Source organism: Puntigrus tetrazona, chromosome 7 (genome assembly GCF_018831695.1).
Source record: "Puntigrus tetrazona isolate hp1 chromosome 7, ASM1883169v1, whole genome shotgun sequence".
NCBI classification, from domain to species: Eukaryota; Metazoa; Chordata; class Actinopteri; order Cypriniformes; family Cyprinidae; genus Puntigrus; species Puntigrus tetrazona.
In genome coordinates, this window is record NC_056705.1 from 28,700,259 (window position 1) to 28,988,616 (window position 288,358).

At 38.2% G+C, this 288,358-nt stretch overlaps 8 protein-coding genes, 2 long non-coding RNA genes and 2 pseudogenes across 15 annotated transcripts; 4 read left to right on the forward strand and 8 right to left on the reverse strand.

Annotated features, from left to right (window-relative positions):
• Nucleotides 1-18,091: 18,091 nt before the first annotated feature.
• On the reverse strand, nt 18,092-18,557 carry LOC122348451. Its single transcript, XR_006251326.1, has 3 exons — nt 18,463-18,557; nt 18,292-18,342; nt 18,092-18,134 (listed from the first exon to the last, which is right to left on the reverse strand). It is a non-coding gene; the product is annotated as an uncharacterized LOC122348451 (long non-coding RNA).
• Nucleotides 18,558-35,759: 17,202 nt separating this feature from the next.
• On the reverse strand, nt 35,760-36,938 carry LOC122347852 (annotated as a pseudogene).
• Nucleotides 36,939-46,315: 9,377 nt separating this feature from the next.
• LOC122349692 lies at nt 46,316-47,655 on the reverse strand (annotated as a pseudogene).
• Nucleotides 47,656-56,858: 9,203 nt separating this feature from the next.
• Nucleotides 56,859-58,056, reverse strand: LOC122349651 (serine/threonine-protein kinase pim-2-like). Its single transcript, XM_043245776.1, is given in 5 exon segments — nt 56,859-57,102; nt 57,182-57,358; nt 57,461-57,628; nt 57,631-57,838; nt 57,995-58,056. Coding segments are annotated over 5 exon segments (669 nt in total). The 5' UTR covers nt 58,013-58,056; the 3' UTR covers nt 56,859-57,004.
• A 22,797-nt stretch (nt 58,057-80,853) lies between these two features.
• On the reverse strand, nt 80,854-82,427 carry LOC122349635 (serine/threonine-protein kinase pim-2-like). The gene is made up of 6 exons (XM_043245754.1): nt 82,371-82,427; nt 82,163-82,257; nt 81,991-82,041; nt 81,456-81,834; nt 81,177-81,353; nt 80,854-81,097 (listed from the first exon to the last, which is right to left on the reverse strand). Exons 2-6 carry the CDS (start codon nt 82,247-82,249, stop codon nt 81,000-81,002), a joined length of 792 nt encoding a protein of 263 aa, XP_043101689.1. The 5' UTR covers nt 82,250-82,257; nt 82,371-82,427; the 3' UTR covers nt 80,854-80,999.
• Nucleotides 82,428-97,019: 14,592 nt separating this feature from the next.
• Nucleotides 97,020-100,042, forward strand: ankrd46b (ankyrin repeat domain 46b). Of its 2 annotated transcripts, XR_006251431.1 has the most exons (5): nt 97,020-97,124; nt 98,099-98,441; nt 98,977-99,135; nt 99,215-99,509; nt 99,584-100,042. XR_006251431.1 is itself a non-coding variant. In XM_043245113.1 (4 exons), the coding sequence occupies exons 2-4, from the start codon at nt 98,131-98,133 to the stop codon at nt 99,429-99,431; spliced, it is 687 nt and encodes a 228-aa protein (XP_043101048.1). In that variant the 5' UTR covers nt 97,020-97,124; nt 98,099-98,130; the 3' UTR covers nt 99,432-100,042. The 2 variants fall into 2 exon arrangements, 1 of the variants encoding a protein (XP_043101048.1); XM_043245113.1 differs by having other exon boundaries at nt 99,215-100,042.
• Nucleotides 100,043-105,099: 5,057 nt separating this feature from the next.
• On the forward strand, nt 105,100-110,055 carry paqr9 (progestin and adipoQ receptor family member 9). Its single transcript, XM_043245112.1, has one exon. The coding sequence runs from the start codon at nt 106,609-106,611 to the stop codon at nt 107,722-107,724; it is 1,116 nt and encodes a 371-aa protein (XP_043101047.1). The 5' UTR covers nt 105,100-106,608; the 3' UTR covers nt 107,725-110,055.
• A 971-nt stretch (nt 110,056-111,026) lies between these two features.
• pcolceb (procollagen C-endopeptidase enhancer b) lies at nt 111,027-119,652 on the reverse strand. The gene is made up of 9 exons (XM_043245111.1): nt 119,206-119,652; nt 116,452-116,560; nt 116,108-116,366; nt 115,262-115,386; nt 114,774-114,910; nt 113,188-113,711; nt 113,017-113,097; nt 112,142-112,312; nt 111,027-112,022 (listed from the first exon to the last, which is right to left on the reverse strand). The coding sequence occupies exons 1-9, from the start codon at nt 119,292-119,294 to the stop codon at nt 111,892-111,894; spliced, it is 1,626 nt and encodes a 541-aa protein (XP_043101046.1). The 5' UTR covers nt 119,295-119,652; the 3' UTR covers nt 111,027-111,891.
• Nucleotides 117,364-121,002, forward strand: LOC122349172. Its single transcript, XR_006251432.1, has 2 exons — nt 117,364-117,622; nt 119,645-121,002. It is a non-coding gene; the product is annotated as an uncharacterized LOC122349172 (long non-coding RNA).
• per1b (period circadian clock 1b) lies at nt 120,038-138,525 on the reverse strand. 2 transcript variants are annotated; one of them, XM_043245109.1, is made up of 19 exons: nt 138,318-138,525; nt 131,818-132,650; nt 130,916-131,169; nt 130,532-130,653; nt 130,113-130,314; nt 129,808-130,002; nt 129,511-129,696; nt 129,282-129,435; nt 128,216-128,459; nt 127,902-128,010; nt 127,639-127,792; nt 127,373-127,491; nt 125,442-125,588; nt 124,958-125,260; nt 123,483-124,267; nt 122,788-122,986; nt 122,401-122,593; nt 121,855-122,005; nt 120,038-121,763 (listed from the first exon to the last, which is right to left on the reverse strand). In XM_043245109.1, exons 2-19 carry the CDS (start codon nt 132,201-132,203, stop codon nt 121,443-121,445), a joined length of 4,224 nt encoding a protein of 1,407 aa, XP_043101044.1. In that variant the 5' UTR covers nt 132,204-132,650; nt 138,318-138,525; the 3' UTR covers nt 120,038-121,442. The 2 variants fall into 2 exon arrangements, with proteins under 2 accessions (XP_043101044.1, XP_043101045.1); XM_043245110.1 differs by lacking the exon at nt 125,442-125,588.
• Nucleotides 138,526-140,648: 2,123 nt separating this feature from the next.
• Nucleotides 140,649-147,415, reverse strand: dthd1 (death domain containing 1). Its single transcript, XM_043244641.1, has 10 exons — nt 146,794-147,415; nt 145,566-146,040; nt 145,152-145,473; nt 144,798-144,977; nt 143,542-143,774; nt 143,316-143,462; nt 142,958-143,247; nt 142,620-142,867; nt 141,639-141,696; nt 140,649-141,561 (listed from the first exon to the last, which is right to left on the reverse strand). The coding sequence occupies exons 1-10, from the start codon at nt 147,143-147,145 to the stop codon at nt 141,260-141,262; spliced, it is 2,607 nt and encodes an 868-aa protein (XP_043100576.1). The 5' UTR covers nt 147,146-147,415; the 3' UTR covers nt 140,649-141,259.
• Nucleotides 147,416-148,812: 1,397 nt separating this feature from the next.
• Nucleotides 148,813-226,692, forward strand: arap2 (ArfGAP with RhoGAP domain, ankyrin repeat and PH domain 2). Of its 4 annotated transcripts, none has more exons than XM_043244640.1 (33): nt 148,821-149,349; nt 155,691-156,468; nt 159,434-159,507; nt 160,777-160,853; nt 161,432-161,496; nt 161,694-162,065; nt 163,241-163,310; nt 171,306-171,426; nt 174,710-174,888; nt 179,965-180,071; nt 184,333-184,532; nt 186,644-186,729; nt 187,290-187,472; nt 190,323-190,497; nt 193,022-193,147; nt 201,217-201,361; nt 201,863-201,965; nt 202,545-202,743; nt 206,524-206,587; nt 207,114-207,277; nt 207,429-207,641; nt 209,036-209,141; nt 210,278-210,425; nt 211,851-211,919; nt 213,711-213,785; nt 214,131-214,248; nt 215,066-215,194; nt 216,443-216,579; nt 218,475-218,557; nt 220,637-220,672; nt 220,929-220,992; nt 223,927-224,049; nt 224,346-226,692. In XM_043244640.1, exons 2-33 carry the CDS (start codon nt 155,801-155,803, stop codon nt 224,667-224,669), a joined length of 4,803 nt encoding a protein of 1,600 aa, XP_043100575.1. In that variant the 5' UTR covers nt 148,821-149,349; nt 155,691-155,800; the 3' UTR covers nt 224,670-226,692. The 4 variants fall into 4 exon arrangements, 3 of the variants coding, with proteins under 3 accessions (XP_043100575.1, XP_043100573.1, XP_043100574.1); XM_043244638.1 differs by having other exon boundaries at nt 148,824-149,349; nt 161,691-162,065; XM_043244639.1 differs by lacking the exon at nt 148,821-149,349 and adding an exon at nt 150,218-150,305 and having other exon boundaries at nt 161,691-162,065.
• Nucleotides 226,693-288,358: the final 61,666 nt, after the last annotated feature.

Sequence of the window (288,358 nt, forward strand, 5' to 3'; positions counted from 1 at the left end):
GATTTTATAATTTCTCATGATGTGGCCTATTAAAAGGTGAACAGTTGTAGTTAGTGTGAAATGCGGTTTTAGATCCTTTTTTACAAAATGTATCATTCCAAAATAACATTTTCTAACTCTCATTGATTTATTATTCTTACCCTTGCCCAGGACGTCCTGCTCTGGCTGTTCTTCAGCAGCAGGAGGGCCTTCTGAAGCTGGAGCTATAATATGAATCATATGAATCATCTTCAAATTTCAGCTTTTCTGTATTTAGGGCCAATTTGGACTTGATTTCTAAATTCAACTTTTCTCAGCCTTTCTAAATTTCTGATCTCTACAGTTCTAAATACTTGATGTAATGATGACAGCAGATACTAGAGGTTTCAGTCACTGAGGAATCGATTCATTTTCATTTCCACTTGTATAATCAGGCACATTTATATGATTGTACCATTATCACGTCTCTGATATGTTCCGCCTCACACTTGAACTTCTTCTCAGCCTCGAAACCAGGTCATATTTTCCAGATCTGTGGAGATGAAAGCGAAGAAGCGGGCCATTTCCGGCCATTCTTCCTTTCCTTCTCTATCTTTGCCTCCTTTCTGTCCATCATTCTCAGCTCTCCCAAAGGCCACCTCCAGAAGCTCCTCTCTGCCTTTTTCACTTTTCTCCCATCATCATTCACACCGGGACCAACAGGCGTCTCATCAAGCTGATGAAGATGGGACACGACACGTGTTGGTGGTGTATTTTAGAAGTACACAGCACTCCATCACTAGCTTTTTTTTAGCCAAAAAAAGTAGCTGTCTCACGATAAAACCGTTTGTGACTTATCAAGATACTCCGAAACTTCAACCAACAAACTGATGACGTTTTTTCGGGTCTTTCTACAACATTCTAATTGCCATAGAAATCACGTCACGTCATTCTGCTGACAAGAATGCGAATTTAAAAAATGCGAATAAATCACGATAGCATTCATATCTAATATACTTTATATTAATTATCTAATTGTATATCGCTTCGTTTTTGACGAGGTAAAGCAATAAGCAAACATGCATGAAGCGCATTAAACCGCTAAAAAACCCTGCTTTGTGGCACAAGTTAGGTTTTTGAGATCGGATCATTTAAACTGGTAAACTGGAAAGTCCAAGTGAAATGAAATGAAATGAATACGTTCATACAGTGACATTGATTTTGGAAAACAATAAACAATACGCGACTTACATTTTAGGAGATTTTCTTGATCGACTGTTGAACGAATCGTTTAAACGGTGACTTGCCGCCACCTACTGGACGTTTTAGTCGAATTTTTAATGAATCTAATATCAATCAGAATAATTTAACAAAAATCTGAAAACCTTGTGATTATGAGTTTAAATACTTTCATGTCACTTCTGAGTTGAAGAGTAAATGCTGATTTTGTGCACTTCTGTGACACTTCTTTAGTGCAAAAAATGACTACATTAATTTTGTTGATATTGATTTCATCTGATTGGCACATTATTATTCTTGGTTTAGTTTTATTACTGGAGATGTGTGTATTATAATAATTAAAAACTGAAAAGGTAAAATAAAATAAAATGACACAGAACTCATTTGATCTTGATAACTGTCTAGTTTTTCTGTCTTTTCTGTCAGGCAGGTTATTTTGCTCAGACTCATTCACATTCTGTCTATTGTTTTCATCCTTTCTCTTGTGATTCATTCATTTATCTCACAACTGTTTCTGCTCTACTCTTCTAGAAGTTTTGGGTGAAGTGCTCATGGCTGTGCTTCATCGTGAATAAAGCACATTTTTGCACTTGATACGTAATGATTTTAACAAAAATGTATTCACTTCAGCTTCAAGTGCCTGACTGTAACGAACACATTTCTGCTTAAACAACTGGAAATAATTTGGAAATAACTGCCTATCTCTGAATCTGTAGTAATTTATGCTGAATCAGCATTATTCCTTCTAACAGCCCCGTGTGTCAGGAGCTGGATTCTCTCTACAACCAGACTATCTAAGATGCCAGAGTCTCTGTCTTGAGGAGATCGAGCTCATGTTTTTAAGTGGGAGGGGAATAGTGGCTTCATCTCACGGAGATCTGTCACATCTCTCACACATCTGACCTGTAAACTTTCACTGTCTGATATTGCCTTGTAACTTGTGGCTCTTGTGCAGTTGTAGTGTTTGCTTATCTGTCCGGAGAGAGAGAGAGAGAGAGAGAGAGACAGCAGAGCGCAGTTTTCTTTGGGCTCAAATACTGCTCTCCTAGATCCCTTGATGTCATCCCAAACACACACACACACACACACACACACACACACACACACACACACACACACACACACACACAGTATATGTACTGTATATGTGCTTAATGGTAGATGAAGTGAGAGAAGAGATGTTAGGGGAAAAACACTTCTCATTTCTTGTAAGAGACTGGCTCAGCTACCAGATTGAGCCTCTTGAGGAATACATAATAAAATAGTAATACTTTAAAATGCCTGACATATTTCTTATTAGTGAAACAGTTCATTTCACCTTATGGATGTTTGAAATCAAGTGGAAATGGACCTACATATCAATCAATCAATCACTTTTATTTATATAACGCATTTAACAATTTTATCAAAGCACTGAACAGTATCAAATAAAAGAGTACAATGATAGGATCTTATAATGACAAGATTGAACAATTTGTTATTAAATGCAGAAACAGTCTCTGTAATCCATCTGACGATAATCTCTAGAAATGAAGTGTCCCCAACTAAGCAAGTCAGAGGAACTAAAAGCCCATCCATACAGAATGAAGAAACAAAAACAGGCTCAGTTAAGGCCACTTCTCCTCTGGCTGGACTCCCAGCATTTCATTTCCAGTTCAATTTTAATTGCAGCTAAATTGTGCATCTGACTTTGTGTGTGAGCGCGTTCTGGTCTCAGATGAGCATCATCTCTGGGTGCTGATCCACCATCTGATCTGGATACAAGCTGAAAACAGAATGAGAAAGAAACAGACTAATATTAGCAAAGATGCCATTCTTTTACAATGTCACGAGTACATTGTGTTTTATGAGTGTTCCCAGCTCCAGCTAATCTAATGAATGCAGCCTAACGATCCTTTAATGGATTTGAACAATAGAAGTGTATTAGAGTGTTGTGTGTAGGCTAGGTTAAAAAGACGTGTCTTTAATCTAGATTTAAACTGACAGAGTGTGTCTGCTTCCCGAACAGCGTTAGGGAGATTGTTCCAGAGTTTGCAGGATCATGAAGGAACAGATTTATTTTTAATGTCTGAGGCCGCTTGTTCGTGTCGATATATGTTCAGGGCATTTGACTGAATATTGCTTCGTGTAAAAGAGGTACAGAGTAATGGAGAGTTCATACAAATTAGTTTCAGCTTTATTAAATCTGAAAGCAGCTAATTCAGCAAACTGTAAGTAATGCAATCTTACAATGCGTTTTTTCTGTAAATCACAAGGTTGTTTCATCGACATCGACCCAAAGTGAACCTCAAGGAATGAAAATCCTAGTCTTGATAGTTTAAAAGATGTGATTCTCTCATCAACCAATCAACATCACAAAGAGAGAGGCAGAGCATTTTTGAATATTAAATGAGAAGCTTTTGACACGTTTCTAAATTCTCTGTAATGGCACACATTACAGCAAGAACTTAATTGAATTAGTTGATAATTAGATCTTTACTAGATCAGTAGATAATCTTATAGAACTATTTCTGTTTCCCGCAGGACTGCTGTCTTGGATGATGATGTTGAGAGGTTATTGTGCTTTCAGGTCTTCCTGGTCCTAAGGGACATCCAGGTATTTTGGTCCTACATAACATTGTCCATAGCAGTAGTCCATTGGGGAGGCGGGCGCGCTCAGGTCTTGATGGGTCTGTTGGTCAGACAGGAATGCCAGGCCCTCCAGGTAGTCCAGCATTCCCAGGTGAGTGTCTTTATTGTGACTAATATGAAACTTAACGGCAGATTTCTAACCTTTCACCTTCAATTTCAATTCCTCTAAAAATGATCTAGATCCCACACGAAACGAGGGCCAGTTGGTAGACTTCAGGAATCAAGCACCCACAGGAACCCACACATTTTACATTTTTCATATAAATGCTTTGGAGCAGTGGTTCTCAATTGTTGGTTACAGATTTGTTCTGATCATGAATCAGTATTAATAAAAAAAAAAAAAAAAAAAGAAAAAAAGTTAATAACAGTTAATAAACTATTATATTATGCAATGTTTCTTGAGCTCAACTTACTAATGGCACAAATCTGCTCGGTGGTTTCCTGCCCGATTACCAGAAGATTTCACTGAAACCCAGGTCAGAAGTGAGCTGACTACAAATAATGACAATAAATAGAAGATATTTATCATTGATAATCATTTATTTTCAATAAAGAAAAAACTGAAACGGTATTAAAATAGTTTATGCTGTGATGCTGTACATTTTAGGATAATTACAAGAACTATTAACCGAAGCAAAATGATCGTAAGTGACATGCACGCTGTGCATGACGCCACTAATAGGAGGCGCATGTTTGCAGAGGAGCGCTGCGTGCTTGATAGATCACGCATGATCAAATGATGTTGAAGCAGATAATTTGTGATCATAAACCCTGTGAGATCCGATGCGCCGATTTGTTGTTGAAGGTTTTTATCCATTATTCCAAGAGGATTTCATCTGTTCCTAGTGGCATTTCCCACCAAGCTACTTCAATACTGATCGTCACCAACTGTTGCACTATATAAACCTTTTGCACTACAAACGCAAAGGAGACTCTTGTGTTCATTGGATTCATCGTTCCTTTTTTCCCCAACGTTTACACGTTTATTCTATGGACTGAGGACTTTTCTGAAACTTTTCTGGAGTGATCTATCGTAAAAATCATACCTGAAATGTTTGACTACTGTAAATATTCACGATGTAAACTTTCTTTTACACTTTTGTAATAAACATTTAACATGCATAAACATGCTTTGTGGCATCTTTGTCTTTTCCCTGTTTTTGTCACTTAATTTTGAAACAGAACCAGATGAGAACCATTAGTCTAGTGTTACATTCATGTGCTTTATGTAGTAACTCAATCCTATTTTTTCTATCAAGTCATATTATATAATCTGAGCAAGTCACTGTGAGACTTGAAAGAACACACTTTAGAAGTAATTGTAGTGTCATATTAGGTAGATTGTATATTAGTAGAAATGTAATTAACAGCAGCCAAATGTGTAAGGTAGCGTTAGATTTTTGACACACTCTCCTCTGGGAGATCCTCATGTCCTTGTCCTCTCTACAACTCTGTTTCTTTATTCATGTTCCCACACGGATGCTTTCCTCCCTTCTTTCTGCGTCGTGCAATTTTGTTTTGCCTTACTGTTCTGCAGCATCTCTCATAGACACAGCATTCATTGTTCTTAGACAAACCAGCACTTTGCAATCTACATGAATAAGATTGTCCTCTTTGTTTGTCACTTGAAAGGATTAGTTTAACCCCATACATATCCTAAAATGAATTGCACTGAACTTAAAAATATGTTAAAGTTCATTCACATGCAGTTGATCTAAATTCATCAAGTTCACCCAATGATATATCATATTCTTGATTGATGAGAACATTTAAACATCCATCAAACATGAGGAGAATGGATAATACCTTAAAGATCATCTCTTGGTCTTTTGAGGTATAGGTTTTCAACCTCAGTAATTCAACGACCAAAAAGTGTGTATAATATTTTTATATTCAAAGCTCATTTTTTATAAAATGTCTAATTTCCTGTGCATTGCAGATGATAAATAGACTAATTTTGAGTCAGCCAGTCTCATAGAGTAGCTGAGGCTGGTTGATATATAACCACTGTGACCACTAAGCCTCAGTCTCTCATTGAAGTAGCCCCTGAGTATACATTTACTTCTGTTCGTCTTACATCTCATCATGTGTCTTTAAGTGGTTAGACTGGGGTTTATTCTTATCATGCCCTTGGTAAAAGATGTTGTAGCGTCTGGCTAAGATCAAGATGCTTATTTGGTCGTTGTCTTAAAGGACCCTTTTCACCTTTTAACATTTGCTGATAAATTACACACCTGGACCTCATGTCTACATCTTTTGCAGGTGTTAAATTGCCCGTGGTTCCCCCATTATCACAGAGATACTAAACAGATTTGCTCTCTAGTCCCTACATCAAAGCTCCCGAACCCATTCCAGCGAGGAGTAACAAACCCCGTGCCATTCACCTATGGATTCACTAGAGATGTGGTCTGTACACGCCATTGCAATCTGAATCACGCACACACATGGGACATTTTCTTTATTTTAAGCCATTATTATAACACTTATACCTCATGGTATCAAAACGATCCTCTTGTCATGCCTCAAAATGATGATTTACCGATAGAATCATGAAGTGCATCATACCATTTTACTGTGTTTTGGAGTAAAGTTGCTCCAACTCTCCAGACCAGCAATAAAGATGCCAATGGGCCATAAAAAGCAAACAAAGAAACTTTTCTCTCGCTCAAAATCCATGCCTCTGATTGGCAATTCCAATCAAGCAGTGGGTGTGTCAGGAACTATCAAAGTCCCTAACACCAACTATTCCTTCCTTTCTTTGAGACGGATTCTCTACAGACTCAACTCTTGAGTCCAACCTTCTAGTAGTTACCTTCAAATAACTTTGTCATCTCGCTGTGGACTTTCTTACCTTCAAAGAGGAACCAGAGGTTCCCAGCTCACACCTAGAGAAATCATCAAGAACTTTGTCATCAGGATTCTTTTGCAGCAACAAAAACTAATGCAAGTAACTTTTATAACTAGTTGGATGCGTGTTTAAGTTTGAGCCCCCTTTTTAAAGGTGAATTTTGATTCTTTGATGATTCTCACTAGGTTGTAGTTAATTGATGTGAAATACTAGCATTCTTCTCCTTCTCTCTCTCTCTCTTTCTTCCTTACTTTGCTGTATCTTATATATATATATATATATATATATATATATATATATATATATATATATATATATATATATATATGTGTGTGTGTGTGTGTGTGCTTTGTTAATATGTTGTATGTTATCTATAGCTTGTTGATTAAATCCATATATTCACAGTTAATTGTCTGCTCACAATTTGAAGTCACTGAATGTTGACCCTTCCTACATGCTAAATTACTGCTAGTACTGCAGAGTAGAGGAAAGCTATTCTTCCTTGGCCAGGAAAATAAGCTTCTTAGAATTGATAAAGAATTATATTGTCTGCTCAGGACAAACAGATGAATAACTGTAATCGTTGAATTTCATGTTAATTTAAATATAATCTGTAAATATTTATTATTAATTATACCTAGCTATAATTTATTATAAATTAATCATAAAGTACTTATATGAAACCTCAAATAAAAGTATTCCCACTTAGTTGTTGTGTTTGGATTATAATACTCTGTTTTGAATTTTTTTCAATCTTTATTACCACGTGACCGGTGACAATAAAACTTAACATCACAAGTGTTCATTCAGCTATGAACAAAATGTATAGTTTTAAATATCTCTGATAAATATCTTTAATTTATTCATTTTAAAGTGTGAGATGCTCAGATAACAGATGTTTGTCTGTGATCAAGTGACAGGAAGCTGTGTGGTCAGAACAGTTTAGAAGGGATTGAAATTAATTTGCAATATAAATAATGGTAATACAGAACAGACACTTATTATTTATTTGTTTACAGATTTATTGTAAAATAAATGTCTTACAAATTTTTATACATTTCTTATAGGTTTTTTTATACAGTTTTTCTTATGAGACAAGGATAAGAATATAATAATGATTTACAAACAACTATTCAGTAAAGATCAATACACAAATTATTGAGCAATACAGCCAGACGCAGAAATATTGCTGCTTGAAGTCAAGGACGGGTGGCTCTGCCCTCTATATTGAGGCCTGAAATGGAGGGAAGGAAAGGTCACTGTGTCGGTCCAGCAGATGAAGCCAGACTGAGAACAGAAGAGTGGACGTGACATCTTGTCTCAATCCATGACCTGAAAACAAAAATACAATTTTATCAAATAATGTAATACGAATATACTTCAAACCAGTCATGGAGGGATGCTGGATCTTCTTAGAGCAAGTCTCTCTTTGCTTCGCTGCAGGCAATCACAAATCAGATCGCATTCTGTGCAAAACAAAGAGATGTCCTTACTATTAAATATACTCACACCTGCTCTTTTTGTGTTTGATGAAGATCTCACCTTGTGACAGGCCTGGCTCTGGTTCAGATGTTGGCGGCGATCAAGCACAGGCTCGCCAGGGAAAAATCCCCGCACACCATTTCAAACAGCACAATCCCCAAGACCACACTGTCATGGGTTTGGCATGGTATGTGCCCTTGAACTGCACTTGGAGGAAAGTACTCACTTGTGCCTGGAAGAAAGAGATGTTGTCTGATGTTCATACACTTCACAGCATGCCGACTACACGTTACATGTTTTTTTCTTTGTGAGTAATGGCTTGTGTAACGCATCACGGTAGTTTCTCCTGAAGGCCGATTTTCATAAGGGCCTCAACCAAAGTCAATCACCTGACCTCCATGGTGTCCGGTTCACCAGCAGGTTCTCCGGTTTAATGTCCCGATGGAAGACACCTTCAGCAAAGTTTCAGCTAACAAATGACCTGCCGCGATGATCGACGCGCCGCGCCGCCGAGGATTCTCCCGTGAGCCCATGAAACTAAGCAGATCCATGGCGTGAGGGCCGGCCCACAACTACAATGTAGTGGTCCGCTCTCTTCCCAGTCCAGCAGTTAATTATTTGAGAGCGTCAGCCCTTATTATGAGGTCAGCCGATCTCCAACGGCAGGCGCATTGGGATGACCAGGCTAAAAGAGAAAGCATGATCAATTGATGAAGGTGGTTTCCCAACAAAGACTTCAAGACAGTTGGACCAATCATTGGGCAGTGATTAACATAAATATAAGATGCTGGTGAATTGAAAAACAGCGACTGAGAAGTAATGACAGAGAGTGCAGACTACTCACCACTGAGATGTTTGCATGTTTGGTGCCTTCACTGAAAATTCTCACAAACAATTGATCAACAAAACAAAGGGGTTAACAGTTAGCATGAGCAAAGAGGCTCGTGATGTTCATGAATCCTCTAAGAAATAAACTATAAGAATAAAAGCTTGATGAAGCTAAAAATGTACAAACCTTGAGTTCATCCCCATTATGGTTCTTCACACACCAAAACCAAATCCGCTTCTCTGAACCCAGCTTGGGACCGATTTATAATTTCATGATGTGGCCTATTAAAGGTGAACAGTTGTAGTTAGTGTGAAATGCGGTTTTAGATCCTTTTACAAAATGTATCATTCCAGTCAACATTTTTCTAACTCTCATTGGATTTATTATTCTTACTCCTTGCCCAGGACGCCCTGCTCTTGGCTGCTCTTCACAGGAGGGCCTTCCAGCTGAGCCAGAATATGAATCAATTCAAAATCAATTGTATTAATATAAGATGCTGCATCTTCAAATTTCAGCTTTCTGTATTTAGGGCCACTTGACTTGATTTCTAAATTCAACTTTTCTCAGCCTTTCTAAATTTCTGATCTCTACAGTTCTAAATACTGATGTAATGATGACAGCAGATAATTGGGGAGGTTTCCAGCTACTGAGAATCGACCATTTTCATTTCCACTTGTATAATCAGAGCACATTTATATGATTGTACCATTATCACGTTTCTGATATGTTCCGCTCACACTTGAATCCTCTTCCTCAGCTCCCACTGTGTCATATTTGTGATTCAGGAGATGAAAGCTAAGAGCGCCATTTCCAACACCCTTCCTTTCCTTCTCTCTATCTTTGCCTCTTTCTGTCCATTCTCAGCTCTCCCAAAAGGCCACCTCCAGAAGCTCCTCTGCCTTTTTCTACTTTTCTCCCATCATCATTCCTGAAGACCGGGACCAATATATGTCTCATCGCTTGATGAAGATGGACACGGCCGTGTTGGTGTGTGCATTTTAGAAGTACACAGCACTCCATCACTAGCTTTTTTAGCCAAAAAGTAGCTGTCTCACGATAAAACCGTTTTGTGACTTATCAAGATACTCCGAAAACTTCAATCAACAAACTGATGACGTTTTTTCGGGTCTTTCTACAACATTCTAATTGCCATGAAATCACGTCACGTCATTCTGCTGACAAGAATGCGAATTTAAAAATGCGAATAAATCACGATAGCATTCATATTCAATATACTTTATATTAATTATCTAATTGTATATCGCCTCTGTTTTTGACGAGGTAAAGTAATAAGCAAACATGCATGAAGGCATTAAACCGCCAAAACCCCGTTTTTGTGGCAATGCGTTGTGGGTTTTTGAGATCGGACTATTTAAACTGGTAAACTGGAAAGTCCATGAAATGAAATGAAATGAAAATGAATACGTTCATACAGTGACATTGATTTAAAACAATAAATAATACGCGACTTACATTTTAGAGATTTTGATCGACTGCTGAACGACCGTTTAAACGGTGACCTGCCGCCACCTACTGGACGTTTTAGTCGAATTTTTTAATGAATCTAATATCAATCAGAATAATTTAACAAAAATCTGGAAAACCTTGTGATTATGAGTTTAAATACTTTCATGTCACTCTTGAGTTGAAGAGTAAATGCTGATTTTGTAATTTCTTGCATTGACTTCTTAGTGCAAAAATGACTACATTAATTTTGCTTTTCGATATTGATTTCATCTGATTGGTACATTATTATTCTTGGTTTTGTTTTATTACTGGAGATGTGTGTATTATAATAATTAAAACTGAAAAGGTAAAATAAAACAAACAGACAGAACTCATTTGATCTTTGATAACTGTCTAGTTTTTCTGTCTTTCTGTCAGGCAGGTTATTTTGCTCAGACCACGCCACATTCTGTCTATTGTTTTCATCCTTTCTCGTGATTCATCTTGCATTATCTCACAAACTGTTTCTGCTCTACCTTCAGTTTTGGGTGAAGTAAGTCTAGCTGTGCTTCATCGTGGAATAAAGCACATTTTTGCACTTGATAATTTATAATGGATTTTAAATAAAATGTATTCACTGAAATTTCATGCCTGACTGTAACGAAACAATACATTTCTGCTTAAACAACTGGAAATAATTTGAAAGAACTGCCTATCTCTGAATCTGTAGTACTTATGCTGAATCAAGTATTTTTTTGTCTTTAATAGCCCTGTGTGTCAGGAGCTGACTTTCTACAGCAGACTATAAGATGCCCAGAGTCTCTGTCTTGAGGAGATCGAGCCTGGCGTTTAAGTGGAGGGAATAGTGGCTCTATCTCACGGAGATCTGTCACACACCTCTCACACACTGACCTGTAAAATCTTTCACCGTCTGATATTGCTTGTAACTTGTGGCTCTTGTGCAGTTGTAGTGGCTTGCTTATCTGTCCGGAGAGAGAGAGAGAGAGAGAGAGAGAGAGAGAGAGAGAGACAGACAGCAGAGCGTGTTTCTTTGGGCTCAAATACTGCCTCCTGATCCCTTGATGTCATCCCAAACACACACACACACACACACACACATGCTGGTATATGTACTAGAGCATGTGCTGTGGGTAGATGAGTGAGAGAAGAGATGTTAGGGAAAAACACTTCTCATTTCTTGTAAGAGACTGGCCTAGCTACCAGATTGAGCCTCTTAGGAGATACATACAAAATAGCACATTTTAAAATGCCTGATATGTTTCTTATTAGTGAAACAGTTCATTTCACCTTATGGATGTCGAAATCAAGTGGAATGGACCTGTTCTCAATCAATCAATCACTTTTATTTATATAACGATTTAATAATTTTATCAAAGCACTGAAACAGTATCAAATAAGAGTATAAATGATAGGGATCTTATAATGACAAGATTGAACACCATATAATGCAGAAACGGTCTCTGTAATCCAACTCGACGCATAATCTTCTGGTGAAAAATGAAGTGTCCAAATTCAAGCAAGTCAGAGGAACTAAAAGCTCATATCCATACAGAATGAAGAAACAAAAACAGGCTCAGTTAAGGGCTACTTTCTCCTTCTGGCTGGAATTCTTAGCATTTATTTCCAGTTCAATTTTAATTGCAGCTAAATTCAGCAACTCACTTCGTGAGCGTTTGGTCTCAGATGAGTATCATTCTGGGTGCTGATCCACCATCTGATCTGATACAAGCTGAGAAATGGAAATGAGAAAGAAAACAGACCAATATTAGCAAAGATGCCATTCTTTTACAATGTCACGAGTACATTGTGTTTTATGAGGAGTGGTTCTCAGCTCCAGCTAATCTAATGAATGCAGCCTAACGATCCTTTTAATGATTTGAACACAGGAAGTGTATTAGAGTGTTGTGTGTAGGCTAGTTAAAAAGACGTGTCTTTAATCTTAGATTTAAACTGACAGAGTGTGCTCCTGCTTCCCTATCAGCTTAGGGGAGATTGTTCCAGAGCCATATGGATCATGAAGGAAATAGATTTATTTTAATGTCTGAGGGCCGCCCAGGTTCGTGTCAGATATGTTCAGGCATTTGACTGAATATTGCTTCGTAAAAGAGGTACAGGAGTAATGGAGAGTTCATACAAATTTTTCAGTTTCATTATTAAATCTGAAAGAGCTAACTAGCAAAACTGTAAGTAATGCACAATCTACAATGCTTTTTCTGTAAATCACAAGGTTGTTTCATCGACATCGAATCTAAAGTGAACCTCAAGGAATGAAAATCCTAGTCTTGATAGTTTAAAAGATGATCTTCTACCAACCAATCAACATCACAAGAGAGAGGTGTATATTTTTGAATATTAAAGGAGAAGCTTTGACACGTTTAAATTCTCTCTGTAATGGCACACATTACAGCAAGAAACTTAATTGAATTAGTTGGATAATCAGATCTTACTAGATCAGTAGATAATCTTATAGAACTATTTCCTGTTTCCCCGCAGGACTGCTGTCTTGGATGATGATGTTGAGAGGTTATTGTGCTTTCTAGGTCTTCCTGGTCCTAAGGGACATCCAGGCATTTTGGTCCCACATAACATTGTCCATAGCAGTGTCCATTGGGGAGCCAAGCACCAGGTCTTGATGGCTCATATCAGACAGGAATGCCAGGCCTCCAGGTAGTCCAGCATTCCCAGGTGGAGTGTCTTTTTATTGTGACTAATATGAAACTTAACGGCAGATTTCTAACCTTCACCTCACTCACCCTCTAAATGCATCTAGGTCCCACACTAAACTATGGGCCAGTTATAGACTTCTAGGAATCTAAGCACCTACAGGAACCCACACATTTTACATTTTTCATATAAATGCTTTGAGCAGGGTTTCAATTGTTGGTTTACAGATTTGTTCTTGACTTCATGAATCAGTATTAATAAAAAGAAAAGAAAGTAATAATAGTTAATAAAACGCTATTAAGCAAATGTTTCTTGAGCTCAACTTACTAATGCACAAATTGCTCGGTGGTTTCTGCCCGGACACTAGAAGACTTCACTGAAACCCAGGTCAGAAGTGAGCTGACTAAGTAAATAGAGACAATAAATAGAAGACATTTATCATTGATAATCATTTATTTTCACAAAGAAAACTGAAACGGTATTAAAATAGTTATGCTGTGATGCTGTACATTTTAGACAATTACAAGAACTATTAAATCAAGTGAAAATGATCGTCGTGACATAGTAACGCTGTGCATGACGTCACTAATAGGAGACGATAATGGCAGAGGAAAGGCACGTGTTGACAGATCACGTATGATCAAATGATGCTGAAGCAGATAATTTGTGATCATAAACCCCTGTGAGATCCGGGAGCGCGCTGATTTGTTGTTGAAGGTTTTTTTATCCATTATTCCAAGAGGATTTCATCTGTTCCTAGTGGCATTTCCTACCAAGCTACTTCACTGACGGCCACACCAACTGTTGCACTATATAAACCTTTGGTACTACAAAAACGCGAAGGAGACTCTTGTGTTCATTGGATTCATCGTCCCTTTTTCCCCCCAACGCTTACGCTTATTCTATGGGATTGAGGACTTTTCTGAAACTTCTTCTGGAGTGATATCGTAAAAATCATACCTGAAATGTTTGACTACTGTAAATATTCATACGTAAACTTTCTTTTACACTTTTGTAATAAACATTTAACATGCATAAACATGCTTTGTGGCATCTTTGTCTTTTCCCTGTTTTTGTCACTTAATTTTGAAACAGAACCAGATGAGAACCATTAGTCTAGTGTTACATTCATGTGCTTTATGTGGTAACTCAATCTATTTTTTCTATCAAGTCATATTATATAATCTGAGCAAGTCACTGTGAGACTTGAAAGAACACACTTTTTAGAAGTAATTGTAGTGTCATATTAGGTAGATTGTATATTAGTAGAAATGTACTAACAGCAGCCAAAATGTAAGGTAACGTTAGATTTTGACACACTCTCCTCTGGGAGATCCTCATGTCCTTGTCCTCTCTACAACTCTGTTTTTCTTTATTGCGTTTCCCACACGGATGCTTTCCTCCCTTCTTTCTGCGTGACGTGCAATTTTGTTTTGCCTTACTGTTCTGCAGCATCTCTCATAGACACAGCATTCATTGTTCTTAGACAAACCAGCACTTTGCAATCTACATGAATAAGATTGTCCTCTTGGTTGTCACTTGAAAGGATTAGTTTAACCCCATACATATCCTAAATGAATTGCACTGAACTTAAAAATATGTTAAAGTTCATTCACATGCAGTTGATCTAAATTCATCAAGTTCACCCAATGATATATCATATTCTTGATTGATGAGAACATTTAAACATCCATCAAACATGAGGAGAATGGATAATACCTTAAAGATCATCTCTTGGTCTTTTGAGGTATAGGTTTTCAGCCTCAGTAATTCAACGACCAAAAGTGTGTGTATAATATTTCTTATATTCAAAAGCTCATTTCTTTTTATAAAAATGTCTAATTTCCTGCATTGCAGATGATAAACAGACTAATTTTGAGTCTGCCTGTCTTCATACAGAGAGGCTGGTTGATATATAACCACTGTGACTCACTCTGGCCCCAGCTCCTGCCATTGGCAGCCCTGAGATAGACGATTACTTCCTATTCTGAAGATCTTCATCATCATGTAAATTTTAAGTGGTTAGACTGGGGTTTATTCTTTACTATGCTCTTTGCAAAAAGATGCTGTAGCAGTTTGGCTAAGACTGGCGATGCTTGATTAGTCTGGTCTCAAATGATCTCTTTCACCTTTTAACATTTGGGTTGACAAATTCACACCTGACCTCATGCGTCTACATCTTTGTAGGTGCGAAACTGCCTGTGGTTCCTCTGGCTTATCACAGAGATGCTTAACAGATTTGTCTCTCTAGTCCTTGATCAAAGCCCCCAACCCATTCCAACGAGGAAAACAAACCCCGCTAGCCATTCACCCATGGATTCACTAGAGATGTGTTCTGGCTGCACGCCATTGCAATATTTGACCACGTGACAATAATATAGGGACATGATGCTGATTGGAAGCTAATAGTATGAAACACTTTGTGACTCAAGGTATCAAAACGATCTCTCTTATTAAGGTTTCAAAATGATGATTTATCATGCATAGGAATCAAAGAAGTGCATCAGAATACATTTTTATCGTAAGCTGGAGCAAAGTTGCACCAACTCTCCAGACCAGCAAGAAAAGATGCCAGACGGGCTATAAGTACAAACAAAGAAATCCTTTCTGGCCTAAAATCTATGCCTCTGGATTGGCAATTCCAATCAAGCAGGGGTAAAAAATAGGAAACGCAATGTAAGGTCTCAACATCAATTCATTCCTTCCTTTCTTTGAGATTTGATTCTCTACAGACCTAACTCTCCAGTCCAACCTTCTGCAGCGTTACCTTCAAAATAACTTTGTCATCTCGCTGTGGACTTTCATTCTTCCAAGAGGAACCTGAGGTCTCTCAGCCTGCACCTGAGAGAAACCATCTGGCAGGTTCTTGTCATCAGGATTCTTGCAGCAACAAAAACTAATGCAAGTAACTTTTATAATCTAGTTGATGCGTGTTTAAGTTTGGAGCCCCCTTTTGCAAGCAGAATTTTGATTCTTTTGATGATTCTCACTAGGCTGTAGTTAATTGATGTGAAATACTAGCATTCTTTCTCCTCTCTGTCTCTCTCTTCCCATTTTAAGTTGTATCTATATATGTTATATATATATATATATATATATATATATATATATATATGTGTGTGTGTGTGTGTGTGTGCTTGTTAATATGTTGTATGTTATCTATAGCTTGTTGATTAAATCCTTATATCTCACAGTTAATTGTCTGCTCACAATTTGAAGTCACTGAATGTTGACCCTTCCTACATGCTAAATTACTGCTAGTACTGTGCAGAGTAGGGAAAGCTATTCTTCCTGGCCAGAAAATAAGCTTTCTTAGAATTGATAAAGAATTATATTGTCTGCTCGGTGGATAAACAGATGAAATAACTGTAACGTTAATTCTGCTACACAGTTAATTCTAAAATATAATCTAAATATTTATTATTAATTATACCTAGCTATAATTTATTATAAATTAATCATAAAGTACTTGTATGAAACCTCAAATAAAAGTATTCCGACTTTTAGTTGTTGTGTTTGATTATAATACTTTGTTTTGAATTTTTTCAATCTTTATTACCACGTGACCGGTGACAAAACTTAACATCACAAGTGTTCATCTAAAGGTGAACAAATGTATAGTTTTTAAATATCTCTGATAAATATCTTTAATTCTATTCATTTTTAAGTGTGAGAGATGTCAGATAACAGTAGATGTTTGGTCTGTGATCATGATACAGGAAGCTGTGTGGCCGTAACAGTTTCAGAAGGGACTGAAATTAATTTGCATATAAACAATGCAATATAATTATGAACAGACACTTATTATTTATTTGCTTACAGATTTATTGTAAAATAAACAAGTCTTACAAATTTCTTATACATTTCTTATAGGTTTTTTTATACAGTTTTTTTACTTTATGAGACAAGTATATGAATATAATAATGATTTACAAACAACTATTCAGTAAAGATCAATACACAAATTATTGAGCAATACAGCCAGACGCAAATATTGCTGCTGAAGTCAAGGACGGGGTGGCTCGGCTCTATATTGAGGCCTGAATGGAGGAAGGAAAGGTCACTCGTGGTCGGTCCAGCAGATGAAGCGCAGACTGAGAACAGAAGAGTGGACGTGACATCTTGTCTCAATCCATGACCTGAAACAAAAAAACACAATTTTAATGTACTTAATGTAATGTTTAACATACTTCAAACCAGCCATGGAGATGGATCTTCTTTAGAGCAAGTCTCTTCTTTGGCTTCGGCTGCAGGCAATCACAAATCAGATCGCAGCATTCTGTGCAAAACAAAGAGATGTCTCATTATTAGCTTATACTTCACACCTGCTCTTTTTGTGTTTGATGAAGATCTCACCTTGTGACAGGCCTGGCCTGGTCCAGATGTTGGCGGCGATCAAGTACAGGTCGCCCGCTGTGGGAAAATCCCCGCACACCATTTCAAACAGCACAATCCCCAAAGACCACACTGTCATGGGGCTTGGCATGGTATGTGCCCTTGAACTTGTACTCTGGAGGAAAGTACTGTTCTGTGCCTGGAAGAAAGAGATGTTGTCTGATGTTCATACACTTCCACAGCATGCCGACTACACGTTAGCATGTTTTTTTTCTTTTGTGAGTAATGGTTTGTGTAACGATCACAGGTAGTCTTTGAAGGCCGATTTTTTCATAAGGGCCCCTGCAACCAAAGTCAATCAATTTGACCTCCATGGTGTCCGGGTTCACCAGCAGGTTCTCCGGTTTAATGTCCCGATGGAAGACACCTTCTCAAAGCAAGCCTTAGCGGCACAAATGACCTGCCGCGATGACGTATCGCGCCGCGGCGCTCGCCGAGATTCCTCCGTGGAGCTCCATGAAACTAAGCAGATCCATGCAAGGTGAGGGCCGCCCATAACCATAATGTAGTGGTCCGCTCCTCTTCCCAGTCCAGCAGTTGAATTATTTGAGGAGCGCTGGGGCCCTTTATTATTATGAGTGTCAAGCCGATCTCCAACGGCAGGCGATTGGGATGACCAGGCTAAAAGAGAAAGCATGACTGTTCGGATGAAGGTGGTTTCCCAAATAAAGACTTCAAGACAGTTGACCAATCATTGGCAGTGATTAACATAAATATAAGATGCTATGAATTGAAAACAGCGACTGAGAAGTAATGACAGAGAGTGCAGACTACTCACCACTGAGATGTTTGGCATGTTTGGTGCCTTCACTGAAAATTTCACAGCCACCTGATCAACAAAACAAAGGGTTAACAGTTAGCATGAGCAAAGAGGTCATGATGTTCATGAATCCTGAAGAAATAAACTATAAGAATAAAAAGTTTGTTGAAGCCAAAAATGTAATAAAACCTTGAGTTCATCCTCATTGCGGGTTCCTTCACACACCAAACCAAATCCGCCTGAACCCAGCTTGGGACCGATTTTATAATTTCTCATGATGTGGCCTATTAAAAGGTGAACAGTTGTAGTTAGTGTGAAATGCGGTTTTAGATCCTTTTTACAAAAATGTATCATTCCAAAATAACATTTTCTAACTCTCATTGATTTATTATTCTTACCCTTGCCCAGGACGCCCTGCTCTGGCTGTTCTTCAGCAGCAGGAGGGCCTTCTGAAGCTGGAGCTATAATATGAATCGATTCAAAATCAATTGTATTAATATAAGATGCTGCATCTTCAAATTTCAGCTTTTCTGTATTTAGGGCCAATTTGGACTTGATTTCTAAATTCAACTTTTCTCAACCTTTCTAAATTTCTGATCTCTACAGTTCTAAATACTTGATGTAATGATGACAGCAGATACTAGCAGGTTTCAGTCACTGAGGAATCGATTCATTTTCATTTCCACTTGTATAATCAGAGCACATTTATATGATTGTACCATTATCACGCTCTGATATGTTCCCGCCTCACACTTGAACTTCTTCTCAGCCTCACCAGGTCATATTTTCCAGATCTGTGGAGATGAAAGCGAAGAGCGGGCCATTTCGGCCATTCTTCCTTTCCTTCTCTATCTTTGCCTCCTTTTTCTGTCCATCATTCTCAGCTCTCCCAAAAGGCCACCTCCAGAAGCCTCTCTGCCTTTTCTACTTTTCTCCCATCATCATTCACACCGGGACCAACAGGCGTCTCATCAAGCTGATGAAGATGGGACACGGCCGTGTTGGTGGTGTATTTTAGAAGTACACAGCACTCCATCACTAGCTTCTTTTTTAGCCAAAAAGTAGCTGTCTCACGATAAAACCGTTTGTGACTTATCAAGATACTCCGAAACTTCAACCAACAAACTGATGACGTTTTTTTCGGTCTTTCTACAACATTCTAATTGCCATAGAAATCACGTCACGTCATTCTGCTGACAAGAATGCGAATTTAAAAATGCGAATAAATCACGATAGCATTCATATCTAATATACTTTATATTAATTATCTAATTGTATATCGCTTCGTTTTTGACGAGGTAAAGCAATAAGCAAACATGCATGAAGCGCATTAAACCGCTAAAAACCATGCTTTGTGGCACAAGTTAGGTTTTTTGAGATCGGATCATTTAAACTGGTAAACTGGAAAGTCCAAGTGAAATGAAATGAAATGAAATGAAATGAAATGAATACGTTCATACAGTGACATTAATTTCGGAAAACAATAAACAATACGCGACTTACATTTTAGGAGATTTTCTTGATCGACTGTTGAACGAATCGTTTAAACGGTGACTTGCCGCCACCTACTGGACGTTTTAGTCGAATTTTAATGAATCTAATATCAATCAGAATAATTTAACAAAAATCTGAAAACCTTGTGATTATGAGTTTAAATACTTTCATGTCACTTCTGAGTTGAAGAGTAAATGCTGATTTTGTGCACTTCTGTGACACTTCTTTAGTGCAAAAAATGACTACATTAATTTTGTTGATATTGATTTCATCTGATTGGCACATTATTATTCTTGGTTTAGTTTTATTACTGGAGATGTGTGTATTATAATAATTAAAAACTGAAAAGGTAAAATAAAATAAAATGACACAGAACTCATTTGATCTTGATAACTGTCTAGTTTTTCTGTCTTTTTCTGTCAGGCAGGTTATTTTGCTCAGACTCATTCACATTCTGTCTATTGTTTTCATCCTTTCTCTTGTGATTCATTCATTATCTCACAACTGTTTCTGCTCTACTCTTCTGGTGTTTTGGGTGAAGTGCTCATAGCTGTGCTTCATCGTGAATAAAGCACATTTTTGCACTTGATACGTAATGATTTTAACAAAAATGTATTCACTTCAGCTTCAAGTGCCTGACTGTAACGAACACATTTCTGCTTAAACAACTGGAAATAATTTGGAAATAACTGCCTATCTCTGAATCTGTAGTAATTTATGCTGAATCAGCATTATTCCTTTAACAGCCCTGTGTGTCAGGAGCTGGATTCTCTCTACAGCAGACTATAAGATGCCAGGAGTCTCTGTCTTGAGGAGATCGAGCTCATGTTTAAGTGGGAGGGGAATAGTGGCTTCATCTCACGGAGATCTGTCACACATCTCTCACACATCTGACCTGTAAACTTTCACTGTCTGATATTGCTTGTAACTTGTGGCTCTTGTGCAGTTGTAGTGTTTGCTTATCTGTCCGGAGAGAGAGAGAGAGAGAGAGAGAGAGAGACAGCAGAGCGCAGTTTCTTTGGGCTCAAATACTGCTCTCCTAGATCCCTTGTCATGTCACACACACCACACACACACACACACACACACACACACACACACACACACACACATGTACAGTATATGTGCTGTATATGTGGGTAGATGAGTGAGAGAAGAGATGTTAGGGAAAAAACACTTCTCATTTCTTGTAAGAGACTGGCTCAGCTACCAGATTGAGCCTCTTAGGAGATACATAATAAAATAGTAATACTTTAAAATGCCTGACATGTTTCTTATTAGTGAAACAGTTCATTTCACCTTATGGATGTTTGAAATCAAGTGGAAATGGACCTGTTCTCAATCAATCAATCACTTTTATTTATATAACGCATTTAACAATTTTATCAAAGCACTGAACAGTATCAAATAAAAGAGTACAATGATAGGGATCTTATAATGACAAGATTGAACAATTTGTTATTAAATGCAGAAACGGTCTCTGTAATCCAACTGACGATAATCTCTAGAAATGAAGTGTCCTCAACTAAGCAAGTCAGAGGAACTAAAAGCCCATCCATACAGAATGAAGAAACAAAAACAGGCTCAGTTAAGGGCCACTTCTCCTCTGGCTGGACTCCCAGCATTTCATTTCCAGTTCAATTTTAATTGCAGCTAAATTGTGCAACCGACTTTGTGTGTGAGCTGCTCTGGTCTCAGATGAGCATCATCTCTGGGTGCTGATCCACCATCTGATCTGGATACAAGCTGAGAAACAGAATGAGAAAGAAACAGACTAATATTAGCAAAGATGTTATTCTTTTTACAATGTCACGAGTACATTGTGTTTTATGAGGAGTGTTCCCAGCTCCAGCTAATCTAATGAATGCAGCCTAACGATCCTTTAATGGATTTGAACAATAGAAGTGTATTAGAGTGTTGTGTGTAGGCTAGGTTAAAAAGACGTGTCTTTAATCTAGATTTAAACTGACAGAGTGTGTCTGCTTCCCGAACAGCGTTAGGGAGATTGTTCCAGAGTTTGCAGGATCATGAAGGGAACAGATTTATTTTTAATGTCTGAGGCCGCCAGGTTCGTGGTCGATATGTTCAGGCATTTGACTGAATATTGCTTCGTAAAAAGAGGTACAGAGTAATGGAGAGTTCATACAAATTAGTTTCAGCTTTATTAAATCTGAAAGCAGCTAATTCAGCAAACTGTAAGTAATGCACAATCTTACAATGCTTTTTCTGTAAATCACAAGGTTGTTTCATCGACATCGACCCAAAGTGAACCTCAAGGAATGAAAATCCTAGTCTTGATAGTTTAAAAGATGTGATTCTCTCATCAACCAATCAACATCACAAGAGAGAGGCAGAGCATTTTTGAATATTAAATGAGAAGCTTTTGACACGTTCTAAATTCTCTGTAATGGCACACATTACAGCAAGAACTTAATTGAATTAGTTGATAATTAGATCTTTACTAGATCAGTAGATAATCTTATAGAACTATTTCTGTTTCCGCAGGACTGCTGTCTTGGATGATGATGTTGAGAGGTTATTGTGCTTTCAGGTCTTCCTGGTCCTAAGGGACATCCAGGTATTTTGGTCCCACATAACATTGTCCATAGCAGTAGTCCATTGGGGAGCGGGCGCACCAGGTCTTGATGGGTCTGTTGGTCAGACAGGAATGCCAGGCCCTCCAGGTAGTCCAGCATTCCCAGGTGAGTGTCTTTTATTGTGACTAATATGAAACTTAACGGCAGATTTCTAACCTTTCACCTTCAATTTCAATTCCTCTAAAAATGATCTAGATCCCACACGAAACGAGGGCCAGTTGGTAGACTTCAGGAATCCAAGCACCCACAGGAACCCACACATTTTACATTTTTCATATAAATGCTTTGGAGCAGTGGTTCTCAATTGTTGGTTTACAGATTTGTTCTGATCATGAATCAGTATTAATAAAAAAAAAAAAAAAAAAGTTAATAATAGTTAATAAACTATTATATTAAGCAATGTTTCTTGAGCTCAACTTACTAATGGCACAAATCTGCTCGGTGGTTTCCTGCCCGATTACCAGAAGACTTCACTGAAACCCAGGTCAGAAGTGAGCTGACTACAAATAATGACAATAAATAGAAGACATTTATCATTGATAATCATTTATTTTCAATAAAGAAAAAACTGAAACGGTATTAAAATAGTTATGCTGTGATGCTGTACATTTTAGGATAATTACAAGAACTATTAACCGAAGCAAAATGATCGTCGTGACATGCACGCTGTGCATGACGTCACTAATAGGAGACGCATGTTTGCAGAGGAGCGCACGTGCTTGACAGATCACGTATGATCAAATGATGTTGAAGCAGATAATTTGTGATCATAAACCCTGTGAGATCCGATGCGGCCGATTTGTTGTTGAAGGTTTTTTTATCCATTATTCCAAGAGGATTTCATCTGTTCCTAGTGGCATTTCCCACCAAGCTACTTCAATACTGATCATCACACCAACTGTTGCACTATATAAACCTTTTGCACTACAAAAACGCAAAGGAGACTCTTGTGTTCATTGGATTCATCGTTCCTTTTTCCCCCAACGTTTACGCTTATTCTATGGACTGAGGACTTTTCTGAAACTTTTCTGGAGTGATCTATCGTAAAAAATCATACCTGAAATGTTTGACTACTGTAAATATTCATACGTGTAAACTTTCTTTTACACTTTTGTAATAAACATTTAACATGCATAAACATGCTTTGTGGCATCTTTGTCTTTCCCTGTTTTTGTCACTTAATTTTGAAACAGAACCAGATGAGAACCATTAGTCTAGTGTTACATTCATGTGCTTTATGTGGTAACTCAATCTATTTTTTCTATCAAGTCATATTATATAATCTGAGCAAGTCACTGTGAGACTTGAAAGAACACACTTTTAGAAGTAATTGTAGTGTCATATTAGGTAGATTGTATATTAGTAGAAATGTAATTAACAGCAGCCAAATGTAAGGTAACGTTAGATTTTTTGACACACTCTCCTCTGGGAGATCCTCATGTCCTTGTCCTCTCTACAACTCTGTTTCTTTATTATGCTCCCACACGGATGCTTTCTCCCTTCTTTCTGCGACGCACGTGCAATTTTGTTTTGCCTTACTGTTCTGCAGCATCTCTCATAGACACAGCATTCATTGTTCTTAGACAAACCAGCACTTTGCAATCTACATGAATAAGATTGTCCTCTTGGTTGTCACTTGAAAGGATTAGTTTAACCCCATACATATCCTAAATGAATTGCACTGAACTTAAAAATATGTTAAAGTTCATTCACATGCAGTTGATCTAAATTCATCAAGTTCACCCAATGATATATCATATTCTTGATTGATGAGAACATTTAAACATCCATCAAACATGAGGAGAATGGATAATACCTTAAAGATCATCTCTTGGTCTTTTGAGGTATAGGTTTTCAGCCCCAGTAATTCAACGACCAAAAGTGTGTATAATATTTTTATATTCAAAAGCTCATTTCTTTTTATAAAATGTCTAATTTCCTGTGTGCATTGCAGATGATAAATAGACTAATTTTGAGTCGGCCAGTCTCATAGAGAGGCTGGTTGATATATAACCACTGTGACCACTAAGCCTCAGTCTCTCATTGGTAGCCCTGAGTATACATTTACTTCTGTCTGTCTTACATCTCATCATGTGTCTTTAAGTGGTTAGACTGGGGTTTATTCTTATCATGCCCTTGGTAAAAAAGATGTTGTAGCGTCTGGCTAAGATCAAGATGCTTATTTGGTCGTTGTCTTAAAGGACCCTTTTCACCTTTTAACATTTGCTGATAAATTACACACCTGGACCTCATGTCTACATCTTTGCAGGTGTTAAATTGCCCGTGGTTCCCCCATTATCACAGAGATGCTAAACAGATTTGCTCTCTAGTCCCTACATCAAAGCCCCGAACCCATTCCAACGAGGAGTAACAAACCCCCGTGCCATTCACCTATGGATTCACTAGAGATGTGGTCTGGCCACGCCATTGCAATACGAATCACGCACACACATAGGGACATTTTCTTTATTTTAAGCCATTATTATGAACACTTATACCTCATGGTATCAAAACGATCCTCTTGTCATGCCTCAAATGATGATTTACCGCATAGAATCATGAAGTGCATCATACCATTTTTACTGTGTTTTGGAGTAAAGTTGCTCCAACTCTCCAGACCAGCAATAAAGATGCCAATGGGCCATAAAAGCAAACAAAGAAACTTTTCTCTCGCTCAAAATCCATGCCTCTGATTGGCAATTCCAATCAGCAGTGGGTGTGTCAGGGAACTATCAAAAGTCCCTAACACCAACTATTCCTTCCTTTCTTTGAGACGGATTCTCTACAGACTCAACTCTTGAGTCCAACCTTCTGGTAGTTACCTTCAAATAACTTTGTCATCTCGCTGTGGACTTTCTTACCTTCAAGAGGAACCAGAGGTTCCCCCAGCTCACACCTAGAGAAATCATCAAGAACTTCTTGTCATCAGGATTCTTTTTGCAGCAACAAAAACTAATGCAAGTAACTTTTATAACTAGTTGGATGCGTGTTTAAGTTTGAGCCCCTTTTAAGGTGAATTTTGATTCTTTGATGATTCTCACTAGGTTGTAGTTAATTGATGTGAAATACTAGCATTCTTCTCCTCTCTCTCTCTCTCTTTCTTCCTTACCTTATCTTGCTATATATATATATATATATATATATATATATATATATATATATATATATATATATATATATATGTGTGTGTGTGTGTGTGTGTGTGTGTGCTTTGTTAATATGTTGTATGTTATCTATAGCTTGTTGATTAAATCCCTTATATTCACAGTTAATTGTCTGCTCACAATTTGAAGTCACTGAATGTTGACCCTTCCTACATGCTAAATTACTGCTAGTACTGCAGAGTAGGAAAGCTATTCTTCCTTGGCCAGGAAAATAAGCTTTCTTAGAATTGATAAAGAATTATATTGTCTGCTCGGTGGACAAACAGATGAAATAACTGTAACGTTAATTCTGCTACAGTTAATTCTAAAATATAATCTAAATATTTATTATTAATTATACCTAGCTATAATTTATTATAAATTAATCATAAAGTACTTGTATGAAACCTCAAATAAAAGTATTCCGACTTTTAGTTGTTGTGTTTGATTATAATACCTTTGTTTTGAATTTTTTCAATCTTTATTACCACGTGACCGGTGACAAAACTTAACATCACAAGTGTTCATCTAAAGGTGAACAAATGTATAGTTTTTAAATATCTCTGATAAATATCTTTAATTCTATTCATTTTAAAGTGTGAGAGATGTCAGATAACAGTAGATGTTTGGTCTGTGATCATGACAGGAAGCTGTGTGGTCGTAACAGTTTCAGAAGGGACTGAAATTAATTTGCAATATAAACAATGCAATATAATTATGAACAGACACTTATTATTTATTTGCTTACAGATTTATTGTAAAATAAATGTCTTACAAATTTCTTATACATTTCTTATAGGTTTTTTATACAGTTTTTTTTATGAGACAAGTATATGAATATAATAATGATTTACAAACAACTATTCAGTAAAGATCAATACACAAATTATTGAGCAATACAGCCAGACGCAAATATTGCTGCTTGAAGTCAAGGACGGGTGGCTCGGCTCTATATTGAGGCCTGAATGGAGGGAAGGAAAGGTCACTCGTGTCGGTCCAGCAGATGAAGCGCAGACTGAGAACAGAAGAGTGGACGTGACATCTTGTCTCAATCCATGACCTGAAACAAAAACACAATTTTAATGTACTTAATGTAATGTTTAACATACTTCAAACCAGTCATGGAGATGGATCTTCTTTAGAGCAAGTCTCTTCTTTGGCTTCGCTGCAGGCAATCACAAATCAGATCGCAGCATTCTGTGCAAAAACAAAGAGATGTCTCATTATTAGCTTATACTTCACACCTGCTCTTTTTTGTGTTTGATGAAGATCTCACCTTGTGACAGGCCTGGCCTGGTCCAGATGTTGGCGGCGATCAAGTACAGGTCGCCCGCTGTGGGAAAATCCCCGCACACCATTTCAAACAGCACAATCCCCAAAGACCACACTGTCATGGGCTTGGCATGGTATGTGCCCTTGAACTTGTACTCTGGAGGAAAGTACTGTTCTGTGCCTGGAAGAAAGAGATGTTGTCTGATGTTCATACACTTCCACAGCATGCCGACTACACGTTACATGTTTTTTCTTTTGTGAGTAATGGTTTGTGTAACGTATCACAGAAGTCTTTGAAGGCCGATTTTTTCATAAGGGCCCCGCAACCAAAGTCAATCAATTTGACCTCCATGGTGTCCGGGTTCACCAGCAGGTTCTCCGGTTTAATGTCCCCGATGGAAGACACCTTCTCAAAAGCAAGCCTTAGCGGCACAAATGACCTGCCGCATGACGATCGCGCCGCGTGCGCCGCCGAGGATTCCTCCGTGGAGCTCCATGAAACTAAGCAGATCCATGCAAGGTGAGGGCCGCTCCATAACCATAATGTAGTGGTCCGCTCCTCTTCCCAGTCCAGCAGTTGAATTATTTGAGGAGCGCTGGGGCCTCTTATTGGCCATGAGTGTCAAGCCGATCTCCAACGGCAGGCGATTGGGATGACCAGGCTAAAAGAGAAAGCATGACTGTTCGATGAAGGTGGTTTTTCAAATAAAGACTTCAAGACAGTTGACCAATCATTGGCAGTGATTAACATAAATATAAGATGCTATGAATTGAAAACAGCGACTGAGAAGTAATGACAGAGAGTGCAGACTACTCACCACTGAGATGTTTGGCATGTTTGGTGCCTTCACTGAAAATTTCACAGCCACCTGATCAACAAAACAAAGGGTTAACAGTTAGCATGAGCAAAGAGGTCATGATGTTCATGAATCCTGAAGAAATAAACTATAAGAATAAAAAGTTTGTTGAAGCCAAAAAAATGTAATAAAACCTTGAGTTCATCCTCATTATGGTTCCTTCACACACCAAACCAAATCCGCCTGAACCCAGCTTGGGACCGATTTTATAATTTCTCATGATGTGGCCTATTAAAAGGTGAACAGTTGTAGTTAGTGTGAAATGCGGTTTTAGATCCTTTTTTACAAAATGTATCATTCCAAAATAACATTTTCTAACTCTCATTGATTTATTATTCTTACCCTTGCCCAGGACGTCCTGCTCTGGCTGTTCTTCAGCAGCAGGAGGGCCTTCTGAAGCTGGAGCTATAATATGAATCAATTCAAAATCAATTGTATTAATATAAGATGCTGCATCTTCAAATTTCAGCTTTTCTGTATTTAGGGGCCAATTTGGACTTGATTTCTAAATTCAACTTTTCTCAACCTTTCTAAATTTCTGATCTCTACAGTTCTAAATACTTGATGTAATGATGACAGCAGGTTTCAGTCACTGAGGAATCGATTCATTTTCATTTCCACTTGTATAATCAGAGCACATTTATATGATTGTACCATTATCACGTCTCTGATATGTTCCCGCCTCACACTTGAACTTCTTTCTCAGCCTCGACCAGGTCATATTTTCCAGATCTGTGGAGATGAAAGCGAAGAGCGGGCCATTTCCGGCCATTCTTCCTTTCCTTCTCTATCTTTGCCTCCTTTTTCTGTCCATCATTCTCAGCTCTCCCAAAAGGCCACCTCCAGAAGCTCCTCTCTGCCTTTTTCACTTTTCTCCCATCATCATTCACACCGGGACCAACAGGCGTCTCATCAAGCTGATGAAGATGGGACACGGCCGTGTTGGTGGTGTATTTTAGAAGTACACAGCACTCCATCACTAGCTTTTTTAGCCAAAAAGTAGCTGTCTCACGATAAAACCGTTTGTGACTTATCAAGATACTCCGAAACTTCAACCAACAAACTGATGACGTTTTTCGGGTCTTTCTACAACATTCTAATTGCCATAGAAATCACGTCACGTCATTCTGCTGACAAGAATGCGAATTTAAAAAATGCGAATAAATCACGATAGCATTCATATCTAATATACTTTATATTAATTATCTAATTGTATATCGCTTCGTTTTTGACGAGGTAAAGCAATAAGCAAACATGCATGAAGCGCATTAAACCGCTAAAAACCCTGCTTTGTGGCACAAGTTAGGTTTTTGAGATCGGATCATTTAAACTGGTAAACTGGAAAGTCCAAGTGAAATGAAATGAAAAGAAATGAAATGAATACGTTCATACAGTGACATTAATTTCGGAAAACAATAAACAATACGCGACTTACATTTTAGGAGATTTTCTTGATCGACTGTTGAACGAATCGTTTAAACGGTGACTTGCCGCCACCTACTGGACGTTTTAGTCGAATTTTTAATGAATCTAATATCAATCAGAATAATTTAACAAAAATCTGAAAACCTTGTGATTATGAGTTTAAATACTTTCATGTCACTTCTGAGTTGAAGAGTAAATGCTGATTTTGTGCACTTCTGTGACACTTCTTTAGTGCAAAAAATGACTACATTAATTTTGTTGATATTGATTTCATCTGATTGGCACATTATTATTCTTGGTTTAGTTTTATTACTGGAGATGTGTGTATTATAATAATTAAAAACTGAAAAGGTAAAATAAAATAAAATGACACAGAACTCATTTGATCTTGATAACTGTCTAGTTTTTCTGTCTTTTCTGTCAGGCAGGTTATTTTGCTCAGACTCATTCACATTCTGTCTATTGTTTTCATCCTTTCTCTTGTGATTCATTCATTATCTCACAACTGTTTCTGCTCTACTCTTCTGGTGTTTTGGGTGAAGTGCTCATAGCTGTGCTTCATCGTGAATAAAGCACATTTTTGCACTTGATACGTAATGATTTTAACAAAAATGTATTCACTTCAGCTTCAAGTGCCTGACTGTAACGAACACATTTCTGCTTAAACAACTGGAAATAATTTGGAAATAACTGCCTATCTCTGAATCTGTAGTAATTTATGCTGAATCAGCATTATTCCTTTAACAGCCCTGTGTGTCAGGAGCTGGATTCTCTCTACAGCAGACTATAAGATGCCAGGAGTCTCTGTCTTGAGGAGATCGAGCTCATGTTTAAGTGGGAGGGGAATAGTGGCTTCATCTCACGGAGATCTGTCACACATCTCTCACACATCTGACCTGTAAACTTTCACTGTCTGATATTGCTTGTAACTTGTGGCTCTTGTGCAGTTGTAGTGTTTGCTTATCTGTCCGGAGAGAGAGAGAGAGAGAGAGAGAGAGACAGCAGACAGCAGAGCGCAGTTTTCTTTGGGCTCAAATACTGCTCTCCTAGATCCCTTGATGTCATCCCAAACACACACACACACACACACACACACACACACAGTATATGTACTGTATATGTGCTGTGGGTAGATGAGTGAGAGAAGAGATGTTAGGGAAAAACACTTCTCATTTCTTGTAAGAGACTGGCTCAGCTACCAGATTGAGCCTCTTAGAGATACATAATAAAATAGTAATACTTTAAAATGCCTGACATGTTTCTTATTAGTGAAACAGTTCATTTCACCTTATGGATGTTTGAAATCAAGTGGAAATGGACCTGTTCTCAATCAATCAATCACTTTTATTTATATAACGCATTTAACAATTTTATCAAAGCACTGAACAGTATCAAATAAAAGAGTACAATGATAGGGATCTTATAATGACAAGATTGAACAATTTGTTATTAAATGCAGAAACGGTCTCTGTAATCCAACTGACGATAATCTCTAGAAATGAAGTGTCCCCAACTAAGCAAGTCAGAGGAACTAAAAGCCCATCCATACAGAATGAAGAAACAAAAACAGGCTCAGTTAAGGGCCACTTCTCCTCTGGCTGGACTCCCAGCATTTCATTTCCAGTTCAATTTTAATTGCAGCTAAATTGTGCAACCGACTTTGTGTGTGAGCGCGTTCTGGTCTCAGATGAGCATCATCTCTGGGTGCTGATCCACCATCTGATCTGGATACAAGCTGAGAAACAGAATGAGAAAGAAACAGACTAATATTAGCAAAGATGCTATTCTTTTTACAATGTCACGAGTACATTGTGTTTTATGAGGAGTGTTCCCAGCTCCAGCTAATCTAATGAATGCAGCCTAACGATCCTTTAATGGATTTGAACAATAGAAGTGTATTAGAGTGTTGTGTGTAGGCTAGGTTAAAAGACGTGTCTTTAATCTAGATTTAAACTGACAGAGTGTGTCTGCTTCCCGAACAGCGTTAGGGAGATTGTTCCAGAGTTTGCAGGATCATGAAGGGAACAGATTTATTTTTAATGTCTGAGGCCGCCCAGGTTCGTGTCGTATATGTTCAGGGCATTTGACTGAATATTGCTTCGTAAAAGAGGTACAGAGTAATGGAGAGTTCATACAAATTAGTTTCAGCTTTATTAAATCTGAAAGCAGCTAATTCAGCAAACTGTAAGTAATGCACAATCTTACAATGCTTTTTCTGTAAATCACAAGGTTGTTTCATCGACATCGACCCAAAGTGAACCTCAAGGAATGAAAATCCTAGTCTTGATAGTTTAAAAGATGTGATTCTCTCATCAACCAATCAACATCACAAGAGAGAGGCAGAGCATTTTTGAATATTAAATGAGAAGCTTTTGACACGTTCTAAATTCTCTGTAATGGCACACATTACAGCAAGAACTTAATTGAATTAGTTGATAATTAGATCTTTACTAGATCAGTAGATAATCTTATAGAACTATTTCTGTTTCCCGCAGGACTGCTGTCTTGGATGATGATGTTGAGAGGTTATTGTGCTTTCAGGTCTTCCTGGTCCTAAGGGACATCCAGGTATTTTGGTCCCACATAACATTGTCCATAGCAGTAGTCCATTGGGGGAGCGGGGCGCACCAGGTCTTGATGGGTCTGTTGGTCAGACAGGAATGCCAGGCCCTCCAGGTAGTCCAGCATTCCCAGGTGAGTGTCTTTATTGTGACTAATATGAAACTTAACGGCAGATTTCTAACCTTTCACCTTCAATTTCAATTCCTCTAAAATGATCTAGATCCCACACGAAACGAGGGCCAGTTGGTAGACTTCAGGAATCCAAGCACCCACAGGAACCCACACATTTTACATTTTTCATATAAATGCTTTGGAGCAGTGGTTCTCATTGTTGGTTTACAGATTTGTTCTGATCATGAATCAGTATTAATAAAAAAAAAAAAAAAAAAAAGTTAATAATAGTTAATAAACTATTATATTAAGCAATGTTTCTTGAGCTCAACTTACTAATGGCACAAATCTGCTCGGTGGTTTCCTGCCCGATTACCAGAAGACTTCACTGAAACCCAGGTCAGAAGTGAGCTGACTACAAATAATGACAATAAATAGAAGACATTTATCATTGATAATCATTTATTTTCAATAAAGAAAAAACTGAAACGGTATTAAAATAGTTATGCTGTGATGCTGTACATTTTAGGATAATTACAAGAACTATTAACCGAAGCAAAATGATCGTCGTGACATGCACGCTGTGCATGACGTCACTAATAGGAGACGATGTTTGCAGAGGAGCGCGACGTGCTTGACAGATCACGATGATCAAATGATGTTGAAGCAGATAATTTGTGATCATAAACCCTGTGAGATCCGATGCGGCCGATTTGTTGTTGAAGGTTTTTTTATCCATTATTCCAAGAGGATTTCATCTGTTCCTAGTGGCATTTCCCACCAAGCTACTTCAATACTGATCGTCACACCAACTGTTGCACTATATAAACCTTTTGCACTACAAACGCAAGGAGACTCTTGTGTTCATTGGATTCATCGTTCCTTTTTTTCCCCAACGTTTACGCTTATTCTATGGACTGAGGACTTTTCTGAAACTTTTCTGGAGTGATCTATCGTAAAAAATCATACCTGAAATGTTTGACTACTGTAAATATTCATACGTGTAAACTTTCTTTTACACTTTTGTAATAAACATTTAACATGCATAAACATGCTTTGTGGCATCTTTGTCTTTTTCCCTGTTTTTGTCACTTAATTTTGAAACAGAACCAGATGAGAACCATTAGTCTAGTGTTACATTCATGTGCTTTATGTGGTAACTCAATCTATTTTTTCTATCAAGTCATATTATATAATCTGAGCAAGTCACTGTGAGACTTGAAAGAACACACTTTTAGAAGTAATTGTAGTGTCATATTAGGTAGATTGTATATTAGTAGAAATGTAATTAACAGCAGCCAAATGTGTAAGGTAACGTTAGATTTTTGACACACTCTCCTCTGGGAGATCCTCATGTCCTTGTCCTCTCTACAACTCTGTTTCTTTATTATGTTCCCACACGGATGCTTTCCTCCCTTCTTTCTGCGTACGTGCAATTTTGTTTTGCCTTACTGTTCTGCAGCATCTCTCATAGACACAGCATTCATTGTTCTTAGACAAACCAGCACTTTGCAATCTACATGAATAAGATTGTCCTCTTGGTTGTCACTTGAAAGGATTAGTTTAACCCCATACATATCCTAAATGAATTGCACTGAACTTAAAAATATGTTAAAGTTCATTCACATGCAGTTGATCTAAATTCATCAAGTTCACCCAATGATATATCATATTCTTGATTGATGAGAACATTTAAACATCCATCAAACATGAGGAGAAGATAATACCTGGATAATACCTTAAAGATCATCTCTTGGTCTTTTGAGGTATAGGTTTTCAGCCTCAGTAATTCAACGACCAAAAGTGTGTATAATATTTTTATATTCAAAAGCTCATTTCTTTTTTATAAAATGTCTAATTTCCTGTGTGCATTGCAGATGATAAATAGACTAATTTTGAGTCGGCCAGTCTCATAGAGAGGCTGGTTGATATATAACCACTGTGACCACTAAGCCTCAGTCTCTCATTGGTAGCCCTGAGTATACATTTACTTCTGTTCGTCTTACATCTCATCATGTGTCTTTAAGTGGTTAGACTGGGGTTTATTCTTATCATGCCCTTGTAAAAAGATGTTGTAGCGTCTGGCTAAGATCAAGATGCTTATTTGGTCGTTGTCTTAAAGGACCCTTTTCACCTTTTAACATTTGCTGATAAATTACACACCTGGACCTCATGTCTACATCTTTGCAGGTGTTAAATTGCCCGTGGTTCCCCCATTATCACAGAGATGCTAAACAGATTTGCTCTCTAGTCCCTACATCAAAGCCCCGAACCCATTCCAACGAGGAGTAACAAACCCCCGTGCCATTCACCTATGGATTCACTAGAGATGTGGTCTGGCCACGCCATTGCAATACGAATCACGCACACACATAGGGACATTTTCTTTATTTTAAGCCATTATTATGAACACTTATACCTCATGGTATCAAAACGATCCTCTTGTCATGCCTCAAATGATGATTTACCGCATAGAATCATGAAGTGCATCATACCATTTTTACTGTGTTTTGGAGTAAAGTTGCTCCAACTCTCCAGACCAGCAATAAAGATGCCAATGGGCCATAAAAGCAAACAAAGAAACTTTTCTCTCGCTCAAAATCCATGCCTCTGATTGGCAATTCCAATCAAGCAGTGGGTGTGTCAGGGAACTATCAAAAGTCCCTAACACCAACTATTCCTTCCTTTCTTTGAGACGGATTCTCTACAGACTCAACTCTTGAGTCCAACCTTCTGGTAGTTACCTTCAAATAACTTTGTCATCTCGCTGTGGACTTTCTTACCTTCAAGAGGAACCAGAGGTTCCCCCAGCTCACACCTAGAGAAATCATCAAGAACTTCTTGTCATCAGGATTCTTTTGCAGCAACAAAAACTAATGCAAGTAACTTTTATAACTAGTTGGATGCGTGTTTAAGTTTGAGCCCCTTTTAAGGTGAATTTTGATTCTTTGATGATTCTCACTAGGTTGTAGTTAATTGATGTGAAATACTAGCATTCTTCTCCTTCTCTCTCTCTCTTTCTTCCTTACTTTGTTGTATTTTATGTATATATATATATATATATATATATATATATATATATATATATATATATATATATATATATATGTGTGTGTGTGTGTGTGTGTGTGTGCTTTGTTAATATGTTGTATGTTATCTATAGCTTGTTGATTAAATCCCTTATATTCACAGTTAATTGTCTGCTCACAATTTGAAGTCACTGAATGTTGACCCTTCCTACATGCTAAATTACTGCTAGTACTGCAGAGTAGGAAAGCTATTCTTCCTTGGCCAGGAAAATAAGCTTTCTTAGAATTGATAAAGAATTATATTGTCTGCTCGGTGGACAAACAGATGAAATAACTGTAACGTTAATTCTGCTACAGTTAATTCTAAAATATAATCTAAATATTTATTATTAATTATACCTAGCTATAATTTATTATAAATTAATCATAAAGTACTTGTATGAAACCTCAAATAAAAGTATTCCGACTTTTAGTTGTTGTGTTTGATTATAATACCTTTGTTTTGAATTTTTTCAATCTTTATTACCACGTGACCGGTGACAAAACTTAACATCACAAGTGTTCATCTAAAGGTGAACAAATGTATAGTTTTTAAATATCTCTGATAAATATCTTTAATTCTATTCATTTTAAAGTGTGAGAGATGTCAGATAACAGTAGATGTTTGGTCTGTGATCATGACAGGAAGCTGTGTGGCCGTAACAGTTTCAGAAGGGACTGAAATTAATTTGCAATATAAACAATGCAATATAATTATGAACAGACACTTATTATTTATTTGCTTACAGATTTATTGTAAAATAAATGTCTTACAAATTTCTTATACATTTCTTATAGGTTTTTTTATACAGTTTTCTTTTTTATGAGACAAGTATATGAATATAATAATGATTTACAAACAACTATTCAGTAAAGATCAATACACAAATTATTGAGCAATACAGCCAGACGCAAATATTGCTGCTTGAAGTCAAGGACGGGTGGCTCGGCTCTATATTGAGGCCTGAATGGAGGGAAGGAAAGGTCACTCGTGTCGGTCCAGCAGATGAAGCGCAGACTGAGAACAGAAGAGTGGACGTGACATCTTGTCTCAATCCATGACCTGAAACAAAAACACAATTTTAATGTACTTAATGTAATGTTTAACATACTTCAAACCAGTCATGGAGATGGATCTTCTTTAGAGCAAGTCTCTTCTTTGGCTTCGGCTGCAGGCAATCACAAATCAGATCGCAGCATTCTGTGCAAAAACAAAGAGATGTCTCATTATTAGCTTATACTTCACACCTGCTCTTTTTTGTGTTTGATGAAGATCTCACCTTGTGACAGGCCTGGCCTGGTCCAGATGTTGGCGGCGATCAAGTACAGGTCGCCCGCTGTGGGAAAAATCCCGCACACCATTTCAAACAGCACAATCCCCAAAGACCACACTGTCATGGGCTTGGCATGGTATGTGCCCTTGAACTTGTACTCTGGAGGAAAGTACTGTTCTGTGCCTGGAAGAAAGAGATGTTGTCTGATGTTCATACACTTCCACAGCATGCCGACTACACGTTACATGTTTTTTTCTTTTGTGAGTAATGGTTTGTGTAACGTACCACAGAAGTCTTTGAAGGCCGATTTTTTTCATAAGGGCCCCGCAACCAAAGTCAATCAATTTGACCTCCATGGTGTCCGGGTTCACCAGCAGGTTCTCCGGTTTAATGTCCCGATGGAAGACACCCTTCTCAAAGCAAGCCTTAGCGGCACAAATGACCTGCCGCGATGACGTATCGCGCCGCGGCGCTCGCCGAGGATTCCTCCGTGGAGCTCCATGAAACTAAGCAGATCCATGCAAGGTGAGGGCCGCTCCATAACCATAATGTAGTGGTCCGTCTCCTCTTCCCAGTCCAGCAGTTGAATTATTTGAGGAGCGCTGGGGCCCTTATTGGCCATGAGTGTCAAGCCGATCTCCAACGGCAGGCGATTGGGATGACCAGGCTAAAAGAGAAAGCATGACTGTTCGATGAAGGTGGTTTCCCAAATAAAGACTTCAAGACAGTTGACCAATCATTGGCAGTGATTAACATAAATATAAGATGCTATGAATTGAAAACAGCGACTGAGAAGTAATGACAGAGAGTGCAGACTACTCACCACTGAGATGTTTGGCATGTTTGGTGCCTTCACTGAAAATTTCACAGCCACCTGATCAACAAAACAAAGGGTTAACAGTTAGCATGAGCAAAGAGGTCATGATGTTCATGAATCCTGAAGAAATAAACTATAAGAATAAAAAGTTTGTTGAAGCCAAAAAAATGTAATAAAACCTTGAGTTCATCCTCATTATGGTTCCTTCACACACCAAACCAAATCCGCCTGAACCCAGCTTGGGACCGATTTTATAATTTCTCATGATGTGGCCTATTAAAAGGTGAACAGTTGTAGTTAGTGTGAAATGCGGTTTTAGATCCTTTTTTACAAAATGTATCATTCCAAAATAACATTTTCTAACTCTCATTGATTTATTATTCTTACCCTTGCCCAGGACGTCCTGCTCTGGCTGTTCTTCAGCAGCAGGAGGGCCTTCTGAAGCTGGAGCTATAATATGAATCAATTCAAAATCAATTGTATTAATATAAGATGCTGCATCTTCAAATTTCAGCTTTTCTGTATTTAGGGCCAATTTGGACTTGATTTCTAAATTCAACTTTTCTCAACCTTTCTAAATTTCTGATCTCTACAGTTCTAAATACTTGATGTAATGATGACAGCAGATACTAGAGGTTTCAGTCACTGAGGAATCGATTCATTTTCATTTCCACTTGTATAATCAGAGCACATTTATATGATTGTACCATTATCACGTCTCTGATATGTTCCCGCCTCACACTTGAACTTCTTCTCAGCCTCGACCAGGTCATATTTTCCAGATCTGTGGAGATGAAAGCTAAGAGCGGGCCATTTCCGGCCATTCTTCCTTTCCTTCTCTATCTTTGCCTCCTTTTTCTGTCCATCATTCTCAGCTCTCCCAAAAGGCCACCTCCAGAAGCTCCTCTCTGCCTTTTCACTTTTCTCCCATCATCATTCACACCGGGACCAACAGGCGTCTCATCAAGCTGATGAAGATGGGACACGGCCGTGTTGGTGGTGTATTTTAGAAGTACACAGCACTCCATCACTAGCTTTTTTTAGCCAAAAAAGTAGCTGTCTCACGATAAAACCGTTTGTGACTTATCAAGATACTCCGAAACTTCAACCAACAAACTGATGACGTTTTTCGGGTCTTTCTACAACATTCTAATTGCCATAGAAATCACGTCACGTCATTCTGCTGACAAGAATGCGAATTTAAAAAATGCGAATAAATCACGATAGCATTCATATCTAATATACTTTATATTAATTATCTAATTGTATATCGCTTCGTTTTTGACGAGGTAAAGCAATAAGCAAACATGCATGAAGCGCATTAAACCGCTAAAAAACCCTGCTTTGTGGCACAAGTTAGGTTTTTGAGATCGGATCATTTAAACTGGTAAACTGGAAAGTCCAAGTGAAATGAAATGAAATGAAATGAAATGAATACGTTCATACAGTGACATTGATTTTGGAAAACAATAAACAATACGCGACTTACATTTTAGGAGATTTTCTTGATCGACTGTTGAACGAATCGTTTAAACGGTGACTTGCCGCCACCTACTGGACGTTTTAGTCGAATTTTTAATGAATCTAATATCAATCAGAATAATTTAACAAAAATCTGAAAACCTTGTGATTATGAGTTTAAATACTTTCATGTCACTTCTGAGTTGAAGAGTAAATGCTGATTTTGTGCACTTCTGTGACACTTCTTTAGTGCAAAAAATGACTACATTAATTTTGTTGATATTGATTTCATCTGATTGGCACATTATTATTCTTGGTTTTGTTTTATTACTGGAGATGTGTGTATTATAATAATTAAAAACTGAAAAGGTAAAATAAAATAAAATGACACAGAACTCATTTGATCTTGATAACTGTCTAGTTTTTCTGTCTTTTCTGTCAGGCAGGTTATTTTGCTCAGACTCATTCACATTCTGTCTATTGTTTTCATCCTTTCTCTTGTGATTCATTCATTATCTCACAACTGTTTCTGCTCTACTCTTCTGGTGTTTTGGGTGAAGTGCTCATAGCTGTGCTTCATCGTGAATAAAGCACATTTTTGCACTTGATACGTAATGATTTTAACAAAAATGTATTCACTTCAGCTTCAAGTGCCTGACTGTAACGAACACATTTCTGCTTAAACAACTGGAAATAATTTGGAAATAACTGCCTATCTCTGAATCTGTAGTAATTTATGCTGAATCAGCATTATTCCTTTAACAGCCCCGTGTGTCAGGAGCTGGATTCTCTCTACAGCAGACTATAAGATGCCAGGAGTCTCTGTCTTGAGGAGATCGAGCTCATGTTTAAGTGGGAGGGGAATAGTGGCTTCATCTCACGGAGATCTGTCACACATCTCTCACACATCTGACCTGTAAACTTTCACTGTCTGATATTGCTTGTAACTTGTGGCTCTTGTGCAGTTGTAGTGTTTGCTTATCTGTCCGGAGAGAGAGAGAGAGAGAGAGAGAGAGAGAGAGAGAGACAGACAGCAGAGCGCAGTTTTCTTTGGGCTCAAATACTGCTCTCCTAGATCCCTTGATGTCATCCCAAACACACACACACACACACACACACACACACACACACACACACACACACAGTATATGTACTGTATATGTGCTGTGGGTAGATGAGTGAGAGAAGAGATGTTAGGGAAAAACACTTCTCATTTCTTGTAAGAGACTGGCTCAGCTACCAGATTGAGCCTCTTAGGAGATACATAATAAAATAGTAATACTTTAAAATGCCTGACATGTTTCTTATTAGTGAAACAGTTCATTTCACCTTATGGATGTTTGAAATCAAGTGGAAATGGACCTGTTCTCAATCAATCAATCACTTTTATTTATATAACGCATTTAACAATTTTATCAAAGCACTGAACAGTATCAAATAAAAGAGTACAATGATAGGGATCTTATAATGACAAGATTGAACAATTTGTTATTAAATGCAGAAACGGTCTCTGTAATCCAACTGACGATAATCTCTAGAAATGAAGTGTCCCCAACTAAGCAAGTCAGAGGAACTAAAAGCCCATCCATACAGAATGAAGAAACAAAAAACAGGCTCAGTTAAGGGCCACTTCTCCTCTGGCTGGACTCCCAGCATTTCATTTCCAGTTCAATTTTAATTGCAGCTAAATTGTGCAACCGATCTTGTGTGTGTGCGGGTTCTGGTCTCAGATGAGCATCATCTCTGGGTGCTGATCCACCATCTGATCTGGATACAAGCTGAGAAACAGAATGAGAAAGAAACAGACTAATATTAGCAAAGATGCATTCTTTTTACAATGTCATAGTACATTGTGTTTTATGAGGAGTGTTCCCAGCTCCAGCTAATCTAATCAATCAATCAATCAATCAATCATTTTTATTTATATAGCGCTTTTAACAACACAGGTTGCATCAAAGCACTGTACAGTATAATGACAGGGATATATAGTGACGAGAGTGACCAATTTCTTATTAAATGCAGAGAGCGGTCTCTGTAGTCAATTCAACGATAGTCACTAGAAGTTAAGTGTCCCCAACCAAGCAAGCCAGAGGCGACAGCGGCAAGGAAACAAAACCCCATGCATATAGAATGGAGAAAAAAAACCTTGGGAGAAACCAAGACTCAGTTGGGGTCAGTTCTCCTCTGACGGACGCCCAGCACTTAACCTCCAGTTCAATTTTAAACGCAGCTGTGTCAGGTAGTGTAAATGACTTAGTGTGTGCGTGTGTGTGTGTGCATCAGGATCTGGTGATCTGTCGACGGGCGCATCTAGGTTTTCTGGTCTCTGATGAACATAATCTCTGGGTGCTGATCCACCATCTAGTCTGGATACAAACTGTGAAAACAGATTGAGAAAGAAACAGGACTAATATTAGCTGAGATGTTATTCTTTTTACGATGTCACAAGTACATTATGGATTTTAGAAATAGTGTTCCCGGTTCCAGCAAATCTAAGTAATCAGCCAAAAATCCTTTAACGGATTTGAATAATAAAAGGTGTGTTGGTGTGTTATGTGTAGGCTAAGTTAAAAAGATGTGTCTTTAATCTAGATTTAAACTGGCAGAGGTGTCTGCTTAAACAGAGTTAGGGAGATTGTTCCAGAGTTTAGGTGCTAGATAGGAAAATGATCTGCCGCCCGCAGTTGATTTTGATATTCTAGGTATTATCAAATGGCCAGAGTTTTGAGAACGCAGCGGACGTGCAGGACTATAATGTGATAAGAGCTCGCTCAAGTATTGAGGAGCTAAACCATTCAGGGCTTTATAGGTAATTAATAGGATTTTAAAATCTATTCGATGTTTGATATGGAGCCAGTGCAGTGTTGACAGAACTGGGCTAATGTGATCATACTTCCTAGTTCTAGTAAGGACTCTGGCTGCTGCGTTTTGGACTAGCTGAAGTTTGTTTATTAAGCGTGCAGAACAACCACCCAATAAAGCATTGCAATAATCTAACCTTGAGGTCATAAACGCATGAATTAATATTTCTGCATTAGAGGTTGAAAGCATAGGTCGTAATTTAGATATATTTTTAAGATGGAAAAACGCAGTTTTACAGATGCTAGAAACAGCAGACTATAAGATGAATGCATAATGAATGCAGCCTAACGATCCTTTAATGGATTTGAACAATAGAAGTGTATTAGAGTGTTGTGTGTAGGCTAGGTTAAAAAGACGTGTCTTTAATCTAGATTTAAACTGACAGAGTGTGTCTGCTTCCCGAACAGCGTTAGGGAGATTGTTCCAGAGTTTGCAGGATCATGAAGGGAACAGATTTATTTTTAATGTCTGAGGCCGCCCAGGTTCGTGTCGTATATGTTCAGGGCATTTGACTGAATATTGCTTCGTAAAAGAGGTACAGAGTAATGGAGAGTTCATACAAATTAGTTTCAGCTTTATTAAATCTGAAAGCAGCTAATTCAGCAAACTGTAAGTAATGCACAATCTTACAATGCTTTTTCTGTAAATCACAAGGTTGTTTCATCGACATCGACCCAAAGTGAACCTCAAGGAATGAAAATCCTAGTCTTGATAGTTTAAAAGATGTGATTCTCTCATCAACCAATCAACATCACAAGAGAGAGGCAGAGCATTTTTGAATATTAAATGAGAAGCTTTTGACACGTTCTAAATTCTCTGTAATGGCACACATTACAGCAAGAACTTAATTGAATTAGTTGATAATTAGATCTTTACTAGATCAGTAGATAATCTTATAGAACTATTTCTGTTTCCCGCAGGACTGCTGTCTTGGATGATGATGTTGAGAGGTTATTGTGCTTTCAGGTCTTCCTGGTCCTAAGGGACATCCAGGTATTTTGGTCCCACATAACATTGTCCATAGCAGTAGTCCATTGGGGGAGCGGGGCGCACCAGGTCTTGATGGGTCTGTTGGTCAGACAGGAATGCCAGGCCCTCCAGGTAGTCCAGCATTCCCAGGTGAGTGTCTTTTATTGTGACTAATATGAAACTTAACGGCAGATTTCTAACCTTTCACCTTCAATTTCAATTCCTCTAAAAATGATCTAGGTCCCACACGAAACGAGGGCCAGTTGGTAGACTTCAGGAATCCAAGCACCCACAGGAACCCACACATTTTACATTTTTCATATAAATGCTTTGGAGCAGTGGTTCTCAATTGTTGGTTTACAGATTTGTTCTGATCATGAATCAGTATTAATAAAAAAAAAAAAAAAAAAAAAAAGTTAATAATAGTTAATAAACTATTATATTAAGCAATGTTTCTTGAGCTCAACTTACTAATGGCACAAATCTGCTCGGTGGTTTCCTGCCCGATTACCAGAAGACTTCACTGAAACCCAGGTCAGAAGTGAGCTGACTACAAATAATGACAATAAATAGAAGACATTTATCATTGATAATCATTTATTTTCAATAAAGAAAAAACTGAAACGGTATTAAAATAGTTATGCTGTGATGCTGTACATTTTAGGATAATTACAAGAACTATTAACCGAAGCAAAATGATCGTCGTGACATGCACGCTGTGCATGACGTCACTAATAGGAGACGCATGTTTGCAGAGGGAGCGCACGTGCTTGACAGATCACGTATGATCAAATGATGTTGAAGCAGATAATTTGTGATCATAAACCCTGTGAGATCCGGCGCGGCCGATTTGTTGTTGAAGGTTTTTATCCATTATTCCAAGAGGATTTCATCTGTTCCTAGTGGCATTTCCCACCAAGCTACTTCAATACTGATCGTCACACCAACTGTTGCACTATATAAACCTTTTGCACTACAAACGCAAGGAGACTCTTGTGTTCATTGGATTCATCGTTCCTTTTTTCCCCCAACGTTTACGTTTATTCTATGGACTGAGGACTTTTCTGAAACTTTTCTGGAGTGATCTATCGTAAAAATCATACCTGAAATGTTTGACTACTGTAAATATTCATACGTGTAAACTTTCTTTTACACTTTTGTAATAAACATTTAACATGCATAAACATGCTTTGTGGCATCTTTGTCTTTTCCCTGTTTTTGTCACTTAATTTTGAAACAGAACCAGATGAGAACCATTAGTCTAGTGTTACATTCATGTGCTTTATGTGGTAACTCAATCTATTTTTCTATCAAGTCATATTATATAATCTGAGCAAGTCACTGTGAGACTTGAAAGAACACACTTTTAGAAGTAATTGTAGTGTCATATTAGGTAGATTGTATATTAGTAGAAATGTAATTAACAGCAGCCAAATGTGTAAGGTAACGTTAGATTTTTTGACACACTCTCCTCTGGGAGATCCTCATGTCCTTGTCCTCTCTACAACTCTGTTTCTTTATTGCGTTCCCACACGGATGCTTTCCTCCCTTCTTTCTGCGTCAGACGTGCAATTTTGTTTTGCCTTACTGTTCTGCAGCATCTCTCATAGACACAGCATTCATTGTTCTTAGACAAACCAGCACTTTGCAATCTACATGAATAAGATTGTCCTCTTGGTTGTCACTTGAAAGGATTAGTTTAACCCCATACATATCCTAAATGAATTGCACTGAACTTAAAAATATGTTAAAGTTCATTCACATGCAGTTGATCTAAATTCATCAAGTTCACCCAATGATATATCATATTCTTGATTGATGAGAACATTTAAACATCCATCAAACATGAGGAGAATGGATAATACCTTAAAGATCATCTCTTGGTCTTTTGAGGTATAGGTTTTCAGCCTCAGTAATTCAACGACCAAAAGTGTGTATAATATTTTTATATTCAAAAGCTCATTTTCTTTTTATAAAATGTCTAATTTCCTGTGTGCATTGCAGATGATAAATAGACTAATTTTGAGTCGGCCAGTCTCATAGAGAGGCTGGTTGATATATAACCACTGTGACCACTAAGCCTCAGTCTCTCATTGGTAGCCCTGAGTATACATTTACTTCTGTTCGTCTTACATCTCATCATGTGTCTTTAAGTGGTTAGACTGGGGTTTATTCTTATCATGCCCTTGGTAAAAAGATGTTGTAGCGTCTGGCTAAGATCAAGATGCTTATTTGGTCGTTGTCTTAAAGGACCCTTTTCACCTTTTAACATTTGCTGATAAATTACACACCTGGACCTCATGTCTACATCTTTGCAGGTGTTAAATTGCCCGTGGTTCCCCCATTATCACAGAGATGCTAAACAGATTTGCTCTCTAGTCCCTACATCAAAGCCCCGAACCCATTCCAACGAGGAGTAACAAACCCCCGTGCCATTCACCTATGGATTCACTAGAGATGTGGTCTGGCCACGCCATTGCAATACGAATCACGCACACACATAGGGACATTTTCTTTATTTTAAGCCATTATTATGAACACTTATACCTCATGGTATCAAAACGATCCTCTTGTCATGCCTCAAATGATGATTTACCGCATAGAATCATGAAGTGCATCATACCATTTTACTGTGTTTTGGAGTAAAGTTGCTCCAACTCTCCAGACCAGCAATAAAGATGCCAATGGGCCATAAAAGCAAACAAAGAAACTTTTCTCTCGCTCAAAATCCATGCCTCTGATTGGCAATTCCAATCAAGCAGTGGGTGTGTCAGGGAACTATCAAAAGTCCCTAACACCAACTATTCCTTCCTTTCTTTGAGACGGATTCTCTACAGACTCAACTCTTGAGTCCAACCTTCTGGTAGTTACCTTCAAATAACTTTGTCATCTCGCTGTGGACTTTCTTACCTTCAAGAGGAACCAGAGGTTCCCCAGCTCACACCTAGAGAAATCATCAAGAACTTCTTGTCATCAGGATTCTTTTGCAGCAACAAAAACTAATGCAAGTAACTTTTATAACTAGTTGGATGCGTGTTTAAGTTTGAGCCCCTTTTAAGGTGAATTTTGATTCTTTGATGATTCTCACTAGGTTGTAGTTAATTGATGTGAAATACTAGCATTCTTCTCCTTCTCTCTCTCTCTCTTTCTTCCTTACTTTATATATTGTATATATATATATATATATATATATATATATATATATATATATATATATGTGTGTGTGTGTGTGTGTGTGTGTGCTTTGTTAATATGTTGTATGTTATCTATAGCTTGTTGATTAAATCCCTTATATTCACAGTTAATTGTCTGCTCACAATTTGAAGTCACTGAATGTTGACCCTTCCTACATGCTAAATTACTGCTAGTACTGCAGAGTAGGAAAGCTATTCTTCCTTGGCCAGGAAAATAAGCTTTCTTAGAATTGATAAAGAATTATATTGTCTGCTCGGTGGACAAACAGATGAAATAACTGTAACGTTAATTCTGCTACAGTTAATTCTAAAATATAATCTAAATATTTATTATTAATTATACCTAGCTATAATTTATTATAAATTAATCATAAAGTACTTGTATGAAACCTCAAATAAAAGTATTCCGACTTTTAGTTGTTGTGTTTGATTATAATACCTTTGTTTTGAATTTTTTCAATCTTTATTACCACGTGACCGGTGACAAAACTTAACATCACAAGTGTTCATCTAAAGGTGAACAAATGTATAGTTTTTAAATATCTCTGATAAATATCTTTAATTCTATTCATTTTAAAGTGTGAGAGATGTCAGATAACAGTAGATGTTTGGTCTGTGATCATGACAGGAAGCTGTGTGGCGTAACAGTTTCAGAAGGGACTGAAATTAATTTGCAATATAAACAATGCAATATAATTATGAACAGACACTTATTATTTATTTGCTTACAGATTTATTGTAAAATAAATGTCTTACAAATTTCTTATACATTTCTTATAGGTTTTTTTATACAGTTTTCTTTATGAGACAAGTATATGAATATAATAATGATTTACAAACAACTATTCAGTAAAGATCAATACACAAATTATTGAGCAATACAGCCAGACGCAAATATTGCTGCTTGAAGTCAAGGACGGGTGGCTCGGCTCTATATTGAGGCCTGAATGGAGGGAAGGAAAGGTCACTCGTGTCGGTCCAGCAGATGAAGCGCAGACTGAGAACAGAAGAGTGGACGTGACATCTTGTCTCAATCCATGACCTGAAACAAAAACACAATTTTAATGTACTTAATGTAATGTTTAACATACTTCAAACCAGTCATGGAGATGGATCTTCTTTAGAGCAAGTCTCTTCTTTGGCTTCGGCTGCAGGCAATCACAAATCAGATCGCAGCATTCTGTGCAAAAACAAAGAGATGTCTCATTATTAGCTTATACTTCACACCTGCTCTTTTTTGTGTTTGATGAAGATCTCACCTTGTGACAGGCCTGGCCTGGTCCAGATGTTGGCGGCGATCAAGTACAGGTCGCCCGCTGTGGGAAAATCCCCGCACACCATTTCAAACAGCACAATCCCCAAAGACCACACTGTCATGGGCTTGGCATGGTATGTGCCCTTGAACTTGTACTCTGGAGGAAAGTACTGTTCTGTGCCTGGAAGAAAGAGATGTTGTCTGATGTTCATACACTTCCACAGCATGCCGACTACACGTTACATGTTTTTTCTTTTGTGAGTAATGGTTTGTGTAACGTACCACAGAAGTCTTTGAAGGCCGATTTTTCATAAGGGCCCCGCAACCAAAGTCAATCAATTTGACCTCCATGGTGTCCGGGTTCACCAGCAGGTTCTCCGGTTTAATGTCCCGATGGAAGACACCCTTCTCAAAGCAAGCCTTAGCGGCACAAATGACCTGCCGCGATGACGTATCGCGCCGCGCGCTCGTCGAGGATTCCTCCGTGGAGCTCCATGAAACTAAGCAGATCCATGCAAGGTGAGGGCCGCTCCATAACCATAATGTAGTGGTCCGTCTCCTCTTCCCAGTCCAGCAGTTGAATTATTTGAGGAGCGCTGGGGCCCTTATTGGCCATGAGTGTCAAGCCGATCTCCAACGGCAGGCGATTGGGATGACCAGGCTAAAAGAGAAAGCATGACTGTTCGATGAAGGTGGTTTCCCAAATAAAGACTTCAAGACAGTTGACCAATCATTGGCAGTGATTAACATAAATATAAGATGCTATGAATTGAAAACAGCGACTGAGAAGTAATGACAGAGAGTGCAGACTACTCACCACTGAGATGTTTGGCATGTTTGGTGCCTTCACTGAAAATTTCACAGCCACCTGATCAACAAAACAAAGGGTTAACAGTTAGCATGAGCAAAGAGGTCATGATGTTCATGAATCCTGAAGAAATAAACTATAAGAATAAAAAGTTTGTTGAAGCCAAAAAATGTAATAAAACCTTGAGTTCATCCTCATTGCGGGTTCCTTCACACACCAAACCAAACCGCCTGAACCCAGCTTGGGACCGATTTTATAATTTCTCATGATGTGGCCTATTAAAAGGTGAACAGTTGTAGTTAGTGTGAAATGCGGTTTTAGATCCTTTTTTACAAAATGTATCATTCCAAAATAACATTTTCTAACTCTCATTGATTTATTATTCTTACCCTTGCCCAGGACGTCCTGCTCTGGCTGTTCTTCAGCAGCAGGAGGGCCTTCTGAAGCTGGAGCTATAATATGAATCAATTCAAAATCAATTGTATTAATATAAGATGCTGCATCTTCAAATTTCAGCTTTTCTGTATTTAGGGCCAATTTGGACTTGATTTCTAAATTCAACTTTTCTCAACCTTTCTAAATTTCTGATCTCTACAGTTCTAAATACTTGATGTAATGATGACAGCAGGTTTCAGTCACTGAGGAATCGATTCATTTTCATTTCCACTTGTATAATCAGAGCACATTTATATGATTGTACCATTATCACGTCTCTGATATGTTCCCGCCTCACACTTGAACTTCTTCTCAGCCTCGACCAGGTCATATTTTCCAGATCTGTGGAGATGAAAGCGAAGAGCGGGCCATTTCCGGCCATTCTTCCTTTCCTTCTCTATCTTTGCCTCCTTTTTCTGTCCATCATTCTCAGCTCTCCCAAAAGGCCACCTCCAGAAGCTCCTCTCTGCCTTTTCACTTTTCTCCCATCATCATTCACACCGGGACCAACAGGCGTCTCATCAAGCTGATGAAGATGGGACACGGCCGTGTTGGTGGTGTATTTTAGAAGTACACAGCACTCCATCACTAGCTTTTTTTAGCCAAAAAAGTAGCTGTCTCACGATAAAACCGTTTGTGACTTATCAAGATACTCCGAAACTTCAACCAACAAACTGATGACGTTTTTTCGGGTCTTTCTACAACATTCTAATTGCCATAGAAATCACGTCACGTCATTCTGCTGACAAGAATGCGAATTTAAAAAATGCGAATAAATCACGATAGCATTCATATCTAATATACTTTATATTAATTATCTAATTGTATATCGCTTCGTTTTTGACGAGGTAAAGCAATAAGCAAACATGCATGAAGCGCATTAAACCGCTAAAAAACCCTGCTTTGTGGCACAAGTTAGGTTTTTGAGATCGGATCATTTAAACTGGTAAACTGGAAAGTCCAAGTGAAATGAAATGAAAAGAAATGAAATGAATACGTTCATACAGTGACATTAATTTCGGAAAACAATAAACAATACGCGACTTACATTTTAGGAGATTTTCTTGATCGACTGTTGAACGAATCGTTTAAACGGTGACTTGCCGCCACCTACTGGACGTTTTAGTCGAATTTTTAATGAATCTAATATCAATCAGAATAATTTAACAAAAATCTGAAAACCTTGTGATTATGAGTTTAAATACTTTCATGTCACTTCTGAGTTGAAGAGTAAATGCTGATTTTGTGCACTTCTGTGACACTTCTTTAGTGCAAAAAATGACTACATTAATTTTGTTGATATTGATTTCATCTGATTGGCACATTATTATTCTTGGTTTTGTTTTATTACTGGAGATGTGTGTATTATAATAATTAAAAACTGAAAAGGTAAAATAAAATAAAATGACACAGAACTCATTTGATCTTGATAACTGTCTAGTTTTTCTGTCTTTTCTGTCAGGCAGGTTATTTTGCTCAGACTCATTCACATTCTGTCTATTGTTTTCATCCTTTCTCTTGTGATTCATTCATTATCTCACAACTGTTTCTGCTCTACTCTTCTGGTGTTTTGGGTGAAGTGCTCATAGCTGTGCTTCATCGTGAATAAAGCACATTTTTGCACTTGATACGTAATGATTTTAACAAAAATGTATTCACTTCAGCTTCAAGTGCCTGACTGTAATGAACACATTTCTGCTTAAACAACTGGAAATAATTTGGAAATAACTGCCTATCTCTGAATCTGTAGTAATTTATGCTGAATCAGCATTATTCCTTTAACAGCCCCGTGTGTCAGGAGCTGGATTCTCTCTACAGCAGACTATAAGATGCCAGGAGTCTCTGTCTTGAGGAGATCGAGCTCATGTTTAAGTGGGAGGGGAATAGTGGCTTCATCTCACGGAGATCTGTCACACATCTCTCACACATCTGACCTGTAAACTTTCACTGTCTGATATTGCTTGTAACTTGTGGCTCTTGTGCAGTTGTAGTGTTTGCTTATCTGTCCGAGAGAGAGAGAGAGAGAGAGAGAGAGAGAGACAGCAGAGCGCAGTTTTCTTTGGGCTCAAATACTGCTCTCCTAGATCCCTTGATCCCAAACACACATCCCAAACACACACACACACACACACACACACACACACACACACACACACAGTATATGTACTGTATATGTGCTGTGGGTAGATGAGTGAGAGAAGAGATGTTAGGGAAAAACACTTCTCATTTCTTGTAAGAGACTGGCTCAGCTACCAGATTGAGCCTCTTAGGAGATACATAATAAAATAGTAATACTTTAAAATGCCTGACATGTTTCTTATTAGTGAAACAGTTCATTTCACCTTATGGATGTTTGAAATCAAGTGGAAATGGACCTGTTCTCAATCAATCAATCACTTTTATTTATATAACGCATTTAACAATTTTATCAAAGCACTGAACAGTATCAAATAAAAGAGTACAATGATAGGGATCTTATAATGACAAGATTGAACAATTTGTTATTAAATGCAGAAACGGTCTCTGTAATCCAACTGACGATAATCTCTAGAAATGAAGTGTCCCCAACTAAGCAAGTCAGAGGAACTAAAAGCCCATCCATACAGAATGAAAGAAACAAAAACAGGCTCAGTTAAGGGCCACTTCTCCTCTGGCTGGACTCCCAGCATTTCATTTCCAGTTCAATTTTAATTGCAGCTAAATTGTGCAAACCGACTTTGTGTGTGAGTTTTCTGGTCTCAGATGAGCATCATCTCTGGGTGCTGATCCACCATCTGATCTGGATACAAGCTGAGAAACAGAATGAGAAAGAAACAGACTAATATTAGCAAAGATGCCATTCTTTTACAATGTCACGAGTACATTGTGTTTTATGAGGAGTGTTAAAGCTCCAGCTAATCTAATCAATCAATCAATCAATCAATCATTTTATTTATATAGCGCTTTTAACTAACACAGGTTGTTTATCAAAGCACTGCTACAGTATAATGAGCAGGGATATATAGTAATCCAGTGACCAATTTCTTATTAAATGCAGAACGGTCTCTGTAGTCAATTCAACTGATAGTCAGAGAAGTTAAGTGTCCTGAACCAAGCAAGCTAAGAGGCGAGTAGGCAAGAAACAAAACCCCATGCATATGAATGGAGAAGGAAAACCTTGGTCCAATATCAGACCCATGGGTCAGTTCTCCTCTGACCGGACACACACACTTAACCACAGTTCACATTTTACACGCAGCTGTGTCAGGTAGTGTAAATGACTTAGTGTGTGCGTGTGTGTAGATGCATCAGAGAAGTGATCTGTCGACGGGAAAATCTAGGTTTTCTGGTCTCTGATGAACATAATCTCTGGGTGCTGATCCACCATCTAGTCTGATACAAACTGTGAAAACAGATTGAGAAAGAAACAGGACTAATATTAAAATAGATGACATTGTTTTTATTAGTGTCACAAGTACATCGTATTTTATGAGTAGTGTTCCGGTTCCAGCAAATCTAAAATGCAGCCTAAAAATCAACGGATTTGAATAATAAAAGGTGTATTTGTGTAACGCATAGGCTAATTTTATCAAGATGTGTCTTAATCTAGATTTAAAATGGCAGAGTGTGTCTGCTTCTTATATGAACAGAGTTAGGGAGATTGTTCCAGAGTTTGGTGCTAGATGCAGAAATGATCTGCTGTAATCCAGTTGATTTTGATATTCTAGGTATTATCAAATGGCCAGAGTTTTGAGAGTCAGAGGACGTGCAGGACTATAATGTGATAAGAAGAAGAAACAAAAATTGAGGAGCTAAACCATTCAGGGCTTTATAGGTAATTAATAGGATTTTAAAATCTATTCGATGTTTGATTGGAGCCAGTGCAGTGTTGACAGAACTGGGCTAATGTGATCATACTTCCTAGTTCTAGTAAGGACTCTGGCTGCTGCGTTTTGGACTAGCTTCTGTTTGTTTATTAAGCTGCAGAACAACACCCAATAAAGCATTGCAATAATCTAATATTGAGGTCATAAAGATGAATTAATATTTCTGCATTAGATGTCATAGGTCGTAATTTAGATATATTTTAAGATGGAAAACGCAGTTTTACAGATGCTAGAAACAGCAGACTATAAGATGAATGCATAATGAATGCAGCCTAACGATCCTTTAATGGATTTGAACAATAGAAGTGTATTAGAGTGTTGTGTGTAGGCTAGGTTAAAAGACGTGTCTTTAATCTAGATTTAAACTGACAGAGTGTGTCTGCTTCCCGAACAGCGTTAGGGAGATTGTTCCAGAGTTTGCAGGATCATGAAGGGAACAGATTTATTTTTAATGTCTGAGGCCGCCCAGGTTCGTGTCGTATATGTTCAGGCATTTGACTGAATATTGCTTCGTAAAAGAGGTACAGAGTAATGGAGAGTTCATACAAATTAGTTTCAGCTTTATTAAATCTGAAAGCAGCTAATTCAGCAAACTGTAAGTAATGCACAATCTTACAATGCTTTTTCTGTAAATCACAAGGTTGTTTCATCGACATCGACCCAAAGTGAACCTCAAGGAATGAAAATCCTAGTCTTGATAGTTTAAAAGATGTGATTCTCTCATCAACCAATCAACATCACAAGAGAGAGGCAGAGCATTTTTGAATATTAAATGAGAAGCTTTTGACACGTTCTAAATTCTCTGTAATGGCACACATTACAGCAAGAACTTAATTGAATTAGTTGATAATTAGATCTTTACTAGATCAGTAGATAATCTTATAGAACTATTTCTGTTTCCCGCAGGACTGCTGTCTTGGATGATGATGTTGAGAGGTTATTGTGCTTTCAGGTCTTCCTGGTCCTAAGGGACATCCAGGTATTTTGGTCCCACATAACATTGTCCATAGCAGTAGTCCATTGGGAGAGGGCGCACCAGGTCTTGATGGGTCTGTTGGTCAGACAGGAATGCCAGGCCCTCCAGGTAGTCCAGCATTCCCAGGTGAGTGTCTTTTATTGTGACTAATATGAAACTTAACGGCAGATTTCTAACCTTTCACCTTCAATTTCAATTCCTCTAAAAATGATCTAGGTCCCACACGAAACGAGGGCCAGTTGGTAGACTTCAGGAATCCAAGCACCCACAGGAACCCACACATTTTACATTTTTCATATAAATGCTTTGGAGCAGTGGTTCTCAATTGTTGGTTTACAGATTTGTTCTGATCATGAATCAGTATTAATAAAAAAAAAAAAAAAAAAAAAAGTTAATAATAGTTAATAAACTATTATATTAAGCAATGTTTCTTGAGCTCAACTTACTAATGGCACAAATCTGCTCGGTGGTTTCCTGCCCGATTACCAGAAGACTTCACTGAAACCCAGGTCAGAAGTGAGCTGACTACAAATAATGACAATAAATAGAAGACATTTATCATTGATAATCATTTATTTTCAATAAAGAAAAAACTGAAACGGTATTAAAATAGTTATGCTGTGATGCTGTACATTTTAGGATAATTACAAGAACTATTAACCGAAGCAAAATGATCGTCGTGACATGCACGCTGTGCATGACGTCACTAATAGGAGACGCATGTTTGCAGAGGGAGCGCACGTGCTTGACAGATCACGTATGATCAAATGATGTTGAAGCAGATAATTTGTGATCATAAACCCTGTGAGATCCGATGCGGCCGATTTGTTGTTGAAGGTTTTTTTATCCATTATTCCAAGAGGATTTCATCTGTTCCTAGTGGCATTTCCCACCAAGCTACTTCAATACTGATCGTCACACCAACTGTTGCACTATATAAACCTTTTGCACTACAAAAAACGCAAGGAGACTCTTGTGTTCATTGGATTCATCGTTCCTTTTTTCCCCCAACGTTTACGTTTATTCTATGGACTGAGGACTTTTCTGAAACTTTTCTGGAGTGATCTATCGTAAAAAATCATACCTGAAATGTTTGACTACTGTAAATATTCATACGTGTAAACTTTCTTTTACACTTTTGTAATAAACATTTAACATGCATAAACATGCTTTGTGGCATCTTTGTCTTTTCCCTGTTTTTGTCACTTAATTTTGAAACAGAACCAGATGAGAACCATTAGTCTAGTGTTACATTCATGTGCTTTATGTGGTAACTCAATCTATTTTTCTATCAAGTCATATTATATAATCTGAGCAAGTCACTGTGAGACTTGAAAGAACACACTTTTAGAAGTAATTGTAGTGTCATATTAGGTAGATTGTATATTAGTAGAAATGTAATTAACAGCAGCCAAATGTGTAAGGTAACGTTAGATTTTTTGACACACTCTCCTCTGGGAGATCCTCATGTCCTTGTCCTCTCTACAACTCTGTTTCTTTATTGCGTTCCCACACGGATGCTTTCCTCCTTCTTTCTGTGTCACGTGCAATTTTGTTTTGCCTTACTGTTCTGCAGCATCTCTCATAGACACAGCATTCATTGTTCTTAGACAAACCAGCACTTTGCAATCTACATGAATAAGATTGTCCTCTTGGTTGTCACTTGAAAGGATTAGTTTAACCCCATACATATCCTAAATGAATTGCACTGAACTTAAAAATATGTTAAAGTTCATTCACATGCAGTTGATCTAAATTCATCAAGTTCACCCAATGATATATCATATTCTTGATTGATGAGAACATTTAAACATCCATCAAACATGAGGAGAATGGATAATACCTTAAAGATCATCTCTTGGTCTTTTGAGGTATAGGTTTTCAGCCTCAGTAATTCAACGACCAAAAGTGTGTATAATATTTTTATATTCAAAAGCTCATTTCTTTTTATAAAATGTCTAATTTCCTGTGTGCATTGCAGATGATAAATAGACTAATTTTGAGTCGGCCAGTCTCATAGAGAGGCTGGTTGATATATAACCACTGTGACCACTAAGCCTCAGTCTCTCATTGGTAGCCCTGAGTATACATTTACTTCTGTTCGTCTTACATCTCATCATGTGTCTTTAAGTGGTTAGACTGGGGTTTATTCTTATCATGCCCTTGGTAAAAAGATGTTGTAGCGTCTGGCTAAGATCAAGATGCTTATTTGGTCGTTGTCTTAAAGGACCCTTTTCACCTTTTAACATTTGCTGATAAATTACACACCTGGACCTCATGTCTACATCTTTGCAGGTGTTAAATTGCCCGTGGTTCCCCCATTATCACAGAGATGCTAAACAGATTTGCTCTCTAGTCCCTACATCAAAGCCCCGAACCCATTCCAACGAGGAGTAACAAACCCCCGTGCCATTCACCTATGGATTCACTAGAGATGTGGTCTGGCCACGCCATTGCAATACGAATCACGCACACACATAGGGACATTTTCTTTATTTTAAGCCATTATTATGAACACTTATACCTCATGGTATCAAACGATCCTCTTGTCATGCCTCAAATGATGATTTACCGCATAGAATCATGAAGTGCATCATACCATTTTTACTGTGTTTTGGAGTAAAGTTGCTCCAACTCTCCAGACCAGCAATAAAGATGCCAATGGGCCATAAAAGCAAACAAAGAAACTTTTCTCTCGCTCAAAATCCATGCCTCTGATTGGCAATTCCAATCAAGCAGTGGGTGTGTCAGGGAACTATCAAAAGTCCCTAACACCAACTATTCCTTCCTTTCTTTGAGACGGATTCTCTACAGACTCAACTCTTGAGTCCAACCTTCTGGTAGTTACCTTCAAATAACTTTGTCATCTCGCTGTGGACTTTCTTACCTTTCAAGAGGAACCAGAGGTTCCCCAGCTCACACCTAGAGAAATCATCAAGAACTTCTTGTCATCAGGATTCTTTTGCAGCAACAAAAACTAATGCAAGTAACTTTTATAACTAGTTGGATGCGTGTTTAAGTTTGAGCCCCTTTTAAGGTGAATTTTGATTCTTTGATGATTCTCACTAGGTTGTAGTTAATTGATGTGAAATACTAGCATTCTTCTCCTCTCTCTCTCTCTCTTTCTTCCTTACTTTGCTGTATCATATATATATATATATATATATATATATATATATATATATATATATATATATATATGTGTGTGTGTGTGTGTGTGTGTGTGCTTGTTAATATGTTGTATGTTATCTATAGCTTGTTGATTAAATCCCTTATATTCACAGTTAATTGTCTGCTCACAATTTGAAGTCACTGAATGTTGACCCTTCCTACATGCTAAATTACTGCTAGTACTGCAGAGTAGGAAAGCTATTCTTCCTTGGCCAGGAAAATAAGCTTTCTTAGAATTGATAAAGAATTATATTGTCTGCTCGGTGGACAAACAGATGAAATAACTGTAACGTTAATTCTGCTACAGTTAATTCTAAAATATAATCTAAATATTTATTATTAATTATACCTAGCTATAATTTATTATAAATTAATCATAAAGTACTTGTATGAAACCTCAAATAAAAGTATTCCGACTTTTAGTTGTTGTGTTTGATTATAATACCTTTGTTTTGAATTTTTTTTCAATCTTTATTACCACGTGACCGGTGACAAAACTTAACATCACAAGTGTTCATCTAAAGGTGAACAAATGTATAGTTTTTAAATATCTCTGATAAATATCTTTAATTCTATTCATTTTAAAAGTGAGAGATGTCAGATAACAGTAGATGTTTGGTCTGTGATCATGACAGGAAGCTGTGTGGCCGTAACAGTTTCAGAAGGGACTGAAATTAATTTGCAATATAAACAATGCAATATAATTATGAACAGACACTTATTATTTATTTGCTTACAGATTTATTGTAAAATAAATGTCTTACAAATTTCTTATACATTTCTTATAGGTTTTTTTATACAGTTTTCTTACCAGTTTTTTAATACTTTAATTTATGAGACAAGTATATGAATATAATAATGATTTACAAACAACTATTCAGTAAAGATCAATACACAAATTATTGAGCAATACAGCCAGACGCAAATATTGCTGCTTGAAGTCAAGGACGGGGTGGCTCGGCTCTATATTGAGGCCTGAATGGAGGGAAGGAAAGGTCACTCGTGTCGGTCCAGCAGATGAAGCGCAGACTGAGAACAGAAGAGTGGACGTGACATCTTGTCTCAATCCATGACCTGAAACAAAAACACAATTTTAATGTACTTAATGTAATGTTTAACATACTTCAAACCAGTCATGGAGATGGATCTTCTTTAGAGCAAGTCTCTTCTTTGGCTTCGGCTGCAGGCAATCACAAATCAGATCGCAGCATTCTGTGCAAAAACAAAGAGATGTCTCATTATTAGCTTATACTTCACACCTGCTCTTTTTTGTGTTTGATGAAGATCTCACCTTGTGACAGGCCTGGCCTGGTCCAGATGTTGGCGGCGATCAAGTACAGGTCGCCCGCTGTGGGAAAATCCCCGCACACCATTTCAAACAGCACAATCCCCAAAGACCACACTGTCATGGGCTTGGCATGGTATGTGCCCTTGAACTTGTACTCTGGAGGAAAGTACTGTTCTGTGCCTGGAAGAAAGAGATGTTGTCTGATGTTCATACACTTCCACAGCATGCCGACTACACGTTACATGTTTTTTTCTTTTGTGAGTAATGGTTTGTGTAACGTACCACAGAAGTCTTTGAAGGCCGATTTTTTCATAAGGGCCCCGCAACCAAAGTCAATCAATTTGACCTCCATGGTGTCCGGGTTCACCAGCAGGTTCTCCGGTTTAATGTCCCGATGGAAGACACCCTTCTCAAAGCAAGCCTTAGCGGCACAAATGACCTGCCGCGATGACGACGCGCCGTGCGCTCGTCGAGGATTCCTCCGTGGAGCTCCATGAAACTAAGCAGATCCATGCAAGGTGAGGGCCGCTCCATAACCATAATGTAGTGGTCCGTCTCCTCTTCCCAGTCCAGCAGTTGAATTATTTGAGGAGCGCTGGGGCCCTTATTGGCCATGAGTGTCAAGCCGATCTCCAACGGCAGGCGATTGGGATGACCAGGCTAAAAGAGAAAGCATGACTGTTCGATGAAGGTGGTTTCCCAAATAAAGACTTCAAGACAGTTGACCAATCATTGGCAGTGATTAACATAAATATAAGATGCTATGAATTGAAAACAGCGACTGAGAAGTAATGACAGAGAGTGCAGACTACTCACCACTGAGATGTTTGGCATGTTTGGTGCCTTCACTGAAAATTTCACAGCCACCTGATCAACAAAACAAAGGGTTAACAGTTAGCATGAGCAAAGAGGTCATGATGTTCATGAATCCTGAAGAAATAAACTATAAGAATAAAAAGTTTGTTGAAGCCAAAAAAATGTAATAAAACCTTGAGTTCATCCTCATTATGGTTCCTTCACACACCAAACCAAATCCGCCTGAACCCAGCTTGGGACCGATTTTATAATTTCTCATGATGTGGCCTATTAAAAGGTGAACAGTTGTAGTTAGTGTGAAATGCGGTTTTAGATCCTTTTTACAAAATGTATCATTCCAAAATAACATTTTCTAACTCTCATTGATTTATTATTCTTACCCTTGCCCAGGACGTCCTGCTCTGGCTGTTCTTCAGCAGCAGGAGGGCCTTCTGAAGCTGGAGCTATAATATGAATCAATTCAAAATCAATTGTATTAATATAAGATGCTGCATCTTCAAATTTCAGCTTTTCTGTATTTAGGGCCAATTTGGACTTGATTTCTAAATTCAACTTTTCTCAACCTTTCTAAATTTCTGATCTCTACAGTTCTAAATACTTGATGTAATGATGACAGCAGATACTAGAGGTTTCAGTCACTGAGGAATCGATTCATTTTCATTTCCACTTGTATAATCAGAGCACATTTATATGATTGTACCATTATCACGTCTCTGATATGTTCCCGCCTCACACTTGAACTTCTTCTCAGCCTCGACCAGGTCATATTTTCCAGATCTGTGGAGATGAAAGCTAAGAGCGGGCCATTTCCGGCCATTCTTCCTTTCCTTCTCTATCTTTGCCTCCTTTTTCTGTCCATCATTCTCAGCTCTCCCAAAAGGCCACCTCCAGAAGCTCCTCTCTGCCTTTTTCACTTTTCTCCCATCATCATTCACACCGGGACCAACAGGCGTCTCATCAAGCTGATGAAGATGGGACACGGCCGTGTTGGTGGTGTATTTTAGAAGTACACAGCACTCCATCACTAGCTTTTTTTAGCCAAAAAAGTAGCTGTCTCACGATAAAACCGTTTGTGACTTATCAAGATACTCCGAAACTTCAACCAACAAACTGATGACGTTTTTTCGGGTCTTTCTACAACATTCTAATTGCCATAGAAATCACGTCACGTCATTCTGCTGACAAGAATGCGAATTTAAAAAATGCGAATAAATCACGATAGCATTCATATCTAATATACTTTATATTAATTATCTAATTGTATATCGCTTCGTTTTTGACGAGGTAAAGCAATAAGCAAACATGCATGAAGCGCATTAAACCGCTAAAAACCCTGCTTTGTGGCACAAGTTAGGTTTTTGAGATCGGATCATTTAAACTGGTAAACTGGAAAGTCCAAGTGAAATGAAATGAAATGAAATGAAATGAATACGTTCATACAGTGACATTGATTTTGGAAACAATAAACAATACGCGACTTACATTTTAGGAGATTTTCTTGATCGACTGTTGAACGAATCGTTTAAACGGTGACTTGCCGCCACCTACTGGACGTTTTAGTCGAATTTTTAATGAATCTAATATCAATCAGAATAATTTAACAAAAATCTGAAAACCTTGTGATTATGAGTTTAAATACTTTCATGTCACTTCTGAGTTGAAGAGTAAATGCTGATTTTGTGCACTTCTGTGACACTTCTTTAGTGCAAAAAATGACTACATTAATTTTGTTGATATTGATTTCATCTGATTGGCACATTATTATTCTTGGTTTAGTTTTATTACTGGAGATGTGTGTATTATAATAATTAAAAACTGAAAAGGTAAAATAAAATAAAATGACACAGAACTCATTTGATCTTGATAACTGTCTAGTTTTTCTGTCTTTTCTGTCAGGCAGGTTATTTTGCTCAGACTCATTCACATTCTGTCTATTGTTTTCATCCTTTCTCTTGTGATTCATTCATTATCTCACAACTGTTTCTGCTCTACTCTTCTGGTGTTTTGGGTGAAGTGCTCATAGCTGTGCTTCATCGTGAATAAAGCACATTTTTGCACTTGATACGTAATGATTTTAACAAAAATGTATTCACTTCAGCTTCAAGTGCCTGACTGTAACGAACACATTTCTGCTTAAACAACTGGAAATAATTTGGAAATAACTGCCTATCTCTGAATCTGTAGTAATTTATGCTGAATCAGCATTATTCCTTTAACAGCCCTGTGTGTCAGGAGCTGGATTCTCTCTACAGCAGACTATAAGATGCCAGGAGTCTCTGTCTTGAGAGATCGAGCTCATGTTTAAGTGGGAGGAATAGTGGCTTCATCTCACGGAGATCTGTCACACATCTTTCACACATCTGACCTGTAAACTTTCACTGTCTGATATTGCTTGTAACTTGTGGCTCTTGTGCAGTTGTAGTGTTTGCTTATCTGTCGAGAGAGAGAGAGAGAGACAGACAGCAGAGCGCAGATTTTCTTTGGGCTCAAATACTGCTCTCCTAGATCCCTTGATGTCATCCCAACACACACACACACACACACACACACACACACACACACACACACACACTGTCAGGGGTCGCCCTAGGCGGGACTAGAACCCTGGTCTCTGGTGTTCTGAGCAGGTGGTATTAGCTCTGAAGCTAACTTCCAGGCATTGAAACCCAAGAGCAGAAGAGCAAAAGAGCCAGGAGACTTGAGTCTTCAAACAAAAAAATATCTTTACTAATGAAACTAAAGTCACAAAGTACAAACAAATTTGGATAGCCAGCTTCCGTAAAACAAGGAACAGAAAATAGACACAGGGGTCAAAAAAGGTACAACAAGGTACAAACTTGACTTGCGAGCCAGCAACCACAGTACGTAGGCTCAAGACTGAACATAGATGCAGAGAGCAAGCACACTTATAAAGGGTTAAACACAGGTGCAGGGAATCAGGGCTAATGAAGAGCGTATTAAACAGGATTAGGTACAATGGTGCCATCTAGAGTCTTTGGGGAAGCATAACCAAAGGGTTTAAGGAGGGCATCCTGCAGGTGGGAGTGGAATAGCAGTGTAGGGATGAGATCATTACAGGAGCCCCTCCTCTAGGAACGGCCCTTGACGTTCTTCCGACTGTTCCCTTGGGCTCGGCGAAACTCTGAGATAAGGGTGGGATCTAAAATATCTCGTGCCGGAACCCAGGACCGCTCCTCTGGACCAAATCCCTCCCAATCCACAAGATATTGGACGCCTCCACGAACCTGTCGAGAATCCAGCAGCCTTCGGACTGTGTAAACTGGCTGGCCATCCAACATGCGAGGAACTGGGGGGGGGTTCCTAGTTGAAGACAGAGTAGAGCAAACAACAGGTTTTAAACGGGAGACATGAAAAGTGGGATGCACCTTCATAGCCCTAGGCAGGAGGAGTCGATAAGAGACTGGATTAATCCTCTTGAGGATCTTGAATGGGCCAATGTATCGTGGGGCCAGCTTGCGGGATTCCACCCGCAAAGGAAGGTCTCGGGTTGAGAGCCATACTCTTTGTCCCGGACGAAGCGTGGGCCCTGCCCTCCTGAGACGGTTTGCATGCACCCGGTGTTGTTGGACAGCCCTTAATAAAGCCACTCTGGCCTTTCTCCAGGCCCGTCGGCACCTTTGGAATAGCCTTGTGGCAGCTGGAACATCCACCTCTGGCTTCTGTCCAGGAAATAGAGGAGGGGGGAAACCAAACTGACACTCAAAAGGTGACATGCCTATGGAGGAATGGTAAAGGGTGTTATGTGCAAATTCGGCCCATATTAAATGAGAGCTCCATGTAGATTGGTTGTCTGCAACCAGGCATCTTAGAGTCTTTTCAATCTCTTGATTTACCCTCTCAGTTTGGCCGTTAGACTGGGGATGGAAGCCAGAAGACAGGCTAATGGAGGATCCAATGAGTCTGCCAAATGCCTTCCAGAACCGGGAAGTAAACTGTGGGCCCGATCAGAAACCATATCATGTGGAAACCCGTGGATCCTGAACACCTGCCTCATCAACAGTTCCGCAGTTTGGCCGGCTGTGGGAGCTTGGGCAAAGGTAGGAGGTGACAGGCCTTTGAAAATCTGTCAACCACTACTAGGATTACCGTGTTTCCTTGAGACCGTGGCAAGCCTGTGATGAAGTCCATCGAAATGTGAGACCAAGGGCGTCTTGGAATGGGGAGTGGGTGCAGCAGGCCATGAGGGTGGGTCCTTGGCTCCTTGTTCTGGGCACAGACCATGCAAGCGGCAACAAATTCCCGGACGTCCCTCTGTAATCTAGGCCACCAGAACCTTCTTTGGATGAGCTTGCATGTCTTAGTAGTTCCAGGATGTCCAGAAGGAAGAGAAGCATGAGCCCACTGTAAAACCTTAGAGCGTAGAGAGTTAGGAACAAAAAGGCGACCTGGAGGGCCATTACCTGGGCCTGGCTGCTGCATCTGGGCCTTCTTGACCGCAGTTTCAACGTCCCATTGAATGGGAGCTACCACTCTCACGTTGGGGAGAATGGGTTCTGGACAGGAATCCACTTCTGGTGGCTCAAACTGCCTTGAGAGTGCATCTGGTTTGAGATTCTTCGAACCTGGGCGATAGGAAAGAGTAAAGTCAAACCGGTTGAAAAAGAGGGCCCAGCGGGCTTGTCGGGCATTCAGTCTCTTTGCTTCCCGAATATAAGTAAGGTTCTTGTGGTCAGTCCAGATTAAGAATGGGTGTTTGGCCCCCTCCAGCCAGTGCCTCCACTCTTCCAAAGCCATCTTAACAGCCAGTAACTCCCGGTTTCCAATATCATAATTTCTCTGTGTCGGGGTGAGCTTACGAGAAAAAAAGCACATGGGTGAAGCTTATTATCACTCTTACATCTCTGTGACAAGACAGCTCCCACTCCCACATCTGAGGCATCCACCTCCAACACAAAAGGCAGCTCTGGATCAGGGAGGGTTAGGATTGGGGCAGATGTGAAGAGTCGCTTTAGTTTGTTAAAGGCTTGACCTGCTCTACAGGTCCACATAAATGGCCTTGCTGACTTCCTGGTCAATGCAGAAAGGGGCTCGGCAATGGAACTGAAGTTCCTAATGAATCTTCTATAAAAATTGGAAAAGCCAAGAAAGCGCTGTACCTGTTTAACTGACGTAGGTTGAGGCCAGTCCAATACAGCTTGTATCTTGCCAGGGTCCATCTGAAGGCTGCCCCTTGATACCCTGAAACCAAGGAAGGAAACTTCTGGAACATGAAACTCACTCTTTTCCAACTTCACATAAAGTCTGTGTTTCAGTAGTTGGGCCAGGACCTGTCGGACATGTTGAACATGCTCTGGGTAATTGCGAGAAAATATCAAAATGTCATCCAGATAAACGAACACAAATGTATTTAACATTTCTCTGAGAACATCATTAATAAAGGCCTGGAAGACGGCTGGGGCATTGACTAGGCCAAATGGCATTACCTGGTATTCGTAGTGCCCTGTTGGTGTGTTGAAAGCCGTCTTCCACTCATCCCCTTCACGTATTCTAACTAGATGGTATGCATTTCGCAGATCAAGCTTAGTGAAGATAGTGGCCCCTTGTAGGATCTCGAAAGCCGTGGTCATCAGAGGAAGAGGGTATCGGTTCTTGATGGTAATGCGGTTTAGCCCTCGATAGTCTATGCAGGGTCGAAGTCCCCCATCCTTCTTTTCAACGAAGAAAAAACCCGCTCCTGCAGGTGATGTGGATGGACGTATAAGTCCATTGCTCAGGGCTTCCTCAAGATACTTCTCCATTGCCAACCTCTCAGGGCCAGAGAGGAATAGAGCCTTCCACGTGGTGGGCATGTACCAGGAACTAATTCAATAGTGCAATCATAGGATCTGTGAGGGGGTAATGTGGCTGCTTGAGTCTTACTAAAGACCTCCTGGAGGTCTACATACTCCTGGGGAACTCGGGATAACTCGGGACACTGAATTAGAGATTTGGTTGTGACTGACCTCATCTCGGGGATGGCCATGACCTCTGTGGATTGAGTATCAGAAGAGGATGTTGTTCTCCACATGGGGATGTCATCTGAGGGTCCTTGAAAAGCCTCTAAAAGCTTGGAAGAGCAGCAGAAAGAAGTATCAGAAACTTGACAGTTAGTTCCCCAGGCCTTAACAACCCCTTTGGGCCCAATCAATATGTGGGTTGTGTAAAGTCAACCAGGGAAAACCAAGGATAAGAGGAAGCTTAGGAGAATGAATCAGATAAAACTCTATCTGCTCCTGGTGATGTCCAACCTGTAGCTGGAGAGGTGGAGTACACTGACTAACTCTCCCTGAACCCAGAGGACTGCCATCAACTGCCGTGATACTTAGGGGTCTTTGGAGGTAACCGGCTGAACATCAAGTCTCTTAGCCAACTCATAGTCCATAAAACTCCCAGCAGCCCCAGAGTCAATAAAGGCGAGTGCATGGTGGAGTTGGTTGCTCTGGGTTATTGTAGCTGGGATTGTCAAACCTGAGGTTGCTGAGCAGGGAAGGATCTTATTCTCGCCCTGGCCCCCTCCTCCTGGACGAGAGTTGACTTTTCCCGACAACTCAGGACAAGTAAAACGAAAGTGACCTGACTTGCCACAGTAGAGACAGCATTTCTCCTTCATCCGATCGGTTGCGCTCAGCTTGGGAAATTCTAGTTCCACCCAGTTGCATGGGCTCCTCCGGGGCACTAAGAGTTGAAGGCAGTTTAACAGGGTTGGGGACTTCAAAACCCTAGTCTCCTGCTGTCGCTCCTGCTGACGCTTCTAAGGCGGTGGTCTACCCGGATAGCCACATCAATGAGGGACTCAGGAGTTCGTGCCGGTCTCGGAAAGCTAATTCATCTTTGATCGCAGGAGACAAGGCATGGTGAAAGGTAGCCCTCAAAGCTCGTTGATCCCACCCACTCTCTGTGGCAAGAGTGCGAAATTCAATAGCAAAATCCGCTGCACTCCGAGAACCTTGAGTGAGGTGGAGCAGTCGGTGATCCACATCCCCTCTACTGGCTGGATGTTGGAAAACTCTCCTCATCTCAGAAATGAAGTCATCGCTGTTGATTGTTAGTAGAGCTTTCTGATCCTTACAAAGCTGAGGCCCAGTCCAAAGCCTTGCCTGTAAGTAGAGTAATCATGTGAGGCCACCTTGCTACTTTCAGCTGGAAAGCTGCTGGGTTGGAGCTGGAAAACCAGAGTACACTGGGTAATGAATCCTCTGCATCTCTCTGGACTGCCATCATACCTCTCTGGTGCTGGTAACTTGGGCTCGGACGGGACAGCCAACATGGGTCTGTTAGACTGCTCAGAAGGAGGTTGAGGTTCCTGGGATAAGGAGGCTTGGGACTGTAGATTTAAAAGATGAAGGATCTCAGACAGTGCCTGGTCATGCCGCTGTATGGTTGCTGCTTGATCTGAGAGGGCTGTTAAAATACGATCCACATTAGAAGGAGGTGAAGTTGCTTCTGCTGGGTTTCTCTTCCATGGTTCAGTCTTGCTGTCAGGGGTCGCCCTAGCGGGACTAGAACCCTGGTCTCTGGTGTTCTGAGCAGGTGGTATTAGCTACGAAGCTAACTTCCAGGCATTGAAACCCAAGAGCAGAAGAGCAAAAGAGCCAGGAGACTTGAGTCTTCAAACAAAAAAATATCTTTACTAATGAAACTAAAGTCACAAAGTACAAACAAATTTGGATAGCTTGAGCTTCCGTAAAACAAGGAACAGAAAATAGACACAGGGGTCAAAAAGGTACAACAAGGTACAAACTTGACTTGCGAGCCAGCAACCACAGCACGTAGAGCTCAAGACTGAACATAGATGCAGAGAGCAAGCACACTTATAAAGGGTTAAACACAGGTGCAGGGAATCAGGGCTAATGAAGAGCGTATTAAACAGGATTAGGTACAATGGTGCCATCTAGAGTCTTTGGGGAAGCATAACCAAAGGGTTTAAGGAGGGCATCCTGCAGGTTGGGAGTGGAATAGCAGTGTAGGGATGAGATCATTACACACACACACACACACACACAGTATATGTACTGTATATGTGCTGTGGGTAGATGAGTGAGAGAAGAGATGTTAGGGAAAACACTTCTCATTTCTTGTAAGAGACTGGCTCAGCTACCAGATTGAGCCTCTTAGGAGATACATAATAAAATAGTAATACTTTAAAATGCCTGACATGTTTCTTATTAGTGAAACAGTTCATTTCACCTTATGGATGTTTGAAATCAAGTGGAAATGGACCTGTTCTCAATCAATCAATCACTTTTATTTATATAACGCATTTAACAATTTTATCAAAGCACTGAACAGTATCAAATAAAAGAGTACAATGATAGGGATCTTATAATGACAAGATTGAACAATTTGTTATTAAATGCAGAAACAGTCTCTGTAATCCAACTGACGATAATCTCTAGAAATGAAGTGTCCCCAACTAAGCAAGTCAGAGGAACTAAAAGCCCATCCATACAGAATGAAGAAACAAAAACAGGCTCAGTTAAGGGCCACTTCTCCTCTGGCTGGACTCCCAGCATTTCATTTCCAGTTCAATTTTAATTGCAGCTAAATTGTGCAACCGACTTTGTGTGTGAGCGCGTTCTGGTCTCAGATGAGCATCATCTCTGGGTGCTGATCCACCATCTGATCTGGATACAAGCTGAGAAACAGAATGAGAAAGAAACAGACTAATATTAGCAAAGATGCCATTCTTTTACAATGTCACGAGTACATTGTGTTTTATGAGGAGTGTTCCCAGCTCCAGCTAATCTAATGAATGCAGCCTAACGATCCTTTAATGGATTTGAACAATAGAAGTGTATTAGAGTGTTGTGTGTAGGCTAGGTTAAAAGACGTGTCTTTAATCTAGATTTAAACTGACAGAGTGTGTCTGCTTCCCGAACAGCGTTAGGGAGATTGTTCCAGAGTTTGCAGGATCATGAAGGGAACAGATTTATTTTTAATGTCTGAGGCCGCCCAGGTTCGTGTCGTATATGTTCAGGGCATTTGACTGAATATTGCTTCGTAAAAGAGGTACAGAGTAATGGAGAGTTCATACAAATTAGTTTCAGCTTTATTAAATCTGAAAGCAGCTAATTCAGCAAACTGTAAGTAATGCACAATCTTACAATGCTTTTTCTGTAAATCACAAGGTTGTTTCATCGACATCGACCCAAAGTGAACCTCAAGGAATGAAAATCCTAGTCTTGATAGTTTAAAAGATGTGATTCTCTCATCAACCAATCAACATCACAAGAGAGAGGCAGAGCATTTTTGAATATTAAATGAGAAGCTTTTGACACGTTCTAAATTCTCTGTAATGGCACACATTACAGCAAGAACTTAATTGAATTAGTTGATAATTAGATCTTTACTAGATCAGTAGATAATCTTATAGAACTATTTCTGTTTCCCGCAGGACTGCTGTCTTGGATGATGATGTTGAGAGGTTATTGTGCTTTCAGGTCTTCCTGGTCCTAAGGGACATCCAGGTATTTTGGTCCCACATAACATTGTCCATAGCAGTAGTCCATTGGGGCAGGGCGCACCAGGTCTTGATGGGTCTGTTGGTCAGACAGGAATGCCAGGCCCTCCAGGTAGTCCAGCATTCCCAGGTGAGTGTCTTTATTGTGACTAATATGAAACTTAACGGCAGATTTCTAACCTTTCACCTTCAATTTCAATTCCTCTAAAAATGATCTAGATCCCACACGAAACGAGGCCAGTTGGTAGACTTCAGAATCCAAGCACCCACAGGAACCCACACATTTTACATTTTTCATATAAATGCTTTGGAGCAGTGGTTCTCAATTGTTGGTTTACAGATTTGTTCTGATCATGAATCAGTATTAATAAAAAAAAAAAAAAAGAAAAAAAAAGTTAATAATAGTTAATAAACTATTATATTATGCAATGTTTCTTGAGCTCAACTTACTAATGGCACAAATCTGCTCGGTGGTTTCCTGCCCGATTACCAGAAGACTTCACTGAAACCCAGGTCAGAAGTGAGCTGACTACAAATAATGACAATAAATAGAAGACATTTATCATTGATAATCATTTATTTTCAATAAAGAAAAAAACTGAAACGGTATTAAAATAGTTATGCTGTGATGCTGTACATTTTAGGATAATTACAAGAACTATTAACCGAAGCAAAATGATCGTCGTGACATGCGCTGTGCATGGCGTCACTAATAGGAGGCGCATGTTTGCAGAGGAGCGTACGTGCTTGACAGATCACGTATGATCAAATGATGTTGAAGCAGATAATTTGTGATCATAAACCCTGTGAGATCCGATGCGGCCGATTTGTTGTTGAAGGTTTTTATCCATTATTCCAAGAGGATTTCATCTGTTCCTAGTGGCATTTCCCACCAAGCTACTTCAATACTGATCGTCACACCAACTGTTGCACTATATAAACCTTTTGCACTACAAAAACGCAAGAGAGACTCTTGTGTTCATTGGATTCATCGTTCCTTTTTCCCCCAACGTTTACGTTTATTCTATGGACTGAGGACTTTTCTGAAACTTTTCTGGAGTGATCTATCGTAAAAATCATACCTGAAATGTTTGACTACTGTAAATATTCATACGTGTAAACTTTCTTTTACACTTTTGTAATAAACATTTAACATGCATAAACATGCTTTGTGGCATCTTTGTCTTTTTCCTGTTTTTGTCACTTAATTTTGAAACAGAACCAGATGAGAACCATTAGTCTAGTGTTACATTCATGTGCTTTATGTGGTAACTCAATCTATTTTTCTATCAAGTCATATTATATAATCTGAGCAAGTCACTGTGAGACTTGAAAGAACACACTTTTAGAAGTAATTGTAGTGTCATATTAGGTAGATTGTATATTAGTAGAAATGTAATTAACAGCAGCCAAATGTGTAAGGTAACGTTAGATTTTTGACACACTCTCCTCTGGGAGATCCTCATGTCCTTGTCCTCTCTACAACTCTGTTTCTTTATTGCGTTCCCCACACGGATGCTTTCCTCCCTTCTTTCTGCGTACACGTGCAATTTTGTTTTGCCTTACTGTTCTGCAGCATCTCTCATAGACACAGCATTCATTGTTCTTAGACAAACCAGCACTTTGCAATCTACATGAATAAGATTGTCCTCTTGTTTGTCACTTGAAAGGATTAGTTTAACCCCATACATATCCTAAATGAATTGCACTGAACTTAAAAATATGTTAAAGTTCATTCACATGCAGTTGATCTAAATTCATCAAGTTCACCCAATGATATATCATATTCTTGATTGATGAGAACATTTAAACATCCATCAAACATGAGGAGAATGGATAATACCTTAAAGATCATCTCTTGGTCTTTTGAGGTATAGGTTTTCAGCCTCAGTAATTCAACGACCAAAAGTGTGTATAATATTTTTATATTCAAAAGCTCATTTCTTTTTTATAAAATGTCTAATTTCCTGTGTGCATTGCAGATGATAAATAGACTAATTTTGAGTCGGCCAGTCTCATAGAGAGGCTGGTTGATATATAACCACTGTGACCACTAAGCCTCAGTCTCTCATTGGTAGCCCTGAGTATACATTTACTTCTGTTCGTCTTACATCTCATCATGTGTCTTTAAGTGGTTAGACTGGGGTTTATTCTTATCATGCCCTTGGTAAAAAGATGTTGTAGCGTCTGGCTAAGATCAAGATGCTTATTTGGTCGTTGTCTTAAAGGACCCTTTTCACCTTTTAACATTTGCTGATAAATTACACACCTGGACCTCATGTCTACATCTTTGCAGGTGTTAAATTGCCCGTGGTTCCCCCATTATCACAGAGATGCTAAACAGATTTGCTCTCTAGTCCCTACATCAAAGCCCCGAACCCATTCCAACGAGGAGTAACAAACCCCCGTGCCATTCACCTATGGATTCACTAGAGATGTGGTCTGGCCACGCCATTGCAATACGAATCACGCACACACATAGGGACATTTTCTTTATTTTAAGCCATTATTATGAACACTTATACCTCATGGTATCAAAACGATCCTCTTGTCATGCCTCAAATGATGATTTACCGCATAGAATCATGAAGTGCATCATACCATTTTTACTGTGTTTTGGAGTAAAGTTGCTCCAACTCTCCAGACCAGCAATAAAGATGCCAATGGGCCATAAAAGCAAACAAAGAAACTTTTCTCTCGCTCAAAATCCATGCCTCTGATTGGCAATTCCAATCAAGCAGTGGGTGTGTCAGGGAACTATCAAAAGTCCCTAACACCAACTATTCCTTCCTTTCTTTGAGACGGATTCTCTACAGACTCAACTCTTGAGTCCAACCTTCTGGTAGTTACCTTCAAATAACTTTGTCATCTCGCTGTGGACTTTCTTACCTTCAAGAGGAACCAGAGGTTCCCCCAGCTCACACCTAGAGAAATCATCAAGAACTTCTTGTCATCAGGATTCTTTTGCAGCAACAAAAACTAATGCAAGTAACTTTTATAACTAGTTGGATGCGTGTTTAAGTTTGAGCCCCTTTTAAGGTGAATTTTGATTCTTTGATGATTCTCACTAGGTTGTAGTTAATTGATGTGAAATACTAGCATTCTTCTTCTCCTCTCTCTCTCTCTCTTTCTTTCCTTACTTTGCTGTATCTTATATATATATATATATATATATATATATATATATATATATATATATATATATATATATATGTGTGTGTGTGTGTGTGTGCTTTGTTAATATGTTGTATGTTATCTATAGCTTGTTGATTAAATCCCTTATATTCACAGTTAATTGTCTGCTCACAATTTGAAGTCACTGAATGTTGACCCTTCCTACATGCTAAATTACTGCTAGTACTGCAGAGTAGGAAAGCTATTCTTCCTTGGCCAGGAAAATAAGCTTTCTTAGAATTGATAAAGAATTATATTGTCTGCTCGGTGGACAAACAGATGAAATAACTGTAACGTTAATTCTGCTACAGTTAATTCTAAAATATAATCTAAATATTTATTATTAATTATACCTAGCTATAATTTATTATAAATTAATCATAAAATACTTGTATGAAACCTCAAATAAAAGTATTCCGACTTTTAGTTGTTGTGTTTGATTATAATACCTTTGTTTTGAATTTTTTCAATCTTTATTACCACGTGACCGGTGACAAAACTTAACATCACAAGTGTTCATCTAAAGGTGAACAAATGTATAGTTTTTAAATATCTCTGATAAATATCTTTAATTCTATTCATTTTAAAGTGTGAGAGATGTCAGATAACAGTAGATGTTTGGTCTGTGATCATGACAGGAAGCTGTGTGGCCGTAACAGTTTCAGAAGGACTGAAATTAATTTGCAATATAAACAATGCAATATAATTATGAACAGACACTTATTATTTATTTGCTTACAGATTTATTGTAAAATAAATGTCTTACAAATTTCTTATACATTTCTTATAGGTTTTTATACAGTTTTCTTTATGAGACAAGTATATGAATATAATAATGATTTACAAACAACTATTCAGTAAAGATCAATACACAAATTATTGAGCAATACAGCCAGACGCAAATATTGCTGCTTGAAGTCAAGGACGGGGTGGCTCGGCTCTATATTGAGGCCTGAATGGAGGGAAGGAAAGGTCACTCGTGTCGGTCCAGCAGATGAAGCGCAGACTGAGAACAGAAGAGTGGACGTGACATCTTGTCTCAATCCATGACCTGAAACAAAAACACAATTTTAATGTACTTAATGTAATGTTTAACATACTTCAAACCAGTCATGGAGATGGATCTTCTTTAGAGCAAGTCTCTTCTTTGGCTTCGGCTGCAGGCAATCACAAATCAGATCGCAGCATTCTGTGCAAAAACAAAGAGATGTCTCATTATTAGCTTATACTTCACACCTGCTCTTTTTTGTGTTTGATGAAGATCTCACCTTGTGACAGGCCTGGCCTGGTCCAGATGTTGGCGCGATCAAGTACAGGTCGCCCGCTGTGGGAAAATCCCGCACACCATTTCAAACAGCACAATCCCCAAAGACCACACTGTCATGGGCTTGGCATGGTATGTGCCCTTGAACTTGTACTCTGGAGGAAAGTACTGTTCTGTGCCTGGAAGAAAGAGATGTTGTCTGATGTTCATACACTTCCACAGCATGCCGACTACACGTTACATGTTTTTTTTTTTTGTGAGTAATGGTTTGTGTAACGTACCACAGAAGTCTTTGAAGGCCGATTTTTTCATAAGGGCCCGCAACCAAAGTCAATCAATTTGACCTCCATGGTGTCCGGGTTCACCAGCAGGTTCTCGGTTTAATGTCGATGGAAGACACCCTTCTCAAAGCAAGCCTTAGCGGCACAAATGACCTGCCGCATGAGCGTATCGCGCCGTGCGCTCGTCGAGATTCCTCCGTGGAGCTCCATGAAACTAAGCAGATCCATGCAAGGTGAGGGCCGCTCCATAACCATAATGTAGTGGTCCGTCTCCTCTTCCCAGTCCAGCAGTTGAATTATTTGAGGAGCGCTGGGGCCCTTATTGGCCATGAGTGTCAAGCCGATCTCCAACGGCAGGCGATTGGGATGACCAGGCTAAAAGAGAAAGCATGACTGTTCGATGAAGGTGGTTTCCCAAATAAAGACTTCAAGACAGTTGACCAATCATTGGCAGTGATTAACATAAATATAAGATGCTATGAATTGAAAACAGCGACTGAGAAGTAATGACAGAGAGTGCAGACTACTCACCACTGAGATGTTTGGCATGTTTGGTGCCTTCACTGAAAATTTCACAGCCACCTGATCAACAAAACAAAGGGTTAACAGTTAGCATGAGCAAAGAGGTCATGATGTTCATGAATCCTGAAGAAATAAACTATAAGAATAAAAAGTTTGTTGAAGCCAAAAAATGTAATAAAACCTTGAGTTCATCCTCATTGCGGGTTCCTTCACACACCAAACCAAATCCGCCTGAACCCAGCTTGGGACCGATTTTATAATTTCTCATGATGTGGCCTATTAAAAGGTGAACAGTTGTAGTTAGTGTGAAATGCGGTTTTAGATCCTTTTTTACAAAATGTATCATTCCAAAATAACATTTTCTAACTCTCATTGATTTATTATTCTTACCCTTGCCCAGGACGTCCTGCTCTGGCTGTTCTTCAGCAGCAGGAGGGCCTTCTGAAGCTGGAGCTATAATATGAATCAATTCAAAATCAATTGTATTAATATAAGATGCTGCATCTTCAAATTTCAGCTTTTCTGTATTTAGGGCCAATTTGGACTTGATTTCTAAATTCAACTTTTCTCAACCTTTCTAAATTTCTGATCTCTACAGTTCTAAATACTTGATGTAATGATGACAGCAGGTTTCAGTCACTGAGGAATCGATTCATTTTCATTTCCACTTGTATAATCAGAGCACATTTATATGATTGTACCATTATCACGTCTCTGATATGTTCCCGCCTCACACTTGAACTTCTTCTCAGCCTCGACCAGGTCATATTTTCCAGATCTGTGGAGATGAAAGCGAAGAGCGGGCCATTTCGGCCATTCTTCCTTTCCTTCTCTATCTTTGCCTCCTTTTTCTGTCCATCATTCTCAGCTCTCCCAAAGGCCACCTCCAGAAGCTCCTCTCTGCCTTTTTCACTTTTCTCCCATCATCATTCACACCGGGACCAACAGGCGTCTCATCAAGCTGATGAAGATGGGACACGGCCGTGTTGGTGGTGTATTTTAGAAGTACACAGCACTCCATCACTAGCTTTTTTTAGCCAAAAAAGTAGCTGTCTCACGATAAAACCGTTTGTGACTTATCAAGATACTCCGAAACTTCAACCAACAAACTGATGACGTTTTTCGGGTCTTTCTACAACATTCTAATTGCCATAGAAATCACGTCACGTCATTCTGCTGACAAGAATGCGAATTTAAAAAATGCGAATAAATCACGATAGCATTCATATCTAATATACTTTATATTAATTATCTAATTGTATATCGCTTCGTTTTTGACGAGGTAAAGCAATAAGCAAACATGCATGAAGCGCATTAAACCGCTAAAAAACCCTGCTTTGTGGCACAAGTTAGGTTTTTGAGATCGGATCATTTAAACTGGTAAACTGGAAAGTCCAAGTGAAATGAAATGAAATGAAATGAAATGAATACGTTCATACAGTGACATTGATTTTGGAAACAATAAACAATACGCGACTTACATTTTAGGAGATTTTCTTGATCGACTGTTGAACGAATCGTTTAAACGGTGACTTGCCGCCACCTACTGGACGTTTTAGTCGAATTTTTAATGAATCTAATATCAATCAGAATAATTTAACAAAAATCTGAAAACCTTGTGATTATGAGTTTAAATACTTTCATGTCACTTCTGAGTTGAAGAGTAAATGCTGATTTTGTGCACTTCTGTGACACTTCTTTAGTGCAAAAAATGACTACATTAATTTTGTTGATATTGATTTCATCTGATTGGCACATTATTATTCTTGGTTTAGTTTTATTACTGGAGATGTGTGTATTATAATAATTAAAAACTGAAAAGGTAAAATAAAATAAAATGACACAGAACTCATTTGATCTTGATAACTGTCTAGTTTTTCTGTCTTTTCTGTCAGGCAGGTTATTTTGCTCAGACTCATTCACATTCTGTCTATTGTTTTCATCCTTTCTCTTGTGATTCATTCATTATCTCACAACTGTTTCTGCTCTACTCTTCTGGTGTTTTGGGTGAAGTGCTCATAGCTGTGCTTCATCGTGAATAAAGCACATTTTTTGCACTTGATACGTAATGATTTTAACAAAAATGTATTCACTTCAGCTTCAAGTGCCTGACTGTAACGAACACATTTCTGCTTAAACAACTGGAAATAATTTGGAAATAACTGCCTATCTCTGAATCTGTAGTAATTTATGCTGAATCAGCATTATTCCTTTAACAGCCCCGTGTGTCAGGAGCTGGATTCTCTCTACAGCAGACTATAAGATGCCAGGAGTCTCTGTCTTGAGGAGATCGAGCTCATGTTTAAGTGGGAGGAATAGTGGCTTCATCTCACGGAGATCTGTCACACATCTCTCACACATCTGACCTGTAAACTTTCACTGTCTGATATTGCTTGTAACTTGTGGCTCTTGTGCAGTTGTAGTGTTTGCTTATCTGTCCGGGAGAGAGAGAGAGAGAGAGAGAGAGAGAGACACAGCAGAGCGCAGTTTTCTTTGGGCTCAAATACTGCTCTCCTAGATCCCTTGATGTCATCCCACACACACACACACACACACACACACACACACACACAGTATATGTACTGTATATGTGCTGTGGGTAGATGAGTGAGAGAAGAGATGTTAGGGAAAAACACTTCTCATTTCTTGTAAGAGACTGGCTCAGCTACCAGATTGAGCCTCTTAGGAGATACATAATAAAATAGTAATACTTTAAAATGCCTGACATGTTTCTTATTAGTGAAACAGTTCATTTCACCTTATGGATGTTTGAAATCAAGTGGAAATGGACCTGTTCTCAATCAATCAATCACTTTTATTTATATAACGCATTTAACAATTTTATCAAAGCACTGAACAGTATCAAATAAAAGAGTACAATGATAGGGATCTTATAATGACAAGATTGAACAATTTGTTATTAAATGCAGAAACGGTCTCTGTAATCCAACTGACGATAATCTCTAGAAATGAAGTGTCCCCAACTAAGCAAGTCAGAGGAACTAAAAGCCCATCCATACAGAATGAAGAAACAAAAAACAGGCTCAGTTAAGGGCCACTTCTCCTCTGGCTGGACTCCCAGCATTTCATTTCCAGTTCAATTTTAATTGCAGCTAAATTGTGCAACCGACTTTTGTGTGTGAGCGCGTTCTGGTCTCAGATGAGCATCATCTCTGGGTGCTGATCCACCATCTGATCTGGATACAAGCTGAGAAACAGAATGAGAAAGAAACAGACTAATATTAGCAAAGATGCCATTCTTTTACAATGTCACGAGTACATTGTGTTTTATGAGGAGTGTTCCCAGCTCCAGCTAATCTAATGAATGCAGCCTAACGATCCTTTAATGGATTTGAACAATAGAAGTGTATTAGAGTGTTGTGTGTAGGCTAGGTTAAAAAGACGTGTCTTTAATCTAGATTTAAACTGACAGAGTGTGTCTGCTTCCCGAACAGCGTTAGGGAGATTGTTCCAGAGTTTGCAGGATCATGAAGGGAACAGATTTATTTTTAATGTCTGAGGCCGCCCAGGTTCGTGTCGTATATGTTCAGGGCATTTGACTGAATATTGCTTCGTAAAAGAGGTACAGAGTAATGGAGAGTTCATACAAATTAGTTTCAGCTTTATTAAATCTGAAAGCAGCTAATTCAGCAAACTGTAAGTAATGCACAATCTTACAATGCTTTTTCTGTAAATCACAAGGTTGTTTCATCGACATCGACCCAAAGTGAACCTCAAGGAATGAAAATCCTAGTCTTGATAGTTTAAAAGATGTGATTCTCTCATCAACCAATCAACATCACAAGAGAGAGGCAGAGCATTTTTTGAATATTAAATGAGAAGCTTTTGACACGTTCTAAATTCTCTGTAATGGCACACATTACAGCAAGAACTTAATTGAATTAGTTGATAATTAGATCTTTACTAGATCAGTAGATAATCTTATAGAACTATTTCTGTTTCCGCAGGACTGCTGTCTTGGATGATGATGTTGAGAGGTTATTGTGCTTTCAGGTCTTCCTGGTCCTAAGGGACATCCAGGTATTTTGGTCCCACATAACATTGTCCATAGCAGTAGTCCATTGGGGAGCGGGCGCACCAGGTCTTGATGGGTCTGTTGGTCAGACAGGAATGCCAGGCCCTCCAGGTAGTCCAGCATTCCCAGGTGAGTGTCTTTATTGTGACTAATATGAAACTTAACGGCAGATTTCTAACCTTTCACCTTCAATTTCAATTCCTCTAAAAATGATCTAGATCCCACACGAAACGAGGGCCAGTTGGTAGACTTCAGGAATCCAAGCACCCACAGGAACCCACACATTTTACATTTTTCATATAAATGCTTTGGAGCAGTGGTTCTCAATTGTTGGTTTACAGATTTGTTCTGATCATGAATCAGTATTAATAAAAAAAAAAAAAAAAAAAGTTAATAATAGTTAATAAACTATTATATTAAGCAATGTTTCTTGAGCTCAACTTACTAATGGCACAAATCTGCTCGGTGGTTTCCTGCCCGATTACCAGAAGACTTCACTGAAACCCAGGTCAGAAGTGAGCTGACTACAAATAATGACAATAAATAGAAGACATTTATCATTGATAATCATTTATTTTCAATAAAGAAAAAAACTGAAACGGTATTAAAATAGTTATGCTGTGATGCTGTACATTTTAGGATAATTACAAGAACTATTAACGAAGCAAAATGATCGTCGTGACATGCACGCTGTGCATGACGTCACTAATAGGAGACGCATGTTTGCAGAGGGAGCGCACGTGCTTGACAGATCACGTATGATCAAATGATGTTGAAGCAGATAATTTGTGATCATAAACCCTGTGAGATCCGATGCGGCCGATTTGTTGTTGAAGGTTTTTTATCCATTATTCCAAGAGGATTTCATCTGTTCCTAGTGGCATTTCCCACCAAGCTACTTCAATACTGATCGTCACACCAACTGTTGCACTATATAAACCTTTTGCACTACAAACGCAAGGAGACTCTTGTGTTCATTGGATTCATCGTTCCTTTTTCCCCCAACGTTTACGTTTATTCTATGGACTGAGGACTTTTCTGAAACTTTTCTGGAGTGATCTATCGTAAAAATCATACCTGAAATGTTTGACTACTGTAAATATTCATACGTGTAAACTTTCTTTTACACTTTTGTAATAAACATTTAACATGCATAAACATGCTTTGTGGCATCTTTGTCTTTTCCCTGTTTTTGTCACTTAATTTTGAAACAGAACCAGATGAGAACCATTAGTCTAGTGTTACATTCATGTGCTTTATGTGGTAACTCAATCTATTTTTCTATCAAGTCATATTATATAATCTGAGCAAGTCACTGTGAGACTTGAAAGAACACACTTTTAGAAGTAATTGTAGTGTCATATTAGGTAGATTGTATATTAGTAGAAATGTAATTAACAGCAGCCAAATGTGTAAGGTAACGTTAGATTTTTGACACACTCTCCTCTGGGAGATCCTCATGTCCTTGTCCTCTCTACAACTCTGTTTCTTTATTGCGTTCCCACACGGATGCTTTCCTCCCTTCTTTCTGCGTCACGTGCAATTTTGTTTTGCCTTACTGTTCTGCAGCATCTCTCATAGACACAGCATTCATTGTTCTTAGACAAACCAGCACTTTGCAATCTACATGAATAAGATTGTCCTCTTGGTTGTCACTTGAAAGGATTAGTTTAACCCCATACATATCCTAAATGAATTGCACTGAACTTAAAAATATGTTAAAGTTCATTCACATGCAGTTGATCTAAATTCATCAAGTTCACCCAATGATATATCATATTCTTGATTGATGAGAACATTTAAACATCCATCAAACATGAGGAGAATGGATAATACCTTAAAGATCATCTCTTGGTCTTTTGAGGTATAGGTTTTCAGCCTCAGTAATTCAACGACCAAAAGTGTGTATAATATTTTTATATTCAAAAGCTCATTTTCTTTTTTATAAAATGTCTAATTTCCTGTGTGCATTGCAGATGATAAATAGACTAATTTTGAGTCGGCCAGTCTCATAGAGAGGCTGGTTGATATATAACCACTGTGACCACTAAGCCTCAGTCTCTCATTGGTAGCCCTGAGTATACATTTACTTCTGTTCGTCTTACATCTCATCATGTGTCTTTAAGTGGTTAGACTGGGGTTTATTCTTATCATGCCCTTGGTAAAAAGATGTTGTAGCGTCTGGCTAAGATCAAGATGCTTATTTGGTCGTTGTCTTAAAGGACCCTTTTCACCTTTTAACATTTGCTGATAAATTACACACCTGGACCTCATGTCTACATCTTTGCAGGTGTTAAATTGCCCGTGGTTCCCCATTATCACAGAGATGCTAAACAGATTTGCTCTCTAGTCCCTACATCAAAGCCCGAACCCATTCCAACGAGGAGTAACAAACCCCGTGCCATTCACCTATGGATTCACTAGAGATGTGGTCTGGCCACGCCATTGCAATACTGAATCACGCACACACATAGGGACATTTTCTTTATTTTAAGCCATTATTATGAACACTTATACCTCATGGTATCAAAACGATCCTCTTGTCATGCCTCAAATGATGATTTACCGCATAGAATCATGAAGTGCATCATACCATTTTACTGTGTTTTGGAGTAAAGTTGCTCCAACTCTCCAGACCAGCAATAAAGATGCCAATGGGCCATAAAAGCAAACAAAGAAACTTTTCTCTCGCTCAAAATCCATGCCTCTGATTGGCAATTCCAATCAAGCAGTGGGTGTGTCAGGGAACTATCAAAAGTCCCTAACACCAACTATTCCTTCCTTTCTTTGAGACGGATTCTCTACAGACTCAACTCTTGAGTCCAACCTTCTAGTAGTTACCTTCAAATAACTTTGTCATCTCGCTGTGGACTTTCTTACCTTCAAGAGGAACCAGAGGTTCCCCAGCTCACACCTAGAGAAATCATCAAGAACTTCTTGTCATCAGGATTCTTTTGCAGCAACAAAAACTAATGCAAGTAACTTTTATAACTAGTTGGATGCGTGTTTAAGTTTGAGCCCCTTTTAAGGTGAATTTTGATTCTTTGATGATTCTCACTAGGTTGTAGTTAATTGATGTGAAATACTAGCATTCTTCTCCTTCTCTCTCTCTCTCTTTCTTCCTTACTTTGCTGTATATATATATATATATATATATATATATATATATATATATATATATATATATATATATATATATGTGTGTGTGTGTGTGTGTGTGTGTGCTTTGTTAATATGTTGTATGTTATCTATAGCTTGTTGATTAAATCCCTTATATTCACAGTTAATTGTCTGCTCACAATTTGAAGTCACTGAATGTTGACCCTTCCTACATGCTAAATTACTGCTAGTACTGCAGAGTAGGAAAGCTATTCTTCCTTGGCCAGGAAAATAAGCTTTCTTAGAATTGATAAAGAATTATATTGTCTGCTCGGTGGACAAACAGATGAAATAACTGTAACGTTAATTCTGCTACAGTTAATTCTAAAATATAATCTAAATATTTATTATTAATTATACCTAGCTATAATTTATTATAAATTAATCATAAAGTACTTGTATGAAACCTCAAATAAAAGTATTCCGACTTTTAGTTGTTGTGTTTGATTATAATACCTTTGTTTTGAATTTTTTTTCAATCTTTATTACCACGTGACCGGTGACAAAACTTAACATCACAAGTGTTCATCTAAAGGTGAACAAATGTATAGTTTTTAAATATCTCTGATAAATATCTTTAATTCTATTCATTTTAAAGTGTGAGAGATGTCAGATAACAGTAGATGTTTGGTCTGTGATCATGACAGGAAGCTGTGTGGCCGTAACAGTTTCAGAAGGGACTGAAATTAATTTGCAATATAAACAATGCAATATAATTATGAACAGACACTTATTATTTATTTGCTTACAGATTTATTGTAAAATAAATGTCTTACAAATTTCTTATACATTTCTTATAGGTTTTTTTTTATACAGTTTTTTTTCTTTATGAGACAAGTATATGAATATAATAATGATTTACAAACAACTATTCAGTAAAGATCAATACACAAATTATTGAGCAATACAGCCAGACGCAAATATTGCTGCTTGAAGTCAAGGACGGGGTGGCTCGGCTCTATATTGAGGCCTGAATGGAGGGAAGGAAAGGTCACTCGTGTCGGTCCAGCAGATGAAGCGCAGACTGAGAACAGAAGAGTGGACGTGACATCTTGTCTCAATCCATGACCTGAAACAAAAACACAATTTTAATGTACTTAATGTAATGTTTAACATACTTCAAACCAGTCATGGAGATGGATCTTCTTTAGAGCAAGTCTCTTCTTTGGCTTCGGCTGCAGGCAATCACAAATCAGATCGCAGCATTCTGTGCAAAAACAAAGAGATGTCTCATTATTAGCTTATACTTCACACCTGCTCTTTTTTGTGTTTGATGAAGATCTCACCTTGTGACAGGCCTGGCCTGGTCCAGATGTTGGCGGCGATCAAGTACAGGTCGCCCGCTGTGGGAAAATCCCCGCACACCATTTCAAACAGCACAATCCCCAAAGACCACACTGTCATGGGCTTGGCATGGTATGTGCCCTTGAACTTGTACTCTGGAGGAAAGTACTGTTCTGTGCCTGGAAGAAAGAGATGTTGTCTGATGTTCATACACTTCCACAGCATGCCGACTACACGTTACATGTTTTTTTCTTTTGTGAGTAATGGTTTGTGTAACGTACCACAGAAGTCTTTGAAGGCCGATTTTTTCATAAGGGCCCCGCAACCAAAGTCAATCAATTTGACCTCCATGGTGTCCGGGTTCACCAGCAGGTTCTCCGGTTTAATGTCCCGATGGAAGACACCCTTCTCAAAGCAAGCCTTAGCGGCACAAATGACCTGCCGCATGACGTATCGCGCCGTGCGCTCGTCGAGGATTCCTCCGTGGAGCTCCATGAAACTAAGCAGATCCATGCAAGGTGAGGGCCGCTCCATAACCATAATGTAGTGGTCCGTCTCCTCTTCCCAGTCCAGCAGTTGAATTATTTGAGGAGCGCTGGGGCCCTTATTGGCCATGAGTGTCAAGCCGATCTCCAACGGCAGGCGATTGGGATGACCAGGCTAAAAGAGAAAGCATGACTGTTCGATGAAGGTGGTTTCCCAAATAAAGACTTCAAGACAGTTGACCAATCATTGGCAGTGATTAACATAAATATAAGATGCTATGAATTGAAAACAGCGACTGAGAAGTAATGACAGAGAGTGCAGACTACTCACCACTGAGATGTTTGGCATGTTTGGTGCCTTCACTGAAATTTTCACAGCCACCTGATCAACAAAACAAAGGGTTAACAGTTAGCATGAGCAAAGAGGTCATGATGTTCATGAATCCTGAAGAAATAAACTATAAGAATAAAAAGTTTGTTGAAGCCAAAAAATGTAATAAAACCTTGAGTTCATCCTCATTGCGGGTTCCTTCACACACCAAACCAAATCCGCCTGAACCCAGCTTGGGACCGATTTTATAATTTCTCATGATGTGGCCTATTAAAAGGTGAACAGTTGTAGTTAGTGTGAAATGCGGTTTTAGATCCTTTTTACAAAATGTATCATTCCAAAATAACATTTTCTAACTCTCATTGATTTATTATTCTTACCCTTGCCCAGGACGTCCTGCTCTGGCTGTTCTTCAGCAGCAGGAGGGCCTTCTGAAGCTGGAGCTATAATATGAATCAATTCAAAATCAATTGTATTAATATAAGATGCTGCATCTTCAAATTTCAGCTTTTCTGTATTTAGGGCCAATTTGGACTTGATTTCTAAATTCAACTTTTCTCAGCCTTTCTAAATTTCTGATCTCTACAGTTCTAAATACTTGATGTAATGATGACAGCAGATACTAGAGGTTTCAGTCACTGAGGAATCGATTCATTTTCATTTCCACTTGTATAATCAGAGCACATTTATATGATTGTACCATTATCACGTCTCTGATATGTTCCCGCCTCACACTTGAACTTCTTCTCAGCCTCGACCAGGTCATATTTTCCAGATCTGTGGAGATGAAAGCGAAGAGCGGGCCATTTCGGCCATTCTTCCTTTCCTTCTCTATCTTTGCCTCCTTTTTCTGTCCATCATTCTCAGCTCTCCCAAAAGGCCACCTCCAGAAGCTCCTCTCTGCCTTTTTCACTTTTCTCCCATCATCATTCACACCGGGACCAACAGGCGTCTCATCAAGCTGATGAAGATGGGACACGGCCGTGTTGGTGGTGTATTTTAGAAGTACACAGCACTCCATCACTAGCTTTTTTAGCCAAAAAGTAGCTGTCTCACGATAAAACCGTTTGTGACTTATCAAGATACTCCGAAACTTCAACCAACAAACTGATGACGTTTTTTCGGGTCTTTCTACAACATTCTAATTGCCATAGAAATCACGTCACGTCATTCTGCTGACAAGAATGCGAATTTAAAAAATGCGAATAAATCACGATAGCATTCATATCTAATATACTTTATATTAATTATCTAATTGTATATCGCTTCGTTTTTGACGAGGTAAAGCAATAAGCAAACATGCATGAAGCGCATTAAACCGCTAAAAAACCCTGCTTTGTGGCACAAGTTAGGTTTTTGAGATCGGATCATTTAAACTGGTAAACTGGAAAGTCCAAGTGAAATGAAATGAAATGAAATGAAATGAATACGTTCATACAGTGACATTGATTTTGGAAAACAATAAACAATACGCGACTTACATTTTAGGAGATTTTCTTGATCGACTGTTGAACGAATCGTTTAAACGGTGACGCCGCCACCTACTGGACGTTTTAGTCGAATTTTTAATGAATCTAATATCAATCAGAATAATTTAACAAAAATCTGAAAACCTTGTGATTATGAGTTTAAATACTTTCATGTCACTTCTGAGTTGAAGAGTAAATGCTGATTTTGTGCACTTCTGTGACACTTCTTTAGTGCAAAAAATGACTACATTAATTTTGTTGATATTGATTTCATCTGATTGGCACATTATTATTCTTGGTTTTGTTTTATTACTGGAGATGTGTGTATTATAATAATTAAAAACTGAAAAGGTAAAATAAAATAAAATGACACAGAACTCATTTGATCTTGATAACTGTCTAGTTTTTCTGTCTTTTCTGTCAGGCAGGTTATTTTGCTCAGACTCATTCACATTCTGTCTATTGTTTTCATCCTTTCTCTTGTGATTCATTCATTATCTCACAACTGTTTCTGCTCTACTCTTCTGGTGTTTTGGGTGAAGTGCTCATAGCTGTGCTTCATCGTGAATAAAGCACATTTTTGCACTTGATACGTAATGATTTTAACAAAAATGTATTCACTTCAGCTTCAAGTGCCTGACTGTAACGAACACATTTCTGCTTAAACAACTGGAAATAATTTGGAAATAACTGCCTATCTCTGAATCTGTAGTAATTTATGCTGAATCAGCATTATTCCTTTAACAGCCCCGTGTGTCAGGAGCTGGATTCTCTCTACAGCAGACTATAAGATGCCAGGAGTCTCTGTCTTGAGGAGATCGAGCTCATGTTTAAGTGGGGGGAATAGTGGCTTCATCTCACGGAGATCTGTCACACATCTCTCACACATCTGACCTGTAAACTTTCACTGTCTGATATTGCTTGTAACTTGTGGCTCTTGTGCAGTTGTAGTGTTTGCTTATCTGTCCGAGAGAGAGAGAGAGAGAGAGAGAGAGAGACAGACAGCAGAGCGCAGTTTTCTTTGGGCTCAAATACTGCTCTCCTAGATCCCTTGATGTCATCACACACACACACACACACACACACACACACACACACACACACACACAGTATATGTACTGTATATGTGCTGTGGGTAGATGAGTGAGAGAAGAGATGTTAGGAAAAACACTTCTCATTTCTTGTAAGAGACTGGCTCAGCTACCAGATTGAGCCTCTTAGGAGATACATAATAAAATAGTAATACTTTAAAATGCCTGACATGTTTCTTATTAGTGAAACAGTTCATTTCACCTTATGGATGTTTGAAATCAAGTGGAAATGGACCTGTTCTCAATCAATCAATCACTTTTATTTATATAACGCATTTAACAATTTTATCAAAGCACTGAACAGTATCAAATAAAAGAGTACAATGATAGGGATCTTATAATGACAAGATTGAACAATTTGTTATTAAATGCAGAAACGGTCTCTGTAATCCAACTGACGATAATCTCTAGAAATGAAGTGTCCCCAACTAAGCAAGTCAGAGGAACTAAAGCCCATCCATACAGAATGAAGAAACAAAAAACAGGCTCAGTTAAGGGCCACTTCTCCTCTGGCTGGACTCCCAGCATTTCATTTCCAGTTCAATTTTAATTGCAGCTAAATTGTGCAACCGACTTTGTGTGTGAGCGCGTTCTGGTCTCAGATGAGCATCATCTCTGGGTGCTGATCCACCATCTGATCTGGATACAAGCTGAGAAACAGAATGAGAAAGAAACAGACTAATATTAGCAAAGATGCCATTCTTTTTACAATGTCACGAGTACATTGTGTTTTATGAGGAGTGTTCCCAGCTCCAGCTAATCTAATGAATGCAGCCTAACGATCCTTTAATGGATTTGAACAATAGAAGTGTATTAGAGTGTTGTGTGTAGGCTAGGTTAAAAAGACGTGTCTTTAATCTAGATTTAAACTGACAGAGTGTGTCTGCTTCCCGAACAGCGTTAGGGAGATTGTTCCAGAGTTTGCAGGATCATGAAGGGAACAGATTTATTTTTAATGTCTGAGGCCGCCCAGGTTCGTGTCGTATATGTTCAGGGCATTTGACTGAATATTGCTTCGTAAAAGAGGTACAGAGTAATGGAGAGTTCATACAAATTAGTTTCAGCTTTATTAAATCTGAAAGCAGCTAATTCAGCAAACTGTAAGTAATGCACAATCTTACAATGCTTTTTCTGTAAATCACAAGGTTGTTTCATCGACATCGACCCAAAGTGAACCTCAAGGAATGAAAATCCTAGTCTTGATAGTTTAAAAGATGTGATTCTCTCATCAACCAATCAACATCACAAGAGAGAGGCAGAGCATTTTTGAATATTAAATGAGAAGCTTTTGACACGTTCTAAATTCTCTGTAATGGCACACATTACAGCAAGAACTTAATTGAATTAGTTGATAATTAGATCTTTACTAGATCAGTAGATAATCTTATAGAACTATTTCTGTTTCCCGCAGGACTGCTGTCTTGGATGATGATGTTGAGAGGTTATTGTGCTTTCAGGTCTTCCTGGTCCTAAGGGACATCCAGGTATTTTGGTCCCACATAACATTGTCCATAGCAGTAGTCCATTGGGGGAGCGGGGCGCACCAGGTCTTGATGGGTCTGTTGGTCAGACAGGAATGCCAGGCCCTCCAGGTAGTCCAGCATTCCCAGGTGAGTGTCTTTTATTGTGACTAATATGAAACTTAACGGCAGATTTCTAACCTTTCACCTTCAATTTCAATTCCTCTAAAAATGATCTAGATCCCACACGAAACGAGGGCCAGTTGGTAGACTTCAGGAATCCAAGCACCCACAGGAACCCACACATTTTACATTTTTCATATAAATGCTTTGGAGCAGTGGTTCTCAATTGTTGGTTTACAGATTTGTTCTGATCATGAATCAGTATTAAAAAAAAAAAAAAAAGAAAAAAAAAGTTAATAATAGTTAATAAACTATTATATTAAGCAATGTTTCTTGAGCTCAACTTACTAATGGCACAAATCTGCTCGGTGGTTTCCTGCCCGATTACCAGAAGACTTCACTGAAACCCAGGTCAGAAGTGAGCTGACTACAAATAATGACAATAAATAGAAGACATTTATCATTGATAATCATTTATTTTCAATAAAGAAAAAACTGAAACGGTATTAAAATAGTTATGCTGTGATGCTGTACATTTTAGGATAATTACAAGAACTATTAACCGAAGCAAAATGATCGTCGTGACATGCACGCTGTGCATGACGTCACTAATAGGAGACGCATGTTTGCAGAGGAGCGCACGTGCTTGACAGATCACGTATGATCAAATGATGTTGAAGCAGATAATTTGTGATCATAAACCCTGTGAGATCCGATGCGGCCGATTTGTTGTTGAAGGTTTTTTTATCCATTATTCCAAGAGGATTTCATCTGTTCCTAGTGGCATTTCCCACCAAGCTACTTCAATACTGATCGTCACACCAACTGTTGCACTATATAAACCTTTTGCACTACAAACGCAAGGAGACTCTTGTGTTCATTGGATTCATCGTTCCTTTTTTCCCCAACGTTTACGTTTATTCTATGGACTGAGGACTTTTCTGAAACTTTTCTGGAGTGATCTATCGTAAAAAATCATACCTGAAATGTTTGACTACTGTAAATATTCATACGTGTAAACTTTCTTTTACACTTTTGTAATAAACATTTAACATGCATAAACATGCTTTGTGGCATCTTTGTCTTTTTCCCTGTTTTTGTCACTTAATTTTGAAACAGAACCAGATGAGAACCATTAGTCTAGTGTTACATTCATGTGCTTTATGTGGTAACTCAATCTATTTTTTCTATCAAGTCATATTATATAATCTGAGCAAGTCACTGTGAGACTTGAAAGAACACACTTTTAGAAGTAATTGTAGTGTCATATTAGGTAGATTGTATATTAGTAGAAATGTAATTAACAGCAGCCAAATGTGTAAGGTAACGTTAGATTTTTGACACACTCTCCTCTGGGAGATCCTCATGTCCTTGTCCTCTCTACAACTCTGTTTCTTTATTGCGTTCCCACACGGATGCTTTCCTCCCTTCTTTTTCTGCGTGCACGTGCAATTTTGTTTTGCCTTACTGTTCTGCAGCATCTCTCATAGACACAGCATTCATTGTTCTTAGACAAACCAGCACTTTGCAATCTACATGAATAAGATTGTCCTCTTGGTTGTCACTTGAAAGGATTAGTTTAACCCCATACATATCCTAAATGAATTGCACTGAACTTAAAAATATGTTAAAGTTCATTCACATGCAGTTGATCTAAATTCATCAAGTTCACCCAATGATATATCATATTCTTGATTGATGAGAACATTTAAACATCCATCAAACATGAGGAGAATGGATAATACCTTAAAGATCATCTCTTGGTCTTTTGAGGTATAGGTTTTCAGCCTCAGTAATTCAACGACCAAAAGTGTGTATAATATTTTTATATTCAAAAGCTCATTTCTTTTTATAAAATGTCTAATTTCCTGTGTGCATTGCAGATGATAAATAGACTAATTTTGAGTCGGCCAGTCTCATAGAGAGGCTGGTTGATATATAACCACTGTGACCACTAAGCCTCAGTCTCTCATTGGTAGCCCTGAGTATACATTTACTTCTGTTCGTCTTACATCTCATCATGTGTCTTTAAGTGGTTAGACTGGGGTTTATTCTTATCATGCCCTTGGTAAAAAGATGTTGTAGCGTCTGGCTAAGATCAAGATGCTTATTTGGTCGTTGTCTTAAAGGACCCTTTTCACCTTTTAACATTTGCTGATAAATTACACACCTGGACCTCATGTCTACATCTTTGCAGGTGTTAAATTGCCCGTGGTTCCCCCATTATCACAGAGATGCTAAACAGATTTGCTCTCTAGTCCCTACATCAAAGCCCCGAACCCATTCCAACGAGGAGTAACAAACCCCCGTGCCATTCACCTATGGATTCACTAGAGATGTGGTCTGGCCACGCCATTGCATACTGAATCACGCACACACATAGGGACATTTTCTTTATTTTAAGCCATTATTATGAACACTTATACCTCATGGTATCAAAACGATCCTCTTGTCATGCCTCAAATGATGATTTACCGCATAGAATCATGAAGTGCATCATACCATTTTTACTGTGTTTTGGAGTAAAGTTGCTCCAACTCTCCAGACCAGCAATAAAGATGCCAATGGGCCATAAAAGCAAACAAAGAAACTTTTCTCTCGCTCAAAATCCATGCCTCTGATTGGCAATTCCAATCAAGCAGTGGGTGTGTCAGGGAACTATCAAAAGTCCCTAACACCAACTATTCCTTCCTTTCTTTGAGACGGATTCTCTACAGACTCAACTCTTGAGTCCAACCTTCTGGTAGTTACCTTCAAATAACTTTGTCATCTCGCTGTGGACTTTCTTACCTTCAAGAGGAACCAGAGGTTCCCCCAGCTCACACCTAGAGAAATCATCAAGAACTTCTTGTCATCAGGATTCTTTTGCAGCAACAAAAACTAATGCAAGTAACTTTTATAACTAGTTGGATGCGTGTTTAAGTTTGAGCCCCTTTTAAGGTGAATTTTGATTCTTTGATGATTCTCACTAGGTTGTAGTTAATTGATGTGAAATACTAGCATTCTTCTCCTTCTCTCTCTCTCTCTTTCTTCCTTACTTTGCTGTATCTTATATATATATATATATATATATATATATATATATATATATATATATATATATATATATATATATGTGTGTGTGTGTGTGTGTGTGTGTGCTTTGTTAATATGTTGTATGTTATCTATAGCTTGTTGATTAAATCCCTTATATTCACAGTTAATTGTCTGCTCACAATTTGAAGTCACTGAATGTTGACCCTTCCTACATGCTAAATTACTGCTAGTACTGCAGAGTAGGAAAGCTATTCTTCCTTGGCCAGGAAAATAAGCTTTCTTAGAATTGATAAAGAATTATATTGTCTGCTCGGTGGACAAACAGATGAAATAACTGTAACGTTAATTCTGCTACAGTTAATTCTAAAATATAATCTAAATATTTATTATTAATTATACCTAGCTATAATTTATTATAAATTAATCATAAAGTACTTGTATGAAACCTCAAATAAAAGTATTCCGACTTTTAGTTGTTGTGTTTGATTATAATACCTTTGTTTTGAATTTTTTCAATCTTTATTACCACGTGACCGGTGACAAAACTTAACATCACAAGTGTTCATCTAAAGGTGAACAAATGTATAGTTTTTAAATATCTCTGATAAATATCTTTAATTCTATTCATTTTAAAGTGTGAGAGATGTCAGATAACAGTAGATGTTTGGTCTGTGATCATGACAGGAAGCTGTGTGGCCGTAACAGTTTCAGAAGGGACTGAAATTAATTTGCAATATAAACAATGCAATATAATTATGAACAGACACTTATTATTTATTTGCTTACAGATTTATTGTAAAATAAATGTCTTACAAATTTCTTATACATTTCTTATAGGTTTTTTTATACAGTTTTTTACCAGTTTTTAATACTTTAATTGAGACAAGTATATGAATATAATAATGATTTACAAACAACTATTCAGTAAAGATCAATACACAAATTATTGAGCAATACAGCCAGACGCAAATATTGCTGCTTGAAGTCAAGGACGGGTGGCTCGGCTCTATATTGAGGCCTGAATGGAGGGAAGGAAAGGTCACTCGTGTCGGTCCAGCAGATGAAGCGCAGACTGAGAACAGAAGAGTGGACGTGACATCTTGTCTCAATCCATGACCTGAAACAAAAACACAATTTTAATGTACTTAATGTAATGTTTAACATACTTCAAACCAGTCATGGAGATGGATCTTCTTTAGAGCAAGTCTCTTCTTTGGCTTCGGCTGCAGGCAATCACAAATCAGATCGCAGCATTCTGTGCAAAAACAAAGAGATGTCTCATTATTAGCTTATACTTCACACCTGCTCTTTTTTGTGTTTGATGAAGATCTCACCTTGTGACAGGCCTGGCCTGGTCCAGATGTTGGCGGCGATCAAGTACAGGTCGCCCGCTGTGGGAAAATCCCGCACACCATTTCAAACAGCACAATCCCCAAAGACCACACTGTCATGGGCTTGGCATGGTATGTGCCCTTGAACTTGTACTCTGGAGGAAAGTACTGTTCTGTGCCTGGAAGAAAGAGATGTTGTCTGATGTTCATACACTTCCACAGCATGCCGACTACACGTTACATGTTTTTTTCTTTTGTGAGTAATGGTTTGTGTAACGTACCACAGAAGTCTTTGAAGGCCGATTTTTTCATAAGGGCCCCGCAACCAAAGTCAATCAATTTGACCTCCATGGTGTCCGGGTTCACCAGCAGGTTCTCCGGTTTAATGTCCCGATGGAAGACACCCTTCTCAAAGCAAGCCTTAGCGGCACAAATGACCTGCCGCATGACGTATCGCGCCGTGCGCTCGTCGAGGATTCCTCCGTGGAGCTCCATGAAACTAAGCAGATCCATGCAAGGTGAGGGCCGCTCCATAACCATAATGTAGTGGTCCGTCTCCTCTTCCCAGTCCAGCAGTTGAATTATTTGAGGAGCGCTGGGGCCCTTATTGGCCATGAGTGTCAAGCCGATCTCCAACGGCAGGCGATTGGGATGACCAGGCTAAAAGAGAAAGCATGACTGTTCGATGAAGGTGGTTTCCCAAATAAAGACTTCAAGACAGTTGACCAATCATTGGCAGTGATTAACATAAATATAAGATGCTATGAATTGAAAACAGCGACTGAGAAGTAATGACAGAGAGTGCAGACTACTCACCACTGAGATGTTTGGCATGTTTGGTGCCTTCACTGAAAATTTCACAGCCACCTGATCAACAAAACAAAGGGTTAACAGTTAGCATGAGCAAAGAGGTCATGATGTTCATGAATCCTGAAGAAATAAACTATAAGAATAAAAAGTTTGTTGAAGCCAAAAAATGTAATAAAACCTTGAGTTCATCCTCATTGCGGGTTCCTTCACACACCAAACCAAATCCGCCTGAACCCAGCTTGGGACCGATTTTATAATTTCTCATGATGTGGCCTATTAAAAGGTGAACAGTTGTAGTTAGTGTGAAATGCGGTTTTAGATCCTTTTTTACAAAATGTATCATTCCAAAATAACATTTTCTAACTCTCATTGATTTATTATTCTTACCCTTGCCCAGGACGTCCTGCTCTGGCTGTTCTTCAGCAGCAGGAGGGCCTTCTGAAGCTGGAGCTATAATATGAATCAATTCAAAATCAATTGTATTAATATAAGATGCTGCATCTTCAAATTTCAGCTTTTCTGTATTTAGGGCCAATTTGGACTTGATTTCTAAATTCAACTTTTCTCAACCTTTCTAAATTTCTGATCTCTACAGTTCTAAATACTTGATGTAATGATGACAGCAGATACTAGAGGTTTCAGTCACTGAGGAATCGATTCATTTTCATTTCCACTTGTATAATCAGAGCACATTTATATGATTGTACCATTATCACGTCTCTGATATGTTCCCGCCTCACACTTGAACTTCTTCTCAGCCTCGACCAGGTCATATTTTCCAGATCTGTGGAGATGAAAGCGAAGAGCGGGCCATTTCCGGCCATTCTTCCTTTCCTTCTCTATCTTTGCCTCCTTTTTCTGTCCATCATTCTCAGCTCTCCCAAAAGGCCACCTCCAGAAGCTCCTCTCTGCCTTTTTCACTTTTCTCCCATCATCATTCACACCGGGACCAACAGGCGTCTCATCAAGCTGATGAAGATGGGACACGGCCGTGTTGGTGGTGTATTTTAGAAGTACACAGCACTCCATCACTAGCTTTTTTTAGCCAAAAAAGTAGCTGTCTCACGATAAAACCGTTTGTGACTTATCAAGATACTCCGAAACTTCAACCAACAAACTGATGACGTTTTTTCGGGTCTTTCTACAACATTCTAATTGCCATAGAAATCACGTCACGTCATTCTGCTGACAAGAATGCGAATTTAAAAAATGCGAATAAATCACGATAGCATTCATATCTAATATACTTTATATTAATTATCTAATTGTATATCGCTTCGTTTTTGACGAGGTAAAGCAATAAGCAAACATGCATGAAGCGCATTAAACCGCTAAAAAACCCTGCTTTGTGGCACAAGTTAGGTTTTTGAGATCGGATCATTTAAACTGGTAAACTGGAAAGTCCAAGTGAAATGAAATGAAATGAAATGAAATGAATACGTTCATACAGTGACATTGATTTTGGAAAACAATAAACAATACGCGACTTACATTTTAGGAGATTTTCTTGATCGACTGTTGAACGAATCGTTTAAACGGTGACTTGCCGCCACCTACTGGACGTTTTAGTCGAATTTTTAATGAATCTAATATCAATCAGAATAATTTAACAAAAATCTGAAAACCTTGTGATTATGAGTTTAAATACTTTCATGTCACTTCTGAGTTGAAGAGTAAATGCTGATTTTGTGCACTTCTGTGACACTTCTTTAGTGCAAAAAATGACTACATTAATTTTGTTGATATTGATTTCATCTGATTGGCACATTATTATTCTTGGTTTAGTTTTATTACTGGAGATGTGTGTATTATAATAATTAAAAACTGAAAAGGTAAAATAAAATAAAATGACACAGAACTCATTTGATCTTGATAACTGTCTAGTTTTTCTGTCTTTTCTGTCAGGCAGGTTATTTTGCTCAGACTCATTCACATTCTGTCTATTGTTTTCATCCTTTCTCTTGTGATTCATTCATTATCTCACAACTGTTTCTGCTCTACTCTTCTGGTGTTTTGGGTGAAGTGCTCATAGCTGTGCTTCATCGTGAATAAAGCACATTTTTGCACTTGATACGTAATGATTTTAACAAAAATGTATTCACTTCAGCTTCAAGTGCCTGACTGTAACGAACACATTTCTGCTTAAACAACTGGAAATAATTTGGAAATAACTGCCTATCTCTGAATCTGTAGTAATTTATGCTGAATCAGCATTATTCCTTTAACAGCCCCGTGTGTCAGGAGCTGGATTCTCTCTACAGCAGACTATAAGATGCCAGGAGTCTCTGTCTTGAGGAGATCGAGCTCATGTTTAAGTGGGAGGGGAATAGTGGCTTCATCTCACGGAGATCTGTCACACATCTCTCACACATCTGACCTGTAAACTTTCACTGTCTGATATTGCTTGTAACTTGTGGCTCTTGTGCAGTTGTAGTGTTTGCTTATCTGTCCGGAGAGAGAGAGAGAGAGAGAGAGAGAGAGAGAGAGAGAGAGAGAGAGAGAGAGAGAGAGAGACAGACAGCAGAGCGCAGTTTTCTTTGGGCTCAAATACTGCTCTCCTAGATCCCTTGATGTCATCCCAAACACACACACACACACACACACACACACACACACACACACACAGTATATGTACTGTATATGTGCTGTGGGTAGATGAGTGAGAGAAGAGATGTTAGGGAAAAACACTTCTCATTTCTTGTAAGAGACTGGCTCAGCTACCAGATTGAGCCTCTTAGGAGATACATAATAAAATAGTAATACTTTAAAATGCCTGACATGTTTCTTATTAGTGAAACAGTTCATTTCACCTTATTGATGTTTGAAATCAAGTGGAAATGGACCTGTTATCAATCAATCAATCACTTTTATTTATATAACGCATTTAACAATTTTATCAAAGCACTGAACAGTATCAAATAAAAGAGTACAATGATAGGGATCTTATAATGACAAGATTGAACAATTTGTTATTAAATGCAGAAACAGTCTCTGTAATCCAACTGACGATAATCTCTAGAAATGAAGTGTCCCCAACTAAGCAAGTCAGAGGAACTAAAAGCCCATCCATACAGAATGAAGAAACAAAAAACAGGCTCAGTTAAGGGCCACTTCTCCTCTGGCTGGACTCCCAGCATTTCATTTCCAGTTCAATTTTAATTGCAGCTAAATTGTGCAACCGACTTTGTGTGTGAGCGCGTTCTGGTCTCAGATGAGCATCATCTCTGGGTGCTGATCCACCATCTGATCTGGATACAAGCTGAGAAACAGAATGAGAAAGAAACAGACTAATATTAGCAAAGATGCCATTCTTTTTACAATGTCACGAGTACATTGTGTTTTATGAGGAGTGTTCCCAGCTCCAGCTAATCTAATGAATGCAGCCTAACGATCCTTTAATGGATTTGAACAATAGAAGTGTATTAGAGTGTTGTGTGTAGGCTAGGTTAAAAAGATGTGTCTTTATTGGTGTGTATCAACGGGCCGTGATGAAATATACAGCTGAGTATCATCAGCATAGCAATGAAAGCTAACACCATGTCTCCTGATAATATTTGCCAGAGGTAACATGTAAAGTGTAAAAAGTAATGGCCCTAGTACTGAGCTTTGAGGTACTCCATATTTTTCTTGTGACATATAAATACATATGTGAGTTATAACGATTAACTAGCATGGGTCTGTTAACTTAAAATTGAAACTTACAAAACTAACCCGATATCATTACAACTTATTAGCCACTTCTAATGACCATATTTGTATATGACAGGGCATCAGCCAATCACATTATCACACCACAGGCCACGCCTTTTAGTACGCTTGTATACTAACTTGTTTCAATTTTGTTTTTCTGTGGACTTTGGAAGGGTTGCAGGATCATGAAGGGAACAGATGGTTTATTTTTAATGTCTGAGGCCGTTCAGGTTTTCGTGTCGTATATGTTCAGGGCATTTGACTGAATATATTTGCAAATAAGCTGTGATGAAACAACTACCAAGAGGAGAAATGAAAGTGGTCAACTAACTATGGAAGAAGACAAATAATAAAGAACTAATGACAAAAAAGATTTAATAGGAATGATGTTACATAAATTGTACAATATCAAAATAACACGTTGGCATAATTATATGTATATATCTAAAATAATTAACACTTAAAAATTAAAACAACAAGAAGGTTTAGTTGTTGAACCCAAAGCTTATTCATTGACAGCAGTATGTATGCAGATATCAGAAAGCGTACAATGGAAGGCGCAGAAGCTGAGGAAATCAGATGAGAAACACAACACAAGGTGTGGAAGATGGTGAAATTAACAGGGAATTAATGATAAACCGAGGCTGGTAAACCAAAAGCATCGAGTGTACAGGAGGTCGCCGGAGACCTGGAGGAGAGTTAAGAAGACCATTGGGGAATGAATCAGGTGCGTTTGATTAAGGAGACATGGAGCACATGCAGTGTTGGGGGACCTCCAGGAACATCGTAAAAGACATGATTTACGGTACTCCTTTTGGTTTCCTAGCCTTAAGTACAGCTGTTAAGAATGTATAACCATGAAGGTACTACAAGATGCCCTCTCCTCTTTGTCACACTCTGCAGCAAACTTCTCGCAAGAATAAAACTTTTAGAGACCATTTATTAAGGTTTTTAAATTTATTATTACACATCACACTCATTTATTCTCATTTTGTTCATGCTTGGTTTCACATGCAAACACTTGGACACAACTGTATAAAATGTGGCGCATGTAATATTTTTTGACGCTAATAATCAAGCAAGAACACACACAACTGATAAAAAAGAATTTAACATTGTTACAGATGTTTAGCTTTTGAAGTAAATGCTGAAATTTCAGCTTTGCCATCACAGGAATAAATAAAAAAAGTGTATATATATATATATATATATATATATATATATATATATATATATATATATATATATATATATATATATATATAGTATTGTTGTTTTAAATAATATGTCTGTTTTGCTATATTTTTGATCCGTTAGCCTTGGTGAAAAAATATTTCCAGACCTCAAGCTTTTCAATGCTAGTGTGTATGTGTTTGTGTATTTTGTTTATATTTGGCACTAGGACACTTCTACAGATGAATGGCTATGCACTTAAAAAAAAAGGATTTGTTTATTATGACAAGACCTGACTCCAAATTATTGAGAGACTATAGCAGGCTGTTTTTTAAAAAGCCTCATCAAAAATTTTAATATGAATCATTCTGAAATGTAGGAGATGTTGATTTTTCATTATAGGTAAATATTTGAAACATTGTATTAAAATGAAATGAGCAACTGACCATGCAATTAGCATTTTTGGATCATAAATGTATGCATAATAAAGTGCATTATTACTATTTAAAAAAAAATGGCCCAGAGATCAGTTAAAACTATTAGACACGTGCTCATAGGTTCACCAGATCAAGCAAATTATCTGCATTTTATTATATTTTGTTTTGTGAGAAAAATAATAATGATAATAATTTTAAAATGAACTTTTTATTATTTAACACAATTTAGTTGGGCACCGTCCATACCTCCTGAAAATGTACATTTGCCAACACTAAAGTCAAAACGTGGCTTGAACCGAAATACGGATTCAAAACATACAGATTCCCGAAAGTTTCATGCCCTTCGCTGGACGCTAGTCGGCAGCTCCGCCGCAGCAGCAGGGGGCGCTGCACGCCCTTAAACGCGCAGCTACCGACGCAGCTGTAGTAACTCACAAACAACACAGACAGGCGTAAGCGACGGGGTTTGGAGAAGCGCAAGACATTTCTCCTGTGATACTGCCGCACAAAACAGGTACATATAAACCCGTAACAGCGGGGCTGACGAAGTGCGCTGATATGTTTCATTGCCGAGTCCGGCATTGTTTTTCTCTGCGCATATAAACGTGCAGTGATTAGTGTTATAGAGCTGTTTCCAGTAATGACATGTTTACAAACGGCACGTCGTATTTTAGCGACTGTCGCTGGATTTTACCAGCAGCGGATTCGTCTCTGCTTCGAATTTCGACGAATAAAACTCCACAGAGGTGATTGTTGTTTGTCTCGGGTGATTTGACGTTAGTCAGCATCATCTAGCATAGTGCTGGCTAATGCGGACGCCTCCTGCTGCATCGTGTTCAGGTGCTCTGATAAAAATACTGAGGAATATACTCCTTTAAGACTCTTTCAAGTGTGACCAGCTGGTCTTAGTACCGTTGTGTTCCTCATCATATTTCATCTCATAATCAGAAGCAATCAATTATATTCTGCATTGAAAACATTTAATGGTACACTATATGGAAGACCAGCAATCGATGGTTATGTGTCAGATGTTCATCTCAGGACTCGGTAGACTCACTTTTCTTATTCACAAACAGAAGGTTTGCAAAATGAATACATTTAATTACACGGCCCTTTTCATTGGGTGTGAAAGAAATGATAGGGTATGTGGACTTATCAGAGCTTATGATATGTTTATAATGTTGCTGGACCACAAGACCAGTCATAAGAGTCACCTTTTTAAAACTTTAATTTACGCTTCACCTGAAAGCCGAATAAATAAGCTTTCTGTCGATTTGTTTCGTTGGATGTATGTGTTACGTGGTCTGTTTTTGCAAAATGCAAAAAGGCGTTGTGTTATGAAGTTTTAATACTTAACAGTTTTAGATTGATGTAATTTGAGAGAAGTGGTAACTGAATGCATTTTGTGTCCAAGCTGTTTTTTTTGACCTAAGCTAATTTAATATGACCAGGCTTCATGAAACGTACTCCATTTTTTGCGTTTTTCAGTTACGCTGGAATTTTCGGAGACCGACTCAGACATGTCATATGTCTTCATCAATGACTCGTCGCAGACCAGCGTACCGTTACTGCAGTCTTGTATCGACGGGGACCTGAGTTTCGCTAGGCGTCTGCTGGAGGCCGGCTGCGACCCCAACATCCGTGACCACAGGGGCCGCACGGGCCTGCATCTGGCAGCGGCGCGGGGGAATGTGGACATCTGCCGCTTTCTGCACAAGTTTGGCGCAGATCTGCTGGCCACCGACTATCAGGGCAACACGGCACTGCACCTGTGTGGACACGTGGACACCATTCAGTTCCTGGTGTCCAATGGTCTCAAAATAGATATTTGGTGAGATGCTATATGTTTGTTTGGAAAATGTGATGTTTGTTGTAAGCGACTACTGTTTATGTAATCTACATCATGGCTAATGCTTGTAGCACACCTGTGCTTTTTAGTCCCATAGTGTGTGAGTGCAGAAAAAAAACAATCGAAAAGTATTGATATTAATATTTTAGCTTTAGTAATAGTTTATTTTGATAAATAAAGTACTTTTATAATTTAATAGTTACAATATATTCACCAGATACATTGACGTTACTTTTTTAAATTTTTTTATTTTATTATTTTAAAGACCATCATCTCTTACTTTTCTAAAGAGAAATAAAATCAAATGCACCTTTTACTCTGGCTTACCTTCTGTTGGAGTTATTATTACGATTAATATTGTAGTCATAATGTACATTTATTAAAAATTCCTCCAACGTTAACTATCACTTTCATAAAATAATTAAAAAAATATTAACTTATTGTTTTACTGCAACAGTAGTGATTATTTCACTCTAGCTGTAATGATGTAATTATTATCTTTGTGTGATTTGAACAGTAACCACAATGGCTCGACACCACTGGTGCTGGCAAAGAGGAGAGGGGTCAATAAAGATGCCATTCGGTTGCTGGAAGGCCTCGAAGAGCAAGAGGTCAAGGGCTTCAACAGAGGAGCCCACTCCAAACTCGAAGCCATGCAGATGGCTGAGAGCGAGAGGTTAGGTTTGCACATTTATATGTTGTAGGCATTTGACATGTTTCGGTTAATATTATAAAAAAAATACCGTTGTTCCTAGTGCAATGGAGAGCCATTCGCTGCTGAATCCAAACCTGCAGAACAGCGAGGGCGTGCTGTCCAGCTTTCGCTCCACCTGGCAGGAGTTTGTGGAGGACTTGGGCTTCTGGAGGGTGCTGCTGCTGCTGGTGGTCATCGCCCTGCTTTCTTTGGGCATTGCTTACTATGTCAGCGGCGTGCTGCCTTTTTCTGCAAGCCAGCTGGAGTTGGTCCACTGAGGGCCAGATTGTGTTATATCTCGGGGGCCAGTCGAGTCCCGCTTTGAACTGAAGGGGAGGTTTGAGTGGACTCTGAAGGTACACTGAAGGTTCCTCATAGTACAAGATTAGGTCTAACGGGAAGTTTAGAAACAATCTTGTTATTCTCACAGGTGAGGTCGAGCGACGGCGTTCACATGATGAGGGCTGAACTATGAAGGAAGACTGAAAGGTTAAGGTATTTATGGGAGAAAATGATAGAAGGTCCTCAGATACACCTCAAGTGATGTAAACCCATTTCTCACAGACCTTCCCATGACCACTGAACCCGGCCAACTGGTTGAACGGTAGACATATACACGTATATTAATTTGTAAGGTGACGTAAGCAACATTAGAGGACTGTTGTAGATCAGGCATGATTTTTTCTTTCTAGGATTAACACATTTTCTTTTATATCATCTTTATTTTTGTCTGTATATGAAGTCTGTATTGTGTAAGTATTACAGTACCAGTTAATACACACGTATGCTTATTTACACATCTATAATTACACAGTTTGCATTGTTACATGAGATATTGTTTAAAGTAATATGTAATAGGTTACATATATCAATAAACGGCCATCAGGAATTTCCGGTTTGTGCAGATGAGTTAATGTTGGGCTTTTATCCTGCGTGTGTACGGGACATCGTGTGTTAAAGGGTTCTTTATGTTTGTTACGGGTTTTTTAACGTCATAAAAGATGTTAAAAGAAGAATAAATGTCAGTGTTAAGATAACGTAAAGCAAAATACAACCTAAAATGATTGGTCGTTGTCTAAAAAAAAAGCAAATGAGCCCAAAGAAGCAGTGGTTTATAATGATTTAAGAACGGCTAATGAGATCCCTTGTGAACCATTTATTCATAACAATAATAATATTCACTCTTTTGCCAAGTAATGTAGTTTTTCAGCAGCATATACCGTATTAATAATGATGTAATAATGCGTGTGTGTACACAGTCGTAATTGACCTTAAATATCAGCTTTATAAATTATTTTGAGAATGAAGGAAATTTGTCCAAACCACATGCTATTTTTTTTTTTTAACAAATAGATATGTGCAACATTGCATGTTTTTTGTTTTGTTTTTTAGTCAACTTTCGTGTACAGTAAATGATGTTTAAAGATGAAGAGAACATAATTTATAACATAATAATATAATTTGGTTACACTTTATTTTAAGGCCATTTCTCACCATTAACTTACGAATCTGCCTCAATAAACTCCTATTTACTAACTTGTTTTTTTTTTTTCATATTTGCTTTGTAACTTAGTTGTTAATTTTAGGTATTTGGTAGGATTAGGAATGTAAAATATAATAATTTATGAGTACTAATATGCTAGTAATATACAAGTTATATATATGTAATATATATAATATATATATAATACCGAGAATTGTATAACAGTTTAACATATATCTTGATTACACTGATAAGTTTGCGTAAGGGTTCAAAATAAGTACAATTGTAATTGCATTAAAATACTTCATATTAAATGTGCAACTGTAGCATGTTTTATTTGGTAGAAGTCAAGTATACATAGTATAAATACATTTTTGTACTACTAAATTGAAAACCAGTATTGTAAAAAGCCATCAGCTTTTCCAGATTTTAGGACTGCAATCTGGACAGCTCTTATGTATTTACATGAATGCCCCGCAGCGCCCCCTGGTGCCCACAGCAGACCAGAGCAGGTGGAAATACAGATTTATACATTATAGTAGGATTATTGTATCTGTGTTTTTAATTTTAAATCTAAATTATTACTTGGTAACACACACAAACCTATTGTAGCTGTTACAAGTCTGCTAACTAGTGGCCATATCTAGACGCACTTATTGATTTTCTCATTATGATGGAAAGAGTGTATTGATGCTGAATGACTCATCCGGATGTTTCTTGGGGTTTTGATATAGATTGGTCTCTGCAGGAGGAGATGGCGGGGGTTGTAACAATTGAAAAGCATGCTGAGATTTCTGGGGGTATTACTCGGAGAGAAAAACCACAACAACCAAACAAAACAAAAAAAAAAACTCTTTAGTGTCTATGTCCTTATTTAGCTTGTTCTGACCCACAAAATGCGACACAGAGAAACAAGGCAAGATAGAGATATGTGGAGTATTAAAGACTCTGAAAAGCTTAAATAACTGCATAGGTCAAACAACAGGCCTGTGTCAAAGGCAAAATATTTAAGTATTTTCTTTGTGTGAAGTTAAATATTCATTTACAGTTAACTCATGTTAATGAGGTTTCTAACTTGGTGTTATATACAGTCACCTACTTCACATTGATTTAATAAGTAAGAATTTGCGAACAATTTCTTATTTCAAGACTGAAAACTGTTTAATGCTAGTTTTGTCTTAATTTGAGCACTGATGTGATTTTAATGCGCTCTGAAACCCGCTGACAAACATAAATACTGAATAAAATTCAGTGACGTGGTTTTTTTTTAGCTGAATCTTTTATTTTACTGTCACATGCCACAACCTTCTCAGCTTCAGTTCTCCTTAGGCAATTAAACGTACGTCTCAACGAAATAAAACGCTAGAGTAACCTTCAACTGATGTAGCAACAACCAAAAATTTTACTACAACAATTACAGTAATGCCAAGGGACTTTCCATTATATTTAATAGCCTATGAATCATGAATTAAACATGAGATGAAATGAGCTTCAGGTCGTTTTCTGATCTTTCCTTTAGAGACACTCTGAAACCGGCTGCTACAGCCTGGAAACATATTAAATAATATCTTAATTAAAATGTTAAAAATGTACCGTATAGGTAGAGATGGTGGAGAAAAATGTGTGTGTGTTTGACGGACCTGGTGGATGTCTTCAGTAAATGTGTTAGTATGTTCTGATGGGTGATGGCCATCAGGCAGCAATAAAGTGCTTTCATGTACGAGTGCATCTTACAGCTTTATTCATCACTTTATCATGACGTGTTGATCGTGGAAAAGGCCGTGTCGTGTGTCATTGCTGAACCGCTTCTTTAACCGGTTTTAGGTAAAGTGACTGTGATTGCGTGCGGAAAGCGTGTTCACGCATCCACTCAATAATAATCACGGCCCGAAGGATGACATCTGACGAGTCACTAAGAACGGCTTTGTATTGATTGTCGCTTTTATGTGTATTTTATGTTGATGTGGTCAGAAAAAAATATTTCACGAAACGGTGAAAGTGAAGTGCTCAGGGAAGGTTTGAGAAAGCGCACGGGGTGCGAAACGAGATGGACGCCATGTCCGCTGGAAACGGGAAGTGAAGAAACGGTTCGCGCTGAAGTAGGATGCGAGTTCAGGGGAGATCTGTTTGCTGGTTCCCTGCCTGAGTTGTTCTATTCCTGGACGTTATGAACACTTGTAACTGTAAGCAGTGCTTTCATGAACTTCTAACCGCAGAGAAGAGGTTTAGTAAGTGTCAAGCGCTCCTGAAGGGTGATGGGAAGGAAACTGATTAGCTCAGGGACGGCGTGTGTCAAAACGGGTCATTGCAATACACTTTGAATCTCATTTCATCGTTTCCTCTCTTTGTGGGCTGTGTTATCTGGCCTTTAAAACAAAGGACTACTGTAGAATTAAAGTTTCTGTTTACGCTATCGTCTTTCTAATAGATATCCGTCGTTCTCCCTCAGGTGACCTTTACACTTTTGTTGACAGAATCTTGTGTTCTGTGATCATCCAGCTTTGTGTTGTCGCTCTCGCGATCGTGAATACTTAAATAGTTTTGTCAAAAGTAGTAAATAGTTAATACCGTATATCGTAGTTAATAACTTTTCGGGTTGATGCAGGTTATTATTAATTCAGCTAAAAATATTTATTCTATTTGGGCCAGGAAACATTTGGCAGGGCCGATGGAAATCTTAGGTAACCTTTTTTTTTTTTTAGGCCTGTTTTTACAACCATGGTACGGACGTGTGATGCCGGCGCGCGTTTGCAGTTCAGCCGCTTTTAACGTTTTGTCTAGTTTCAGTTTGGGAAAGAAAGAACTTATTTGTTTGTGGGTCGTGATCTTTTTGAATGGGACAAAAAAAGCCGTGACTCACAAAGCATGTTTGTAAAGACTATTGAAAAGCCGTGCGGTCATGTACCTCTGCAGGATTCAGCCCGACGATCCCTCTCGGGTCACGTGGATCAGCGCCCTCCAGGCATCGGGTGACACAGAAACACATCTGTTCTTTCTCTTCAGAAATTCAAGTGCGTTCGACCATCCGTTTGTTATCTTAGGCCCCGGCAGTGTCTTTATTTAACAATGCCTTCGCCTTTATCGCAGAAGCGACGCTATACAATCCTGCACGCTGCCACAGGGGGCGGCTCTTATCCTGTTTGCAGAATATCCCTTTCTAAGATCCGAGGTAACAGTTCGCTTCCTGTTGAGTCATGTCATCGGTGACAGGGCTGTGTAAATCATCACTATAGTGATTGTGATTGTTTTGCATACTTCCACAGATAACAGCAAATGCAATATTCAAATGTTCAGGTGTTTAGCGTCTAAAACGTGCCTTCAAATACCTGACGGCTTGAGTCCTGCAGATGAACGCCAGTCTCAACTTGTCTGAGGTATTAGAGCGCCGGGGGCCTCGAATTTAAGTTTCAAGTTTTGTTTTGTTTTGTTCTGTGCTGTACTCGAACCCTGCTGATGGGTGAAGTCTGTGGTTTTCATCTATCTGATCGTCAACTACTCCCGTTTCACCTCCGCAGGCGCCGAATTCGTCTTCCGTCTCATCTTTAAACTGGTATACTTCAGTACCCACAGAGGCCTTCCCTGGCTAATCCTGGGGCAGGTGGTCACCAAATACACGGCACCCAGTCAGTCATTGAGCAGCTGCCGCACAGCGAAGCCCGCCCCTCTAACGAGTGCTTGTACATGTGCATGTGCGCTCATGAATGATACTACTGCTTTTTCAAAATTCACGACGTTTCTGATATGAAAGGATGATTAGTATACTGTAAGTGACCTCTGACAAATAACCGATACTGACCCATCACCGCACGCTTTAAAAAATAATCCCAATCAGACATTTGCTGTCCATTTTGCCAGCTGTCTCAACAGCTGGCCTGTGTAAAAAAAAAAAAATAATCTATATTCTCTAATGATAGCACTGTTATTACTCACTGCCCATCGTAGAGCCACCTGTCATGCTTATAGAGGGACACTATAAAGTGCTTACGCGGGAGGACTAATAGAAGTTCAGATGGGTGTGAGTCGTGAATAATTTCACGGGAAAGCTAAAAGGATAACGGTCAGTTATAAAGAATTCAGACGGCCTAGAATTAATGGATATGTGTGGGTGATTCAAACTGTTTTATTGCTACGAACTTTATATAAGAGCTGTGGTAGCATTGCGTGGTTTTACGAATGCTCTCTATAAGTAGGCGACAATATATAAATATACCACCACGGTACAGGACATAGAGCGAGAAACATTAGCTAGTATTGTGTAAATAAGGCTGCGTTTACACTGTAACAGATCTTCAGATTTTTTTTTTTTTTTGTGACATTGTTGCACATGTGTAAACACAAAAAAAGTTTTCGTTTGCGGTCTAAGCCTCTTCGGAAGCTATAGCAACGTAGTTTTACTACAGTAGCTTATTTCGGAGATGTATATGGATTTAAATCTGTATCATAGCAACTTTGGTTTAGATTTAACTTAACATTTTCTTTGGCTTGTTAGCTAGCTGTTTAAAACAGCTTGACCTACTGGTGCAAATGTATTAGGTTTAAACCAACAGACAAATATGCTTATCTCCCTAAAATACAAAAGTGCCACCGGACATACTGTAAAGTATAACAACTTGGCAGTAAAATAAGGCCTGTAACATTCTACTGAAATCGGTCATGTCTGCTCAGTAAAAGCCGTAGCCTTCGGCGAGTCTTCGGCTCGGCGCGTGGGGGACAAAGATAGAGCTACATGAGTGTCTGTGTGCGAGAGAGACAGATAAAGAGAGACACTGGCTGCTGACGGAGGATTTGTTGAACACGTCTAAAGAAACTACAGCGCGTATGACTACAAACAGACACATCACGTTCAGAGCGTTGCGCTGCTTTGCCGGAGCTGGCAACACGGACGCTTTTATCCTGATTAAGTAACGGCCGGACGGGAGAGCGACAGGCAGCCCTACAGCACCTCGCAGCCGGCATTTGTGCAAGAAGTCAAGGGCAATCGAATGATAAAGGGACCGGACGCCGGTTGAGTGTTTGTTTAGAAGTGCCGTCGAGCAGAAACGAAATATCTCCTTCCTGGAAAAGAGCTCGCGCCGGATCGCGCAGCACCGCAATGCGAATGTCGAGCGAAGAGACGCTTAAAACCGGCACAACTGCATTCAACATGGGCGAAAATAGAGGAATTGGCCGCCGCACGGACAGCTGAATCGTGAGAAATGCTCTCTGTTCCCGTTCTGAGGTAAAACGCCTCCGCGAGACTGCACGAGACGGCTGTTTTCGGGATCGTGCATCTTCATACGAGACGGCACGCGATAATCTGGCCGATGAATTATGCACGGCGGAGCATGAATAATACACTGAGGGGTGACGCTCGTTTTCAGAGACCGGCCGGTGCCCGACGGTGTCCCACATGACCTACTTTCAAAAAGCTTTACTGCAGGAGAGATGCGGCCGCAGTGAGAAGCAAACGAGACCTTCGGAGCTGAAAAACAAGCTCAATGTTTGCTTATAAGTGTGACCTATGTCGTGTGCACCTCAGGTGACACGAACGTCACGGCCGGTTCTCTCACTTGAAGCATCCTCGGCGAATCGGTAGTAGTTTTAAAACGAATCTGCCCCGCCGACAACTTTGAAGACTCGAGCTAACGGAAAAAAGGGACCCAGGAGCCGCTGACCTTTGCACTCGCAACAGCAGGATTATTTCTTTCTGCTAAAATCACAGTAGTCTCGGCGCATGCTGTCGGGATTTGTATTGAGCCAAGGGATTTGCCTTTGCCAGCTGAAATCTGCACATGAACTCCAGAAACGCTTCTAAAGGATTATTAAAATGACAGTTTCTCCTCTGTGATGTCATGCAGTTGGACAGTCAAGTATTCTGTAAGCAATACTACTTATTTAACGACTACCTTCAACAATAAATCTAACTCAACAATGACTCTAAGCTCAGGAGATACTTTTATTGCCGACCAGTGAATTTGTCTTTGGGTCCAATCATGTGGTCGCTTCCATTACTACGTCACACTGACGTTCCACCGAGAGTGACTGAGAACTTCATTCTGTCTGGTTATCGTTTTCCAAACTATAGCCTACGGCAGTGTCTAGCCTCTGCTTTTCGCCCCACCAATGAAACAGGAAACTTCTGGACACACTTCCTCCCCATTTTTGTGTTCGCCTTTCACTTTCTGGAGGTTTTTACGTGGGAAGGAGCACCGGAACCTAGCGATCCTTTTTTCTACCCTTTCTGGAACTATTTCCTGGGGGTGCTGTACCTGCTTCTAGCCAGCAGCCTGGCTCATCTTCTCAACTCCATGTCGCTCATCATCCGTGAAATCTGTTTCTTTGTGGACTATGGGACTATTAGTGCGTATACAGTGGGTTCCTCACTCGCATATTACTACTACATCCATCCTCAAGCCGGAATACCAGAGATTGGATTCAGGGGACCGAACTCTACCCAAAGGAAGACCCTGAACGCTGACGAAGAGGCTTGGCCCTCTGCATCTTCTCCCACTCAGTTCCAGCAGTTCTTTGAAAGCCTCTACATCCCGTCCTCCTGTCTGGTCGCTATCATATGTGTCATCACCTGCTGTAACACCAGACAGTGCTGGCGGAAGTACCGCTACGCTGTCCGCACCCTTGTCTTCCTCCTGCCGTTTTTCATCTCCTCCACTCCTGTCTTCTACCGTCTCTCCACGAGGTCGCTGTCGACCTCCTCACCTCATCTGTTCTCCACCATGGCTGCCTTCTTCTACCGCCATTGTTTCTGGCTGGTGGTATCTGCCCTCTTCAATATCAGTAAGATCCCAGAACGTTTTTCTCCGGGGAACTTTGATATCTGGGGTCACAGCCATCAGTGGTTCCATTGCTGCACCTTCCTCTCAATCCTGGATGAGCTACAAATGATCAAAGTGGAGATACAGGCCCTGCTTCTCAACCCAACTTTGGTACTATCACCCGCAATGCCACCTAGGCTCCCTGGACCGACACTCTGGTCCACCTACGGCATCATGTTGCTCCTGCAGGGGTGCATAGCATGCATTATAGCTTGTTTTGGTTGGCAGGCATATCAGATCTACGCACCCGAGCAAAAAAAGCTAAAGGGACATTAGGAGGCACTGTATGCTGGTCAGGTTTAAAGTTCTGGATTTTGACAATTTTTAACAATGTTTTAATGATTTTGCAGCTTGAGCTAACTCATACCGTTAACTCATACTCCTAGATGGAAATGCTAGTCGTTTCCTTCATTGTAAAAGGGATCGGTCACCCAAAAATAGTCCTCTGAGAACTAGCTCTGAGAAGGTAACATGAAATTAATCCATATGAATACAATAGCATATTCCCAGTCAAGTTTAAGCCCTTTTGCGTTCCAGTGACATGAAGGTGAGTGAAAGATGACATCATTTTCGCTTTTGGGTGAACTGTCCCATTGTGTTTGATATGGCAATCAAAAAAAAGTGCTCACTAGGCATTATTTGACAAAAACTGTGAACGTTGGAGCAGGTTTCATTCTAAGGACTTTGGAGGGAGGCTGTTTTTGCTGTCAAGTGGTCAAAGTCCTTGCTGCTCTGTAATCAGCAAGCTGACTCTGCCACACTTGCTCTGCAGGGGCTGTATTGTTGAACTTGCTCTTGGTTCCAGAAAGTTCTCATAATCTTCACATAAACGACGCATTATCGATCTTTTACTAGGACACCTCACATATTGTAACGCTCTTCATCTTTGAAGTTGTCTTTATCGTTCTATCTATCGCCGTCTGTTTTTTTTTTCTCGTCCGCCCACTCACATTTCCTCCCTTTTTTTAAGAAACCCTTTAAACAGGAAGTGCACACAAACACAAATAGCTTCAGCCAAAGCGTTTGAAGCAAAGGGAAACGAGAGGGGTGGAGTCTGCATCACTGCAGTGCTAAACTACACCCTTCGCAGTTTTTAACCGGCCTTCCGTTCGCTTTATACTATGATTAATTTCATTTATAGACCTTAATTGAGGTGTGCGGCAGCATAGGTAGTAAATGTAGATTTCAGTCGAAATGCTGTGTCGTAATCTACTGTAACTATGCATTGCTATTGATTGTATACGCTTATCTATGACTTGACTTCTGATTGAAGGCCTTGGTGGTAAGATTGAAAGTAGAAAAACGAAGCCATATCATTTGTCGTAAAACATATCAGCGAGTACTGTTTTTAGTGTAAAGGCCAGTTTTGACGACGCAGGTTAACTGTAGTGATGGGGCTACACAAAAAAGCCTGTGGTAAATCATAGTTATCGATAACTTTGTTCAGGTGCCGGTCTAGAAAGTGCTACTCTTTGGCTGTATTCAGCTTTATTGTACTGTATACAGCCACGAGCTGTCTCCGGTCTTAGGTTTTATTTCATCCAATCAGATACTTTGAGTAAACGGTGCTCTTATAAAGAGTGTGTTAAGTGCTTGAGCGAAACACCTGTCGAAACAAAACACACAGGTTATTTAGTCTGAGTTTGGTGTGGTTTAACAATATTTGTGAATATCTGTGTCTTTCCGTCTACGACAAATCGAGGTCATCGACGTATCAGATGTTGTGGCTGTCAAAAAAGATGTTACGTCTCTGTTGTCCCGTCCTCCGATTTCAAAGTCAGGCAAGGCCGAATAGTTGCAATAGGCGTGAGGACACGTTAAAGCATTTTTTTTTCCCAGTTTTTATGCATTTCATCATTCACAGGGATTCATTTGTATTCGTTTAAAATGATTAGAGTTTTTAACGCCTCGCACTTAATACCGTTTGTATCCTATAAATAGATTTGTTACATTGCACTGTGTTGCACAAGTAGTATTAAAATATAGACCGAATATATGATTTGCACATAAATGACCTAATGTGTCTGCGCTAGTCCGTGATTTTGACAGGCACCCGATGTAGATTCTCCTTCCTGCTTTAATACCCTGCTTTAACCGAAAGCTTTCGGCAATTTCGACAGAGCGTTGTTGGGCTGCTCGCGACTTTTTGTTTGCCATCGCGCAGGCCCGGCAGATTTGTCCTTACGCTAACGCCTCACACCTGTAATAAGATATATAGTTATATTTTAAAGCTCAAATGTACAAAAGACCTGCATCAAATATGTTCGCTCTGGAGAAAACACCAAAATATGTATATTTAAAAACTGTGTTTAAAACAGCTTGGTTAGAAATATCTAGTTCTAGAACAGTTTGTCTAGAACAGCTGTAGTTCTCAGGGGAGAAGACGGATTATAGTCTTAATGCACTGGAAACTATGCTGTAGTGTGTTTATAATCATGGTTTACTTGGGTAGATCATGCTAATATATCTTATTTATTAAGATATAGGTTTGAGCGTGAAACTAGAATATCGGGTTTAGTGGTTATTAATATTTAAGAGTCGTTGTACTGCTTCTATTTCGATCTGTATCAAAAGATGAAAACTAGATCAATAAATTTAAATGGTGAATCAGGTCTGTCTGTCTCTTTGTAAATATAATATATACAAGTGTGCATTATTTACATATTATGTCTTTGTTTTATTTGTATAAGATATTTGTTCGCATCAAATCACAAAAATAAGCGGTCCCACTTTATATTAGATGACCTTAACTACTATATACTATGTATTTGTTCATATAGTCTTGTGAAACAAGGTTTAATGGTGGGTGTAACTACATAGATTAATTACAGATGTTATTACATACTTTTTTTTTTTTAAATAAGTACAATGTGAACGTGTATAAGTGCGTTGTATCAAATGATTCATTTAAATGGAAGCACTTAGAAATTAAGGGCGACGAAGAGGGACCAAATAAGCTCGTTGAGTTAAAAGTTAAGCTGAGAAATCCTTGGAGAGAAGGATGTTATGTTCACATTTCCACGTCTGCAGGTGTGAATTTGCCTGTATTTGCATTTACATATCCGTGTTTGTGTGTGTGTGCGTGTGTGTGTGTGTGTGTGTGCGTGTGATTGGCTAATGCTGAGTAACAGGAGCAGCTGTGACTCTTATGTCACAAAGCAGCCCACCCCCTTTTTACCTATGTCTGTCTGTCTTCTGCATACCGAAGCACAAAACACATAAATATATGCTGAATATGCGGCAGTGACCTCAGATCTTCAGACAGATGATATGAATTGTTTTCCATTGCTCTCTTGGCTCTTTTCCAGCACGCTGCAGCTCATTCTAGATGTGTCCACTTGATGGAGCCACACAGTCTGTTTGTTTTCTGTGGGCCTGGAACACTTAGTTCAAGGAGGAAATCCTCTTGTGGCTGTTTTCACCTTGTTGTCAAAACATACATGTCATGACATGATTGTTTTTACAGAGAGTGCCAGTCAGTGATAGTGTAATAAATTTACAGTAGCGTTCAAAAGTAAAGCTTCGGTACGTTTTTTTTTTATTCAGCAAGGAAGCAATATATAGTTCAAAAGCGACGTTATTTCTATTCATTGAAGAATCCTGCATCAAGATTTATATCAGCTAAAAAATCAGCTAAAACGCTAATATTAATAAGAAATGCTCCTCGCGGATCAATCGTAATATTAGAATGATTTCTGAAGGAACATGCGACGCTTAAGACTGCAGTCAGTCACGGGAATAAACTGCTTATTAAATCTTCTAAATATATTGGTAATAACTGACAATATTACTGGTTTTACCGTATTTTTGGATCAAATGCAGCCTTGGTGAGCATCAAAGGCTACTTTCAGAAACATTAACATACTAATATGATTAACAGTTATGATTTAGTTTATGTGAATACACACTCAAGGTTGTTTGTAATTAAAATTATTTTATTTTGATTTCTGATTAAAAGATGACGGTTGATAAATTCATATTTCACATGTCACTCATCTTTAATTAAAGAAGCTTTATCATTTATGATGAATACATTGTGCCATATAAAAATGTTTGCATAATACATTAAACATACCTAATATAACCTAATAATACAAACACCATAAACATAAAATGGTAAATCACCCTGTACTTTATACCCTGAATATGACTGAACGGTTCCGGTGTGACGCATAATATACCACAGATTTCTACATTTTCTATTCTCTTAGTATTACAATATTTACTGTTTACTCATATATTGTTCATCAGTTATATATATATATATATATATATATATATATATATATATATATATATATATATATATATATATATATATATATATATATACATATATAAAAGTTAAGGATTTAGTGTATTTGACTTGACCTTTCCGTGCCCGATTAAAGCAGGCCAGAGTGGGTGGGATTCAGCTCGTGATTGGTCGGGGCGGTTATGAGGTCAACATGTCTTCTTTGCGAGGACGGCCAGTGGTTTGTCATGCACTGCCTTATGTTGAAGAGCAAAGCTGGATGGGGTCAGAACGCCGAGGCCTGCATCATTCACCTGACCCATAAGCACATAGTTCACTCCTATGAAGTAAATTCAAAACAAAAGGTCAGTGACAATAAGAACCAGCGAGATGATCTTTAAATGTAGTACAGTAACAGAAGGCAAGTCATGCACAACTGTTTTCGTGTGTTTCTTTCACCTTTACGCAGCGCGGGACACTTGATGCATGTTGCTCTCAGCGTGGCAGACGTGGTGGGTCCTCTCTTTCTGAACTGAAGTCTACCTGCTTTATAGACCTTAATGACGGACACCTCGACGTCAGCACTTCCTTGAGATCCAGGGGTAACTGATGTCACTTTACCGGTCAACACTGTAGGAGATATACGTGAAGGTAATGGGATGATTGCATGCATGAACTAAAAATGAACTACAGCATTTATTAACCTTTATGTTCATTTCTGCATTCACTAATGCATTATTAAAATCACAAGTTGTGTTTTTTAACATTAGTTAATGCACTGTGAAGTGACACGAATAAACAATGAACAACTGTACTTTCATTAACAAAAATTAATAAACAGTGCATTATTTATTGTTTGTTCATTTCAGTTAATACATGTAAGTTTTACCAAACAGCTTAGTAAGAAATAATTATATTAGTACAGTAATATTTCAGTTGAGTAATACAATAATGAAACATTAAATATGCAGTGATTTATAATTAAAATAAAAACATTTAATATGTAATGACAATAATAATAGCAGACAACATATAATACTAATATTGTTATAGCTGATGCCGTTATTAATAAGGTAATAATGCAATTGATAATAATATAATAATTGATAATACAACAAATAATAACAATTATTTAAAAAAAATGTTTTTAATTATTATTATTATAGTTTGAGTCTTGACCATTACATTAGCTGTTTATTGTAAGTACAGTTCTAAGATCCATCAGCACTGTATGTGTGAACAGCTGTCTGCACTAATGGCTGTGACATGCAATTAGGGGAGAATGAAGTAGATGGAAAAAGCAAGATGAAAGGGATATAAATGAAGCAACTCACCAAAATGACTGGGGCAGAAGCGGGTCAAGAGGGTGCCTATTCTCTTGCATGGTAGGGAACACAATGGGTTGGCCGCTGAGGCTTAGAAGAAACCGATAAAATCATAAATATAATAATAATCTAACACACACAGAGAAATACTGGACGGTCATGCGCGATAAGTATTTGTACCGGCTCTTGTTGTTGTTTTGTTCCCAGGTTTAGAGATGGGACTGGTCTTTGGCTTTGTCGTTGGTTTGAGACCAGGCTTTACTTTTGGCTTTCCTGTAGTGCTTGACGGTTTCGGTCTGACTGTGGGTTTAGGTGTAGGCTTCTTTGTGGGTTTCGCTGGCACTTTTGCAGCAGGTTTCGGTGTGACTCTAGCGCCGGATCTTGTTGGGGGAGTAGGTCTGGCTGGTTTGGGCTTGGGTGCAGGTTTTGATCTCGGTTTAGGAGTTGGTCTGGGTGGTGCAGGTTTAGGTGTCCTTGAGGGAGCTTTTGGGGTGGGTTTAATTTTGGGCTTGGGTCTTGCTGGTGGAGCGGTGGGTTTGGTGGGTGAGGTGTCGACTCTCGGCCCGTGCACTGCGTCCAGGGTAGCTGTTGCTGAGCGGGAGCCGCGGGGAATACTCTGGTAGTGAGCCAGAAATCCTGCAGCCGTCACACTCAGGTCCGATACGAAGTGCACCAGCAGATCGTTTCCATTGGTCACAACCGCACTGATATACAAAGAAATGCAAGATACGTTATTACTAAACGCTAAAACGACTGCAAATAACAGCAACAAGTCCCAAACCCCCCCCCAAATGAGCTCCTGGATCCATCTTCCCTAAGACAGTGGGGTTTTTGAATAGGTTTTTGGTGCATCCCTGAAATAATTTTTGTAGAATATGTTCACATCACCAAAGTCACTAAAGTTGTTCTGTGCTTATTAAGTATTTTTTAGAATCAAGGTAGGAGATAAAACAGATTAATGTTTCCAAGTGCCTCTGTCAGTGTGATAATTCTTTGTTTCTCAGTGATTAAGAAAGCTGAAACCTTTTCTATTTTGCCTCCTGCTTTAATTCTAAGAAGTAGTTGGCATCTAATTCAGGAGAGAGGGCGGTGATCTGCGACATAAAATACATCAGTAATACACCGCTAGGGACTGCAGAGTACAGAAACTCATCTACTTTTTAATTCATTTTTAAGCCTAGTTATATACAGTATGCACTCAGGCTCTTGCAAACCATTCTAACTCAAACTTTCCGATTTGTAGATTTCAAAAAACCACCAAAAGCGTTAACTTTTTACTTCTGTTTAGCAAGTTGCGCACATTTGCGATTAAGATGATCTTAAGAAGCATGAACGTCACAGAGCTTATTTTCTGCAGTAATCCAAAAGCCGAAATACCACGGTGGCTTTCTGGCGAGGTGACCAGACCCATGCTAACTTGAGGGCCGGCCTTGCTATTTACACAGTGTAAAAAGAACCTATCGCTATTTTGTTTCCCCCCCCAAAGACAATTTGAGATGAAAACCTTTTGAAAGTTAACATCCGACATTATCAGCATGTTTTTTGAAACGGATAACTACGTAAAGAGAAAGTATTTCCTAATTGGGAAGCGCATTCTTTGGCTGAGCTTCCCACGGGAAGACTGACCTCGCAGAAATCAACAACATCCTTTTCCTGGGCTGATAAACTGCAGAATCCCTTGTCCTTAGAATAATGTTGGAAGGACCCGTTTAATGTCACAGTGTATGAATAGATCTGAACGATATCTGGTGCATTGTTGAACTCACTCTGGCACCGTGTCTCCGCAGAATTTGCCAATACGACGAGAGTCATCCGTCTCTCCTCCGTTGAACAGGGCCACGTAGTCATAACGACAGTATGTGTCTAATTCCAAGTCCAGCTTCTCGAACTTAACCTCAATCACCTGGGCATGGACAGATGCACACACACACACGCTTTAATATGTAGCTATGTAAGTAAAAAGCTAATTTTCTGAAACGGGTATAAAGGCTCTTTCATGCACTTTTCATGCCGCTCTCTCGCTCTCTCTCTTTCCATGTCGCACCTTGTGCGCTTTCGCTGAATGAGCTCTTTCATATATTCTCTCATGTAGTGTTTGTGCTGTCATCATAAACACACACTAGAGTTCACATGCGCCAAATCTCATAGCGGCACGTCTCTAGTAAACCATATAATCAGTTCTCGGACGGTCGCTAACGACTAAACAGATTGAGAGAAGAGAAAAGAAGCTGTGAATTGATCGTTGCAGGCTGACCATGTTGGGCTCCACGGATATGTGCCAAGAGCAGCTGATGCCTGCTGGGTAATCAGATTCTGGCCAGTTCGGTGTCTTCAGTGAACCTTGAGGCTTCGTCAGTCTGCCACCACAGAACTGATTCTCTGTAGGGAACAGGGTGGAAAGAGAAGCAAAATCACAGACGGAAAAAGAGAAATAAATTAATTAAATTACATTTTTTTGTAAAAAAGAAATTAATGCTCTTGCTCAGCAAGGACGCATTAAATTGTTAAAAAAAATCTATTATTACAAATAATATTATTATTGATATTTCCTATAATTTACTTTAAATAAAGATGAATAAACAAATTCTATTCTTTCTACTCATCAAAAAGATTCCACAAAATTTATTAAGCAGCACAACTGTTTTCAACATTAATAATAATAATAATAATAATAATAAATAATAATTCTTAAAATCACTATATGACACTATAGACTGGCTGCTGAAAATTCAGCTTTGCCATCACAGGAATAAATTTCATTTTAAAAATATATTCAAACAGAAAACTGTAGCCTCTGTAAACTTCTTAGTAAGATTTTCCTTTCAAAAGCGTAAAAAAATTAATCATTTTAAACAGAAGTTTATTAGTATTAATCCTGAGGAGCAATTAATGTCAACCGAATGTTGAAATCTATACTTGGCAAATTGTTTAATTTAATTTTATTTATTGTTGTTTATATTTGATTCACAAATAATTTGGTTTGGTTCATTTTAGAGTAATAACTAAAATCTAAATAATGATAAAAATAGGGATCCCACACCCATTCCTGTAGGATTTTTAAGCACAAAACATCTGCAAAAACTGTAAAAAGTCATCCCACCATCGACATGTGGTTTCCCCCCACTGAAAAAAGCCAGAAATCCTCTTCCTCCTGTGCTGCTGTCAGACCCCATCTCCAGCATCATGGTGTTGGAGGTGGAGATGAGGGCTCCGGGTCGGAACGTCCCGCAGAAGCGGCCCAGTTTCTGCACCGTGTACGAGTGTCCATTATAGACATCCACGTAATCGTAGCGGCAGGTGGGATCCGCCTCCAGATCAAAGATCCTGAACTGGAGCATCACAACCTGACCTTCTGGAACCTGATGGGAGAGGGGAAGAGACGGGAAAAGATGAGGCTTCAAATGGAAGAATGCGGAAGAATCTGTAGGTGATACCGGGACTTACCGAGATGTACCAGGTGCATTTAGAGTTTGCTTTGTAATGAGAGGGGAAACCTTCACTAGCCACAAACCCTGAGTCTGTCGTCAAATGACCACCACACAGGAATACAGGCCTGCAGAGAACAGAAGTGAAGGATAGATGTAGTTTGATTCATGTTTGATGCAGTAATGTCTTCACTATTGATTAAAGTGTCATAATAATTCATTAAATTAATAATTTAAAAAATAATGAATTACTGTACCTTTTAAATGTTTGGGGTGGGTAAGATTCGTATTGATTGATTGAAATATTTTATGCTCGCCAAAGCTGAGTTAATTTGATCAGAAACACTAATATTGTGAAATAAACATTCAAAGTTAAAGTTTTGTATTTAAATATATTATAAAATATAATAAAATGTAATAAAATATAACTTTTGTTATAAAAGAAAGTTAATTAATTAATGTCAGCCCTAATTTAAATATATTATTAAATATAATTATATATTCCTGTGATGGCAAAGATGAATTTTCAGCAACCAACACTCCAGTATTTAGTGTGACATGATGTGTCAGAAATTTTAATTGTAATTACTTTTAATATATTTCATAATATTCGTATTTAAGTGTGATATTTTATATTTTTGGTGAAAAACATCTGAATTATTTTTCAGGATTCTCTGAATATTCAAAGTAATTCCATTTATAAAAACATAAACACACACACACACATATATATATACACACCGTAAATTCTGGACTATAAGCCGCTACTTTTTTCATAGGTTTTGAACCATGCGGCTTATACAAAGGTGCGGCTATTCTGCAGATTTTTTCCCACCGCTAGGGGCGCTCTAACCGGAATTAGAATCAAAACTAAGACAAAATAAATGCAAAGAAGAATACGCTACTTCCGCTTTAGCAGATATAAGTCGGTAGAAGCGGATAGAAGGACGACAAATTACCAATCCTGTCAAACTTTATCTTTTCAAATCCTCACCCCTTCATCATGGAACCCACACGAAGAAGTTCGTATGATGCAAGTTTTAAGTTGAAGGCCATCGATCTCGCTGTACAAGAAGGACACAGCGCCGCTGCTCAGAAGCTTAGCGTCAATGAGCCTATGGTGAGACGCTGGAGGAGGCAGCGGGAAGAGCAACACTTTTTTGAATAGAGCGGATGCGGCTTATATGCAGGTGCGGCTTGTTTATTTTTTTATTTTTATTTTTTTTTAAATAGAGCGGATGCGGTTTATATGCAGGTGCGCTTTATAGTCCAGAATTTACGGTATATATATATATATATATAGTATATATATATATATATATATATATATATATATATATATATATATATATATACACACACACATTAAAGAACAAACATTTTAAGATGTTAGTGTTAATAATATGCCAATAACAATATGCCACTAAACTCTAAATACAATAAATCACATACAAGAATGCGTAAACAAACACGTCAAAGCATTTTAAACAATGCCAGTCACAAGCGTCACTGTTTATTACAATCCTCTCTGTATGGATCCTTCACTTACTTTCTCCAGTGGGTTATTTTTGGATCCTGTTAGCACGTTTATTGAACTTGCCGTGCTTTAATACTGCCTGCTCTGTCATATTAGAAGGCAATAAACAAACCGCAGCCAACTGAACAGATGTGAGCTTACAGAGAGAACCATTTAGATAGCGTCTTTTGATAATAGTTTTCGTGGAGTTGAGTCAGTCCGTCTAGTCACACGCACGAGCTGACCGCACAGTTTTATCATTCAGAGACACGAATAGAGTAAGCGATGAAATTTACATAACACCAGAAAACAAAAATCCACGCATATTTAAAAACGCGTCAGGCCTTCAGCGTTCAGACATGCGTCGCACGCAAACTATCGCCCAATTAGACAGGTGCTGCTTTTTTTGGCTGGTTACCGCTAATGAATTATTTTGAGGACTATTAAGACTGAGGAACAAATGTGGTGGTTTCTGTGGCATGTCGTGAACATTGTACAGCCTGAGCGGAGCAACGCAGACATTTTTGTTGATACTGTAAAACAAACCTATGCTTGAAATGGCCCTGAATCACGATAACGTTCACGTTAAGATTACTTTTTGTGTTGTATCATATCATATGATAGCTTTGTGAGGAACTGCGTGAATGTGTGACAAAAATACTGTCCAATGATTTGCGTTTATTTTACCAGTTCCCTGCAGAAGTAATACTGTAAGTGATTTTGATGCAGTGGTTGCCAGGTAATTGCACACCGATCACCAAAAAATCACTAAAAACGAATCACTATATACGACAGTGACACGTTCGTGGTTCAGATCAGTAAGTAAATAACTTTATTTTAGAAGGGACTTGCAAGATTGTATACGACTTTATAACAAAGACTGACAATGACGTACAAAAACATAAGAATTTAACTAAATGTTTGATTTCAACTTCTTCTTTAATGTAAAAGTAAACTAAAAACTCGTCCCAAAATCTTAAACTGAACTCATGTTGACTTGAAAAATACAGTAATTAAATCTGACCAGCACTTTTCAGGACATTAAGTGTTTCCTGTCTAATTGAGGGTTGCAGAGATACGTTGTAATCAATGTTTCCTCAAACTGTATTATTTCCAGCTCTAATCCTGCTTTATGTGAGGCTTGGATGTTAACATATCATGATGAATGCTTGCATTCACGCTCTCTCTCCCTCTCACACACACACACACAAATGTGCGAGTGCACATACAAAAACACTCAAACCGTCACGCACTTACCTTGTGAAGTTGGTCTGGCTTTGTCCACGCACCCATCCTAACCCCAAAAACAGAAGCCCCAAACGCCACACGCGCAAACCACCCCACATCCTTCTTCTCAAAGAGGCACAGAGAACGAGTCAGCGAGGGAGCGGAGGACAGGGGCGAGTTTAAGGGCGTGGAGGATTGAAAGAGGGATTCAAGAGAAAGAGTGAGAGGGCAAACAGTTAAGCATCCCAGATTCCACTGCTGTGAAATCAGAGATGCGCGTTTAAAATCGAACGAAAAACTCGAAACAACCGCATGCCTATTCAGTAAGTCATATTTTAAGGACGCATTATGTTTTGCTTCCTTTTAAAAGCCTCAAAGATATGCGATTTTGAGTGTGATGCCAGTGCAAATATGTGTTGTTGGGTTTTCCTTGTGGTTATGTGCTGTGTATCTTTCTTTCTCTGTGTAGGCCCTTCGTTGCATTGCGGTGCAGGGAAAGAATGCAAGTCGAGCCAAACTTTCTTACCAGGGCACTGGCACAGGCAAACATGTTATTAAATGCCTTTTATATAAAATCCCCTTTTATATCTCTCGTTTAGCTCTGTGCAATAACCATCATGCTTTTGTACGTGCATGACACTTATTTGCATGCGTTTGTAATTTGTGTGCGTGTGGGCTTTTGTTTGCGACTGGAAAAATCTGTGTGTGCGTTTTTTATAGCTCCGTGGACGTTCTGGTCCACCAAAAGCCTACGGTTTGGTATGAAAACCGCTTATTTTAATTCTCTCTCCAAAGCGCGCAGCTTACTTTTCAATCGTATACGCTCTACGTATTCTTGGAATATCTGCAGACCACAACAGCGTGAACCATAATCTTTTTATTCTTTTTCATATATAAAGAAATACACAAAATACTTACAAACTGTTCCAGGACAACTTGAAGTCAAAGAGCACGTGACCGAAGCTGACAGAGAAAAGGTAAAACGAGAGGAGAATGCCTACAACGCTTTTTCCGTCGAAGTGTTAGTTCGCCCAAAATAATAAATAGTCAGAATTTGTTCAGTATCGCGTTTTTTGTTTTCTAACCTGTATGACTCTGTAGAACATAAAAGACGACTGCGAACTATTTTGGGTGAACTACCCTTTCAAACCTCTGTCTTTTGACGGTAGAGTTCACATACAGACCATTAAAAGCCTCCACGCTTTCCACCCAGTAATAGGCGGCGGCTTTTTCCCGCCCGTGACCTCTGTAGCTTCCCTTCGCTAAGTGCTACTCTACGAGAAGATGCCTTGAGCTTTGAAAGTTCACGGTTGGCATGGTTACTGTACTGACATCTAAATGGTGAAAGTGAACTGTAACAGACCGCCGAGACTCTCTGTGGAGCTGCAATGCGTATCACAGAGTTCATCCAAGCTTTAACAATGAACAATTTTGCACCAATAATGTATAAAAAAATATACATAATCGAAAACAAAAAAAACGTGTTGTATGTGTAAATTTGGTCAAAAACTCCTACTTTGTATATATACCTGTAAAAAAATTATAACATTTCCGGAGCATTTGGGAAATGTCCAAAAGCACAAGGTGAGAAACAGTTAGACTGTCCTCAAAAGGCAGTGAATCTGTTCTCCTGTCTAAACGCACATCTTACAACACCTAAATCAACGTAACACCACAGAGATTAAAGCTCCGTCCATACCGATAACGATAACTGTAACCGTAGCTATATTAACGCCACACCAAGGGAGGATAATGTTGTTTATTTATAAGCGTGAGCTGTCATTGGCTGCGTTTAATGATCGAGCTCTTTAAAGACTGATAATCTGGGAAAAAAGTCATTAGCTGCACTGTGGACCTCCCTATTCTTTTTCACGAGTAGACGATTAAAGCTTTATAGTTACGGTCATGGTTACAGTTATCGTCCTTGGTGTGAAGAGCTCTTAACCCATTCTTCAACATTTGAAATAGTTGTTTAGCACGTCACAAAAATGGGTTTCTGCAGGTGACTAGAACTGGAATTGAACAGGTGGCGTCACGGTGGCGAGTCGAATCCAGAGCGCTCTAAAGCTACATACCCTTTACGTCCCTCTAACAGATCATACCAAAATATCCAGAGATTTTGATAATCACAGTCTCTCAACAAAGCATTTCTGCTTTACATTCATCATCTGTCAGCCTTCCCGGCTAATTAGCATTTATTTATAGAAATAAATACAACTGTATAATTTAATGAGTACACAAAACATGTCGTCAGACTCATTGTGTCTTTAGTGTGTCATCTGTGTAATTGAGGCACCCATTTCCTCCTCGATCTGGGAGGCCACTTCCTGTTCTTCCATCATCATTTCTTGGTCGTTGATTTGTGATGACAAATTAGTCCCATCGTTCTCAACTTCTCTGTCTTTGCAAGTCTCGTCTTGTCCTTCGGCCTCGCTCTTCTCCATGGCTGCGTCTGCCCGGGTGTGTTTCTCAGCAGCGGCGCCCTCTTCTGTCACCTCTAAAACGCTGCAGAACTCCATCTCGTGGATCTCCACGTCGAAGGGGGCCGCAGACGGGACCGAGGGAGAGGGCCTACAGCCCACACATGCCTGGGAGACACATCGCGTGTAAATCAAACAATCACGACTGAGTGTTTAGTGGTGTATCGTGGGAGTTATCGTCTGGGAGGCTTAAACTTACAGAAATGTTGATGGCACGAGGCAGGCGTCCAGTACGGATCCAAGGGTGAACCTGGCTCAGCTCGCTCTTCTGCTCCTCGGTGAAGCGAGGCTGCTGTTTCTGCATGGCTCTCAGAGCAGCGCGGTCCTCTTTCAACACAGAATCTCTGTCTCTGTCACGAAACACATTTATTTGGTTGGTTGGTTAACTATTACCATGGAAATGCTTTGCTATTTTGTGTGCATGTGATGTGTGACATTTTACGTCGTAACGAGATGCACGTGTTTGACTTAACTTTGACTTAGTTCCATAATTTTGAGGAAGAATTAATGTAAAATTTTCTAGGCGTGCCAAACAACAACAACAACAAAAAGTTCCAGTTACAATAAACAGAACATTATTTGAAAGTTTTGTTTAATTGTTGATTTGGTTCTTGATTCAAAACATAAAATGCAAAAACCAAAAAAACAAATCTATAAAAAAAAGTAAATGATTCTTTTAAACGAAGCTGTCACGTGGTTCCCGACTCTTGTGATGTAGTGAAATGTGCACAGTGTTGATATTAACCGGATGGGCAGCTGGTAGGTCATCATAGTCTTTTCGTCCGTATTGGCCATGAGAAGCCAGATGGGGTCTTGTAGGACGCATTTGATGAACTGTGCCTCTCCGTCACCCCCTGCTGTCTGCTTGCGAGAGTGGCTGTTCTCTGATGAGTCCACGCTGCCGAAGTACTTGCTTGTGTGGCTGCTCTGACTGCTTCCTGTGAAGTCAACGAAAAAGAGAAAAATTAACTATTTCAAATCAAGTAACACTTCTTAAGTAACAACTGCTGAATGTTTACATACTATATATACACATTAACTTTTATTTAGATATAATGTTTTGCAGCCCTTATATACACTGTCTAAAATGTATCCATTTATAACTTTATTGAATAAATGTATCGCCGCTTACTAGTTCCGCTTCCTGATGAGCTGCAGCCGTTGGACCCAGATCCAGAAGACCCAGAGCCCGACCCAGAAGAGCCTGTGCCTGATGAGCCAGAGCCTGAGGCGGCTGAGCCGGTGCCTGAGCGAGAGTCCTCCTGTAACAGCAGGTCTAGCAGATCACTGGAGGTGGACATGGCGTCTTGATTGGACTCATTTGTTTCACCCTGCAAAGGACATTAAAACCACAGACCATTACTAAACGGCATGATTAAATAAATTACATCAGGATCTTCACAGCTGATTATTGAGAATGCTCTCTGATGAATGCTACGTGTTCTGATTTAGAAATCTTTTCATAAATGGTAAAACCGCTCTCTTATTAGATTAATCTCACAGAGGCTGTCAAAAACACATCGGTGTAACATTTCAATGCCCCAAATGTATATAGAAAATTAAGGGAGATTTTTACTAAAATAATTTCAATAATCCCAAAATGTCTTCATTTTCTTCATGCAAAATACTAAATTCTTTACGGTGTATAAAATAATACTATTATTAAATTTAACAGTCAGACTAATATGCTAATTAATCGCTACTAAATATTGCTCTGGTATCAAAATCAAAACAGTGAAATTTGACTGTTATTGTAATCGAATACTGAAATATAAGCTTGTTTTAAATAATCAGTAAGCAAATTAATCTGATTATCCATTTTCTTACATTTTCGTTCTCTTTTGAGTCCACCGCTGAACCTCTCTGATTGGAGGAGGCCTGTCCTCCAGCTCCACCTCCTTGTCCCACCATGGGAGACGTGGTCTGTTGCCCTGATGTCACCTCAAACCGATTGCTTGGAGACTCTTCCAGCTGCAGCAGATTCAAGGGCGAGGAGCATCTAGACTGAAAGAGTGGAGACTCTGCTCCTTCTCTCTCAGGGGCCTCTCTTTGGCTGTAGGATTGAGGGGTGCTGGAGCGAGAGTGGGCACGTGGGACGGGGGTCGGGACCTGACAGGGCGCAGGGGACGCTGTGTTGACAGCAGCGAAAGGGAAAGCCGAGTTTGCGCTGTAGAAGGGCTGAGGCATGCCCATGTTGGGCTGTGGGAACATGTAGTTGGGTAATACCAAGGCCATCATCGGGTGGACCATGGGAGGTGCCATCTGTGAGTTCTGAAGGGGGAAGCGTAGCCCCGTCTGTATGTTGGGGTCTGGGACATGATGGGAAAGAGGAGGATAGACAGGATATAAAGGAAGGATGCTAGGGGGGTACGGGACAGAGGGAACGCTAGCTTGTGACCCTGAGGTGGGCCAAGAGGAGGAGCTGGCTGCAGGACCCATTGGTATAGAAGAATTAGAAGGCCTGTCCAGTGCGGGAACCCCTCTTAGTGGGCCGGCTGGGCTACGAGACCCTGTCTGCTCTGTTGTTTCTTGGTGCTTCAGTCTTTTGCCTCCTCGACCGCGTCTACGCCCACTACTGCCTGCTGCTGGGTAATCACGAGAGCAGCGCACACCTAAAAAGAGATACCGCACTGGTCAAAGGTTTGGAATAAATAGGATTTTCTCTTTTCAAAAGAATTCTCATGTCCTCATCAAGGCTTTTCATTCATTTGATCAAACATACAGTTAAGGCAGGAATATTGTAAAACATAATTACAATTTTAAATAACGGCACTCTATTTGAAAGCTTTAAAATTAAATTTATGCGTGTGGTGGCAGAGCCGAATTTTAATCAGTCATTCAGTTTTCAGTGTCTTAGTAGAGTAAAGCACCAAATGACTATATTGGAATTATTTCTGATAATATGAGTTATTATGGGTGCTCAATTATTAATAACGATTATTAATTATCTCTGCTGAAAATAGTTTTTTTCTGCTTAACATTTGTGGAAATTATGGTATTTTTGTAAAATACAAAAGCTCAATGCACAGCATTTATATGAAATAGAAGTTTTTTTACATTTTTAATCTTTTTAATTTTTAGCTTCCTTGCTGAAGAAAAATATTCTTTTTTTAAATCTTTCTTACCCCAAACTTTAAAGTGTTAGTGTGTCTTGCTTTCCTCCAAAAATACTAAACAGCTTTTTTTCCCAGTATTATTCACTATATCTTTGATCAAACAAATGCAACCTTGATTAGCATTAGATAAATAATTAAGAAGAAGAATTTTGTGCCGTGTTAGTTGTTGCATGAGCACATCCTCACCTCTTGCTAAAGGTGCGGTTGCTCGCCGGCGCACAGCTGATGTCGGGTCAAACACTCTAAGTTTGCTCAAGTCTCTGAAGCGGCACATGAAGTTCTGCTCCTCTTGCTGTGTGTGAGCCGACAGAACCTCTTTTGTGAGACCCAACCTTTCTCCTCCAGCTACCCCTGTTCCTCCTCTTCTCCCTGCATCTCTATCAAGAGCAGGGCTAGGGGGCAGAGAGGGCATCGTCGTGGGAGGAACCTGGGGTTGAGCGGCAGGAGGAGCAGCAATCGGAGTAGGCGGAGCTTCCTCCATTATGATATCTGTGGGAGCCAGGCAAAACAAAAAGAGGGGATGAGATTAAAAAAACAAAAACAAAAATAGTACCCCAAAAACTGGTCACAAGAACAAAATAAAGGCACTTGATTGCTAAGATAGCTGTGTTGTATTATGCGTCTTTGGTGTCCTTTCTAATTCCTCTGAGATACACATACACTTGCCCACCTGACTCAGGAGGTTTCTTGTCCCCCACATGGACGATGGTGCTGCTGAAACTGCATTGAGAGGTGACCGAGGCTACACTTTCAGCTTTACTGTGCATGGCCATTGGGGGTAACAATGTACTCTCCTCTACCAGAGACACGGACGGACCTGCAGGTTAGAGTATCTGTTAATACTAGTGTTGTTGTCAAGACCAACTAAACAGAGACCAAATCGAGACCAAGACCAGAGTGTGATGAGACCAAGACTTTGAGGGTTGAGACCAAGACATGACCAAGATTTTGAGAGTTTGAGACCATGACAAGAGCAAAAACAAGGCAGGACGAGACCGAGTCAAGATCAAGACAAAACCAACTCAATTATTCAATTATTCTGAAAGACCCACATTTACTGTCTTTTCAGGAATAACTTTTAACTCTGGGTAAAGTTTAATCGGTATAATACAATAAGCAAGATTAGCCAGGATTCCTTTCACCCAGGGTTTAAAGTGACCCAGTGATAAGCCCTTATCGAGCTGTTACCAATGAAATAAAATCACTAACAACACAATTCATCTTTGCTCTGTGGCACAAAAGCCACATCGAAATTAATACAATTACAACTTCAGAAATATTGTTGAGATTTATCTTTTAAAAATAACATTTTGAATACAGAAATATAAATGGAAAAACTAAAATTAATATGAATATCAAACTAAAGTGGCCAGTAGGCTAGGAGCATGTCAGAGTAATCTTTTCAGCCAATTCACTCATAGCAATGGATTCATTCAGTATAAAAAAAATAATAATAAAATCACCACCGTGTGTTGCTCAGAAACTTACAAAGGTTTTTCTATGGATTTGTTTGGAGCTTTTTTGGTTATTTGTATTAGTTTTAGTGAATCTTTGGCAGTTTCCCCATTGCATTCTGACTGGGCACAGTAATACCAAAAGAAATTAGAAACGAGTTAATGATTGCATTTGAAGCAGGACGTTTACATCATCACATTAACGTAGTTAAATAAATCAGACAATGCACCAGCAATTAGTGATATCTCTGCAGTTGTGGTATTGAAAGGTTCTTTTAATCAGAGACCTAGTCAAGACCTAGTACAAATGCAGACCTTAAGGCCTTAAAAAAAAAAAAAAAAAAAGCTTTAAATGGATAGTTCACCAAAAAATAAATACTCATCCTCATGTTGTTCCAAATCCGAGTGTAATTAATGACAGACTTTTCATTTTTTGCGTGAACTATTCCTTTAAAATCAGTTTTGATCGCTACACATGTTAATACACAGCATATCCTTAGCACTGCGGTCTATATACACTTTATACCAACTGTATATAAACCGTTTATAAAATGTTACATTTAAACCTTGGTGAAAAAGACTATACTACTGACATCTGAACAGTATTGTATATTTTACAATGTCAGCTGCCAAATTTAGTGCTATTCTAATGCAAACACTACCATTTTTTGTATTTGTTCAGTATTAGCAAATAAATTTGTCAGGCTCATATATAATATATATAAATATAAATCCTATGAAGCTGTTCAGAAAGTCTAGCTCATAAGCATTCTTTTGCAATGCTTTCTCTTGATTAAAATCACTTAGGCCTACTGGCCAAATGATACATTACATAACCAATATTCATGAGTCAAACATTCACCATAGTAGTGCTCCTTAGTGATGTGCTGGTGTTTATGAGGTATTCTGTGCTTTGTCAAAAACATGGGATTCGCTAATTAGAATATACATGCAATTGTGACCTTGTAATATTTATGTAAACCTTTACATAAATAGCTCGTGCTTAAACAGGCACTTCAGGTTTCTTCTGGATCAAAACCGGTGTCGATAAATAAAATCTCAATGGTAGTCGCGTTGGCATAGATTGTAGACATGTAACTGCATTGAATTAGTACAGTGCTGCTTTAGTTTATCATTGGAGCATCACCTTTAGCATTGCCTGGAGCGTCCTGCTGTTTGTCATCATCAGAGGTGGAAGAGGCAGTGCAGGAGGAAGAGCCACACTTCCTCTTTACTGTATTTGGGACGTTACAGCTCTCCAGATACCTGATGAACCAGATAAAACCATGAGTCCTTGGACTCCCACTGGATTGTTATCAGTCAAGGACTAAAGATGCTCACTATACAATCCAATGATTAATCAGAAACACACGATCAGTGATAGACATCACAATAATGATTTGAAACACAAACCTTATGATGCTATCCAAGCAGTTGATTTGCTGATAAGAGTAGGTGGTGGGCGGCTCCTTCTGCACAATCATGGAGGGTGCAGAGCTCTTAGAGGGAGCAGCACTAGGACCGAGACAACGGCCCGGCTCTGCTGCTTCAGCTGCTTGCACAGCACCTATTTATGAGAGAACATCTTAAGACTAACAACCTTGAAAAAACGTAACAGTGTAGCCAAAGGCTGTGTCCTTACAGATACTATGAATATACTGTGAGTAGCTGTGTACCTGCGGTGGAATGTTTTTTAGGAGGAGGTCGATTCCGGGATTCAATGAACACTTGTTGCCCGCTGGTCTTCACCATGTGAACGTCTTTGCAGATTTGCTGGAAGGTCATCTGTTTGAAAAGCGGTTAATTTAATTTAAGTGTTTACTATCCATCTCTGACCTGCCTTTTATGTCTACGAACAATACGAACAAGGGCCTTAATATTTTACAGTGCTCAAGGTCAGAAGAAAGTTTTACTATTTTTGAACCTGCTAAATGAGAGGCTTACATTGTGAACGTAATGGGGTCTAAGTACAGCGTCTTTAAGCACTCACGGGTTTGTGGAGTTGCGAGGGGTCCTCCAGAACCGGTCCACTGCTGTCTGATGAAGAGGCGGCGCTGGGCTGGTGCTCGTGGGATCCGTTGCTGGCCAGGCTGCCGTAGCCTTGAGAGCTGCCGCTGTGGACGGGCTGCACCAGGAGCCTGTGGATCTGCTCACTGAGCTGAACGATGTCCGGGGACAGGGTCCGCTCCTCCAGACCCCTTGGCAGGGTAAAAACGTCCTCGTTCAATGGAGAGCTGGAAGGAAGTAATCCAGAGGTAATTGTGTACATGTACGGAGTACGATAAGTAGAAGATTTCTTTCATTGGCTCACTTTGAACAGTGACTTTTTCTGTGGTACATCAATACCATTTCCATTAAATCATTCATTCCAAAAAATTGTTCAAAAACAATCAATTCAGAATTAAAATGTTTTATTGTGTTATGCATTTTCAAAAGGGACCCATAATGACAATCATTTTAATTGCTTCCCCTCTTTAATGAACTGAATGACTGTGTGAAGCAGTAATAATGCGTGCATGTACACAGTATTTGTGTGTAGAAGCAGAGTGTTGGAAGAAAAGCAGAAAAAAAAAAAGAGAGGCCTTGGGAAAAATATTGAGCTCATGAAAAATCTGTCCACATGACGGAGCATGTGCTTATGTGTGTGATCGAGTGTGGACACATTACATACTGGTGTGTAGGTGGTGTGTGATTGAGGAATTACGTGTACATGTCTGTGTGTCTATACTGTGCACATGTCTAGAAGTGTGAAAAGGGCAATCGAGGAGCGCAATGAAGATGGAGCTAATTTTGCATATTTACAGTCCAAAAATTACACTTCGCTAACATAAACAACTGAATAATAAAAATTGTACTTATAATTGCAGCCTTGGTGAGCATAAGAGACTTATAATTTACTACCTTTAAAAAAAAAAAAAAAAAAAAAAAAAAAAATCTAATGATCCCAATTTTTTTATGGTAATGTATTAATATACGATCATTCTCTTGTGAGATTGATTTGAATACATAACATTACATAAAAAGTGAGGGTTTGTGAGTAAATTTGTGGTTCTTACGTTCTGACTTTGTGGCGGCCAACAATGAAGGCCACTTTCCTGCTCCAGGGGTTAATGAAGGAGGACCAAGAGGTGTCGATGGTGAGATACTCTCCATTATGTGTGCACATCCGTAAGGGAGCGTGATCGAATGGCTGCCCTGCAAACTGAAGAACTAAGAAAGAAAGGGAAAACATTTTAATGAAAGAAAGGAAACATAGGTTAGAGAGAAGAAGGGAGAGTGACTCACTTTTCTTATGGATGGCCACCATAATGGGTCTGTCATCTGGATGGATGTACAGCAGGACTGGGGTTCCCACCAGGTCCTGAGGCAGGTATCCCAACAGAGGAACTGCCCGCTCATCCACCTCTTGAAAGAGACAGCTGGGAGTGTGGCTGGTGGTGAATATCCTCTTATCTGGAGGAATGCGAGGGGCTGGATGGAGAGAAAGAGAGAACGAAACCCAAACTGAGCTTAGTTTGTATTTTTCCATTTGGTTCAAAACATCGTAAAAAAAATAATATACTCGCTAAACAAGAAATGCACCTTCATATCCCGAGTGTACTCTCTCTGCGATGAGCAAACAGCAGGGTTGAGGGTAAGCTGCGTCAGAGTCTTGGAGCGTGAGCAGGTAGGGGGTCAGTCTGAACGGGTAGTACCTCACATCGCCACTGGTTGAAATGTCTCCACTGATTCGACAAAACATGGACTTCTCTTGGGTGCAGTCCACAGGTGGAGAGACTAGTGAAGAGAAAGATTGTTGTTGTTTTTAATTGTATCGCATGGCCATGACTGGTCTTGGTGGTCCTGGAATTAAAAAAAATTAGGTAATACACCATGCACTAACATACCAGAGCCGATGCAAGAGGCCCAAGGAGGTAGTTTGCAGGGTGCTGTGTTGCTGTAGAAGGTGCTCACATCCTGGGGGGCCAAAAGCTCAGAAAACAAAACCCCATGAAGCTTTTCTGGCTTACTGCGCAGAAGAGAGGAACCCTGCGGGGATATGTACACAACCTTCCCTGACAGGAACGAAACTGCCATTGAGAAAGTGTCCTGCACATGAGAAAAATAGATTTTTTTTTGTATCTGCATGACTGAGAAAAGAAGGGTGTGATTTTAAAGAGACAAAATGGAGAAAGGAAATAATTTTGCCACCTAGATCATTTCTGATGCACCTGTAACTCTCGTCTTGTCTTTGTTTTTACCGACAGACTAAAAAAAAAACCCAGTAAGCCAGTAACTGCATTGATGAGACTGAAAGTCAACGTACTGTGTTTTTGAGCGTGTATTCGGAGGTGATATTATCCAGTTCTTCCACAGTGAAGGTGGAGAGATCCAGACTACAGCCATGGCACTCTTCAACATTCCACTGATGATAATACTCCTGATTGGCTGCAAGATTCAAAGAAAAAAATTAATCTTTGACATTCACATACGTGGACCCACAAACTCCATTCCTATTATAGTTTAAATGTGTAGTTCCTGCGCTTCTAGCAGCACCGACATTTTTATCAGTCTACAGATGGCTCATGTAAAGTTGAACTGGAGAAATAAATTCTCACTATGAAAAAAAAAAGTTGCATGCGTCATACCTTCAACTCAATTCAAGCTGTTGTCTTTTCTGTCAAAACCAACATATGAAACTCCCACTCACCCCTGACTTGTCTGACACAGCTGAGGGCGTATTTGAGGGCGTTAAGAGTGCTGGAGCGTCCCTTCATTTTTCTCTCCGGTGGCAGACGAATCTTCAGCTCATTCAGGGCTCTCATCAGCTCTTTCTGAGTCTGGATGCGAGCGGACTGATTACTGCTGCAGCCGCTGGTGGATGGCGGGTCTTGTTCAGAGCTGGTGCTCAACAGGCTATAAGCCAGAGAGCTGCTGGGTGGAGAGGGGCTGTGAGAGTTTGAGCTGAGGCAGAAGGGAGCAAAAACAAGACACTTGGTATTACTTTTTAGAATTTAACAAACATGTTTACATTCTAGAAATTGCTTTTCAAGCATTCTCATTTGAATTGTTTATAAGTGAATAATAATTTATTCATCTAAATCATTTCAGTAATCTTAAGGCACCCTAGAATGTTTGCCCTATACTGGATTATAGAAGGAAGGTAGACTCAAAATAGGAAATTAAGAATTATCCTGAACCACAAATTGTTTAAAAAAAACCTTTTGGCAGATAAGTACCATAAAAGTGTAAAAGTGTAAGAAAAGTGATTGTTTGTGTTCTATAAGTCTCAGGAAGGATGCAATAGCTCTCTAGTTCTCTAGTGTCTTGTAACCTTAAATGCCATATTTGATATAGAAACTTTAGCAGAGGGGAGATTTTTTTTTTTAAATACACACGTAGCTATTGTATGGCTTTAGAAAACTTGAACAATAGCGATGCACAATTTTGTGATACTTTGTTATTATTATAAACTTGTATGGAAAAGATATTCATACTTTTTTTTTTTTTTTCCAACTAATCTTAATCCTTCGCACCAACACCCTCTGATTTTCAAGATTATTACTGAAATAAGACATAGTGGGACTGAGAACTGATCATTTTCTCTCTCACCTCTTGTTGCTCTCCGTAGTCTCCAGACACATCCCGGAGTCTTTTCCATTCTGACTGGAGGAACTCTGATAACTTCTGTTTGACTGTCTCCCTCTGGATCCATTCCCTCTCTCCATCCCTCCTTCACTTTCCCTCTCCCCAGAGTCATTTCCACTCGATAGTCCATCCGTATCGTCAGAATTTGTGCCTCGGTTATCACCCGAGGACCCTTTGGGATCTGATGCCCCTCCTGGAGATGATCCTGTCCCGCTATTCACCGGATTCGATAAGAGAGAACCCTCGCTCATGCCGCAGGATCGGTTTACAAGCCCTGCCTTCTTCTCGACCCCTCCTGCTCCTCTATCTGTATCATTGCTGGGGGCCGAGTCTGAGTTGTCATCCCTCATAATAATACTGTAAAAATAAGCAGTTGCCGAGGTGATAGGATTCACCTGACAATAGATTACACAGAGTTGAATGAGTTCACTATGTTGGACTGCTTGAGCTACAGTGGGAAATCATTTTGGTGCAAATATTCTTCACTGATTTTGCCCGTAAACAAAAATCATGGTGTTTCTGGGTGTCTCGCCACCCTGTCCTTTGTCTCAGCTCCTCTAGAACCTCAAATCAAGTAGCGCAAGTACTGAAATCGTTGTTCTGCTCAGAAAAACAGACACGGCTGGTTGTTACGAAACAGACTTGGCTGCTGCTACGGAGGCAGATGGAGTGTGACAGTGCGAAAAAAAAAAAGGGTAAAAAACAGCCACTGGGAAATTAGGCTTCTTGTTGGGGTCTGGCCGTTCTGTCTCCTTCTCTTTGCCCTCTGTGGTACTCTATCTCTTCTCGAAAGACAGCTGCCAGGAAAAAAAGGAAAGGTAAGTATCAGACTGAAACATACACATGCACAACAGGACATACTGAGCCGGTTAGTCATCTTGTATTAGACCCTATAAAAGCTAATGGATAATATTATTGGAGAACAGCTTATTCTTTATCATGAGGTGCTACTGAAGGATGTTTTTCTGTAAGGTAAATTGCAAGTTGTCAGCAAATTCTGCACAGACTCAAAGGGGTGCTGCACGTGACCGATCAGATATTTTACGCTCCCAGTTGGCCACTTTTTCTAGTCTCCCTGGTAACCAAGAATGCTATGTAAAACCACACTCTCTACCTTCCCTGCCTTCAACCACGCAGACTTGTTTTTTATCATTTTCCAACTACATGGAACAAAGGATATATGAGTGACACACGACATCAGTGTTGACCCACATTGTCTTTCACACTGACAGTGATTAGGGTCAACAAGTTGGACTCCGTTTGTTTCATTTGTGATGCACCAGCTTTGATTCGATTTCCAATTTGAATGGGTTATTTGTATTATGATTATTCTGGATATATATATCAGGTACAGTACATGCCAAAATTTCTCAAGAAAGAAAAAATTCTGTAAAATACGCATGAAAGTCAGTTGGTATTACATTACTATAATACTGAAGGTTACAATTAACTCACAAATGCTTAAATTACTCTTTTTATATAATAATAAAGTTGCAATTACATAATTACACTTTCTACTCCAATTAGTTTTTTGACATATAAACATTTAAATGGTGGCAGTCCTAAAAACACAATGGATTTGTAGAAACATAAACACTGAAGAAGAGTGAAAATTATATAATTTTATATGGCGCATTAGCAAAATGCTAATGTTAATGGGTTCATGGTTACCGAATACTTTTTCTTCTGAGAAATGATTGTGACGTTACACGGTTATTTCCGACTGATCTTAAAACAGCATGCAACTTCCACAGTTACATTTATTCTCTGCCTTTATCCCTCAAGAACACTTAATCTCATAAGACAGCCAGGCGTTGAAGTAATATATATACACACACACTCTGAGTGTCTGTGTTCTGTCGGACTTGTTCGTACTTCCTCTTTGGGATTGTTAATGTCATCCTAATGATCTGATACCATTTGTGGAGCTACTGAATTTAGACCTGCACACAACTGTGAATGAGCATTTACTGTAAATAGCGTCTCTAAGCGAGCGATAGAAGCGAGACTTAAAATTTTGCACGTAGGTAGAACCTAATTCTAAGCCCGTCACTTATTCTGAAGCATATTAGCGAATGGCAAAGAATAATTGCACAGGAAAAAGGGGTTACTGGTTTCAAAAGAGGTAGTGCATGTAAATGTGGTACTTAGTACTGGACTGAAACCCAAAAATTTACGTTTAACCATAGAAAGAGGTTTCTGAACTATTTATAATTTACTTAAATGGCTGGTTTTCCAGACATAGATTAGGAGTATTCTAATTCTGCACAGCTTTGATCAGCATGAACCCTTCGGCTCACAACTAGCTTAAACGTTCAACAAGCAATTACACACAGCACAACAAGCGTAAAGCTGTTTAAAAGGCATTTGCCTTGCAATTAAAAGTCTGAGACATCACTGATAGGCCAAAAGTTCAAATCACTACCAGGCTGCTGAAAGTACAACAGCCGTTTCTGTAAAAAGCACACAATCCGTTTTTAAAACTGATCCACACTTTCAGAGTAATGCGTCCGTGATGGGGCAATTTAATAAATAACTACAAGGTAAGTGACATATATTAATGTCCCTCGTATGATTTGCTGAAGGAAAACAAACATATCTTGCACAGACATGCAAGATGCTCACAGATGATGCTTTTATTATGTCGGACCATGTGTTTTGCTCTTCATGGGCCAAATCAGGGAGGTTTATTTGAAATGAATGTGTGTGTGTGGGTGTTTTCTAGAACACACACTTATGACATCCGCTCTGCACCCGTTTATACTGGTCCATGTTCGGCAAACAAACAGAAAGCTGCATCTCGCATAGATATATAGCTACCACAAAACTAGAGCTACACAATTCTCTCTTGTAAATCTTACAATTATGCGTAGTGGAGGTTTGAAGGCACTGGAAGAGCATTAATAAAACACTATATTAATATATTTTTCTTTGGTGCGGCACAAATTAAAGCCTTAATGTATTAATGGTGTAGAAAGTGTTCCTTTTGTATTAAATAAATCATTTTAAAAGACATATAATGATAATACACTACATTAAATACAGATTTCCCAATTACCCTGAAATGGTCTATTAGTTTGAAATAACTAAGATGTTAAAAATCATGCGTTCAATCAATTTATATTGGCACCATATCATTCATGTCCTATTCAAGAGCTGTCTATTAAAGAAAAACTTGAAAAAGAAAAAAAAAATTCAAAACTCAAAAAAAAAAAAAAAGCAGGAAGGAGAAGTAAACTATTGTTGTAAAAAGTAATATGCCGCTGCGTTCCCACACGAACAACTTACATTCCCGCTGGGTTCGACTGACGCTAATGCGGACGTGCACGGATGAAGGTGCGGAGAGAAGACTGATAAACTGGTTACATTATAATCAGGCGCGTTCAATCCACCGGGTATAAAACACGTCACACCCTGTGCCTTCGGTAGATTTTTACTAAGCGCCACCGTCGCTGCTTCCGAAGCGTTTCGCCATTCTTGTCGTGATCCAGTGGCTCGGTTGCGCGCGCTGCCCGTCAGACTCGCCTCCGCCGCGTGCGTGATAAACACAAAGCGCACGTGTCCGCTGATTCCCTCGAGCTGAGCGCTTCACTGATTGGTCGCTGCGGATGCGAAGCGCTGCCTTTTATTGGTATGTTATCTATATCATTTTTTTTAAATCTGATAAATCAGAGTTTTAACTGACCGATTTTGCAAATTGGCATAGATCACATATACATATACACACACACACATATATATATATATATATATATATATATATATATATATATATATATATATATATATATATATATATATATATATATATACACAGTTTCAATTTAAAGCGTGTTAAAGCAATTTTAAGTTTCACATTTGTGTAAATAGCACAAGCGGTTTATTTCCTGTTTGCACCTCGAGAAGACGATGGCAGCGAAAGACAGTTAAAAAAATGTAATGAAAAGATTTCTGGTACACATTATCTTTAAAGTCTAGTATTAATACATGAACATATGAGTACATATGTTGATTGTCACACTAGTGGCCAGTGGGATAAAAGTGAACTTATAATAATAATATTATATTATATAAGTAATAATATAATAATATAAATCCAATTGCAGTTGTTAGAGAAAATTACACCAAAATTGTGCAATGATAAAATACCGCATTAAATTAAAAGTTGAAATGTTACACATATGTTACTGTATTGATGTTTTTTTACTGGTGGCAGTAATACAGAAATTGCACGATTGAATTTACATAAGTGAAAATTTTGAAATATGCTGGTGGTTGCATTTTTTGTATTTTATAACGATGTTATACAAGTATTTTATGAATAACAGTAGTAACCATAGAATGTGGAATGTGATCGGTTTAAAACAGCTGGGCTAAGACTGACGGTCTTTAACATTTATTAACAAACAGAAAGAAGGAGAAAAAGAAGAGAAAAATCAGATCAAGAAATTGTGCAGAAAACCTTGCCAGATGAGACCAGAACCATAGCCAATAATGGGATGTGGCCAAATCAAGCCATCTCTGGCATAATAAACAATTCTTTTACTATTATTTTTTGTTTTTCGTAATTGGTTTATTAACCACAGAAGTAAAAAAAAAAAAAAAAACGAACAAAATTACTGTTAAGAGTTCAAATAAATAAGGTCAAAGGCGACTTTAAATTCATCGTCTGAACATGTGTCTGTCGTACTGACTTATTGCTACTGTTACTTATTTACAGTAACCCATACACTAAATGCAAACATATGTGAAAAAGTGGCAGAGTTCATGCGGTGCAGTTTCTGCAAAAGTGCATGACCCAAGTTATCCAAAGCCTGGGAGCATTTATTTAAAAACAAGGTCATAAGCATATGGTTTCATATGTGGTGTCAGGTGCTTTGACAGATTGCTTATGCTTGGTAACGTGGAGGTGTTTTTCTCTGATAGACTCAATCTATCTAGTAGTTTTAGCTCTCTTTGGTAGATGAAACTATAAGAAACAGTTGTCACTGCACAATAAACTAGGAAATAAACTGGGACTACATTTCTTAAATGTGAACCGAAACTAACCTTATCTCGCCAAAATTTGCTTTAATGTGCAAAGAAAGTCATTTTGTTACCAACATGAGATGCATCACATATTTTTCACCAAACTGTTACCCAGTCTTCCATAACCAGACGTTCGACCAACAACATAAAGTCTCATGTACAGTTCATTTAAAATTGTTCTAGTTGACTGAAATAATAATAATCATAATAATTCAGTGGCACAGAAGTCCTGGTCCATGAACAGCTGCACAGAAAACACTGAAATAAACAGGACAGTTTTTTATATACCAAAGATAAAATTAGGTGAACTCTGATAAGCAAATACAGCAAAAGGACATTTGACCGATACAGAAAGTGAATGTCACAGACTGACCTCCCAGTCAAACACAAGCAGTAAGAACTGGGTGAGTGGAGCACCGTATATTCCGAGTGTAATATTACATGTCGGTTACCCATCTTTATTTATTCAATATAAATCCCCGGGGGTGACCTCGTACCCCTCAGATTTAACTCATAGCTTTAAAAATACATACAGGACTGCTCTATCTTGGCCCTGACGTCCACAGGCCACTGCAGTTCCTTCACAAACCCCTAGGAGTTTGGGTGAGAAACACTCACGCAGGTCTTTTTAAACGCGTTACAGTACAAACCCAGAAGGATGACTTTCCTTTACTGCATTGCAATTATTACACATCACAAAGCGTAGTTTTAGCAGGTCACTTATAAATCACCTTACCATCTTAACCACGATATTCTTTGCAATGTATTACTATATATAGGCGAGTGGGGCAGCTCGTCACGCGTTTGACTCCATTCAGGTTATTAAAAACATCCCGTGCTGTATTTTTCCCCCTCCAACTCACTCTTACAACCCGATGGCGTTGCGACGGTTTTAAAAGAAGTGTCATGATGAACTAAAAACACGCCAAGACGACAAGAGATCGTGATGATACTTTAAACACCCTTATGTAAAGCTTACACGACCGCAGGGCATTTGCCTCATGCAGTTTCCCACAGTTCGCTAAAGTTCATTTCCATCTTTCATTGAACACGGGGATAGAGATTTTAAGTCAAAGCCAAGAAACGCTGTGTTCGGTCAGCCGTCACAGTTTCGTCATACCTTGTATGCATAATGCTACGTCATCAAAAATGTGAATAATCTTAAATCTAAAGGAAATTAAAGCTGCTGTCCGCTTTAGGACATAGTAAGATGGCGTGACATAAGGTATGCTGCGTATTCCGACCAGCCACACCGTGTGCCTTCTTTTGCAACGGTCGACGGTTATTCGGTTAGCGCTCATAAACCGCCTTCTCTTCGACCGATTTAATGTTGTAAACACGTAAATATAAACGTAACTTAACGGGCCGTCGGAAACACGAGAGGTTTAATCTACACAGAAGAAACACGCCACGCATAACCTCGCAGCTGGCCTTACCTCGCAGATCTCGCTGTGGCGTTTTCTCTTGAGCTCGTCTGCTTTCACGCGTCGTGAGAGTATTACAGTGTATTCCAGACGTTACGGAGTCCGCGAAATATAAAAACGACGTTTCTGCGTATGTGGTCCGCTGACATCGCGCTGTTGTTGTGTGTTAGAGATCTGTGTTTCCCCATGAATCCAGACACACACGAATACACGTGCTTCCCAATCTGTCTACAAACCACTTGCATCGAGGAATCCTATTGGCTGTGCTCGTGGAAAACGACGCATTCGATTGGGCGTCTCCGCCCATTCACGGCGAAGTGTTCGCTGATTGGTCAACGCAAAGGGCGCACTGCACACGTTTCATCTGTTGTCACGTTGCAGCGCGCCTGTTGTTGTAATACATAAGAGTGAGAGAGTGTAGTGGGCAGGACGACTTATTCGTGTTGGGTTGATGTAGATTCGCATATAAAAAAAAAAAAATGTAATTACAATGCAAACTACAGCCCTTTTAACAGAATCACGGATGCAGCAGATCGAACTAGATAACACGGGGTCGCATTCATGTGATTATTAACACCCTTGTCATTAATGAAACTTAAAAAAATAAAACATACAGCTATATGTGACTGTACTGTGTTAATGAACCGAATGTTAACGAATCTAGAATGTTTTGCAAGTTCCTTGTATTTCAAGGCACCGCGAGAAAACCTTAAAGAATCACTTAATCGGTTCTTTGAAAGCGCTGTAAATCAACACTACTATTTTACATGTATTGCACAATTAGATTGAAGAAGCTGGTGGTGAATGAGCCATGCACTGTTCCACGTGCCTCAGAGGCAGCCCGGTGGTGACGTCAAGCAGCTTCTGCGACGCCCTCGAAGTCACGCGGCGCGCGGCGTGGCTCGCCGGAGCTGTATGGATGAATTCATCGCCCCGTCAGAGAAGCGTCATAAGCGGGCTGACCTCCATTTACCCGATTGGTAAAATTGGGCCGACCGCTCGCCAATGTCTGGCGAATATAGTTTGGAGACATACCGCATTAAGTAACACACAATAAGCAGCAGGCAGCCACAAAGTAGGATTCAATACTTTCTAAGGAAGTAAAAAAAAAAAAAAAAAAAAAAAAAATATATATATATATATATATATATATATATATATATATATATATATATATATATATATATATATATATATATATATATATGATTTCTTTTTCTATAATTCATCCACCTCTCTCATACACCTAGGACATAATCATTAACCAAATTATCTTCCTTCCCTCTTCTTTGGCAAAACGTGAGCCATTTCAGCTAACTTCACCCTACTAGACTGAATCATCACTGAAAAATTCATGGGCGAGAATTATTTTTTTACATATTTTTTATTTTACATTTTATTTTATTGTCATTATATATTGTTATTTACATGTGATGTCTATTTTTTTTTGTTGTAAGTATTTATTTTACGTTCTGCATTTAAATACATCTCTTTCTTTCTTCTTTGCACAGTCTTGGAATGTGCCAGAATAACATTTCACTATAAGTTGTACAAATAAAATCTTGAATCTCTTCCCCCAGTTCTTTAACTCAGTCAGGCTGAATCCCTAGCATCGTGCATTAGACTCATTCATCTTTTAAAAAAATCACATTTGTCTTTTGATCATGTTGTACAACTCCCATGATAGTTGCTACTGTAATTTCTTTGCCTCTGTTTAAATGTGTGACAGTAACATTGTTTTTGTTTTTTTCATCGACGCAGCGCCATCTACTGGTTACTCGTGGAACGTGTCTTTAAGGACCTCTTGGTGGAAGGAGAAACAGTCTCTAATTATTCTATAATTAAATGTTTAATTCATTTTTAGGTCTTTTTTGTAATAAAAATCATATTGCATTTTACATTTCTCAGTTCAGAATTGAAAACTACCTGTTCAGTCTTCACAGCACTGTGTTACTTGTGTACATCAAAAACAGTTGCAAATGCTTTGGTGCATCCATGGTATATGGATGCATATTATAAGGGTTCTCTGTTGATCAGTCTCACCCCCCCCCAACATTTAGACATTAGTTCACAGCATAAGTCTTTACATGCAAAATGTGTCAAGCATTTTCTATACTGTCCCATTAGACTTTTTTCCCCCCAAAACTGTCCTGAATTGGTAAATTGCTCCCAGGGGAATCTGGACTTTCTCATGAACTATAGCTGTCATCAGAACCGTAGCTGTAGTTTACATCAGAACATCCCTCTAGAGCCAGCTCTAGCTATATTGACAACGTGACTAAGCAATTAGACTCTTATCCGTACACAATGACACAAGGACACTGACATATTCATTGACGCAGATGTTTATTTTTGAAAGATGAACTAAGGATTTTGAGCAAGAGACTGTCTTTTGCAGGTAATCCATATCAAGGTTGATGTTCAAAGGTCAGTTAGTTTCTTGAAAGAAATAATGTTTTTATTCGGCAAGGATGCATTGCATTGTTAAAAAGTCACAAAAAGAGCATTATAATGTTAAAATATTTTTTAACCTCAAATAAATGGTTGTTAATAACCAAAAATATAATTGATAATATAATCAAAGAATTAAAAAAATAATGTTTCCACAAAAATATTAAGAAATGTGTTTTTAACATTGGTAGATATGAGAAATGTTTTCAAGTCAGCATACTAGAATGATTTCTGAAGGATCATGTGACACTAAAGACTGAAATAATGGTTGCTGAAAATTCAGCTTTTCTAGAAATAACACTATTCATGGCTTTACTGTATTTTTGATCAAAGAAATGCAGCTTTTCGAAAAGCAGTGTACATTTTAATGTGGCGACATTTAATATTTTTGTTCTGTTATGTTCTCATATCAGATTCATATGGATTCAGTGGCGCCACAGTCCCTCTGTGCATCGCAAGGCTCCTTTTTGAGCATTTATTTTGGTTGACTGGTTGACCGGTTTTCACGTTTCTCCTGCAGCTTCCCTGAGCAGAAGCTCTCTGGCGAGGTCAGGCCTCCCCGCGCGGGTCAAGCAGCGAGCCAGCACGGGGCATTTCACAGTCGAGGAAGGAAGGCCCCGTCTCCAAGCCATCAGAATGTGAAAGGCCTGTTGTGAGAGGCTGTGCGGGGCACGGAGTCGAGCGATCTGGACAGTGGAGCGACGGAGACGGAGAGACATAACAAGAAGTGCTGCATCGTCCTCAGTGAGCTCCCCGCAGAGCCACGATAACAGCCCATCTGAGAGAGGCTCTGGAAGACAAAGACCTAGCCTCGTTTTTAAACCAGAATGATCAGGCCAAAAATGGAGGGAAAATAGTTTAGGTGCAGTACGTTTCACATACCTGTTTGGCTGTTCTGCATGACCTTCACGCTCACAGGTTGAAAGACTGTTCTTGGATTCTGAGTAACAAAATCAACAACTATGACTTAGAAAGCACTGCAAAAACCCTTCTATTTCTTCGTCTTAGTGCTTCCGTCTTGTCTTGCGGCGCAAACATCTATATAACATTCTCCTATCAAGACCTCGCACTTTGCTTCTCAAATAAACTGAACTGCTTTCTAAAGGAGTGATTCACTTCGAGAATAAAACATTCTGGACAATTTACTTATTCCCATGTCATCCGAGATGTTCACGTCTTGCTTTCTTAATTTAAATGAAAATTAAGGTTTTCTCCATGGCTGACATCGACGTGAATCGAAGGGGTTGAAGGTCAAGTTTGCAGATGCAAGATCCCAGACAAGGGTCTTATCTAGCAAAACAATCAGGCAGTTTTTAAAGAAAAATACTAATTTCTGTAGTTTTTAACCACAGGGGCTCATCTTGCACTAGCTTGACGTATGCTTTATTTGGGAGGAAGTACCAACGGGATCTCGAACTCGTTGGCTAAGATTGAAGTACATTATAAGGAGAAAATTTTTATAAGGAGAATTTTTTTGTGACCGAAGGAAGAAAACAGTTGTACAGTTTCTTCCCACAAGCCATTATTAATCACACCTGAATGGTCTTCCTGTTCCATAGGCATTCTTGCACTTCATATTTATTGTTGTTTGTATATTGTGTTCTTGCACCGATTCTGTCTTTGCACTAGTTTGCACACTGAGTTTTGCACTCTACTCCCCTGCTGTTTGCACTAGTCTGCACACTTTGCACTTTATGTGGCTCTTAGCTCAGTATGTGAGTTTTTTTGTATTGTGTGTGACTTCATGTAGCACCAGGTCCTGGAGAAACCTTATCTCATTTCACTATGTACTGCACAGCTATACACTTGACCTGAAAAAGAAACTATTATGTATATAGTGAACTATACACTTCTTCACTTTACCTTGGGCAGAGTGAGCGGCAGCTGGCAAACAGGCTCTTCCAGAGAACAGTCCTTAGACACGGCCGCCCTGTCACCGTTCCAGATCAGCTCTTCTTTGGCAACCTTAAATAAACTGATTACACCCTTGTAGTGAAGAGAGCTGTAGTTGCCGAAGGGGTCCACTTCTTTTAATTTGAAATACAGTCGGTTCCTTCTTTGGTTGTGGAATGTGTTTACGTACGAATCTGTCTGTTCCTTGCCTGCGGGCTCTCCGACGGACACACACAGAAACGAGTAGAGACACATACTGGAGACACGGCACTTGATTTAAAGAAATGAATACAAGATTCGTTATCTACCATTGCAAGTTATATTCCCGCTGAACCGGAGCAGCAGCGGTTCTCCCTCCTTCATGGAGAGTTGAGACGATGGCTCTGGAGGGCCGCAGTAACCCAGGGCCTGGAGTTCAGACAAAGCCCAGCTAACATCTCTGCTGGGCAGGATGGCCACGACCGCACCGCTGGGGTCCAGACGCTCATGACAGAGCACAACAGTGACCGAGCAGCTCTTTATAGCTTCTTCCAGTTCTTCAACTAATGAAATCAGGTAGGAAGATTTTACCGGGGATTGAAGGCGAAGGACTATTAACCTGCAGAGGATGCAAAATGTTTCACTTTTATGCAATATTTTTAGATTACGCGTTGGGTCACACCGTACCTTTCGTAGGTCTCTGGTAGCTCAAAACTGACCAAGCTGTTCTGTACGTTCTTAACCGTGACTTCATCCAGAACCTTCCACCGGCTCTCTGTCCAGCCCAGCAGGGCAAGCTGCTCTTTATGAGTCTTTACTGAAGCACGATCGACCCTGCATCAGGAAAAAAAAAGCTTGTTTTATTTCTCCACTGATTTCAATATCATTTTTCGAGTTTAGGATGGGACTTTACTTGATCTGTCGGGGTGAGAGAGTGCCTGATGCCTGAGTGGGTCTGTCTGTCTCTTCTCCAGCTCTTCTCTTGTCAGAAATGAGAGGACAGGGCAGGCTAAGTGTCAAAGGTTGTCTGAGTTTAAGAGTTGATGGATGGCTTAAGTAAAGTAAAGGGGTTGAGGTGATTGCAGTATGGCAGGACTCATTTTTGGGTTTCAGAGAGGATAAAATAAAGGTGTCCACTGGCTGCACCTAAGGAGAGAGGAACAGAAAGTTTGTAATACACGGTATGCACTTAAACGAACAGTTTACCCAAAAGTTGTTTGTTTCACCCTCAAGTAGTTCATCCAAAACTAAATATAGATTTGAGGGTGAGAAAATTATGACCGAATTTTCATTTTTGGGTAAACTGTTCCTTTAAGCTGCCTTTTCACCATCTCTGACATAACAGATGGGAACATACTCGTTCAATCGCTGCTGTTTTTTTTCTATTTTTAACAACACAAACTGCACATAATCACACCCCAAAGTGTCTTATCTAGTTACAGTACATATTACAAACATACATTTTCAAAAAAACATTTAATAAACGAAAATGTTTTTTAGTATGGGTGTTTCCAGTTTACCCGGTAGAACAAAATATCTAAGTATCAAAACTAGTAGTAAATTTCGCAAATGATTTTAAAGAAATGCAAGTAACACATTCAGTTAATTCATTTTAAAGTTCTACTCAGAACTCTGACAGTTAGCAATATTTGGGTGGTTTTGAACAATAATGCCAAAATAATTGTTATTGTAATTAAATTATATTGATAAATAAATTAAGAAAGATACATTTATTTATATTTATTTAATATTTGAAAGTTTTTTATCACTAGAAAAAGTTTTTTTAAACACACTAGTGTTATTTTGTTTTGTGTGGATATATTCATTCATTCATTATTATTCATTATTATTAGTATTTTTTTTTATCATGGTGAATAAGTAATAGCTGCCATAATTACTGCCATGAAAATGTTGTAAATACGCTTATAAAGCGCAATGCATTATACTATTTTAAAAGCCTGCTAGTGAGTCATTCTTTTGGGAGAACACTTTTGCTCAAATTTGTAAAAGAATGACTCTAAAGGGTGTAATAATATGCTCTAAGTAAACAGAAAGCTAACAATCCTCCTCTTTGTCTCACAATTTTTCTTTCATTACTGATTTGCTTTAACTGTAAGCCCTCACAGATGGCGGTAACGTAGCCTGATTGAAAAGAAATTCTGAATTCACCGTCACTTGAGCGAAAACTGGTGCAGCGAAAGATCCAGGCAAATAGTCCAGACATATCCTGGAGTCCACACTGAGTTTAAGAGACAGTCCTGTCTTGGGAACCGTAAAGCTCTCTGTCCTCAGATGGGACAGAACTGCAAACACACCCAAAGAGTACACCCTGACCACTGCAAACGAACCCTGTTAAAAAAACCCCCACAAAACAGAAAATACACAATGCCGATAAATATCATATTAGCTACAACTAGGCACCTCCAATAAAGATCAGCCTTGTTGGGTTGCGAAACATCTATGTAATGTCTTCTGCCGGGACAAAATAGGAAACCAGAGCACGGGAAGAGTTTTATTACAAACCTTTTGTCCTCCATAGAAGCCCTCGGTAGATGTCGGAGTGACATAGCTAACTCTTTGTCCTGGATCCACAACTTTAACGGTGATCTCCCTGTAGTTCCCCTGGTAAGTCGCCTGGAAAGGCACTGCCACGGTGAGAGGAAAGGGACATTGCGCACGGCTGGAGGTTTGTATGCGGAGAACGTTGCTGACCAGCTCCTCGGATCCTGACACCATGAGGGAACTCAGACCATCGACCACCTCACAAGTCAAGGAGTTTGTAACTTCTGGTGGGGCGGTGATATAGACTCTGGGAGACTCTGAGGATCGGGTCCCGTCTGCGAGTCTGTGAGTCACCAAAGTTCAGGATGATTTATTTGATCGAGAATAAGCGAAAGTGCTATACATATTTTGCTTTTTGGATGTCGACAGCCTTACCCAACAGTATACAGTCTTTCACCCCCTTCTTCTCTGCTTGTCTGTCTGTCCTCTCCCTCTTTTTCTTCTTTCACCTCATTATTCGCATTCACGCGCTCCTTGGAGTCAGTCACCGAAGTGATATAGAGTGAGTCTAACCCCGTTTCCTCTTCCCCAGTGTTTCTGTGACGCAAAGTACAGCGCTCCTCTGGAAGTCCTGTAGACCGTACGCTTTCGAGATGGTCGTCGGCAAGATGCTGGTCCGTTGCTATGCTAATGTCACATGATTTGGGTTTTATTCGGTCGGCGGTATCCAGAGATCCGGTACTGGCAGGTTCATCTTTCTCCCCGCTAACTTCAGCAAGAAAAGCAATACCAGCGTCGAGCCTCCTGGTCATTACACTGAACTGGTTTACAATGACATGGACATCTTCCAGGACATTAAGAACGACATCAGCCACATGGTCTTGGTAAAAGTGGGATCCACAGGAAGCATCTAAAAAAAGACAATATGTAAGTCAAGTGTGCATGTTAAAAATGAAGTAAAATACACAATTCTTTAACACTTTAATTTGCAAACCTATTAGTTATCTACATGAATCAATGTAAAGTAACAACAAATTAAAAAAGTGACCAAGCAAAATTGCTCTAAAAGCCTAAAAGTTTTTTGTTCATGAAAGCTGCATTTATTTGATCAAAAATAGTGAAAATGCAATGATGTGTATTACAATTTAAAATAAGCGTTTTCTGTTTAAATATTTAAATTATCCTGTGTTTGCAAAGCTGAATGTTCTAGTCTTCTTGTCATTTATTATCAATCTTTTAAATAGTTGTGCTGCTTAATATTTATTAACAGCTTTTTTTTCATGATTTTTTAGATGAGTGAAAAAAAAATTAATTTGAAACATAAATCTCTTGAAACATTGTAAATGATTTTACTGTCGTATTTGATCGATTTGATGCGTTCTACACAATAAAAAAAATGAACAAAACACACTAGAGTTTATAGAGAGAGACCTGTGATTTTTGTAAAACATTTTATACTTATTTTGTTCACCTTTAAACTATTTTTATTTAGACTATTTTGTGCACTGCATAAGAATGCTATGCATGGCGGTAATCTGTCACAGTCAGGCCAATAAAGCTTTGAGACAAAGAAAGACGCACACACACACACACACACACACACACACACACACACAGAGAGTGCTCGGAAACGCTCTTTCCTTTACAAAGATCCCAGGCTTACCCACATCAGCTGTTGTCTCTCGAGACTCAGTGTCTGCGAGTGTGTGCGCCAAATTAGAGTACGTCCTGCACTCGGTGAGTGTGTTTGCTGTGCCGCAAAGAACCTCTCTCAGCGCACACATTCTCTGGGTGTGAAGCTCACAAAATGTCCCGAGGACCCGGAAAAGTCTTGTGTGAAGTCCGGCCGGTCTTTGGCCATCAGAGGAATCCTCAGGTCCTGTTTCTTCTCTTGCTTTTACTCGATGTAACACTCTCAGTTCCTCAGCGGTGTCTTGTAAGACGTCTATCAGGTCATTGTTATGTGAGAGTATTAATTTGTCGGCCGGATCTACCATATTTTCAAGTGTATTCATCAAGGGCCCTGGAGCATAAACGGTGGATCTGATTATTAGAGAAACAGCGGGTAATACACTGCAGCTATTCTCTCCGTCTCTCCTTCTCTCGCTTGTAACCCCGGTATTTACCAGCCAGGCCTGTAAAGTAGGGTCGTCATGGCAAACAGAAGGCGTGACTGGAAACAAAAGTGTCCCTTAGTGACGAGAAATTCTAAACAAGAGTAACGTCTACATCTGTGAATAGGTCCTGTCTCGTTCTGACCCAAATGAGGCACAGACACTGTAACGGTTCTTACATATATGTAGTGATATGTGTTGATATGTACTGTATGTTCACTGATGCTGCATTTATTTGATTAAAAAACAACCTTGCAATGTTTTAAATATTACATTTATTCCTGAGATGGCAAAACTGTATTTTTTAGCAGCAATTACTCCAGTCTTCAGCGTCAAACGAGCCTTTAGAAACAATTCTAATACGCCGATTTGATGCTCAAGAAGTATTTATTATTATCATTAATGCTGTTTTTCTTGCTTTATATTTTTGTGGAAACTGTGCTACATATTTTTAATGACCTTACAGTTCAGAGCAGGCTTCTGACGTTCACGAAAATGACATTATTTTCATAAAAGCTAAAATTCAAATAAAAAAAATGCAAAATATAACATTTACTATAGGTAAAAAAAATTTATATTTTGCATATGGCGTGAGAAAACGTTTTTAAATAGGCTAGGCTAAATAGGTTCAAATAAACATAGCTTATTTCTGAAAAGTTAAACCATCACTTCAACAAATGTATTGGGCATGCACGAAACCACTGTAGACAGCCACAGTAAATATTCTCAGATAGGACAGCCATGGAAGGAAAAAAATATTGCACAAAAAAAAGCAAAGGCGCTCTTAAAATGAAGTGTTGGAATTTGGCGCCATCGTGTGGTAGGATTTATGAATTGCAAAAAGGGCCACTTTGGGTGCTGACGGCTCTCATAAGTCTTCTAAGTCAAGCTTGTTCTATTACATATTTACATGATACATTTTATACCTCTGTCATGCATCTGCATTTATGTTTTCCTTCAACTTCAGGCAATTTCATGTTTGAGTGGACGTTTATTAAGCAGGCTTTAGCTTTTTTGTCTTAATGCATTATGACCTTCATTACGCCTTTATTACTTACTACTACTTGTAATTTGTATTTTATGTAAATGTAAAATGTTAAGATTAAAAAACATTTAATCTTAAAACGTTAATCTAAATGAACAAAAATAAACATAGTAGTCATTTTTTTTTCCTCGCAATAATTTTTTTCCCTTTGAGATTTGTTATACGTTATTTATTTTACCAAAGCGACAACAGATAATTCGTAACCATGCTGTAATTATTTTAAATGCACTTCTCAGATAAAGTATAATTTACACCGCTGTGATTTCAATCACAAAATACCGTATAACAACATCGCCAAGAAAGCGCAAGAGTACAGGAAGTGGTGTGATGCATGTTTTTCTAGTATTAATAATCAAAAGCAAGCAGCGCCCAAAATGCCCACAGTTGAAGAAATATGTCAATATGTCATATGTCAAAAAATACACTAAGTGCAAGGTTCTGGTATGACTCATAACATAGGCTAGTGCCACACATTTCTGACTTTTAGATGTTTTATATTGTGCTTCTACTTAAGGTGCAAACAGCGTTCATGCCAAAGAAGTGTTATCAGACACAGGAATGTCAATGCATTTAAATATATTCCAGCATCCGCGTTATTACGCGCTTTCGTTGGGTCGACCTGGCATGGGTTCCTGCAGAATCCGTCGCTGGAGGCGCGTCAAGCTGCAACACGCAGAACCGTGGAGAGATACGGGGTTTTACTCGTTCAAAGAGCGAGGAAGAGACGTTTTCGTGCAAATTGAGTTAATGAGCGAGATTATTCCAGTGCCATGTTATTTCAATTGCAGCTGGAGCGTGTCTCACGCCTGGGCGCGTGCCCCACATGTTCGCAGGGGTGAAGCGTTGAGGCGCGTCTGGCCGGGCACGAGGCGCGTCAGCGCGGCGCGGCGCAGGTAGGCGTGGAGAGCCGCGCGCCTTGACTCGAAATCCGGAACGAGCGCTGGATGAAAAAAAAAAAAACAACAAAAAACACAGCGCGAAGACCTTTTTAAACTAAGCAGAAAGTCGTCAGAAAGTTACCGCGGCAGTTTGACGGCAAGAAGCGCGGTTACGGTTTGAGGTACGTTTCGAGAAAAGACCTGCTTCGTTTTCTGTAACAAGATTTCGCTCTGAGCGCCTCGCTTTCGTTACAGTAGCTGTGCTGTTAGACTTAAACGGTCTTAAATCAGATTAGTTGAACAAACCGAGCGGGTTAGGGTGTTTTGTGTTGTAGTGTGTTTTGCTCGGACGCTCCTTGAGCAAACACTCCCTCGACTTCTTGATGTTGCGCTCATTCACTCGGCCGTCAAAACCAGAAAAAGTGCCAAAAGTTAAAAAAAAGTGTAAAGTTCTCACAAAATGCAATACCGATAACATTTGTCGACATAATTGATTGCCTAACAAATGCACGTGGGTGGAAAAATATTAACTTTGTTGTTAAACCAAGTCTGAACTGCTTTTTTTAACGTATGTTTTGTTTTTTAACATAAGCAAATAACAGACAGCTTTATGCCTTTTTGTGTTCCACGCTGAATATTTGATTGTATTGTGCCGCCGGAAGTATGCGTACATGCTGTGAAACATTTCTAATAGCTGGACTTTGGTCTGCAGTGGCGTATTTTTATGGAAGAGAAATGCCTGGTATGCACGACTCAAGAGTAAAGTGGGGACAACAGAGTAGCCAAGTGAAATATCTTCACACGCTTAAAGTCACACACTTAAAATGAAACCGTCATTATTTACTCACCCTCATAATGGCTTTCTTCCGCGGAACAGAAAAGGAGATGTTAGGTGGAATGACAGTCACCATTCACTTTCATAGACTGTCGTTCTGCCTAACATCCCTTTTTGGGTTTCGCAGAAAGACACGAGGGTGAGTAAATAAAAAATTGTGGGTGAGCTGTTCCTTTAAGTGCATTTTTGGTGTACATTCTTTACACTGTAATCACTGCGGTTTACAGTGGGAGTCAGGCACGGGCCTACGTGCTCGTGCTTGTTACGAAGACAAGAAGAGGGCATCGCAACATTTTTGTGCAGGTAAAGAGAGGGACATTTGTGTAGAATGTTACCACATACAAATGAATCCATGTGTTTAAGAAAAATCTATGCCAGATTAGGGTTTATGGTTTCGTGAAAGATTAAGGGTGTTCCGGTGCATTCAGAGGAACATTTTCTACTCGTAATGATTAACAACTGATGAACCTGTCTGTACTGGTTCAGCCAATTTCAAATGTGTGTCTAAAATCTATTTTGTGCTATTCTTTGAGTTTTTCAGAAACATTTCATTTAGTGTATTTTATGTCGCCCCACTTGGTTTTGTTTGCAATGCAAACAAGGTGCTAGAATTGTTCATCAAGAAGGCTATCTGTAAAAAAAAAAAAAAAAAAAAAATGTGATGTTATCATGAACTGCGTAGGACCAACACTGTGCTAAATAACAGATTGTGATAATTCTGTTAATGCATATACGACAACAAGCATGATTCACGGCTTTTATTGATTAGCTGCGGTGCTATGAAGACGTTGTTACTTTCTTGTGGAAAAAAGGTACCTTAAAGTCTTTCGATGGATGCACGTTCTCATCAGACGATAATTCACTGCACAGAACACGAACTGTGTTTATCCTTGCTACAAGTGAAACCATGTAGTCTGTTAATGTCAGATTTGAATGTTTGCTTGTTTGTTTTTTGCCTTGGATAGTTATTTTTTCCCCCATGGTTTTCGGAGATGAAGGCATGTCATGCAGTCTGAACAATCTGAATAATACGCCTCCTTCTGCCAAGTGACAGATGAATATTCAATCAAAACAACAGATATAGAAAGTATTTCCTCTCCTTTTTTAAAAGCCTTTTCTTTTGCTAACGATGTCCAATTATATGGTTAGTTAGATTTTATTATTTGCATACTAAATAGTTTTTTTCCCCTGCTGTCTGCAACTGTCACTGAACTGTAACTCATTTCAGAGAGAAAACCAACGCATTGGAGGGATATGCTGCGCTACGCTGTAATTCATGAAAGACGTGTCCGTGTCTGAACTGGTAAAACTCTGATTCATGTCAGCGCAGGTTCAGAGTTTGTGAAAGCACTGGTTTGTGCCAAAGCTGCAATGTTTTAGCCAGCTACCCAGACACAGATTTTCTGATAAGTTAAACAAGGCTTAAACTGATCTGGAATGCACCCCTTTAGGGTGTTTTCACAGTTGGTCCCTTTTCAGGGGTCCGAGTCGGGTTCGCATGATTTTTGGCCCATGTGTGAACTCTCCAAACGATCTCGGACCCCTCAGAAGCCAAACTGAGCCGAGACCATCCCGGGAGACGGTCCGAGTGCAGTTCGCTTTCGGCTGAAGGTACGGTTTACTAAAGAGGCGCATCGTGAACGCACATCTCACCGGGATCACTTGATTTTTCCATTCACAAATTCTGATGTAGTTTGTAGTCTCCTACAATTGAGCTGCTTCTGGTAGATCTCTACAAATCATTTGCTTACAACGTGCAAACATTTGTTTTAATTTCAACCGCTTCCGAACTGTTCAAGAGAGTTGCAGCTGTGCTCCTGACTTTTTGATGCCTATAGTGAGCTCGCACACCAGCTGGAAATGAACTACACACTCTACAAATTGTCAAAAACACCAACGGTTCACATAAACACAGTTGTTTTAGTCTCGGTCGAAAGAAATGTGTATCAGCCGATCTGTGCTGTATGGTAGCCTGCAGCAGCCTAATATGAGAATCGACGGAATCATGCATGCATTTTATATGCATTTTATTCTGTTTATTTATTTTTATTTGATTAGTACATTTCTTTCTTAAACGGTGCATTTAGGAATACATGTCCTGTACTTGGCAAATTTAAAGCAGTTAATATTATTTTATTTGTCCAATACATTTTTTTTCTATATCAGTATCAGTAAGGTTTGAAATTTGAAAGGCTGGAATTTTCTTTTATTTCATTTCATGGTGTTCTGTAAATCGTGCTTTTTACAGTCATTTTACAGTTTAATATATTACCATAGACGCTGCCCCACCCCAGTTCTATGACATTCATTTTTATTTGTGCAGGTCTTATGAAAACAGGCTTATAAAGTCATATATTCGAGTATAAAAATTCTGCAGAAACCCTGTGTGCTATAAGATAAACACGATTACGTAAACAAAGCAAACAAAGGTGTACAAAACATATTTTTGTACAAAAGATGAAAATTGTCAGGTTTTGGAGGTCATGGTGTCACTCATCAAATAGCGAACGTGATTAGATCCTAAACGCAGCAGTCTGAATTCAAACCTCTTTCAGGCTTAAGTGGATCAAAAAAGGTTCTGAATAGCCACAGTGAAAACACAAAGAAAACTGGGTCCTTTTTCACTTTGTCCACCACTTGGTTCACTTGTTTTTTGAGGTACTATTAAACGTTTAGGTAGAGATTACAATAGATTTAGTACTATATATTTAGTAACCTAATACAATGAATTACTGTATTGAGTAATGGAATTTAATTTCCATCTTATTATTTTTACGATTCATTTTCTTCTTAATGTTTATATATATATATATAAAGATAAAGAAACATTTACATAAGTTTCAATAATAAATTGTAAAATGTGGCCCATATTATCACTGGTTTATTTTAACGATAATTCAAAAAACTTTACTAAGCAACATAAAAGTTTTACTCAACATATTAAAAGTTTTAGGTTTCTAACTTTAAGAAATGACGAGTAACAATATATATTATAGCATTTTTGAAGTTGAAGTGATTTCAATATTTGGTAATACGTTTGTAAGAAATGTATCCAAAATGAAAAAAAGACAGAATTTCAGAAAAATTAAACACATTTCACAGGGCAGTATTTTGGTGAAAAATGTATAACTTAATAAATTGTGAACATCTTATGCATTTAGTTAATTTGAAATCTTTTTTGATTATTAAAATTAACTTTTGAAAAAAAAAAGAAGAAATTCAAGTGATTTCCTAACGCTCGTTTTATTTGCCAATGCAACACTGCCAACAACAACTTTGACGGCACCTAAATATCCATATAAATATTCATAACCTACTCTGTAACTTTAAGCTATTTCTCATTCCGACAATCATAAGCTTAAAGGCAAATGGGACCATGCAAGCTATTCTGTTTTGTCGTTAACATTTATTACTGAGTAACAAACATTCATTTAATATCATCCGTATATCCTCCCAGTATATAGCATTAAAAAAAGTATGCTAATGTCATGTTAAGGGAATAGTGATATTATAGGTTAGTATAGACACTTATCTAGAATTAATAAAATGACTAGACATATTATAATAAAAAAAATACTAAAATGCGTTTTGCAGTTCTCAGACTCGCTGGAATGCGACAATATAATCATTTCTTTCTCCACTTGATGCAGTGCGACACAACAATCTTGTGTATATATATACAATAATTTTACAGTAAGTACAGTAAGTTTAAAAGCAAAATACCACACAAGACTTATTATTTATATTTGAACCCAGTGTTGTTATTTTAGCTAAATGAAGAAGCTTTGCTGAGAAATAGAGAAGTGGAGAACACCAGGGAGTACTGAAAGTGCTCTTCAAATGTTGTTGAACTAATATTCACATCTCTGATAAAGTTTACTGTCGCTTTATTTAAACAAAGAATGATTAAAGATTCTTATGAAAATCTTAAATGATTTTTAAAGTGAAATGCTGCTGAAATGGGAATATATATATATATATATATATATATATATATATATATATATATATATATATATATATATATATATATATATATATATATATTATTTTTTCAGAATAAAACCAGAACATAGCTCATGTAGCCGAAATACTATTGTCTAGTTTGGAGTAGTAAACATGGTTTTCATGTACATAATTTAGTTATGAAAGGCAACTGCAATCATTTTCCATAACCAAAGGGACTACCTAAAATTTACAGGAGTTAGAAACAAATTTTGAGAGTGTGTTGATTTGATATACGCTATTTGAACATCTAGTCATTTATCATGCCTTTGCACCTGTCAGTCTGAGTACATTTACACTGTGATTATACCAAATTTTTATAACATGGAAGAAAATAGATACATTTTGTCAGTGAGACTAAAGATTTAGAGCAGCGGACGGCTAGTTGTCTGATTATACAAACACTATCCCATTTATTCTTGTCTGAATAAGATCTGAATCTGCATAGATTTAGAAGTTTAGTTTTGAAATTTGATGTGACAAGCCAAATTAGTCTTGAAAAAAGGGTTTTGTAACCACTGTCTATATATCATTTTCTATCCCGATTTTATTGTAGGAAATTAAATACCAGAAAATAGCCTTTTCAAAATGTCACACCAGTTGGTGCCGATAGCCTTGTGGGCAGTGTGTCAACATGGGCTTCCCGTATTTCAATCCCGGCTCTCGGACCTTTCCTGACCCACCCCCTCACCCTGTTGCTTACTTCGCTTCCTTCTCACTACTGCCCTATCAGTAAGCAAGGCCAAAATACCAAAAATAGATCTTTACAAAAAAACATTGCACCAAATAGAAGAGTCCAGATATGAGAGCACTTCCGGGATTCTTCCACTGTTATTTACTGTTGCTTAGCAAAATGGTCTGTTTGTATGTGACAGCAAGTCATATTTTTATGTAACAACATCGTGCGTCTATGGGTACATTTGACAAATTTATGGCTTGGCCGGCTGACAAATGCTAACGTTTGAGTCTGAGCAGGCGCAATAAATGCTGTTCATTAAAATTCAATTGTTTTCAAAAATTTCAAACAAAATAATTGTCTTGGTGGAAACAGTCCTTTAGCGTAGATTCATGTTGCAGATGACACACAAGCAGTTGTCCGTTCCCTCTGAAGAACAGACTTGTTAAAAGTCCGATGTATAAAAAGGTTATTTTTATCCCTCAATTTCCAGGGATATGAAGTATGAGATATAGATAGTGGTTACAAATAAAAAATAAAAAATAAAGACCATTCTTTTAAGATTAATTTGGCTTGTTGATTCAAAGGTTGAATCTAGATTTTAAAATCTGAGTAGCCTATTCTTTTTAAATGTAAATCTTATACTGCTCATAAAGAAGTGTGTTTTATAATTTATCAATCCCACTTTGTTGGAAGCAGAATTGATTATTTCTGGAGAAGCACTGATCGTAAGAAAAGACTTTACATATAATCTCAGTTTCAGCATTTTATTATGCCATACTTATGGCACGTATGTGTTCATGCATATGACCTCCACAAATTCTGTGTTATACATACGCAGGTATTTGTGCTAAAAAACTTTCAAATGTATCAGATTTCTTTTAATTAGCACCTCAAGATAATTCATATACTTACAGTTTGGTTGCTCAATACTCAATGCTCAATAAACTTGTTTGTTTGTTTAATGCAAAGAAAATTATTTACAAACACAAATTTATTCTCCCTAGGGTGTGTTCCTACATCTTCACAAGTTCAGTTGTAACCTCAGATTAACCTCGTCATCCAATGGCTTACGGTAGACTTCATGACCACTGAAGACCCCCGTGTCTAGTCTTCTATGGAGCCTGAACAGGAAATTACTTGGTGGCTGACCAATCTGCACCTGCCCCAGTATGCCTCCAGCTTCTCCCGGGCTGGCTACCGTTGCCTTAAGGACCTCAGGAGCATTACTGAGGAGAAGCTTCTCGAGATGGACAATATTCCCACGGGACACCGGCGGAGGATCCTTAGCAGCCTGGAGACTCTGATGATGGAAATAGATGGAGGGAAAGTGCCAGTGAAAAGAAAGCCAATGCCAAGACCTAGACAGGTGTTTCCCAAGGCTAACCAGAGAGGAACGTCCTTTCAGCATTCTCAGGGCAGTGACATTCAGATGGCAAGACAAACTCTTCTTTCGCAGACTATTGCTTATTCAGAGCGGATGGCCGTTGGATCTCATACACTTCCTAGTGCTACTGTTTCCTCCAGCTCTAGCTCTGCCTCTGAGCATGGCAGCAGCGAATCACTGGAGAACTTTTCAGAAGAACCTATTCCAGATCAGAATAATGACTTTTCCTCAGAAGGAGCTTCTGTAAGGTTTCTGGGAGAAATGGTTGAAAATGAAATATATGAGCAGTGCACCTTCACTAAAGAGTCCTATGAGCCGAGGTCCACCCGCTCCTATAAACTACGACACAGGCCTGTTCCAGAGATCCCTGAACATCCCTACATACCTCCTTATGACTGGTGAGTACATATGTAAATGAATGAAACATTTACAAATAGAGCTACACGATTAATCGTATGCAGTTGTTATGCGTGTGTCGTCCTGTGATTAGTAATGACTGTCCATCACCATTTTAAACGGAGCGCCATTTACTACACAGAACGTCGTCCCCTGACGAACTGCATTTGATTATGAACGTGATATTTTTCTAGCTTGTCAGCGAACTACGGCTCTGTGTAGCAAATGGCGCTCCATTTAAAAGCAGGTGATGGACATTCGCTACTAATTTCATTAGTGATGCAATGAAATGGTTTGTGTGTTTTTTCCTCCAAGGTTTTCATTTAGCCAAACACAGAAATTAAAAATAAAGCTTCGGTAATTCAATTTAGTCAGTTGAACTCCATATGCTCTTCAGGGGGCGATTTTTCTTGGATTATAATTTACACCATTTGTAGTAAATTTCTTTGGCAGCGAGCCAAATGAGCCATTTTTGGTGTGAAAGTGTGTTCAAAGTGCTTTTCAACAAAATAGTTCCTGACACAGACAAATTGTGTGCAACAGAGCGGCACTAATCTGTTTTGGTCAATGATTTCATCCCTCTAAAACTTTTGTTTTGGCCTAAAATCTATTTTTTGAAATAAATTTCCATCAAATGTTTTAGGATGCTGACACAGCGACACACACACACACACACACACACACACACACACACACACACACACACACACACACACACACACACACTCTGAATAGAATGTCATAAATAGGGGTGTGATGAGACACTTGACGACATGAGACGATACACAGTATTGGGTTCACGAGAATTAGAGAAGACAATATTTTCACATGTTTTTTTATAGAAATCTCGAATTATGAAACATAGTCTTTTATTCGAATGAATGTCACAAAATGCAAATGCATTTGGACTGCACCTGATTTGTTCAGACAGCTGATTTATTCAGTAAGGTTTAGTTTAAAGCTGTTTTTCTGATGAAATTGAGCAAAACATAACATCGACAGTAAAATCTACCATAATGTTATCTTCTTGTTTATTGAAACTGTTTATCGTGTCATAAGATCTTGTCACATCCCTAATCATAAATCATAGTCATGTTATTTACAGTAAAACTGAAAGTCTGAAACGTAATAGAAGAGTCAAATTTATTAGACTTATTTTTCCTGCATAATGTCACTTTTCTGATTTGGTTTTGATAAATGATCTGGTTCTAATGCATGCCAAATCAAGTAATAAGCATTGTGGCCAAATTTCATATTATAAATCGTATATTACGAGGTCAACAACATCTGACAAATTAAAATGAAACACAGTAATGCATCTTAAAAATTTTTTTTTTCATTATTGTGGTCTTGCAACATTACCAAACCTATAATACAGTTAGAAGTATATGACATTTTACATTATTTTTACAATAAAACATGGAAGATAGGGAAAGAAATCAGTGTAATTTTGTAACGTACAACAGTGAAAGGGATGTTAAATGATTAAAATACTAATGAAATACTAATGAATTCATGCTGTGTATGCACAGCTAGACAATTTTTTCCTTACGAATTATATAAATATACAATACCTATTTCTTCAAAAGGTTTGTATGAAATAGGCTATTTACCTGTGAATGATCTTCTTAAATATCCATGTCTCAATTGTGAAAAACATCAGTTTTTTTTTTTTTTTATACATATATTTAACTTTCATCAAACATTTTTTTTTTTTATTAAAAAATGTAAGGGCTGTAAAATACTTGATCTGAAAATTAATGCACAAGAAATCGTAAAATGGTTATAGACAGATAATTATTAATGCAACAGATATTACACAAAACAGATAATGCAAAAGGTAATGCGAACCTGTATTTAATGCCAACCTAACATAATTACATCGTTAAATTGTACAGTTACAGTTAGGAATAATGTTATCAAGTAAAATGAACAGTCGCAAACCATGCGATTTTATAAATAGCAGTCAAAACCAAATGAACTCTCAGAAACTATACAGTATTGCAGTTTTTGTGTTTGAATGAAGGATTGACTAACCATTGACGCTGAACCACATAATCAACAGAAGAAACAATGCAGCGATCTCCATGTTGTATCTTGATGAATTTCCACATAGAGATACGCAGTAACATGAGGTGGTTTTCTCATGTCTTTAACATAGCACTATCTGCTTTTTAATCTGAAAAACATTCTATGAATGACTGTGCAGTTTATAACATCAAGCTGAGTGTGGGTATTGTGGGTGGAAGAGGGTATTGAGTTGTGGGTATATTGAGTGTGGAATATAACACTGTTTATATGCTTTCCTTACCTAAATTTTCTGCTAGTACCTTTGGGTTTCACACTCTAACCTTAGGTTATACCTCAGCTGCCTAAACCACCTGCAGAGTATTCTGATAGTGCTGTTTACTGCTGTCACACCATAGAAATTGCATATATGACATTAAAACAGAGGAACATCCCAGCTGAAGATAATGAGGAAAATTACAATCTGCAAGTATGGTCGATGCCACTTAATTTAATAAAATAAATAAATAAAATAAATAATAAAAAGTGACCCACATGTGCCAGAAAATGGTAGATATTATTTTTTGTTATTGATATTGATATTATTTTCATTTTATTTTTCATTTTGGGAGATGGTGCAAATTACACTGTGTTGGAAGTGTTCATGACATCCAAAAACAAATGGCAAGAAGTAGCCTACGTAATTCCTCCTATATCACATTATACAGGCTAAGTAGTGCTGGTGGAAGAATTCAAGTGTTTTGAGCGACCCCATATGACTAAAAGTGCCCTCAGTTGAAAAAAAAAACTAGCACTTTTCCTAAGAGATGCTTGTCCTTTGGTGATCAGTGCATGGGTGTACTGTGTAGTCACTAAATGGGACTGTAAACTGTTGCTTGCTTTGTATCCGTTCAAATGCACAAAACATTCACACTTTTCTCCTTACAAATGCGTGTGCAGGAATGTGGCAGCAAACAACAATGACCATCTCACAAAGTCTGAGGGACCCACCTGCCCCAAAGGCAGTCAGAAAGGTACACCGCAGTTTATTTCAGCTTCAGTGGTTTATATCTTTTGTTCTGATTTGTGATTGAGTCATTGAGCCATTTTTTTTTACCCTTTTAAAAAAAATGGGATGCCGTCTCTCTGTGGAATATGCTTTTATCTCCTCATGCATGCATGTGGAGAAGCCTAGTTTGCCAAACTTGCAGCAGCTTGCTTGTGTGTGTGTCTTTGAAACTGCCTTTGGCTTTGAAATGCTCCATTGTGTCCCCGTTCCGAACACAACGCAGTGTTTGTAATTGTGGCAGGAAAGGTGCTTTTAGCGTCCTAGAGGAATAGTTTGGAAATTGTTTCAGAGAGGTGTGTGTGTGTGTGTGTGTGTGTAGTCGGGAATTGGGAGTTACACACCGACGTCAGAAACCAGGCTTAGGTGTAAAAGTGGTTTAATAATGCCTATATCTACTAGATCTACAACCCAATTCTGTTCTTACTCTCTGGAGACTAAAAATGTAACAGAAAGGTAGATGAAGTTTTAGAGGAAAAGTTTTAAGGACTGGGAGCAGGGAATTAGTTTGCAGAAGTTGATGATCAGAAAATACAATGAGAAAAATCAATGTTTAATCAACAGCTTTATAACATTTTGGCCTTCATGTTAAGGATAACGGCAAAGAATGGGGCAAAGAAGGAGAGCCTCGCATGCATTTCCAAATTCTCAGTGAGCGATTTACACAATTATCCTGAAACGGGTTCTTGTAGAAAACAGGGCAGAGAGAAAGAGAGAGGGAAAGAGAGAGTGAGCGTATCATCTGTAGTTAGAAGGTCAGCTCTTGATAATGATAAACGATAACACAGATCTGAAATGACACCTTTGCTACTGGGTTAAGATGTGATACAATACAGTACAGTTCTATCATAGATAACATAGCAGCGTCTAGATCAAACACTCTACAGTAGGGTCTTATCTAGCGGGGGGCCCTGTCTATTAGCTATATATCTATGTGTGTGTCTGTCCGGAGGGAACAGTCTGGAATTCATGCTGCCCCTTACTGTCTCCGCAGAGATATGGTGGTCATTTGTCACCTTGACAACCAGTCACCCAAGCTGCTCTCTCTTTGGTACATTTTCCAAGCTGGCTGCGCTAAAGGACAATGTGTGGGATCTCATTTTATGCTTGTTCTTTTCTCTCTCTGCCTCGTTCTTTCTTTGTCTTACTCTTTCTCCTTTGCCCTCTCCCTAGAATCGAACCACAAAACCGCAACCTGCTTTGTCATAATGATTCATTCCTGTTGTGTTAATTACAGCATCACTTCAAAGGACCTTGTCCCCCATTGCCCCATACGGAGAGCTTTTTCTGTACAATTCAGCAGAAAAGGAACCGGTGAGTGCATACGAATCCTGCCAGGGCTGGAATTTATGTTAAAATAAACGTTACATATAAAGTAACACAATTTACGGTGACCTCACATGCAGAGCACATGTTACAGATTTAGTAAGGCCTCTTTCACATCTGAAACATTTGTTTTTAGAAACCACCTACTAGCTATATATGTGAATCTGTCCCGAAGAAACACCTTATTAAAAATATATTCTAGAGTGTTTAGCGTACGAAGAGCAGTCTGATCAATCTGTACAGTGAAACAAACCGTGTTATAATTTAGAACTGCAAATGTGTTATGTAAAAAGGCCCTGTGTCTAATTCTGTTATACTTATTACAATTGCTTTTGTCTTAAATGGGTGCACTGCAAAAATGCTGTCCTAACAAGACTGTGATTCTCACTCTTACTGATAAATTATATATATGCAACACATTACGGTACGATTAAATCCCTTTAGTGTACAGGTCTTGAGAATGCCTTAAGACATTCATAACGAGGGCGAACTGCATTTGAAAAGAAAACAGAATTAAAAAAATGAACATGCTTTTAGTTTCATCTTGGTTGCTTTTGTTTTTTTAGGATGTGGACAACGATGTTATGTCCAGTCAAGGAATAAAAGAAAACCTGGATCAACAGAAGTCAAGGTGAACGGTTTGGTGAACTTCAGTGTAATTTTGCCTATTTTTTAACAACCTAATTATAAAATAATACACTTGTACATGAAGTCTTTTAATTCTTGTTGATTTGAGCGAGTTTAAAGTGCCCCAATTATGAGTAATGAAAAGTTCACATATGCACACTATGCTATTATTTTATTAAGACTAGTTAATTTTTTTAGAAGCAAGCAGACACAAAACCAAGAAAGACCACACAACAACAAGAAACGAGGGGTTTCCAAGCAGCATTATGTCCATGATGATGATGACGATTACTCCACTGTCCAAGAATCCACGCTTAGTCAGCGATTGGCTGATGAATGCTCGTTTAAACATCCTACACCACCTACTCTTCATATGAGCACTGGACCATCTATGGGCATGCCACAAACAGATGTGAAGGACATATACAGTATGGCACAAAATGACCTACCAGGCATACCGAGACCAAACCTTCCTTCTCTAGCAGAAGTTTCCATTTCTCCTTATGCCTGTTTCTTTGGGACCCGTACTGCTGCAGCCAAAGGAGGCTGGCTAGACAAACTCTCTCCTCAAGGGTAAGGACCACGCAGGTAGACTTTTTTCTTTTTTTTTTGAGAAGTCAAGTACTAAATCACATAACAATGTCTCAATGTTAAGGAATAGTTTTCCCCAAAATGTTGTTCTCCAAACACTGTTATTTTATATTTTGAACAGAGAAGGTGCACTTTATGCAGCTCTTTGCCATTTAGTTCATATGTCTTTATAAATATAAAAGTAGTCTGCATGACTCATGCACTATATTTTAAGTCTTCTGAAGCCTCACGACAGCAGGAAACTACTTCACACTACAGTGAGCTGACTGCAAAGTGCCCAAACCTTTTGGAGTTGTAATTCTCATGACACAATATGCATTTCTCATTTAGCAGGTTTGATTACTAAATGCTCCAGTTCTAAGAGCAGTAATGTGTTCCTGCTTGCCATGTGACCTTAAGGTTATCCAAACAATAGCTGCTGCTTGATATTAAATTATTTATTCAAATTCAGATAATCAAATGATGTTGACTTTTTGTTTTCTTTATTAGCTTGACATCACATGTTGAATCTGTAATTGCAAAGTGACCTTATTCCGCTTATCTTTGAATATAAATGGAAATATTGTTATTGAATTGGTTTTTAGTTATAAATTTCCCCCTTGTTCAAAAGCTTGGGGTCTTTTTTTGAATGTATGATGGTTTCTTTAAAAATATTAAGCAGAACAGCTGTTTTTAACATTGATAATAATAAGAAATGTTTCTTGAGCACCAAATCTGCTCAAGATATTCTAATAATTAGAATTATTATTAATTCTATTTTCTATTTCTATCTATTTTTATCAAATAAATGCAGTCTTGATGGGCAAAAGAGACTTCTTTTAAGAACACGATAAATCTAGCTGTGGTTATACTGTGTATAATTGATGAAAACAAGTGTACAGTGCTTCAGGGGGCATTAACTTTCTACATATACTTCACACTTTATTTTTGTATCTGTTTTTAGACATGCTTAACCCACTTGTAAAAGTGGCCTTCCTGTTTTAGTTTTTTTCCCTCTTCCTCCTTTTGCTAGTTGACACACCACGCAGCCAAAATTATTCAGTTTGTTTCATATGTGATAATAAATTGACAAATGACATTGACAGTCAGTTTAATATTGTAACATGAATAATGATGTGTTGCGACTTTCAACATGACACTTTATTTTGTACCTGTAGGAACTGTGTCTTTCAGAGAAGATGGGTGAAGCTTGAAGGAGGAAATCTCACTTACTACAACAGCGATAAGGTGTCACACACACACACACACACACGCACACACACACACGTGCACGCACGCTACCATGTCATGTTCTTGTTTCGGTTTGAACAGTAGAGTAAAGACAAACCTGAAACACTGGTGTCAGTTTTAAACTCGGCATGTACAATCAGTTTAAAGCATCTCAGAGCGTCCAAACTGCTGCAAATCCCTCTCCTAATTTCCAGTTCCAGTGGGATAAACCTAAAATGTTCTTTCATAGCTGTCGACAGTCACTCACTCTTTTCGCAGATACAGTATTATCGCAGTAGGACAGATACAGCACTGGTTGCAGGAACAGGGTGATATCATCAGTGTAAAACAGTGGGGATAGAGGATGCTCTAATAGAGAAGGAGGAGGGGGCATTGGGTAACCCTGCGTGTACCAAGCTTTAGTCTTTCTTTTAGTCCTTTAAGCTTAATCAAAAGTGGAGCATCAATGGAGCGGCCTGTTCTAGCTTTCAAACATACTAGTTGCTCTTTCCTTCCTACTCTCTTTTTCTTTTCTTGCTCTGTTTTCTTGTTGATATATAATTATGAGATGGATTACAATTTAAACCGCTTTAAAGTATTTTTTATTTTAATTGATACTTCATAAATCATTCTTATATGCTGAATTTCTGCTTGAATAAAATATCTTATTATTTTCAGGGATATATTTAAATTTTAAATGTATACTTTGTAAAGTATAAAGTGCTAAAAAAAATATTTTATAACTTTACATATGATCAATTTAATGCATACTAATTAAAAATAAATAATTTCTTGGGTAAAAATTGGGTAACATTTACTTATATTATTAACATATCAGCTGTTTATTATCACATATTCTGTATCATCATATTCTACATCCCTAATACATAAAATAAACAACTACATTAATAATAAGCAGCAAATTAGGAGTTTGAGGCAAAAGTTGTAGTTAATAGATCGTTAATTCCAAAAATTATACCTTAAAATGAAGTGTGACCAAAAAATGCATTGCCTATAAACATTTGAACGGTAAGGTCTTGTAAATAGTTAAATAGTTAAATAGTTAGGTCTATATATTTGCACCCTGACACAATTTTCATAATTTTAGCTGTGCATGCCACCAGAATAAAATTAAATGTAAACAATAAAGATGAAATTGGAGACTTTAAGCTTTCATTCAAAAGCTCAGGAATTCCAAACATTTTTATACACAGTCCACCATTTTCAGGAGCTCAGATTTTATTGGACAAATAGAATGAATAAATTACTTTTATTCATGTAGTGCTTTTAACAATACAGATATAATGACAAGATTAAGCACTTATTTTTTAGTCTCTGTAATCAAATCAGTGATAATCGCTAGAAATTTCTCACAACTAAGCAAGCCAGAGGCGACAGCGGCAAGGAAACAAAACCCCAACCCTACAGAATTGAGAAAAAAAAGCCTTTGGAGAAACCAGGCTCAGTTGGGGGCCAGTTCTCTTCTTGCCAGATGAAAGAACACTTAATTTCCACTTCAGTAATAAGCATAGCTATGTCAGATTGTGTAGGATTGTGTGTGTGTGTCTGGTTCCGATGATCTGTCCACAGGTCACATCTAGGTGTTCTGGTCTCAAAGAAAGGTCACCTCTTGGTGCTGATCCACCATCTGATCTGAATAAAACTGAAAAACAGAATAAGAAAGAAACAGACTAATATTAGTGTAGATGCCATTTTTTGCATTATGTGTTATGGGAAGTGTTCCTTTTTCCAGTTGATCTATTTACTGCAGCCTTACGATTTTAGTAATAGAAGCATATTAGTGTGCTGTGTGTAGGCCAGGTTAAGGTGATGGGTCTTTAATCTAGATTTAAACTGACAGAGTGTGTCTGCTTCCCAAACTGTGTTAGGGAGATTGTTTGGGTGCTAAATAGGAACAAGATGTGCTATCTGCAGTTGATTTTGATCAAGCTAATATTGTCATAATTTCTAGTTCTAGGAAGGACTCTAGCTGCTGCTTTTAGGACCATCTGAAGTTTATCAAGCATTACACTAGTCTAGTCTCGAGGTCCTAAACACATTAATTAACAAATTCTGTATTTGATTTTGAGAGCATAGGTTATAATTAAGTTGATATGTTAAGTAAATATGTTTTAGAGATGGAAAAAGCAGTTTTACAGATGCTAGAAACATGGTTTTCAAAGAAAAGAATGCTATCAAACAGTACACCTAGCTTCCTAACTGATAAAGAAGAATTAATAGAGCAGCCCTCGAGTGTTAGACAGTGTTCTAGATTATTACATGTGGGGTTTTTGATCCAATAATTAGGACCTCAGTTTTTTCAGAATTTAGCATTAAGAAATTACTATATTGACTATGCATTCTCAATTTGTTGTATTTCACCGGGCCGCGGAGAAATGTAGAGCTGAGTATCATCAGCATAACAGTGAAAGCTAACACTGTGTCTCCTTATAATGTCTCCCAAAGGTAACATGTAAAGTGTGAAAAGTAACGGCCCTAGTACTGAGCCTTGAGGTACTCCATATTTCACTCGTGATCGATATGATACCTCCTCATTTACTGCTACAAACTGATGGAGGTCAGATAAGTACGATTTGAACCATGCAAAGGCGCTTCCACTAATGCCAACATAGTTTTCTAGTCTGTTCAAGAGAATGTTGTGGTCGATAGTGTTGAACGCTGCGCTAAGATCCAATAGCACTAATAAAGAGATACAACCACGATCAAATGATAGAAGCAGGTCATTTGTAACTCTAATGAGAACAGTCTCAGTACTATGGTACGGTCTAAATCCTGACTGGAAGTCCTCACAGATACCATTTTTTTTCTAAGAAGGAATATAGTTGCGAGGATACGACCTTTTCTAATATCTTTGACAGAAACTATGAATAAGATGTTAATTTATAATATTTTGTTGAAAATTCTTTGCCTTGAATTCTTTGACTACCTTAAAGTAACACTCCATTTAGTTTTTTTGAAAATAGGCTCATTGTGGTGAACCCTCTGTATTTGCTCTTGTGAAGTCTTCTCTTGATCATAGACTTTGACAGTGACTGGTCTACCTCCTGGAGAGTGTTCTTCTTTTGGCTGGATGTTGTGAAAGGGTTTTTCTTTGCCATAGAGAGCCTCTTCCGATCATCCACCACTGTTGGTACATCCACCACTGTTGTCCTCCATGGACATCCAGGCCTTTTTATGTTGCTGAGCTCACTAATGCATTCTTTTTTCTCAGAATGTACCAAACTGTTGATTTGGCTGCTCCTAATGTTCCTGATATCTCTCTGATGGTTTTGTTTGTTTTTGAAGCCTAACAATTGTGTGTTTCACTTGTATGGAGAGCTCTTTTAACAGCATGATGTGGTTTCACAGCAACAGCTTCCAAATGAATACAGCACACATAGAATCGACTCCAGACCCTTTACCTGTTTAACTGAAAGTCGACGTTTGTCCATTAAACAGGTTTTGATTCAACTGTCCAATTACTTACTGTCCCTTGAAAAAGAGTGAGGTACTTAATAAAGAGCTGTAATTCCTTAACCTAAAAGACTTTAACCCCGTAATCATTTTATAACTGCAACTTGAATATGTTTTGGTCAACATCTAAAACAAACAAAATTATGCCTGGATGTGTTCAAATGTATATGGACCTAACCGTATATGTTGCATATAGAAACAGGTTAGTCCACACTTCCTAGTGTGATTCCCCTTAATTTAGGAGTTATAGGAAAGTATTTTCCATTGTCAGTATCCACTCCATCACATTTAAAAGGGCTGATTTAGTGGTAGCATTTAGCGTTAAGTGTGCATAGTAAGCACAAGCTCCCTGGGTTCCCTGGGTCTTCTAAATTAGTACAGGCTTCTCTGAGATGAAATCATGCATTAGCAACTAATGGTGACTTTTACATCCATAACTAAATGTTTTGTGTGAGTGTTGGCCACATGCTTTGCTGTGGTGTTTTATGCGGTTGCCAGGGCATTAAAAAGTTGGTCCTCTGAGCAGTTTTTATTGTGCTTATGTTTGTTTGCTTGGTTGTTCCTTACTGGTTCATTCTTTATATTAAATACAGTATAAAGCTAGCAACAGAATTTGCCTTAACAAGCGTCACTTATCAAGACTACTAAGGTATTCTACTAATACTAAAGTTTCAAAGAAAGTCTCCTCCAACTTGTCCTCAGTGGGCACATTCTCTTTTCTCTGATTGAAATGGTTAATCTCAATCACTGCTCGCTTCTTGGCATCACATAATGATGTCATCAATCAGAGACCTCCTTAAGCGTGGGAGAGAGGCAAGCACAGCACTCCCACTGGATCTATGCAGGACCCTCGGGGACAGAGAGGCATGGTCTCTCCCAAACTTACCTGATGTTTCATCAACCTTGCGACCAGGTCTGTGACGTCTAGGGATCCAAGTAACACTTTCATGAGTTTTAGTTTGTATGTGTGAGTGAGAGAGGTTTAGGGTGTTACCTGTCTGTAGGCAGGGTGTGTGGAGATGTTTGGGTTGGGATCAGTTACAACTGTGTGGAAAATCCAGAAAAGCTCAAAAGTCCCCTGAGAGAACCAGTGGAAAGCTTTCTCACCACCCACCCCCGGGTTTTGATGGTTGTAGTCCATCCAACGTAGAGAAAATGTGGGCTTCTTATGATCCACAACTCATACACTACCTGTCAAATAGTCAAAATGATAAAAAAAATGGAAAGAAGCCCCTTATGCTCACCAAGGCTGCATTGTTTATTCGATCAAAATGTATTAAAACAGTAATATTGTAAAATATTACAGTATAGTTTAAAATAGCAGTTTTCTGCTTATTTAAAATTTTAAAATGCAACTGAATTTCAGCAGCTATTGCTCTAATCTTCAGTGTCACATGATTAAGAAGCAATACAAAAAATATTTTAGCAGGGACAAAATATTGATTAGAAATAACTACAAAGTCTTTTATAATGATCTTAAAGATCTTAACAAGTTTCTTTTCAGTTTTCCACGTATCAAAGAATCCTGGATTATGGTTTTCACAAAAATATTAAGCAGCGAAAAATGGCTTTCAGTATTAAAAACCATAAGAACCACTTTTAATAACTGACCAAAAAAATGAATTGATAATAACCGAATATCAAATCAGCTATAAAAAGACATCTTTAGACTTATGTGACACGGAAGACTGGACAAATGGCTGGGGTCTAATACATTACAAGATCACACTAATGCATTAGTTTTAAAATAAAAATTGATGTTAGTATATAGCTGAAAATATTCTAGAGTGCTGAATTCAGCTGTATGCTTTTGGCTAGTGTAGGATGTTGTAAAAATGGAAATGCATCATAGTTTCTGCATACAATGACACTCAATTGCATTAGCGGCCCTCTGCCAGGTGGTGTCCCCATGGCTCCACTGCAGACTAACTCAGTGCTGGTAAAAACAAAAGCTAATGGCATTACAGGCACTCTCTGCTTCTCTCTGAGCGAATGCAGACTCCATCAGTCAACGCTATCGCACATTCGGATGTATGTGTTCACGAACATCAAAGTGAACATATAGAACAACCGCTGTGTGTGTGTGACACGTCGTCACAAATTTGTGCAAGCCATACGAATAAATCCTGCTATAAACTTTTCATGCTGCCTCCCTATTTGTTATATGTGTTTTTGTATAAGCACACACCAAAGTGCTTAAACCATCTCTAAACTCTTAATGGATGCGCTTGCGTTTGCACATGTACTCTTTAAGCCCCCTTCATCGTTCCGACCCTGAAAATTGTAATTATAATGAATAATTAACGCCAGCTTAGAGAGTTCCTCATTATTGCCACTTAGCTTCCTATAAACATGCACACCTCTTCACTTTTATCCCCCTTTCCTCTCATCCGCCGCTGTCCAGATTTTAGACAGAGGAAGCCTCATTAATATGCCGGCGAGTTCGGCGGTGGGAAGGATGCAGAATTGGAGAGAGTGAGCGAGGAGTGAAATCCCGGAGAGAGGTGATGGCTGCCCCCTACCATAATTAGGGTTAGCTGCAGCCATCGTTGTTAACATGCTGCCTTAATTTGAGAAGATGGTGCTCTCTCTGACCCCACTCTCTCTCTCTCTCTTTCTTCCTCGCAATCTTACGTTGCCTCCGCTTTGTGAGCTCCTCTTCCTTGATCCCTCGGTTCTTCACTCATTCTCTCTCTATCAAGCAATCCCCAAGCTGTCATATCTCTCTCTTTCTCATTCTCTCTGCTTTCACGCTTTCTCTCCCTCATCCGCTCTCTTACTGTCTATCTTTGGCATTACCTCTTCCATTTGCGCCAGCTGAGGAGGGGGTCCCTCACTAAATCTTCTCTTCTATTTCTGTATGGACGAGTTCTAGAAATAGTGCAAGGTCATCATAATAATTAACAGCCAACTGAAATGGACAAATGAATCTTTCTTTTTTTCCTCCCTCTTTCACTCCTTTTCCCTTTCTTCTTTTTCCCTGTCTTTGTCGCTCACTCTAGCTTTATTTCTAAACCCAGTGAACATCATCACTTTGTTGCGTACATAGGAAGCCCTTTTCTAAGTGAAACCTCACAAGCGAATGTTTTTGGAAGGTGCAGCTTGTGGGTTTATAAACAGCACTCTGTGGGCCAGATTTACTAACAGGTTAACTGTCTTTTGACGTTAGAATAGTAGGATTTACTAAAGTACACAGTGAAGAATTAGCACTGAAAAAACATGGACATTTTTCAGGGATATTTCAGATGCAAAATGTATGGAGGAGAGTATTAAAATGAATCACACAACACGATTTGCTAACATTTGCACTCGTACAATTATTCAAAAAACACACACACACATACACACACACACACTGAATATTTCTGATGCAAAATATATGGAGGAGAGTATTAAAATGAATCACACAATACGATTTGCTAACATTTACACTCGTCAAATTACTCAAAAACACACACACACACACAAACCCCCCAATTTCCCCTTATTAAGTAAATTTGGCTCTAAAAGTGATAATGCTTTATCTCTTTGCAGTACATTATGAAGTTGGAAAAGTTTATGTATTACGTATAGAGTGTTGCCTTAACATTCGCCCCAAAACAAGATTGCTTAATTGAAATGTCTGTCTGTCTAGAACAGACTTGTCACCTATGTTGCCTAAAATGTTATCTGCGTAGGCAACACATTTTAGAACAGAGCTCCTTTCTCCCTTTCCTCCTCCCTCTTCATTTTCAGTTCTCCACAGTGTTTGCCCTTTTCTATCCATCACAGTCTGCTGTTTCAGAGCGGCTGGAGTGCTGTGTATGAGTTCTGTAGTCTAAAGGAGGTCTCACAGAGCTCTACTGCTGCTTTGGAGGCTTATGTTGGTTTGAAGCACACAGAGAGACCAAACACTTCTTTCTCTAAACAACTAGCTCTGTTTCCCTCATCTCTCCCTACAAAACATCAGACTATAAATACTGGAGTGCCGAGCCTGTTAGCTGGGGACTGGTATTAGGAATCAGGCCTGCTTGAGTGTGTGAGTGTGTGCTTGACTCAATCCCTCTTTTTTTCTTTTCTTTTCTTTTCTTTTCTTTTTTTTTATATAAAGCAGATGTATTATACCTGGTCTGAGGTCCCTGTTGAAAACAATGAAGGAGAGCGATGTTGTAATGTGTTTGTACACTATCAATCAAGTTTATAAATATAAAATGAGTGTTTTTTTCAATTTTTTTTAGCTTTTTTTTTAAGCTCGCTTTTGATTTGTGTTTCTGTTTGCTTCTGTTTCAGCAATTTTGCTCTCGCGTTTTGTTTCTGTTTGTTTGTTTTCGTTTAAATAGCTCTTCGTTTGGTTTCATTTTGCATTTTTGTTGCTTTTTGCTTTATTTCGTTTCGCGTTGTTTCGTTTTACTAAGCCTTTAGAAAGAAAGAAGTTTTTGAGATCATGATTCACGACATAAATTCAGTGAAGTGCGTCCAGACTTGTGACTGGTAGTTTGTAATCTGTCCATATGCACTTTGTGCTATGAATTATTTTTCTGTCTCCCTCATTCTTTGCAGGAGATGTACTCGAAGGGCCTGATACCTATTTCAGCAGTTAAACAAGTTCGTGCACTGGGTGAGAATAGGTTTGAGGTGGTCACGTCTGTAAGAACCTTTGTGTTTCGGGCAGAGAAAGAAGGTGAGCCTCTTTACTTTTCTGTCTGTCTCACGCTTCGATCCCTCTCTGCTAATCTCTTTTAAACCAATTCACTCCCACTCTCACTCTTGATCTTTTATCATCTTTTCACTCGTATTTTTATCGCTTTACCATCTCTGCTATAAGATAAGATGTTCTGAGTAGATCTTCCACACTGAATCAGAGAGAGAGTGAAAGAGAGAGGAGAAGCTAGCCAGACTCAAGGAGATCGCAATATTATGACACAGAGCTGAAACAAGCGATACGACGACGATGATGATAACGGCGGTAGATTTAATATGTACAGTAAACACCCTGTTGGTGCATATAGTTGCAACACCATTGCCTGCGTATTTTATTGGATATTTTTCTCAATATTCATTACTAAGCTGCAATGAAGCCTGATTTAAAGACTGCGAAAAAACGATTATGGCTTTAATGGAGAGATTCGTGGCGTTTAAGGAGTAGTCTGGTACTGAAGCTGCAATTCAGGATCAATTTAAAAACTGTGCTAGCGTTTACTAGCTCTGAAGGTAAGTTTTAGTCGTGATTTATTGAGAGTTTTGCTTGAATATTACAGCTAGTTCATTAATAATAGCATTTTTGCGTGATTTGTGCTATTTATTGGTAAAAATGTTTGTGGTTTTGTGTGCCTTGAGTCTCCAAGCATTTTCTGCGGCCACTGTATGTCGTAGACATGAATGTCATGTATAGTATTTGTCATTTTTATTAAATGGAGCAACTTGACTTTCTCATTGCCATTAAGACAAGATAAGATAATTTAGCTTTTTCAGACATCTTGAAGTGAAAAGAACAATGTAAGGGTGAGGAGTACACCGTGAGCCAATCAATTACAATGTTATTGACACAGCCTGTGCTTTCCCTATTGCAATTACTGTGGTAAATCTGAGGCTAATAGCACTGCTGCGTGCCATAGTGTCCCAGAATATCAGCAAATAATAGCCTCCTCAGTACCTTCTTTATCCCCAGCTCTTGTGCAATGACCTCTGACCCACGGTAAGTAAATTACTCGGAGGAAAGTCAGTTTAGGCCTGCATTTAACTGTACTTTCCACCATCAAAAAGAAAAAAAAAATCTGAGACAGAGAGCGAGCGCTGGTCCAATCTGCTCATGCATCTTTAAACAGCTTTATAGCAGTCTGAAAGAGTCATCAATCTTAAGATAAACACAAGAGAGGAGGAGAGAGAGAATGAGTGAGTGAATGAAAGAGCTGGAAGTGGGTGGTCATGGGATGAGCACAAAAGATAAGAATAAGAATTAGCGCTAGAGATCGAGCACACTGGGATCATTTAGATGAGCGTGTGCGTGAGAGAGTGAGCAAACATTCACGGCTGTGTACTCTTTCTGGGGCAGTCTTCAGCAGCGCAGGCCTCTTCTTTCAAGGAGAGTGCGAATTTGGGGAATAACACAGGGGCGTCCGAAGCAATATAAATGTGGGTGGGTCCTTCCAGAGAAAAAATGACTGGGGTATATGCCATTTTCTGTCTGGTGCCTATTAACGAGCATGATAGACCGCCTTGTTGTCAGGAGTTAATTACAATACTTTTGCCCACTATCGTCGAAATATAATTAACGAACAGAAATTCACGTTTCCAGCGGCGCAGATACAAAAGTGCGTACTGTTTTTGACGCATAGGTCTTTTGCCGAAATCGTTCTTCTTCGTTTTTACATCTCATATTATTTCGGAAAGACATTTGTTTTCAATGAAAAATTAACGAAATAACTAAAAAGATGAAATAAAGTATCGGGTAGGGTTAGGTATATCTGAGCAGCAGATACGCTAAGATTCTTAGCTGTGTCTCGGGAGTGCAGCAGGCGCTAGTAATTAGCGAAACAGTTTAATTCATATGTAGTGGTAGTGCAGGGTATACCAACTTCTTTAACAGTCGGCTTTGTGTATATAAATAGTATTTTTTGCATCTTTGCGCATCATTCAGTAGGTCGTTTTGGCCCAAATCATGACGGTCCACCGCAATCAAATATGCATTTTTTCAAAAATGTGAATAAATGCTAATATTTCCTAAAGACATCCAGGAGTGAGGCGGTTAGCAGAAATTGACCAATCAGGAACACTTTCAATACTTTTTTCATTACACTCGCATAAAATCATCAAATTTACTCGTTGTTTGTGTGTGCTCTGTGACCAAGTGTGACAAAGCCCGAGTGCAATATTTAACAAAAGTAAAGTTATTTTTACGCTTTTATGGTGTTATTTATCACCTACAAGAGAAACTCGCAAGCAGCAGTCTTGCAAAACAGCTTTACACATGTCCATAAAGTGTGAGCAAAGTTGTTATATTATCTCATTATTGCAAGTTTGCATTTCAGTCTTTGCATTTTTCTGGGCAGTGTGAGGAATAGAGAATGAGATGTGGGAGTGAGATGGGTAAAGAGCATCGCTGCCAAAAATCTACCTCTCTCAGGTGCGTTTAGTCAATGCTTAGAGCAGAGCACATATGAGTGTTACTGTTTAAATCCAGGATATATACACATTGTGTTCTTTCCTTAAAAAATAACTCAAATAATTGTGAGTAATATTAATATAACAACATAATTAACATAGAATAAATGGAACTGGATAGATATGGCTACACAAACTAAACTTAAGGGGTATAATGTGGTTATATATTTTATGCACCAACACTGACATTGCGCCTGAAAAATCTTTTGCTGACTACAAGCACATTTTAGTCTTGTCCAGAAGACACTGTACGCAAAAACTCTAACCTTTAATGAAATGAGATCTCGCTCTCCCTCTTTCTCTTACCCCCTTTTTCTCTCTCTAGATGTGGCAGGTGCTGTAGACCTGCAGAGGATAAGAGTATCCAGCTGTTAATGTTTTTTGGCTAGTGTGTGTGTGTGCTCGCAATGAATTTGTGCAAGCCCCTGTAGCCCTATTTAAACACAGCACAAGAGAACCCTCACAGGCTTCCTTCCCCCATCTCACAAGCGCATACACAAACACACAGGCAGACACAATGCAATGAGGCACATGGGCTTTTGCATACCTGCTTTGTTTGCAGATTTGAAAGTTTATAAAGTATAACAATAATATTAGACACTTTTTCCTTCCCTTTTATTCCCATGGCATGGCGTCTCTCCTCACATGCACACGCATACCTGCGCATTCACTAACGTACTTCAAACAGACCGCAGCGTACCTCCACAGACAGACAGAAACACGCGCACACACACACACACACACACACACACAGACACACACACTTCTTCTTACCTCCCTCCATCTTTTGTCTTTCCTCTAAGGAGATCGTCAGGATTGGCTGGAGGTTCTCCATTCTGCTGTGAGCTCCCAGCCCTCCATTTCCCATCAGCCTCGCAAAAATAACACAAACAAGAGTGGCTACGTCGAGCTGCGTGGCCTCAAAGGAAGAGTCTACCTCAGCCTCATGGGAACCAGCTTCAGACTCTGTAAAACAGACCAGGTAAATTTATATATATATATATATATATATATATATATGTGTATATGTATATAAATGTTTTTGACATTGTTCTAGTTGATTTGATTCATGCTGTTGCTGCACTTATGAGTTCAAAATGAGTACCACAACAAACATGCCCAGGGGTTTCCGACCTGTCTATCTGTCTGCCCTCAAACTTCACAGCTCTTAAGACATTGCTTTGACCATGTATGTATGTTTATAGACCAATTCACACTGCACAGACAAATGGCAACAAACACCAGCAAACAAGTTCAAGTTGGCTGCTGGATTTAGAATTACCGTCATGTTCACACTGCCCCAACAAACACCAAGAGAGTCAAGTAACACCGTCTCTACGCTGGACGCGACAGTTGTCACATTGCGCCACATCCAGTGTAGACAGCATCACTGAATGTAATCAAAAGAACCTCTGTTGTATTTTGTTGTGTTGCGCGGCACCGCTCGCGCACAGTGTAGATGGTGTAAGTCTGTCTGGGGAAGAAACTGATTAGCCTGTAGTTTTTGCAAGTCATTCTTTGCCTGAAAAGATGGCAAATAAAATAAAAGAGGCTGTGGGTGAAGTTTTAAGTGAAATATGCACATCATCATAGCAAAGGTTTATGGCCATGTTACATCCACGACCCAACAAATGCAGATTAATTATGTTCAGTCGAGTAAGAAAACTCCAACCAATGCCAACAAGGGTAACACACCAATCCAACAAACTCCAACAGACTAGTTCATTGCCTCACTGTGTAGTGATTTGGCCTTATCTGTTGTCCGTCTGTCTCTCTCTATCTGTCTGAGTCTATTTGTCTACGTTCAAGCTTCATGTATCTGTCTATCTGTCTGTCTACCTTCAAACTTCACTGTGTTAAGCCATTGCTTCAACCAGTCCGTCCATCCATCCATCCATCTATCCATCCGTCCATCTTGTCTGTCTTTATAACTTCAGACTTCCCTGCGCTAATAATGAGACTTTTCCACTGCGTTGTATGACATGGCATGGCTCGGTTCGGTTTGCGTTTTTTTCTGCTGCAGATTAGTGGGCGGGATTATTCAAATGTTGTTGTAGTTGGTCTGACTCTATTGTTGTGGCGCTTTCATTCCCAGTGGCACCATTAAGCTCTTGTTCGATTTAACCCCTAAGTTATTAATGAGAGGAACGTCTGTACTTCCCTATAGACCACAATTTTTTTAGTTCAAAGGTACCGTTCCAGGTACCGGTTACGGTAGCTATAAAAAACCCCAAAAGTGAACCGCACCAAACCGTACTGTGCTGTACTGTACCACGCAGTGGTTGCTTCAGTCTTTTTGATGATCGCTTTACCTTCAAGTTTCACTGTTTGCAGTGTGAAGGTATCTATCTCATCTGCCCTGTCTTTCTGTCTGTTTGTGTCTAGAGTACCTTCAGACTTCACTGCTAAGCTTTGGCTAATCTCAATGTCTGTCTGTAAGTCAATCTCTTGTCTGTCTGTCTCTCCATAAACTCTATTTCTATCGATTTAAATTGTATAACTTTATTTAATTACTTCCATTTTCCTTCATACCACTTTGTTTCAGTGAAATAACCAAAACGTTCATGCTTTAAAATGTGACATCCATTTTTGACTCCCTCCTATGTGAATGAGCCTATATGCTGAGAGTGTCGTTATTATAATGCGCACACAAGCCCTGACACTTTGAATGCATGTGTATGTGATCTATGCCCAATTGGTCTCAGTTTTAAATGAGATTAAGCTGAGAACGTTATTCTGTATGAATAGGCGGCACACACGCTCACACACACTTTATCATCTCTGTTTGTCTTTCATTATTTTCCTTATTAGCACAAGCAAACATCTTTGTCTTCATTCTGCAAGGAAATTGTTTTTCGTCAGCCGATTTAGCATGCGGAAGAGAGAAAGAGAAAGAGAGCAGTGAAAATGGAAATTGATTGTATTGTTTTTGCATTAAATCCTCTCCGTGGCAATAACTCCGACAAGTGGTGAGAGAAATGGGAGGGAATGGAGGAAAAGAGGGCATTGGTGTAAAGAAAAGGGATGAGGGACAGAGAGAATGAAGAAGAAACTGGGCAGAGAGACAAGAATGGAGGGATAACAGAAGGAGGTGAAGAGAGCAGTGGCTGTTGAGGGATGAAGAAAACACAAAGGAGCATAAAGATGGAGAGAGAGGAAAAAGGTATGGTGGTGGGTAGCTCGGTTCATGTTCAGTGAAGTGGAGTATTTAATTTAACAAGATGAACGAGCTGCCCAGGACGCTGGTTCCCCCCCCCCTTCCCATCTTGGATAGGATGAAGTGTGTTGCCCTTCTCTCCTCTGAGGTCAGGCCATGATGTTTCCCCAAGGTAATGAAAGTCAACCTAACAGGCAAACCCAAGTCACGTGACGCCACTACAGTTTAGTGCCGCATCGATTTTTGATTTCCTTACTTAAACTATTTGCTCCACAGCAAATAACACAAAAAAGACCAAACACATGGTTACTGGAATGCCACTTCAAAGGGTCTCTGATGGCTGAAAGGACAATTATTTGGTTTGTGATTAAATGTTTATGCATTTAGTTTGATCATTTCACCGTAGGTTGCATGTGCTGCAGTTTTAATATTCCGTTTCAAGTTAAAAGTCAAGTCAAAGTTCCTTTTTCCATTTTGTTGTGCCGTCTTTAAATCAGAGCTGTGTGAATCTATATTCATAATACGTGTACCGGGACAAACAAAAAGTGAAATGGATAGACCAACAAACTCAGCTTTTTGTCTTTTTTTAAATCCAGGTCGCTAAAATGCAGATGCAACACGTTTAACACAGCACGCAAACCACTTAATCAGCGAAAAGTTTTAGATAACTTATTTTGGCTAAACTCTAAGCATGAGGAGATAATTCTATTGTCAAGTCAAGTCACATTTATTTATGTAACATTTTTCTGAAATATTTTGAATTCTTAGTGAAAGGATGATAGCTTTAATGATAACTATATAACTAATAGTTATTAACAGTTCTAATACTAAAACGTCAGGAAAGTTCACACCATTGTTAGTGTGGGCACAAATAGTAGTTAACATTACAGTTATTGATCTAATTTTAACAAAATGTTTTAAATAGATCATTAAATAAATTCATTTTTAATTATTTTGTTTATGACTGAAGGCGAATCACTGACACTAATACCACTGCTGATGTGTCTTTGAATTTTTTTGTAGTTTTTTAAATAATATTTAGTCATTATATATAGCTACTCAACATTACAGTGTAATTGAGAGCTGTCATTTTAAAGAATCAGTCTTAAAATTAGTTATAATAAATTGCATGTTTGCCTACTGTCTCCAGCAAGTAGGAAATGTACAGATATTAAATAAAGTTATCAAACACTAGATTCAAAATTAAATACAGACGAATCCTGAAAGCTACAAAAGTTATTGATTTTCTATTTTTCTTTTATTCTATGATTTAACAGATATCACAGCAGCAGGATTATTAGTTTATTGGGCAGCTATTACTTTAAGAGCTGCCGATGCCATGGAGCTGACGCTTGAAGCTTCTTTCGTTCTTAATGTGAAAACGTGTGTGACATTGAAGAGCACATGCTACGAGAACAGTATGACAGGAGAGAAAAAATCATGTTTACTGATATTGCCTGACAACAGAAGTTCACTGATGTTCTGCTGAAAACCTGTGGCTTTTACGTGCTCATTTGACAAGCGTCTGTCTTCATTTGACAAAGTGCTGAATTAAGGTGGAGTGTGCTCATTAGGGTTAGGGTTAGATAAATAAACACACAGACAAAGACAGAACAGAAGCAGCGGTTATGAGTCGGGTGCATGTAGCCTCATCTCTAGATTAACTGTGTTAAGTATTTAAAAATTAATTTTACAGTACTTGTATGTGTATGTGTGTTCCTCAGTTTTAACATCAGCGGTGGTACGATTTCAATACAGCAGGGATAAAAACCAAAGTTTTTTTTTTTTAATAGTGATTTAGTGAACAAGTTGCTCCTTCAGTTTTAAATGTTTTTTGTGGTAAAAATCTACCATCTTAATGCTTAAAACTATAGGGAGCCTTTTTACATTACAAGAATACAACTAAGCTTAACGACAAACCCCAATGGTAAATTTACTATTATTTACTATTTATTTTTAAATAGATGATCAGCATTGGACTTGAAGAATTGCAAACATGTAAATTGCACATAATGCAGTATTTAAATTAACTTAATGCACATAATGCAGTATTTAAAAAAAAATTTCTAGGTTATTTGTTCAATTACACACCGGCTGTCATCACATATCCACAACCACATTTGGTCAGTTAATTTGAGTTTATCTTTTACAGATCGTTTGCTTTTACTCAAAAACTGGCCCTCGTGACGCTCAAAACACAAAAGGAGTCATTATCAAAATGTCAAATGCTGATTTCTTTCACACATCTGTCAAATACAATTGCAGTTTGGCTTGGTTTACTTAAAAGGCACCCAGGTCCTCTTTAAACTAAGGAAAACGAGACCATAATTTCATAATATTACACAGTTAACAGAAGAGTCTTTTTTTCTTTATAATAACAAAAAAATGGGACCTACACTTTCATAACAATATATATATAGTGTCTTGAAAGGGATGTACAGTAGCCTTCTTGTCCCACATTTTTTCCTCCCAGAATCATCCCTTGCTCCTCCGAGAGGTTTTCATATTGCCATTGCCCTTGAAGTAATCGGTAAAGTCTGTAAAGAAAGTTTGCTGTGTATTTCATGCTTGTTCTTGTGTGAAATAAACTTTGTCATTCATTCAGACTCTGATCAATGGATCAACAGGCATTCACCCTACAGTGAGCTCACTCTCTGTTCTGTGCTCCCTTTGACCCTTCTCACACAACAGTGTCCTTGGATTTGTATGATATTTAGACTTTTCCTTTAGTTTTTGTCTTTGTTTTCCTTACTTACTTCATTCACTACAGCAGCGTTCTAAACAGACACACATCATGTCTAAATGTGAATGCTTTGCAGTCACTGAACCGCTTTAATTTCTTTGTTTTAGTCACCGATGATGGAATTTTTGTGTTTTGATGTTTATGCTGGTTCTTTACAGGACTTTCATGCCGGGCTGGCCATCACGCTGGTGGACCTGACGGCTGCGTGTGTGAAACAAGTTGAGAGGAAAGGATTTGAGATCACTACACCTTTCAAATCCTTCTGGTAAACCGCTAAAATATTATATACTGCATATTAGCATAAGACCAGAAAGAGAAAATCTCTTATCAAAATAAAATATATTAGCATAAAGTTGTTTTTAAGAGATTTCAGATGACCTTCAAACAGAGTTAAGCTTCTTACCTGGACTTCCTTAATATCACTTTAAAGTTTTACTCAAGGTCAGACTCGGAGGATTAAGTTTTCTTCATGCAAATAATTATTTATTTACACAAATTCCTCCAGATTATGAGTTCAGAGATGCTCTACGTTTCAAATACAGGTTCTGATTGCATAAACATTTGAATATATTCATATGCTTTCATTCGCAGAATGGCTTTTTGGGAAATTAAAAAAATGCATTTTTGCTTTTGTAAGGTAATATATACACATTTTTAAACCTGTGTGCTACGTACCTACTTAACTAGAGAATTTTATCCTCTAGTCAAGTTTTTTGGTAATTATAAAAGTATTTTATTAATTTCTTTCGCTATTATAATACCGTCTAATGTAATGGACATTTCATTCCAAATTTGTGTGTGCTTAGATGTTAGGATCATCTGTGAGCATTAGTTCTGTGTGTGTGTGTGTGTGTGTGTGTGTGTGTGTGTGTATTTTAGCATCAAAGAGCAGTATTTTTGAGATCTGTGACCGAGTGTTACTATAGTTGCTGCTTATAGATCACTTACGAGGTTATGCTACCAACACTCTTAAAAATCCTGGCATAAAGAACCTTCAATATCCATGGAAACTTTCCATAGCACACTTGCTCTTTATTGTGTAAAAAAAAGATCTTCAGATTATTGAAATGTTCTTCGCAAAACAAAAAAAAAAATTAATTGACCTGTTCTGCCATTGAAAAACTTCTGCTCTTCACAACTGCATTGTATTAAAGTGCAATGTGGGTGGATCAAAAGAGATTTCAGAGTAACTTAGGTGAAGAGTTCTCGAAGCACATAAGTCTGAGAAGGAATTATGAAAGGATGTTTTGGGCCCCCGTAGTCCAGAGTCAGGCAGATAACTCCTGGATGAAACTCTGGGCATTTTACAATCCTAAGTTCAAGAACATGCAGAAGAGTCCTCAAACAACGTACAAGGAATATAAAGTATGTTGCTTGTAGAAAACATAATGCTGTATTTACTCAAATCTTATTTGAAAGTTAAACTAGGCTGGAGGGTGTATTTCTGCTTCGGGGTCTGAAACTTATTTAGGCACCGGTGAATTCCAAGTGACTTCATGAACATCCAAAATTACAGCAGATTGTCAGAATATCGAGGAAAGAATTAAACATTCAACATTCAGAAGCATTCAGTAGATCTGCTTCTGTTATTTACATTTTCACATCGATTATTAGTTGTTTAATGTCGGTTCTAATGTTAAATGGCAGAATTTAGTGAAGTTATATCATCAGAAGCTGTGTTTTAAATGTAAATCAACTTATTTCATGTATTTTTTGGATATTTATTTTTCTCCTTTAATCACAAGTGAGATATATTTATTTAATCTTTATTTGCTACACCTTTCTAGTACTGCCTTAATTCTCTGTGGCATATATTTACCAATGTGCTAAAAAAAACATATATATAGTTGTCAGATTTAAGGTTCAGTGTGTTCAAAGATGCTCCTTATTTAAGACCAGATCTAAATGACTGTTGCTCTTCTGTCAACTGAAACCAGTCCGGTTGTTCTCTCACCTTTGACATCCACAAGGCATATTCAGCCACAGAACTGACACTCACTGACTCTTTCCCTGACCATTCTCTGTAAACCCTAGAGATGAGACGAGAGAAATTCCCAGTAGATCAGCAGCTTGTGAAATATTCAGAGCAGCTCGTCTGGCACCCACAGCACATGCCACATTGAAAGTGACTTAAATTACGTTTCCTTCTCATTTTTTGAAATTTAGCAGGTCGTCTTGACTGTAGCTATATTCGGACAGGTCTAGTCCCGTCTGAATCCGCTACGGGGTTTTTTTTTTCGCTACGGACGCTCTTATCATTATTTCTATGCTCCTTCCGGCATAGAAATAATAATTACAAAAATAATAAAATCAAGAACCAGATCACATAATCTAACTGTTAAGACTGGCTACTTTGATATCAGCATCAGGTAAGATTACTCACCACTTTTTTTGGCACTCAGTTACATGATATTTTGATTACATACCTTTGCAAAAATTAAGCATTTACTACAAATAAGTAAATAAATAGTATTATACTAAAAGTAGTAGTAGTAACTAAAGCAACCACAAACTAACTATGCTTTTGCTGTACTAGCCATAGCTTAACAATAGTATTTGTAGTAAAAATGTGTTTATACTAATGATAATCAATTATCAAACCAAGGCACGAATATAGAGCGACTGATCTCTGCAACAGACCCTCTCACCTTTGTAATAAAATCAGAGATATTAGTCCCTTCCGAACAGGGTTTATAATTGCTGTAAACGGCAGATAATTTAATTTTTAACAAGCAGTTAAACAGGTGCACCTAATAATAAAGCGGCAAGTTCGCAACCAAATGGGGTTTGGTTTTCTTTTAGCCAAACCTCAAGTCAGTAAGTTAAAATGTTTTGACTTACTATTACATTCAGTACCTATTCACTACCACTACCTAATGTTTGCAATTATGTCAAAAAAGGTGAATTTTTTATGTTTTTGGTATTGGTTCATTTATTAAGTGCTTAGGAGACTTTGTCTCTTAGTATTAGCGATTGCACCACACCAAAATATAATATGGATTAATCGGCTGAACTTTGTAAAAAGATTAGCGTCAAATAGTTGAAACTTTTTGGCCGTTTATAATAAAATTGAATGCTTGCATAGCTGGACAGTGTTAGATTTATTAAAGGCAGAGAAAACGCTGTCGATTTCTTCTTTTTAAGCTTTTTTAGTATCATTTTTTTCAGAGTTTGTTGCCTGCTGTGTTATTTTCTAGCCACTCTCTCATTATGACTGTCCTGCCACTCTGATACTATCCATCTGAAGCGCACTCATTATTGATCTGTTTTTTCTTCCTCTTTCGTTCTTTTTTTTTTCTCTATAAATATCAGCTCTGTTATAACGGCTGTACAGTACAGGCATCGCTCACCTGTGACCCCACACAAGCTGATGTTTCCAACAAAGCAGCCATTTGCGGAGGCCTAATCGATGAGATGTTTTCGTGTTTGTTTTTTAATGATCCTTTTATGGCTCATGCAGTTCCCCCGCTCAAAAAAAAAAAAAACGCAACAATAACAACAACAAACAGTGAAAAGCTATTGCTCTCTTTCTTTGGCTGGTGCGTGTTGTTAAAGATTTTTCCTCTTTATCTCCTAGCTTTGTTTTTGTGGACAGGACAGATATTGATCTGTTTGTAGTTGCGTTCTAAACGCTCAGCGATATGAGGCCGGACGACTATTTAGTATTAGTTGTTGGAAAAATAATTGGAATTTTTCTCAGAAATGACGTATCAAGGTCTCTGCGCTCATTTAAAATTATGGGCGCAGAGGGGGTCATAACGGAAATGGAAAGCAGATTCGGAGCCATTACTGGTTTTTACATTGCACTGTGGCTCATCACTGCCAATCAAAATGCAATAATGAACATTTAAAAAGGGGTGTTTACCATGGTTATTTGTCTGGTACTTGACCTGGGCCAACTGGGAACCATATAGAAATTTGGGTTTATTTGGGCACACACAGACTCCCTATAATTGAGATCCAGGCCTTGTCTTAAAACTTAAAGGCATGGTTTACACAAAAATGCTGATTCTGCTATTCATTGACTGACCCTCATATCATTCTAAACATTTAGGACTTCATGGAAGACACAAGAAAGCATTCTGAAAATTTGCGTAAATTGCTCTTTTCCATTCAGTCACAACGAATGGTTTCAAATTTAAAAAAGGACATAGACGCACCATAAAAGTCTCTTAAAATTTGTGCAAATTCATATAACTAACTATGTGTTTGGGGCAATTTTTCACTCTAACAAGAATTTCCTAATTGCAATTCACCAGACAATACTGAACATGTCCACTCTTTTTAAGCCTGTTCAGACCAAGGGCAATCACAGGTAGAAGTGTTTTTTAAATTGTGCATTTTAACAGACAACTTTATAACAATTATGGCACAGAGAAGCCAGCTGATGAATGATAAAAACATTGACAGCCAGTCAGAGTGATAAATGCTTTACAGAGCCCATTGCCTTTTTTTTTAAATCACCTACTGTAATAATTAATCAGTCTGATAAATTGTATGTAAGAGTTTTGTATCATTTGTGTCAGTTTCACAGTGGAATCTGAGCGTGAGAGAGAGGAGTGGATAGAAGCAGTTCAGGAGTCCATCGTGGAGACGTTGTGCAATTATGAGGTGCTGGAGAAGGTTTGGTTCAACAAGTCCAATAGGATGTGTGCTGATTGTCAGGCTCCTGAGCCGGAATGGGCCTCCATCAACCTGTGTGTGGTCATCTGCAAGAATTGTGCTGGTAAGAAACAATTATGAACAGATCGAGAACAAACACGACAGGAATGGAACGAAACACGCACAAAGCCATAAAAGTTTACTCTGTTCCTCTGTTTCTGTTGTCTTCTGTTGAAAAGTATCATTGGGTATTTTATTTTTAAAGAATATAGTTTTTTTAAGCAAAGTAGAAAAATTGTTTTATTAAGCAAAGATAAATAAATTGATCAAAATCAAAAAAAGTATATAAAAAAAATTGAGCACCGATGTAGGATATTTGAATGATACTATGTATTTACATTGAAGTTAATCATTTAGTGCAATGCACTTATTGTGTACAGTGAATACATGTTTTTACATGTATTTACATTTAGAATTACACTGTTAAACCTGTCCTTAACCTTACCTGTATCCCACCTCAATAGCTGTGAAAGTGTTTTGCGATACAATATGAATGCAATAAGTACATTGTACTTATTTTTCAATGGTTTTGTGGTTCTGTATTCTTCTTCTTTTGCTGTTTTTTAACCTTGGTGATCATAAGAGCCTTATTTTTATTGACGCCAAACTTTTCAATTGTAACTGGAAATATCTTCCCACTGCCTATGATTTTGTCAAGTTACGCCGCAGATTAGCGTGTATAGATAAACTCCTTGAGAAAACTTAACAACTTAATGAATGTGCGGTACATCATCAGGACATCATAGATAGTCACAGAACAACACACAAACAGATTTATGTTTATTCATTTTTATTCTTTCACTGGTTACAGACTAAACGCTCTTTGTAGCCACCTTACTTCATCTCTCCTGGGTTCCTCTGCTCCTTTTCCCAATATCGTGGTTGCTTAGATTATACTGACCACCATTCTGCCATAAATTAACACATTACTTCAGTTATGCAGACATTTAATGTTACATTAGGTCACAATACGGGAGGAAACAGTGGCTGAACGTGTGCAAATGGCTGCTGAATAAGCCATCGAGTGGAGAGACACTTTCCTTAAATGTGCACCGCAGCCTTCATGGGATCTGTGGCACAGACACTTTAATTAGCTACACTTCTGCAGCCGACAATTAGAGCGAGAGCGAAATACTGGGAATATAACGAACAGCTAACGATTAAATGAGAGCAAATTGTCTTTGGTGGGAGACAGAGAGCGTGTGAAAGAGAGAGACAGGTAAAGTGACTTCCTCTTTCTCACGATCTATCTCCCCCCTATTCACTTCGGTTTCTTTTTGCCCCATCTTTTATCTTCCAACACACTCTGATATCAGTCAACATCCCTGGCTATGTGACACACATTTGGGTTTGTCTGTTTCTTTGCACATGTAATTGCAATAAGCTCTTAAAATCGAACTCCGTGATTGGAGACATTCCTCAAGTGAGGCTACGGTTACCATAGAAACTCGTGCTATGCCCATTTTTCACTCTTCCTTTTTTTTAATAGTTTTAAATAAGGTAACAAAGAGAATTTTCTCCACGTTTCTGATGGTTTTTGTTCTCTTCTGATGCTTTAAATAAGGTTTTGTTAAAGCAAACACTGTGTTTAAGGTACTTTCCCGTCTTAGAGGTTTTCTTAGATGGCACTACAAAACCCTTAACGAGTGCCCTTAATGCACACACACTAACACGTACACAAAGCATCTTTAGTCCCGTCGGCTCTCAGGCGGCTCTAATGATCTTTGATGGCAAACTGGTACTCTAAAATGCTACTAATTATGCCGGAAAATCACACACTCCATATTCAAATATGTGTTTCTCCCTGCCATGTTTAATTCATCTGTTTCTCGCATAAACAACGACTACGACGGTGCCTGGAGTTCAGCGAAATAAATGCGCAGACCAACAAACACAATTAATTACTTATGATTCATTAGCAATTAATGGCTTTTTCGCGCCTTTCATTTGCAATTATAGCTGTGGCAGGCTGGAGAAAAGAGTGCTTGGGAAGGATACGATGAAATGTATAATGAGTGTGACTCTGTCTGTATGTGTGTCATATGAGTTGCTTTATGCCGTTTATTGTGAAGTTGTGCTTAGTTGGGATTAAGCAGGATACTTTGTCAGGAAGTTAACAGGGAGTTTTGACCAGTACATTTATATTGTCTGTTTAAGATCAGAATCTGTTTCCAGGTCAGCATCGATTCCTGGGTCCTGGGATCTCCAAGGTCCGCAGTATGAAGCTAGACAGCAGCATATGGACCAACGAGCTCATTGAGGTAACCGATCTGTTGTGGTAGTCACTTCTTACATATTGATTTTAAAGGGATATTTCCATTAAAAAAATGAAAAATCTGCTCACCCTGATGTCATTCCAAAGCCTTAAGATTCTTGCTTACCTTTGAGACACAAAGGAAGATATTTTGGTCGCTCTTTATTTTAAGGTCGAATTCTCACCATTAACAAACCATTATTTATAACTTTTGCCTCATTAAAATTTATTCGCTTTTTTAATAGTAAGGTAGTTGCGAAGGTATTAGGATTAGAGATTTTACAGAATATATGCTTTATAAGTACTAATAAACAACAAATATGTTATTAATAGATAAGCAACTAATTAACAGTTTGAATATTATCATCAAGATCATTTTAAAGTGTTGAAACCTGACAGATTTCTGTCCCTCCATTGGAAGTCTGTTCCATGGAGGAAATGGAGGAATGGAATGGTTTCATTAAAAATATCTTGGTTGTTTTAGAATGACGTGAAGGTGATTTCATTTTTGGGTGATGTAAATTTCTTGTGAAATACATTGTCCTCACTTTCTGTCCCTCTCTTTAGCTGTTTTTAGATGTTGGAAATAAAAATTCCAACAGCTTCTGGGAAGCAAATCTTCCCCCAGAGCAGGAGCTTTGCATGCAGCCATCTCTGGAGCAGCGCGCATCCTTCGTTCGCAGGAAGTACAAAAAAAGAAAGTACAAGAAAGTTCTAGAAGGTCTAAACACTCAAGAGGAGCTCAACAAGGTGTGTGTAAGAGAGCCACTAACGCTGGCCTTTGGCTTAGTGTTTTTTTTCTACCTCATTAAAAGGCCCATTAGGACCGGAGGTGTTGGTCGCTGTGTGTGTGTGTGTGTGTGTGTGTGTGTGTGCGCGCATCTGTTGTTGCTCTGGCTCACCTGGTAGCCCAGGTGTAAATTAGGGTTACCATGGTAACTGGCTCTCATCAATTTTCAGAGCAGGTTGCCAGACTTACGTTAAAACGAAGATTCTGCTTTGACTCATTTTGCACTGCACTAAATAATAAAACTAATACTACAAGTGCTGCAAAGTTACAGTCAGAAAACCAAGTATGGCAAAGAAATTGAACAGATAATTACGGCTGCGTTGAGCGATAACGCGATTTCCTGTTCCGTAAATCAAAATTACGCTGTATTTGCGTGTGTGTGTTTTGATTGTTCCTACTGAGTTTGTCCGTATTACTTTTCCCTAAGCCAAAAGATGCCATTTTTTTCCTCAACGTCAGCACTAAAACAGATCAAGACCGCTTTTGTTTTTCTGGAGAGGGGGGCAAAAGAGAGGGAGCGAGAAGGGGCGAGAGGATTGGAGCTGTGGATTAGGTGTGTGTGAGATGAGAGCAGCACTGGGGAGTTTTCAGGGCTTCTTCTGAAAAAGTTATATGATTGTGTGCGTGTGTGTCAGAGGGAGACAAAGAGAGTGAGAGGAAGATAAAGAATATAGTGCAGGTACATACAGAGGTGAGATTAGATTATAAATGGAAGGGTACGCCTGGGACAGACACAAACAAAATGTTCCAGAAAAATCCTCCCTGTTCTCAAAGTTTTTGTTTAAACCCTGATGTGATATGTGTCTTTAAATTTTGATTTTAGCTCCTGTCTGATACTTTCGTTCAGCCTGAAGTTTCAAGCGGCAGGCAGTGGTTTTGAGTTTAAGAGATTTAACAATGATTCAGAAGTTTTTCTTTTTTTTTTTTTTTTTTTTTGTTGGAAAATAACAAAAAGCTAAATCCTGAAAGTGCTTACATTGTTAGGACCAGCCACAACTGAACTGCTTAATACGCATGCAAATTATGTGAAAATGAATATGTTAAAATGCAGAAAGGTTTGTGTGAAGGTCATATTTAGCAGATGAGAATTATAATTTGCTCAGTGTGATAAAAGTCCCCACCACGATAGATCTTAATGGCATTTCATATAAAAGAAGGCATCCTAATGGCATACACACACACACACACACACACACACACACACACATTTGATAAAGAAGTGACAGTAAAGACATTTACAATGTCGAAAAATCTATTTGATAAAGACTGTTCTTTTTAACTTTTATTCATTAGAGAGTGCTGCAAAAATATGTTGGTTTCCACAAAAATAGTAAGAAATTATTACGTTTCTTGAGCACCAGATCTGCATATTAGAATGATTTCTGAATGATCATGTTATATTGAAGACTAGAATGATGACTGTTGAATTTTATTTCAGTCTTTTCCACCAGTGGCACAATGTATCATTATGTTGTATTAGTATAGTATGCATCTGTGTGTGTTTTTTATCCGGATTGTAGTTAACATTATAAGGTCACCAAATGTAACTAGTGTTACCAATAACTAGTGTTATATACACGTCTTAATTTTGTACAACAAATATGCAGCAAAAGTTCTAAATAAAAAATATGAAATTATCTATAATAATTAACTATAGCATTGTCATCTGTGTAACTGCCACAGTGCATACATCTCATAGCATGCCGGAGAACGTGAGCATCAGGATAAAAAGCAGGTCATTTAAAAAGAGACAAAACAAAATAAATATTCTGATATTCATGCTATTTATTTATTTTTCCACTGTACCTTTTTACTCTCATTAAGACATACACTACCAGTCAAAATTGTGAGGTCGGAAAGATTTGCACATCTTGTGCATTTGTACCTTACAATTCTTTATTATAAAAAGTAATTTATTTCTGTTATGCGAAATAACAGAATTTTCTAATTCTTACATTTTTTATTTGTTACTCCAGTCTTCAGTGTCACGTGATCCTTCAGAAATCATTCTAATGTACTGATTTGGTGCTCACCTTATTATTATCAGTGTTGAAACAATGTTGAATTCTTCAATGCATCATATAAATATATATATATATATAACTAGCTTTTTAATAACAAAAACAAAACTAGCTTTTTTTCTAACAAGATCATTTTAACGCATCCTTGCTTAATAAAAGTAATCTTACTTTAACCTTTAAACGCTAGTGTAAATTTGATGAAATATAAGAAAATAATAGCATATTCTAAAATACTTTTTGCTAGTAGCGTTGACGTCTTGATTCTTCTGTACACGTATGTGTATGTGTGTGTGCTTTACTGTCTCAGTGTCCTTGTTCTCCAGCGGATCTAGCTTGTTTGAGGGGGATCGATAGCTTGGCTGGATCGGACTGTTTTAGATGAAAGCAGTGTTCGACTGAATTACTCCCGCCAACACTCTCTCTCTCTCTCTCTCTCTCTCTCTCTCTCTCTCTCTCTCTCTCTCTCTCCCCTCTCTCGGAGACACACACTATTGTATTTATTGACTCTTTCCTCCTCCATTTCTTTTTAATTGGACCGACTGCATTCTTTCTTTGGATGCCTCGCTTCCTGTCAATGTCAATGTTATTCCGTACCGAGATTCCGAGTAAAGCTGCACGCAACAAACGTTTGTTTTTCACACCGCGCAAAGGAGTGGTACTTTGACAATGTTGTTAGTTAATTCATCATGCGCTGTCAGTTTCAGTGTAGTCTTTGCATGCCGCTGTGCTCTTCTCGTTACTGATGTTCATACAATGTGTTTTGCTGCGTGCGTGCGTGTGTGTCCGAAGGCCCTGTGTGCTGCAGTGGTTCTCCCCGACATCCAGCAAACCATGGCCCTGGTTTTCAGCGGGGCGGATGTGATGTGTGCAACCGGTGACCCTGAGTACTCCACCCCCTATCTATTGGCTCAGAAAGCAGGACAGAGGCTGCAGATGGAGTTTCTCTACCACAACAAACTCTCAGGTGTGTGTGCTGAAGAAAGCTGCACAGGCCTCCATTCTTTGCAGTATCCCGTGAAATGCACGCCAACATATATACGCTACCTTTTCGATGTTCAGTGCGATTTTCGTTTTCGTTTTATTTTTTTGAAAGAAGTGAACACTTTTCTTTGGCAAGGACGCAGTAAAATGATAATTATAAGGAACAACGTTCAAAATGTTTCAAATCAATTGTGTTCTTTAAAACTTTCCGTTCATTAAAGAATTTAGAAAAAAGTTTAGAAAAAATGTTAAGCAGCATATTACAATGATTTTGCGACTGAAGACTGGAGCAATCGATGGTAAAAATTCTGCTTTGCCATCACAGAAATGTTAAAATGCATTTTAAAATGTATTAATATTGAATAAATATTTAAAATTGCATAAGTATTTGGCGATATTCCAGTTTTTACTGCGTTTTTGATCAACTGTATGCAGCCTTGGTGAACGTAAGAGACTTCTTTCAAGCAGCATTGATTTGATTTGATTGACTTTATTCATCCCATAGGGAAATGTCACAGCAGAGCTTACCACAGAATGAATGAATAAATAAATATTAAAAATGTAATAAAAGATTAAATATACCGCATTTCATAGAGCACCCCTTTGTTTCAAGCATCAAAGTATGTACTACACCATGATTATACCATTAAGATTATAAAATCAATCATCTAATATGATATTGATTATTCTATCTTATTAGTTGGCTGCTTTTTGGTGAAAAATGAGATGTTGTTATATTAGAAGTGAACATGTTATCAAATATGCACAAATACGTTTTATTGAATGCAGATACTGAGAAGATAAAAACAGTAATATTGTGAAACATTGTTACAATTTCAAATAAATAGATTTTAAAATCTAATTTATTCATGTGATGGCAAAGCTGAATTATTAACAGTTATTGTTCAAGTCTTCATTATAAAATGAACCTTTAACAATAATTCTAATATGCTGATTTGATACCTAAAAACATGTCATATTATCAGCAATGTTGAAAACATTGAGCTGCTTAATATTTGGATGGAAGCAGTTTTTTTTGTTTTCTTGAATGAATAAAAAGGTAATTTAGTTAGATATTTTTGTACTAGTATGTCTTTATTGTCACTATAATTTAATGTATCCTTGCTGGATGTAAAAAAGCAAAAAAAGGTAATAATTTAATGACATTAATGTGAAAATTAAAAAAAATTGAATCTTTCTGACCCCAACTTTTTGAAGGTTAGCATAGAACATAAATAAGATGCTTTTAATATAGAAGGTTTTAAATACAGTTTAAATACACACTGTGTGGTACTCACAGTCAGATCACAACTGGCATTTCTCACAGGCTAATGGACGACTTCAACACACACACAAGTCCTTACCTCAAGACAGCATTGCCCCTGAAAGTGTCTATAATTAGCTGTAGATTGTGTGCATGTGTGTGTGTGTGTGTCATTACATTGCTCATTTGGGACCTTTACAGGAAGTGTGCCAACGATCCTAATTAAGCTATCCTCCAATCAGCACAGCTCCAAATGTTTTACAGTGTTCTGCCAATGTTTTGTTAAGCTTACTAACATCGTAACAACAGCAGGACAACATTTGCGTAACCTCTAAATCTGTGTGGAGCTATGGCCTCATTAACTTAATGGCTTGTAAATGTGATTCTCAGTCAGATAATTCAGTCGTCATCTTACACACACACACACACACACACACACATTCAGCTTGCAACAAGTTCCGTTGTTTCAATGGAAAATACACATACGCATACATTTGAATATATTACTTATGCAGGTTCTCAGTTCGCATGTTGAAAGCACGTGTGGCAGAGATGGCCAAATTTGACTTCGCCCCGTCCTATCTCATTATCACTTTTAATCCTTCTCGTTCGAACAGAGAGGCATCAGTGGCTGGAGGGAAGAGATGGATGGATGGAAAGATCCCTCAATTAAAAGGCTTTTCAATTAAAGTTATTTGAACTTTTTCCATGTCGGCGACTGGAAATGCGTGATAAAATCTCGTCAGTACTGCCGGCCTTCCCGAAGAAAATTGAACCTGAGCATAGTGGCTAATTGAATCAAAACGTGATAAGGTAGTTGGCGGTAAAAAGGAGTTAAAAGTGAAAGAGGCAAATAAGGAGAGCAGATGAAGAGGTAGAGCAGAGTCAAATTCTAACCTTGAGCTTCCGCTGTTTGTTTGAATGGAAGTTTTACAAGCCTACTAAATAAATAACCTCGGAAAATGAGAAATAAACACATTCAAATGGATGCAATTTAGCTGTTAAAAGCTGTTTGACACCGCGCACGAAGACCGACTCGTTATCGAAAAAGCTTCGAAGGTAAATAGTTTTTAAAAACTTTGAATTTCACTTGAAAGCAGCAGGCACAGCGAGCAGCGTTTGCATATAATGCGACTGATCTCCATATAAACAGCATTTCCCGTCCTCACCACATTATAGGATTATTCCTAATCAGCTGTTCTCCTTTTTCTGTTTAATCTCTCTCTGTTTTTTCTCTCTATAGATTTTCCTAAGCTGGAAGCAGTATTTGACAGCAGTTTTTCGGCTGATGTTCCTTCTTTTATGGATGGATTTCTCTATTGCTCTGTGAACGTCGGTAAGGCCACTCTGGAACGGAAAGGAAGACCCGGTGAGTCCGTCTGTCCTTGCATTCATCCATCCAAACACACACCTCCTCATTTATCCATTCATCCAAATAATTACCTATGAATATTCATCTGCGCTTCCTGTTTATCCTCACCCATGGCTGGAAACGGTTACACCGTATTTGTGTAATATTATTATGCCCCCCTTCATTTGAGTATACCCCATTCTTTTTACACTAAATCCCTCCTAAGATGTTATTCTTTGAAGCATGCTTCCCCGTCGTCTCTCTGGCACCCATTGTGCTCACTCTACCCTCTTCCAAGCATCTGGAGAGGGCCGTTGGTGGTTAGACAGAAGTTCTCTCTAGGGACGGGGCCAGGAAAGGGCCCTACATTAAGCTGGACTCTTGGTGGAGTAACACAAGCATCTGGAGCACATGTTCCACTGTAGGAGCTTGTTTTTTTCCCCTTCATTTTTTCAGCTCGTCTCTATCTTGTATCCCTAGGGACATCTGTCTCAAGCTGTGGTAGCCCGCTTTGGTCCTCTGCCTGTTTTCCCCGATATCACTGTGTGTGTGTGTGTGTGTGCGCGTGTGTTTATGAGCACTGGAAATAAGCAAGCTGTGTTTTAGAATTAGACTCTGATAGTTAAAAATGGTTTAATGCAGTTCTAAGTGTCTTAAAAGTAAATGTGATGACTGTTTGAAAGTTTAAAGAACGTCTGTTATGATAATAAACAGATGCCTCATTATTCTTTGCACGAAAAGAAACTTCAGCAAAGTGGATGAGAATCTGAAAACTTTCCTGCAGTGCCAGTAACGTCATGACCAAACGCTGAAGTGTTCTTGAGAACATTTTCAAATAAGCCACGGTTGCATAAGATGTATAGAAGAAATGTATCCCTTTGTGAAAAAAGCAGCGCTTAATTGTATTGAATATGCACTTGTGGAGCACTGTTTATTTATGAAATAATGGAGCGCTTAAGAACTTTCGTGACTAAGTTCCATGAACAAGTTTCATAATATTTCATAACTTTTAAAAAATGCACTTTGTAATAACGTCAAATTAAATGTTTTACTTGAAAGTACATTTGAGATTCTGAGAACTGTTTTGGCATGTTTTAAAGCACACTTACATTGAGGTGTTGACTAATATACTAAAGCACGTATGAGATAGTTGATTATAAATACTGTAGTGTTATTTGATATTATAATAAATGTATTTATAAGTACTAAATAGCATCTTCCACTGAATTCCTTTACACGTGTAGTTACAAATTTAAGTGCACACCATACAGACAGCCACGCTTTAACCATGTTTTATATTTCAAGTACAATAGTAGTTATCTAATTCCAAATAAATATGCAATTAGGTGGACCAAAAAAAACAAGAACGCTTTATTGTACAGCCATAGTCATTACATACTTAGGTACATTTTATAAGAATTACAATAACCCTTAACCTACCCCATGTAGTAATTTCTTAGGCAAGTTCACTTTAATTACAGGTAAGTGCACATACTGTGAAACGAAGTGCTACCAAATGTTCAACATTACATTTCGTTTCCTCTCGGATATCATTATAAAGTATGTTATTACTTCAATAAGGACTCTTTTTAAAAGCACGCTAAAGTGCACTTTTTCCACAAGGGTGTTATAGACAAAAAAAATCTTCCAGTTTTGACCTAGGTGATGTTAAAGCGGTGGAAAGACCAGAACGTTGTAGTGACGTGGGACCGGCTCCATTCAACACCCTAGTACCCTCCCCAGCAACCGCATTTTCTAGAAAACACTCGGATCACATTATCAGCAAGTAGCAATGCCCTGGCAGCCGTCCACAACACACTCACATAGTGACAGGGACTTTTGCACCGGCAAGTACAAGTCTTAAACTCTTTAGAAAAGCATCTCCACAAAATATGAAAATCTTTCGGTTCTCTCTTGCTTAGAAACTGTAGGTCAGATAACATTTTTTATTTTCTTATTTGGGCTGATTTATAGCTCTAGAGAAACATTAGTTTGCTGCCCCCACCCTGCCCTTTTATTATTTACTGATTTTGTACTTGTAAGACAACGTTGTATAAATATCTTACATGCCTCTTTGAAAGAATTGTAATTTATTTAATTTATTTATTTTATTATAAAAAAACAGTGCGCGGACACATTAATGGTATCGTAATAGTAGAGTCCCCTCTAAAATATTCAGCAGTACTACTTAAACAGTGCATTTAAGCTTGTTTAATCAACAGGAAAATGCTTGTGCCGTTCCTAAAGAAGGACTTTTTCTTTTTTTTAAAGCTCTTCCAGTGAGGTTGCCTTAAAGCCTTTCACGCTAATGGTCTAAAACGCTCTATATAAAACCTAATGTCAATAATTTATGGTTTCGTTCTGGGGATTTTAATAAAAGCACGGTCTGCTGGATTTGAGGCTGTCCGGTTGTTGCACCGAATTCACTTTAAAGTTGTAGAAATATTTTTTGCTACAAGGAGCAAAAACCACACACACCACAGTATATATTTTTTTAAATAGATAACTATCCAATGCGTTTAGGATTTAATCTGAGACACATTTTTCTATTGCTGCTTTTAGTCGTTTCCCCAAAACGGCAGGATCAGAAAACGCAGCTCGGATTTAACCCTTTGGGTTCTGAGGGGTTTAAAGGGCCAGGAAAATTTTGACACGCGCTGACATTTCTGCTTTTTTCAGTTGCATATAAATGGCTAAAGTCTGATAATGATTACAGAATCAGCACGAACTGGGCTGCAATAATATGTGAGCAACATGTATGATTGGGTTTTTACCACTTAGGAATACAACTTCAGCGTTTGAACATTCAAGGTTCACAGTTCGTGATGTTCATCTCTCTCCTCTGTTTCAGTTCGAGGCAGTTTTGTTCTCGTATCAATGGGATATTTTGCTCTTTGTGTCTCTGTTACACTACTCAATCTTTCTGAATTTGACATTCCTGTTTATTTGTTATTCTACAGAACAAGGGCCTGACCAATTCATTCACAGCAGTATTCTGCAGCATTATTGCTAAAAAACTGGATGTCACTGTAAAGGATATTTTTGATTGCGGGTGGGCATACATTTATGTGCTTTGGATTCATGCGCCGTTTAGTGTTGAACTGAGAAAGCGTTTTTAATTCATTCTGTTTCTCATGGAATTCATCCAGTTGAAATTGTAGCTGCAAACTAGATGCGGAATTATAATGAAATTCATAATGATAATAAAGTGTTGCGTTTAATAATACATAGGCTACAGACACAATATATAAATAATTAATGTCGGAAATGCTACCTATATGAATACGTATTTAATGATGCAATTTTATGGGCCGCGGTGGAAAATTTTACTCTCTCACTCTATTATTTATTTGTTGTTATTATCATCATTTTCCCAGAAAGCAGCTAAAGAGAACTTCTGAGTTATCTGTTGTTGTTGGGTTGGACCAAATTAGAATTTTAATTCAGTAAATTCCTCTTCCTGTCACACGTTCCTATGGGACGTTGCCAATTCAATTGAAATTTGCATTCATAAATTGTAAGCATATTCTTAAATTCAGAAATTTGCCCGACCCCGATGTGTGCGCGCGTTGTGAAAGAGTTTGTTTTTCTGTGTGTCTCTGCTGAGTTTCCGCTGACACCCGCAGAGGAACCGTGCTTTTAGGGGAAGAGGAGAAAACAACCACATCTGCCCCTTTATAAATCATGCAGCGGTATTCCTCGGTGTGTGTGTGTACTTGTGAAACGCCCCATGCTCTAAAGGGGATAATGCATCTAAAACAAGCTCCCATTGCCTGTCACTGCTGGTAGCTGTGTGTCTCAGAGCCGGGGCAACTTCTCAATCGAGACTCATTCATTTCTTTCATCTGGATCAATGTTGCGATCCTTTCATAGCAAACAATGTCCATCCGCAATTGAAAGAGGTCCCCCATGAGGTTTCCGCCTGTGTAAATGATAAAACAAGATTATTTTGAGGCACGTCCATTGATGACTAAGCCTCTGAACCGTGCAACGCTGGGCTCCAGACACAAAAATTGCATGAATGTGAGTCACTGTACTCGCACATTATAAATAAATGCTCACTACGATTTGACCTTTAGATTTTCTTTCAACGGTTTTACACTAATGTCTGTTTCACTCTGCACGCGATAGCAGTTCGTATTCTTTTTTCGGCTTCCACGCCATTCACACTGATAGAATAGAGAGCGTACGCGCGTGTTTTGGTGTTGGGCCTTATTTTGCTCGTTCTAAATTAAACTTGGTAGCACGTGCGTTTTAAACCTACTTTTCTGAACATATCTGTGTTTAAAGTAGGGCTGCACGATGCATTGCTTGCGATAGTTACGCGCATCTCGTCAGTAAAGCCTGTTCTTTGGTTGGTAATAATTCTACATCACCTGTTTTGAAATGGAGCTGAAGTTATTACACAGAGCCGTGGTCTACTACGTAATTTGCGCACGTAATCACAGGCAGATAGTGAACGCGATATTGTGTGGCTTGTCAGTGAACTGTGTCCCTGTGTATTAAATGCCGCTCCGTCTGAAAACAGGTGATGCCCTAGTTTAAAGCAATATAAACTACCACAGCAAACTACTCTTTTGTTGTTTGATGACATTTGTTGGGCTCCATGCAAGACTGTGTAGTAAAGTCTGACAGAATCCGGCAGATTCGGTTAGTTTATAGCTCTGGTTTGGGGTTTAGAGTCATTCTGTGTAGATTAATTACCATGTGGTGGCCAATAGGATTCCATTCTTCATGTTCCATATTTTCTCATAAATGACATTTTGCGACCATCAAGTTGTAATAATTGTCAGTGGACAACCCCTGATTACAATGCATGGTTGTAATTAAAGACAATTTGCAACACAGTAGCACAGAAATATTTTTATTGTCTGTGTAGAGCAGCATGTTGTAGATAGATTGTTGTTTTTCTCATGTGTGAACTGTGAAATAGGCCTGATTTTATAGAAGTGATAATTGTTTTGGTTAAGTGATAACCTGTTTTACTGCAGCATCTAATTAATGCGAAATTTTACAATAATATTTATATATATATATATCTATATATATATCTATCTATCTATCTATATATATATATATATATATATATATATATATATATAAATATTAAGGCTGCTAAGCAATTACATGATGTGGCGATTTATTAATCGCACATCAAATCTGAACGAGAAATTAGTCCCAATAGATATCATCAAACAGGCATTACAAAAAGTGTCTTCTGCAAGAAATCATTTATTTTATAATAAAATAGTGTTATAACTTAATGCTCAAAAAACATTTTGTTTTATTTAGAATCAGTTTTAACAGTTTTTAAACCAACCATTATTAATTGTTTCTTTGATTAATAGAATTTCAAAGGAACAGCATTTATTTCAAACTAATTTTTGAAAAAAAAAAAAAAAAGTAAAAGTGAAGCAATTTCTTTCAAAGCAAAACAACAACAACAGCAAAGCATCTAACTGACTACTAACTTTTGAACAAAAATGTATTGTTGATGTGCACGAACAACACAAAACAAGATGTGCGTGCTTCTTAATAGTAATGGCAAGTTCGTATTAGTAATTTGAATTAGTAATTTGTATTTGCATTAGTAATTGAGCTAAATAAATGATTCTCTCAGCAGAACATCCAGCTCTCGGGACTGTTTGCGTATAACCTTGAACGATCACAGGTAAAAACAGCCATGGCCTATGGGTGTATACAAATGCGCAGAAAATAAGCAAAAGGAGATATACACATTTTTCAGGGATGCTTCAGCCTTTTCAAGATTCAAGCACACGTTAGATGTGTATGAAGTATCTAAATGTGCAACTTTACTTATGAAAAGCCTTACAAATCTTCTTTTGATCATTTTCAATTTTAATTTTGACCCCCAGACTTGAATTGAGATGTTGATGTGAATTATTATTATTTTTTTAAAACGGTTTCTGTTCACTTTAAGACCCAGATGAAGTTGAAGTAGACAAAGACCCTTGTCCACATCATGCGCAAATTCAAAAATAATGACTAATGAAAAGGACACCTCTCCATGTTTCCTGACAGCGCTGGTTCAGAGATTATATATCCATACCCTTTGTAAACAAGAAAATGAAAAGACAGTGACAAGAGGGTTTTGCGCACTTACCGCGGTGGCATTTGAGCTGGAGAGGTTCAGACAGATGAGGTGAAGAGGTGTGAGGGAAATAAATACCAGCAATTTATTGTATTACACCGCACTCGATACTGAGAGACGGCCACATCGGATAGTTGTTGATAGTAAATGCCAGCTGCCTGTGGACTCGCGCGCGTGTGTATGCACAAGCCACGTTAACGTGTTGTGATATTGCCAAACAGTCACCAAATACCAACGCTGTCACCTGAAGTTTTTCCACTGATCAACATTTTGTTTCGTACCATCGCTTTGCAAGTTAAATATCACTCTGAATGTCACACGGATAACCCCTCTTTACCCATAATGTAGTGTTTCTTGACTCTCGTCATGACATTGCCGACAGAAACAGTTTGTTCCGGCTAACTGGATTAACGAAGTGCCAGTTTTATAGATGAATCAGGTTAGGCGTTGTCAGGAACAAAACATTGTGTCACGGTAACACCAGGATGCTGTTAAGATCCACTATTTTGTCTAATAGCTTCCCTCTGGAAACATCACACAAGCCCTATCCTCCGTGTAAGAGACCATCAGTATTTTCACGAAACAGATGACAGCAGTATTATGTGAAAATGACTTTTGCTCTGAATATTTTAGAGTGTGTTGAACAAAGCTAGTAGCGCTTAACTAACTTAATGTAATAGTTAGAAAAAGAGTGTAACATCTTATTTAAATATTTATGATGAACAGAAGCTCTCTCAGATCGCGTAGAATCTCTTGGATTTTAGTACTTAATGTGCTCTCTTTACAGGCCTTAACATTCCTTGATGTATCTTTTATAGATTTAAACTGCACTTTTATGTGATGTCAAATAGGGTATAAAAAGCTTTTTGGTAGTATTAATGTTTTTGTTGCATTTTTAAAGAGCTCTTTAAAGGCATTCAGAAAACTCATAAAATGAAATATCAGTGTTTCTGATATTTCACATAATGAAACGTCGGTTTGTTTGATTAAATCCTTTTTTAAATGTTTGCCTTGGGAGGAAACCGTTATTTGTTGCCAGATTTACGCGTGCAATTCAACACACTGGTGTTGAGTAAAGCACTCGTGAAATCATACAGTTTTGAATTACATATAATTCTCTTCCGACATTACTTATCATAACCTGTCCTGCACCCAGTGAGCGGCTGTGTAAAGTGAAAGTGGTGTTAAGGGTAATACTCACAATCAGAAAACTGCTGACTAAAAGGACTGAGCCAATAAGTGAACTGTACTGATAGGACGCTAGGGATTTAAGTATCTGATCAATTATTTATTACTTGAACACAAACATAATAAGTTAGATAAGCTTGCATTCGTTAAGATCATTTGAATAATGTATGGCTAAACCACATTTTTGAGTTTCTTTTTTTCTCGAGTAGAGCGGTTCCAGTTTTGAACAAAACTGTTTCTCATTACTCTTCATGGATCATAGCTGGTTTACATTTTTAAGAATTCTTTAAGCATTTTGAAACCTTTTTTAATGTCTTTAAAATAGTGGTGGATAATGAATTCATAAAGTGATGACTGTGGGTTAATCCACCATTTAAGGGGCTGTGAATCTGCTCTTAATTCTTAAGAACAGTGATACAACATATCCACTTAAGGAAATAAGACCAATCTTACGCATCGTTCACCCATTGTTGTCACTGGCCTTCTTTAGAAACTCTTTGAATATATATGAAACTATATTTATATGGAACATATAAAATGTTAAAAGGTAGTCTGTTTTTTTTTTACGCAGTACCGAGTATGTGGTTGCTGACAGATTCCATGTTGATGACATTCATCCTTCAAAGCAACTATCACTAACTATTAATAAGCAACAAATTAAGAATTTATTGAGAGAAAAGTCATAATTAATAGTGAATGTTCCCTGTTATGAAGTGTTACTAAATGTACAATGAAATCTAATACTCAGCAGTTAAATCTGATGTTTTTCTGTTTGTATGTGTTTCAGACCTGGTCCGCCGTTGGTGTACGCTGGAAGGTGGATTTCTTAGTTACTATGAAAATGAGAAGAACGCGACACCCATAGGCCGGGTTGACGTGGGCGACGTAGTGAGCCTGGCCATCAACAACACTGAAAACATCACCGAAACAGGGTCTGGGTTTTCCCCCTCCCTCTCCCTCTCTTCCTCTTTCTCTAATACTCTCTCGCTAATGAACTCATTCTTTTGTGGCTCAGAGGTTACAGAAAGTGTTTCAGATGTGACCCCACCTCAGAGTTTCTACACGCTAACAAACGCTAACAAGAAACGAGAGAACACCGGCACGGCGGCTGACCTATTACCCGATTAGCCAGAAATCCCCCTTTTTCTTGAATTCTTTTGCTCTTTTTACTGTAACAAAAATATCCCCCCTGTCCAAAAAATGTGGGCCACAAGTCAGAGCTGTTAAAGCCATTAAGAGAGTGACCTTTCCCCCTGGATTAATCTCTAGCGTTCAGCTGTTTATTGTAAGAGCAAAAGACTAACGGAGATTAATCACCATCCTTTCTTTTTCACAGCTGTGAGGATGTGGGCACGTGTGTGTTTCAGTCACTTTGTGCATGCGTGTGTGTGTGTGTGTGTGTGCTAATTGTGCTGTTTCCACACCTCCCCCAGGCCAGTGTTCACCTTTGAGTTGTACCTGCGCTCTCAGAGAGTTCTGGTGTTCGGAGCGGAGACCTCGGACGCACAGCAGGATTGGACACATGCCATCACCAAGGTTACACTCACTCCAACACATAAAATAACTCTTAAAAGATTCAGCGCAACTTTAGCATTGCAGGGGTTCGGCATGTGTGTGCGCGTCTGTGTTTAAATATGAATTGCAGCGCTTGCCGTACTGTGCTGTACGCGGCGACTCTTGAAGGTCATTTTATTGTGTCTTTGTCCCTGTTGTGTCGGTGTGCGTTAGTGTTTTTCTTGTGCGAGTGGGTGTATGCTATTACTCCTTCAAACAGATCCATCTCACTTGCCTCTCATCACTCACTCACTCACACACACACACACACACACACTCGCACATATTCCCATTTAAGTGAAGTGTGGAGGTGCTAGTGTCTAGGCTGAAGTGTTTGCGTAACTCTGAGAGCTCAGCTAGGGAATGTTCAAAGGGTGTTTGTGTTTGTACTTCTATCTGTATATGCCGGTTTAATGCAACTCCAGGGTTAGCTGTAGTTTCTGTTTGACAGAAAACACTAGAAACTTCTTTGTGTGATCTGCACAAGCCCCTGACTTTTAAATGTTTTCTCTCTGCATCTCACGCGGCTCCTCTGTCTAATGTTTTTCTCTCTCGTTTCAGTGTTTCGTCCCTGCAAGGGCAGATGCTCTGCTGAGGCAGGACGGCGAGCTTATTGGCCGACTGCACTATAAAGAGGGGCACGACCTTTATCATTGGCGAATGGGATGGTTTGCTCTGGCGGGCTCAGAACTCTACTTCTGTTCTGGAGATGAAGATGAAGAGGAGGGAGTTCTTCAGCTCAAACGCCTACAGGAGCTTAGTGAGGACAAATACGCATGCATACCAGTCGAATGAAAGATATTAAGGGAATAGTTCACCCATGTTTTTTTCTAACCTTTGTGACTTTCTTTCTTTTGTTTAGTTTTTTTAAAAAAAAACATGAATATTCTTTTTAATATAAGCGAAAGTAAATGAGACTAGGAAAAAAAAAAAAAACTCATCATTACAATTTATCATGAAAATCACCAATAAATCTAAACTTACTTGATAGCTTTGTGTGAGAGGAAAAGTGCTATTTTAGTATTGTTTATATACTATACTTATAGTATTTATTTCGAATCAGCTTTGATTTTACATATTTACAGTTTTGTATTTGTTTTTTTTTGCCGTGTGTATAGCTATTTTTATGGATTTTTTTTTTCACAAATTTTAGTACCTCATCCAATATAAAAAATTAAATGGAAAAAAATAGGCATCATTTTTTTACAAATTTTTTTTTTCAGCTTTATTTACATTTAGTCATTCAGCAGACACTTTTATCCAAAGTGACTTACAAATGAGGGAAATGCAAACAGTCAAAATCAACGAGAACAGCAATGATATGCGAGTCTAAGTAAGCTTGACATAGCAACAGGTAGCAAGGTTTTTTAAATTGTTTAATAAATTAAAAAAGAAAACAGAATAGAAAAAGAATTGAGCAAACTAGCGTTAGAAGCGGCCTGTTTTGCCTTTGTTATTTATATAATAAAAAAGAAAACAAATAAAATAAAAAATATTAGATAAGCTAGTGTTAGTTTTTTTAAAGAATAGAATTACAATAGACAGCGCTAGAGTTAGTGGGTCAAATAAAGATGGAAGAGATGTGTTTTTAATCGATTCTGGAAAATGGTTACGTATAATCATTTCAATTACCAATTTTCAGTGATTTCAATTTTTTTGTAGTTAATAACGGCATAGGTGAGGAACAGATTATGTTTTTAATTTTTCAGTGGTTCATTGAAAATCTTGTCATCTGTCCTTGCTCCTTTCAGCCTTTACGAGAGTCCATTAGAGAAGTTGCAATGTCTGACTGGCAAACAAACTGTTATTATAAGGCAGGCCTTGAATTAATTCCAGTTTCAATGGTTTTTTCTCCAATCGATCTGGTCTGATTCTCAAGTTCAGTTTACTGACTACTGATCTGATTTACTGATTAACTGATCTGATTGCAGTGGTTAACAGGTCACTCGAGACAAATAACAGTAAAGTATCCTTTTTGAAGCTTGGAAACGATATTCTCTAATGGATGTAACTGCATCCAGCGCATTATTCTCCCTTTGTGTTCTACAAAAGAAAGAAAGTCACTCAAGATTATAGTTTCTGGTGAACTAATCCTGAAATTGGCCACTAAAAGTGTGCTTGTATATGTGCTTTTAATTCTAACAACTTGCATTTTTAGGATCATCCGTTTAAAAAGATTGTCCATATTGTCTGTTCTTTTAATGACTGCATTAGTGATGTGTGAGGTAAAGTGAATGCATGAAACCATTTTCTTGAAATCTCATATGAAATACTAGACCTAGTCTTCTGTGGCTTTTTTCTATGTCTATTGCTTGTATTTCCTCGTTGGCATTCAGTGTGCTAATGTTTGACTCCGTTCCCACGTCTCTAAAATGCTCGTCTGGTCACACGTCTAGTCTGTCTCCAAGGGAGACCGCGGTTGCCGATGGCAATCGTGTTTGGGCGGGAGGTAGTTGACACGAGTTGGCACCCATGGACCAGATTTGCAACATTTTCAATCAATTGCGCTAGAACGAGGCGGGAAAAATCAATGAATCTCTTTTTTTTTCCTAATCCGTTCAAGGCCAAAAAAAGGATCAAATCCAGAAAGCCAACATACTCGGGGCAGGATTAAGAGGGTGATGCCTCAACAGTTCGCGGAGCCTTGAAATGTAGCGTGGCACGCTAACGAACCGTCTCCAGTGGTTTAAGATCTCTATAGCGACAGAACATATGGGCCTCAAAGGGCTGCAACTCTGTGAAATTAGATTAGGATACAGACATAGGCAGACCAGCAGTTCACAGCCTGCCCCAGCTCACCCTCTTTTACTCACTCCTGCCATAAACAAGAGAGCAATGTCAGATTCATCCATTTAGCAATGGAAAAGCTTTGTGTAGAAATGACATCTGAAAGTCATACATAATATTTTGCCTACAAAGAGGCTTTTGAAAGGAATTCTTATAGTCTTTTGTAAGCAAATGCTTCAAAGCACCTCTGAATAGTTCCTGTTAACTTCCCGAATGACAGTATGGTAAGGTTACAGTATTTGTTAAAGACGTGGCTGTCCGTGGTCCTGAAATGTGTCAAGCAAGTGCGGGTACTACAGGTTCTCTCATATAAGGATCCTTTTATTATAAATTTTCATTTTTCGGTCCTGATCGGAAGAAATGAAATGCAAATTTAAATACCACCTTAAATTTGAAAGTCATGTGACTCTCAAGTTCGAGATGCTCTTTGGATCGTCTTGGATCATGCTGTAGACTTTCTTGCACACACTTGGGGTTTCTGTTACTTGAGTGCTGCTGACAAAAGCATTTTTTTAAGATGTATCAATCATTGTGTGCTGTTGCAATGAAAACTGTTCTCACTAGTGGTCTCAAGAGTTTCGGTCCACACTGCATGTCCAGTGGGAACTTTAAGCATAATTAGTTTTGAAATTGTCTTCTCTTTCATCTGTCAACATAATTTAAAACCTCGCTAAATGGGAGGGAAGCTCACCGGCCACCTTTAATAGGAAGTTACTCTCCCATTGTAAATAATTTCTGTGTATCTGTAAACAAGAAAAAGAGAGCCGAGAGAGGTGTTATTGGAATCTCAATGCTAGCCCCAGCGCTACAAGGCTGTTTGGTTTAATTCTGTTTTGTTAGTTCCTTAATAAAAGTTAAGGGCGTTAATGTTTAAGAGAGGTTAAAAGGATGAAGTGTTTGTTTTTAAAAGGAGAAATGTTCGTTTTTATCAAACCGTGATAGTGAATGCTCGCTTCTTTTCAGTAATGGCTTTTAATAAACCCTGCGCGCCCGGCAGCTCTCGTTTCCTTTAAAATAAATAAAATTTTCAATAAACATTGGTAAACAAAATTTGCCAACCTTGAAAGTGGCTAAAGTGCAACAATTAAAGTGCTTGTTTTTAGCACTTAAGTTCCTATGTTTCGGTTGAGTATGGAGTTTCAAAAATAATTGAGCAATTTAGTTCTCACTTGACCTGTTTTGATTAGTTTTGTTTTTTTTATCGCTCTGAAATGGATTAATCTCTGAATTTATTCACAAGTGATTGACTCCATGAATTTGATTAATTAATTAATCCCAATACAAAGATTGATAGAGGGTTGCGGTCACTGAATAGGATTTGCAAAATTTGGTCTGGCACTTGAGGGAAAAAGAGGGAGACATAAGGGAGTGGGAAAATGACAGATGTGAGGAAGATTGGTTGAGGAATCAATGACTCTGATTGTGTATGTACAACTGTGCATGTGTCTGATGGGTTCAGCGAGGCGATTTTCTCATGTACTGCAGCAGAAACTAATGACCAGCAGCACTCGGCTTTCTGCTTCACTTACTCCAGCTGGAAAGTTTACAAAACACTAAAGCTCTCATCATTTGTTTCACTTGGCGTTCCTCTGTTTTATTTCACTCCCGATGCTTTTCATTTTGGTTTGTCTGAGAGCGCTTTTATCCTTTTAATGATTTTTTTTTGTTTTGTTTAAGATAATTAAAGCAACAGACTTTAGGTAATAGAGCTACGGACTGCTTCAGCAAAGTTTTCCCTGTTTTTTTCCCTCAGCTGTGTCCACTTATATGGAGGGCGATGAGAAGATTCAGGTCTTACTCATGGTTGAAAGTGGGAGGTACGGTACACCTTAATGCACACGCTATCGTTCACAAGTTTGAGAATTCATTTATTTATTGAAAGAGAAATAGAAATGAATTGATTCCTTTGTGTATTCAGACACGTTAAAACAATCTAAGGTTTTAGTAATGTCAAGAGGCATTATAATGTTTCACAGTATTTGTAATATCTTCACGTTTTAAGCAAATGCTGTTCTTTTTAACTTTCTATTCATCAAATAGAAATTCATACAAAAAACAAGCATAACAACTAATACGAATAATACTTTTCAACTAATATGAAAAGTATTTTGAGCATCTAGCTTATTAGAAATGTTTTCTGGAGGTTCACTTGACATTTGTTATCTGGAGTTAAGTTCTGTAAAATCAGCTTTACAATCACATGTATAAATCACATTTTAAATGCAAAAAAATATGAAACAGTTATGTTAAATTATAATATAATTTCACAATATGCTGTCATAGCGCCACTTTTTGTGAATTCTATTTTAATTTGAAGACGTGTGTGTGTGTTTTTTTATACAGAACTGTGTACATACATGGCATAACCAAGCAGGACTTTGCACTGTGGCATTCTTCCATCCAGTTGGCAGCTGGGACAGACGGTATGGCTCTCGGCAACCAGCAGATGAATAAAAATGATGTTCCCATCATTGTGGATAGCTGCATTGCTTTTGTCACCCAATATGGTAAGTTATACTTATATTAATATGAGATTTCATCATTTGCATTTAATTGTGAGCTATCTATTTAATGTATCTAACTGTTAATCATTCTTATTCAAATTCTATCATAGAGGACACTGTAGAGCTATCTCACAAAGCTCTTGTCTTTTCCCAGGTCTGTGTTATGAGGGAATTTACCAGAAGAACGGTGACCCCGGCCGCGTAGCCCAGCTCCTGCAGGACTTTACCAAGAACGCTCGGGTTGTTAAGCTACGGGCCCAAGACCACCGACTAGAGGATGTCACAGACACACTCAAGAGCTTTCTGTCTCACAGTGAAGATGCTCTCTTGGCTAAAGAGCTGTACCCTTTTTGGATATCTGTCCTTGGTTAGTGCTGCCAACCACTTACTCTGTGTTCAAACATTAATTTGTGTTCAAATATAGATCAAACTACTCTAAAGCCCAGTTGGTTGTTACTAAAGGTGCGCTCAATAGTTTGCATCAGCATTTTTTTGCACTTTAAGTACAGCTACCACAGTAGTGTTAGACGCCACACCGCCATCTATAGATCTTTCTCTTTGTTTTCCGTCAGTCTCTTAGCTTGAAACTTTTTGCTTCTTCAGCTGTAGAGGTACTGATTCTCACATTTTTTCTACTGGTAAAGCTCGATACAATAAGTGTGTTATTTTGACTGATTTTCATTAGCGTATCTACCGAAGCATCAGCTAATGAGCATGAATTCTCTTCGTCATTTTCATTTTATGATGGCAAAATACATTGAGCTGCTTGTCTGGATTCATATAGGGTGCGATGGGGCTAAAAGGAGCATTTGATCTTATTTTCCTGTAAACCACTAGATTTCATAGCACTTTCCCAAATATACGCTTTTTAAGACGCGCATAAAAATTCGTCTGATCCTCGACTCGGTCACAGGCAGCGCAAAGCTGATTCTGTGTTTAGTCAAACTAATGTTTATATGTTCAAAATGTTGTAGATTTAAGTAGCAAATAAGATGAATGCGTCTATTTTGAGACAAAGGTCTTCTTATTCATTTTTGGTTTTGTTTAAGATCATTTAAGCAACCGTTTCTAAATAACAAAAGAATATGCAAAATTATGGTATTTAGGGTAAAAGTGCCTCTGCTGTTGGGCCTCGAAGGCACAGTAATTAACATGATAATTAATTCATGGCTGTCTTTTCCATTTGTTGAAATGACATAGTTAGATTCAGATGGTAAATATTATATATTATGCCGGGTGTCCATCTTAGAGATGATAACCACGGTTAGAATGTAACCATCATATTTCATGATATTAATCATATAATAAATCATATCATTTGTTATCAGTACTGTAAACCTACAGTATGGTGCGCCTTTTGTCCCGTGCTGGTGATTCTTTTACCCCATGTGTTTAACCCTTTTAAATTTCTAAGATTTTTAGATATAATAAAGGACGTGTATGACTTATTTTTCACACAAAATCTGTCGCTCCATTAATGTTCAATAAAAACACATCTATTTTTCTGTGATTATACATTTTAGATGCAGTGAAAAGCAATTTGTTTCTCAAGGTGTGCGTTTAGCCTCTTTGTACCCTATAATTAAAACACGTTTTATAGAAAAGGTTTCCGTATGGCGTGAGTATAAACCAGCACCGAGTTACTGAACGCACCTTTTAAGGTTTTTGGTCAAGGAGTTTTATTCGTTTACAATGCAAACAGAACTTGTAAATGCGCATTACATTTCTACTTTAAATAGTGCTTATTTTCCATAAATGCAGATGAACAGGATCAGAAGGTCAGAGTACAAAAATATTCATCCTACATTCAGAGTTTACCCAAGGTCAACAGGTCAACACTTGGTGCTCTCCTGCAGCATCTGTACAGGTAATTTCCCCTTTTTATCCCCTTTTGTTCCCCTTTTAACATTCTGCAATTACATTCCCTGAAGCCAGTAACATTTCCAGTTGGTATTGTGTTAATGTTTGAAGTTTGGTTAAATAGCTCACAATGAACATGGGCACTCCAAACCCTCACTGGGTATGTCAAGATTGCTCGAAATATTCTTGTAATGCCTCTAATTGTTTGAAGAAGGCTTAATTGGCCCTTTTGGCATATTTGGAGTCTAGTCTAACATTCCCCCTGTGATGTACAATAATCATTTTGCTGTGTTCAGGTCTACAAAGCATTTGCACCTACCTACTTTCTTTTGTTGCTTATATGTGCTTTTATTTTGTTCACTTCCTGTCATAGCTTTCTTCATAAAACTGCCGTGAAGTTATGTAAACAATATCACCATGGCAACAAAAGCTTTTTGGATCAAATACGTTTTTCCAATAGGATAAGTGCTCTATTTATTGATCTACTTTGTGCTATCTGCGGTTAATACCTAAAAGTGTATTTCAAATAAATACTGTTGTTTTGAACTTTCTGTTTATAATCATTTTCACCAATATATTAAGCAAGAGAAAATGTTTTTATCATTAATTATAACAAAATTTATATAAGAAATGACAAAACTATCACATTGATTTCTAAAGGATCCAATGGTTCTGAATAATGGAGAAGTTGCTTATATAGATCCTGATTTGCATTTCAGGAATAAATTGCATTTAAACCAAGAATTGAAAATGGTTTTAATAATATGTAATAATATTTCACAACAGTTTTACTGACTTGATAAGCGTAAGAGACCTTTTAAAACATAAAAAAAATTCCACAGATAGCAGAATTTTCAAAAGTAGTGTAATTAAACAAAATAACAAAAATAAATAAGTCAGTCTTTGTAAATATTACGATTTAATTTAGGCATAAAAAAATAGTTATACTGCTATACTACTTTGCTTTATCTCGGGCTTGCATGCAAGAGTTGCAACAGTTATAACACGTCACACACAGAATTTAGTAAATTCCGGAGTGTATATATATTCGTATGGATGGTGTGTGTTTACTCATCTATGATTTATGTAGGTCTTTTTCCAGAAGTATTCACATATTTATGCACATATATTACTTCTGCACAGGATCCAGAGGTGCTCGCATATCAACCAGATGAACACGCAGAATCTGGCGTGTGTTTTCTCCTCGTGCCTGTTTCAGACGGAGGGACACACGGCTCCGGAGACCCGCGTGGTGGAAGACCTCATCAACAATTACATCCAGCTCTTTTCCGTGAGTTAAACGTGTGTCCTCTCTGCGGATTCAGACCTAGGCGACCTCTGGCGCTTGAGTCCCGAGGGCCCCGCTAAACGCGAGACCGCTCCAATATTCACTCCCCACATATTCGAGATTCGAGAGACATTTCACAGTTTTTGTTTTGGCAGGTGTGTGGGGTTGATTATATACCGTTATACCCTTTTTTATTAATACGCAAGACCTTCATTTAGTAGTCACTTGCCGTCTACTTATTACTGACAAATTGGATGCAAGATATTACCGTCCATTTTAATTACCGCCGGTGAAAATAGACGGCTGTCTGTATTGAACCCTTCATTTGAAGAGGGCTATAACAAACTGGCAAGCTGTGGATGTTTACCCATTACAGAGTATACGACAAACTCCATGGTGCTATGAACAGTGAAAAGCATTTCCATTCAACTCCGTGAAATGCGCAGCTTTAGCGTAAGTGTGTGAAGAAGGAGACAGTGCTCGTGTTGCACTTGGACGCGTGCCTCTGTAATGGGATTTACAGTGCTGCGCTGTGCTAATTCCCCCTCGGCCCGCTCGTACATTCATAAGGCCCCCCTGGCTTCGCACATACACACGCTTGTACTTTTGGAGAGAGGGAGAACGTGTGAAATGTGAAGTTTAGCGTCGCTAAAAGCCATGATCTAGAGAAAAGTATGGGAAATTGCACTAAAGTAATATGTAGCGTAACACCAGACGTGTAGGTGTAAATTAAAAGTTTTCTATACAAGTTAACATTTTCATTGAGTTTTTTTTGCAAGTGCGCCAATGTTGTCAAACTGCTTAGTAAATATCTCTCAAATAGCTAATTTAAGGTATTGTCGTAAATAAAATTAAAGCGTTTAAAATCAATCATTCTGTCTATCGCAACATAATGCGCAGTATGAAATATTGTGTTTAACGCTGTTAAAGGTTAGCTTTAAGTGAGCATTAAAGGAGTTCACCATAAAATGGAAATGAACCCATACTTTATTCACCCCCAAGCCATCCTGATGTCTATATGGCTTTCTTCTTTCAGATGAATACGTTTTTTACAAATTTATTCTGGCTCTTCCAAGCTTGGCAATGCTGGTGCATAGTGGCCATTATTTTGAAGCTTATAAACTCAAATCGCTTCCTTTAACTCTTTTTCGGTGTTTTTACATTTAGAATGAACTTGCACTATGAGATTTCAATTATCATCCGTTATACTGTATATTAAAATAATCTGACAACTCATAATCCACTTGTGTATGTTATTGACCATTCAACTTTTAAGTTTACTGACATGCCGTTTTAAACAGATCCACTTATGGGATGCTTTTTGTAGAGTTGAAATGCCCTGACTTTGCTGTTAGGGATGTGAGCAGGTCTGTTTACTGTGCACAGGGGCTTTAATCTGTGTTTATCTGTGCGGGTCCATTAAAACAGGTCAATGAAGAGCAGGTTAGGCAAATGGAGAAAGAAAACAGCTTTATCACCAGGTGGAAGGACACCACGGTAAGTCACCCCTTTTAACCTTCCTGCTAAATAGGTGTGTGTGTGTGTGTGTGTGTGTTTGTGGGTTTTTATAAAGCATGATGTTACAGGCCATAAACGTGCGCATTTAGCTTTTAACCTCCTTGTGTTGGAATATATGTGCGTTTACGTTTTTACAGGTCACAGAATCACTTTGACCTGTATTGGTATTGTTTTGAGCAAATTAGAGCAAACAGCAAGCTCTTTGTGCTACCTAACCTTCCTGTCTCCTGCTTTATACCTCACTGGCACCATAAGGAACAATTTGTTCAGATAAGCTGAAAAACAAATTAATCTTCCTTTGTTTGCTACTGTCCAAGTTTAAAAAGTTTCAGTGAATGTGTTCAAGTTGGGGGCAAGGACAATGTTGGAACTGACCCATGAAAAATACTTGAAGCTTTTGAACACTTAAAACGCTTTTCACATTCACACACTGAAACACAATACAGTAGCGGTCGATTTTTTTATTCACAAATTAAAAGCATGACTACCACAGAAGAGATGAATTTAGCGCATTTTTCTTTGGAATGCATTTGATGTTTTTTTCCTTTAGTTTCAGTGGTCACCTTCTCCTTGGTTGTTAAGGGCCCCCCCCCCAGTGTGCCTCGGGCCCCTTGGTAGACAGTGTTGGGAAGGTTAGCTAAATTACAGATTACAAGTTACCAAGTTATCTAAAATGTAATAAGTAGTGTAATGCAATGTAGGTAATGTAACTAACTATATTGGATTACTTTTTAGTTATTTCTCAAAAATTCTCATTTTTGCCACTATTGCTTATTTTCAAACATGTACACCAGGCAGGGTTAACCTTACAGTAACATTCAACACTCATTGCTATTACTTTTGAAATACTTCATTACTTAAGTGAAGATTATAATAATTGAATTTTAAAGCACAACCACCACAAAATTAAACGTTCTTTGGTTATATACACATTTAAAACCAATACAAGATATAGTTCAATAGCCACGATGCAGTTTTTTTAAATCAAGTCTTGCATAGTTATGACAGGAAACTATTAGTGATTTGGAAAATAAAAACAGTTAATCTTAAAAATAAAGCATACAGGCCTTCATAAACCCAAATATGATATAAAATGTTACCTCGTTTGTAAATTTTTACATTTTCATAAGTATCTAATTGAATTACACAAATGTTCTCAGTATCTGTTACTGATCTCTTTTTTAAATTAGTTTTATTAGTAACTAGTTACTTCCCAACACTGTTGGTTGAGAACCACTGCACTGAATTAGATAGTAGAAACATGTATTCAGCTACTTTCTATTCAAACTTTTGACTACCACAATTCCATGGCTGCATAAACAACCAAGTTTCGTTGTATAAGACACAGAACATCTGAATAGCAGTGTTTATACACTGTTCATATAGAACGTTACAGTAGCATATGTGTCATTTACGCTACATTTAAATACATTTTGCCAACGCAGTTTCATTCGTTTCGAAGAGGAGCTTTAATCTGGGGTTTACACGAGCTAAGATGTTTGCCAGCTTTTGTTGTGTAATGCTGCTAAATGATGTGTGGGACTCCAGCTGTGTGTCATTTAGTCAGACACACACAGACGCTGGTCTGAACTGAATGGGCTGCTGATTGCTTTTGTATTATATCCACAAAGACTGCTGTACAGTTGGGTGCTTAGTTTCTTAGATAAGCCTTTTCTTTCTTTCTTTCTTTCTTGCTATATATTTATATGAATTACGTATGTATTTAAAGTTGTGTATGTCTGTCTCCCTGTGTGTTACCTGTGTCTGCAGTTCTCTCCTGCTGGTGACCTGATATTTGAAGTCTACTTGGAAAAAAAGGAGCCAGAGAAGTGCTGTTTAATCAAGGTTTGTTTCCCTCGCTCTCTGAGGTGTGTGTGACTGTCTGGCTGTCTGTGTGTGTGAACCTAGAGGGTATTCTGCCACAGACTAAATCAAACCGCAGTTAATCAAAGGCATGTTTGATTTAATTGTGAGAGTAATTGTGTTTTATCAGTAGTCCAGGTAAACCTCAGTTAATAGAGGTTGCTTCAGAGTGTTTTTTTCTCTTGCCACTTCTTTGATATCTTTTTTCCTGTTTTCCTCTCATTTCTCCTCCAGCAAAAGTAGATCAATCTTTTTTGCGCAAGGAAATGAGGCATTGAACGTTTAAAACAGAGAAAACAGAATAATACCGATGTCTGTGTCTATAAGGTGTCTCCTAGCATGAGGTCAGACGAGCTTGCCATCGGCACTCTGGAGATGAAGGGGATTGAGGTCAAAGCTCAAGATCTCTGGACCACTTTTGAGGTCATTGAGAATGGAGAGATGGGTAAGGGTCCTGCTGCTGTCAAATCTTACAATTAAGCAATAAAAAACAGTCTTACGAGTGAACTTACGAGTGAGTTCTACGTAAAGCGTCTTTTTAGCAAGCGCATAGCAAATTATTAGAGCATTTAATGATGTTCCTCTAAGGCTTACAAACACATTAAAATGCTTCAATAGCTAAGTGAATGCGCATGATTAGTACTATTATTATTTCGTGAGGGTTATGCGAAACTATTAACAGATTGTGATGCATTGGTGGGAGGGGGAGACAGGTGGTGTAAGAGTGATTTTTGCCAATAGCTAGCATTGTGTTTTCCTTTTTACAAATTACAACTTGATAATGGATCTATTTTGCACTTGAGTGTGTTTTCTAATCATAGTCAGATTGGCTGGCGATAATTACAAATTTGCACCACATAATTATGTTTGTGTGGAGGACAAACCTAAAGCACAAACAGTTTTTTTTGGGGGGGGTGGTGATGGTGAGGAGGATTGTTTTGTTTGTTTGTTTGTTTGTTTTGTTAAGTGAATGGTTGGAAGAATATGCAATCCTGCTGATTAATTTTTTTAGATCCTAGAGGCTGTCTTGTATGTTTGTCCAGGAACATATTGTATAAATACTACACAACTTTTACACAGCCCATCAAACATACTTACACGAATTGCGTTCTGACACTTTTTGAAGCACAATGATGTGTGAAATCGAGCTTGCATGTCTAGAAGCTAGAAAGTGTTAACATATTTGCATAGCATATGTTTCTGGCCTTTTTGTTCTGTGGAGTCACAATCAATCGCGAAACATCGTTTCTCTCTGCGCTCAGAGCGGCCCTTACACTACAAAGAGAAGATTCTGGAGCAGGTATTGGAGTGGAGCTCTCTGGAGGATCCCAGCTCGGCCTTCCTGCTCATTAAGAAATACTCTGGTTCTAAAATGACAGATTCCAACTCAGGTACCAACAATGACTGTCCTAATGCAGCCCAGAACATCGCTCTAAACTACGATGGACAGATTTAACAACCTTATTGTTTTGTTATATTTACAGTCAGTGTTTAATTGGATTCACATTCAAAGAATAGCTTGTGGTTACGCTTAGAGCTGTGCTTATTTATTTATTTATTTTTACATAGATCTCACAGTTTATAGCCTTGTTAGCACTTAATGCATTAAATGAACACTTTAAATCAAGAGTCCACTTTAGACATTCTACTAACAGTAAGTAATTTTGCAACTACATGTCAACTATTACATGTCATTGTAGTATTAGTCGACTGCTTAATGTCTTCTAAACGCATGGATCCACGACATACAACGGACTGATTACGTGAAACTTAGCAAGTATATGTCAGCATATTCTACTAACCCTAAACCTACCCTTAAAGTCAACTCTGAGAGTCAGTAGACATGTAGTTGCAAAGTGACTTCAAACTTATAGTTTGAAGAATGTCTAAAGTGCATGGACATTAAAACTGCTGATATCCATCTCAATTCTCTCATGTTTATTTTATTGAATGAAACATGACATATGGAGACTATGAATATTTTCAGTTGATGACCCTGGTAATTTCATAAATCTTTTTTAACTGATTAATTGAATCGGCAATGTGGCCAACAAATATATAATAAATCGCCTGATAAGTATAGACTAGCCATAGTTACTATCAGTCATAAAGTTTTCTGATTCTGGCCTAATTTCACTTTTTAGAGTCTCCGCACCAATTTCCTGATCAATTTTTCACTCTTGATGATAAATGGAGTAGTTGCAGAAAAGCAAAGCAGTTTTTTTTTAGAAAGTGCATTTACGCTCTTTTTGGTTTCCTATTGAAACCATCAGTAACGACAGCCAGAAATCATAATTTTCTACCTGCACTGAGTAATAGCTTCTCTACATGCCTCACTAAAGATATTAATATATATTAAGCAGTCCTGTGATGCAGAGGTTTATTCATGTGGCAGGATGTGTATGTGCTAGTCTCTCAAATGTGTTAAGCTGGAAATGTGTTGCAGATGAGATTTCACTTTGCTTTTCAGTACAACTTTAGCCATTTTAAAAATGTATGACACCTTGCTAGAGTTTGAAGTAGAGGGGGCTACATTGGTGCAGTGCTGCAGTGTATGTATAGTTTGTATATTCTGTCTCATAAATACTTCATGCTATGACTCGATATGTTTTCTTTGTGGTGTTCTTTGTTTGTGACAGACAAACTGAAGGATTTCATTAAAGGAGAGCAACTCAAATTCAAAGACGGTTCTTCCAAACTGCTTTTGGGGAATAAGTTTCAGGACCGATACCTGGTACTACAAGACAAAAAACTGCTGTTATACAAAGACATAAAAGTACGTCTCCTTCATTTTCACTCTTAATTTCTGAGTCGAAATGCTTGGCGAGGTCTTTAAGTATCTCTGCCCATGGTAATATTTAAATATCTCTGTTCATGGGGATCAACCTCTGTGCAGTATCTCCGTTCGCCAGCGGCCCTGCAGCAGTCGGCAGTTTACCAATTTCGATTTTTCGCCGTGGCGTTTCATATTAGCGCTGTTTGTTTTCTTAGCATGCGTTTACAGATGAAATAGTAATTAAAAAACACAGCGGATGTGAAATTACCTGCTTTGGGCCTATCGCAGGGGCCCGCTTGTAATAAGCATGAAAAAAAAAAAGAAAACAAATAAACCCTTAATGGCTATTTTCATTTTGAATTAAAGTAATGTGGGACTTCTCATACCCTCTGAAATGAGTACAGTGATTTACACGACTGCAGTCTGTTAGGTTCTCTCTCTTTAATATCTCCTCATACTTGCTTTATTCACTGCGTGCACACGCCGATCTGCTCTTCCTCAGGGGCACACGCTCCGTGAGCTAAGACACAGTCTCCTAAAGAGTGCAGGATGTGTTAATAACTGATATTTGAGCGAAGTGTGGATGTGTGTGTGTGTGTGTGAGATGGAAGGAAGGCGGAGAGGCAAAGACACTCTGAATGAAGGCTGTTCTTTGCTTAATTAGTGTAATTTCTGGCTGCTGCGGAATATTCAGCTAATTATCAAGTGAAGAAGGTGGGAATTGGCTGTGAAGCAGAAATTTAATTGATATTCTGATGCCTTTGTTTTCTTGTTCTCTTGCTTTTTCGTGAGTTAGGATTCTCGGTTAGATGTAATTTTTGCTGTCGTCGATGTGTTCGCCTGAGCCGCCCGTGTTTTGCAGTGCATTACGTACGAAGTACATCCCTTCCAGGCAACAACACAATGTTGTCGGCACATGCTAGTTTACACAATGCCCTTGGGCTCTCAACAGCTGTAAACAGGAAATTGCAGTTTTTCCCCTTTTGATTCAAGTGAATGAGCTGGGGGAAATAAAGCTGATTTTTTATTTTTATTTTTTTGCATACAGTATGTGAACGGTTTTAGCTGCGTTGATTGTATGGATAGGATTTTAATAGACGCATAGCATTATTACCTGTAATAAAGCGGCATTAAGCATGAGCTAGGTTGCACGCGCGTTAAAGGGATAGTTTACTCAGAAATGAAAATTTTATGTTTATCTGCTTACCCCCAGGGCATCCAAGATGTTGGTGACTTTGTTTCTCAAACCGTTGCAGTCTGTCAGTCATATAATGGAAGTCAATTGCTACCAAACGTTCCAAATCTCTGATAGTCAAAAAAAAAAAACATACACAGCATAAACCAAATTAAACCCTACGGCTTGTGATGATACATCGAGATGTTAAGACACGGAAACGATCACGTCTGTGCAAAAAGCTAAATAGTATTTATATGATTTTATACACCACAATTTTGATTTTATATACCTCTTATACATCACAATCTCCGACTCTCCTCCGGCGCATGCTCTGGCACGTAGATATATACTTACATCCTTACATATACTTTTCAGTTTTTTGCACAGACCAATCACTTTCATGTCTCCACGAGCTGTTTAATTTTGTTTTGTCTGTGTATGTTTTTTTTGTTTTTTTGACCCTCAGAGCTTTGGAACGTTTGTTAGCGTTCTAACGTTCTAGCGTTCTAGTCTTCCATTATATAACTGACAGACTGCAACGGTTTGAGTTAAAAATCTTCATTTGTGTTCTACTGAAGAAACAAAGTCACCTCGGATGCTCTGGGGGTAAGCAAATAAACATCACATTTTCAGTTTTGGGTGAACTATCCCTTTAACGCAATTATTTTTTAATAAAAGCCATGTGTTGATTTTGAAACGTGTGCTATTGTTTCCACAGAGTACCAAACCTGAAAGAGAGGCTCCACTAATGTCTGTTAAATGTTACTTAGGGCTACGAAGGAAGTTGAAACCAACAAGCAGGTAATGGTCTTTTATCTAGTGCACTAAAAACCATTTGATGCAATGAGCTATTTTTAAAAACATTTTACGTTTTAAAAAAAAGTGCTACCTAATCATAGCTCACTGAAGTTCATCAACAAACTGGTACTTTTTTGTAACAATTTTCCCAAACCCTCATTATAACACCGATTTTAACCCAGAGCACGTAGAGCCTACAAACAGTGGTATGAAACAAATTATTCAAAATTAGCGTGGCCACACCGAAAGACGTATTAATAATCCTAAATGTGTAATTAAGATCGATTCATAAATGTTCTGACATTAACTCTAGGTTCGTGCTCAAATGAGCTTCGAGTTCAGTCTTTGTATCTTGTGCCAAACACACAGAGCTGCTTGGTTTAGCGCCAAGTCCCCCCCGTCAGAAACAAGACTATCACAGTCAATCTGAAAGCAGATTTATATCCCACAATTACGAAATTCATTAAACGTAATTTAGCAAATACACTGTACTATGTTTTTCTCTCTCCTGCTGGGAAAATTGTTAACTGTGGATTTGTTTCATTTCAATAATGTTGCGTTTTTGTAATTTATGGCTGTAATGTAATTTATGAGTGCGCTGAAGATTTATTTATTTTTTTTTGGCTAATGATCATTTATTCGTAATTTTCCTCGTGAACGTATCCCGGACATGATTCTTGCACGTACCCTTAAATGACTTTCGATCCTGTTTGCACATTATTTCATTTTAAGGTTGCATCGGGGTATTAATATGCGGACCGTTTAGCGTTTGCTCATTTGTAGGTTTTTCTTCAACCGGGCGCTTTTGTTTCCTGAAATAGAAAATGTACTCATTTTCACACTCTCGTGTTTACGTTGTCCAACGGTGGACATACATGCATCGCGGGGACCGTCGCGAACATTTCTACCACAGTGACAATTTCAAATGGTGTATGGTGATCGATAACATGGTGGAAACGACATTTCACACATAGTTGAAGCCAGCACATGGCATGCCGGAAAGAAGAAAACAAGATAACGTGATCATTAATTAAGAATTCATTCCACAAAAAAATGGTGGCCACAATTTAGCTAAATTAAAACAAGGGAACAAATGAATACAACATTGCCACACTTTAACTAAAGCAAATTAATTATATGTGGCCACAAATTAGTACATTGTGAGAACTAATTTGTGGCCGTGATTTAATTAAATTAAAACAAGGAAACAAAATAATTAATATAGCATGGCCTGACGGCCACGATTTTCCTAAAACAAAAGAACGAATTTATAAAAGGTGGCTACAATTTAAATAAGACATTAATAAAATGTGCCCACAATTGTTTTTATTTGTGGTCAGAGTGTCTATACGTTATAGATGTATACTGTATAGCTTAATTTAACATACTGTAATATTTTCCTTGAATGATCATGTTTCAGCTTAGTCAGACTCTTCACTGACAATTTTTATGAAACTTTAATTAAAGCAAAAGTATTTGTTGTGGGGGAGAAGTGATGTCATTGAAATGTTTTATTTTATTCTTTTCTAAGATTGAGTTTTGAATTCTTAACCCTACTGGGTTTTCAGAGTGAGGCAATAAATTCAATATACAATTATATGTTTTTTTTTCGCACCAGGGACGAAGTGCCAGAGGTTGATGAAACACATTTTAATGCTCATTATGTGACCGGTTGTGTGGAAATAACGGCTGTTTGTCAGCCACAATGACTAAAATGCTGCGTGTAAGGTCAGAATTTAGTTTGAACCATTTAGACCATGAACCAGGAATTTAATAAATTAACGAGAGAGCAGGTCAGCAAAACAGTTACATCTGTAAGAATGTAAAGTGTAGCAATGATACAATTCTCTTACACAAGCAAAATAGGTCATCTTTTCTATTAGGCTTGTCAGCTGCCTGTGAAAGTTAAGCTGAATTTAATGGTATCTTAGCACTTTAGAGGTTCTCAAGGGGTCAGACTGGGGCACACCATCAGGAAAAGCTGAATGTAGTCGTTGTAAATTGATGTGGAGAACCTGAATGAAATGCTGCGAAACTAATGGAATACTTTCTGTTGTTGTTTTTCTGACTAATTTTCAACAGTTGGGGATTTACTGTTTATACTGAAAAGCAGCAGTGGTAAGTGCAATTAACTCTGTTCCTAATTGCACAGTCAATCACACGCTTCAGCACGGTTTTTAGGAAAAACATTTATCTGGAACTGAATAATAGATTCTTTTTTTTTTTTTTTTTTTTTAATATCTCAGCCCGAAACTTACTAAGGTTTTTGTACAGCTTAGTACTTGAACCACAGAACTGCATGACTGAATTTCAAATAGGACACTTGAGTGCCTCAGTGTTCTGAATATGTGCCTTTGCGTCCTTCCTGAAAAAGGTATTTCTGCTGTAAAGGGAATGATTCTCAGCAGGACTGGGTCACCTCCATTATCAGAGTGAAGGTGAGCTTTCTTCGTTTTCTAAGTGCTCGTAATGCGCAGTTAACATTGTTACAAATGGGCATGTGAAGAGTTTTTATAATGTAATTTTTAGATGGCTACTGTTCCACACCTGGCACTTAGTTGCTGTTTACTTCGAATTTAGCAACCAAAAATAAGGCTTTTTTTTATAACTTCATAAAGTTCCAAGATATTACCATGATTTTTTCTTTTTGGAGCTATTCCATAAAGTACTTTGGAGTGTCTTACCATGGTACATGAATATGGAAAATCCCAACTGTATCGAATGTGCACTTGTAGCATACTTCAAATGAAAAGAAAGTTAAAAGTGCCTTTTTATACAGGTTACTTGCAGATAATGTTTATAAAACAAAGACCACTTATATGGTCTTACAGACAGTACACCTTCACATGCTTTTTTTAAAAAGTGCAGTTTGGAATAATGTGAAATCAAGAATTTTACTTCAAATGATATTTTCTTTAATAAAGCACATTTAATTTGATGTGTTAACATACTAAATCATATACCTCATGTAAAGCACTTTATTAGCCAACAACAATTTCTTTTATGCTAAAATCTTTCTCAATGGTTTTTTTTTCTCCCTTGCACTCAGATTCCAGATTTTCAAATAGATATATATGTGTAATATTACAAACTAATTTCAAGCAGTTCCATAGCTTAGTTACATAATAAGTACATTTTATGGCTACTACCAAGTACCTATTTAGGTAATTACTTTGTATTATGACACCTTAAAATAAAGTGTTTCCCTAAATACACAACGTGTACCTGTTTCAGTAGAAATGACATTAAAGTACATTTAGCGTTATGTTAGTTTTCCATCAGTAACTGCCAGTACATTTGCCATTGAACTTTAACCATATTTCAAAAACAATAGAAGGCATTATGAAATTGCACATAAAGATGTCCTACATAATTAGGTTAAAAAGCACTTTACGTAAATGTAGAATAGAACACATTTTCATTTCGTTGCAGTTAGCATCACTGTATTCTGTTCACAATTAAGTCTCTCAGTATTATATTATTTGTACTATTTTTAGTATGCACAGTCCTTTTTTTTATATATATAACGCTGCATTTCCTTTTCCCAGAGAAAGTTAGACGAAAACTAGCCCTAAGAATGAAAGAGGGAATGTTTTCAAGGTCATCCTCCATGAGTATAAATCACATTATCCGGAAAGGTCTTTTAGCTGAAATAAGGTCATGCAGACTGCCACAATAACACTGGTTCCAGCAGACTCTTCTTTAGACAAGCCGGGCGCTACTACACACAGAGGGCCTGACTCAGCTGATTCACTATTAATAACTTAAACCAAAGGCAAGAGATGGCAGAGAAGTACTGTAGTAGATGATTTAGCCATTGTTTAGATCTCTCCTCCAATCCTCTAACCCTCTCAGATTTTTCCTGCCCCTCTCTTCGGTCCTAATGCCTCATCCTTATCTACTTCCCACAGGTTCGCTGTTTTCATTGTCGAGGTTTATTCTTGCTTTTGTGGCTTTGAACTGATACGAGGAAGAAAAATAAAGCGCTTGGGTTCTTAATTTTTTTCCTCTTTCGGGAAGGTGGGGCGCAGAGAGGTGCTGCAGGGTTTGTTTTTTTCTTTTTCTTCCAGCGGTAGAGTAAACGAGAAGTGGAGGGCATGTACCATAATTTAGTGTACATATTGTTACGTCTCATTGCTACACGCACTAAAAGTGGTTGTGCAGTTCATGCAGGTAGATTAATTGATACTATGTGCAGTGAGACTCTTCTAACCTCTCGCTGCTTCCATTTCACCCAGCATTCTGCTTGGCATGGTTTCCATAGAAACTGGCGAGCAGCGCTGGGTAGGTAAAGGAACAGGCAGATGAGACCTTCTGCTGCTAAAATGAGGATGTAGACGTGAAGAACAACTCAAAGGCCATAAAGTCACAGCGGAAAGTATGAGCTGTCTTAGTGAGTGTTCAGCTCAGGAATAGGTCCAGAATGTTCCAGCACATTTGTTCCTACATCATTAAGGTCAAAAAGTTAGTGTTAGTTAGAGCTGCTCGAGAATATATGGAAGTTTTAAACATTTCACTTGCCTGAGACTTAAAGCATTAAAAGTAAACTATACATTTTCTGTATGAAACTATTTCTTCCTAAGTTCCCCCTGTCATGGAAAATATCAAAATTTTAGGTAAATGTCTTGACTTCCAGGCCTAGAAATGTCATGAGAATTAATCAAATCCTAAATTGGCGGTAATGGTATTCCTGAAAACATTATTATAAAGGAGTTTTACTAAATGATTTATTATTTACTAAACTTTGTCAAAAAATACAGAATGCCTGGCATTCAAAAGAGAGTGATGATGTCTCCGTAATATTTGCATAGTAAATTAGACTTTTTATAATGCAATTTCTGATTTTAAAGTCTTCAGTGTCACATGGTCCTTCAGAAATCATTCTTATGTGCCGATTTAATGCTCAAGAAACATTATTATTTGTGGACACCATTCTACTTTTTTTCAGGATTCTTTGAAGAATAGAAATTTGAAAAGAACAGCATTTATTTGAAATTTCATTATTTTTGTAACATTTTTAAATGTCCTTACTCTCACGTTTCATTAGTGATTAATATGAATTGCTTCTTCTTGTTCAAAAATAAAAAATAAAAATCAACTTAAGGTTTTTATAGTGAGGTAAGCACTACGACACGTTTTTCGTATCTTTGTTGTCTTGCACACGCCGTTATTTCCTGTATGTTTTTTATAGTAACGCTCTCCTGTAAAATATTTGATTGGTTGGAAATTGCGTTGTTTCTTTTAGCTCAATCAGTAGAGCATTTCCTTGACATCAGCCAAATCATGTATTTGATTATGCACAAAATGTACATTTTAAACGCAATGTGAGATAAAAGCAACTTGGAAATGCCTAAATGTAAATGTATTTGCAGCATGCCAGTGACTTATGGCCTAAAGACCTAAGACAGAGTGCATCGTTACCTTATAACCTGAGCAGAGGAAGAACATCCACTTACAGCACTGCAAAGACCAGCACAGCCAAACACCAGAGAGAGGTCAGCGCTAAACCTGCTCTACACTCACATAAATGTCACAAGTACTCAACAAACCTTTTCATTTAATGTTGCTTAATGATTTTTGTGCTTCGATGAACACTTCTAAAGGCCAGCACAGTTGGCAGTAGATCAGCCCTGATCTCCATCTTTGTTGTCAGTTAAACCATATCCACGTCGCCTTGTCTAGAAAAATGGTTGTTTGAATTGGGCGTCAAGTTTATCCGCCGCATACAAAACAGCCTTTTGAATCGCACCGCCATGTATATCCATGTACTTCCCCCCCTTCTGTTCTGCAGGCTAAAGGGAAGTCAGTCCTCGCTACGAGTACAGAAGGTTCAAACGCACGAAACCAAATGACCACAGATGTGAGCAACCAACCGGACTTGATGCATAAATTGGCAAGCGGTGAAGGAACTTCGAGTGTCTCCGGGCTTGAAATGGGGATTGATGACACACTCCGGTCTCAGCGTAGACCATCGCTTCAACAAGACCCCGGCGCTCTCACCCTGCTATCACAGAAGAAGGTGCCCAGCAGAGGTGCGCAGTTGCCACAAAACATCATTAATGAACTAAGTACTGTTCTCAACAAAACGGGACGCTCTCTGAAAGAAGACAATTAAGAGAGATATACAGAGACAGAAAGACAAGAGCCTAGTCTGTTGCTCTTCCATTATGCTTGAGGAAAAACCAAGAACAAATCAACCCACGAAGCACAGCAGCAGGATTTTTTTTAGCGTATGGACTTGGAGAGTAAACGTGCTTACTCACATTTGGGTAAAGACTTTTTTTGAGCACAACTACAGCTATTTGCCAAAGATTTGCTTTGAGCCTTTATCCTTCAATTTAGAACGATATAATTCAGTATTATTCAACATCAGTGATTGTTTTAGACTTTTGCATTATGACATGCATTTCATTCTCACATCTGTTTTTGAGGCTGAAAAAGACACTAACTAGACAGCAAATGTTACTATATCGTCTTAAATCTTTCCTATTTTGAAACTGGTTGTTCTGAGATGAGTGAATTGGCAACATTAGCATTAGTTAAAGTTGGCACAAAATCGAATTTTATCCTATTTTTATATATTTTTATCTGTTTACTTTCAATGATAATGTGCTTCAGTAAAACAATACTTTTACATTCATGGTGAAATGTCCATCGCAATCCGAAAAAGGATCCTGCTCTTCCAGGAGGAAAAAAAAGTGCACTTCCATAATGTATTTGCGACACAACTTTAATCTATTAGGTAATATAAGCTGTGAATAATGCTTTTGCAGCATTAGTAAGTCTAGGTTAAGGTAAATTTCTGAATATTTAACACATTTAATAAAATGAACCGTTGTGCTACACTAAAAGGTTGTTAGTTAGATACCTTATACACTGGCTAATTTTTTTAATTAATTTTTTTTATTTTATTTTTTGGTTGTATTTTGATCATTTTAATACCTATGTGCCTCAAGATTTACCAAGCATGTTTTTGACTCGAGAATTGCGTGGCCTTTTTATAGTTGGGTACAGAAATAGTCCTGCTGTTTTCCCTCATTCTCATTCCTCTGTTTTCGTGCCAGCGGAGGTTGAAGACACTACCAGACAATGATGCTCCAATTGCATTGATCTGTTTAGAACTTATCAAACCTCCATGTAATGAAAGTGGCTGTTCAGAAGTGAGCTGAATTAGTCATTACAATCCTAATGGTCTACCACGTGTTTTTTTTTTTTTTTTCGAGAGAATCTTGTGCCTATTTATAGTTGGATACAAAACTTACCCAGCATTCCAAACACTCCAAAGTTGTTGAATAATGCATAGTAGTAGGAGAGCGTACACGTTGAATATTGTCACCCAGTTTGATATTAAATATTTATAGTTGACATTTTATGTAGATTATGAATCACTTAACATCCATCTGCATTTCATGGTGGTTTTTAAAATGGTAATCGTGCACTCTTCCTGTCATCAAAACATATAACATATACTAAAGTCTGTGTGACATGTAAATAAAGTTAAATGGTTCATATAGTACACTAGGATTCAGGTTTGTGGTTGGTTTAAATATTTAATTTTTAAAAGACATCTTGTACTCTCACCAAGGCTGAGTATTTTGATAAAAAAAAAAACAGTATATATATATATATATATATATATATATATATATATATATATATATATATATATATATATATATATATATATATATAAATAAATAAATATCAAATTTTTTTTTAAATACTATTACAGTTTAAGATAACTATTCACTATTTTTAACACGTTAAATATTTTTTTATAAAAACAAAACCATAAAAACATGACATGAAATGCATTTTTATTTTGTTATGTGTGTGTTTCAAAATGTAACTATAATGAACATAAAAGCAGTAAATTAAATAAAATCTAAAAGATCAATGCTACTACATCGAACAGCAGTTTAATGCATCTTTCCTAGATAAAAGCAAAAAAAATGTAAATCTTACCTCAAGCTTTTGTACGGTAATGTATATACTGTATATTGATTGTATAAATGTTGCATCCGCTTATTTGCAGTCACTTTCCAAGTGCTCTCTCAACTCCTTCGACGTCTGTATAAATATACTCCCGGCACACTGCCAGTATTTTATGATCTGCTTGTAAAAGTATGCCGCTGCCATTTTGACTCGAGAGTGTTCCTGTTACTCTTAAAGTGTTAATCAGGTTGCATTTTATTGTCTTAGTTTGATTTACTGTCTGTAATCATCCAGAGGTGTAAGTGACACACCTGCGCCATCTCCCTCATTAAAGTTTTTATGCTTGAATTAATTAGCGTGTTTATAAATGACGACTGTCAGATGCTGACACCTTGAGCGTCGCCACATGTTACGGTTTTGATTGAAACACGTCGCTTCTGCGCTCCTGTCACTCAAAGCTCGCACGTGTGTTTGTTCTCGCCGGTTTCCGCTGCGTTTCCCGCCTAAGCATTGCTGCTACGCCGCGCTGGAGCTTCTCTCTCATCTGAAGGTCACCATATGGCAGGAGTGTGGGAAACGAAGGACCTCAAATAATTGAAAACATTATGCGTGACTTTGACACACAAAGGAAGGGCGCTGTGTAGTTGTGAAATCCGGCCGTTTGGAATGAATTAGTCGGGCTGCATCTGTTACCTGCCAATTATATTGGCTACCGTTTTTTTTTAAGTTTTGTTTTGCTTGCAGTTTGATTGAGCGCTGTTTGCTTTTACGCTCGTCCTGCTAACTTTGGACCGGCCGAACTACTACAGTAAGAGTCGCACCGGGGCAGAAGCTCCCAGATAACCTCCCCAAAATCCATTTAAAAAAGAGATTAAGCTAATATGACGCAAACATTTGCTCATAAAAGATGCAGCATGTCCCTATAGTCTGCTATTTCTCTCAGGCTTTTGTTTTATCAGGACAAAGTCTGTTCACTGTTAAGACTGAAAAGCAAGCATAGCCGAAGACTCAACCGCCCAGCTTTCAGATTTCATCACTAATGCATAACCTTCCCCTCATGCTATTAGTCAGTAAACACTGAGCAGTCCGGAGAGATTACAACAGTCAATAAAGCAAGTTAGGTTTTTAATTTGCGCAACAAAATAGGAAAGGTGGGACCGTGTGGCTAGGCACACCGCTGGCGCAGACCGGCTCTTGTGGGACAATTAATGTTAAACTATTCAAATGATGGACTTAAGAGCTTAATTAAATAAATGATAGTGTGCTTTTTGTAGTAAGAGTGTTAAATAACTGGTGAGGCATTACAATGTCGCTTTTTCCTGACCTCTTACTTTTGTGTTTTTGCAGTGCGTGAGTGAACTATAACGTACTCGTTCAACAGCTTTAAGTGATGTACATTCTGTTGTGTGTAGTAAATACATAATCATTTATTAATTCTCTAGTTCAGCAAGAACGTAAAGAGTCAAACCATTTATACTAGTACAGAAATATTTGGGACCGCCTTAAAGTAGGTGCCATTTCTTTAATAAATTAAATTAAAATCAATATATGCTGTAACATATTTATCATTATTGTTTTAAATTTATATTAATAAATATTAGGATGATTTCAGAATACTGGAATAATGGCTGCTGAAGTAATTCAGGTTTGCCATCTCACTAATAAATGCCATTTTAAGAGATATTTAAACAAAACTGTATTTAATATTGTAATGATGTTTCCAGATATTACCGTTTTAACTCTAGAAACTATAAACACAAGCTTATACTTTTTAGTTTATACCCCAGACTTTATACTTTACAACGTGACTGTCTCATTTCAAAGATGATTAGATTTTCTCTTCAAGTCTGTAATTGCCTGTAACTTTTTCCTTCAACAATGCATATGCACGTCTGCTATCCTCCCACTAATGAACGTCCACTCGGATGAAATCAAGCTAAGACAATTGTGCCCACAGCATAAACAAAGACACAGATCTTCGTGTGGATATTGGCCACTCCGATTGGACACACAGCCATATTGCTGCCTGCTAGCTAACAAACGATGGGGCAAAATTACCATGAGGACAGGAAAAGCAGAAGATCTGCACAGACAACGATGTTAGCGATACAGAACGCTAGCGAATAAAAGACGGCAATCTTATCTGAAAATTATGAAAATTGCATTCATCACGGCCTGTTTGTTTGTGCGCTTCGATTACAGACCTTTGCGGCAATTTACCGTGTTATTCACACAGGCTGCCTGTGTTCTCCAGCGCCTTCCGCAGGCCTCAGAGGTTAAATACCCATTGTTACGTTATACGCTATACCTAATCAAGAGAGTCAGAGCATAATGAAAGCCAGGGAACATATGTGTACTACTAACAGATAATAAACCGATATTCCCTCTAAATTATTCACGGATGAGATGAGATTTAGGGGGTTATGAATCATTACAAGGCTTATCTTATCAAAATTAATAACCCTAATGGTATTGCACCAGTTGTTCAGTTGGCACAGGAGCTCAGAATTTGGATCATAATGTGCATCGCCACAATCCATCCCATCCCATTATGCCTTTTATCTGATGTAAATAAAGCAACTCTCGTCGGACACCAAGATCTCTGATTGGCCACAAAACTACAATGGTGGCTAATTAGCAACCGAAAGACAATGTAGGGCTGATGGGAGATAATATTAGCACCCACATGCTGAAATCGCTCAAAAAGCAGATGTCTTCAACACTGCGTGTAAGTGAGAAAATCGGAGAGAAAAAGAGGTAATCAAAAACAAGAGGCCTATTTAGAGATATAAATGAACTGTATTATAAAAAGAGAAAAATGTATGAATTAGCCAATGTATTATTTATACATCTTAACAGCGAAACATAAATATTGTCCAAAATACATTGGTTTCATCTACAAAGAGCAATGCATATGCCTGTGCATGTCTATTTAACCTTGGCGTTCAGTTTTTGGTGTTATTGTGGCATGCGTGACTGAGGGTTGGGTAACTACGGCAACGGTAAATGATTTTTATTATGCTAGCCTCTGACATCAATTTGTCACTGACTGCATCACCGCTGCCCTGTACTTGCATTTCGATAACAAACTTTGGCTGCGTTCATTCTGTCATATTTATGCTGCCAGTGCTACATCCAGCGCAAGCCAGACTAATACTTTAACCTAATTTGTCAGAGCATTTATCATCTCTTTACTCCCTCGCTCACTCGCTCACTCTCTCTGTTTTTCCGTCCCGCTCCCCGTCCGTCCACCCATTTCCACTAAAGACTGAGTCACAGCAGTTATTTTTTTTGTCACTCATGATTGAAGGCCACTCAGAAACATTGCTATTTTTAAGATGAAATTGATTTCAGGTCGCAGTGACCAAAACCTTCTCCTTTGTTCATTTGAATCCAAAGTTGCTTTCGGCTGAGGGCTTATACACCCCTCATTCAGTCTCTTTAGGGAGTCGATTATTCAAACCGGAGTCACTATTTTATGGGGAAAAAATGATAATCTTTCAGATATCTCACTGAGTACTGGCTGACTTTTACTAACCTTCCCTGTTATGCAGTCACATTTTTGCTATTTTCAAAACTTTTTCTGTCTCGGTTTTCATACTAATAAGACTTTCTTTCCCATCTTAATTAGCATCATCCACTAGTGTTTATGCAGACAGGCGATTCAGGTCATAGACAAACTGGGACTGTAGTGATTTGCCTGCTTATTTTCCTGCATATGTTTGCAGTCTTGAAGAATAGAAAGCTGGAAAAAAATTCATCGTAGCTGTTGATTGGGTGCTGAAATACTGAAAGATGGTGAATAATTGATGCTGTGGTCCCATCACGAGTGCGTCTGTTGATATATCTTTTAACTCCTATGACTTGCACCTGATTTCGATGTCTTCATTTCCTGCATGGACATGGCATGGACAGATGTCCACTAGAATAGGCTCTAAATAATAAATGCATAGAGGAAACGGAACCAGTAAGGGTCAACAGACTTTTGGTCCACATGACAACAGAGAGGGAGATGTGAAAACAAGGCATTAGTTGTGAAGGAAAACGAGTTCCGGAAGATATTTTGTTAGCCAAAACATTTTGGTCATCATTGACTTCCATCTCAAAATATCGTTTTAATTTTCCATGGAAAGTCATACAGTCATACAACATAAGGGTGAAAAAAAAATGGCAGAATGTTTTGCGGGGTGAGCTATTAAAGAAGTTTAGAAGGCAGATGAAAACATCCATAACAAGCTAAACAAGGAGTCAAAAAAGCTACACACAAAAAGAAAAGAGCGAGACTTACAAACCAGCAAGTGCTGCCATGATGAAACCTCGCTTTCCACGGCCAAGACAAATATCCACAGCCATTTATCTGCTGCATTTATCAGACCTGCCTCTTGCGTTTTATCTTAATGAAGGATTCTGTTTACACATGGCTGCCCATGTCAGTCCAGACCTCACCACAGCTCTCGTTTCCTCAGACAGTAAATACTTTGAATAAATGAAACAGGACGAAAGCTGAGGCAAACAGATACCCGCTACAGAAAGAGATGTGGTACGACCATTTCTCATATCTGGAAGGGCTTGAGAATGGAAGGCATTGTGAGACTGCCTCTGTAATTTGTCACATCAGCTTTAAGTCTGTAGCTTTCTCGGGGTTGAAAAACGGAGAGCGCTCCACACCACAAAGAGCAATCAACCAGGCTTTGTCCTCTGTGTTGCCATGCTTTTCCTCATTGTTTGCTGAAAGAGGGTGGCATGTATCGGTCGGTGCAGACACACACTTCAGCTCTGTCCAATTCCATTCCCTAATTCCCTATGACATGATGCAATACATTGTGAAAATAAATTCTACTAAAGGTCTTTACCAACGGAATATTGGGACATTGACATCTTTATGACCTGTGACGAGATTACAAGGTTGTACATGCAAACAAATTGCTGGTATTTATCCACAAACTCACTTTACCATTCCATGACTGATGTCTTTTCTGGTATTCCTTTGGCATCAGTGCTGTTAAAAACCATTCTAAAAATCAGTTTTTTTGATTTTAAAGCAAAACATGTTGGAGTTTACCTCCAACCAGCTCTGACAAGCTTTCCTGGAACTTTCTACTGACCCTGCGTTCCCTTTGGAAAGTTTCATCCCTATGCCCTAATCCCTTCAAAGGGTTTACCCTCTGGAGTGAGAGTTTTGAAGGGCTGAATGGTGTAGAGGACCAAACAACTGTTTCCCAAAGTGCTCTTCTGTAGCAACATCCTGTGTCCGCACGGAGGCGCAGTCATCATGCAAGAACCTGTGCAAAGGAGCATGGGGTCCCAAGTGTCCGTCAGCTGCAGCCTTCAAAATCCTTCCTTCCAAAGGGCCCTTTGAAGTGGCCAGTTGTAAGCGATGCTTCATCATGGCGGCTATGATTGTTTTCACTCTGAAGTGGCCTTCGCAGGGTGACCTGTACCTTTTGGAACGCACAGTGTCTGAAGACCTTGATTAGCTGGTTCAGGTACAGGGCCGGAACTCTGAAACCGCAAGGCTTGTGGTGAACAGTGAACAGTGATGAACCAGTGGTCTGAGATGGGACAAACTTCAAACAGGTAAGAGTGACGAATGCTATCCCGTCTGGTGTAAGTCCAACAAAATTTAAATGATGGTTGTGGGAGGAATGTGCCACAACAAACACTGCTGACCAATCAGAATGCTTCTGTTGACCTCATGTCCTCCCTCGAAAGTGCCAAAAGAACTGGACCTTGGAGCAGTGGAAAAAGTTTGATGTGTCCTGTTTTATTTGACAACATGAGGACAGCTGTATAGTTTACTGTTTACCTGGAGAATTGATGGCACCAGGATGCACTGTGGGATGATAACAAGCCAGTTGAGGGAGTTTTTGATGCTCTGAGCAATGGTCTGCTGGGAAACTGTCTGGCCATTTATGTGGACGTAAATTTGACACATGCTATGTATCTAAACACCGTTACAGAGTAGGTACCCCCTTATAAATAATGTTTCCTGATGAAAGTGGCATCCTTCAGCAGGATAATGTACATTTAGTTCAAGGATGATTTGAGGAATAAAGAGTTCAAGGTGTTTCCTTGGACTCCAAATTGCCCAGATTTCAGTCTAATTGAGCATCTTTGGGATGCACTGGACCAAAAAGTTTGATCCAGTGTGGCCACCTTGCAATCTACAGGACTTGAAAATTGGTTGGTAACATCTTGGTTTCAAGACCACAAGACACCTTTAAGGGGTTCATGCTTTGGCGGGTCAGTGGTGTTTTGGCAGCACCCAAAGGACCCAGCATATTAGATGTGTATATATACTGTACATAAAATGTGAAGATTTTTAGAAAGCGAAAGTTTCAATACAATGATTTTGACAATGAAGCACTCATCGGAGAATTCACTTACTGAGCAAAAACAAGTTATTCTTGGCCAAAAAGCGAATATGATTACAATGATTAATTTTGAGTGAGAGAGAGAGAATATTCAGAAAGCAGAGGTGACGGGCTCTACTGAGGAACTAAGTAAATGAGGATTAATTACCGAGATTAGCTCATACTTGTGTGCAGAGCAACTCTGTGCTCGCAAATTGCTGTCTAATTACAATACAAAAACCATTCTATATGCAGTAGAGGAAGAAGAGATGTTGAGAGGTTACAGATGAAGAACATGGAACAGGCTGAACTGGATGAATAGCTGAAAATGAACAAACACGTAGACGAGTGCCGCGGAGTTCAACACTCTTCCATTAAGCACAATGTTACATCAGATACAAGCCTCACTTTATCTCTCATTTTTTACCGTTTGTCAGGAATGAACCACATGCTTGTTTTTCAGGGACATGCAACAGATTCAATCAAAAGAAGCTTCTAAAACCTAATGGTCTCAATACAATGCTAGTCACAGTCTATCATCTCCATTCACCACATAGCATCTTTTGCTACATGCCCAAATAAGCAGACAGGCTTCCATATTCACCGCAATTATATTACGTAGATACAATTGCACATCCTGTCTGACTCTCTTTAATTCAGTGAAATGCTGTATGTAGCCTCACGCTAACAGGAAATTGAGTTAGTACGGCGGTATTGATTTGTATTTACTCTAAAGCATCACTCCACAGACTCACTCAGACAGACTGCTTTTAGCTTCCTAATTCTTCAATATAGAGCCAAAAGAATGACTGAGGATGTTAATGGAGAGATATGTGGTAACATGCATGCATTTGAAGGCAAGAGTCAGGTAGAAATTGCAATAAGGAAAATTATACTGGTTCATCAAAAAAAAAAACAGATACGGTAACACATTATTTTGATAGTCCGCTTTAAACTAATTTTGCAATCACTGTGCATGTCAACAACCAATCAACTAACACTTTATTTTAATGCCACAGACTTTCTACTGAATATGTTTTTTTTAACAAAGTTCAGTAGGAGCATGTTCAGATAATTAACCAATTAAAACCAGATGAAAACATTCAGATAATAGACTTGATTAACACAATAGGAGGCATACATACAGCTGATTTACTTCTCAATATTATACTCCAATCAGTTACTTGACATGTGTTTGCATTTCATTCTGTTTATGCTGTTTGCTCAAGCTCTTAAAAGTGGTGTGGATTCTAACTGGATTCTATATTCTATATTCTATATTCTATATATATATATATATATATATATATATATATATATATATATATATATATATATATATATATATATGTATAATTCTCCATCATCTGGAAAAAATTTTAGTTTTTGTTATCGTTCTGGTGTGGACATGCTTTTTCCTCTTAGAATTATTATTAAAACATTATATTACACTTATCATCTTGGTGAGAGCAGGTCTTCTGAAAACTTCTAGAAGATTTGTGATCAAAATTTCTGTCGTCATTCACTGAAAAAATGGTAAATTAGTCAAATCTTTTTAATGAGTCTGGTGATCAAGTATATGTGATTTGGTCTGTTTGATTTGTTCACGAAATCTTAATTGTTTATTGTGACTGGATTTGTTTTCTGTAGTTAACAATTCACTGGAGGGGAAGATTACCAGCGGATAATTTCATGTAATGTCAATATCTCATTCTGAGTTAACTGCTCCTTTAAAAATGCATTTAAATTTGTAGTTTAACCCAAAATGTACATTTTGTCATTTACTCACCCCCATTTCATTTCAAACCCGTGACTTAATTCTTACGTGGAGCAAAAAAAAAAGTAATATTTCGAGTGTTGTTCAATGGAAGTCAGTGACCGACTGTTGTTTGCCAGTTTCTTCGACGTATCTTTTGTGTTTGAAAAAAAGAAAGAAAGTTTTGAAGGTCGGGGTTATAAATGATGCCGATTCTTTTTTTATTTTGGTTTGCTTCTCTCTGTGCTGTACCATGTCCTTGTTGACACAGTTGACTGAGAAAGTGATCAGCATCCAGGGTGAGAGATGTATCAGCTGGAGCTCTAGGACCTCAGGGCTGTTTCTGTATGGGATATGAAAAGGGGTGTGCGCATTTTCATACGCACTCTTATGTCCACTGACATCCACTCTTTCGCAAAGACCAACATGTCACATCAAATTATGACACATGACAGTTTTTTTTTTCCTGACATCAAGTGCACCCACTGCCTCCATCTCTAAAATTCAAACACATCCATTCTCTGGGGTCTGTGTACCGTCTCTCATTTGCCACAGGCTGTGTTTACTTAATTTTCCGCAAAAAACTCGATCACACACGCTGTCTCGCTTTGGCTTGTTCTTTTTTTTTGCTCCTTCCTTTTTCAAACATGGAGTTTTGTCACCTCTGCCATCCAGTCATGCGTCAGTTTGCGTCAGCCGTCTCGAGCTCTCTGCCAGAACGCAGATCGAACCAGGACAGTCTATTCACAAAGACAGACACATTTATTTAAAAAAAAATCTCATCTGTTTAAGGCAAGACAATGCTAGCAAAACTATTTCTTGGTCTGCAGGAGAAAACATACGAACTAGACATTTCAGTGTTTATTCTACACTTTATCTAAGTGCACTTCTAGAATATCCTTAAAGCCGTTTTCATAAAATGATTTTTTTCCCACCTGCGGTGTGCCAGAAGTCTGTAGCACTGAAATACATCACACTTTCTAGTTTGTATGTGTATGTATATACATAGGCTTAATATATAATTAATATATTTGCCTGATTCATGCAACCGTTTATTTAAATATAATTAACTAAAAACATAGTGAAACCTATTTATTTCATGTTTTTGAAAGCATTTTCTGATTTATGGAGTAAAAAGACCAATAAAGAGCATAAAAACATCCTTTAATATGTCAGCAACCTGAAGCAAAAATGTTCAACCTGGCTTTATCCAGTGTATCCACATGCAAATGAGTGCATATTTAATTCGACAATGCATAATTTTCTTATTTAAACACAATGTTTTAGAAAACGTGCAATACAAAAATCATCTAGGGAACTAGGATTCATGTACATCTGTCTTTCATATCCATACTATTAACATATTAACAACACATATTTAAAAAAAAACATTAGGGGGCACGGGTGTACGACTGAGGTTTTATTTTTTTGTCTGTGGAAGTTAGTATTGTGCTATGTTTGCATATAATACAGTGTATACTTATTTCAACAATGCAAGCGCAAACTGTGGGTCAAGTTATTTATCTCAAAACACGCCTCAGGGAGACTTAAGCGTCTGTGTGTGTTTGAATGTGTGAAAGCGATAGAGACTGAAATGATATCTCTGGAAGCTGAAGAGAGACTGACCTAAATTTCTTCTGACACGTGTTCACAGCTGCCACTTAAATACTCTCTTCTTTCCTTTAAAAAAGCAAAGTCTCCCTCCCTCTGTATCGCTCGCTTTCACTGTCCTCTTCCAGTCAACAATCATTTGCCTTTAACCTTGTACTGTCACTGCAAAAAAATTATTCACTTAAGAGAAAAGCTTTATAACAACCATTTACACTGTCCTTGTCAGATTGAATTTACAGTAATATAGTAATGAACAATACGTAAATAATACCGGTTTGGTGCTTTATGTATCATTTATTGTTATTTCTAACTCATTAGTTATGTTATTAATGTTATTAGTAATTTCGACTAATGATATGAGCATATGAAAATGGATTTTTAAATCTCCCCAGCGTATCAATGTCGATTTGAAATCGTTACATAATATTGTTCAAGTAACTGTGCGAAAATCTTTTGCAAAAAGTAATTAAATTATTACTCGAAACTTTACATTTGTGTGTCTAGAAATAAAAGTAGTGTTCTCATCGGTACGTATTTCGTGGCTCACTAACAAGTGCACATGAGAGCGGGTAGGTATGTAATATAACAAAGTGACACTGAAATAAAATGTGAGTTTCTGACTTCAGTAGTTTAGATGTCCATAAAATATGAGAACGTATGTGATCAGAATGTCTTACATATAAACATATAAAGCAAAGTAATTAACCGAGTGAAAACTTCAATCAAACAAAAGAGGAAAATCTACCTTTAGTGGAAGGTAGATATACATTTTTCTTCTTTTTTATAATTTTTTTTAATTTTATAATTTATATATGGCATTATTGACTGTGGCTTTACAATCTTGGTCATTTCCTTAGCTGCGATCGCTGTACAAACTATACGAAAAGCATTCGGTTCGGCTGAACAGTTGTTTTAATCATATATTTTGATGTTGTGTATATTTCCTTTTTTTCTATTAATTTATTTTTTTGGAAAACAAACCCATGCCCGTAAAACATCTGGACCCTTTTAATGTATTTTCAAGCGAGGAAAGATGTCGAATCAGCCAGCGAGGCAGACACATGGTGATTATTGAATGAGTCTCTTTATAAACACTCTCCTAGCCTTAATGGAGGCTTTTTAGTAGCTTCCTTGCTGCGATCAATTTGGTCCCCGCCAACAGTCAGGCTGAATTTGTCAGCGGACGCTAGGCGGTTGGCCTGGTGTGATTGGAGGCCTACATTTCAAGGAGGATTTTGGAAGATGAGGCCAGTTATTGCACAATTAGACAAGCAAATTAAAAGTGGCAGAAACTGTGAGCTTGCCCGAGGGGCTCTTCTACCCTTCACTCCTCCAACTTCCCTCCCCTCTGTTCTCACGTTTCTTCCAGAGAATTCCTTTCCTCCGTTTGTCGTGCTTCATTTTGCGCTGGCACATTTTCTCTCTGTGCAGCTGCCATCTCTTTATGTCAGTATTTCATTCTGTTCTCTGGCTTGTGCGGGTAAACTTTTCTTATAGCCCGTAAGTGTGATGTGTGTATGTGTGGGTGTGTGTTCTTGAGGGAGAACGCTTTCTTTTTGAAGGCAAGGTGAACTCTACTGAATTTCATATTTGGTCTGTGATGCCGAAATACCATGAATATATATCTCTCTCCCTACATAGTGAATTGCGACAGAGTCACCGTTAAACTTAACTGAGAAGAGAAGGTGGGTTTTTTTTTGAATGGAAACGATTTGAGAATTCATTCCCAGTCCTCTCAGTACCCGTCGCGCTTATTTCTTTGCACTGTTCCCACTTGAGCGCCTTTCCGTCTCCACAGCTCCAGCATTTGGCTGTATGTGTTTATGTGCGAAATGAAAGAGTGTCTTATTTACGGTGTTCTGTTGACATTTCAAGTTGACCTTTATGCTAAAAAAAAATTGGTCAGGGAAAGCAAAGCATCCCATTAACGGGCGAATCTGTCGATTTTAAAGTCCGTTACGTTTGTTAGCCTTCCAGCGCATTCATTTACCGTTACTCAAGCCAGTCTATCAAAAGCTAATTGCGATTTCAAAGAGGATTCAACGGTAATAAACTTAAATTTAGCTTACTTGTCTGGGTTTTGACCGTGAGCGAGTGTTGTGTGTCAAATAAACGACCCCGAAAGAGTGTGGCGTAGTTGTTTCTCAATGCATTATCGACTACGCGAAGGTAAAAAATGCTAAATGCTGAGTGCTTGATGTCACCGTTTCATGTCATCAACATCCAGAAAAGATTTTAAACGCGTTCGTTGTTTTGAATTGCAGTTATTAGGTTTTTTTTTTTTTTACTTTTTTGGTATTCAGAATGTGTGACATTGCTGAATGACTCAGAAACCCAGGAGGAAATGTTGTATCTTTGGACTTATTCAACTAAAATAAGGGATTCCTACAGCGAGTTCAGGGTTGGGCTGACATGGCAGCTGCTTTACTTTGCTGATTGTGCTCACAACAGCTAAAAGAAATGGGAAGAAATAAGCTGTGTTAAGCCATTTTAAAGAACGCCTCCAGCAGCACAGACACAGAGTAATTGAATGAAACTCTGTCCGTGGTGCTGAAATTAGAGTATTTGGGCATGAGAGTTATAATGCAGCTCTGTGAGAGACGGCAGAGACCAGAACAAAAATAACCTTTTGGGCTTTTTATTATTGAATTGAATACATTTTATATTCAATAGACTTAAGGCATATTATTTTATATAAATCACCTACTGTTACACGTTTTCAGCTTTAAACACGAGCTCTTAATAGAGCGAGGACATATCAAATTAATACTGAATATATAAAACACGTAACGACGCATCATTTAGCTTTAAAAGAATAATATGAATAACTTTGAATTTGATATCCTTTCATCAAACAAGACTTTCAATACAGTTTTCAAATGGTAATTATGAAATGCCATTTTCTTTGGGAAATCGGTGAGTGAATCAGTAAACTATCTTTGACCCATAAGCCTTCAAACTTCAAAGCCCTGCGCCCCCCACTCCCTCACCGCCAAAGCTTTCAATGAAAAGGCTCTTTGCTTTTTGTTTAAATATTACAGCTGTGTGAATTTCATTATTCTTCCACGTATTCATATTTGAACTGCTTCCTATAGCTAACTAAATACTAATTCAGGAACACAGTTGGTGTTTAGGAATAAGGAATAGTTCGCCCCAAAATGAAAATTAGCTGGAAATATTCTCACCCTCAGACCAGCCAAAATGTAGATGAAATTGTTTGTGCTCAGTAGTGAATGGGTGCCGTCAGAATGAGCGTCCAAACAACTGATAAAAACATCATAATAATCCACAAGTCCATCAATTAATGTTTTGGCATTAAAATGATTTTTTACTTTGTGCTGTTGGTTCCCACTAAAATGCATGTACTCTACGTTGCTTCCTCTGAATTAAAAAGTCATCATGTCAGAATCAGGAAAGAAATATGCACAGAGCAAGCACAGTTCATTAGCAAAACAGCCCATAACAAATCTATAAATAAACAAATAGGTGGTGGATTTTGATGTGAAAGAACACAGGAGGAAGCATTATTATGGATTATGGACTCTTGCTTTGGCCAGAAGCAATGGTTTCTAGTTAAAACCTCTTGATGGATTTGTTTCTTACGAACACACGGATTCTCATTTCACGAGATGTTAATTAATGGAGCTATGTGTATTGCTTTTGGATTATTGTAATGTTTTTTTTTTTTTTTTTTACCACCTGTTTGACGGCACCGATTCCCTGCAGAGGATCCATTGGTAAGCAAGTGATGTAATGCTAAATTGCTTCAAATGTGAAAATAAAATGAAGAAACAAACTTGCATGACCTGAGTAAGTTTTCAGCAATTTTTCATCTTTTGGGGGATATATATCTTCTAAGGCTTTTCTTAATTAAATTCTGTATGGAGCAATACACTGTCCTGTTAAACCTCCTGCCTCATTTATACTTTTATCTCCGCATGTTTGGGCTGTATAAAAGAGAAAATAAGTACAAAATTAGAAAAAATGTTGATAATTTCCTGCCTGGACATTATCTGTCAAGTTTATAGATTTTATAACACAACACATGTAGCATCGTGTGTAAGGTTAAATATTTGTGATATATAATAAAATGCCCCTATTATGGATAATAAAAGTTTCATATTTTGGTTTTGGGAGTGCAGGTTGACATGCATTCAAGGTCAAAATAACACAAATTTTCTTATAATATGTATTTTTTTTGTACCTTACTTGCTCAATGACTCCCAAAGGATTTGCTTTTTCCAAACCTCTCTTTTGAGTGATGCTACTCTGCGGTGATTGGTCCGATTGGTCTCATTTAATCACACTTTGTTACCATGGAAACCACTATTTTTACAGCTCTAAAAGTGGCACCTAATGGCAAAGAATTAATTAATTCAGACCAATGTGAAAAGTGGGTGGGCAATATTCTAATGTTTCATGTTGACCTCAGTATAAAACAGTTAAGTATTTGTTTTAAGTTTTTTTAAATTTTAAAGCGTTGCATGAAATGTAATTATTTTTTTTAAAATCTATAATAGGGGCACTTTAACAAGCACACTGTGACCTATTTTTTACAGGCCTTTCTTAGTGTTGGGGCCACATATATACTACACTCACAATCCCATTTTAAGCGTCTCCACACAAAAAAGACTTTCAATTTTGTCCGGACTCGAACTGGGACCTCTTTGTAGACCATTCCTCGCTTCTTCAAAATGACTTGCGTGAAATCACATGACTTTCCTGCCAAGAATGAAAGAATATGTCTTCGCATCTGTTTGTACAGACTTTCAGAGAGTATCTCGGCATCATCTGGGAGGATGAAGTGGCCTGGCAGCGTCTGTACTAGAGTTCAAATGAGCTGTGTAAGTCTGAGCCCCGTGAAACCTTCTGGAATGAGATGATGAGCCCATGGAAACGTTGAGGAAGCCGAGCAGCGGGGAGCAGACAGGCAGGAAGATGCTGTGAATCACAGACAGGAAACTCTGAATCTCGGAATCAGGTAATCTCAATAACGGATGACCGCCTGTGTTCAGGAATTCAATTCACTCTGGAAGCTGCGGTATAAACAAGCGGGGGAAGATCGGGTGGCTATTCTGTTTCCTCTGCAGCTTTCTCTTTTTCAAGCGGGGATGAATTGATCTGTATGTGAAGATATTAGGGTCTTCCTGTGGCACGCAGATAATTCCGCAGCGGCGAGCGATGAGGAGAGAGTCTGTGTCAAGATGTCTTGAGAGGGAAAGAGAGAGAGACTGCAGTTTGAGGGAGAGCTGCATTACTTCATGATGATCGTGGCTTTATTATAATCTAATTATTCTGTATATTGCCAGCACTGAATGTGATGTCATGCTGTGACAAGGGATGACCAAGATTATTAAAATGATGTTGTCTGTAGCAGTATTTTCTTACTATGACCAATTCATACTAATTTCCTCTTGCTGTTAGAGCGGGGTATCAAATCATATTTCTCAACCTGAGCTGATTCCAGATCTCAGCAAATTATTCCACCATCATGGTGCAATATAATATTGTTCATTTTAGAAATTATAGATTCTAACAGACACAGTATTCACTAAAACCGAAAGCTAAAGCTTTTTGATATACAACTGGCATTATTGCACTTGAATTTTATCTCTATATATTTTTTATAAAAAACATTTGACATATAAAGTGCATTTTGACTCACTGTATATAAGATTCAGTTAATAGTCAGTTGTTTGTGAATCAGTCACAACATGTTATCGCACGCAGACCACAAGGACAACCTTTATTTATTCTTTATTATTCCCCTTTTACCTCGGCTCAAAATCTGGGTTCAATTTCCACCGTATTTCTAGCGTATTGAACGTCTTTTTTTCAGGTTTATTAGTCATTTGCATTTCTAAGTGTTTCGTCTCACTGGAAGAGATGGACTGAGCAATGCCGGAGAGAGGTGAGCGTGATACGATATAAGAGCGACAGGGGCAGAGGAAAGGAGAAACTCAATAAGATGAAACAAAATCAATGGCTGGATGCTGAGGCTGCATTTTGAGACTCGGGAGACGATCACATACGCTCATGGATTTGCACGCTTTAAAAAAGATAGCTTTGAGAGCGAAACAAGTAAAAAAGCGATATGTATTCATATTCAGAACGGAAACAAAAAGGAAGACCGACTTAAAAACTAAAATCAATAATTCATTTCAGCAAAAGCCTGCGTGAGAAAGTGAGCGAGAGGAAGATGGAACTGCAAACAAATGTCATGCTTTAAAGGAATGACAATGTTGACAGGCTATTAAATGAGTAAATATTTCATGTGTTTTTAACCTTTAGGGCTGTGTGTGTAAACCGTTTTTGCTCTTTTATATGAGGAGCAGTTCAATGCATCACAATTTCACGATTTTACCTGGTTTGCTAGATACGGTAGCTCAAAGGAGAGAAAGTTCTGCGGTTCTTACATACGTTGGGTACCTATAGGAACCGTGAACATTTCATAAACAGCTCGGGGTGAACCAGTGCATCGGAAGGCTGAGGAAGATGGTGTGAGTGAGTGCAGAGGAGTAAGGAATGGCTCTAAAAAGCATCTGAAGAGCTCGTCTGATGGGCTGCTCTTCTCTCGGCCCTTTAGTTAAAGAGCTCGCCTAAAAATAAAAATGAAAATTATGCCACCGTTCACTCACCTTCACGTCGCTCCAGACTGCATTTCTTCCACTGAGCATAAAAGAACATACTTTGAGAAATGTTTCATACAACGAGACATTTTATTATCCAAACAGTGAAATGTCAACGCAATGGCATTTTTTACAAACTTTCTTCAAAATATATATTTTATGTTCTACAGAAAAAAATTCAAAATCAAAAACACCACGGTCAAGATGGGTAAATCACGACAGACTAATCAATCAGACCTTCAAATCACGGATATTAGCTTCTGTAAACATAAAAGCATCGACATTCAATGAATATTTGAGCGCGATTCAAGCTTGGTAAAAACACCGTACATACACCATTTCTCCTAAAAACATTGATCCATCTGAAATGGGAGATGAAAGAAACACAAATCATATATGATGTCGTGAACCTTTTGTGCACAAAAACATCTGTCACAGAAAATAATGATAATTTTCCGTTTGCAGAATGCTTTGTAACTCCACTGATTGATCAACAGAACAAGACAAACCGATTCAGCTGGTAGCAGCTTGCGCAAAATACAATGCTCATGAGAGAACTGGCTCATAAGACTCATTTGCTTATAAATCAGACTGCACTGTAGTGAATCAAAAATATACGGTGCAGCCGAAGACGGTAAGAGTGAATCTGACTACACTCGTCGCAAATGTATGATTGTTTTTGTGTGCAGCCCACAAGGACAACTCACCGGTTTGTTACCATTATTTTGTAGCGTGCCGTCTTTTCATCTCCTCACATTCAATTCAAAATGCAAGCCCAAAACGTACAATTATGCATTTGGCAGACACTTTTGCCCAAGGCGACATTCGATGCATTCAATCACATTTTATAAGTCCTCGGGAATCAAAACTAGAATCTTAGCGCTGTTAATATCATGCTTTACCGTTTAAGCAGAAACTGTATATTTTTTTTTTTACATATTATTTATTTTTTATTAAAAAGTTTTGTAGGAGGAAGTGTTAGACACAACCACTTAAAGGAGTCGTATGATTAATATAACAGCACGACTAATAAAAAACAAACTTCCCTTTTTATTTGAACAGTGCCTGAGACTTGGTCTGTCTGCCTCTTTAAGAAGAACTGCTTTATGTATTCCCCGATCGTAACTCGCTTTGGATACAAGCGACTGCGAAAATCACTGAATGTAAATGTATTATTATTGTGTATAACCTCTTGCTTAGTGTGTAATGTTGCTATTTAAGCATAAAAAAAGATCTGCGAGGTTAAAAAAAACTGAAAGTCCACTCCGACGGGAAATATTCTCTTTAACGGAAAACTACGACGAGCAGCTCGTTCAGACTACAAGCTTCTTCCAGATATTCTGAAGTCACATTATCACTCATTTAAATAATTCTTTGAGGAAATATGCAAAAAAGGGGGCAAGGCCAAAGCTAAAGACCGTATACTATAAAAAAACAAAGAAAGGACTGGTCATGGTGGAAAAGTCCAGTATGAGGGGAATCTGTAAGACTTTGTTAAATGGAGGAAATGGAATAAGTATTTGGGAGGGAGGAATAAAAACATGAAGTTGATGCGAAGTGTCAGATGCCAAGTTTAGAATATCACACACACACACACACACACACACACACATCACTTTCAGCGGTAATGATCACAGAGCTGCAAACAAACACTTTTTCCTTTCTGTTTTAGAAGCCGGTCATGTAGAAAGGGCATTGAGGCCTGGTAAGAACGATATCAATATTTGAAGCAGGGGTTGGGCTACACTCAATATTCCTGAGCCTCCTGCTGAAAGAGAGAGAAAGAAACAAAAGAAGGGCTAATTGAAAAGGACAGGCCTACACCGATCATCGAAGGGTCTGTCTTTGTTACAGGTCCTGCCGTTTATAATGTTTTGGCATCGCTTGTCTACTACTCTTCACAACTACACGGAGCTTCGCTGAAGTTCTGTACTTGTAAAACACAGAAAGAGCAGCGGGTCAAATGGCGATTGAACACACACACACACACACGAGTGAGTGCGTTCCTCTATATATATCTTTAGAGGGCAGCTGAAATATACACCGAAGAGCTAGGTCTCCTCTTCCATTTAGCACTCGCTGGCTTCTTTAGAAAACCAGACGACTGGAAAATAACACAATAAGCAGTTCGGTGGAAGAAAGCGGGAGGACGCAGGTTCAAATCCCACTTGGGCCACCTCCTCTGACCCCTGTCATTGTGCCCTTGATTAGGGCACTCGTCCTCCCGCTGCCCCGTGGTAGCACTCTTCTCCATCCCCCTCGCTCAGCGGGTCACAGAAGAGTTAGCGGTACATAAAGAAAATAATCCTATAGCACCTGCTCAACCTAGTAAAGAGCGATGGGTCAGGAGAAGAAGAGTGCAGAGGGAGAAATAGATGGTCAAAGTGAGCAAGAGAAAGAGAGAAAGTGATATAATATTGATGAGAAGTGCATTGAGAAAAGAGATTGGAATGCGGGAGATGTCAGACGGGGCAGAGATGACTGAAGCTACGAAGGAGAAGAAAAGCACCAGAAAGAGAAGGAGAGAGAATAAAGACGGGGAGGGTTTTACTGTGGTGCAGGGTGCTGTGTAGTCTTTTACAAAGCTTTTTGAAGTTGAGCAGTGGGATTATGGGAATGCTTCCTCAGCACCAGCAAGACGGATCGCTCATTCTGTACAGAGGAGAGCCCAAATCCTGCACACGCACGCACACACTCGCCGAGCGCTAACCAGACCCCTCCAATCTGCAGAGCAGAGGGTCCAAATCCTATATGCACACACATTTTAACTTTCTTTATCTCTTTCTTTCACTGTCAGGAGTCCGTCGGACCGAAAACATCCACATAAATGGACGCAGTGGGCGATGTTCCTTCACCTTCTTCGCTTGATTCAGTCGTCCTTTAATGCCAAGTGCATTGAGAAGAACTCGGTGGATCTTTCCTATCATTTCTCTCTCTCTCTCTCTCTCTGTCTGTCTGTCCGTCTATCTCTCTCGCCCTCGGGCCAGATTGCATTGTCATGCTGGCTGTACCTTCTTCGAAGCGCTTCTCTTTTTCTCTCCTTCAGCCCTTCGCGCACTCGCACAAACACACGATCTTGCCAGACCGGTTGGGTAAGATGTGTGCAGGCAATTTGCCCGAATAGCGTGGCATCAATCAGTGGGACAGAGAAAGAGAGAGACAAAAAGAGGGAGAGAGACTAAAGCGGTGAGTATTGAGAGATTGGACCCATTCATACTGAGGCAGGACGTTCTGCCCACAGGCTCAACACAAAACAATGCATGATGGGAGGAAGTGGCCATCCGTGTCAAGGCATAACAGCGCTGGGGGAGAGAGCGCCATAACTCACACGCACCCTGCAGATGTATTTCTGCAAGTTGTGTATGTGTGCGATAGAACAGGGACGGGCTGATGGACGGGTGGAGTAGACGGTGAGGAAGAGGAAAGCCTGAAGGAAAGAAATAGTAACCAGATGATGAGAAACACAAAGTTCGAAGCTGTCCAGAGCGGTGCTGAACCTTTAAATGCACCACCAAAAATACATGGGTGCGGTTTTATGTGGTGGTCTTTGCTTTGTAAAATATGAATATGAAATATTTTATAAAACATAACATAAAATAATATTAAAAACACTGAAAAAGTGAATGGCTATGTGGTTTATGGGAACTGTCATCATCTCTCCCGCTAATAGTGGGAATAAGAAAAGTTATTCAGTTAAAAACTGTTTCGGAATGAAACTCGTGTCATTTTTTGCTTATCATCTCATGCTGGGTTCTGAGGCTTTCAAGCTCCAAAATGACAAAAGAACTATTAAAGTAAACATGGCAGTATTTCGAGTGTTTTGCAGCCATATCGTATCGCTGTGTAACAAAGCACCTCAAATATAAGCAACATTAACTTACACTCACAACATCTTCCGTCTCTCCAAAAGAGTTTATGATAGTCTTACTTTTGAACGGCTATTTTCAATTTGAGTCTATAAATAAGAGCTATGAACGGATTCAGATGGCATGAAGGTATTTAGCCTATATTGCTGAAGACATTATAGTATTTTAATGCGTGTTTAATTGCCTGTCCTAGTTCTCATTCACATCAATTATATGGAAAATATATTTGCCAAGCAAATGAATATTTCCTGTTTTACAGGAGAGAAGCCATATGGGCTTGAAGCATCGTGAGTCGGCTAAATGATGACCGTATTCGCATTTTTGGACGAACTGTTTAATCAACAGGTAAACGTGTTATATTAAGTGTTTATTTCGGTTATAAAACAAAGCATTTATTCGAGAAAAGCACATGCTTTAACGGCATAGATCTTTATGTTTACCTCAGACAGAGTCTGCGTCAGTACCTGAAGTGACCACCAGAGGGCGACGACAACACGCGCTGTCGCCGCAGCGAAGACTCAGAACCAGCAACGCCAGCGTTTTAACAGCGACGAAATTAAACAGGTTATTGAAAACCTGTTCTGTACAGGAAACGAAATGTCCTATGGCCCAACGCGTTAACTTGCGTTGTAAAAGAATTCATTACTAACTTTTTTTTTTCCAGCGGAGAACGTTTGCGTTTTGCATAAGCGTGCCGCATGAAAGACGCGATTGGCCAACATCCAGCTGATTATGCACGACGGACGCCGGACACGACAGGAAACCGAATAGAGAGCTCAAGCCATGATAAACACACACACACACACACACACACACACACACACCGAGACGCTACATGTCTGCAAGCGGTGGAAGAGTGACATGTTGAGAGGTTCAATAGTGAGACAATGAGATTATGGCTGTACGGAGAGAGAGTGTGCAGTAAAGAGACAGGACATGATACACAATAACCGCGTGCAGTCCTGTTCCCTTGGAGACGCAGAAAGCACTCAAGACAACCCCTAATAATAATAATAATTACTTATATAAGTAACAATGCCGTGCTATAACATTGCCATGCGAGTAGAGGACTGTACCAATTCAATAATAAGATTAAATTCTCTGCATGGGCATCACCCTGAGTTAAATTTTTTTTTTTAATCTTTTTTTTTATGTGGGGACCAATTTCCCTACAAATATAGTAAAGCATGAAATCTTTGACATTAGGGACCCTATGGGGGAAATATATTTAAAAAAGTAAACCCGTGACCCATACAACAGTTAATTAGCAAATACACAAAAAGCTATTACTTAAACTTCTTTTTTGTGATTATTGTTATTAACAAATTGCACTGAACGTTGGTGTTTTTTAGCATAATAAGTACCTTGAAGCCATACATTACAGGGATTTTTTCTCGGTTAAGAAAGTTTCAGACGCTCTGATTTGAACCAAGTGCGAAATCTTCATTCCTGTAAAATAATGATCAAGCCTTGAGTGGCTTATTGCATTGTTTGAAAGCAGATCGCGAAAAGTAAAAAAAGACAGTCGAAAAAGGCATAAAAAGATGCACTGCATGGTAGCAGCTGAACCACTGACTTAAGGCAAGCCAGGTCCATAGATTCGTGTTGTTTACTTCCTTCTATTTGTGTGTCGCAGCAAAAATCAAGAATCAGCCTAGTCAAGGTTTTCTAGTCGTCAGCTGTCTGGTTTCTGTGCTCATGTGCCTATCTTCCTGTTAGTAGCTGACAGGTGTGAAACCTGGAGTGGTCTTCTGCAGCTGTTGCCCATCCACTTCAAGACTCAACACATGCTTGGTAATGGGTGATTTGAGCCACCTCTCTCAAAAACTCCATGTTTTACACGCAGAACTGCTGCTCTGTTGTCTCCTCTCTTTTTTGCAGTATTTAAAAAAAAGTCTGGTTTTCCTTCTTGTGCAAATCTAGAGACTATTTCTGCATATTCTATGTATTGTGATGCTCACACATGGTCCCCCCATTTCCACGCTTGGTCTGATTAGTATTCACAGGTGTTTTGTGTGTGGCAATTGCATGTCCTGTCCATTATTGTATATATGGGTATACTATACGGTTATGGGTGCAAATAATGTGCATGATGGATGTATTTAGAGCCTCTAAAACATATGCATGGACCTAGAAAGATTCATAAACATTTATACATCACTAATATTGTTCCTATATATATATATATATATATATATATATATACATATATACACAGCAATTAATATTATTACAACGTAAAAATGTTCTACTTCTAATATACTTATATATATTTCAATTCATTTGTGTGATGGAAAGGATGAATTTCACATAAATACTGTTCTTTTTAATTTTTTATGAATATTCCTGAAAGTATCACGGTTTTTACAATGAATAAATAAATAAAATAAATAATGATAAATAAATAAAATAAGCAGCACAAGCATTTGTAACATTTCTAATAATGTTAATGTTATAATAATGTTTCTTGAGCGTTAAATCAGCATATTTGAATTATTTTTGGCTGTGAAACTACATTTTGAATTAGTCATGTTGGGCTTTCTGTTTGTTAACTCCTGTTTGTTATTGAGCATATCTACCAAACTTTGGCAGGCTATGTTACATATGCAGTTGGTAAGCGTGCTTAAAATGAGTATGAGGCCTGTGATAAATATGCATTTAAATCTTGAGCTTCTGATGTGAAAGAAACTTCTCAGTCTCAATAGTTGGACCACGTGACTTGAGATCTAATATAAGAACGGAGTAGAAATCACTGATGCCTGCACTGTTGACATGAAGCTAGTGCTGCTTTAGCATTTTGGGAAACACAATGGCTCAGTCAGATTTACAGGCAGATTTACAGAACAGATTTACTGGAACTTTTCCATTTCGCAAACTCTCTCTCTCAAACTTTAAAAGAACTTACTGTGTGGTTTTCAAGATTTCACAGTGGACTTCAAACCTCAGCAGCTGGTCCTTCGCTTTGCTGTCTGTTCTTTCTCGCACTGATTAACATAATGTTCGTTCATCGGTGAAGACGTACGAGACAGAGTGGCTCTAGACAGTGGGTCAAGCCATACGGCGAGGTTATGGGATCAGCAATGGCGGCGTTCCAGCCTGTTTTGAAAATAATAAGCTATTCAATTCTCCATTTAAATCCAGCGCACTTGACTGTTCTCCTGTAAGTTGTTTTCGCAATGGTTTCATTTGGCTCCACTAAAACAGTTGCATAGCTCGAGGCTATATGGATGTGTAATTAACTAATATTTGTTAAGCAGAAGCATTTATGAGACACAATTTTGTATTCAGTAAAATGATGGTGTGTTTTAGAATGATTATGTGTAATAACAAAGAACAAAAATAATGAAGGTTTTAGCACCCGAGGTGGATTTCCTCTTAAAATAGGCTCTCGGTTCAACTTTACAATTATCAGCTAATATAATAGCGAAGTAATTCGGCTAAATCGGTTTCTTATAGCCCGGCTAATGCCGGAATTGAAGGTCACAATGCAGCTGGATGGTTTAAGTGCGTCTGAGAAGCCATTTTCAAATTTCTAGCAACAGAAGAAAAACAACTTCTGTGTTATGATGTGATCTAAAGCGACACGCGTGACTTTCTTTGTTGTTTGTGTCAGCAGACAGATGTTAAAGTGAGACGAGGACAAAGCTCCTACAGTTAGCAAACATTTTCCGATGTCACTCACCGCGCTGGAGGTGCGACAGACCTTTCAGGGCGCACGCACAAGAGAAAGCGAAGTCGTTTTGGCGTTATCGTCCGCCGCTGCCCTCTCCGAGGCGAACCGAGTGAAGTAGAGGACGCACACTCACCTGAACTGTCTCACTTTGCTGCACACATTTTTGCATCAAATTCAGAGAGGAGGCAGTAAGTAGTCTGGTGTGCCTGAAGGGCGGAGAAAGGCAGACACACACACATATGCGCTCAAGTCCACAGGGGTAAACCACATTTGATGAATGAATTGGCAACACGCTCTTGTTTGTTCCCCCCTGGCGTCGCTCGTCAGAATGTCATGACTCAGTACAGGCGAAAGCAGGAAGGTGCTCGCCGTGACTTTGTAGCGCTGCCGCCATCTCGCAGGCCGCTGCCGAGCCACGGGAGGGCTTCCCCTCGGAGAAGGCCACACGTACCTGATTTCTTCCTTTGGTAAGGGTGAAAACCAATGGACCCGTGATTTCTTATTGTTCTCACAGCTGGAGAAAATAGAGAAGAGATGTTAAAACAGAAAGACTGTTTGCGAGAATGAGAGAGTGGGGGGGAGGTTGTCAGGCTGGGAGATGACATTCACGCCATTATTGAATAAAGAGAAGGGTAAATAAAGAGATGGGAGGTGAAGAAGATAGACAAGTGAAAAGGGCTATCGGTGCTCAGCAGACTGTGCGAAAAATGAAGTTGTGAATTTGTGTCACTCTGCGCAGATGTTGAACAGAGTGTCGACTTTCAACTCAGAGGGGGGGAATTTGCTAAGAATAAATTGTGTGCTTGTATAGATTTCTTTTATGTGCTATTGTTACTCGATTTTCTAAAGGCATTTTGCACATCAGGTAACAGTGCAAATTTGCCACCAAAATTGGCTCTGAGCTCAATTTAAAACACCTTCACTCTTAAAAATAAAGGTGCTTCATGATGACACACAAGAACTTTTTGTCTTTTGTCTAAAAAACACGTTCCTTTACTTTGTTTTGATGGTTCTATAAAATTCTGTCATTAGACTGCACCTTGTCATTAGACTGTTAGTAGAGTATTAGTAGACTAGTAGGGTTAGAGTTAGAATAAGTTGACATGTTCTTTAAAAGCTACCTACAGACAGTAGAATGTCTTTTGAGAGATCTTCACAATAAATAATATCAGACAGTCTACTTATACTCTGATGAAAGTTGTCATGTAAGTGCACGGTTACTTATTGTCAACAGAATATTCATAAGGGACTATCTTTTTAGATAATATAAAGATAAGAAAGAGATGGTTCTTTAAAGAACCTTTGACTGAATGGTTATTTGTGGAACCAAAAATAGTTATTCTATTAAAAAGCTGTTAAGAAACCTTTTGAAACACCTTTATTTTTAAGAGCGTTGCAAGTCAGTCCTTGTGTGTCAGTATGTTGTCTTTAACGGCGAAGTAGTACATTTTTCTAGAGGGATATGATCCAGACGACAAAATTAGTTAATACTTTATTTTAAGATGTCCTCTTACACACATGTACTTACTATTATAATAACAATAACTTATGCATAATTACATGCAAGTAACACTAAACCCAACCTTAAACTTAAACATATAGTAAATATGTAGTTAAATAATATTACTCAGTACCTTCATGTATAATTAAACTGCAACAGGGATACCTAATGTAATGTAACTAATGTACTATTATAATCATAGACCCATCGTTTTGGAGCACATATAGTTTTACTATATCTTGTTATTCTCTTCTAATTTCTATAGCGGGAAATGAATTGAAAGTATCGCTCGTTCAGAGAAAATAGCTTACTTCCGCATTGTGAAATAAGGTGGATAGATGCACCATAATAATCGCTGCTGGCAAACCGTTTTCATGCGTATCACGACACAAACACTATTTGCACTGAAATACTGTTCAGTGAATTCACCCCAGAGTGTGTCTGGAATGATATAGACTCATTATAAGTGCCATTGTGGTGTGTTTAAACAATGCAAATAAATAAATAGCAGCAGCTCAGGGATGTTTGCAATGTGTTCTGCTTCCTCGTCTTGAGTGCAGCTTGAATTAATGGTGATTTGACAGAAGTGTTACACTAGCACCCCACAAATCAACCTGCTTTCCCATGATTTTTCCAGATTAAACTGACTGAAGATTAGTCACAAGCAGTTTCTCTCATCAAGTGCAAAGTCAACGGCTAAATGCGGCAGCTACCGTGTCAAAAGTAAGTTACAATGAATATTTTCACACTTAAGAAATGAAATGTTCTTGATGCCATAGAAGTATCAGTTTATAATATTTCGGTTTTCTTTCTGTAAAAGACATTTTAACAATCTAACATTTTCCACCGTATAGAACCCTTTGTACAATGGGAAGGTTTCATGAATGTTAAAAGTTCTTTGTGGAACCAATACCAATGATGAAGTATTGAAGGATAAGTTTGAAGGCAGTTTTGCCTAAACTATACCAAGATTCAAAGACACTGAATTATGAAAGCAAGTATCATTTTGACATAAAAACAAATGAAGTAAATCAATAAAACTTTTAACCTATTTTCTCCATTGGATTTTTGGTGTTTTGCCGTTGCAGGTCTCCCAGCGTGGACTACACCATCTCCCAGGATTTCATCTTGACCGGTCACGCTGACCCTGGATTACATGTCCAGAGACAGCCTCTAATTCCTCATTTCTGAGATCAGAGCACCACATGACAGGAAGGTCTGAGTCATCCAGCAATTTCATTTTTAGGTCTTAAACTTCTTTTATTATCAGAAAGTTGTAATGCTCGTTTAAGTGATAAGAGATTAAAAAACATTATATTATAAATTGGTATTAAGAGACCTAACACTCAATTAGCCTTTAAACTGATACATAGATAGCTTTTTATGAAGAGCACTGTGATTTATAGCAAATCATAACTGCACCTCACGGCTGCAAAGAACATCTTTCTACAGTGATGGACTTTAGAGAGCTTGTTGGCAACATACAGGGGACGATTCTCACTATTTACTAGTTGCATCAGCATGGCTATTATGAACATTGTGGCTGTTTATTAGTACTTATAAATCACATAGGTAACACTTTATTTAAGGCTTTTGTAACTTGTTGCTTATTACACTGCAAAAAAATACTTCAACTTGAAATAACTTGGCACCTTGCTGCCTAAAAAATGTAGTTTAGTCAACTCAAATATTTTAGTTATCACTTAAATGAACATTAAGTAACTAAAAATTGTTGACTCAATTTATTTTAAATGATAGGCAGCAGGGTACCAAGTATTTTTTGTGCAGCATGCCTATGACTAAATATTGGCCATTTATTAGAAGCAGTTAAACACATGTTAATGCTTTATTCTACATCCTTAATCCTAACCAATCAGCTAACCAGCTACCTTACTAACCATTAATGAGGAGCAAATTAGGAGTTTACTGAGGCAAAAAAGTTAATGGTTTGTTAATGGCGAGAACCGACCAGATTTTGTATTCTGGCAAAAGTGAAATGGTTTGCAGATAAGATCTAAATTGCGCACATTTCATAAATAGCACATGTGTTTGTTTTATACATGTGACGGTGCCTGGAATTATCTGGAGCTGAACACCCATGAGCACAGATGGCAGAATACCTGCGGCAGCCGAGCAACTGTCTTTGAGATGAACGGCAAAGCTAACAGACAGCGCTCTCTTGGTATTATAGACCTTCTTGCACTTCCCTCACAAATCTTGGACAGTGTTATTCCCTACCACGCTTTTTACTGGATACAAATGAATATTTCAACTGCTTTTTCATCTCTCTAACTCCTGAGTAAGTATTTTTTAAAAACGATGAAAAAACTTTGATATTTTGCTCCCTCTGGTTCTTTTTTTCTTCTCCTCGCTCTGATCCTCTCCAAGGCCACCTGAAGCTTCCAACTCCCAGTCTGTTCTTTGGGGTTCTTGGATGCTTTACAATACCGCACCCCACCCCCCCACCCCATTCTCAATCGCTCTGAGCACACAAACTCTACAAAGACAGAACAAGGCAAACATGGCAGATCTGAAGGAAAGTGTGTTGGAATGTTCTGGGGTCCTATTGAAGTGGTTGTTTTGTTATTTCCACCAGCTGTCAACTGTCCAAAGCCGAGCATGTTCGACATGCATTTCCCCCTGTTTAGCTTCAGCACAACTTCCCATGAGACTGCAGCTCCACCGTACCAAAGCGACATCGCTACATCAAAGTCAGCCAGACTTTGTGCGTCCATCAAATGCTTGTGTTTTTCCACCTGTGATTTGGAACGACGAAACTCATGAAAACAATGTCCCTACAGAAAACTTTAAAGTTCCTTAAACTGCACCTCGCAGGTGTCCAGAGTTTGCATTACTCTAAGCGGGAATTTCGCTGATGTATTCCGTAACAAGAAACGTGAAACTTTTTAAACGATACAGTCAGCTTAAAAAAAAACTAAATTCGTAGATACGCCATTTTCTCCATGGCTGTTCAGCAGATTGAAATCATGTTAAGAAGAAGTGAAAATATCTGTCAGAGGAAACTTTGACAACGTGTTAGAATAGTTTCCCCTTGACTTAATTGAACTGCAGTGTAGTGTGACGTTTGCTGAAGAGGTGAGAAAGAATAAAAGACGTAAAGGTTTGAGTGGAGTGGCACAGCCTTTTCGAAAATATTTATTCAGTATAAAGTAAAGAGATAAGAAAACAATTCCTGAAAATGTTTTTTCATTACTACATATATCTACATATTTTATTTTGAATTTAATTAAATTATGTGAATGCGTAATTCCTCAAGCAACTGCGATGTCATACGTCTTCCCGTTGTGATTTTCAAAACTACTGTCAAAATATCTTCATATTTCTAAGTGAATAAAAGTGGTACACCTCATTATGTATACAATAATCTCACTAATTAAAATGTGCCTAATTATTACAATGTTAAATTATTCCCTTGCAAGCATAATTAAAACAGTCGTATTCGAGTATTATGCACATCAGTAATTACCTTAATAAAGTAAGTTAATTGAATATCATTCATTTGGTATGTTATCGTTGGTGTCTTTCTTCAGATGAGAGATACAGTTGACACCTAACTACACTTTTTTACTTTGTAGCCTAATTATTTGTCGAGCTAAACTTGGTTTTAACTTAGCCTTTTGCCTAAATAGGCGAAAAGGAGAATTGCATCTTGAAGGAAATTAGAACCTTATCAACCTTTTTCTCGGAATTAGTGTTACTCTGTGATGTGTTACGTGTTAATTGGTATTGAGGGTGAGATTTGGCTTCTGCTGACGGAGCGGTGGGTCCACATGCTAATTGTGTTATCTTAACAGGAGGGCAGTGAGATGTGCAGTTTGTTAATGTTTGCATCGGCAGCAAAACTCTCTCAGGAGGACCGGGGCAGCGCTGAAGGGCCTGACCGAAACATGCGGGAGAGGGTTGGAGGTCGAGGAGAGTTTGGACATCTTATCCCACCCCTGGTGAGAGGGCTGTGGATGAGTAGATGTCTGACAGGAGTTTAGGGATGTGAGCCAAACTAACACACTAGAGCTAAAGAGAGAGAGAGAGAGAGAGAGAGAGATCAACACGCATTTAAATGCACAAACACACTCTGCACTCCGGACATGAATATGCTCAGGAGTCCTCAACGATTATCTGCTATAAAGATTAGATTGTTTTAATTAAGGACAGAGTAATTACAGCAACATTTTGGCCAAAAGGAACACATTCATATTTTGAATCTTAACTCGGGCACCCCAATAGGAGGTCTTGAGACATAAGCTTCATTTATAAGGTCGCTGGAGAATCAGTGGAAGCCAGTGAGATTTTTATTTCAGTAAACAAATATGAAACACTTCAGCTTTATTTTATGCAAAGAATGCAAAAATGATATTAGCTAATGGCTATACGCAGAGAAAACCACAGATTGTCGGATCTGCTCAACTATTTTTTTTCATCTACAGAACCAAACTTTGTTTCTCTTCTAAACTTATATTTTATTGCTTTTAATTAATATCATTATCTGAAATGTGCAATCTACTAGATTTAATTATGTAGGCATAATGCGAACCAATCAAATACTTAAAAAGCAATTTTTGCTTTTGACATTAAAGAAACCGCGCTTCCCAGCATGATAAAGAAAAGTAATTTTGTGTGTGCGTGTTTTGAACAAAACAGGGAGACTTGGGTTTAATGTTCGGTTATTTTGAGATTTTGTTTCAGTAGTGGGTTTACAATGGCGGTGAAGAGTGGAGCTCCTCCTGGCTTATAGGACGAATACATAGAGAGAATGTTTCTGCTGCTTTACTCGAGAAGAATCTAACACATATCATTTTAATTGCCTATTCTTTGCTATCAGTTTATTAGCTAGCTGGTAGAATCTTGTAATTCAGTGATGTGACAAAATATGGAACTGAATGAATTAATCCTGTCCGGGAACCATGTAATATGACTTTGAGACTACTTTATTGGGTCACTAAAAATAACTACATTGTGTAAAGTGGACGTTATGTGAACAAATGATGTTTATGTATTTTACTGTAATTGACGGTTAATTAAATCACTTTTTTTCCCAACGTTGACACTATTAGGTCTAAAATGTGACTTGTTTTAGTCACGCTTTCAGTTTAAACACTGTGCCCCATCCAGCTCAATTAGAATAGTTATTTTTGTCATTGCAACAGATACATATACGCATGCTGCACACCCCATGAACAAGAAAAAACTAAATCACATGCATGCCCACATGCTACTCCACAAATTGCATCTTAATTCAGTTTATTGCAGCTGTTTGTGTTGTACTATACCCACCCCCACCCCCAACTTTTTTGGATTTCGGCAGAAATCACATTGATTTGCTGACAAAATGGGGCTTTGCAATTCGTGACAGGGAATCATAGAGAAATGTCAGAGGCAGTCATTTAGCCTGTCACCTCTCTTTCATTTTTAATCGTTGAGCATGACAGACCTCTGACATGCAAAGGGCCAGATTTCAGCTAAAACTGGGTAAAAGTGACATCCCAAACTAAAACTGAGTTGTTTTCGAGTCGGCTAGCGAACGTCACAACTGTGGCCATTTGCACACAGTCAATGAAATGGTGCTTGATGATCACATATAACTGTCAGCAAACTATCGAGCTGACAGTCAAAATAATTTTTTTTTCTGTTTAATATTCTGTCCAGTTGCAGAATGATGCATGCCATGCTTGCAGAGTAGCTTCTGCAGGCAAGGTTTAGAAACCCGCAACTGTAAAGCTGTAGATCATTGTAGTAAGGTAAACTTTCCAAACTTTTTTGTCAGCTGACTTTATTTTCCTGAAGTAGGCTGCTGTACCTGAGATTTTAAAAGAGCTTTGCTCATAGTTCTGTATCGCCGGTTGACGATCATATCATATGCGGGTGAGCAAGTGATAATGCTTTTTAGTATGTGATTCATTCTGATGGTTTTTATTTAAAAATAAATCATTCCCCTCAGAACCCAGAAGGTTGAATTTTTTTGCATTTATTATTTTCCCTCATGAACCCCCGAGGGTTTGTAAACCCCACTTGAACCCCTTGAAGAAAAAATACAACCTTGAATTTATATTACAAAACAAAAACAAAATATAATGCAGTATCTGCAGACATAGGATTTGAACTGAAAGCATCTTAGTAAAGCTTCAAACATGGGCTGCCACGTCATCAAGCTTCATCAAATGCTGTTTCAAACTGAAGGATCCTTGGAAGGCAGGCTTTGTTTAATGCCCTATATTCAATTTGTTTTGAAGGATGCATCAAGCGTATCCTTTGCATCTTACAATCACCCGCAGTCCTTTGCACACATTCCAATTCACAAAAAATAACTGCCAGAAAACACAGTCTTGTTTGATTTCGTTATGTATTGTAAGACAGGCTATATGTAATCGGGGGACCAGTCAAATAGTAGAGATTTAGATTTTTTTATTCTGTGAGTGATGGAATAAAAGTAGAACTTCCTCCCAAGATGTTTTTGATCAATTTTGCACACAGAAGGACACTATATAATATTATAAATTCCAAATTCCATTATTTATTCTCTCAGAATACCCGGAATTAGTTCTGCAAGTAACCCAGTCGCATCATTTTTGTAGAATAAACACAATCCAAACCAAAACCTTTTCTCATTCATTAGCTATTATTGCCACTGTATCAAAAGACAACGGTCCCACTTTATATTAGGTGACCTTTATATTAGGTGACCTGTATTGTGTGCTTTTTTAAATTAATCATTTGGTCCATTGCACTTATCGTGTACATACATGTTTTTGATTTGTACTTATATTTTTATAAATATCTATATGTAATCACATCTGTAATTAATTTCACCCTTAAACATACCCATACCACCAAACCTGTCCCTAACCTTACCCGTATCCCACTAGAGGCAGCAAAAGTGTTTTGCAATACAGTACAGCCACTATTGTACTTGTTTTTTTAATACATAGTACATAGTACATAGTAGTTAAAGCCATCTAATATAAAATGTGACCCGTGTTAGCACTATCCAATACTCTAACTCTGTATTTATTTAATTACACTATAGCATAAATACTATCTAGCGTAGATAGTGTGAACAAAAAGTTCAGCAACAATAATGATCATGATAATATACATAAATCATGGGCCTTTCATCCAGTTTTTACAAAGTGTCAGTGCTAAAACACACTCAGGTGATGCTGCTGTAGTGTGATTATGCCACGGCAGGGTTATTACATGACCTTTTCTTTGAGTGCAATAATTATGAGCAAATCTCACTTTTCCACTTTTTCGTTTCCTGTCACTGCTTAATGGGTTTTCAATTGCCTTTAAAAGCTGTTTTGCAGTTTTTTTTTCTCCACGCCCCGTCCCTTGTATTTCTCCTCTTTCTTTTTTACTAGAACGGTTATTTTAGCCTCTTGTAAATTCTTCGGCACTTTCGTGTCTCACTTCTCAGCTGGAATCTTTACCTCTGTACCTTTTTAGTAAATGAAGATCGGAAGTCTCTTCATTCCGAGAAAAGGTTCCCGAGGACATTTATTTTAGGTGTCGTGCTATTACAGTTATTCTATATTTCTGGGAAAGGTACATAATTCTTATGCTCACGTAGAATCCGTCATTCCGCAAATCGGCTGAGATTTAAAACACGTCAGTTTAGACAAAATCCTTTTCACAGTTTTTCGAGATATCACATGATTTAAAAGGCAAGCTGTGGCATCTGAGATTTGCAACTATAATTAAAAGGAATCTTTAGTGCATTTAATTGTTGTTATTTGTAAATACGTATGATTGCTATGCTTACTTGAGACGTATCTTCAGCACTAGACGTTTTCAGCTCAATGATGTGTAGAAAATTGTTACATGCTATGATAGGATAATATGGCCCTATCCATCTCACGTCCCTTGTTATTTTTATGCTATTTTTAACTGTGCAATACAGGGCATAATCGTTGTGGAGTCCACTGATGTCATTATTTCTGCTTGCTTACTCCCTGTCGACAGCGTTCTTCGACACCTCGGACAGACTGACAAACTCTATTACAAAATGGATTGCTGTGGACTGTGGGCCACTGAAGGCTTACAGTATGTTAGACACTATGCAAATACAACAAACGCTGTGCTTATTTCCAAAGCCAGGTTTCGTCTCTGTGTGTGTTATGCCGCCACTGTACCATAGTCTTCATTTGGACTTTTATTACTTGATTATTAAGTGATTAATTCTAATCCATTGTCGATATATGCTTCTGTAGTTTACATATAATGTGTGCAACTGGCAGATGATTTTGCCAAAAGAAATTTGCAGTGTATACACAGAAAGTGTTTAGCTCATGTCCTGGCATTGCTAACACCATGCTCTACTCTTTGAGCTAAAGTCTAATATGGCATGGAGCTATGACCCTTTAACCGTTCAGCTAATAACTGCAGACTGCGGTAGCAACATGTGATTGCCTGCTCAGCCTTTTGGAATTTTAGAAAGAGCAAGGTGCATCCGCTGCTTGAAAGTAGCTTTCTGATCTTTTAGTTGAGAACTGCTATGATGTAGCGTAACCCCAAAAAAGAGAGAGACAAAGGTAAAAGGTGCATGGCACATATTTCTGACAAATAAAAATGACCATTTTTAAACATTATTATTACGTGGCTTTCTGAACACTTTTTCCATCGACAGAAATGGCTCTACTTCCATCTCTCACTCTACAGACTGGTGGGATCTTTGAAAGTTATTGAGAGTATTGAAATTGATATTCATATTATTCTGTATTAATATTACTTGTCATATTACACTGTATTTTTTCACTCAGCTTAAGTCATTTTTTTTAATTCACGCAGTTAAGTAATTCTTTTAGAAAATTACATATTTTTAAATTTGGATGGAACATCTTTTTACAGATTGGAATATAACCTTAATTTGACTCAAATCGTTCATTTTTTTTCATTTTTTTATTGCTCAGTACAACCATGTCCCAAAAATTGCCAATAAATTTCAAATAGCAAATGTGAAATATACTTCACAAAAGCTCTCAGGCTTTACCTAAAGTAGACTTTAGGTTTAGTGCAATAAGTTGGCATATACTTATGTACTTATGTACATATGTACGTATGTGTGTATGTTGTTTGTTGTGGACCCATTAAAATAAAGTTTTGCTAGTTGACGTGGTGTTAAAGTGTTAACGAAAGGATAACAAAATATAATGTCCAATGCTTATTCCAAAGCATTTAGCAGTGCAGCTGGCAGTGTTCGTAAGTGACTCTTTGTATGAATGAAACACATTCAGAAACTTCAAGTTGTGTGACAATACACTGGCAAGAACATGTTTTATATCGCCAGTGTCACTGAGCGGTGTTGTTAAAAACACAGAAAGATGATGATGAAGTCCTTAATATATACAGAAGGCATATCCAGATACAGGCAACAGCAGCAAAGCATACAACAAAGACATAAGACCAGACAAAATGCACACACTCATATCTGAACTAACATACCTGTGATAAAGAGAGAGATGAAACCAACTTAACAGAAACCATGACAATAATAGTTTTTTTTTCCCTGTTTGTTTTAATTAATTAATGTATTTTTTATGAGCATCTGTGTAGTAAGTCAGTCGGTCACTCGGCAATAAACCCTGATGAACACAACCTTGATGCGGAGTAAAAATACTTTTTGCTTCTCATTTGGTCCCTGATTCCCATGTCAGGGTTTATTTTGCTACGACTGGCTGACTGTACGTTATCTCATACAAATCAGTACCGCCAACCTATCGTACAGTGCCACTCACTATCATTCAATAAGCCTGGATTGACTGTAAACCAATATGTCTCTGACCCACACACCTCTTGGGCTCACGGACGAAAAAAAGGAGCACAAGTAAAAAAAAAAAAAAAAAAAAAAAAAGGCAAAACAATGCACTTTGATCACAGCTGCATTGCATTTCTCTGCCTTTTATCTGTCCAGGGGAATTGATTTTATGGCATCCATAACCTTCAATGGCGTTGAACTTTGAAAAGAACCTTGGAGTGATACTGAGGCTGCTGTCAGGAGAAATCCGAAAGGCTTTCCTCTGACATTTTTATTCTTTTCTCTCCTCTCCCTCTTTTCCTCCATCATTCTTTTTTTTCCTGCCCATGGGGGCAAAATGCTAATTCTCTCAGAGGAGTATTTGGAATTCTGCTTGCCTCAGTGACTTTGCTTTGCTACCGGAGCTGGATATTGTCCATATATTTACATGGCGTTCCATTGTGAATTTGATTTACATGGCAAAAGCGACTTTATGCTTGTTTGTGTATATGTGTGCATACTTTAATGCGTGAGGACCATGCTTGCATAATGTAATCATACAGGTGTCATTCCTGACAGCATGTTTCATGTTACTTTTCCATTGCAAATGGGCACTTGCCAAGTGAGCTGTGAAGGGCAGTGTGAAGCCTTTGGCAAATTGCTCGAGGACAGACAGGCACCGCCTTCTTACCACCACAGTAACAAGAGAAGCATTGGATGAACCAGTGAGTTTGAATGTGTATGTGTTGGAGTGAATCATGTCTGCCTGTGGTGATCCTCCAGTTGCCCTCCATTTTCCAATTATGCATGGAAAAAGACGAGCGTGTAAGAGTGCATGAAAGTCTGAACCCTGATAACTTGGCCGTACAAAAGGCCATGTGGCACGATTAACACATGCAGGCTTGGGTGCATGAAATTTATTCCCATAACAAACAATGGACAGGGTACAGTGCCCTTAAAAATTGCATTCATTTACATAATGAAATTAAATACAATCTACATAACTTTGCAACATATTTAGTGAGCAAATGTACATTTTTAGCATCTCCTCGAATCTAATCCTAATATCTGAGAAGTCGTTGTGGATATAACACAGTTTTAACAGAGTTTACTCTGTGTACATATGCAGTATATCGAAGTTACGTAGAGCCTTGCTCATTCATACAAAGTGACTTACAAATGAGATACAAAAAACTATGATATTTTTCTGTCGTAAATATTGATCAGTGGTATTTCATTTCTTCATAATAGCATTACCACTCTTAAAAAGAAGTAAAAATCTATTTACAGATCAATTGTGTATATTGTTGTGGCCTGTAGGTCAGCTTGTGTTAAAGGAACTGTAATTAAACACAGACCTTCTGCAGATATTTATTTCATGTAGTGTTGTTCCAAATTTGGTCCCCTAGTTTTAATGAAGTTGTGTCCATGGTTTAACTAAATTAAAACATGGGAACAAATTAATCAAATGTGGCCATTGTGGCCAATGTAAATTAATTATTGAATAAATAACTTTCCTGAAGAGGAGATTGTTCACCACCTTTCTGCTTGCTAGCCCCGGCCTTGCCTGCTGCCTGACAACAATGTAGATGTGATTTCCATATCTTTGCCACATACATTTTAAGTAAAAGGCAGGAATATCTCCATAGGTTTTACAAAGTACTAGTTTAAGGACTGAAACTGCAAGGCAGACATAGTTGAGTGTCCAGGGGGATTGTAGCTCTGGGTATAACAGGGAGTGCATCACGTACAGCCTGCTTTAGGCTGCTTCGGGGCATAGCCATGTGCCGTGTAAAAATGTGCCCTCAATCACATTTGATCTGAAGAGAAACGCAGAGATCCCAGAGTTATATTTATAAAGTTTGACTAGGGTAATGTAGAGCTGGTGAATAAAATGATTATTATTTTTTTATTGTGAACCCAGAGGTTATTATAGATGCTACTCCACTCCTGCACAGGTCTCCCCACAGCTGCTCCTTCAATTCAACACCCAGAATTCCCTCTCACTTTACCCGTCAGATTGACACATGGTTTGTGGAGAGGAGACCACTACAGAGTCTGAACACGGACCTCAACATTTTTGCTTTCAGAATGAAACATTATTGTTAGCAGAGTATTGGTTGTATTACGCTCAGGTTTAGTAAAGATGAAATAATAATAATAATGAAAGTACTAATTTATTGATAAGAGTATTAATGAACGGAAGTATTAATTTCTTTAAAAAACATCAAATATAGAACTTTAGAGAAAGTAAAAAAAAAAGAAGAACTTTCACTCAGCAAGGATGATCGAAAGTGACAAACATTTCTTATTTACAACCTAAATATATATAATATAAAAAAATATATATAAAATTTGCTTTTCATTCTTTAATTATTATTGTTTTGTTTTACAATTTCGCTGTATTTTTGATTAAATAAAAGACACCTTTCAATAAAAAAACGTACAGATTCTAAACTATAGTGAATTTTAGTATGTTTATTAAGCTATTTTATGTACTATAGTGGCAATCGGCATTTACTGTCCTTTAACTGTCTATTTGATTTTTGTTGGCCACCCACAGATATGACTTTTTAGGTACCACCGATGTTCATTTCACACCCTGCATGTTGGATTTGGGCTGATTTCTTTGTCCCCTCACTTTATTAATGTCTGCTCACACATATGTTTTAAGGATTCCCAGCAGAAACATAGCACGGTTGTGAAATGCTGAAATATGGCGTTTCTTTTCTGTCATCACAGACTATCATCTGTCGGTTCTTCTGTCCGTCTGAGTTCATTCAGAACCAGAAATGACTAATCCGTCAGAACAGGAATCCAATCTGGTGAGTAAAGGCTGCTTAACCTACTTAAAGCTTGTAAGACTCGTCCTACATGCATGAGAGTGTAATACTGTAATATAGGCTTCCTAAACAGCGCATACTGGTTTAAATTTGAATTGTCGCTCACGTCTAGACTTCTTGCCTCTAATTATTGGGCTTAAAATACACACTAGCATTGCAGAATTCTTTCAACTCACCTTTGCACCAGGCAACACTTAAATCCTGCGTTTTTCTTAAAGGTGAAGAAAGCCGCTCTGTTTAAATGGCTCCCGTTCCCTTTTGAGAGGGAGAGAGCAATCATGCAAGGTCAGTGACCAGACCAAATAAAGATGGCTTTCTGCTGCTAAAACAGAAATAAAAAAAAAGAACAGACAGGGGAAGCAAGTAAAAAGGTAGAGCGCCTGAGAAAAATAGTGTCTGGTTTGCATGTGTTCAGCAGCGATAAGCTAAGACCCATCTATGTTTTGCTTAATGAGCCGGTCTACAGAGTGCACAGAGATCCTCTGCACTGCTGCTGGAGGAGATCTGAGTCACTTTGGAGGAGCTTTGCTTCATCATATCTAATTGGTGTCTTGTAAACTCTGGTCCCAACAGACTGAGACTCTGTGGTTGCCCTTCCAGTCCCTTCTCATTTCTCTGCTTTCCCGCTGTCTTTCCTTGTGTATCTGTACATTGTTTCCCAATACAGCATCCACAAATAATATCTCCTACATTTTCTTAGTATGCTCTTCCTCTCACTATGCCACTCTGAACACATCGTTAATAACATCAATATAATCTTTCTTTATTTATCACATACCAATTCCCAGAGATAACAATTCATCCTTTTATTGTTTGTGTTTTAGAAAATGATAATTAATAGCAAAATTGTGGAAAATCAACACTGAAGCAAAATGCGTTTTTGCGGGCACAAATTCTTTCTGTTTTTTTTTTAAAATAGGTTCATCTTAATTCAGCTTTAGTCAGTTTGGCTTTGCTTGATTCCGTTAGATTCAGATCACTTTGCCTTATTGACAGGCGAAGCTGCTCTCCTCGTTCGGTCCCTTTGGTCTGCGCTTTAGAACATCAAAGATCTCATTAGGAAGGTTAGCTCTTCTGTGCCTTAAGTTCAAGATTGTATCAACATGCCTTTAACAACACACTCTCATAAAGAAGCAGCACTCCAGCAGCTTTTATCCTGCACCTACAAAACGTCACCTTTGTTCTATATTTTAAATGTCACTCTGGATTTCATGGCTTTACCTGAGGATAAACTTTAAAATGTTGAAATAAATGAAAATTCTGTCATTATTTATTCTTTTGTTTTCCATAAGATGATTTTTTTTTATGTAGCTTATGAGCTGCAGCTCTAAAAATATATTTTTTACTGTTGTCTCTGTGCGCATTGTAACCAGTCTTCTGAAAAAATGATTCTAAGTACTATATAAATGATAATAGATAATACCGAATGCAATTACTATCTTTAGATACCGTGTTATGGTTAAATATACTTTTGTTTTTGTGTCATGCAAACACATAATAATCAAATTTTGCTGAAGCTTTGATGGAACACTGTAAATTAATGTGACAATGCTGTAGGAAGGATACTCTTTTTCTGATTTTCTAGAATTTTCTGATGAAACTCAAAAATAAGACAGGAATGTGAAAAACTAACCACCTTCTATTTCAATATACATTAGAATGTAATTTATTCATAATTTTCAGCAGTCATTACTCCATACTTCGGTGTCACACAATCCTTCAGAAATATTCTATATATGATTTGCTGCTTAAGAAACATTTCTTATTATTATCAGAATTGAAAACAGTTGTTGTACTTGACTGCTTGTGATGAGTAGATTTTAGTTTAAAAGAACTAAACTGATTTAAAATATAAACCTTTATTAAACCTAGAACATGTCTTTACCGCAACCTTTGATTAATTGAGTGCATCCTTGCTGAATACATTTCTTTAAAAAAAAAATTATAAAATCTAAACCTTTGAACTGTTGTGTATGTAATAGCATAAATCTATAATTATATATACCTGAAAACATGTTGTGTTTAAACGTATATCTGTTTGTTGTGCCATAAAAGCATAATAATATGCAAATATTGCTGAGGCTTTGATAGAATCCTCCGAAATGAGCCACGTGTTGGTGGTACAGGATAAAACACATGTCTAGAGGGATGGATAATGCTTCTTCTGCATTCCTTCTGCATCTGTATTATGTGTATTTTTTACTGTAACATCCTGGCATGCCGCAGCAACACGCAGGCATTGCTCAGTGCAGCCTGAAACTGCACAAACACGAACACATAAATGAATAGCAGAGACGATCAGGCTGGCAGCCGCCTAACCAGCACGGGCATCGGGGAATGGCACAGCGTGCAGCCCTGCCAATGCCTCTGTCTGGGGAGGGTGAAGAGAGGGCTGGCAGAGGTTAGAGAAAAGGCAAAAGAGACCAAACAGAACATCCAGGCAAAGGGAAGCCCTCTGATTCCTGGCCTGGCACTTGGGAGTCCAGACAAGGGTTAGCTGTAGGAAATGGAAAAGAGGGTTTGGCTGTTTCAGCTGTGGCCAGTTCATATCGCAGCAGTCCCAGGTTTTAGCATAGACAATGCATCTGTTATACCGTGCTATCAAAGGACTCGTGTGTGACTGCAGAGACATTTCTCTAGGTCAGAGAGAAGTCAAGAGGTTCCTTGAAAGACAAGTCCGCTCAAAGTGCCTCCGTAGGATTCAATTATGTACATCATCAAAATATGCATCGGAAGATGTGTGTTTTCCGTGCACGAGGGTGTACAGTATATCCACTCGTAACCGAGGATGTGTTTGCTTGCATAAGAAATCCGGGACAAATGTGCCCGTTAGTACAGTGTGATAGAATAACTATAGCCAAACACATATGAATCAGTCTAGAATGTGACTCACATGAGCCAAAGGGAGAGATTAACCGTTTAACACTGCACTGATTTATGGTGGTGTGTTTCAGATATCGCACCGTTGTTAATATCGTCGGGGCAGAGGCTCAGTGAGCCGTAAAATTCTCTCGTAAAATCCTGAATGAATGTATATGGGGAATTCTTCTGCTGGCAGGAGAATGACGTTTACTATATATTTTATTTCATAGCACAGGTCGCTGTATATCTTTCGAAAATAACAATGTAATAGTAAAAATGAAAATAAAACGCATCCAAATTTTTCTCCGCTCCGTGAGCTGTAATTTTGTTTTGCCAGACAAACGCGATCTCATGTGGACTATGAAAACCTACAGTAAGTGAATAAGCAAAAAATGAACAAAAGTTTATTGCCAGTGCGAAGTTGAGCACGAGGAAGCAGGAGAAAACGTAGGTTTTTAATGATAGAAAATGTAAACGAGTCAAGGGAAGATGAATATGGGGAAACGAGAACACATAAAACGACTCAAATGGACAAGGGTAAACAAGGAAACATCTGAGGAAACAAACGAAGATAGCCAATCAGGAATTTGGACTACAAATCAACACGGGAAAATGGAAAAAAAAGCTGTATCAACATAAAAGTCCAAAACGACACATGAGCTAATATAGATTCTACAAAGCATCAACATAAATATACTATTTGTATATGCATTTACTAAATATGAGTTAAGTCATATTAACTCATATTTTTGGCCTTTTTATATAGATTTTTGTATATTCACATTTCATTAAAATGTTTATGTAGTTTTGTATCTAAACGTGATCAGCATATAAAACCTAACTGCATTCAGTATTGAAAATGTATTTTCTGTCCAATTATAGTACATTTTGTATTAATATGCTTAAAGAATTGAAGGTTTACGAAACAATAATTAAAGGATTGTTTTCTTATTTTAGCCCAATGATAGCCAATGACATTTTTATTCTTTCGCACACACCGAAAGGCCGTTGACCTCATGCAACGTCTTTTCTCCTGACATGGACCTTTGACCATTCATTATCATAGCTCAATTCAAATCATGCCTAATTAGCTGCACGATCAATTGGCATTAGCACCTTTGTGACTTAATGTGTGATAATGGCATACCAAAGTGTGTGTAGCCGATTTCATTGTCTTCATTCATCTAAAAGAATGTCATGTTCTGTGACCTTTACGCTGTTTATGTGTCTGCAGTCTTTCAAATGATTCAGTGACCGAGACTTCACTGAAATTGCCACACAAACATTTCATACTTTTTTTTTTTTTAAGGTATTTTGCTGAAATACTCATAATTAGGTGACTGATTATGGGCTTCAGTCACTGGTTATCTTGAAGTGGCGCAATATTATTGGTTTTGGTGTATATCACTTTCTTCCATTCATTTGCAGCGTCTATCAGTGACATTCTCACGGGCTAATATCTAGAGCTAACGTGATTGCTCGCTCTTTTTTTTCTCTGCCTGATTCATTTGTTGCTGTGTATTAGCAGGCTGTAGAAACCTGGCTGGATCCTCATCCTTCTAATGTTATTACTGTGATGGAGCCATTCATTTCACGTCGCCCTTTATTCGTTTGGAACTGGATTGAAATGAGCCAAGATGTAAGTAACTATAACTGCGAGGCAAAGGCAGTGAATTTGGACTGAAATTTTATTTCTTTGTGGCCACTTCTCGCTTCCAAACTCCAAATATTGGTGATCTATGGCAACTTAAGACACGGAGCAGCCGTAATACAAACAGACTTTTTTCCTCTCCTATTTTACTAGAAAGATAAAATCACAATGTCGAGACTAACCAAGACAAAAACTTTTCAAATCCAAATAATAAGGACATGTTTTCTCTTTCCACACACATCCGCGCATTTTAACACCATTTCAGACTCTTCCAAAGTGACATTAAAGCGTGATAGCGAGTACAAAAGCTGTCTCTTCTCTGCTGTACCCCTGAAGCGTTAGGTAGGGCTGAACAATGACAGCTTGTCCTTGAGTTATTAATATATAATACTACCTAGGTTGTGTCGGGAGACTGTTTCTTTTGATTGGCTTTTTTCTTAAATAAATCATTCATTATGGCTACCATCAATAATTAAAATTCTCGGAAGCCCTAGTCCTTTATGTAAATAATGTCACATGTAGGAAGGTTACCAGCACAAGCCTGCCAAGAACATCAGCTTTTGAACTTCTGAGTGTGAGCTTACAATACAGTATTCTCTCTACTTTTCATATTCTCTTTCTCAATCCCAGTGTTTATTTTAAATGAACTGTATTTGACTGTTCCTATCCGTCTGCTCTAGCTTTATAATTGTATAGGAATTTCCCTTTGTCTTCACAGTCTCGGTATCTCTCTCTAAAGGGATTTTTACTCTCTCTTACACACACTTCCTCTCAGTTTACACAGAGAAAATGAATCTGGTATAATACGTAATAGCGTGGTTAAAATGGCCCTGGCTTAGGAAGAAGCCAATTTCCTCTACAAAAGAGTGTCAGTCAGCAAAATTCATGCCGAATTAATCTCATAGTTTTGAAGATGGGCCGCTCTGCCTCTCTCATTTGGAATGAATCCGATGGAGTTTTTCCAGTACAGTTGCTATGGGCATGTGTTTTATTTACAAAAGCGAGGCCAACATGATGCAGGCATGTGCTACAGTTCGGGTGGACTAATCAACAAGAATAATTTTCTATAACGTATGTATAATATATTTTCATTTCAATGTGGGAACGATAGCTATGCATTCAGTGCATTTTTTTATGTTTGTATTTTTCTGTATATTGAAGAACAGCTGAATGTTTTGGAGTCTTGATTTTTTTTTCAAATTTATGGTGCTTTTGTGAAGTTGTCCCTGAATGTTTTGATAAATTGAATTGCCATTGTGGAAAAGCCTGAAGATTCTTCAAAACATTTTTCAAAACAGGAATTTCGTTTTTATATAACTATCCCTTTAATTCGGTGCATCTCGGCCTTGGTCCACTAGAAGGCCCCAGCAACCGGCCGATAGGGGTATCGAGGTGATTTAAAATGCTTTTAAATAAAACAAAAGCTAAAATAGTATATAAAAAGGAAATACGAATCAAATATAGTTTGAAGAGTCTTCAAATATCGTTGCGGACAGTGGGGGTGGGGGCTTGGATGTGTACAGTGTGTGTGTGTATAGGTGGGGGAGAGAGAGTAAAGATCAAAGAGGTGGTGTGTTTAGCAGCTAATGGATGGGTGATCATCGGTACACCCGGAGGATGTGAAATATCTATCACAGTCCATTAATGACAGCACCTTAGTGACACGTACCAAACACACTGTCACATTACCATATGGCCTCTCTCTAAACATGGACCCGGCTCCAGTCATCCCCAGCATTGTGAGTGGTTAGTGTGACATTCAGTAGAGCAGGCCCTCTGAGAGAAAAGCCATCTGCTTTGGTGACAGTGGTCTTTGAATGTCACTTGGGTGATGCCAGTAATATGCTGTGTGCGCGCGAGCGTGTGTGTGTGTGTGTGTGTGTGTGTGTCTCTTTCACTGTCACCGATAGCATTGCTCTATTGCTTCAAAACTCCAACTACATAAACATTTATGGAACATATCTTACATTTAGGTTTAGGTAATATAGTTTTTAGGCTGAAAACACAACGAGCCTCAAAACCTGGAGGATAAAGTTGCTTTTTAAAACAAAAATGGTCATTATTGAACTACACTTTATGCCAACAAACAGAAAGACAAGCAGAGGCGATGAGCATTGTTCTGCATATTAGGATTCTTCAGTGTATTAAAAATTCGAGTTCACATTTTATCGCACTACTAAAACTAAAAATATACTGCAAGCATTTCCATAAAATGTACTCTATTCAATTTTAAACCTGCTGCCGTTTTTACCATATAAATGACGACAAGTGTACTTTAGTATTTCAAACTTTGTGCAGATTTCCTGTTCCTGCTACCTAGAACTATACTATGCACATAAACTTTTATAGCGGTGGACAAAATTATTAGAACAGAGTATGTTCTCCAGCTTAAAAAAATGGTTTTAATTTAGTTATCTTTATCTTGCACTAGTGTGTCAAAGGAAATATCATTTCTAAACATTCATTTTGTCTGACAACAGCCAGTGCTCCACGCAGAGGGATGCTGTCAAAAATAATGCCATTAATAGATTTTCTTTCACAGTTAACTTCTATTAACTAAAAAAACATCCTTTGCATTTAAAACTAAATTTAGCATTTAGGTTTCTTGAAACATGACAACCAGTGCTATGAAACAGACGTTTCCACAGTTCTTCTGGATTTAGTCTGTATCAGTTTGTTCTGCTTCATGTCATTCCAAACAGAATTTCTGTGTGGAGCCAACTAAAATCTCACTGGATTGTCACAATTAATAATGAATAACATTTGGAAATGTATACTGATTATAGCGACAAACTACAGCAATAAATAAATGAATTTGGTCTTTATAGTAAGGTTAGGGTTACATGTACTATTAGAATAAAAATAAATTATGCAGAATTACTTAAAAAAATAACCCAAACAAATGAGTACAATGAGGGAGAACCAGCTATTTAACGCTTTTTACAGTGTATTTGTATTATGCAGACAGCTGTTCATCTGCACTGAACAGCAGCTGTACTAAAGCTACACTACAGCAGACTACAAGTATATTATTAGTTAAATGTAGTTTTACTGCAGAGTACTAATTAAGTACAAGAGTTTAAAAGCATTTTAACTGCAACACAGTTGTACTGTGCAGTACAGAATCATTGTACTATACAAGACAACATTTTTTGCTGCATAGTTTGCAGATTATATTTTTCTAATGTTAATGTTTCAAAGCACATTTGCAAAGAATAGTGCCCTGTTGAGTGGTAACAGTGGCAATGAAAAAAAGATCTTAAGAAGATGAGAAAGAAAACTTAAGAAGAATCTAGTTCATTTCTCTCTCTCTCTCTCTCTCTCTCTCTCTCTCTCTCTCTCTCTCTCTCTCTCTCTCTCTCTTCTCACACACACACACACACACACACACACATATGTACATACTCGGTCATCAGTTAATATAGTATTTCGTTATGTGCAAACGAAAGTAAACTCTCAGTACCGAAGAAGGCACAGTTTCCTCAATTAATCTTTGTATTCCTCTCTTTCTCTTTCGTTCTCCACACTTGTCTCCACACTACATGACTCCACAGCAGCCTCCACTTTTGTCATGTTAATGTATCGCCGTGTGACGACAGGCGAATAGGATTTACTCTACCGGCTCCTCTGCCGGAATGAAATTGCAGTCTCATAAAACCTACTTTTAAAGGCATTGTGAGAGAGCGCTGAGGGCAGTATATTAAACTGCAGCGGATTAGATTAAGAGGAAGAGAGGGGTGGATGTGGGTTATGGACAAAAAGATGGAAAAGATGGAAGGGAGCGGTGGCGTCCTGCACGTCTGGAGTGATTGAAAGTCCATTGATAGTGCTTTCTGATTTGGGTGTAATGTGATGCCATAAAGGAGGTAAATGAGAAGGGCCGATGAAGACTGCAGGTGTGTGATGTGAGTATTTGCAGAGCACAGAAATATAATTTACCTTTTTTCAATTTACATTTCTCATACTAATCTGATATTAGTAATCATAGGCATTTTTCCATGTGCAGAAACATATGCGTATTAACGTCAATGTCTATGAATGTATACCTTGTACATACTTAGACAACAAAACTATCTCACCCCGAGCTTTCCCCTCTGTGCTCCCAGCAAAGCCTATTTGCCGAGGCTCACAGTGGTCAGGAATCACTGTAAAAAAACGCCTTGAGTTGATTTAGAGCCCAAATCCCTCTCAATCATGTCACATTTTGCACTTATAGCGCCATTCAGGACTGATTCTCCACACAGCAGTCGCTCTCCCATACAGCGGACATTAGTGAGCAGAACCAGGCTTCTATTAGAGATCATTTAAAGGCCATTTTCCCCGCACAGCAGCTTGGACAGGCGTTGACAGGGCACCTCAGCGAATCATTTCACAACCTCCACTAGCCCTTGGTCCCAAATCCTCGGCAAGCTATTTTATCATCTTAAAGCTAGCATTTCTGCCAAGGCTAAGCAGTGTTGTCACTCGCAGCAGCGTAAGCTAGTACTGAAAGCTGTTTTAAAGTATGTTAGGTGTAGAATTTCAAACTTGTGCGCAAGTGTAATTGGTTTTACTCAGCCGTCACGCCTTTAATTTTCTCATGCTTTGAAGGTCAGATTCGGTCACGGCAATGTGCCATTGGTTTCAACACTCGGCTTTGGATTTTTTCTTGAGATGGAAACATAAGGGGTTTTGGGTTTTAACAGTGTGGTGGAGTTCAATGCACCCATGCTGAGTTGCATTTGAGTTGTGTTGTCTTCAGCCAAAATTTTGCCAGGCAAAATAACTTGTTTCTGAAGACTGCGCCTTTCATACTAATCTACAAGGGACCCAATCAAACATCAAAGCTGGATCAGCACTTTTGCGAAACGGATGATGAAATGTGCAAATATTGAATAGAGATCCAAACCCAAAAGTTTGGAATGTCATTCAAACGTGCCCACCTGTTCCTACCATAATACTTAGGGTATATAAACAGCAACTTACCATATGCTTTTGACAATTCTTCCAGCATCGCCTCTACGTACATGCCGTGAAACTGTCTGCTATAGCTGAGCCTGCGATCTAAACCTCTGAGGATGAAGTACTCAACCCACCATGTCTCAAAACTCATTCTAGAGAGCCCACGCATGGTACGTACCTGACAACCCTGTTACGGGTCGGAGATGCTAGTGTGCTTGTGATTCTATGACATTCTTCGACGTTGCTCCAGGTGCCTCTCCTCTGCACTCAAGAACACTTTACTGCTTCTGCCCTTCAAACTCAGTCTCTTGCACCGCTGCTCACAGCAGGTGCTTCCTCGACTGAATCACAATTCAGGTCCTTCCGTTTCTCCTCGATCCAAGTCGACTACCAATGGACTTCTTCTTATATCTCTGAAACTTGCTGTCAAGCTCCCGGCGTCCCACACACCCTTCAGGTTAACTGTCCTCATGCGCTAGAGTCCCCACCACCTCTTCTAATTGTGTGCCTGCTCAAACTACAAGGTAAGTGAGGAGTGAGCGGCAACAGTTTCACTCTCAAGTTCCTTTTTTCAACCTGCAGAGGCCTGCTGTTAGCTACCGCATGTGGCATTCAGTGTGTTTCAGTAACTTTGAGCTCAACCGTTGCCACACTAACTGCATAGCAGTGACAAAAGTGCATCTGAAACTTTACATATAAAACTATATTTCCTAGCATATGGCCTGGTTAATTTAAAAGAACTCCAAGCCCCCATCTTTCTTTGTAAAGAAAAAATAAAGAACTATTACTCTAGTTAAGATCAGTTTTCCTAATGACCTTAACACTCACAATTTCTACATAGTCCTTAAAGACAGTGAATATAAAGTGGGACCAAAATATCAAAATCAATGTTTTTTTATATTTTTTATTCTGTTTTGATAGTCCACTTAAGTCATGTGTGTCTGGTCATATAATTAGAATATTGTCAAAAAATCAAAAAGTTGATTTATTTCACAAAAAATTCAAAAAGTGAAACTTGTATATTGTATTCATTCATTACACAGACCGATATATTTCAAAAGAGCTCTGTGTTCAAGCACATTAATAGAAAGGCGAAGGGAAGGAAAAGATGTGGTAGAAAAAAGTGTACAAGCAATAGGGATAACCATACCCTGGAGAGGATTGTGAAACAAAACCCATTCAAAAATGTGGGGGAGATTCACAAAGAGTGGACTGCAGCTGGAGTCAGTGCTTCAAGAAGCACTACACACAGACGTATACAGACATGGGTTTTAGCTGTCGTATTCCTTGTGTCAAGCCACTCTTGAACAACAGACGGTGTCTGAAGCGTCTCGCCTGGGCTAAAGACAAAAAGGACTGGACTGGACTGGACATGTACAGAATCCATGTTGCTTGAGGTCCAGTGTAAAGTTTCCACAGTCAGTGATGGTTTGGGTGTCATGTCATGTGCAGGTGTTGGTCCACCATGTTTTCTGAGGTCCAAGGTCAGCGCAGCTATGTATAGTTTTAGAGCACTTCATGCTTCCTGCTGCTGACCAAATTTATGGAGATGCAGATTCATTTTCCAACAGGACTTGCTTTAAGGACCATAGTATCAATGTTCTTAATTGGCCAGCAAACTCACCTGACCTTAACCCCATAGAAAATATATATATGGGATATTGTGAAGAGGATGCGATATGCCAGACCCAACAATGCAGAAGAGCTGAAGGCCACTATCAACCTGAGCAGTGCCACAGACTGATGGACTCCATGCCACGCATTGCTGCAATTATTCAGGCAAAAAGGAGACCCAACTAAGTATTGAGTGTTTGAGATGCTCATACTTTTCATGTTTATACTTTTCAATTGCCAAGATTTCTAAAAATCTTTTCTTTGCATTGAAATATCAGTCTGTGTGTAATTAATCATTCTAATATACAAGTTTCCCTTTTTAAATGGAACTGGTGAAATAAACTTTTTGATTATATTCTAATTATATGACCAGCACCTCTATAAGTAACTTGATCATGAATTTGCCACAATTTCTCTCAGAGAAGACTGTTACGGTTAGTAGAATAAGCTGCCATTTTCTTGCAAAGATTCTGAAAATGACTGCTTGTTGACATTTGCTAGTTGCAAAGTTACTTATTAGTAGAATATCTAGTAAATAAAGTGTTACCTATATTTAAAAACAGAAAAATATAACAACCATAGAAGAGGTGTACTCAGCCTACTATATGTACAAAATTCAACCTTTTTTGTTTAATACTGTTTTTAAGTGCTTTACTGCATGCTTTGCCACAGTTTCAAAGAGAAATGTCCACTGAGTGGCGCTTAAAAACAGGTTCAGGTTTTATTACGTTGGTATAGGTACATATTGCTGTGTTTTTTTGTGCTGTAGTGTTTTTGTGCTGTAGCTAAAATTTAATGCTCTTTTAGCATTAATCTTTATATTTCAATTGAATAGAATGGAATTATCATATTTCCATGTTGGAAATATGCCCTACACCAAATCCAACCCTAAACCTACCCAATAGTGTTAACAAATGCAAAACGGATATAAAAAGCATTTGATAATGCTACCTAGCTCCCTCCTTTTTTCGTGAACTACAGAACAAACTTACCATCTATAAAAACTCATAGATATAAAGCTGAATATGAGTGACGCTAACATTAAAAAGCATCAGTTTTTAAATATCCCAGTATATTAGTATTGTTTTGTAGTTACATGATATTCTTCATGTAATTGTGTGAATATTACGCTTTATTAACTGGAACTCTGTAAGTTTGTGTAAAATGGAATTAAGGTATCAGATTTTTACTGCCTCTACTGTGATATGTATTTGTTGGTACGTATTTCATGCCTTGCTAAAAAGTGTAATTTTGTAATTTACAAATATTTTCTAACATTCCCTAGTGAAAAAATATATTGAAAACATTGAAAAAATATTGAAATATTTGAAATTTATTTGATGCTAATTATACTATAAATTCATTTAAGTATTTATGTACTTAATACCATTAAAAATACCATGCATTTCTTCTTTAGTATACCACACGGGCATATGTAAAGTTTGCTCAGTCGGAACAACAAATTTTGTACTTAATGCCGAAGTTGTGCTAAAGACCAACTAAAGATATACTGAAGCATATTTGATTGTGCTAAAGTGGAGCTATACTTTAGGTAAACTTTTAAAATCTTGCATTTAAAGACAGATGTTATTCAAAAAGGATCATGCAGCCCTCTTCAATAGTGACATTAAAACATAATTTAGGCTTAATATTTATATTAATATTTAATATTTAATATTTATATTTATATTATTATACCCAAACTATGTACATTGTGTAAATTGAAATACAGGTGAAAATTGGGTTTTGCTTTGTTTTGATGGTCGTTTTATGAACATTCTGTTGACAATAAGTAACTCTGCACCTACGTATCAACTAACTTTCATTAGAGTGTTGGCAGAGTATTAGTAGACTGGAAGAATAAGTTGACATGTTCTTGAAAAGTTACCTATAGTCAGCAGAATGTCTGTTGGTAGATCATCACAATAAAGAGTTAACAGATAATAATCTATTTATACTCTAATGAAAGTTAGTTGACATGTAGGTGCAAAGTTATTGTCAACAGAATATTCATGAGGGACCGTCAAAATAAAGTGTTACAGAAAATCCAGGTGAAATACCAGCAAAAGAATGACACAACAGACATTATGCAGTCTGCACATTGCATAAACACACAGCATACACAAAACAATATGATGCAATATACAGGAACATACAGTGTCTGCAGGATATATGGGTGATGTAAGGTCCAATATGATGTAAACAAGGCAAACAAGTATCCTTCACCCTCTAAGCTTTATTGCATATCTCATACAGCTTATGTATCTTTAATGTCCTCCCCACATGGAATCTTTTTAAAGACTAAACTACCACAAGCATAAGGGTATTTTTGAATAAGGGTCTGCTGAGGTTTTAATCCCTGATGCCTTTGTGTACTGCAAAGTACATCAATCCATCAATCATTTTTGACATAGAAATCTCCAAACAGACATGTACACCTCCAAACAGGGATTTGTTTCCCAGTGTCGATAGTAATAAGATGTTTTTTTTTTTTGTTTTGGTGATTATTCAGTCCAAGATTACATATTATTATTCACCGGAGAAACATTGCTTTCTGTAATTTTTAGCATTTATTTTAGGAGCTACGTAGGCAAAGTGCAATAAATTAATTCGTTATAATTGTTAACCACTTTGTTTCAGATACATCGCATATAGACTACTTAACTCTCTTGGCAATCATTTATACCTACTGATATTTGATATTTTTCAAAGTGTGATTTCAGCAGGCACAATGTTTCTCCTCATACATGACTTGTGCGACATCAGTGAACAGAAGGAGATTGGTTCACACGCAGAGGGCAAATGACAGCCCTTTCATATCTGCACAAGGCTAAACGCAGCTCCGAGGTGACAGGGTTGGGAAGCCATTTTAAAAGCTCTTGCTCTCTAAAGTCCCTACAGTTCACTCAAGATACACGTCACAGTACAGTAGAGGACAAACTATGATGGGGACGAACTTAAAACGAGCCTGACTTCCCTCATGTTGACGGCTAATGCGGTATTAGCGAAGGACAATTTGTGATGATGAAGTTCATATGCACCTCAGGTTCAAAGCCCCGTCTGAAAACTTCTCAGTCTTTTGAGGTGCTAACTAAAACCTTACGCTGCATTTTTTGACGTTTCTAAACTCTATGACAAAGTATGACATGCAGCAAAGACACCTATCCTCTCGTCTTCCTCTCATTCTCAACTTCGTTCAATCATGATTTCCCATTTTCTGACTGTAGCTTGCGATCTCACTTTATCACACTTTTGTCCTCTCTCTCTTTTGAAAATGTCATTTTTCTTAGTTAGTTTGGCTGTGGTTAGCTCTAACTTTCTCTCTCTCTCCTCGTCTTTCTTCGGTCTTCTCTCCCCATTCACTCTCCCGCATTTCATGCATCATTTCCCTGTCTAATTGTAGCTGGCTGAAACCCCTCCACACACTCCAGGAGTGTCTTTTCATCTTCAGCCAGCACTATTCAATTAGCCATGTCTAGCGCAGCGCTGTGGTTCAAGGCTAGCGTATAGTACTTTGTGACCCACCAGAACCACATGACATTGTGAACTTTAACAATAGCCAACCTTTAAGAAGCTGTTTGTGGTGCTACAGTTCAGAAACAACAGCGCAGTAGCTTTTGTAGAGTTCTTTAACATAGTATCAGAATAATACTTTGCATAAAAGAGATGTTATAATGTGTGATATTTTGCCATTTTTTAAGGGAACTTTTTCAAAACTCTTCACACAGCCAATTTCGACTTGGCAAATTTCACATTCAGAATGCGCTAAAGCTAAAATAAATGTTTGTTTTAAATCAATGAGATCTACAGTATATTGAAACACACACACATACATGCACACGCACATTTACATGCTTCTATGAATGACTTATACATAATATGTATTATGTATATATATTTTCTATCCATAACCCAAGCTAAATGTACACCTTAAAGAAAACCTATTCGAATTTTACACTTTCCGATAACATCATTTACTATTTTGATCATTTTTTCCCCACAATGTAACATGAACAAGTACAGTAAACACAATAATCTTCATTCAGCCATACTGTACGTGATCCTTAGCATTCCACAACACAATGACAATCACATTATTGAAAAGACATGCGCTCGCTGTGACACATAGCCAAAAGAAAACATCAAACATGACAACACTAGTGCAAATGATGTATATCAAAAAAAAATTGTGAAAACACCAAGTAATGAAATGATACGCTTGATGCTTGCAATGCATGCTGGGAACGCCTAGCATCCTGCAGAAAACACAATATCAAAGGGGGTGGGGTTTGTGCTGCAGTCATAATCAAGCAAAAAAGGCATACTTCATGCTAAAAAGGTTGCCAACTCTTGATTTAGAGCGTTCACGTAGAGAAACTAAATTCTTGCTAGTTGACTACCTTTCTGGGTGACTTGTTGAGTGGTACAAAAAATGAGCTGTCGTGCAGGAGGAGGGAGGGTGGGAGTGACGGTGAAAATGAGGAAATGAGGGAGAGCTCAGAAATTATGGTACAAAGTTAGAAAAAAAAAAAAAAAAAAAAAGATCAGGGGGATGCAAAAACACAGATTATTCCCCTTCCCAAACTCATCAGTGTACCACTGCCTCACACAGCAGGATTTAACACACAAACACACACACACGGCACTGAGATACCCAATGTAATTATCAGCTACTTAATGATCACTGCACATCAACAGAGGCTCCATCCATTCATTACAAGTGCTGCTGGAGCCCCCCCACCGGGCTCTGGAGACATCTTATCTCAGCACAGACCACTCCATGGGCCTAATTGAACCCTATTAACAAAACAAAAGTGTACCGGCTGCTGCGATTACTCCACAAACTGCAAAGATGGAGGACGTGTTACTTATTTATTTTTATATAAATAAATATATACTTTCAATCCCTCACGGGCTTATGACATTAAGGCTTCTGTTGTGTACAGTGGAAAGATAAAGCAGAGAAAGTGGATTTGAGGGCAACTGAGGTTTTAAAAGAATCAGCGCAAAATAGGAAATGTTTTCTTACTTGGACCAAGGGTATGTGTTGTAGATATTTGTATAAATTAGGGGTACCATCTTGATTAGACTTTAATTGGATTTTAATTAGTTTTTGGAAAAATATGAAAAAATACTCAATCTCACATGGATTTGCTAGTTTGCTAGTGATGGCCTATCTGTCTGTCTGTCTGTCTGTCTATCTATCCATCTATTTCAATAGTCCATCTCCAATCCTACCCAATACCTAAATTTAACATCTACCTAACTAAATATTAATATTAACAGCAAATCAGCAGTTTATTTGCTGAAAAAGTACAGAGGCAAGAGGAAATAAGATGAAATAAGAGCCATTATTGTGGACCATGTCAATGTCAATCATGACCTAACAATGGCTGAAGGGTGCAGCTAAATATTGGGAGATCAACCATATTCTCAGTAGTTCAACTATTTTGTCTCTTTCCATTAATATCCCAGATAAAGTAATGTGTAAATTACTAATGTCAGAATATCAGTACAGCAACTGTCATCCGAACAGTTGCTGTTGCTAGTAGTTTACATCAGGTAGTACTAGCAGTGTGCACTGTTATTCTGACAACACGACTAAGCATCTTGTTTGTGAACAATGACACAAGAACTTTTCATTCTGGTGGCGCTGATGTGTTCATTGACATAAATACTTTTAAGAGAGGAACTAAAGATTGAGAGCAAGTTACAGGCTTTTGCAGGAAATCCATCCTGTCCTAAAAGGGCAAAGTGCACTAACTGTGCAAACACTGAAACTGAAAAAAAAATGCCTTTAAAGTTAAAAAAATAAATAATTTAAGTAGTTAAAAATTACTTACTATTTAATAACATACAAAAAATGTCACACACATTGCACACCTCTGGCCTGTGAAATATTTTCTCGCCTAGATGGATGTTGTGCACATGATAATCACGTTGTTTGCATTTACACAAACTGATGTGCCAAAAGCAAAACACGGACGAGAGAAGGGATCTGCAGTCAGCTTGAGTCCTGCTCGCTGTGAAGCGGGAGCGACCAGGTGGCGGCAAAAGATTCCGCTGGGTCATAAAGCCTTCCTCGAACGGCCATGTTAAAGGGGTCATATGATACGATTTCAAGTTTTCCTTTCTCTTTGGAGTGTTACAAGCTGTTAGTGCATAGATAACACCCCTAAAGTTGCAAAGACTGAAGTCTCAAAATCAAGGAGATAACCTTTATAAAAGCTACGACTTGTTCACATCCCTCCAAAATAGCTTGTTTAAACACGCTGAGACTTGCCAAGTCCTCCAACAAAAAAACAACCCTATAGGTTGTGAACTCTATTACGACCTACATTTGAGTTTAAAAGTTAAGCGCTCTCTAGCAGGCAATATTGACAATATTGTATTGTGTCTGTCATAATAAAATGACATCTGACTATCATTACCAATCAAAATGCGTGTTTATTTAAATGCAATGTGTGCACTTTTTACACTTCAATAACATTTTATGAGCATGTGGGTTTTCTAGGGTCAAACCCATGATCACATGATTACAGATCAGCATATATAACTCAATGTGCTACCAACTGAGCTACACAAAACCCAAATTATGATGCAATTTTAGTATACAGGGGTATTTCAGGGATTTGGACAAACAACCTATACGGGCATAATGGTTCCTGGACAGAACCTGTGCTGTGTTGATGCTAAAACTACTTGGTTTGTGCTTCCAAAAATGGACACAACTAGTAATCAGTGGTTAAGTTGTATTTACAACGCTCTTCCAGAAAAGTCCAACACAAATATTGGAGTGTGTTCAGCGCATTTACTGAGGACTGACTCCTAAAACCTGCAGAGCAGCCTATGCTGGCAGCTGGGGTGCTTAAGTAAATTAAGTTTTCTTTTTTTTAAATAAAAAACCTGCTACTTACTATTCGAATGCAAATTTTGAGCAGTGAAGAGTAGTGCTTCTTGTTTGTCATTGGTAAAATCACAAATTATTATGTTTATGAGGCATGATGTAATGCCACTTGTAAAAAGACAGTATAGATCATTGTAATCAGAAATTATGTCTTCACTTTTACAACAAATTTGTAATGTATTTTATTGTTTTTGTGTCATAGCAAGGGGACACAGCATCATGTTATTGTAAGGGGCGTAACATTTCTGTCAGACGCTTACATTTTTCGTTCAACCACAAAGCACTGGATAACTGGCCAATCAAAGCACTCCTTGCTTTTTTGGAACATTTTTGGATATTTGCATTTTAACCCAAGTTTAACCATCATTTGGTACTAAATTAAGTTACTGCATTCTGGCTTTGTTTTTTTCCGGTTTGATAACGCAGATATTTGCCTTAGTGTTAGCTTGGATTTTGTAGCTACTGAAGATTTCTTTTTTCAACACAAAATTGAACCAGGAGAAGAACAGATGCCACAAAGTCTTTTTTCAAAGACTCAGTTTTGACCAGATGTATATTTACTGCTCTTTGCCTTTGGACGGCAGCATTGTGTGGTAGTGTTTGTTTTAAGAAATGCACATACTCCAAATATTAAGCATGATTTGAGAAATGCACCAAAGCGACTGAGAAAAACTGTAATGGTGAGAATTGGGCCTAAAATAAAGTGTGACTGAAATGTTTCTTGCGTGATAAATCAGCATATTAGTCTAATTTCTGATGAATCATGTGGCACTAGTAATGGCAACTGTTAATTAAGTTTTACACAAGAATACAATCCAAAGAAAGAAAAAAAACCAAAAAGTGTTTTGAAACAAATGCTGCTTGGTGAACAAAGAGATATTTTTTTAATAAACTCAAATTAATTTATTCATAAATAAAAAGGTCAAATATATTAGGTAGTCTCCCTCAGACTAATATATCTGTCCTTTAACAGTATGACTGCAGAGAGAGAAAAGGATGAAAGCAAAATGAGATACAGTAGCATCTCTCCATAGAATGCTCTGACCTGTTTGACAAGTACGATCATGCCTGTTAGATGGTGATGCCATTTCTTCTGTTTCTTCACTCCCCTCCCTCCCTTCCCTGTGCTGTCTATCTTCCTCTCTAATAAATTCATCCCAGCATTCCACTCTGCTCTTTGACCTGACCCTGAGCAGATCTCTCTTGCCTCATGCTGAGGGAATCAGCAGTACTCTTAAGTGGCCCAGCAGGCACCTGACGATTTGCCCTTATGGCAGGCACACAATGTCTGTGCCTGAAACCACCAGGCACAGGAGATTGTGAAGAAGACTTCACTCTCTCTTTAGAGTCGGATGAAAGTGTTCTGCGGCAAATCCCTGTAATGTTTGAAATAATCCAATACATTTAAACATTTTAGAACAAGAAAATGTATAAAAGCAAAAAACTTTTTTATTTTTGGAAAAATACACAATTTGCCCATACAGAAAAATTATATATGCAAAATATGTTGTACAAAGCATGCCTACAAAATGTTCTTGCGAGGAGAAAAAATACACTTCTTAAAATTATATGCGGCACACCAAATGTCCCTTTTCAAATATATATTAGACAATATCAATACATTCTCTCATCACTACTGCTGACACTTGAATATGACATATTATAAAAACACAGAGAAGTACATGACATATACTGTATTCTGAACATATACTGTAGATTAAACTATATAGAACCAAAGAAATAAAAAGTGAACTATCTGTACCATATTGAATTGAAAGGCACCACGTTTGTCCCCTTATTCCATTGAATCACATTGTGTCGAATAGAGTCGAAATCTGATTGCAATACAATTTCGACCAAACTCCCTGTGCCAAATCTCACCAAACCCCTGAGAACCTAAAGGATCCCTGTTCCAAGACAACAACCCCTTCATCCTCTCAGCTCCCACCATGCCATCAAATACCTCTTCATCAGGCGGCTCCTTCTCTCCACCACCCCTTTTCCTCTCTCCATGGCAGCTGAGATGAGGTAGAGCACCCCAGCTGACAGGTCTGAGCGATTGATGTTTGAACAATAGCCGACCTCCTTGAGCAGGGAGGCTGAAGCGAGGGAGAGGCAAGTACATTTTTAAAGAGCCGAAGACGGCTTGATTGATGTGCTCCCCATCTATTGCTCCTGCCTAGGAGCAAGTAATGGAGTTGTGTTTAACCCTGGTCTCCTGGGGAGGCTTTGGGGAGACGTGTGGAGATGGCATTTGTCAAGAGCAGAGAAGGCCTGGCTTAATCCATGGCTGCTGGGCTTTCACCAAAAGAGCTTCAAACTTTTATATGAAACAGAGTTCGCTTTAGACCTGTTTCTAGGGTTGTTTTTCAATAGTTCTTAGCCATAAGTAGTACTCAACATGCATACTGAAAGTGTTACTGCCTTCGACAGCTTCTCACAGTGCATGTACCTATTTGTAATTTGGAAGTTTGGTTAAAAAAAGAGGGTGCTTAGTGTTTAATTTTGCTGTAAAATGTTGCCTGCAGCCCTTTCTGTGCTTTGAATAACAAGGAGAGCAACACACCAAGCTATTAAAATGGCCTGTATGACTTTTATTTATTTATTTATTTTTACATAACCTGGAATTACCACCTCATCAATTTTACAATTAATGTTTAACACAGCATGTTTATCTTCCTGAAAAGGTCTGAAAAACATATTTGAACAACACCTATCCATTAGCTGTTATTTCACTCATTCATACTTGTTATATTTATAGAGTTAGCTCAACAGAGTAAAGTGCAACGGAGAGCGGGGGCCTATTAATCAAGAGCCGAGCCATCTCTGTTTTCTTCCACAGTTTGAAAGCAATAGATGTTTATTGCTTTTGCTTGGAATGTTTTGTAGGAACACTGAATGCAAATAGTAGTTCTCAGTGGGGGACTATTTCTTGCTGACTGTTTGAAGTTGAAGTGGGCTATTTTGCTATTGATTTTGGCCCATGGTCTTAATCCACAACTATTCTTTTGTGTTTGATATGTATCTGAGATGACTTGACGCCTTAGAGCTGGCTCGTAGCATCTCTGTTCTCCTTTGAGCGTACAGTGCCCTGAGAGAGACAGAGAGAACCAGTAGAGGGACAAGGAGATATACAGTAGGGAATCTTGTAAAAATAATAATTTACTTCAAATAAAAATAAAATTATTTAGTCAATGGAGATTTGAACATTATTTAGGATAAAAACCTGTGTAAGGCCAAATTTCAACTGATTTAAATATCCAGTTATTTGTTATCTTTAATCCCAATCAATAATTTGTCTTTTAATGTGATATTTATTGTGTTTTATAGCAAGTGCGGTGCTGTACCAGGTTGGCTACCAAGCAAGTTCATTTTGTTACTAAAAGCCATATAACTCTGGTTATAAGACGCAGACACCAAAATGTTACGGGAAGTCAGGCAGAGCGGCAAAACCAGAATAGAAGTCCAATCTTTAGCATACAGTGGGGGAGTCCAAAAGACAAGAGTGATAAGGCAGGCAAAAACATCAGTCCAAAACAGACATACAGGTAATAATGCTCAGTAAGGCAAGTAAACTGGCAATATACTATATCTCACAAACAGCTCAGGTTTGGTCTCTGGTAATAAAGGGTTAAACAGGAAATGATGACAGAAGAAGCAGAGGCACAGTCAATACTCAGGCGAGGGTTTCCTCTGCTGGTTGGGCATTCTCTTTTTCTGCCACTACAGCTGAAAATTTAAATAAATTGTGAGTTTTTAAAGTTTTGCAAAAAATGGAGGTGGCCAGTTTTTCCAAACGAGCCTATACTGAACTGTTTTATTGCAGTGTGCATTCAGTCAGTCAGTGATGAGACTGGTCTCTTACAATATCCATAAACTGTCTTTAAGCACATGTATATGCCAAAATGCATTGTGCTCTTGTTGTATTATATCAGTAATATGTCCATATTATTATGTACTTGACACTGCCTGTTTATTCATTGCTTCCCATTATACACATTATGCCAGCTGTGCCTGCTGTCACTGCTTTATGACTAATGCTACTCAGTTACACACATCACTGTGCGTTATATATACTATGTATGTTTTACGTTGTGATTGACAGCACTAGAACCTTTACATAATGTTAAGCACTTCTTCTTTTCTTTTTTTTGCTCCAACATATCTAAATTTATATCAGCACAGTAGCAACACACAGTAGTGGTGTTCAGTTCATGAATGACTCAATGTTTTTTTTTTTTTTTTTGGATATAGTCATAAAGTCAGTGTTTCATTAAATGAAAGATTCAGTGTGCCTGACTCATAAAGTCATGAAGTAACATTTTTCAGTTAATCAGGTTTGCTGAAACAATCAACTGATTTAATACTTTAAGCGACTTACTCATAAAAGACATTTTCTGGTTTCCCACTTACTAGCAAAACAATGTAACCTGCTAAATGTTTTGGTGTATTATGTAGGCTATGTACTATAATTAATATGTTAATTTTACATACGATGCTACTGTAAAAGGAACATATACGGTGATGTCCATATATAGAATAAATGAAAAGCTATAAATGAATTCTAAATGGATACTGTGTAAGATAATGATCGAACACAAGAACAATTGAACAAAAGTGTTACAGTGGAAGACAAGTAAGAGGTTAAAGAGGGAACTAAGAAACATATGATTGAACTTCAGGTTGACGAAAAAAGAGACAGTTTCTGAATGGCAGACGAGTAAATAGGAACGAAGATGTGTGGAAACATGCATGAAAAGGGAGTAAAGGAGCACAGCAGCAGATCAAGCAGGCCGAATGGTGAAAGTCAGCGCTAATAAAATCTCTTCGGTCTGAGGTCAGCACAGGGCAGCTTCAGAACGGCTCTGTCGCAGACTCACAAGCCACACTCATGTAAATATATTTCACTGGCACATTGTGCTGTTTATCTTCAGAGAGTGACTAAGCGTGTCTATTCCTATTGGTCTTTCACTCTCATCATTCTCTATTACTTTACCGTCTACTTAGTTGTTTTATTTTTTCATTTTACAAGCAATGCATCCATATGATGTGCATATTCCAAGAACAGCTCGTGATCAAGTAGCATCACATTAGCAAGGGTGCTGTTGCATGTACTATTTAATATTAGTAGGACTGTGAGTGTCATACTGCTTTTGTACAACAGTTCTATACACAAAAAGTCAACATAGAGGTACAAAATTTTACCAGTTCTTCCAAAAGAAGTAAAAAGATCACAGCCAAGCAATGCACAGACAGGTAAGGATAATATAAGTGGAGTGTAGTGATAGTCATATGAACAATGTACAGGGAAGTTTACTTTTATAATTGGAACTCTTAGAAAGCGGCTCAGCCAATCAAATTCAAACGGCCGAGGGGGAAAAAGGATAATCAAATTATAATATTTAATATATATTTAATAATCACTGTGATGTTTCAATGATGAACGCAAAGTTACAAGCAGTGTTAGTATCCAAGTCCCTAGTTATCTTCAACAAACCGTGACAAACTACTATCTGGATGTTTTGGTTTTAAAAGTGTCCTTAATTAATGTAATTCACCTCACATTTAATATCAGGTGTCTTTACAGAGCTTGCGTTCGAGGCAGCACTTCATTAGAGAGAATATGCAGTTGCCAATGCCTTTGAAGTGACTTCACAAGAGTAGGTCAGATAGCGGTGTTTAATGAAGTATGCCAAATGATTGCAGAAAGCACGTAAAGTCAGCGTTTCTTTTGACATTAAACTTAACAAGGAGCTCACAATCTCTTTGATGCGACAAACGTCTTTTTGGGCAGAGATCTGGTATTTTGTTGAACCGGGCTTATCACGAACAGAACCCAATATTACGAGGAGATACATACGATATGATTCGACAGTCCAACAATATGCAATCCGGTGATAGCTTACAAATTTAT

Bases quoted from the DNA above. Each gene is read 5' to 3' on its own strand.
- paqr9 (XM_043245112.1), top strand. From the start codon at position 106,609: ATGTGGTCGCTTCCATTACTACGTCACACTGACGTTCCACCGAGAGTG.
- pcolceb (XM_043245111.1), bottom strand. From the start codon at position 119,294: ATGTGGGGTGGTTTGCGCGTGTGGCGTTTGGGGCTTCTGTTTTTGGGG. The intron at 115,387-116,107 runs GTGGGATGACTT...TGTTCCCTACAG, and splicing joins GGGGAAACCACATGTCGATG to AGAATCAGTTCTGTGGTGGC. The intron at 113,098-113,187 runs GTACAAATACTT...GTTTCTTCTAAG, and splicing joins CAAAACAACAACAAGAGCCG to CCTCAGCGGCCAACCCATTG.
- LOC122349635 (XM_043245754.1), bottom strand. From the start codon at position 82,249: ATGAGAAATTATAAAATCGGTCCCAAGCTGGGTTCAGGCGGATTTGGT. The intron at 81,835-81,990 runs GTGAGTAGTCTG...TTTCTCTTTTAG, and splicing joins ACATGCCAAACATCTCAGTG to CCTGGTCATCCCAATCGCCT. The intron at 81,354-81,455 runs GTACGTTACACA...TCTTTCTTCCAG, and splicing joins GGCCTTCAAAGACTTCTGTG to GCACAGAACAGTACTTTCCT.
- arap2 (XM_043244638.1), top strand. From the start codon at position 155,801: ATGGAGCCTGAACAGGAAATTACTTGGTGGCTGACCAATCTGCACCTG. The intron at 202,744-206,523 runs GTGAGGACAAAT...TTTTTCCCTCAG, and splicing joins CAAACGCCTACAGGAGCTTA to CTGTGTCCACTTATATGGAG. The intron at 207,642-209,035 runs GTTAGTGCTGCC...CCATAAATGCAG, and splicing joins TTTTTGGATATCTGTCCTTG to ATGAACAGGATCAGAAGGTC.
- dthd1 (XM_043244641.1), bottom strand. From the start codon at position 147,145: ATGAATACACTTGAAAATATGGTAGATCCGGCCGACAAATTAATACTC. The intron at 144,978-145,151 runs GTTTGTAATAAA...TTTTTTTAACAG, and splicing joins GCTTCTATGGAGGACAAAAG to GGTTCGTTTGCAGTGGTCAG. The intron at 142,868-142,957 runs GTAGATAACGAA...TGTCCGTCGGAG, and splicing joins CGGGAATATAACTTGCAATG to AGCCCGCAGGCAAGGAACAG.
- ankrd46b (XM_043245113.1), top strand. From the start codon at position 98,131: ATGTCATATGTCTTCATCAATGACTCGTCGCAGACCAGCGTACCGTTA. The intron at 98,442-98,976 runs GTGAGATGCTAT...TGATTTGAACAG, and splicing joins GGTCTCAAAATAGATATTTG to TAACCACAATGGCTCGACAC. The intron at 99,136-99,214 runs GTTAGGTTTGCA...CGTTGTTCCTAG, and splicing joins CAGATGGCTGAGAGCGAGAG to TGCAATGGAGAGCCATTCGC.
- per1b (XM_043245109.1), bottom strand. From the start codon at position 132,203: ATGAGGGATGACAACTCAGACTCGGCCCCCAGCAATGATACAGATAGA. The intron at 130,654-130,915 runs GTGAGTGGGAGT...TGAATCTTGCAG, and splicing joins CTGTGTCAGACAAGTCAGGG to CCAATCAGGAGTATTATCAT. The intron at 129,436-129,510 runs GTGAGTCACTCT...TTTCTTTCTTAG, and splicing joins GGTGGCCATCCATAAGAAAA to TTCTTCAGTTTGCAGGGCAG.